The sequence below is a fragment of the Lycorma delicatula genome, chromosome 5 (assembly GCF_047948215.1).
Source record: "Lycorma delicatula isolate Av1 chromosome 5, ASM4794821v1, whole genome shotgun sequence".
Lineage (NCBI taxonomy): Eukaryota > Metazoa > Arthropoda > Insecta > Hemiptera > Fulgoridae > Lycorma > Lycorma delicatula.
The window spans coordinates 16,664,676-16,881,189 of NC_134459.1; the positions used below are offsets into that span (position 1 = coordinate 16,664,676).

The following is a 216,514-nucleotide window of genomic DNA, read 5'->3' on the forward strand; positions in this document are numbered from 1 at the left end:
AGGTATTACTAATGCTTTTTTTAAAGCATCCGGGAATTTATTTAAGTTTGTTTATGGTATATCTTCTATTATTTATCTCCAGAATACATTTTGAAACGATTGAAAAGTGTGTTAAATAAAATCAAAAAAGTAATGTTTCCCAATATTCCCTCAGAACAATTAGGTATTATGAATTTTGAATGTTTAACTATTTTTTTTTGATTTATCTAGAGATTATTTTAAGCCACAATACAGGAGACAGCTTGATATAGAGTATAATTTAAGAAATAACATCAGGTTCAAGCAAATAATATCTATAACAAATCAGTTCCTGATTACCAATAAAAAATTCATTGACTGTTAAATTGCAACTGCCAAATTAAACAATTATTTTCTTTTCAAATCTTAATAAATTCAAAGAAATGACACCATACAACATTAATACCCTCTAAAACAATAGACATATGAGTAGGCTAACTTAGACCAACCTTTTCATAGCACACCATATTGGAAGATTCATTTACACAAGACCAACATCATAAAATAGCCCAGCACAGAGTGAGTATCACAAAGTCATTATTCCAAATGAAAGGAATATGATCAAATTAATTAGGCCAATATACATATTAATACACGAATTATTGCACAAATGTGTAGAATGTGTAGAACAGATACACAAACAAAATATAGCCTGTTTGGATTTCATATAATGAAAGTAATAATTCTACAAGAGCAAGGGCTAACTAATAAATCAACATGTTATTTTTCTTTTGTAATATTTTGATTGTATTCTATAACCTATACAGTGAAAGTGAACATTTCCAATAACAGAAATAAAGTAAATAGACTCCATATTATACACAGATGTTAAAGTATTACATAGAGTAATAATAAATAGATAGTTTGAGTCAGTATTGTACATAAAAATTCTACATATAACATAGCATAATTAAATAAGTTTAAATGTAAATTGTAATTATTGTTTCGATATTTATGGTACAATTAGTTATTAAAATTAGATGCATTTGTTGCTATTTATGTTTTTGTTATTTTATTTATTATGTTACATTACTTATATATGTATATTACAATTATTTCTCTAATTATAGGTATTATTTTCTTAATTTAGAAGAAAATTATACAGTTTCATCTCCCAATTATTAATTTCTAACAAAGTTAGAATACCTAACTTCTACCTAACTCTGATAATTTACACACATTTGTGTAGTGCCAATTATGATTTTAATAAATCTTTTTTTTCAGGGTCCTACCTGCTATAGTTTATTTTAATAATTAAAATGCTGGTTTACTTGATTTACAAAATTGATATCTATATATATATTTTACGCATTTAAGTAAGAATCTTACATTAGTGCATTTGAACCAAGTGTGTATATATTCTTAATCTGAACCATCAAGAGAGTGATATACACATACACATTAAAACTGTTCTTCATTGAATAGCAGTGTTATTTAACAAAAATCTAATATACAAAGACCAGTCTCAACATTTCATCCATTTATTCAAAATACAATAAGTTACTTTAAGCAAAGTATAATATATAAAACCATTGAAGTACAAAACTTTTAAAATTAAAATTTCCCAGACACATCTTGTCCAATAATTCATCTTAAAAATGACAATTTTAATCAAGAAGAGAAAAGTAATCTGCGTTTCTAGTCACTAGTGAAATTATTTATATGGAGTCGCTCTGTACAACAGATCTGGAACATAAAAAACAATAACTATATTCATCAAAACATCATCTATATTTAATTTGTAGTAATTAAACAATTACAACTCAATTTTCAAAATGCTAAAATAATTTAATGTACATTACATAGGTAAAGACAAAAATGTTAAAAAAGTGGTAAAAAAGTGTTTAACAATATTTATTGTTTTTTGTTCTACTCATTTTTACATTATTTTTAAATATACCAAAAAACAAGTGATTGGCAGAAGAAATTTTTCCAACTTGTATTATGAAAAATGTGTTATTGTAGAAAGAATGGCAACTATATGGAAAAATAATACAAGTTGGAAAAATTTCTTCTGCCAATCACTTGTTTTTTTGGTATATTTAAAAATAATGTAAAAAATGAGTAGAACAAAAAACAATAAAGTCAAATATAATCAATTTACTATGTGTTTTAAAAAGGTGTAAATGCTTTCTTTATACACAATGCATATGAAAATACTGAACAGAATTTTTGTCTTAATGTCTTAAGTCCCTAGTAAGTGAATACCATATTAACAATACTCAGATGTGGCAATGTTTCATCATCATCATCATACAGTATTTATTAATCATGTGATCAACCAAAGTTGTTGAGACAGTCAATAATGTGCAACATTAAATATGAGCGGGGTACCAAAAAATAGCAGGCATCCAAAATACCCTTTATTTGTGAATTCCGCCACAAAGTGTAACAAGCTTAGTACAATATTCAGTGGCATTAAATTAAATAAAAATACAGATATAAAGATAAACTTACATCAGCCCTCTGCACAGAGCCTTTCTGTAGTTATACACACACTCTCATTGCAGCACTGGTAAAGCCCACCCAACGCTTTGGAGAAATCACTTTATGGGATCACCTTCAACTGCTTGGTGTAAGCCCTTTGGATAGCCGAAATGCCATAGAAAAAGTGGGCGATTTCATTTGCAATGCAATAATCTGTTAAAACTGTTGCCATGTGTGCCAGGGCATTGTTGTGCAAGAGAGTCCAACAGCCAAGATTTGACAAATGCATTTCATTACATCCAAATAGAATTTAGAATTCACAGTTAGACCAGTTGGGAAAAATTCATGATAAATTGGGTCAAAGAATGCAATCAACATCATTTCCACTTCTTGATTTTACTGCCAGACTTTTGTTGGTCTTTGTGCTCCAGGACTCACTCAACCAAGTAGCAGATTGACTCTTCATTTGCAGATAATACATGAAGCACCAGCTTTTATCCCCAGTTACAAGTGTTTGCAAAAAATTCAGGTCGATATCGGCAGTTTCAACAACGTCTTTCAAGACTCAAGAAAGACGCAGCACCTGTTTTTGTTCTTTGGTCAAGAAGTGTGGAAAAAATGAGAGCATACATTTTTCCAGCGGTTCATCTTTTCTGTTAGAATTGTATGTACCACCACGTCTTTACTGATGTTTAGCTGATGTTTGGACCAAAGGATGATGAGGTTGTTTGTGCAGGAACACATGCACCTTCATATATTATAATGTTTACAGCCCCTTCAAACAGCTAAGATACAATTTACACTACTGAAACAAATTAAGGTTCTTCTTACTTACTCTTTGTTGAACTTTTCCTTGACTTCTTTTTTTTAAACAGCAAATTGGCATCAGAATTAGGACTCTGGAACTTGAATTGTCTGGTGCTAACTTCTTCAGGCAATTCCTGTAAAACAATTTTATTCACAATGGATCATGGATAATACATCAATGTACAAGATGATTTCAGGTAAACATACTATTAATAATCGTTGGGATAACTATTAAAGATAGTTAGTTCTTTATTGTGGCCTGTTGCATGGAATATTAAAGCCTGTTTTTAAGGTAGGTTTCCTCTAAAATGTTTCAATAACACAATTAATCCTTAATACAAATATATTATACCAAATGTATATTAATTTTTTTATATTACTGCAGGGCTTCTTAAAAAACTGGCAAGTTTTTATGGTATGAAAAGTGCGTATGGTCAGATTGTGCCTCAGCGCTGCAAGAACTCTGAGCCAAACAATTTTACATAGCTCACAATCTTTACAAAAGAATTTTTAAATTCAAAAGCATGGTTCAACCACTTATGCTTTATCATTCAAAACCCCAAAAGAAATAGTATACAGGTACAAAATCTGATCTAGATTTGATTTCTGACATTTCTGTACAACTGCTTCATCCATTATGCACTTCACTTTCAAAGATTTCATTTACATAGCCACATGCTATGGTAGTATAAAATGTGAAGGAGCATCACACCTGATGAATAAATTTTCAAAATTATCAAAATCCACTTGTAGCTGTAAAAATCAAAATCCACTTGCACAGTTCCCAGCTTTTTCTGATACTTTTCTCTTGTCACTGTACTTCATAAAAACCATGGCCTCAGCACTCCCTTGGAAGAAATTTTATCTAAACAGTAAATTTTAACTGAACTTTAAATTCTTATTTAACTCTTAACATCTGAAAATTGCAACTTAATAGTTGGTCTCGCTAGAAGGTGACGAAGATCTAAGTGCAGATCTAAGTAACATTTAAATTTTCCTGAGAAAAATCCTTTGAACTGACTATCAAGAAATTCCTTTTTCAACATCAATTTCCTTCGACTCTGATTGACTGCTCATCTCGTCATAGCAGACGTATGTCTGCTCACTGTTATCATCTTACTCATTGACGTGTGCTACAATGTAACTAATCGTAACTAAATTTTAGATTCTATATGATAGAAAGTTTCTGATTTCAAATGAAAAATGTCAATCATAAAGAATCTAAAAAATTTAGTTACAATTTGTTTACTTTTTCCTAATTTAAGCTCAATTAAAATAATTTCTTAGACTGATTCATTCAATTTTTTGTTTGCAAATTTATTTAATTCATTATAATAGCTAATGTACATTAACAAACCTATTTTATAGGTGCAACACTATTTTTTTTCACAATAAGACAGCAGGTGACAATGTTTGTCATGAATGAAATATTCTGAACCACAATAACATTAACAAATAAAAAACAAAACAAGAATGTAACTCAATCTGTGATCTAAACACAGCCATATAGATATAGGCTTAAATCATTTTAATTTATTATTAACATTGTTTATTGTGTAATAATATTGCAAATTGCAACAATGATTTAACAAAAAAAATCATTAGAACAAAAGGTAGCATTTCATTTGTTGTTTCAGAGCTAAGAACATTTAGGGTGGTCCTACATGTTTTCAGTGATATAAAACCTTGCAAATTTGTTAATAAATTACCTTATAAATTTTTAAATAAATTACATCACAGCAAAGGGGCAATACTTCTTCATGTAAGCATATAAATTCATATTTTAAAGCCAAAGAAAAATTGGGCAACAGAACATATAAATGGAAAATGGTAATAAACATTAGCCTGAGTTTAAAAGAGAAAAAAACTAAAAAAAATCTTACATAATCTTCCAAGGAAACGGCAGTAACTAATGGAGAGCTGGAATTTATACTACCATCTGTAAGAAAAAAATAAAATATTTATGAGATCCATATAATGAAAAGATAAAAAACATGAGTTTTAACATATGAGAAAGTTATACAGAGAGAAAAGTTATAAAGACTGAAAATTATACAAGTATTGATAATTAGGCTGAAGGATACAAAATTAAAATTAATTTTTTTTTAAATATAAAAAGCAGAAGAATATGAAAACTTGTTTCAATTTTTTTTTTATAATTATAATTTAGAAAAACATAACCAGAAACTACACCTATGAGATCTTACTGAAGAACCCAACCTTGTACTGCAACTTGAATGTAGAAATACAAAACAAACAGAATGTAGTAGTGATCATAATGTCAGTTGGACACTCATGAACACTCCCACAAACCATTTGTCAAGCAAGCTATTAGGTTAGCAGCAATATAATGCAGTGTAATATGATCCTGAAACAAAAGTTCAATCTTCATAATAGAAGAGGTCTGAAGACTCACAAGCCAAGAAAGTGCAGCAAAGTTGAAACAACTCATTATTTTGAAGCTCTACAGCGATTATGTGACATAATGAATATGCAACTGGATTCTACATCACAATGCATCCATCCATTCTTCACAATGTATTCAGCAAAAGGTTAAATAATATTATCAGCTCCTACGATTTCCCAGAACTTCTGGCTGTTCCTTACATACAAAAATTTTTATTAAAATAAAAAATCTTTACTTAAAAAATCTCTAAGATTTGATTATGTTGAAGATGTTAAAAAGAATGCAATCAATGTCCACCATTCAGAAAGAAGCAAATTAGGAAGAGCTATCAAAAGTAGACATATTGTTGGATAAAAGGTTGTGGCTTCCAAAGAAAAGTATTTTGTAGAGAAAATCGTCACCAATGACCATAATTAACACTTTTGCAAACTACAACAAAAAGTCAGATACTTTCCACTTACCTCTTCTCATACATATTACCTCTTTAAAGGTGGTTTAAAGAAAAGTTAACAGGTACTTGCCTTCAAAATACAATCAGAAGACTCATCTTATGATTAATAATTATAACTGCCAAAAAATATTTTTATACAATATTTTTGTACAAAATCCCACAATTTGATTGTCATGAAATAAATTTGATTGTAAAAACAAGAATACATATATCAATTATTTTTTTAGTTATCAATTAAGAGTAAAGATTAATAAAAATAAATATATATATATAGTGTGTGAGAGAGAAGGGAATAAACAAGCACATTCCATATCTGACTTACAGAAGACAAACTTTTAAATTACCTAAAGAACAGTCTTCAAAATACAAATACCACAAATGTAAATAAACTTACACCATGACATGAAATACTTATAATAAAAATATTAAAAACACATCATAAAACCATTGAATTTATGAAAACCATTTTATAAACCATTGAAAACTAATTGAATTTCAGATTTGAGAATCTTATTCTCAAGCTATTCTGATTGAAGTAGAATATAAGAAAAATACAACATAATATTATAAAATGTATTACTGTCCTTTAAAAATAATCTCAAGTTTAATACTACCATTACACTTCAAAATAAAATTGAATGAATTCTGTACCCAGAATAAGAAATAAAATGATCTGTGACAAGCTGTTTAGTGTTATTATAACATACAAAAATACCCCAACAACCAAATTTTAGTTTCTATAACATATCAATACAATTAAGCAGAGATTTCAGGATCAATCACCAGCAGAAATAACATTTTTGTGATACCAACACATGTCGATTGGTCGTGGATGGAGTTGGACGTGTTCATTGGGCTCAGATTTTATTGTGCTCCCTAATCAGTTTTTAATTTGTTTTTTTGTATGTGTAGTCTGGTGTGTACAGAAGTCTGTCGGTGTAATTTTTTATACAAACACTACCGCATAACTTACTTATTGCATTAGTTTTCTTATATTTAGTAACTGTTGTGCGCTGACATATTCATAGTAATACGGGTATATACATCTGTCACTGTTTTGGATTTTTGTGTTGTAAGTGTTAATTCACTTATAAATTCACAGTAAGGTGGCAGTTTCTTTCCTTGTTCCCATGTGTATAATTCTCTGGGTGTGAGATGCTCTGTTCACCACTCATAAGACGAAAACTAACCTCAAAGTTTTTGAGCTTGGGTTTTAGGCACAAACTATTTCCCTAGTTTTATTGTCAGCCATTTTTAGTACATCATTTTCTGGACATGATCTTAGAGCTCTTCATGAAGAGGGTTACCCGGCTAGTTACAAGTAAATGGCCCTCATGGTTGATAAGAAGGCAATTGAGATGAAGAAAGTGTTTTCTATGAATCATAGAGACACCTTTTTCATAAACAATTTGCCCAGTGATACAGTCTATTCCAGGAAGGCAAAGGAGAGAAACCCATTACTTATGAAACCACTTAAGGAAAGAAAAATTAAGGCATGGCACCTCATTAGGAGGTTAACTAGGCATTAATCCTGTTGGGAACGACCTTGATCTTGGGAGCTTGTCTACCTATACAGTGCTAGTAAACATAGCAGAGAGTAAGGCGTGTCTATTCTAGCAGTCAGGCAGGCAACAGAAAAGATTCTGGATGGTTCCATGAACCTTGTCTTTGGGCTGCCAGATAGTAGGATGGGTGACTACTAGACATCTATGGAAGTGTGTGGGCAGGCAGAAGGATCTCTCCTTTGAAGTTTCATTTCAAAACATTTCCTTTAATGTTTTTCAAAACATTAAAGAAAAAGTTCCTGAACAAGATATTGGTGAAGTCCCCCTGAGAAAAGGGAATGAGGAATTGCACATCCATGTCAGAGGCAAGGCAAAGGCGGCAGAGTCTAAAGACCGATTTGCATGAACGTGTTGCAGGGCTTGACATCTCTTTCCACAGCAAAGCAGATAGAAAGTAGTCACCCAAATTAATGACACTGACTGTAGCACTGAGGAGGGAACAATTAGGCAGGGTGTCATTACAGCAATCAGACCTGATAAGTCTTTTAACTTATCATTGGTGAGATCAGCCTTTGGTGATAAGAATAATGCGTCGCTCATTCTTTCTGCCAGGGTGGCAAAAGTGCTCATACAGGCAGGATTAGGATTGCAAAGGTAGGAAATGAGGAACCTAGAATTCAACTGCAACCGAAGTAGCACATCTATGGATGTGTGATGGGAGTTGGTCATTAGGAGGTTGTTCAACTTCTTGGTTTCTGAACTCAACATCTCCATAATGAAAGCCGATTGTTAGCCGAGTGATGAGTGGAAGGACATTGCCATCTGTATAGGCAAGGCAGGCATACCATTGTTATGCAGTGGTGGAAGCGATGGCTATGTATTGGTTGGTGTGGGGCAGCTGGTGTTATTCAGCTACTTCTGATTGCGCAATGTCTCAATCACCTACTTCACTGTATTTGCTGATGGTCTATTTGCCAAGATTAGGTGGCACAGGAACCATATGTTCGTGATCACTGGGGATTTCAATGCTGTCTCGTGCCTGGGGTGGTGCAGTTGACAATCCCCCGAGTTTCATATTGCATTCATTTGATGTGATAAGTATGGCAAAGTTGGTTAGCCTTAATGGCAGCTGTCTTCCATGTTTGAGAGGGTGGGTGGTTGTTTGTGGATCGATCTGACTCTTATCAGTGCTGACCATGTGGGTAGGTCAGCTCTTGGGAAGTCTCGGACGAGATCTCTGTTAAGCGATCAAGACAATCATATTTAAGGTGGACGCCACTATTCTGTGGAGGGATGGTGATGACTGCGTGGTAGTGTCTGTAGAAGGTTGCATCAGATTTTGGGATCTTATCACAGCTAAGCTACAAAAGGAGGATGAGATATGAGCCTGGACATCCTTGTGAAGATAATCACAGAGATCTGTGAGACTCCAGGGTTTTTCGTTAAAAAGACCATTCAGGGTCAAGAAGGTCTACTAGTGATCGACGGACTGAATGAACTAAGCTAAGGGCTTTTCCAGAGATTAAACCAAATGATCTCACTAAGAAAGAGAAGGCAAGAGGGCCTGTTTTGTTGAGGCCACAACGCAAAGTACTAACCACTATACGATGGTCTGAGATTAATATTTTGTTATAGCTCCATTAGTATATTTTATTGGTTATCAGTTTTTTGAATCAGTTTAGGTGAGTTTGAAAAATATCTTTTGTTAGTTGATGAGTTTTAGCACTGATGTAAATGTCTTTTGAGGTATTTGCATCAGTGCCATCCTGATAAGAGGCCGTAGTGACAACTGAAATATGTAATCAGGTATAAAGCCCATCAGGGCTAAGAATGGAGGGGGGTGGTGTGACAGCTGGGATCGACAAAAGGCGAGTTTCTTCTCCTATGAAGTCAGGATGGTTAGCCAGCTGCAATATTGTGTGGCGGTCTTCTCTTCTCATCAGGGTTATGCCAGAAGAAAGAAAATTGTTGCTGAAGATATTCCTTGATTTACCTTGGAGAAGCTGATTACTGCCAGCCAGAGAATAAAGTCCTGGAAGGGTCCGGGACCAGGTGGTCATCTAGTTAAAATGGACTGTGGTTGATGTGGCACTATATAAGATGTTGGATGCATTCAACCATGTCCTGGTCAATGAGCAGAACCAGAGCACTGGAAAGAGTCTAGGCTGGTATTGATCAGGAAGAAAAGGCGTCCTATTGATGACCCTTCAGCCTACAGCCCACTATGGTTGATCAACGACTGTATGGGTTTTTTGAAAAGATGTTGCCGATAACATCGAAAGATGAGATGGGTTAACTGCAAACCAATTCAAATTTTAAGCAGGCTACTCAAAAATCAGTGCAGTTAATTGCACTATGAGCATGGTGGACCGAGTGGTGGTTAGATCGAAACACCAGAGAAACATTCTGGCACTCAATTTCTTTGACATTAGGAATGCTGTCAACAGCCTATTATGGTTGTCATTCTTCGAGTCACCTGCAAATAAGGGGATTGATGCCTGAGGAGAGGACTGCCTACCTACGGAGGGTGCTGCAGTCCTACCTCTGCCAAAGGACTATTGTCAATCTATTTTCAGTGGCTGGACCAGGTTTATGGTTGATTGGGGTACACCACCAGTATGGGTTCCAATCTGGGACCCCTATTGTGAAATATAGTCTATGATGAGGTCCTAAGGTTTTTCCTGTTGCCTTTGCTAATGATTTGGTCCTGGTCACGGCAGTCAGGACTGAGCAGTTAAGTGATGGACAGGGGCAACAAAGCCATAAAGTTAGTCAGTGGCTGGTTATTTGATAAAGGGCTGGAACTGGCTATGGAGAAAACCATGGTGTTTTCTGCACCATTTTGATGTTAAGGCTGGAAAGCAGCAACTGGGGCCTACCGTATTTAGGAAGCAGATTGTCTGTGCTTCCTGCTACTTCAGTGAAGTACCTCGTTGTTTGGCTAGATGGTAGGAGTTCCTTTCAGAGACATATTCTCTGTGCTCATCGTGGCCAAAGCAGCAATGAGGACAAAGAAGGACAACAGCAATGAGGACTGTCCATGGTCCTAGGTCATCTAAATTGAGTATTTATTTGAGTGTCTTCAACTTGATATGTGTGTGGCTCTTGCTTGGATAAGGGCCCTGAATACTGTACGTGCTAGGCCGACCCTAGAGTGGATTTTGAGAAAGATGTCTCAAAAAATCTGTTCTGGGTACAGAACTGTATCGTTGGAGGCAGCGTTCATTATTGCTGGTATGCAACCACCTGTTGGCCAGATTCAGGAACTGCTATGCAGGAAGGGTAGGACGACCTTATCCTGATATTCTTCTGAACCAGTGGCAGACCAGGTGGGAGACAACAATGAAGGGTAGAAGAACGTTTTAATTAATTAATCATGTCGCACTGTGGGTCAGTAGCAGTTATGGGAAAGTCAATTATTTCTTAACCCAGTTCCTCTCAGGGTATGGCTGTTTCAGGTCATACCTGTTTTAGTGTGGGCACAGCAAAGACAATTTGTGCCCGTGCTGTGGCACCCATGATGATGTCAGGTATATTACCTACATGTGAGATAGGTGGATAGATTTAAGGGTGCGATGTGTGGTGGTGACAGCCCTCTTGATACCAACAATATTGTTGGTGTCATCCTTGATTCCACTGAAAAGTGGAATGTTGTCTCTATGAGATGGTATCACAGGAAAGATGGCAGAAGAATAGGGCAGGGAGCAGCCTGCAGGGGTAGGGGCACCCATCCACATATCGATGTGGATGTGTGTTTGTGTGTTCTCCGTTGATGCTCATGAGACTCCACTAAGCTCATACCTCTAAGTTCCTGCTACCTCTTTCACAATCATGGTATTCATGTCATGCCAATGAGCATTATGGTGAGGGGAGACAAGAGTGGAATGGACAGACAGCCTATGGTAGGAAAGGTGCATTTCTGAGACCAGTCGATGGGCGTAGGTCCATTGCTCCCCATGGGACTCTGGTATCTCACAGTCTCCTTCTCGCTGTCAATCCTGCAATTTGCACCAGAGACTAAGTTATGCTTTTTGGTGGGTTTGGTCTTTGTGTGTTGTTGAGGGGGAGGGTTTTAATTGATGAGAGCCTGATGTTGACATTCTGTATAGGCAGATTATAGCTGGTAGAGCTTTCCCTCCGACGATGAAAAAAAAGGAAAAAAATTTCAAAAACAGGGCTAAGAAAGTTAAAATGGAAGACTTGCAAAATAAAAGTTTTGCTGACGGAGATAATTTTAGAATTTATAGAGGTCTATATATTAAAAAAGGAATGTTTTCAAAAATAAAAACACTTTTTCAACCTTGTTGAAACAGTATCTGTAGATAACAGACATGAGTAACCAAATACAAAAATATGCATGATCTGATGAACAGGAAAGCAGAGACGAGTATCAATACATATTTGTAATAGGGTACTTACTATGAGGGAATAAAAAAGCATAATGAAGTAGTTTTTATTTTTTTTTTGGTAATTTATCTGTAACTGGAAATGGATTATAAAAGAAGATACTAATAAAAAATAATAGCTTACTTTTTTGTTTCTTCTTCTTTTTCTTTTTAAAAAGCTGCTGTGAGGAATTTCCAGTACAATACACTTCATCAATAACAAAATTTTTATTAGCTTTGTTCAGATTAGCTTCTAAATATGAATGACCTTTCTCATTTCTATTCTCAGTAAAGTCATTTTTTAAAACATCAAGAGAACTAAATGCTGCATTCTTATTTAGTATATTACTATCACTTTTGGATAAATTCAACTTATTTTTCTTTTTTTTTCCTTTCTTTCTTCTTTCATTCATGTCAGTATCAAAATTTGTTGAAAATGAATCCACTTCTTGTTCAATAGATCTTTTGGATTCTAAAGACACTAATTTGCCAGCTTTTTTATTTTTCTTTTCAGCTGAGCCATCTATTGGGCCTAAACTTGTTTCTACAAGAGTATTTACAGAAGCATCTTGTAACTGCAGGTTAAACTTCCTTTTCTTGCCTTTTTTCTTTTTTGTTTTTTTATCTAATGAAGTATTTCCACTGTTATCATTTTGATTAATTAAAACTGATGAAAAATAATTAATATCATCACTGTTGCTTGATCTCTTTTTCTTACTACAGAATTTATCAGAATCAGAAGATTTTACTGAATTCAAATATTGTTTTGTAATACCATCAGCTGATGCTCTATTAATAATTCTATTCTCAGTTACATTTATATCATCATTCTCTTCAGTTAATTTCAATTTATTAATTTTCTTTTTTTTACAAATTTTATTTATATTGGTCACATTGTTTTTGTTTCCTCTTATATTTATTAAATCAGCATCAGTAACATCTAACTTAATTTTCTTTTTCACATAGTGTCCTTGCTCATTTGAAATATTTTTAATCGACTTTCTTTTCTTCTTTTTTTTCGGTAACTGCAATCGATCAGAAACATCTTCTAATAGCATTTGCACCAACTCATCCTTACTCTTCTGAAATAGAACAAATACAATAAAAATATAATATGAGCATGAAAAATGTAAATAAATCTAAGTGTTAATAATTAATATAATATTATTTTTGTGGTTAAACGTTTTAATACAACAACTAGAGACTGGTTAGACTAAAAAAAATATACTGAAGTAGTACATTACAAGTACTACAATGGCAGAAAACACATGAGATATCATGTATAGCTGTATCATTCCTGTGTTAATTTAATAGTATATACAAATAACTGACTTTCTATTTATCTGTTCTATTCCAATAACACTTAATGTATTCATCAGAACATCACCATGCATTAGATCACAGATGAAACAATAGGCTTATCAAATTTAAGTTCTTTAAATCAAAAACTTCAACAAAGAGTTTTAATAAATTCTTATTTCAAATGTTTTAGATATCATCTCTCACTGTTATTCAACATTAATGGTTCTTCATCAATGTTACTAAAGAGAGTTTCTAAGTACCTAATCCTGTTTATAATTGATACCTTTAAAAATATTACAACTAATTTTATGACTAGTTTACAAGCACTGTTGGACTTTGCCAATTTCTCCATTCTTCTATATTTACGATTAGTCAATTACTCCTTTATTGATTCTATCTTTATTGATTCTATTTTTGATCTGTGTTTTAAGCATGCCCAACTAATCTTAGGTTGTAATTACTATCCTTGCAGTCATTAAACTACACGCTTGCTCTACTGACAGTTTTGATTTTTACAGAACGGGATATTTCTTCAATTGCCTGAAGGTTTTCATCCTATCTCTGCATTTCTTGAGAAAAATCTTTATCTTATCTACGCTTATGTATGTTTGGTAACAGTGTTAGATTGTTGGTAACAATCTGAGTTTAGACTAAATTTAGAATATTTAGACTCTTTATATGCTAATTTTCTTTTGACAGATTATCAAAAATAATACCGCATAGTTTCTTAGTCAACCGTTTTTAATTTATAAACACAGGTAAAAATAATCTTTTTTTTTAAATGTTTCCATATATGTCTTATTATGTATTAATAATACATCAAAACTGCTAATATTCATTACTCCTAACAATCAAAGTGAACAACTACTTTTAGATTTTAATTTATTGTTTTATAAATGCATTTTACAAATTTTCTATTTTTAAATTTATATCAATGATGTTTAATACAATCAAAAGTAAAACATTTAGCTTTCTAAAAAAAAAAGGAATAATTATGAAAAGCACACATGCTCTACAAACAGTAAAGCTAAGCATAACAAGAAATCCTCAAAAGTAAAAAAATGTAGTACAGTAACACCAAAAATTCTTCACTATGTTACAACAGTCTATACTAATACGTGGAAAATAAGTACAAACTATTTGCATCAGTTTGTTCTAATATACTCTGCTTCACTAAGAAAAACATTTATAATGAAAAAACCTTTACAAAAACTCATTTAAAAAAAAAAAAACAATGAAAGAATGGTAAATAAAATGATCTACCCAGACACTGGATGATTAAAACTTAATTGTTTAATGATTTTTAAAAGAAACTCAACTTTTAAACCAACAATAGAACATACAATATACTTACTAAAATCATAAGATAAATAATTCAAGTATAAATTCATAAAACAGAAAGTTAAACTCATAAGTTTCATTAGTGTTTTTGGCAAGAAAGTTAACTGTTTTAGTTAATAATATGCAATCAATCACTTCCCGATTTGTTCAATATATACTCTAAAACTTTACTCTATAACAACATTAGCAGATGATTACTTCAAAAAGGAAAATATTCTTTCTGACAGTTCCAGTGAAATAATAAAAAATTCACATGGCTTGTTAGCCATAAGGTATTGAAATCATATTAAATATTTCAGAAACAGTAAAGATTACTTGTGAACTATGAAAGAAATCCCAGTACAATTATACATATTTAGAACACAATCTTTTATTTATACAAATATAAATGTAGCAATCCAAATAAGAGTGCTAAATGAACAAAGCAGTGTTCACAAATAGAAATTATAATTCTGAAGGCGCTATTTTTTCTTTTAACTTACAGTTGACAAAAGTCAATCTCCGTTCATTCTGTATTTATATACAGAATGACTTAATGACTTAGAAAAGAAAACTTTTTTTTGTGTACAAAAAACGATTAAAATCTTATAATATAAAAACCAGGTTTATCTTAAAAATTAAAAAATTAAACAATATCTTACAACTAATATCATAGCTAAAATTTTAAAACTAAAATCACAGCAATAAAGTTTGAGTTAAAATAAGCGTAAAAATAAAATAAAATAAAATAAAACTAGAAATTACTAAGTCCAAGAGCGATGTACAGGGCCCTTCTTGGATAATGGAAAGACTAAAAAACTACAACATAAAAACTAATACTTAAAACTAATAACAGATAATAATATCACTAAAAGCTTAAAACTAGTTTCACTAAAAATTGTATAATTAATATCACAGTGGAGAACTTAGCATGATGAAAAAGTAAAAAGTTAGAAAAAAATAAATAAATAAAAAATTTAAATAAAGCATCAATAAAGTCCAAGAGGGGTGTATAGGTCCTTTCTCGGATACAGAAAAAAATAAAAATAAAACTCAAAATAATTAAATAAAAAAACTAACACATTAAAACATTACTTCAACACTAGAAAAAAAATATACAATTTTAAATTTTGTGTAAAATATTAATACTTTGTAAAAATGGCAACACCCGGTCTAAGATTTCCTTATTATCGCCCAGAATTTGTAGAATGTTTCTCTGTAATTTAAATTTATGACACAAGGCCGCATAACATACGCAATCCAAAGTATGTGACACAGAGTCAAGCGGCAGTTCCATCGTACACATAGTGGTGCGTGTCCTGCTGACATGAGGTACTCATGTGTGACTGGTATGTCCTAATTGCAATCGACAGAGGACCAGTTCCTTACAATGAATTTTTCTGCATGAGGAGTCCAATGTGTTTAATGTGCCGAAGTTTGTTATCAATGGTAGCCGTCCAGTCACCTTGCCACTTTGCTTGAAGGGACTGTTTTATAAACACAAGTAGTAGTTTTATAAGTCACAAGTAGTAATACGATAGTGAATGGAGATTGATTACATGCATCTTTAGCAGCGGAATCTGCCCATTCATTACCTGGAATTCCCACATGGCTAGGAATCAAATAGAAACTAACTTGTGTGTTGCAATGGTTCAACTCAGTGATGACGATTGAATATCTGGAATAAAAATTTTGTAACGCTTGGAGAGCACTATGCGAGTCACAGCAAATAAGGATACTTCAGTGCTTAGGGTTAATGATATTCACAGTCTTATTTATAGCATATAGTTCAGTAGTAAACAAACTCGTAACACCAGGTAGACCAAACCATATAAGTTCTGTTGTTGACAACAAATGCGCAACAAATATGTGAACAATATGGTATTGTTCTGTCTTAATCCATCAGTGTATACTACTGCGTCTGGGTTTATCTTGGAGAGAATACAGTAAAACTTTCCTGGAAGACAGTAGTAGGTGGTATTAATTTGTTATTGTATATCGTAAGGTCAAACATAAAATTTATAAGGTTGATTCCCAATAGAGGATATGAGCACAGATATTTGTAAAAATAGGTGTGTCAACATTTATAAGGTGCAGTAGACATCTGGTACAAACGCCTACAGTTGCAGTACAACGTGGATGGTCCTCATACCTTCCTAAATTAGGATTCCCAAGGACTGAGTCAAAAGCTGGGTGATTTGGCTGTCCTCTAAGACTGGCAAAATAAGATGCTAAAAGCTGGTCCCACCTTATCCCAAGTGATGACTCACCGCATTTAACAAGTAAGCTAGGGACAGGACTTGATCTAAATGCACCTGTGGCCAAAAGAAAGCATGATGTACAGCATCCAGCATTTTAAGCACGGTATAATGAGCTGAAGTGTAGGAGACACAACCATAATCTAAACGCGAACAAACTAAGGAATAATAAAAATCGGCTCCCCAATTGGTTGCTTCCAAAAAAAATGTTGCTTATCGTTTTATTCAAGTTTAATGTTGTCTCCTTCAAAGTAGTTCCCCTCTGATTGCACACACTTATTCCAGCGCTTCTGCCATTGATGGTAACATTTCTGGAACTCATCTTCTGTAATATCTCCAAGACCCTCAACACAGCTTTTTGGACATCTTGTGTTGTTTGAAAATGGTGTCCCTTGACTGCCATTTTGACTCTTGGAAATAGAAAAAAGTCGCATGGAGCGATATCTGGTGAATAAGGTGGCTGTGGTAGTACTGAAATTTGTTTTGAGGTTAAAAATTGCTGTACTGACAGAGCAGTATGGGATGGCGCATTATCGTGATGCAGAATCCAATTATCAGCAATGATGGCACGGACACGAAGAACTCGTTTACGAAGTCTGGATTGTTTGTCCAGGAGGCACCCACTCTTTATGAACAATTCCCTAGGAATTGTTCATGAATCGAAGAAGCACACAAGCATGCATTTCACTTTTGACTTATGCGAGCTTTTTTTGGTCTGGGTAATCCCTTTGAGCACCATTGCGAACTTTGGCGTTTTGTCTCTGGATCGTATTGAAAAAACCAATCTTCATCACCAGTGATAACACGGCTCAACAAATCTGGATTGATTTCCGTTTGCTCTAACAGATCGACTGCCACATTTTTCCGTGTTTCTCGCTGTTGTTGTGTGAGATTCTTGGGGACTATTTTTGCACAAATCTTTCTCATACCAAGATCTTCAGTTAATATTAGACGAACCGTTTCCCAATTGATGTTGAGTTCTTTTCATCACGATGTTGAGTTCTTGTCAATCATTTTCACGGATAATCTTCGATCAGATCATACAATTTAACGCACCCTGGTCAAGTTGACATCTGTCCGTGAGGTTGATGGTCGTCAACTGTGGTCTTCATCTTCAATATTTGTTCTGCCTTCACAAAAAATTTTATGCCACCGAAAAACTTGAGCTCTTGATATAACCTCCTCTCCAAAATCCTTCTGAAGTCGCCGTGTTTTCACCCAATTTAACGCAAAAAGAAATGGCATACCATTGAGTAATATTTTGCAGTTTCATTTCTGTGACGAGACACAAACACGTGTTCACTTATTACAGCACAACTCATGACTGAGCAATTGCATCAATGTGCCGCTTGGACTAGAAGTAGCTTATAGACCAAGGTCAAAGATGGTGTGCCTACGCAAGCTGCAGGGTTGCCACATCTTTCAAAGAAAAATCAGTCTTATTACTTTATTGTCGCACCTCGTATCTATTAGCATTTTCAAGTATCAAAAACGTAAAAGAAAAAAGTTCGTAAAAGGCGTCTTCACCATAGTCATATAGTAATGGGAAGGCTTTATGGTAATTGTTCCAATCTGTTTTTTCAATAATCCATCTCCATGGCCTTTTATTCACCTTGCGTTTGACAAAATGGCTATAATAATTGGCCTTAGGTCACTGCCCAGAAAGTCGTCACAAGCAGACCAATTAAGACGAGGGAGTAAATTCAGTGATCATAGGAAGAAGTCGATCTTTGAGAGTATACCAAACGATGAGGACATGAATGTGTATGACCCATCATTCAGTAGACAAAGGTCCAAAGTCTCGTCTCACTCTGTTTACTATATTTCCTCGAGACGAGCAGAAAGATGAGCCCAAGGAAATATGGTGTGCATTGAAGTCTCCTACTAATGATGGCAGTGGGATTTGCTTGAAGAGATTTGACATTTCTTGTACACTGAACTCGGGATTTGGTTGAGAGATACAAATTGCAGGTATGCAATTTAAAGGGGAGCGAGATTTTGACAGCAGTAGTAGGAATGAGGGTAGTTAGTTGTAGCCTTGTAGCCGACACCTCATCCGTATGAAAATAGCAACACCACCACTCTCTCTACTAACCCACAAGACAGTCGTGTCTCTCACAGGTATAGCCTCTGAGTGTTGCTGCATCTTGTTGTAATAGATACATTTCTTGGAAGCATATTATTAATGATTCATGTGCACGCATCAACACTCTGACATCTTCAATGTGGGACCAAAGATCTCTAGCATTCCACTGAATAATGCTCATAAATAAAGTTAGTTGGATGCATAAACAGAGATAAATATGTAACAAAATTAGTTATAGGTGATCTGGTACTCTTTTTTGAATTTGAATGAATGAAAGTCCTGGGATCCTGTGAAGCCTGAGAAGTTGCAGACGACATCCCAGGGGAGGTGGTTGTGTGGGCTCCTTCAACAGGGAGCTTATTTGGTGGCTTACCACCAGCTGTATTTACCTCTGACCACAAAGGTAAAACTTTAGTGACAGGAACTTTCAGGGTGATCCCGTTAGTGTTAGTTTCACTAGCTGTAATTACAACTTCTTATTCGTTTTCGTTAACTCAAAAATATTTGCAGCAAAGTGAAATTACCTGATCAGGTAACACATGAACAAGCTTCTTCAGCTCCTGCAGGATCTGCACTGTTTGTTGTCTACATTTATAAGAGCTTCACTTGATGTCACAGCAGCGAAAGAGACATCCGGTTTAACCAGGTTTTGAGAGCTAAGCATTTTTTTATATCCTCTTCAGGCAGCTGGAAAAGAAAGCTTTTGCTCAGTACAAATGTTTAGGAATGATTTCTCTTCTTTAAAACTTGGGCAATCCCAAGATCGAGCTGAATATGTTCCCCCACAGTTTGCACATTTTTCTTCCTCCTGAAAGTCAGTGTCCTTGTTACCTTCTTTTGCATATCTAACACATAATGCTGCAGTGTTCGGGCCATACCTTTGACATTGGAAACACTACCATGGGTTAGGGATGAATGCTCGTACTCTAACCAATAGGTATCCTAGTTTAATTTTCTCTGGTGGTGTGGGAAGGTTAAAATAAAAGAGGAAATAGGTCCCAGTCTGATGCTTCATTATTCTCTTCACCTCTGTAAAACCTTGGGGACGAAGCTCTTTGGCAATTACAAGAATATCCCAGCAAAAAATTACTCATCAGCTAGTATTCAAAGTTTTATGACATACTGCACTCTTACTTATATCCCCCATAATCATTAGACATAAGAGTGATCGACTTTGCTCATCACTGAAAGTCTCCATTAGTATTGTTCTGTCTCTGTTTTCTTATGTTCTTGGGGGAACCGCTTGAGCCAGTTAACTTATTGATCAGGAGAATATTGGTGGTTTTTTAGATGGACTACCAACCATCACACAATTAATTTTTGGACTCGAAATTTTGATCCCACAAGTGCCATGAGTGAGGTGTATAACAGACCACTCCAGCAGAACACACGCGTACTGGAGCTAGAGCTAAATACAACTGGGTTCACCCAGGTGCCGAGAGGACATCGTTCAGGACTCGCTACATAGAGCCATTCAACCACCGGCACATTAGTTTCCACCTCGGGTTATGATTGTGTTTCATAAAGTGTCGCAACATCACAAAGTGTAAATGAAATAGCTAATAGGGTAGAATCTTGTGTACTTTTATAAGGGTATATGTTATAATTTGTGAAGTGTTCTTGGTAGTGTATGTGTATAGTGTAAAGTATTCTGCAGACCTGGGTGTAGTGGGAAGAAGAGCTGCACAGGGTAGGACCATGGGAATGCCAATGCCCAAGGTCTTAAAGAATAAAACTCCCTGTCGGGGAGAAAAGAAAGCTGACCTTAAGTGAATTTTGATCACTGCTTTCCACAGTTTTAGGTGCATTCACATCAAAAACAGATGTAACTGATGTATCTTCATCACTGTCTTGAGGAAAAGATTCATCAAATTTTCTTTTCTTACCTAAACAGCAATTCAAAACAATTTTTATAAACTAATTTAACATAGAAATATCACAACATCAAAAATATACTTTAACAAATTATAAGTAAGAATAGATATAGCATAAAATAAATTGAATGACTTAAAACCAGCACTCTCTTTTTTACTAAAAATACATCGACATTAAAGATGTTAGTCTTGCTTTTAATGAACAAATTGAGTAAACAGCAAACATAAATATACATATAAATATCAGAAACAAATAAAAATTGGCTATAATATTGCTGAACCATTTTTTAAATTTGAACTTTTTTTAAAATTTGAAGTGAAAGTTGCACTTAAACGTTTAAAAAACTATTGATTACAAATAAATATGCCCATTTCAATTCACCAACTTGGGGTAAACTGACAATACAGCTATCATATTTTTCCTCTAAGCATTAACTCCATTTTTAGTTAATTAATATAGGTTCAAAAATATTATGTACAATTTCTTAATCACTATTTTTAAAAACTTATCACACATATTGCAAAACCTCCAATGTACATACTTCTCAAATAATGAACAGTTCTCTGGAAAAATTGATTTTGACATTATAAATGATGTTCACAAAATTACATCGATTTTCAATTTATAAGACTTATTAGATTTTAAGTACAAAACTTAAGATCTTACTTACAATGGGAACTGGATATAAACATTTTTAATCAGTGGTAAATGAATTTATAAAATCCTTCACTGCAGAATACAACTTTTCATCCAATTCGTATAATAAGAATGTACTGACTGTTTCTTTCTCTTCTTCACTGTAAGCAACACTCATTTGAGTTGTCCTTAACTCTCCAAATAAGTAATCAGATTGGATAAGGCTGCAACTACATAGTAATAACTAAAAATGTTCCATTACTATGGTTTCAAATGAAAGGCAACATGAAAGCATGTTGTCATATTAAGGAAGATTCAGCATAAGTTTTCTTATACTATTTTTAAATGCCTGATTAAAATTTCAGAAAGTTCTTGTAATAACTGGAATTGACAGTCATTCCTTGCTCTAGAATATTAGTAATAATAATAACACAAACACAGGTCATTATTGCTCACTGTTGATGAAAATGGTTTCCAATATGCAGCTCATCAAAATCTAACAGTGAACACCTCACACCAATACTTGCATTCTTGATGTCCATGATAACGGATCAACAAGTCTGCATTAATTTCAAATGGTTTTATTGTTTTTTTATTTTTTTTTAGCCTGTAAAAATAAAATTACAGAATGTACTTCTTGAATTTAAACTGACACAGGCACACACATTTTAACATGTCCATCTATTTGGACTAAAAACTCACACTGAGGCTGAAAAATGTGATCCAGGGGTATCATATTTTCCATTACTACTTGACTAAAAAAGCTCAATCAATATTCATGGCAGTATGTTCAAACAGACAATTTCTGAACAACCTTTGTTAAAATCTAGACATAACTACTCAGCACATAAAAAAATAAAAAGTCACTAAGTTGGATATAACTGAAAGAGTGAACAAGAAATTTTTTACAGAAAACTTACCAAAAAAATGTTTATTATTAAGGTATATTTTCATCATAGTTGAAGTTTTATGTACTCACATTTAATATATTAAGCGGCTCATTTTCTATTCAAAACATCAAATAAAATTCCTTAAAAAAGATAACAGAGTAAAATATTTTATTTGAATTTATATTATATATTTAATTAAAGTTTTCTTCATAGAATTAAGGATAAAATAAGATTACTAACCTCTTTCTAACTTCTTCAACATATTCTTAACACTATGAAATTCTTTTTTGATGTTAAGTAACTCCTCTTTTACACTTCCTACAGCTTCTGCCACTGCCTAGAAATAAATATTAATATGTATGGATAATGTTAATAAAACATAATACAGCTCACTACAATTACTGTATCATTAAATTATTGACAAATCCTGAACAAGACAGGAAATTCCAATATACCATTTATCAGAAGCAGTCCCTCTATAGGCTGACCATCCTTTTCCTATTCCCACCAATTTCCTTATCCTTTATTCCAGGTTCTTTAGATGAATGCCGTAGGAGCTGAGTCCTTCAACATGCTGGTTCCATTTTAAGCATTATGTAGAGGTCTTCTTAGTAGCTGGCTAGTCTGTTTCTTTAGTGAATAAAAAAGAAAGTCAGTAGGGTGGCAGCAACCCCCTGTGCACAGTGGAACTGTCCAAGGACTGTTCCCTACCCAAGAGTCGTGAAAAAAGGCAAATTAACAGATTAGACGTAAAGCCATATTACCTAATCCCAATAAGATCTAATCTAAATTTACAGTAACAGTTAATATTACAGAACAATCACAATATAAAAATATATCAACAGTAATAAATGTAGGAAAAACAATTTTGTCAACAAATTTACCTTTAGAGGCATATAAATTTACAAAGATCAATATGTAATAGAAAAACACATTATATACATTAGCATGCAGATTAATCTGAACAAAGGGATTTTTTTGTTTATTTCAGATTAATCCGAACAAAGGGACTTTTTGTTTACTTCAACGACTGGCTACACTGCTTGAAGACACCCATACTTTAAGTGTCTGTGAGGTAATTTTTCCTCTGTTATTTACTAATTTTCATTTATAAATAGTACTGTTTACCTTTCTTAGCTTCATTCTTTCATTATATGTTGACACGTTTTGGAAAAACTTCATTATCAAAACTTATTTTAGTGGAACTTTTAATTTCTGTTAGTCTTTATATAATGTTTAGTCAACACTTCTCCCTTTATTTGATGCCATGCCTTATCTGGCCTTCTTTTTGTTTATTTGTTATTAGCAGTTGTACTTATTTTTTAATTTCATTTATCTATTTCCTGTTTTAAGTAAATTGAGGTTCTTGAAAAGGACATCCACTTAACTGTTGATCTGTTGATTTATGATTGTTTTATTGTTACTTTTTAATTTGAACATTTCTAAATTTTCTAAAATGTTCATTCTTCTTCTTTTAATGCACTTGTAAATTAATTTCATTGATTCTTCCATTTTCAGTGATGTCCTTTTATTAAATGCATTGCATAATTAGAATCTTGTTTTTGATCTAATCTAATGAAAACTAATAACAGAAAATTGCAGATGTTGCAAGGAGTTAAACCATGAAATCTAATAGTACTGAAGAAAGTGCTGTCCAACAGCAGAAAATATGAAAAGTGAATATAATTGTGAAAATATGGATAACAAGAGGGAAGGCGAAGTAATGCTACAAGGGAAGGCAAGAAAGATTCAAATGCGCTAAAATATCATGAGAGAGCATATTTCATTATTTTCAGCAAACTATGACAAATAGCAGTATCTCTTAACAATTACAGAACTCTTAACAATTTTTGTTATGCAAAATATTATAATTTCAATTCAAGGTAACCACAGTTCAATGTTTAAAAAAAAATTTACCAAATTGTTTACATAATGGAGTGACCAAATCACAATTATTATTTCATTTGTAAAAATATAAAAAAACTATATAATTCCAAAAATTTTCATAAAAAAAATCTTCACAAAATTTTAATACTAAAGTGATAAAAATCTATTTTTCAACATACCTCTTTTACAATATCCTTTAACAGATCCTGACCAATACCATAATATTGTGGTTTACTTGATTCAATAGTAACTTGTTTTCTTATTCTCTCAGTGTTGTTTGTTATTGCTTCATTAACAACTGAATTTAATGAACTATCATCTTCCTCAGTTAAGTCCATATCTTTATTTTCAGAAACACTTAATAAATTAAATACGTTTGTAAGACTGATCTTAGATTTTGAACCTCTTTCTTCATGACTTTTTAAGAATACATTTTCATTATTTTCAACATCGGATACTTTATTTTCACTTAGATTACTTTTTGATTTAGCAGACACCACCTTATAATCAGTTGCTTCATCGATTTTCTTTTGTTGAAATTCCACCTCACTCTCCGCTGGTATTTTTTCTTGTTCAGTAGTAATAACCTTTTGAGCAGAGTACTGTTGTTTTTTAGTTTCTGAAGCAACAACACAGTTTACAACAGGAAAAACTGAGCTTTCATTTAAATCAGACTTATTTTTCTTTATTTTTTTCTGACTACTTTTTGATTTATCAATTAAAGATATTTCCTTATTCAGATTAAACGGAAAGAAATCTGAATCATCAGAATCTGTATCGGAAACAACTTTATCAACACCAGTTATTCTAGCTAAAGCATCTTTTTTCTTCTCTATTTGACATGTACCTCCTTCCAAATTTTCTAGAGTATCATGCATTGAAACATCAGATTTGTTATTTGAATTATTAGTAGTAGTACTCTTATTAATAACCTTGCTTTCAATATTTATTGTATCTTCTATATTACTTTCTGCATCATCATTACTTTTATCAATACTACTAACATCAGGAATGGGTTTTCTATCGGATACTCTTTTAACACACACAAATTCTTCTGTAGTATCACTGTCAACAAAATTATCACCTTTGTCTTTAGCATCATCATTATTATCACTACCATTACTTTTTTCATCTTTATTTATTACACCATTATCCTGTTCAGAGTTACCCAGTTTTAATACTTTGGGTTCATTACTTGTAATATGAACTGAAGCAATTTCTTCATCATTTTCTGATGAAGATGGTGAAGAAGCGATAACATCGAGACGCAACTCAAGTTTTGTATTATCATTATCATCAGAATCTGAAGTGGATACCTTACCACATGTTTTTTTAGCAGTAATATCATCATTACCATTTTTTGTGATCTTTTCAATCTTGTTATTAACAGATAATTCATTCACTAAAACACATTCTTCATCTTGGGCCTTGTTCAACACTGCAATTTTATCCAGCTCAGTAATGGTTTCTTTATTTATAATTGAAGGACTATGATTATTAATGTTATCTTCAGTATCATCTTCATTTGTTTTATTTGTGTTTACTACTTCTTTAATAGATTCATTAGATTCATGGTCAACATTATTATCATCAGACTTTTCATTAACATTATCATCTGTAACAATTTGTTCAGATTCATTTTCAGCATTCAATTCAATCATTTTATCTGAATTTTTTGCATTTTCATTATCTTTTTCTGTACATTTAACATCTTTTAATTTTTCAGTAACATCATTCAAAATAACTTCACATGATTTTAAATCTTCAGCAGACTTAGTACCTCCTGTATTCTCAATTACTTCTTTATCACTATTCTGCAAAGGTATCACTTTATTGCTTCTCAAAACCATCACACCACTTACTCCACTAGCTTCACTACCACATTGTGAATGAGGCGATACAGATGTCTGAGATTCAATATCATCTAATGAATTTGTGGCTTTTCTTTTATCATCTGGACTAACATTTTTATCTTTTTGACTATTGCATGTTTCAGATAAACCTGATGATGCTGATGTAATTTTACTTCTGGTATTACGTTTAACTGGAGTCGACTGATTTATAACTTCTTTTAATGCTGAACTGGTAACTGTAATACTACGATTATCAGCTGCACTGTTGACAGAATCTAAACCATTACTGTTTGACATACCTAAACTAGTTGTGCTACTATTAGAATTATTATCAACTTCAATAATTCTTGACCTTAAGACACGTTTCACTGCTCCACTAGCAGAGTCACCTAATAAGTAAAAAATATATATAAACATTTGCATATATATAAATTAACACAAAAAATATTTCATTATTTTAAATAAGATAAAAATACTAACCTAAAAGCTAGGAAATTATTAGATATATATATATATATATAAAGGAATTATTGGACGAAGTGATTTCGGAACGATTTTAAAACCTTCTCCAAATACAAAATCTTATTTTCTTAAAATCGTTCGGGCCTCCACGTGGTTTGTCTGGAAAGTTTATGGAGAACTGGAGATATCCATAAGTGAACTAAATCGAAATCAAACCTCTTTGGCTAAACTCAAAAGTTGTAAACTCGTGGGCTTGCCCACAACACAGGAAAGAAACATCCTAGAAAATTCAAGTATGGAAAGTTCTTTTATTACTAACTATATCCCTTCTGGTAATAACCAGAGAGGTTCACCATCGGATTGGGGAGGTGGACAAATAAGAGAAACTTCTAAAGACGAATCGGAGCGTCGGAATACACCCAAAAAACAAACAGTTAAAACAAAACAGTTCCACTACTTGGCGACATTAAACATTAATTCACTAATGAAAACAGGGAAACTCAAAAACCTCACAAACATACTAGAACACCAGAAAATAGTAATACTAGCATTACAAGAAATGAGAAATACCACACAAGAACACTACGATCACAAGGGTTCAGAATCTACCAAGGAATTCCTGGCAAAAAAGTCATGAAAAATGTCCCGCAGTTTGAAACAGGTTTCATCGTCAAAAATACAATACTCGATTCAGTCATAGATTTTCAAGCGTACTCAGACCGAATTGCAACATTAACGATAAAATCAGCAAACAAATTCTACACACTAATCAATGCACATGCACCAACAAACATTAAAAACAGGACTAACCCTAAGGAAGTGGAAAACTTCTGGAACCTGTTGGACCAGATAACTACCAAAATAAACAAAAGGCATACCAAAATTCTATTAGGGGATTTAAATGCACAGTTGGGAAAGGAAAAAAGATACCAAGATATCATTGGTAAATGGCCTGTACAGAAAAGAACAAACACAAATGGCCAAAGACGGTGGATTACTGCAGAAATCACGACCTTTTATCTAAATTCACCAGACTACCCAGAAAAGCCAAAAGAATGAAAACCTGGAAAAGTCCCAACTGGAAACTAGGTGAGTTTCAACTCGACCATGTCTGTATGGAAAAAAAATTCACACAAAGAGATCTACAATGTAAAAGTGATGAGAGGTTTGGAAGTAGACTCAGATCATTACTTAATCAAAATTAAAATCAAAATGACACCACGGAGAAAATCTACAAGGGACAAAAGATTTAAAAAGCAATATGACCAGAATAAAATTACAGGAAATGTCATATACACCGAAAAAATAGACCAACTAGGGACTGAAAACAAACTAGAAGCCCTGGTGGAAAAACTAAAAGAAATAGCATCAGAAATTGCACCGCCAGATAAAAAAAGGAAACACCAGTGGTGGAACATTATCTGTGATCAAGCACTGACAAACAGACACAAGGCTTGGTTGATCTTCCAATCAAGAAAGACAGAAGAGAACCAACAAAAACTAAGAATGCAAAGAAAACTCCCACAAAAAATAATCCGAAATCAAAAGAGGGAGTATCACAAGAAATTACTATAACAGATTGAGGAAGACTTCCATAAAAATAATACAAGACAATATTACAAAAACTTTAAACTGAAGAACACTACATTTAATGCCCCAACACTAATGTTAAGAAATTCAGAAGGAAATCTGGCACACACTGATAAAGAAAATGCCAACATCATGAGAGAAAGCTTTAGAAAACTTCTGAATTGTGAAGAACCAAAAGAACTTCTGGAAATAAACACAAATACCCAGATTAAAACGCCAAGAGGAAACATCCTTCCACCAACATTAGCAAAAGTAAAGATAGCTCTGAAGCAAATGAAAAACAACAAAGCAAGTGGAGAAAATTTCCTGACTGCAGAATTATGGAAGAACGCGTCAGAAAAAGTACACAGAAATCTCCACAAAGAAATTGTAAAAATATGGCACAAAGAGGAATTTCCGGAAGAATGGAAAACCGCAATAATCCACCCTTTACATAGGTGATAAAACCAACCCTGACAACTATAGGGGAATTTCCTTATTAGATTGCACTTACAAAATTCTATCAAGAATAATTTACAACAGAATCAAAGACCAACTGGAACAAGAACTAGGGGAATACCAAGGGGGATTTAGACCATGGCGAGGCTGCCATAAACTAAGGAATAAACAACTGGTAGTGACTTTTATTGATTTCAAGAAAGTATATGATTGTATACATCGAGAATCCCTGCTAAAAATCCTGAGAAATTTAGGGCTTCACCCAAAACTAGTCAAAATCATCGGAATAACACTAACCAACTTGGATACCCTAACTTGGATACCAAATCCAAGGTTAAATTCAGGGGAGAAATATCTGATCCATTCGACATCAAAACAGGACTGAAACAAGGAGATGGACTGTCACCGCTTTTATTCAACTGTGCCCTTGAATTTATAATACGGGATTGGAAAAAATTAAATAAAGACAACGGTAAAATTGGAAAAGGTATCTCAGTAAATTGCCTAGGCTTTGCGGACAATTTAGCCCTACTATCCCAAAATATAGAAGAGGCCAGATACCAACTGTCAACACTGGAAGAGATTGCAGGAAAAATCGGTCTAAAAATTTTATACCAAAAAACCAAAATTATGGTGAGAGACCCACTATGCATAAGCAAAGTAAAAATAAACAATAATGACATAGAACTAGTAGAAAACTTTAAATATTTGGGGGAAAACCTCCAAGAAAATCCAAACTGGAATGAAAGAATAAATAAACTCATCAAAGCCACAATAAAAACACAAAACATCTATAACAAAAAATGCATATCCATAAACACAAAAATAAGACATTATAACTCAGTTATCCAACCAGAAATACTTTACGGATGCGAAACCATATTTGGACCGTACCAGACAAGGTTTACCGACAAACTGGAACTAAGATTGAAAGACAGATTCTACGACGATGCATTGGGAAAAACATTAAAAAAGACGGGATTTGGAGAATTATTCCAAATGAAGAGATTTACAAAACTATCATCCCGATAACTAATAAATTTAGAAAGAAGAGAATTTCTTTTCTAGGACATATTTTCAGAATGGAAGAGACCAGACGGATAATCAAACTTTTCTGGAACAAGAAAAGCAGACCGAACTGGTTATACGAAGTACAGAAAGACATGGAGGAATTAGACATAACCCGTGAAAACCTAAAAACGAAAACTATGAGAAATTAAAAAATAAAGAAACAAGATTCCTATCAAAACCCAAGAAAACAATAAGCCGGGTGTACTCTGAACAAGAAAGTGCAAGAAATTCTGAAACCCTTAGAAATTACTGGCAAAAAAGAAAAGCTGAAAAACAACAAATCAGCAAGAAAAGAAAGAACTTGCAAAAAAAAAAAAAAAGAAGAAAAAAAGGAATTATTATGGTATATATACAGTAAAAATCGTTTATAGTTACATTGTATATAGTGACATCAGATGATATAATGACATCGGATGATATAATAATTTTTTTATAATCATCTGTCCATATCACATGCACTTAGATGTATCTTAATTATATACTTTTTTAAATATTTTTATTATAATTATAACTCTTCTTTTGTACCAAATCTAAGCCAGGATCTCAAGAAGTCTCTTTTGAAGAATTTCAATTTTATTTTTTATGTACTCTCTGTATATAAATACAGTATGTATATTGTTTATAATTACACTGGTTGTAGTGACATATTGGTTATTATATCTTATATTTCCTACTACAATGTAACATTTTATCGATTATAATGACGGATGAAAGTGTCTCATCAATAATGTAGTATATCTACATTGTAGCTACAGAAATATTTTGACAGTTAAAATGACCTTTTCCTTTTTACCTGCATATGCACAATAGTTTTTGTTTTCCTTATCTTCTTACTGTACCAGATTATTGTAAACTGAAGCAGCCACATTCAGTTGTTATTAAGCTTCTGCTGTGAGCGTATCATATCGTACAGGTACAATATTTATTTTACATATCCTGTGTAATTTATTTAATAGTGATTTCAAAAAACATTCACAATAGAGGAAAATGTACACATTATCTGGCAGTTAGAGAACGGTGAAACTAATAAGAACACTGACCAAGAATTAGGCGTAGGTCATTCGACAATGTCAGTGATATGGAAGAACCACTAAAAAATGAAGAAAAATCTTGAAACAAATTCTATGAAATCAAAAAAATTACAGCCTGGTCAACAAAATGATGTAGACCAAGCGCTGTTAAAATGGTTTAAATACAAACGGGCTAGTGATATCCCTATTAGCGGCCATATATTGCAAACTAAGGTGAATCATTTTTCCGAAAAGTTTGGTAAACCATGTGAAATAACTTCAGCTTGGATACAACGGTTCTGTCAGCATTACATAGTGTCGGGAAGAATAAACAGTAAGGCTGCAGCAGCTCCAACCGGTGTTTCAGAAAAACAGCTAGAAAGCATTTGGCTAAAATTAAAAGAGAGCTATTCAGATGAAAAAATCTATAATGCTGATGAATCCAGTCTTTTTTTTTAAACGGACACCAGAAAGAACCCCTCAGTTTAAAGGCGAAACATGTTCAGGAGGAAAATAATCAAAAGAAATATTAACATTACTAATTGCTACAAATGTGACTGGAACTGACAAAAAAATTCTGGTTACAGCGAAAAGTGCTAAACCCCATTATTTTAAAAATTTGAAATTGCTTCCTGTTATTTATGAAAGTAACAAGAAAGCTCGGATGACAAGTGATATCTTTACATCTTGGTTACAAAAATGGGACTGTAAATTAAAGATTGAAAATGACAAAACGCTGCTGCTCACTGACAACTGCCCAGCTCATCCAAACACTGAAAATCTTTCATGTATAAAGTTAATGTTCTTATCACCAAAACCAACAGCAGTCTTACAGCCCTTAGATCAAGGTGCGATCACGTTGGTGAAAGTCCACTACACAAAACACCTAATTTTACAAATGATACAGGATTTAGATCAAAAAAAGGAAACACAAATACTACTCTGGATGCTATAATTAAATCAGAATGTATGATGACATGGAATGAGGTTTCTCCCAAATATAAAAAATTGCTTTTAACAGGAAAGATTTTTACCACAGGCTGGCAAAGTTACTGACATCACATGGGAAGAACAATCTTTAACAGAATGGGGCAATAATCTACAAAACCAATCATTGTCAAATGCATTGTTTGACGATTATCAACAGGTTAACAAAGATTTAGTGTTCTAAACAGAGAATAGGTTTGTAAAGATGTAAAGATTTTTCCTATCATGTACAACTGCCCAGGCTCTTGTGAAGTTAAATTTTAAACCTATTCTCTACCCTCCATACTTGCTAAATTTCACAGGGTGTGAAATCTACATAAGGCTATCATCATCACTTGAATTTTGTATTTACTGTATTTAAAAGGCATCATTTTCATTGGTTTCCACAAAATTTTCCTCTTGGTTGGTTGCAGAATGATCTAGGTGATCATAAATTATTATATTATTTATCTGGACTACTTTGGTATGTGGTGCAAACATGATCAACTTTTACTTCGGAGACAAGACTTTCAAAACTTTTTTTTTTAAATAAACTTCTGTGTTTCCTAATTGCTTTTCCTTGATGAATTGCCTAGTTGATAGTTGTTTACCCTACTTTGTTCTGATATGTTACTGCTTGGTAATAACAGAGTTTGTTTTGGATAATTCAAGGAAAAAAGCTTTCTCCTCAGGAGTAGTAGTGGCTGATTTTTTAACTAGTTATGCAACACAATAATCAATATTCACATCAATAACAGCAGTTGTACCAACTTAAATACATTCTCTGTAAACCATTTTTGCATGTAACATTTTTTTTTATAAACCAGCAAAAGTATATTTCATCTGCAATCACCCTGTGCCAATGTTGTTTTGTGTAACACCTTAGAAAATATTTTTTTGTGAAAATGAAAAAAAGAAGTTAATAATTATAATAAAAATATTGAAAAAAATTATATAATTAAGATACATCTAAGTGCATGTGATACAGGCAGATGATTAATAAAAAAAATTTGACATCATTTTAATGATATATTATTTTTTTCTTATAGTCCTCACAGTCCTAATGTGCCTCTACAACTGTCCAACTCCTCCTATACCATAGTGTAGCAAAAGTTTTTTGTTATATGGTATCATCAGATTTGGCGAGTTGATGTCTTCATTGTTGTCGCTATCATTACCTTCATTATGATTACTTATGTCCCCATCTATTTCTGCTAGTACTGAAGCCACTACATCATCATCTGTTTCATGTGTTTGTATGATGACATGGAATGAGGTTTCCCCCAACTGTAAAAAATTGCTTTTAACAGGAAAGATTTTTACCACAGGCTAGCAAAGTTACTGACGTCACATGGGAAGAACAATCTTTAACAGAATGGGGCAATAATCTACAAAACCAATCATTGTCAAATGCATTGTTTGAAAATTATCAAGAGGTTGACAAAAATTTATAAACACTAAATCTTTGTTAAGTTGAAATTACTATGATTTTCACTTCTTTCACTTAAAGAAAGTTATTAAGAGTATTCATTTCACCATAAATGATGAATTGAAGATTACAGTGAGGTTGTGGATCAAGCCAGCATTCTTCATTAATGGAATGAGAAAACTGGTTCACTGTTAGGAGAAATATACAACTTTAAATGGTGACTATTGGAAAAATAAATGTAGATTTATGTAGCAAATAAATAATCATTTCATTTGACTCTCTTTTTCACTTGTAAGTTATAAGCAAGTTATAAGTTATTGTTGAATAAGTTATTGCTAGTTATACTAGCAATAATTAAGGAAATAAATTTTTGTCCTAAAAATGAATTATTCAGTTATAATTATGGGTTGAACAGGAATAATTTCCAGTATCTAAGCCAAATAGAAACGCTAAAATGATCCCTTTGACTCAAATGAAATGGAGACTCTACTAATTTCAATACAAGAGATTTTAGTATGGTAAGCAGAATGATAGCAACAAAGACAATATGTGCATGTGCAAGTGTGTAAGCATAAGTTTCTTAATTATAAATACTGAAAAAACAAACTGAAACATACTTCAATATATATATATATATATATATATATATATAGAAAGCAATGCTTCAGCTCTGCAGTATACTCAGCTCTAAAAAAAAAATTACTGGATTATCTTTTATAGTGCTGGTTGTTACCAATGACAGTAACCTATTCTGTATTGCCAGTGCCTCAACCTCTAAAAATTGCCTTTAGATTAATTTTTTTCAAAAAAAACCAACCATGTTTACAAAGTAATAAAAAGCTGTTCAAATTATTAATAAAAAAACTAGAGAGAAACATCACAACCACTGCAAAACATCTTTCGGTGCATGTGCGTATGCGTGTGTGTATGTAAGAACCAGTGGAAAGCAGGTACAGACTAACCCACCAGGTTGATAGTGGTGAACATGTCTTCACAAATTAGCTGATTTCAAAGTTGAGAGTTCTAAGATTCAAATCCTAGTAAAGGATTTTATACAGACTTTTTAAAGGACTTTTATTCAGATCTGAATATGATCATGAATACCAGTGTTTTTTGGTAGCAGGTTTAAATTAACCACACATCTAAGAAATGGTCGACTTGAGACTGAACAAGACTACACTTCACTTACACTCCTAATATTATCCTCATTCATCATCTGAAGTACCTGACAGTAATTGATTCATAAGGCTAAACAGGGAAAAAAGGTACAGATTATGTGGGCATGTAAGCAGTTGTGTTTGCTGGGATAATTAGAATACATGATCTATCATCTCTTCACAATTATTTCTTTGAATTTCATTCCTGCAGACGTTAGTAGAAAGAGGCATTTCATAATATTTAAATCCAGTAACAAAATCATGTTTTATGAGTATTAATTTACCAGATTCCTTATAAATATATATGTAAAAAACAACTAATTGACGTTAATAAAAATTATCATTATTAAACATAAACTACGCTAAAAAAGGATCAAAATAAATAGTTAAAACAGCTAAATAAATAAATAAATAAAACAGCTTGGGAATATAACTTTCTTGCAAGTCTCGGTCATCTATGATAAAATGTTCGAAAAGTCCGTTCTATAAAGTGTAACTAACTGTTAAATGTTAAAAAAAAAATAAGAGAAAACGCATGCCACTGAATATTATTAGCACATAGCACTGCCGTTTGTACAGTCTGCTATTAATCAAATTAGTAAATATTTTTAATTTAAATAACCACATACAAAATGCCTCCTAAATTTCTTAACACGAAAATAAACATGCAAAACAGTTTCAGACAATAATTTTCCATCAAACGCAGGATAACGCGTACCTTCAGTAGAAACATAACCTCATAGTATAAAAAATATTACAACTTACCTACACAAAAATTATATTACAAAATAATAGAATAATATACCTTCTACATTTTCTTGCCCTATTCCTTCCATGACAAATTCAAAATTACTAATACTTAACCTTAAAATAGAACGTAAATTGCAACATTTCACTTCACGTGCTATAACCTAGTACTGCGAACAATTGCTTTTGAGTGCCTTTGCTATTGCCAACATGACTATATTTAATCAAACATCTTTTAAAAATGTGGATAATTATATTAAAATTAACTCTGAAAAACTGCTAGGAAATACTGGCACAATTTCAAGACGTATGCAATAAATATTGTATTAATAAGCTAATACTGAAAAATTAATATATCATATATAATCTGCTGCTTGCTGGAAGTTAAATTGCGAGTTGTTTTTAACAATTCAATGCATTCAAAAATACTTTAATAAAATATCAAGTAATTCTTATATGAATTAGTATTTATGTTTATACAATATTCTAGCAGTACGTAGTAGTCTTTACAGTTGTTTGGCAAAGAAATAATCAGATCACCGGTTTTAAAAATCACTGTTTTAGTTACCTTCATTACACAAAATCTAACATCTTAAATATTTCCATCTCCTGCTGAAAACACTTTAGCTAATTCCAAGGTTATAGTAACCAACCAAGACGGTGCTACTGGATATCTCTTTGCATTCATTCAGCGCACCACTGTACTCACCGAACCGTTCAAACTGACACTGTTACGAGAGAATGAATTTGAATAAAACATACATAGTACGTACAAAACCGTCCAGCTCCTACCATAACCCAGTAACAGACAGAATTAAATATAACCCAGTATATTCTTGTTAAGAATTTATTCCATTCAAAACTGAACAATATTTTTAAAAATTATATAAAATAGTACGTTTATTTTATTAATAACAGATTATTAGTCGTTAATAATATAGAATAGTACATTTTCTGTATAAAGTAAAACATATTATAAAGCTTAAAACCTTTTTTCTCCACTGGTGGAATAAAATGAATGTTTTATTGTTTGCCAAGTGGAATAATTATAATGAATGCAGGCAACTTGACATAACTCCCAAGTCACTACATATATAATATTCTCCTTCATAAAGGAGAATTTTTATCACTGTTGTATATACGTCTGGTAAAAATATTGAGATATACATAGTTCTAATCAGACTTGCTTTCTCTAACGTTAATTATGTTGATTACTCAGCCAGTCTCAACTCCCTAATCTTCATTGTATAGATAACAGAATTGAATATTACTTGAATTTCACTAATGAAGTGTTTGCATGCTGGGGCACAACACATATTCAACTCTGTGAACAAAGCGGGAGATGTGGAGGAATCTATGACAAAGTTTCATTAGCATTGATATTGCAATTGATATTATATTTATTAGTGCCAATAAATCAGTTAATGACTGATGGAGATAAATATGACAGTGAAATAATTATTCTACTGTCAGCCTTTACCCAACCTAAGAAATTCTTGATGAAGTAGCAAAGGCATTCAAATGCTTCATAGAAAAATTTCAGTTTAATGAAAGGTTTTCAATTTATTCAACAAAAAATCTGATGTGGATACCACATGACTTCCTTGTACATCTATTAAATTACATATACATATTTTTTTTTAAAATCAGAGGTTAATAATTCAATATATTTAGGTTAATAAACCAATAGATGTTGTTAATAAATCAATATATTTAATAAAAAAAAAGGGTTAAAAAGAAAAGGAAATGAAGTTGGATTGAAACCCATGTACCTTCCCTTTGTACAATCAAAATATTTCATTAATTAAAATTTAATTTGGCTATAACTCTGGAACCAATGAAAACAACTACCACTTATTATATATTGTTGAAAAGCTCTCAATGAGGGCTGATTATTGCAGTAGGAAAAATACCAAAATCTTTTTTTTTATTTTGGGCTTTTTTGGACACTTTTGGTCCATTCCATTGCAATCAAAAGCAAAGGTGCACAACTAGATGTTACAACAGTCCTCAACCCAAAATTTCAACATCCTATAGCTAACCATTTTTGAGTTATGCGAGATACATATGTACTAGTCAAAATGGATAGTACATATGTACTAGATACATATGTACATATAGTAGATACATATACATAGTATAGTAGATATGTACTAAATGGACTAGTACATATGTACTAGTCAAAATGGATTCAGGGATGGTCAAATTGGATATTCCATTGAAAAATGGAAATCAAAATTTTTCGCAATCACAATACTTCCTTTACTTCGTACAAGGAAGTAAAAAAGAGAAGTACATAAGTTGAAGATTAATGAGAAAGGTAATAAATAAGAAAGAAGATACATAAATGAAGATATGGATCATACAAATAATGTAGGTAAAGAAATAAATTACCTAGGAACAGCAATAACCAAGAGCTAGAGAACTGAAAAAAACAAAAATTGCCATAGGAAAATATGTTTTTACAAAGATAGAAAAATTCTATGCAGCAGAACAGAAACAGGCAAAACTTATTCTGTGGGTAAAATATTAGTAAAGTGGTTTTTTGAACTGTTTTCTCATTTTGAAAACATCATCATTAAACAAGAAAAATAATGAAAAGAAAAAAAAAGATAGACTCTTTATCATTCTTTCCTTCATATTCCCTTTGTGATTGTATGTATATATTCATTACATTTTCATTTCAAATGAGGATACATTTAACTGATGGTTAAAATAAGAAGCAAGAAATTCAATTAGGTGGAAGTGAAATGCAGTAAACTGACAAACATGAAGAAATGTAAGAGAAATTGGGTGATACTTGTGTTAAGAAATAATTATGTAATGAAAGATGTTCTAAAAAACATAAAGGAAGGAAATAATAAAAAAGGGACAAGGAGAGATATGAGATACTAGTCAATTTAAAGGAGAGAGAAGTTATACTTGAGTTAGCAGATAACATGGAAAACTAAAATACAGCCATTGGAAGGATCTACCAAGAACTGATAATGATAATATTACTTAATCTCCTCAAGATGCTTTTTAAACAGATACTTTTATTATTGAAAGCAATCCTGCTGATATCTTTATATCCTCAACAAAACATCAGAATGGGTAAAATAATTGTTGTTTACAAAAATGACACAGAGACTATTGTCCTTTCTGTACACTTTCATCTGTAGTATCTGTTACAAATTTTATTTTTATTTTGAATCATTTTGTGATTCTATTTCTTTTACTCAGTTATTTTGACCATTCCACTTGATGATAAGTAGTAACCAGTGTTCACCAAATCCATAAAAAATATTCAATTTCTTTAAAACCAAAAGTGGTAGAATGTATATATTTTTTTTTTCTTCAATGTAATTATCCATAAGTTCTTTGTACTTATTTCTATACATAATAATTGGTGTGTTAGTCTTGTCTGATTTTAATAATATTAGATCATTATCATTAGGGTTATTTTGTAGTTTGATAACCTCATATTTTAACAAAATTTGTTTACTAAAAAAGTATATATATAAAAGTATATATATATATATATATATACATATATAAAAGTATATATATATATATATATATATATAAAAGTATATAAAAGTATATATATATATATATATATATATATATATATATATATATATATATATATATATATATATATATATTATTTTACTGAAATTAATTTTTTTAAGATTCATACTTTTCCTTTGTATTGTAAAATTATATTCAAATTCTATTAAAATAAATCCAGCGCATCAAAATCCTGTAAAAGTACATTCATGATTTATGAAAAATTAAGGTAAGATATGTTTATTTCAATATTCCTTACTAGGTGGTTTATTTTAAAAATATATACAGTATTATATTAGTTATAAATCACTAAAACCCAGTAATTAGATAAGTTAAACTTACCATATTAATTCCAACAATCAATTTTCACAGGATCCTGCATCTCCAGTTTGTATGGAATTCTATAATTACATTAAAATATATTTATCCTATAATTTATCAATTTGTCAGATTGTTTTCTGTTTTAAAATTTTTTAAATTTATATGAACATTTATGCAAATTCTGCGGTCCAGTACTGTAATGAAATATTTAAAACATAGTATTTTTGCGATCCCACAAAAATCTATTATTGAAATTAGTATGGTAAATTTAACTTATCTAATTACTGTAATTTGATGGTTCATGATTATTATAATATTAATTTTTTTTATTAACACTGCAATCAGTATGTTAATGAATTATTAGAATTTTCAAACCACAAAAAAAGAAAATATATATATATAAGAATAAATTATACCCATTTATTATAGTCAGAAAAAAAATTCAATAGATATAAGACAAAAAATGATGTGTGAAAAGAAAAATTGTTGAATTTAGTGAATTATAATAGAATTTATAGTCATTTACTAATATATCAAATAAAAACGTAGCTTTACTTACCAATATAAAAAAATATGATCTTTTCACCAAACAAATAGAAAAGCTGAATATTTCACTCTCATTAAAATGGAAAAGTGGTTTGATTGTTGTATGTGCTCACACTTATATTTTAGCTGCAACTGGCCCAAAGCACACCAATAGTGGTGTGCCGGGTGGCTGCGCGCAGCGCACGAACGATTCATTCGTTCGAACGATCTATACTTCTCGAACGATTTATACTTCTTGATACGAACGATTTATCTAAAATTATATTTGTGTTTTGGGATAACAAAGGAATACATTGGGGTTAGAGCTGTGTTAATAAATCACAACTCAAGAAACAGCTAAAAATGGTCAGAATTTTGAAGCTTTCGTTGTTGTTAGTACGCTAAATTCATGAACGTTATTTAGTTACAGTTGGCAAAAACATTTTAAAAAATCATGTGTAATGAAGAAACATAAACCATGTAACACTTTCGCGGCGGTCGTAGGCCCGCCTTTTTCTAGTAAAATACAATTTTATATAATAGAAACAAAAGAACTCCTGAATGTCATGAATAATTAATTAATTTGTAAATGCGTTATTGTTACACATGCTGAGTCAAAAAATTAAATATAAGGCAAATTACTGACATAATAATGCGTGTGATCATTTTTCATATAATAATTTTATTCTATTTTTTTATCTTCTTATAAAATAAATTAATATTTTTGTGCAAGAGTCTCAGTTTGTACATCATAGTCGTTAATTTCTACAAAGTTCAGCATTCTAGTTCCATTATTGTAATGTATTAAACTCTTGTTTGTTAGGTGCGATATTCCTGAAACTGGTCACTCCTGAAACTGGTGTAGCTATTATCAAGATGACAAGAAACACATGCCAGGCTTACTAAAAAATTGACAAACATTGTCTTTTTCACTGATAAAAACATATTTTGTTATGGATATGCTAATCCTGCTGAAATGCAAGTGTTTAGCTCTATAAGTGATACTGCCATTCTGTTCGCACATGTCTCAGGTATATAAGGAACACTCCCAGAAAAATCATTATAACTATACAAAAACACTAGTTTTTGATGAGGTTTTCATGTGTCACAGCACTAAGAAACATTGAGACAGATAATGTAAAGCACAAAATAGTGTACTCCTGTCAAGAAAGGTGCATCATACAGATTGCTGCCTCATTTAGTAGGGGATATTTTAAACTAACTATAGAGGAATAATGGCAAACATTGTGTTTATGCACTACAAAACCTTTGTACAGTACCACAACACCCAGCATTTTCAACAGGAGTCTCTGAAGAAGCTTAACATATAGTAAAAGGTAACTCAAAAAAGGAAAAGCTTTTTATAGTTTACAAAATTTGTTATCATGCATCATAGAAATTATTAGGCATCAGTTTTATTTATGAAGAAATAAATAAACAAAATTACTGCACAACAATTTTATTACACAAAATAACAACTATCTTTAACATGATCTTCATTTTAAAGTTAAGATTGTTGATTTTGAATGATGTTTTTGAACTGTGGCTAAATATTAGGTCCATTTGTCATTAATAATTGAACTTTTATAATTAGTGTTTAATAATATCATAGAAATAAACTGGAAGCTATTATTTTGTTTTAGCTAAATCCTCATCAAAGTATATAAATACCTACAAGAACAATTGCATTCTTAAGGATGACCAACAGATCTTAGCAGAATGTATGGGATACCCTGGCATGTTATCTATCAAGTAATACAATATTATGAGAATGTCCCTAGGATATCAAAATTTACAATCCTGCTTGTTTTTTAAATCTTAGGAAGCTAGGAGTCAAAGGTTTGATTACTCATATTTTAAACTGTGCCTAAATTACATGGCCACTTTAATACTTTATTTAATAATCATCTTGTTGTTAAAAATAAAAAAATCTGCTGGAGACCCATTTATCATAAGAAAGTGTTTTATTATCAGTAGAACATCCTCCTTAAGGTGAGATATTCAAGATATTCCATAATGTTTAAGGATATTGCTTAGATGTCTTGCATATCCTGGGAACAAATCAAAAATGTGGGATGAATTTTTGTATTATTTCTTATATTTCCATGTTTCTCACATTGCAATAAATGTCATAGCTGTCTCAATGATGTTAGTAAAACTTAACATATATAAAATTGTAGTAGGTGGATGTAGTGTAGTAAAGATATTAATAGATAAAGAATGAATATCTATCAAATTATTATAGCTAAGATAATGTGAATCAATATTGTACTGACCCATCAAGTTTCCATCAGGTCATAAAGAAACTACATTGTCATAAATACAATTAATGGGCATATATTGTAAAGGTTAGAGAAGCTTCCAGAAAGAAAAAAAGAAAGAGAAAATAGAGAAAGAACAATCTAGTCTGCTAGATTGTTCTTTCTCTAGGAAATGACAAAGGGATTCTTTCTAGAAAAGGACTTATAGAAAACCGTAGAAGGCGCAACAATAAAATTAGTACATTTGAACAGTCAGAAGGACGGTTGGGTACTGGTTCTGCTGGCCAGGAGATATAAATTCTGTCAGGGACCAGCGGAGTGATAGTTAACAGTTTTTCAAGTTTGAATTCAGTGCATGGTGCAATAAAAGTTATGTTAACAAGTGAAGAGTGCATCATGAATATTCCATTTTGAACAGTGATTGAAAATAAGAAGCTGTTCAGTGAGTTACTGGTGAGCAGGAGTAAAAGTACAGTATGTAGAGTACACTTCATTCATAAAATGTACGGAAGTTTTTTTGTAAACAGTAAAAGTAAGTAGTATTTGCAGAAAGTGAATTGTATGAATTATAGATTTTTCTATTGTTATCTTATTGTTAACTCAATTTTAGTTTCTATTGGTAATTACAAATATTTTAGTAAATCGGTCTGTATTTTGATATTTTTAATTTAATTGTTAAGTAAATTTTATTTTTTATTTGAATTACTATTTTACATGTATATATTTTACATATATATATATATATATATATATATATATATATATATATATATATATATATATATATATATATATTATTATTATTATTATTATTTTTATATTTGAGGTAATAAATTGTATTTATAATAATTTTTTTCATGTGCCAAATCTTCTTGTCAAACTGCAAACACGCAACAATATTTTCACAATATTAAAAGAAATAGACACACCTCCATTCAGCATTAACACATTCTAACAACATTCCAATTGTTACCTTACCAGTTATACTTACTCTAATGTTTCTATCCACCAACCCTACCAATGTTGTTGGGTATTAATTAAACCAAATATCTGGCCTGGCAATCCACAGATATAAACAGCTACAAGTAAAACTCATCACATGAACAAGGAATGTAATTCCCTGAACCAAGAGAACTGCACTAGACACCTAGCACTTCTGGCATATTTCACAAAAAAATTAATATTTATATCCCTGCATTCTTCTTTAAAACAAACTGTAATAATAATCTTCCTAAGAGAATATTTTAAATCAATAATAGTTCTAAAAGTGATCATCAAAGCATTGATGCAGAATTAAAAGTATTGCACAACAACCTGCTATATTACAGTATTGCAGGTTGTTATAAATCACTGAACAAAATAAAAAAAGTGAAATACATAATCAGTCCCTTTCAAGAAATTTGTTTATGTAATGATTAGTAATGTACCCCAGAACATATTAATAAATAAAATATTTTTTTTATTCTTATCAATACATAATAATACATTATAAAGATTACATCAGGAATTAACAGATAATACGTCATGGACAAAAAATCTGATGTGGACACCATAATACTTCCTTGTACGCCTATTAAATTACATACACACATTTTTTTAAAATAAAAAGTCCATAAAATTCTATTTCTTTAATAACTTCTAATATTTTTTCATATTTATTTTTATTGTTATTATTGAATTATTATTTATTGTAATTTTTTTTTACAATCAGAGGTTAACAATATTAATAAATCATTATATTTAAATTTAAAAAAATGTAAAAATAAAGGAGATGAAGTAAGATTTGAACCAATGTGCCTTCCCCTTGTAAGATCCAAACATTTCATTAATTAAAATTTTATTTGGCTATAACTCTGGAACCAATTAAAATAAGTACTACTTATGATATATCGTTGAAAATATTTCAATGAGGGCATATTACTGCAGTTAAGAAAAAGTCCAAAATCCAATTTTTTTTTATTTTGGTCTTATTGGATTGCGGAACACTTTTGGTCCAGTTAATTGCAATCAAAAGCGAAGGTGCACAACTAGATGTTACAACACTCCTAAATTAAAAATTTCAACATCCTATGGCTAATCGTTTTGAGTTATGCAAGATACATACGTACAGACATCACGCCGGAACTAGTCAAAATGGATATTTCCGTTGAAATCTGAAAACCAACATTTTTCACAATCACAATACTTTGTACAAGGAAGTAAGAAGGGAATTGCACAGCATTTAAATGGATGGATCAAGTGAAACCATGGTAAAACCTTAATTACAGCAGCATAAAAAAATACACAATAAATTATAAAATAAATGTGATTAATGCCATATTAGTTAATTAAAATTTAAACACATGAAATAGTGTTAAGGTAAAGCCATGAAGATATTAAATGTAAAAAATAACAATAGAATAATTTACAAATCAGAAGCTGTTAATGAAAATTATTTGACCACAAATTTACGAACAATTTATATATGTTGAATGTAGTGTAAAAGGGGAAGACTTTTAAATGGTTTGGCAATGTTTTTAAAGTGAAAATGAAATCATAATAAGCCCTTCCTTGTAAGTCAAAGCATTTTTTGAGTTATGCAAAAACATTTCTTTTGTCTGGTTTGGGTAGAGGTTATAGGGTCTGGTTGGGAATATTATTATGTTTTAAGAATAAGTGACCATCCTTTTTAGCAAAGATTCCACATTAATAAAGATAAACCCAAGAATAAGCTAACATTTTCTAAATATCAATCATCATAATTCATACTTATGGACACCAAAACATGATTTGACTGCCCATTTTTTTATCACGAAACTTATTCTGACTTTTTCAAGGAGTCCCAAGAGGTAGTAATATATTTCAAATGGGAATATAAGTGTAATAATTATTTAATACTGATGACAAGCACATTTTATTAAGGCATTTCAAAGCAAAACATATTTACTGTACTTTGTTTACAGAATACCTTAGCAAGGTTCATAATACACACACACACACACACACACACACACACACACACACACACACACACACACACACACACACACACACACACACACACACACACACACACACACACACACACACACACACACACACACACACACACACACACACACATACAGTACAGTAAATACTGTAACACACAATCTAAATAATAACAATAATCATAATTTTTATTTCACTGTAACTTATATAATCACATCATTATCAAAATTAAGCTATTATATAACTTTACTTATACAATCAGGTTTAGAAAAAACAGTGGATATTTAATCATGATACCTGGGCTTCCCTAAACTATGCATTAATTCCAAATAATGTTTTAAGTACCAAGTATTCTTCCAGGCCTTTTAACGTTAACTGCTTTGTAACAGTTATTTCTGCAGGAAATAAATTAAATAATAGATACATTAACATATGGATCTTTCATCATAGATTTGTGAGCTGATCCATATGAATCCATATGAACTGATCCATATGAATGTCATTCCTTCTTCAGGTATTATAATTATGTATTTCATTGTTATAAGTATATTTCCCTTTATCTTTTATGTGCAGTATTGCCTTGTAAATATATAAAGAATACAGATGAACAGTCTTTGTTCACAGAAGATTTCTTCTCTACGTGATTGTAAATAATTTAAACTAAAAATTACCCTATACATTGTTTTTGTAGAATAAAAAATCTTTATTTATTCTATAACTAATAAGTATATATGTATTAGCAGCAACTCCCCAAATCTCGATTCCATATACAAAATCTGAATACATACTGTTCCAAAATAGAGCATTTTTAAAATCTAAGTATTGCAAAAATTATTTAACTGTTTCAGTAAATAAATACCTCTACTTATTTTTTTACATAAAAAATCAATGTTCATCCCAAGCTAACTTTTTTTCAAAACAATACCAAGAAATCTATGCTCATTAATACTACAATTAATTATTTTAATTTCAATTTCAGGGTCTCTTGATTGTTTCTGAATTTAAAGTTAGTATAAAACATCATATTGCTATGAAACTAGTGTAGTGCCTAATAATTTAAAAAGTATATTATCACTCCATACAAAAAAAACTCTAGGCAAAGAAATACAAACAGTATCATTACCTGATACCCGAAGCATAAAAAATCAAACAATAATCTTTCAAAGGCTAGTAGGGAAAGTGAAGAGTATAGTTTCAGATCAGTTTGGGTTTAGGAAGGGAAGAGGCAGGCAAAAAGCTATCCTTGCTTTAAGACAGATAACAAAGAAGTGAATAAGGACACACTAAGCGAAGAATGTGAATAAGGACACATTCATTGCATGTATTTACTTTGAAAAAGCATTTGATAGAATAGAATGGGACATTTTGTTTAATATAATGAAAATGATAGGAGTTAATTTCTGGGACCGTAGGGCAATGTGGAAAATATACAAGGATGAGGTAGCAGTTGTGAGATGTGGAGATCACTAACAAGAATCAAAGAGAAGTTGTCAGGCAAGGGTGTTCATTGTCAGCTATGTTGTTCAATGCATATTCAGAACTAGGGATAGATGAATTTACAGAAAAGTTAGGAGCTAATAGTGGAGTAAGGAAACGCAGAGAGAAAATAGATGTATTACATTTTGCCGATGATGTAGATGTACTCACTGAAAACGGAACAGAATTGAAAAGGATGGTGAGAAGCATGGACACCATATTTTACCCAAATATAACATGAAAATAAATGCGAGAAAACAAAGACAATGATAGTGAGCAGGTATGATACAAAAACTGATAAAGATGTGAATGGACATAAATTAGAGTGTGTGAAGGAATTTCACCTATCTTGGAAGGAAAATTTCATCAGATGGTTGAAGCTTGAAGGACATTATTAACAGGAACAGGTGAAATTAGCATTCAGTAAGAAAATTAAAATATTCACCTCAAGCAATATAAACAAAATTGAGAAAAAATGTATGAAGACATTCTTATGGAATGTTTTCCTACATGGCAGTGATGCATGGACAAGAGGGGCAGAAGGAAAAAGGAGAATAGATTCATTTGAACAGTAGTGCTATCATTGAATGTTGAAGATTACATGGAAGGAGAAAATAACCAATGAAGAAGTGTTATGAAGGATTGATGAGGTGGGATGTTTATGAAGCTTATTAATGAAACAGTAAGACACATGGATAGCACACGGCATAACAGTTTTTTTAACACTATATTAGATGGCACAGTCAAAGGAAACAATGCAAAAGGAAGAACAAGACGTGTGATATTGAACAAACCATACAGGATGTTGGGTGTAAAACACACATGGAAACAAAAATATTAACGCGTGATAGAACTGCCTAAAGGAGAAGACTGCTGCAAACCAACCCTACAACTTACTACCACAAAAATAATAAGATAACATACCTTGACCAGGTTAAAGTTTAAATTTAGATTTTCGAAATATTTTACAATCAGAATTTAAATCACAAGAAATCTGTAAGTCACTAAAATCTTTATTATAGCAAATTAGGGATGTGTCATCTGCAGATGTCACATTGCTAATAAGTTATACTAATAGTTAAACATACTAATACTAATAGTTAAACATAAGTCATAGTCTTCATGTTTGTTGGAAATTTTTTTGGATACAGAATGTACAGCAAGGGAACCCAAAATAGATCCCTGCGGAACACCTTTACCAACAGTACCCCATCCAGACTGATATTTCCTTTGTGAGTTATTCCTTCTAAATTGTATCTCTGTACATTGTTGTTGGTTTTGTAAACAGGATGAGATTAAATCAAAGGCAATTAAACGACTTCTCAAGCAGTATATAATAACTTACACAGTATTTGATAAATGTATCTTAACACCCAAAACTTTATTATTCTTATCTAACTGGGTCATTACATCATATGTAAAATCAGCAATGGCAGTTAAAATCAAAAGACTTTTCCTGAAACCATGTTGAGATCCACTGAGAGAGAATATTACTTCACAAATTGACAAATTCTGTTTACAATAGCCTTTTCTAATATTTTACTAAATGTTGAAAACAATGCTACAAGTCGATAATTATCTACTTCTTTATTATTTCCTTTTTTATTGATTGGTCTGGTCTAAAGATACTTCTTTTAGACAGCGGATATTCACACATTGATAAATGATTTATTTATTAAGGTAACAAGGGTTTTTATCATTCATCTTTACAAAATTTAATAACTTACAGGTATATCGATCATCCCATCCAGTTGATTTTTTACTCCTGTAGTAATTTCACTTCATCAATACCTACTGGATGGAAATTTTGAAATTTCACATTACTTTCTTTTTATCCATTGGATAGGTATTATCCAATACCTATTGAATACTTTTTGTTGAATTTAGGTAATGTTTTATTAAATATATATGATCTTCTAACTGGGTCTTCTATAGCTTCATCAACATTACTTTAAAACTATGTTTTTTTTCCTGGGGATATTTACTTTTTCTACACTTGTTAATCATGTCCCACTCAATTTTTGGTTTATTGTTGTCTGTTTTAGATTCTCATCTTTTTGCTTTTAATTCTTGAATCGCTTTCCTACATTGTGTATTGCAAAATTTATATTTAGTATAAAAATTGTATCACCATATTTTCTGTAAAAACTGTAAAACTGATCTTTAATATGTGTGTGCTGGAATAATAAGAGCTTTGCGGTTGGAACATACAGTTTTAGTAGTTTTCAACTAACATGAATTGAAAACTATATTAAATATTTCACAAAGCAATTCCCATATTTGGTAATATGAAATGAGCACAAATAAGCATGACAACCCAATATTTAGCATCTCCTAGATGTACCTTATACATCTCTAAAACTAGCATATTCTGTCTCAATAATATTAGACTTATATTTTGATCAACTGATATTTAAAATCTGAACCACGTGATCCTATAGATGATTTTTAATTAGTGCTTCATTCCTGAAAGGATGATGTAATTATGCAGTCATTACTTGCAGTGATTCTAATTGTTAGTTTGACCACATTTGTTAGGTTATAGTCATTGATTAAATCCTGTAAGTATTTATAATTGATAAAAACAAAATCTGTTCGATAATCCAGAAGAAATTGTCATCTAAAAACACCTAAATATTTTGCTTTGTATATAACAGAAGCTCTATCACTATCATTAATGGGAATTATAGCCATGTAATCAGCAGTGGTGTTACATCTAGCTAAGAGGCACAATGCGAAGGTTTTATCATATTTAGAGCCAGTTTGTTATAATCCATTCAGTGAATACTTTTTTAAACTATTAACATCGAATTTTCAAGTTTTTTAAATTATCTTCAGATAATGATACTTTTGTCATCTGCAAAGAAGGTAAAAACAAATTGTCCAAGATTTTGAGGCAGTTCCTTGAAAAACAAGAGACCAAGAATACTTCACTATAGCACTCAATGTTCTACATCTTGAAATAAGGACCTACACCGAACATGTATCAATCTAACTGAGGTCAGAACCAGTGAATATTATACTTCTGACGCTGGCTTACCTATATTTTTTTTTCTATGTTAAAAGAAGCATGTAAATAGGATAATTTTTTATTATGATGGCAAAGAAAAAGTAATAATCATGATTTAAATGTAAAATTTTCTTAAAAGCTAAAATCATTTCTAAGTTATTTATTAAATATCTTGACATAATTAGTGAATAAAAAAAGGTACAGCAGGTATAATATAACTTTTATTCCAATAATGCTTTACAACATTTAACTTTTTTCTTTTTGAATTAAGCAACATCCATAATAAGTGACTTGTCATATGATTGAAATTCTCTTTGTAACACACACACACACACACACACACACACACACACACACACACACACACACACACACACAAGTTGATTTCTTGATTATTTATATTTTTTAAATTTTTTTACAAACAGAATAATTAATTTGTAAGGTAAAATGAGCATTTATCTAAATAAATATCTTTTACAACTCATCAACAGCTACTAAAAAATATTTAAATAATAATTCTATAATCAGCATCATATGGATGTACTATATATATATATATATATATATATATATATATATATATATATATATATCATATTCTAAAGCTATTTAACAATATGAATTTTTGTTAAAAAAACACATAGCATGGAATTTTTCTTTTTCAAAGAATGAATGGGAAGTTCCCATTGGAGGATAATCAAAACCTAAAATAGTTTTAATACTTATACAAAACCAAAAATTATCACTGTTACAACTCTACAACCGATAAATGAATCTATCACAACAGCATGCTGTAATCAAATGATGTTCTCGACAGGAGTTAGAATGAAGAAAACTGCAGTCCGCATACTGACATTGATATGGTAGAGAATTTTCTGAAAAAAATACAAACATACCTGCTATTAGAATAAAATAAGAAAATGATTATATAAACAAAAACTGATTAATTTTGTAATGATTACTTCCGTATTTAAACAACAATTAAAATTATTTTTAAACTATAGTTGTTTTTTTAATAAAAGAAGATCGTTAGTTTGAGATGTTATGATCTTATATCAAACAGTTAGAAAAAACATGTGTACTCAATTGGACTGTTTTACCTTATTTTTTTCTAAGAACCGATCTAAAGCAGAAACAATTCTCATTTACCAAAAATTGGTAAATCTAATTTGCAATTTATATAACTTTGAGAATACAATTCTCTAAAATATTATACGTTAACGTGTGGATTTTTATCTTTACCCTCATCAAAATTCAGATTGTTTGAGTAATAATTTCATTGTTAGTGGCCATTTATTGGTAGTTAGATTGAAATTGTTTTTTAGCTGTAGCGAATAATTTTATTAAGGAAATTCAAAAATGCCACTACTTATAAATTTGTACAGGTGGTTATAAAGAAAGAATAAAATTAATGAAATCAGTAATTCATTTAATAAACCACTCACTCCAGAGTACTCATAATCATTGCTTATTTATGAAGAAAGTACAGTCACTTTTCAGTGATATAAATGTATACAATTAATTTTAATGCCCAATAGACATCGTTTTATTAAAATCAGTGATTTTACTGCCTGCATAAAATAAAGTTAATTCTTTTGTAATTAATTTCTATTTACTCATAATTTTTTTTTAGATAACACCATATTTAATAAAAATAAGCTTTTTTTATCAAATTTTCAGACTCTTTTTAACCAATATATTTAACTTTGGTGTTTTGTACACTCGTTTAGAAATATTTCTTCATCTGTACCGACTGTAGCTCAATGGCTTTCTTAAACTGCAAGCACCTCTAGCTCCTACTAAGTAGGAGCTACTAAGCTACTAAGTAGGAGCTCCTAATAACTTTGTTCTCTAAGCTGACAGTGAGTTTATTTTCTCTTAACTAAATTACTGCACAAGCATTTTCTTAAAATAACCAACTTTCAACCTTCCTGTTACATACACTTAAATTTTAATGTAAAAAAATATTAATTTACTATTATTTTTAAATCTAATATGTGTTTAATCCTGTAGTCACTCAGTGAGAATCTTGCTTTATCACTTTTCATTTGATTATAAGTAACTATGTTTATAAGTGCAAGAATTACTTCTACTTAAAACCTTTAATATTTACCCTCAAATTTGCATTTCTACTTCATAAAATATAAAGTAAATATAAAGATAGTTAAGTTAAGAACATCAAAAAGAAATTATAATAAATTTAACAATTTTTTTATTTATTAATTAAACAATTAAAAAGGTTTGTTACTATTTTAAACAAGTTTTTTGGTATTACTTAATTCTTAAGTAGGTCTATATCTTGATATGCTAATTCATTTTTATGTGAACATGATCTTCTGTAGTAAATCACGCACTTCATCACAGTGAGCTTTTTTTTAATAATTTACTACATGAGCTTGAAGTCAATGTGTGAAAATATGGTATAAAAATTTTTCAGTATAAAAAAATCCAACTCTGATAGGAGTTCAAACCCCATAACCTTCTGAAGCTCAGAGGTCAGTATTTAAGCACTTAATACCAGATACCATGAAATTGATTGAAATATTACTTCTTAGCTTAAATAAAAGGCATTACTATACAACTGAAATGTTAAACTTCTGTGAAATGATCGAATAATCAGGAAACTACAGAGATCTAAAAGTCATGTACATAAAAAAAGACATTAAATAATAAATACTTAAAGTTATTTATTTTCGCAACATATGCTCCAAATGGCTACCTTGTTCAGTAATACATATACAAGCTATTTAAACCACGTTTTTCTTTACGTGCTTTTCTTTATCTAGCTCCTTCACTTCCTGAGCACACATGATATGCATGAAAGTGTAACCGCTTCATCACTCTCTTAGCAATTCCATATGAAATCTGAGAGTGCGCTGATAGGGTCTTCAAGCTTTTTGAAGGCGAACGCTGCATCACATTCTTAACCACACTCAGTTTAGTATCAGTCAAAATGACCGGTCTCCCAGTTCTCTTCTTGTCTGCAACTTATCTGCATTTTCTAATTATCATAATCTCATTATGGTCAAATTATTAGGCACTGCCACATCCTTATATTTCCCATGACATTCATCTACAACACATGCATATAAACAACTGGAAAAATAATGTTCAACAATGAAACCTCATTCCTCTTGGAAAACAACATGTTTACCAAGCAATAATCAAAGCTCTACTGCAAGCATCGTGTGATTAATACACATCACAATGGCATCTAGATTGATGGCTGTTGTTGTTAATACTCATGGTGCAATCTTGCAGTAGCTGATAGAACTTTTTCAGTTATAGTTCTATTTATAGACACTTTAATTTTGCTATGCACGATGTTTGGATCTCTGTTTATAAGGTAGGTATATTTATTTTTTAATTTGCACCAAGATAAGAGAAAAAAGAAGTATGACAGTATTGAAGGAATCATCATGAAAAGTAAAAAAAGTCTAGAATATAAATATCTGATATTGTAGTAATTACAAATAATTATGTAGCTGTCTGTCACAATTAATTAGAACTGATTGATTTTATAATCGATTTTAAAATATATATATAATTATAAAATGTATTTTATAATTGATTTTAAAATTCAATACAGGAGTACAGTATTCTTAACATAAAAAAAGAGATTAAAATTTTATAAAGCCCTTACTTTTCCAAACTCAACCAATTTCAACTTATTGTTAGCTGTATTTTTTATAGATCACTTCATTGAAAAAAGATTGTTTGTTTTGTTATAACCCAAAATTTTATGTAGCAGTGATCAATCATTACCATCATTATCCTCAAAATTAATTCACTTAATGGTAATGGCTGTTACCATTAAGTGAATTTCACCCAAGCTTGTTTAAATTTGGACCTGTGAAAAGTGGTTTATTAAACGTGACCAGCCACTGGCATTTTATCATTATTTCATATTCTCTAATTTCTAGAACATTATTGTTTCAGAAGTTTCAGGTATTTTGAAAGAAGACTGTTAGGTTGCAATAAGATGTAGTTTACCACCCTAGACACACAGTTTAGTGGCCAATTTTAGATACTAATACTAACAAACAAGGAATTTTTCAATATGTTTAATAGCAAACGAGTGATAATCTAAGTGTAATTCAATTTTAAAAAAATATTAATTAGTTTTTTATGGTGAGAGAAAGATTTTGTAGTAGGCAGATAAAATATCATCCCGGAACAGAATTTGAAACCAAAACTTTTCTGGATAAAAAGCAAAGCTGTTACTACTGCATTACAGAAATTGGCAGAATTGTAACTTTAACTGCTATTCATTATAACATTTTATAATTCATCTAAATAAATTTATAAACATAGATTTAACTGCCTTTCAAAATCCAAATAAAAATACAACTAACTTTCTAAATACAAGAAAATAAACCACATTTTTTATATTGAAAAGCAATGAATTTTATTTTTGCATGATGATTCCAGTTGAAGTTACTTTTCCAGTTTTTTTTTTTTGGGTGGGAGGGGTGAAGAAGTATGTATTAGGATGTAATAAAAAAAAAAATAAAAAGAATGTTGTATAAAACTTTATTAGTCTATTTTGATAATGATTTTTTTTTTAAATGTTACTTAGTTTTATTAAAATAATTTTTTAACTGATATTAAAAGGGTCTTTCTAATAAAAAAAAAAAACTACTATATTATAAATCTAGAATCATATTACAAAGCAAAGTAGCAAGAACAATTAAAAGTACTCCAACATAAATAAAAAAGGACCCATTAAATATCAGTTTGATTTGTTTTGTTACTAAAAATGGTTTTATACAATCTTCACAATCAACTAATTGTCATGATGTATATATTATAAAATTTGTATTTAAATATTAATTAATGTATTCAAATATAAAAATATGTTGGGATTAAAGTGATTAGAACTAAGCTCCAATAAAGTGCATTATATCAGTCAAGTGATTGGTGATAAAAAAAAAAATTGTATATGATGAATCTTACCAAACGGATTGAGACAGCAGCAAGCATCATGTAACAATTTATCACTGCAGTAGCTAAAAACAGATGAATCACAAAGTGGGCATGAATCAATACGTTTTACTGGATCATTTCGTCTGTTAGGTTGTTTCTGTGGTTTTGCTTGAGAATATTGTTGCCTTTTATTAATATGTTTTCCAGTTGTATTATTATAATTATTATTTTCAATATCTAATTTGCTATTCGGAAAAACTACTGGTCCATTATTGTCAATATTATATTTATCTTTATTATTATTTACAGAAGTTTCTATTGCACCACTTTTATTTGTGATTGTTTCAGTTTTAATCGAATCACGTTTTGAATTACTTGGTGATTTCCTCCGAACCGGTTCTCTTCTAGATTCAATTATATCATCTGAAAAAACATAAAGTTCTTATGAATAAATTTGTAAATAAATTAACAACTTATTTAATGCATAATATAAACATTATTCTCCTACTAAGTGGAAAGACAAATTAAACAATGAATCGTTTTTCAGAACAAAATGGTACATTAATTTGTTGTTTTATATTAACTGTTCCAAGATTTCTTATTCCTCTAATACATGAAAAAACTTCAGGTGCACTTGGCACTAATCAGAATTGCTTTCTTTGAGAGTGATACTGTTCATTGTTCAGCCTGATTCGTTGATAAGTATTGAATACCACCTAGGTTTAAAATATGTTGACATAGTGATGTACAACATTGAAAAAAGCAACATGAAATTACCTCACTCTTCATTCCACTAGTTATGCTGGTATAGGATGTTTATTATTCTTGGGAGTGGCTACGAAATTTTACTGAGTGACTTGTGCATTGTGTAAGGTCACCTATGACCATTAGTATGTGGTAATCAACACACATTTTTTCTTTTTTTTGGAAGGGTGACAAACACAATTGTCATCACCCACAGTGATAAATATAAAAATTGTTTAAATTAAAAAAAAGAAACAAGTGTTAATATGGTAAACCCTATACATATGGCATATTGCAACCTTTTCCTTCTGAGTTTTCTTCTAGAAAAGCACCATAGCAACACAAAGTCCTTGATACTTTGAAGTTCATTATAAACTCTAGCATTCTATTTTCCACTGACACACAGCAAAAATTATCCATTTCATCAAATACTATACAAATTTTTTTGTTGAGATTGTTGTTTAAACATATAGGTATTGAAGTATTAATTGTTCAAAAAACTAATCTAAAGTACACGTTGATGAGCTTGTTTGAACCAAATTTTTATTATAGTTTACTAATTCATAGTAATCTATAAAAAAAATTATATAATAATTTTAAAACTTGTTATGGTAATAAGTTATGAAATTTTGTAGCATCTGAAGAATACTATGCCTGGCAAGGTGTCAAACCTGGAACAATCCAAATGAAAAGGAAGGATGCTCTGCCATATTGGACTGTTTAACTGAGTTTACGTAAAGCTCATTAACCATTTGACCGATTTGAATGACTTTACCATACTTACTTACTATAATACTTATAAAACTATTAGGAAGTTTTCAGATATAAATTTCTTCCAATAAATCCAATATTAGGTGAGATAGACTGAGACCATATATTGTATTTTATAACATTTTTTTTAATGAAGTAATATTTTGAATTGCTGATTATATCATATTCTGGAAGAGATTTCAATATTATGAAATAATTGTTTTGAAATAATTTACTATGAAATAATTGTGTAAAGTAATAAAATATATTTGTCAAATTTTTTACATTAATGAGAAAAAAATAAAAATAAAAATGAAGAATGATTTTATTACTATTTATTTCAATTAATACAACATGAGTGCAGAAATTATCAAACATTAAAATTTCTTCACTTAATTAAAATCGTAGAAAATAAACATCTAGTAACAACAATTAATATGAAAAAATAAATAAAGAAAATTCACTTAATATTTACTATAAATTATAGAAAACAGTATAATATGCTTTACAATTTACTTATTATTCCAAAGATAGAATATTTGAATATCATCATGATGAAAATAGTTCCAAATTTCCAACAGAAATGCATGGCCTATGGCACTTAACAATCACAAATAAGCATATCATTAAATATTTTGTACTTACATTTGTTAATATTTATACAAAGTTGTTTAAAAAAAAAAGTTTGTTTAAGACTGACAAGAAAATTATTTCTACTCTCCAACAACATCACATAAAAGGTTATAAGAATATGATTTCATTAAATATAAGTAAATATTTGATCACACATTTTTATAAGTAATATATTAATAACTTGCAAAAAATTTTTTGAATTTTTCAACAAACACAGAACTTAAATATAATCATTCCTATTCTTAAAAAATAAAAACTATTCTTATAACCATGCTTATCTATTAGTTTTCTGAATTACAATAAAAATAAAATAATTTTATAAATTCTAGTACAGTTAATTATACAAGGTAAAATTATTACCAAAAATTCAGTTGTGTGCTAGAGTACTAAAATCATGATATGTTCTGTAGTAAATGTTTGTTGAAGACTGTATTGATCAAGCCAGCAAGGTAATATATATTGATTGGTCTTCCAAGGTTCTGGATCATCCAGTCATTAAGGGCAACATTATAAAATGACCTGTATGATCCGAAAACTCCACAGTTGATTGGTTGGAGTTTATGGGACATGTTGGGAGGTCAATGTCATTTTCCTAGGCCACAGTAATTGCTTCAGTCGAGATATGGGACTTGTGTTTATCGCTAATTAAGGAGAGCTGATTATTTAGAGATGGTTTGACATACTGAATGAAGCGTTTGAGGTAAAGTACAAACAAAATTCCACTGGACCACCCTGAAGGGTTTGCCCCATCATTGTTCGATGAAACATGTTCCCTGAAATTTACCCTTGGGAATATCAACATTAGAGGAACGTGGTTTCCAATAGCATTTATGGCAGCTATCATTGTGATATTGATCATAGCTCAGCTGATGTTGCTGAACCAAGCTGCTTTGGAGGCTTGTGAACTGTAGAATTCCCAGTTTCATGCAAATTATAAATCACATTAGCTGGAAATTTATATTTTTCCATTACTTTCTTTAAATTAGTAAAACAAGCGTCAACATTTTCTTTCTTAAAGCTTGTGGCTCAGGAAAGGCTTATAGCTTCAGGCTTCCATAACATCAAATCAGGAAAACATCTTTGAAATAACTGACACCAAAAATTCCTTGCTGATTGTTTTAACTTCCAATTTTCAGGGACTTTTAGGTAATTGGATTTTGCATAATCAAAAGCTAACTTAAGTAGAGAGTTTTTTGTAAGCCCATAGTGAAGCTTCGCAGTGAGTTTTAAATACTTCACCAACTCTGTCTCTTGTTCTTTTGTAAACACTTTTTCAGCATCAATACTAGATGTATAAACAAACAGTGCATCAACAAATCTACAAAGTTTATGTTTATTCAAATGTCTTTGCCAAGTAATATTTGAAACATCGTGTTTCTTGGCACCTGTCCTAATATCTATTTGCTTCGGCGGCACATCATCATTTGCTGCTTTTTCAATGGCTATTATGTTCACTGGCTTCCTTTTATTACACTCTTTGCTTGTAGGCATTAATTAAAAAAAAACAAAAACTTATTGGGCCATATATGTTACTTTAAACATAAATGGAAAGGTTGTACCTCGGGTTGACCCAAGGTACAACATTGCGACCTGACTCGAAGTTATATTAGAAATGGCCTCTGGTCCCTTTACAGGTTAGGCTTTTAGAATTATATACCATTAGATAGAGAAAAATACAAATTAATTACCTATATGATTTTTTTAGCTTGTTGTTTATGTGTTTCTCAAAAAAAATCAAGAAACTCAATCAAAAATATTTACTTTTACCACTGAATAACTAAAACTAATTTTTCACAAAAAGCTAGCGTTACACAATGAAGTAAAACAATATTCACAGTGCTCCTAGTGGCAAATCACATAACTAAAGACACCAACTCTACTGTTTCCTACTCAGATAGCAGCCCAATCCAAACTGACCCAAGGTACACCTGACCCAGGGAACAACACTTTCCCCTACATATCCTACATTTTGTAGTACTTCAGCTCAGATTTGGTGGCAGCTTCAATATGTCATTTCTCTGTGTTTCTTTTAATGTTTATGTAAAAATGTATATTTCTTACTAAAAATGTCATTAAAAAACATATTAAAAAGTAAAAAACAGTAATTATAATAATTACTCAATTCCTCTCTTAAATTTTGGCTTCTTTAATTCTGTACTAAATAAAGGGTTACTAAGATTTTTTCTAAGAAATATTAAAAAGTAAGGGCTATCAAAAAATAATCCAGGTTTGAAGGCCTATCGATGTAGAAAATATAGATGAAAAAACTGAAGCAAGATAAAAATAAAAATGCATAAAGCCATTTTTGGGGGAGGGGATGAATATTAAATAATTGTTTTTTTGTAATTTGTGATAATGATAAAAAAACTTCAATTTTTCTGTAAGAAAAACATTTTGCCAAAGTACCCCAGTGAAGATTTGAAATTTTATTTCAACCAAAACACCCCCACCCTTTATTCCAATTTTTGGAAAAATTTAATACATTTTTTCCCCCGAAGGTAGCACTTGTATACCAAGTTTGAAGAAATCGGTCATCAGGGTTCAAAATTAGACCAAATACAAGCCAACACACATACGCGTACATGCGACACGTATATATGCACAAATATCCATCAGACAAAAATAACTTTTTTGGACTTGAAAGCATTGGAATAAAATTTTTTCAGATTATTTACAATTTATTTAAATCTATTTTTTTTTAACTGTCTCCTAAGGCAAAAAACAATTTTTTTTACCGATCTATATACTCTCCCGTTATTGCTATACTATCATACATCGCTATAGCCTGGATAGTAAAAATCAAACTTTTCAATAGATTAATGAAGAATACGGATTTAAACTTTCCCGGGTAAGTTATACAACTCTGGCTAGCGAAGACTTTGATCTCATCAGACTTCTACTTAGGAGAACATTTAAGTGGAGCACTGAATATGCAAGTAAAAAAGGAAAGATTAAAAAAAAATTATTCTACTCTTTCAGTAAAATTTTGAGGTACGGGATCCACAGTGATCATTTTGTAAAGACTAATTTAATGGAATCATCCAGTTAGAACAAGAATATAATTGAGTTCAGAGACGATAAAAAAGAAAAGCACGGGTTTTCTTTCACTTCATTATGCGAGTTTGAATAAAAACCAACAAAAACCGTCAAAACATAAACACATAAGATCCCATTTCTCTCTCTACCTTGACTAAAAGTTAGGCGGAATCAAAACTCTGTATACAGAAATTATTGTACCGATCTTTATCCAAATCGGTCCATCCAGTATGGAAATATCAAGGAAAAAACATACCAACATATAGTCGCGTGTTCACGGCTCGCCGTGAAAAAACATAGAAGATAAAATAAGTAATAATAACAATAATAATAGTAATAACAGTAACAACAACAATAATGATGATAATAATAATAACAACAGTGAATATGTGACATACAATAGTAATTTAAATAAGGACAAGATGTGTTTATAGACAATCAAACCAGAATACAGTCTAATTTACTAAAAATGTTATAATGACTGCTATAAATTAATATTGTATTAACACATGACAAGATTAGAAAAATCTAAAGATCATACAATTCAATTCTCTGCAAATATTATTACTTATACTGTTTACAATTGAACCATTCTACACTTTATGAATGAATATAATACTGTTACTTTCACTACTGTTTACCAATATCTCATCGAACAACTTCCTGCATTCAACCACTGTCCACACTGGAATGCTTGCGATGTACTCTTCACTCGTTGTTAACAAACGCTTACTGATAACGCAGTCATACAATTGCGTTGAACACGCCTGGCAGAATTACTCACAGTTATCGCAACTACGCCTCGATTAACTAATACTTAAGTACTCACTGTTCCCACTGGTTCCTAGCAGTATTTATATCCTCTGGCCTGCAGTACCCCTATTCCTTAACTGTTAAAACGTAAAAGTTCTCATTATCCGCGCCCTTACATTTTCCCATATATTCTTATTCCGGTCCGGTAGCCCTTCTAATCGAACAACAGCTTTTTGATTGAACAACAGCCATTGTCTGTAATTCAAAAACAGATTGTTAAACGGACCTGTTAGCCTGAGGTTCTTTTTAGTTCCTTTCTGAATTCTTTCTTTCATTATTACTTTCTCATACTTTCTTCTTAATTGGAAGGAATACGTTACCTTGGTGCGCTATACTGGTCCTATTACAATAATAAATACGTATGTACATAAATCCTTCCTGAATTTTTCAGTACTAAAATTGTGTTTCTTTGGTTAGAGGAGGGTCATGAAACGTCAAGATCTACAAAAACCCCGACGTGCAAAATTTGACCTGATTAGTATATTTTCGCTAATATAATATTATCGTTTAGCTATATAGTTAACTACGTAGCCGAGAAGGTAATATAATTTAAATATAAGAACACAACCTACCGATCTAAGCGCCTTAATAAAACGCCATACTTGTAACCATTATTAAACATTTATCATGCTTACATATATTCTCGTATAAACTATAGTGAGTTCGGAAAGTCACTGTGCAGTATGCTTTAGAATTATGTGGTGCATTCTGTTCTTTCAGTGTTAGGCTGGTTGCCCAGTGGATCCACTTGGGTCTGTGGATCCGTTGGATCAGTAGGTCTGCTCAGTAATAAACCAAGATGTCAATTGTTGAGTTGTGAACTTGCTTCGTTTCGTTTCGTGTCGTTTCGTTTATTGGAACCAATATTTGCAAGAAACATAATGGTTTTCTCGGTAAAGAAAATTATATATTTTTCTCGTTGAACACGTCTTTCGTGAAGATGACAAGTATACTGATTTAGTGAAGCACAAGTTTTCAAAAAAGTCTCCAAATACTCTTGCTCCTCACCACAATACAATTAGAAATCTTATCGAAAAATTTCGGACAAACAAAATTTGAAGACACTGATCGAAGTGAAAGACCACCTAAACTAAACGAAAGAACCTGCTTGATATTTCGTAGACTATGGATAGTCCAACAGAGTCAATGCGTAAGTTAGTACAGCAGCAAGATATCGGACTTGCTGGTGCACATAAAACTATAAGAAAAGAACTGAAACCTACCATGAAAAAAGACTAAATTATTTTCAACGTTTTAAATGTTTTATCGACCAAAATTCCGTAGATATCCTTGACATTACGTTTTTTTACAGATGAAACCGCGTTTCATCTGGGAGGACATATTAATTCACAAAATATACGACTGTGGTCGACAACTAACCCCCATGAATTATACGTACAATCTTTACACGAAGAGAAAATTGGAGTCTGATCTGTGTGAGTGCAACACGCATTGTGGGTCCAGTCCTTTTTGATCGTTATTATGCTGCTTTAAAAATCTTTATTAGTTAGTTAACAGAAATGGAAATCAATCACGGTTGGTTTCAACAAGATGGCGCAACAGCGCACAGAGCTAACAGGTCAATGACGTTTTTTACGAAATGTATTTGGTGAACGAATCATTTCGAGGGGTTTTTGGCCTGCACTCTCGCCAGATCTGACTCTCCCATATTTCTTTGTATGGGAGACACCGGCGAAACTAGTAGTGTATCGCAAAAGACCACGTACAATTGACGAACTAAAACCCGTAATAACGGCATATATACGATACATCAGCTGGTTAAACTGTTTGAAAACAAACCAAAACGTGTGCAGTGTTGTATTGATTTGGAGGAGGTCATTTTCAACACCGGGTTGGTCTGACTCCCAAATCAGCTGATTTGGAAGTCGAGAATTACAGCGTTCAAGTCCTAGTAAAGCCAGTTATTTTTACACGGATTTGAATACTAGATCGTGGATACCGGTGTTCTTTAGTGGTTGGGTTTCAATTAACCACACATCTCAGGAATGGTCGAACTGAGAATGTACAAGACTACATACTTCATTTACACTCATACATATCATCCTTATTCATCCTCTGAAGAATTATCTAAACGGTAGTTACCGGAGGCTAAACAGGAAAAAGAAAGAAAAGGTCATTTTCAACACCTTTTATAAAATATTCCAGTTATTGTAATATCCGTTTCTATAAAATAATGAAATAAAAATGCAAAGTATTTAAAGGACTTTAAATATGATTCACTTATTTAATTCTACCGCTCACCTATGACGTCACAACATAGCAGTAGTTTAAAATATTTTTTGGGGTGGGGGTGCGATTTTGCAAAACTTTTTTTGGAAAATGTTATTTTTTTAATTTTTAATAAATGTGCCCAAGAAAAATATACCTTAATTAGGCGAAATTTCGAGATGCTGAAGGTGACCTTATTCTACAGCTCCCCTTAACCTTTTAAGTTGAAAATTTAATGGCATCAGTACCCCATATATAGAAGTAATCTGACCACGTTTCGTCAAAATCGATCCAGTAATTCTAGAGATATAAGGTGATTTAGAGGCCAACATCGATCATAAACACGAACAGCAGATAAATAGTTTTTTTTTTAAATATTTTTATTTATCAACAATAACTCTACTACTACTACTTATCAGCGTAATGTAACTCTTATCAGTGGTAAATTTGTACTCTTGAATAAACTCAGGTCGACTACTTCTGAGACGTGGGGTTCTGAGATATGTGGTTAATTGAAACCCAACCACCAAAGATTTTCCTCTGCAAATATTTTCCTCAGCACCAGAGGAAAATATATGTATGTACCGATGAGTGCGAAATTCCGGTAGAGATATTCGGGGGGGGGGGGGAATCCACGGGGGTCGGTCCTTGGGCCACTCCTGTGGAACTTGACCTTCAACGGAATATTGAGACTGGAGTTTGAAGGAAACGCCGAACTGATAGCTTATGCCGACCTCATGGCTCATGACCAGACATAGAGGTCCATCGAAAAGGAGGCTGATTTTGTCAGTTGCAATAAGAATTAGTTTATTCGCGGTTCCGACGTGCGCCGAGGCCTTTGATAAGAAGAAGAACCTAAAAAGGTATCTGCCCTGTAGAGGAGAGCTGCGGTACGAATTTCGTAAGTATATAAGGCGGTATCAACAAACGCAGTAGAAGTAATAGCGGGAATATCTCCTGTCGGGCTTAGGGTTCTGATGCTCCGAAGAGTTAACTATGGGATACCTAGAAGTGAAGCTAAAAGACAGATGCTGAATAATGGCAGGCATAGTGGGAAACATCAGACACTGGAGGCTGGACCAGAAGGATAATTCCCCAAGTCAGCTTGTGTGGGCTTCCATCTCACACAACTGTTAACTGGATACTGTGAGTTTGGGGTCTACCTCCATCGTTTTGGTAGGCGGATGACCCCAGGCTGCCGATACTGAAACGAAATTGACTCGGTAGAGCACTCTATATAAAGTTGTAACAGATGGGACGAGATTAGGCACTCATTTGGGATAAGTCAATTGCATCCGCAAAACACGCTGCAGTACATACTAAAAGGAAAACATGAATGGGATAACGCAGCCTCTATGGTAACCAGAATAATACAAATTAAGGAGAGAGACGCTAGGGAGTGGGATGAGAACTGATTCTAGAGGTAAGGATATACAAGGGCAGTCCAGCTCACGAGAGAGCGGTTCGTTGAGGTGGGCCGCTCTCAATTATTGACCGGGTACTCCTTAAGTTCGGGGAAAATTGAAAAGACCGGTGACCCGGCTAGATTGCCTCCAAGGAGGGAGATACCCTCCTTGGAGGGAACTGGTTTGAGGCATGGCGCAAAGAAAAGACTGAGTCCCGGCCTACTGGGTGAGCGACCCCCGCAGGGCACGGCATCGCCGAATCCTGTGAGGTTCCGGGAGGTTAGAGACCAGGCAACCACTGAGGATGCGCAATGCGTAACTGCTGGACCATTCTCAGTGGTCTTGGGAGAGAAAAAAACCACCAAAGAACACCGGTATTCACGATGTAGTATTCAAATCCGAATTTAATAATTAAATTTTGAAACAAATTTAAGATTTTAAATAATTAATATTGTTTAAAAAATGTATTATTGAAAAATACAATTTTTAAATGGGTAAGTATTCTAAAAAAAATTGCCGAGAAGATTTTTCAAATCGTTCGGCAATTTATTAAAAATGGCAACGTAACCACAATAAAATCCTTTCTCGTAAGCAGATGTATTGATTTAAGCCACCGGGTTGGTCTAGTGATGAACGCGTCTTCCCAAATCAGCTGATTTGGAAGTCGAGAGTTCCAGCGTTCAAGTCCTACTAAAGCCAGCTATTTTTACACGGATTTGAATACTAGATCGTGGATACCAGTGTTCTTTGGTGGTTGGGTTTCAATTAACCACGCATCTCAGGTATGGTCGAACTGAGAATGTACAAGACTACATACTTCATTTACACTCATACATATCATCCTCAGTCATCCTCTGAAGAATTATCTAAACGGTAGTTACCGGAGGCTAAAACAGGAAAAAGAAAAGATGTATTGATTTAAATTATACGAAAATAGTTCTGTAATCTGTTTTGGTAAGGGGCGGTGGATATTGTTATCTTTTAAAACTAAATGATCATTCTTTTACCAAAGATTGTATATTCATAAATATATAATTTTAATTTTCCAAAACCGATCAACACAATTGATACTTGAAAACGATTCGACAGCCCATTTTTGAACCTTATAAACTCGTTCTGACTTTTTAGGAATCTCAAGAGATGACATTATACAGACGATCGTAAAGTTGTTGTGCACTGTAATGACGAAAATTTCGTAATTATTACTTTGTATTTTTTTTCGTTATTTTGTTAAGAAATCCGGTTGGGTTTCGAACTCGATCTCGATCGCCCGGTCAACTCGGTACGTGGTGCGTTAAGCCTCGCTGTTACCACCAGTCTGCTGACCGTACAACCGAAATCTGTTCTATGAAAGTTGTGAAATTACATTAGTTTAGTTAGTACCGACCGTCACCGCTAGTACCGTCACACCCGCACGAATTAAATACGGTATGCTTTAGTTAAGTACGCTTTAGTTAGAATCGTTGAATTAAATAAACGAAAAAATATTATATTTAAATAAAATCCTAAATATTTTAAATTACGTTGTGTGTTAACGCACAACACGCGGCTAAAGCCGCATGAGTTGTGTGCAAGTTGTTGCGTATGTTGTCAGCTTTTCTTATATCTTTTAACAATTTTTTATTTTTTATTAAAAATAATTCATTTATTCTTTTTTTTAAAAGTTATCCACGTTTAACGCTTTTTCAGAGATCTGTGCATCTTCATACTTGATTTGTTTAATAAAAATAAATAAATATTAAAACTGTAGTGATACACATTAATAAAATATGTCATTGAATTCTGTGACAGTTCATTTTACTCTAATAAATGGAATTATTATACTAAGAAAAATAATCCGTGCAGATGAAACATAATTGTATACGAAAGGGCTAAAAAGAAATACCGGGAAAAAATAGTAATTACAAAAATAATTAGCTCTAACAAAAAACCTTTCCATATTTTGTTTTTACGATGCAGTTTGCTTTGTTAAACTATTTATAAATGTAACATCTTTTATTGGTTAGCAGTTCTTTGTAATAATTATATTAATAATAAAATCGTACGAGTATTTCTTTGTTTAAAAATAATTGAGCACATTCTTAATTAATTTATTACTATAACCGTTTTTTTTAACCTCCGGGATCATTGTTAGGTATTATTTCAGAGAATGAGATGAATGATAATTTTTGTTGCGTGTGAAAATGACATTCCTAACCGGGATTCGAACCTTGGACCTCCGGATGAAAGGCTGAAACGCTACCACTCGCGCCACGGAGGACGGTTACAATAATCGTTTATTCACGTATATTCCCACCTGAAATATAATAGCTCTTTAATTTCCCTCAAAAAATCAAAACGAGATAGGTTGATAGATCATTGTTTGGCATCCATAAATAAGAATCATGTTATACAAACTTATTAAGTTATTTATAATTACGAATTTGAAACCTGAATTAAAATAGATAATTATAAAATCACTTATTCTTAATAAATGACAATAACCGTACATTTATCGAACCAAACACAAGGAGTTTTGTTTAGATCAGCGTAATACTTCGTCATACAAAAAGGGAATATGTTATGATTCCGCTGCATTTTTTTTTTTTAAATATTCACATGCTAACCTAATCAATATTAAACCTAACTAATCAATATTAATATTAAATATTATTTATGTTAGTCTAGTGGTGAACGCGTCTTCCCAAATCAGTTGATTTGAAAATCCAGCGTTCAAGTTCTAGTAAAGGCTTTTAAACGGATTTGAATACTAGATCGTAGATACCGGTGTTCGTTGGTAGTTGGGTTTCAATTAACCACACCTCTTAGGAATGGTCAAACTGAAACTGTACAAGACTACACATCATTTACACTCATACATATCATCCTCATTCATCATCTGAAGTAATACCTGAACGGTAATTCTCAGAGGCTGAACAGCAAAAAAGAACCTATTCAATATTACTTTGGCTTTATATAACACCTATCTATAAAAATTTAAGCTTATGATTGTAATCCGTAAATTTTAATTAAATTTCCTAAAAACATTTTGATAAAAAAAAGCTAACAACACAGTTGTAGGGCTTTCCCAGAACACAACTATTTATAAATAAAATATAATTAATACATTAATAACTTATTGGAAAATTCCCACGTTATAATTACAAAGTAATAAATATATTATAATAATTAACATTGTTTAATTTTTAATAATTATATTGTAATAATCAATGAAAACATAAAAATAATACTGGCTTAAGGTTAAAACCGCAAATTTCAAATCTGGTATTACTGAACAAAAACGCTTCTTTTGAACAACTTAAAATATTAAAATCCTTTTCAGCGCTGTTGAAAATGTATAAATGTACCTAAGAAAAATATGACCTTAATTAGGCAAAATCTCAAGATACTGAGGGTGACCTTGCTCTAAAGCCTCACCCCCTTGATCTTTTAAGTTGAAAATTTAATGGCATCCACGTCCCATACGTAGAAGTAATCTGACCAAGATTGGTCAAAATCGGTCCTGTAGTTCTTGGAGATATAAGATAATTTAGAGGCCAAAACTGAACACACGCACACGCGCGCACCTACATACACGAACATTAATATCCGGAAAATTTCCATCCGGTTTTTTGGGTTCGTTAGGTATCAAAATGTCAAAATCAGATGAAAACCGCATATACCCAAATTGTACCGATTATAATACTTTCCCTTCTAGAGATATAGCTCTGCTAGACAGGAAAGTAAAATTTATTTCTCTCCATTAGTGACGTTGGTAGCGAATCGGCCTTTCATCCGGAGTCCTGGGTTCGAATCCCGGTCAGGCATGGCATTTTTAATTCGATAAAACAATTCCATTTCCACATTCCCACGGACAAGCTTTCAAGCTTATGTATGGAGGTAATTCATGAGACTAAAAAAAAAAAAATTATTAAGAAATTCTTTATTGTTATTTTTTGTAATTATTTTATTTAGTATCATAATGTAATCAATTAAAATTTAATTCTTTTAATTAATTAATATGTATTTTTTTTATTTTATAAATTAATTTAATTTTTTTTTACGCTGCCCTGATCAAGATTTTACTTCATCAATCCAGGCAAATTCCAGGATAATTATCCGTTCAGTAGCACACAATTCCTGACGCGATTTTTGTAACAATAAAATATTTGTTTATTTGCATTATAAAAAATAAATTATAAAATTAGTGTTGAGATTGAAAACAAAAAAAAATCTGATGTGGACAACACATGACTTCCTTGTACACCTATTAAATTACATTTACATATTTTTTTTTTTTAAATGAAAAGTACATCAAAAATTTTATTTCATTAAAAATCAAAGCTATATTTCTACAGTAATTTTTACTTCCTTGTAGAAGTAGGAAGTATTGTGACTATGAAAAATTTCAGTTTCCAGATTTCAACGGAAATACCCATTTTGACCATTCCTGAATCCATTTTGACTTGTTTCGGCGTGACGTTTGTACGTACGTACGTATGTATCTCGCATAACTCAAAAACGATTAGCCGTAGGATGTTGGATTTAGGACTGTTACAACATCTAGTTGTCCACCTCCCCTTTTGATTGCAATCTACTGAACCAAAAGTGTCCCACAATCCAAAAAACCCCTAAATCCAAAAAAATTGGATTTTGGGTTTTTCTTAACTGCCTTCATTGAGAGCGTTTCAACGATATATCATAAGTGGTGCATTTTTATTGGTTCCAGAGTTATAGCCAAATAAAATTGTAATTAATGTAATATTTGGATCTTATGGGAGGGTACATCGGTTTGAATCAGACGTCATCTCCTTTTTTTTAACTTTAAATATACTGATTTATTAATAATTATTAACCCCTAGGTGTAAAAAAAAAAATTTACGATGAATAATAATTCAAAAAAAAAAGGAAAAAATATCAGAAGTTTTTAATGAAATAAAATATTACGTACTTTTCATTTTAAAAAAATGTGTAAATGTAATTTAATAGCCGTACAATGAAGTCATGTGTTGTCCACATCAGATTTTTTTTACAGGTGGAAATTATTTTCTAGTCGTTCATATTTTCTTAATGTATACTTAGAACTGTAAAACAATAGTTGGTAATAACTGTAGCATTATTTGATCGTAACTATTGTGGTACACGGATGAAGTTTTATTCCCCTAAAAAAGGTTTCTATTTAAATTAGACTCTTTTTTTAAAGGAAACCTTATTTCAGAAACAAATCTGATACTTGCCGGCCTCCGTGGCGCGAGTGGTAGCGTCTCGGCCTCACACCCGAAGGTCCTGGGTTCGAATCCCGGTCAGGGATGGCATTTTTCATACACGCTACAAAACATTCATCTCATCCTCTGCGGAAAAAATTGCTTAACTGTAGACCCGGAGGTTAAAAAAAAAAGAAAAAAGTCTCATACTAAGAGTTGATTAATATTTAGAACTATAAAAAAAATACGATCCACTTATTTAAAGTCTGCCATACTAGAAGGTGACAAAGACTCAAATTTCGGACTTTGAAATTTTTTTTAATATATAAAACTCAAATAAAAATATATTAATTTATATATATATATATATATATATATATATATAATATATATAATTGTTATAATATAATATATTAATTGTTAATATATAATTGTTAATATATAATATATATAATATATATAATTGTTTATATATATATATATATATATATATATATATAAAGACATATTTGAATACGATGTAAATATAAAACATTTCAAACAAAAATTAAAGAAAATAATATAATTTAATACTCCGTAATAACACTTCAATTTTAAAAATGTCTTAATTATTATTTTTATAATAAAAAAATAAAATAAATTAAAAAGGATAGGACTTCACCCGATAAAATAAAAAATTTGTTCCGAAGTAACGTTTCGGCTCAAGTGACCTTGAATAACCTGGTAAAATATTCAATATTACTTAGGCTTTCTATAACATCTAAGTATAATTTTATAAAAAATGAAACCTGTATTGGGCTTGAATGCTTGCTTAAATGTTAATTTAAGAAACGTTTTTGACGAAAAATATAAAAAGAAAATGTTAATTATTTTAATCAACAGCTTGTAGTTAAAAGAAATCGTATTTTCTGTGAATTAAATAATTTAAAAAATATATATATTATCTACTATGTATTTTAAAATTAAAATATATAAAACTAAAATGAAAACTTACCTGCATAAGTCACGGTAACTGAATACAAAGTAAAAAACGTAATTAAAAATAAAAACATTAAAAATTTTAATTTATTTGAGTTAATCATTTTGTAAAAAACAAATTGTTTAAACAACGATACGTCAATAAAGCGGTTACAGCCGGAGGACATCAACGTGACACAAAGAAGAATCGTTCGTTGCTTTCTGACGCTCGTTTAACCACTGAACTGGTTTCCCTGAGTCAAATAACATTCGCAACAGGTCACTTCAGTTATAGCATAAGATAACATTCAAACTGGCCGGCTGCCGATGACGATTTTGCAGCACCAGCTCTATTTAAATAAGTGACGTGAGTTTTTATAGAATTAATCTTTATTTACTTTTCTGTTACAGAAAGAAAAACAAAATAAAATTTAAAGCATATGTTAATTTAAAGAAAATTGTCCGGCAGTAATTAATTAGTCATCAGATAAAATAGTGAAACCAAAATACTTTTTATCAATATATAAAACCTGTAATTTATCCGGTCGTAATAATAAAAATAAAATTATAATTAACCCTAAATTAGGCTCTAATTTCTTCATATGTTTAATCATATCAGACGTAGGTAATGTGTGAACATAAAAAGATCATAATTCGGCAAATTAAAATAATTTCATATTCAAATTATTGCTTTGCTGCCTTTATGATTTTATTACTCTTCACTGCATATTACATTTATAATACAGAAATTAAATTACATTTACAGTATATATTTAAAATATCTGACAACAAAGTTGTTATAATTTCTTGGCATTGGCTATTTATTCTAAAAATAATTATCTACGAAAATTTTGTTTAAATTAAAAAAATTGATATCTTTTACTTTTTTTGTTCCCCCAATCGCAAAATCAAATCCCAAGAAAATTTTTGATCAGCCTATGTTTACAATGTTAAATGGTGAAAACAAGAAACAATTCCAGTGAAAAATATACAATCAATAAAAAGTTACCTAAGATTTCTTCTTTTTTTTTAAGTGAGAGTTAATTATAATTAAAAGTTTAAATAAACCAAAAAAATTCCAAAAATCGATATTTTTAAAATTTGATCGACTTCCCTACTCCCAACATTGCCGCCAAAGTATTTTTGTCGGCGTTTGCAGTACTATTACGCCTAGAAATATATAAAGAAAATTCTATTAAAAAATATGCAATAAATAAAAAGATAGTTTTTCGATTTTTGGGGAAGGGAAACAATTTTGAGGAAAAAATATTTTTTTTAAATGTGAGATAAGCGTACTTAAAATTTTGAGAAATTGGCTCTTCTTTCTTTTTCTGTTTAACCTCCGGAACCACCGTAAGGTATGACTTCAGAGGATGAATGAAGGTGATATGTATGAATATAAATGAAGTGTAATCTTGTACAGCGTCAGGTCGACGACCGTTCCTGAGATGCGTGGTTAATTGAAACTCAACCACCAAAGAACACCGGTATCCATGATCTACTACTCAAATTCGTAAAAAAATAACTGCCTTTACTAGGATTTGAACCTCAGAACTCTCGACTTCCAAATTATCTAATTTGTGATGACGAGTTCACCACTAGACCAACCCGGTGAGGTTGGGGTAGAAATTACCCGGTGAGGTAGAAATTATCTACCTCACCCCTTGGAGATATTGATCCCAAACGTTAATTAATAGATTGCCTTATACATACGAGTCACTACTAAATTTCATAAAAATCGATCTATCTAGACAAAAGTGAGTCTAAAAAAAAGTGAGAATTAGAGATCCGGGCAAATAGATAGATAGATAGTCGATACGCAATGTTGTACGTGTAAAAAAAAAAAAACATTCCAACACCTCACAAAGAGTAATTGGTAATATTTAGGTATGGCATTTTTACTTTCCTGTCTAGATAGCGCTTCAGCAGAGCTATAGGTCTGGAAGGGAAAGTATTGTAACCGGTCCAATTTGGGAATATGCGGTTTTCACCGGATCTTGACGTTTTAACACCTAGGGAACCCAAAACCCGGATGGAAATTTTTCGGATATTAATGTTCGTATGTACGTGGGAGTGTTCGGTGATGGCCTCTTTTTTTCTTTTTTTTATTGACCCCCCCCCCCTTCTGAAATAATGCTTTACCAGCTATTCGCAGGAGAGGCGGATCGCCAGGGGTGGAGGTTTAGTCGGTAGTGCGCAGGAATACATACGTCTTTTTTATTATTTTGCGGAACCTGTTATCAAGTCTGACACTGTTTCGGCGCCCATAAATGAGGTTCCTCCACCTCTTAAAAAAAAAAGATTAAAGTTATTAAACTGCAAACATGCTATCACACGAACATAGGTACGAACATTACCTCTCACATTTTGTTTTTTTTGTTTTTTGGGGTTCCTGGGACTCCATATGGGTATTTGTTTAGATATGACTTCAACAACCGAGACGTAGTAAAAATTTGAAGAAATAGTTTTGTTCTTTCGTTGTTCGTTTCCTACAATAAAATTTTGAATGTTATTTGTCCAACTAAGATGAACCAATCCGTCGAAAAAAAAATTAATTTTAATTGTAATAGCTATATCATTTCTACCGAAACAGATAAAACGTATGTAAATTTTGTACGAGAACACACCATTGAATCTCATATATCCAGAAATCTTCATTAATCTAAACACTTTAACGCCAAAAACAAATAGTTTTAGTAAATATTTTGCTCTTCCGGAAACGAGGTGTTGAACGACGGATGCATCGTAATAGGGAATAGTTAATTTTTCTGCAACTGCTAGTAACCGCCTATATATTCGTAGTCGAAATTTCATCTTTTGATAAGAATCCACATGTTAAATTTAGGTTCTCACTTCAAGATTTATACAGCGGAGTGCCTTAGGGAATTATTCTCGGTCCCTTGGTTTTATTATTGTTTATTAATTATCGGCCTCAACATTGAGCCATTCATTTTAATCCTCTTAACAGGCGATACAACTGCATCTATATAAGATAATTATTTAAAAGGAATTGAAAATTCTACGATAAGAGTTCAAAAACTATTTATTTGAGGGATTACCTTAGATATGAATAAAAATAACGTCTTCTCGTGTAGACGTAACATTGATGATCGCGTGGATAGCATTCACATTAATGATAACAATAATATTTTTGTTACCTACAAAACAAAGTTTCTGGGGTTTTTATTAGATGACTAGTTCTCTTAGGATGATCAAAATCATTTCGTTAGTAAAAAAAAAAAAACAAACCGCATTGTTTTGCTTTGAAGGGACCGCTAAACTTGTCATCATTATTTATTATGTTTACATAAATTTCCGTGTAAAGTATAGTGTCATCTCAAAAAACTCAGAACAAGTATTTAAGATATAAAAATGGACTGTAAGATCATTATCTGGCCGCCATAAGTATGAATCCTATATATATATATATATATATATATATTGTTTTCTTTACAATTGCAGTGGAGGAATCTACCAACGGACACTCGTAACAAGTGTGTCGAATCCGCAACAGCTTTCGCTAGGTGTTACACAGACCGTACATATTTTGGGTATGCATAACGATTAAACCTCCACCACGCCATCCACCACCTACCCGGTACAGCCGTAAGGCATTACTTCAGAAAAGAGCGGCTTAATCTTCTGCTTATGACCGTTTCAAATCTCAGGGCCGTCAGAAGAGGAAGTGCTGCTACATACATACTCGCACCAGGATTCCCCCAGGCACTCCGCAGTCAGCCTATCCCCTGATCCGGCACCACATTAGTGGGCCATCCATCTCTTTCTTCCTGACGTCTTCTAGGATTCCTAGTTTGACCATGACCACGTCAGCCCAGTCAGCAATCGTCTTTTTCTTTTCTTTTCCTGTTTAGCCTCCGGTAACTACCGTTTAGATAATACTTCAGACGATGAATGAGGATGATATGTATGGGTGTAAATGAAGTGTAGTCTTGTACATTCTCAGTTCGACCGTTCCTGAGATGTGTGGTTAATTAAAACCCAACCACCAAAGAACACCGCCATCCACGATCTAGTATTCAAATCCGAGTCAGCAATCGTCTGCCAAGATGAAACTTGCCGTGACACCGGCAAGTTTCATGCAATGACGCCGCTGCAAAATTTCTTGCCAGTCCAAGTCTAGCTATGGGTGTATTCCACTCAGAGATAAAACAAGAAACCAGAGTCCTCTTATTAGATATCCGGGCAAGAGCTCCCCGGAGCTCTCACTGAATAGAGGTAACATTCCCTTTCTGTCCTCAACATTACAGGTTAACTCCTACCATTCAGCGAACAGAATGTCCACTATCTACATCATCTCAGCAGCACCTGACGGAGAGTGAGCGACGCTCTTTAATGTCCTTTTAACAATTAGCTGGTTTTGTTTGCCCCACGGATCCCTATTAACTTTTTCGGTGGGATCACGCCAGCACCGTTTTTTGCTATTCTAGATAAGGGAATTAAGTTTTACCCTAGCTGTCTTTTATAGGATTGTGAGCATGCTTCTCGCTATGTCAGTACGAGTTCTTTGCATAGATTGCCGAATCTTATGGCATTCCTGTCTCTGAAGTACGTATTCGTTTCAACAATAAATTGGAGCATGAGACCAGCCAGTTAATCGCTTCGGCAGCACCTTATCGCACGTATTGGTCAGACACCTATCAAACCGTTCGACTCTCTCTGTAGCCGAATTGGCAAGATCCAATGGGTCAAGGAAGAACCACTTTTCAAAATCTTCGCACTCCAGCTTATCGGACTTATATCAGGATCTCTTCTCTTGTACGACTGCCTGTCCAGTCTTATAATAATAGTCTGGTGATCGCTACCATTGTAGACCCTTCTAGACTCACCTGTCTCCAATTCTACCAATTAGGCTGTTGCTAGCGAAAGTTAGATCGATATGAATCCTACATTTATAAAAATTAAATATGTTAGCTTACCCTTGTGTTTATATTTATGAATGTGTAATCTTTGGTAAAAAGAATGATCACTTGTTAAAAAAATTAATAATATTTAACCATACTTGGCATTTATAGACCTAGAAAAGGCATTCGATAACGTAGACTGGAATAAAATGTTCAGCATTTTAAAAAATTAGGGTTGAAATACAGAGATAGAAGAACGATTGCTAACATTTACAGGAACCAAACAGCAATAGTAATAATTGAAGAACATAAGAAAGAAGCCGTAATAAGAAAGAGAGTCTGACAAGGATGTTCCCTATCCCCGTTACTTTTTAATCTTTACATAGAACTAGTAGTTAATGATGTTAAAGAACAATTTAGATCCGGAGTAACAGTTCAAGGTGAAAAGAAAAGATTCTACGATTTGCTGATGATATAGTAATTCTAGCTGAGAGTAAAAAGGATTTAGAAGGAACAATGAACGGCATGGATGAAGTTCTATGCAAGAACTACCGCATGAAAATAAACAAGAATAAAACGAAAGTAATGAAATGTAGTAGAAATAACGAAGATGGACCATTGAATGTAAACATAGGAAGAGAAAAGATTATGGAGGTAGAAGAATTTTGTTATTTGGGAAGTAAAATTACTAAAGATGGACGAAACAGAAGCGATATAAAATGTCGAATAGCACAGGCGAAACGAGCCTTCAGTCAGAAATACAATTTTCTTACATCAAAAATTAATTTAAACGTCAAGAAAACATTTTTGAAAGTATATGTTTGGAGCGTAGCTTTATATGGAAGTGAAACTTGGACGATCGGTGTACCTGAGAAGAAAAGATTAGAAGCTTTTGAAATGTGGTAATATAGGGGAGAATGTTAAAAGTGGATAAAGTGACAAATGAAGAGGCGTTGCGGCAAATAGATGAAGAAAGAAGAATTTGGAAAAATATAGTTAAAAGAAGAAACAGAGTTATAGGCCACACATTAAGGCATCCTGGAATAGTCGCTTTAATATTGAAGGGACAGGTAGAAGGAAAAAATTGTGCAGGCTGGCAACGTTTGGAGTAAGTAAAACGAATTGTTGATGTAGGATATAGGAGGTATACCGAAATGAAACGATTAGCACTAGATAGGGAATCTTGGAGAGTTGCATAAACCAGTCAAATGACTAGACAAAAAAAAAAAAAAATATTCAACGTTACCAAACCAGACTACGTAACTGTTCATATAACTCAACACAATATTTCGGCTAAAGAGAATACGTTTTATTGTGCTTCCGTAGCTATTTTTTTATAAATTACCAACCATTTATAAAATTTCACACCAATCTATTTAAAATACAATTAAAAAATTTTCTTTTGCGGTAACAATACTCCGTCGATGAATTTTTAATTAAAACTGATTACAAGACACACACCCACACGATTTATCTGCATTCTATTCAACATGTAAATAAATAAATGGCTCAAAATTATTTTTATCAGCCCCTTCTGAATTGTGAATTATTTTGTAATAAAATTTTATATTTAATGTATTTACCTTAACATTATTTCAAGTGTGTGTTAATATGGACTTCAGACACACCTATTTTGTTGTCTTGTAATTTGTTTTTTTATTATGACTTGATCTATACGATATACGAGTATTATTACAGATTAAAAGATTTATTTATTTATTCGAAAATAAAACTTCTAGGACAAAAACAATTATTATAAATTAATCCAGCAATCTTTACGTCTTTTGATCAGTGAATGATTGAAAATTATCTTTACCGATCCACCGACCTTCTTACTCGTATTTAAAAATGTTTAAATAAAATTACAATTAATTGAGATTTTTCTTGTCGAAGAAAGTAAAAACTAGCTTAAAATTATTTCTTAATATTTCCACCTTAATTCGGTTGTACGAAATCATCTTTAAGTTATACATGATATCATTCTGCTTGCAATGCTTAAGATTTTACCTAAAAAACTTGACTGCATACAGTTAAACAAATATAAATGATTAAAAAAACTGACATCAAGTAACCTTTTGAATTTTTAAAACATAAGCCCACTATAAATATTTATTTATTTCGTAAAAGAATTTATTGAATGTCATTTTATTTCGTAGAAGAATGCTTGTATCAACTTGTATACAAAATGTTAATAAAATAAATTAATTAGTTTCTGAAGTAAGAATTTATAAGAAATAAGCAGACAAATGGACGGAAAAGAAAGCGCTTTAGGATATATTTTTATTGGATCACTTTTCTTTATTTTTTCCACATACTATCATTTCTTGAAGTTTGGGCTAAACAGTTTTGAAACACTCTTTATCTACTTATAAGACAAAAAATGGAGTACACTAGTAACACAATACGATTTACCGTAAGGTGACCAACTTAAAGCTACTGCCAACGGAATAATACTTTGTTTTTTTTAATATATAGATATCGATTATTTACTGACATCTTATTCTCTAGAAAGTAAAACTAACAAGGAAATATAAAAACAATCGTGTAGGTAAATAAACTGCACAATCAACTAATTTTTTTTTTTTTGACGGTTGGTAAATTTTGTTATCATGTCTGGTTGAAATCACTTTCAGTATATTGGCAATTACTTATTTATTATTGATTAATTTCTCTCTTAAAAATAATTTAAATCGTATTATAATTTTTAGTTCTTATTTTTAATCTTTTCTTAATATTTTCGAAAAAATAAAAATTTTACTTTCTCAGCTACACTCTGTTGTTGCTATAGCAATAAAGCTATAAAGGGAAAATATAGCGGTCGGAAAAATTTTGGGTATCGGGGTTTTACCAAATGGTTCCGTTTCTAGACCCTCCTTAAACTAAAAAAAAATAAAAAAATAAAAATAAAAATAAAAACAGAAGAAAAGGCATTTCCAGAAAATTATTAATATTTCCGAACTCGCTCAATATAAATTTGACGAAAATAGATTAAAAAAGTTTCTTATATGTGGCATTAAATATTGGACAACATTAAAAAACGGGGTAGGGTAGCTCAAACAATTTAGCTAGTAAGATGAAAGTAATAATTAAACTATTAAAATTAAAAAAAATATATATATATATAGAGAGAGAGAGAAATTCATTATCAAATCTCAAATGTTCTTAAATAAAAGAAAGAAAAAGTTATTTGATAAGATTGTGTACTACATTCATAAATAATAATATTTTTTAACAAAAACTTATAAATGTTGAAGATTTTAGATGTAAAATGCAGAATTTATTTTGGTTAAATGTACATATCCTCCAGAAGTTTTTAAAATGAAATTAATACAGAGTGTTCTACTTAAAAGAGGCCCCATCACCCAATAGTGTACACTAAATGCATATTTTATTTTTAAAAAATGCATATATTGATGTGAGATGGGTAAAATAATGTGGAAGATGTTGGTACGACTGGAGCTGGAGTGGGGAGAACTGTTTATTGAATGTACATTTGAGTGTTGCCAATATGTGTCAAGCATTGGCTTTTGAACAAGGTTGCGTAATCGTGTGTTGTTTTTTATTAAAATGCGGTAACTGTTGAAGAACGTGTGTTCATGATGGAAACTTGTTTAGAAACGAAATTTCATGTATATCGGCAAAGGTTCAGGAAGAAATGTGAAAAGGAAGCACGAGTGAAAATTGTTATACAGTAATTAGTCACAAAATTACGTGAAACAGGTTCGAAGTTAGACGAGAAACCTTTTTCTTTTTCCTGTTTAGCCTCCGGTAATTACCTTTCAGATAATACTTCAGAGGATGATATGTATGAGTGTAAATGAAATGTAGTCTTGTACAGTCTCAGTTCGACCATTCCTGAGATGTGTGGTTAATTGAAACCCAACCACCAAAGAACACCGGTATCCACGATCTAGTATTCAAATCCGTGTAAAAATAACTGACTTTACTAGGACTAGAACGCTGGAACTCTCGACTTCCAAATCCCAGCTGATTTGGGAAGACGCGTTCACCATTAGACCAACCCGGTGGGTTAGATCAGAAACTTATCCGACACAGGTCAGTTTTAACGACGCAGTCTTATGGGACATTAAAGCGGCAGTTACAAGATCTCTTCACAGATTTTTGCGGTGACTAAACCGGAAAAGAACATTTCATTAGATCAGCTCACACTATAATGGGGAGAATGCTGAAATTTTATCCATATGGAGTGCATGTTTTTCATGAGCTAACTAATAATAATTATGCTAAAACGGTTTACTGACGGTTCAAGAACTTCATTGGAGGCATCAATCACACTTTAGATCAAAGGTTTGTCACAGATGGAGCTTGGTATCACCTTAGTAGGTATGTTAATAGTCGAACTACTAAACCTAGGGTACTGAAAATCCGCACATTTTCATTGACCTTCCCTACATCTACAGTAAATCAGCGTATGGTGTGCGATTTCAAAGCGATGAATAATAACACCTTGTTTTTTTGAAAAAACTATGGCTGCTCCTGTCTTCCAAGAAGTAATCCAACAGTTCATACCCTTACTGCAAGAGGATGAGCATGACTATTGGTTGCAACAGGACAGCGCCACTCGCTCTACTATGGATGTTTCAGGAGTTTTTGGATGTAAGAATAATTTCTACAGGATTGTAGCCACCAAGATTCTTGATCTGACTAGTCCAAACTTCTCCTGTGGGAGTTACTTAAAAGAAATTGTTTATTGGAGCAATTCAAATACTCTGCAGGAACTAAAACCAATTATTACCGATGTCATCCGGGAAATAGAAAGGATATAGCTAATAAGAGTAGTCAGGAACATGTCAAACATGTTGACAAGTGCATAGAAGTGAATGAACATCATTTTTAACATCTTTTGTGAATTACTAATTATGTTTTGCCAATAAACTATTATTTACAGACTTTTTTTTCTGTTTAATCTTCGAAACCGCCGTAATTTATTACTTCAAAGGATGATGTAAATGAAAGACAATCTTGTACAGTCTCAGGTCGACCATTTCTGAGATGTGCGGTTAACTGAAACCCAACCATAAAAAAACACCGGTATTCACGATCTAGTATTCAAATCCTTATAAAATTAATTGCCTTTGCAAGGATTTGAACCTTAGAACTTTCGACTTCGAAATCAGTATTGCGATGACGAGTTCATCACTAGACCAACCCGGTGGATTATATTATTTATAAACTAAAATAAGTGATGGAGCGCCTCTTTTAAACTAAATGCTCTATATTTAATAAATGGGATTATTTAGTAATTTATGAAACTGCAACTAACAGCACTAGAACTGCTACAAGTAACGTAAGTAAGAAAAGTTTAATTACCCTCCTCCCCCTCCAAAAAATAATTAGCCCAATCATCAAGTCATAAAAAATACTTTCTTTTTTTAGTTGTTAAAATTTTATATCGTATTGAAGATAACACATCTGCTATTTCTTATAATAATGTTTTAAAACAGGAAAAAATATAATAATGATAGATAGCTCTTTGAATAAAAGTTTTACACATATTTTTTACAATTTTTACACAATTCTTTTCTTAAATTTTACACATTTTAAAAAAAAAAATATTTTCTAACATTACCATTTTCTTTTTAGTTATTAAAACAAACAAGTTTAAAAATTAAAAAAGTAGCTTTTTGCATTATCTTTTTCGAAATAAATTTTAATAAGTAATTAAAACTAAAATAGGTAATTATATACAATTCATAGCGTTATTTCGATTACTTTCATATTGAAATATATTATTTTCTTTTATTTGTCACTATTAAGTATCGGAAGTCAAGTATTTGGGAAATTCTTACCTTGGTCGAGTAGAGGTTATTTTTCTGTGATTTCGGCTAGTCGGTGCCATTGTATAATTGCCCGATCGCTTTGAAAAGTCTGTAATTACGTTTATAGGTCTGGTATATTCTGCTGAAAATAAATTTTGCTACATGTCCAATCAGATGGTGCTTCCTACCACCGTAACGCGTAATATCTGCGCGTTCCTTACTCCACGTTCTTTCGATAGTTTGCGTGCGGACAACCGTTTCTAAATCTACGAAATTCACAGAATGGTTTACAGTGAGGTGTCAATAGCGCTCAAACTTAAAAAAATTCTAAGATTTCAGCGGTCAGAAATAGTAGTAGTACCCAGTAATATGTAATGCTTTATAGAGGCTATGTTTCACTGCTACGGATCGGTAACAGCTGGGAAAAACACCGGCTACTGTCCCTTTCAATTCCACAGAATATCCAATAGCCGTCAACAATTATACCGGTTAATTCTGTCTAATGATCAGTTTTTTCTAGTTCATCTTAACGAGATTACACACTACACCAACTTTACCTGCGGGCGTCTACTGAACTGAAAAAATCCAAACTTCTCTTAAGAAAGAACAGCGGTCTATACATGTTCAGGATGTTATTCACGCTTCATTTCACAATAAATCCTGATATGGAGGCTTCAAATTTATTCAAAAATTAACTGATCGGCAGATTTTTTGCTTTCATTTTTTGCACCCTTTAATTGGATCAAAAAAGGCCGTTTTTCTCATCTAAACACATATGATTTCCACAACCCAGGGCACTGTTTGGATTTCAGAACACCGCGGTCGTACCAAAATGCAAGCGATCGTTCTTCATTTTCCGACAACATAATAAATCGAGACGATGTTAATTTACAACCGGTACAAAAGACTGATCATAAAAGTACTACACGCACTCATATCGGAAACTGAATGGGCAGCAAGAACAAGCCTAATAAAATAGCTTATATTTTACTGTTAATGATATCTGGGTCCGACTAGTTGGGTTGCAAAGTCTTTGAGCTTCCTTCGTGAATTTATATCAATATAAAAGTATTTACAGGTAATGTCATGAATTGTATATAATTACCCTAAAATACTACGGATGCGTGTCGTAAAACATATAAAAGAATGAATATACCTACAGAGTTGTACGCAAAGAGATGGAAATAATTTGAGAATATGTTCTACAAGTGAAAATAAAAGAATCGTTCATATGAACGTGGCTCTTGAATCGCTTTGTTTTCGAGTTTTTGTTTGCAAATATTCTCCACTTGATTTCTTCTTCGAAGCTATCTGAAATTCTTGGAACTTAAATCAAGTGGTAAATTTGATGGTTTCATGTTGTTTTTGACCTAAAAATTTTAATAAAACAGATTTCAGAAATGTATCGCTATTAATTTTTAAGAAAATTATTGTTAAACACAAAAAAATTAGACTTTTATTAAAAATAAAAAATATTTTTGTTTTTAATAAAATTTTATCTATGTTTATTTGACGTTATTATTTCGCCTTTTGTAGAATTAAATTCTCTAGAAATTTTTTTGCAAAGTTTTATTTGTTATTGGAAATTTTATGTACTTGTACATCGAACGTAACAAGTTTTTTTTTATGATACCAATTTTTTTTTAATAATAATTTTCTCAAAAATCAATTGAGATATAGTTTTGGGGCACGTTTTATTCAATTGGTTTTTTTTTTAGATTAAAACCATATGAAACTATCAATTTTACCGCTGAATTAATGTGTTTCAAGAATTTCAGTAGGCTTCATTTTATGCTTTATGCATGAAGTAGAAATCGGAGCGAAATTTTTTCCAAGTTATAACTCGAAAAAGAAGCAATTCCGGACCTATACGAAGTTTGTCTTTATTTTTATTTATACAACATGTTCTGAAATTATTTCTGTTTCTTCGTAAGACACTAACCAGGAATTATACATGTCTAATTCAAAACACAGTTCCAATGTTAAACGTGGAAAAATTTATAACGTTTGAAAAATGTCAAGCCAGATGAGGATTTGAACTCGGAACCTTCCGGATGAAAGATTGAAACATTACTATTCCACCGTGGAGGCCGGAAAAGTAATATCTTTAAAACGATAAACTAATTTTTATACATATATGCACAGTCAAAAATACGAAATAAAAATAAAATTGTTACTTTAGATATAACTGAACAACAATTTTTTTTTTTTTCAGTTTTTAGCATGTATCATAGATTTAAAAAATATATTTTTGTACAAATAGTTTTCCTTATTACCAGGTATAAAACTTATATTTCGTTAAATGTATTGCCGGGAAAGAGATATTTTATTAAACTGAACAAATTATGCACGTTAAAAAACATATTTTTGAATATCTAAAAATAAGGTATGCGTTCAGATTGTATTAATATGCTATCTGCCGATGAGTTAAATGAAGTAGAATAAATTACGTCTTTCAAAGTTTTTTTTAATAAGTTTTAAGCACAGATTAGGTATTTATTTATTTTTTCTTCTTTATCAAATAAATAAAGCATCATTATACTGGATGTATGCCAAGAAAATTATTAACTTGAAAAATAAGATTCACATGTATTACAAATAAATTTAAAAAATATATATATATTTTTTTTTAAATCACCGCTACACCTTTCACCAAGAATACAAAGAGATCGTTCAAGTTCAAACTGAATTACATATATTCATAAATAAAGGACTATGATAGGTAATAGACCGTAGAATTATAGGTCAATCAACTGTTGATGACAATCAGCCTTGAAAATAAACGATTCGTGATAACGTAGGTAAATTTAACAGATGACTTTAGCGGTCGACCTATACGCAGTACCTAAACAAATCGACTGACAAAAGTCAATGAACTTACATGTAAATGTCTGAATCTCTGAAGTTCAGGTTATATCTGATCCTGTATTAAGTCCACGTGTATTAAATAAGAAACTAATTTATTACCTCACCTTTTAACTCGCAACGATGCAGCCAACCAGTTTAAATTTTTATACGTTAAAAGATTTTTTTTTTAAATCGATAAGATACCAACCTACGGAATCTTTATTTCTGTGCATAACTTGAATTATAGTTTTATGCAATTCGGGGTATAACTTTCATACGATGTACAATCAAATAACGCGTTTGTTCAGGATTGCATCAATCGTTGAATCGCTCATAGGCTCGTCGTTTATATTAAAATGAAAACAATATTACGAGTTTTGTTATTTTCTTTCATTTTATTGCAGAATAAAATAATTAAGATTTCCCCTCAGTTCTGTACGAAAAAAAACGGGCATTTATTAAAGACTTAGGAAAAGGTCGACTGCAAGAAAAATCTTAATATGATTGGATGATAAAAATAATTGTAGCGTTAATAAAAAAGACATTCTTTACAGATTTTTTGAATTATAAGTTTTAATAAAATTACAATTTTCTAATATTCTATAGTAATAATCCTAAGAAAAAAGTGAAAATTAGAGACCCGGGCATATACGTAGTCTATACACAATGTTGTACGTGTAAAAAAAAAAACCATTCAAACACCTCACAAATAGTAATTTGTAATATATAGGTATGACATTTTTACTTTCCTGTCTGAATTGCGCTACAGCAGAGCTATAACTCTAGCAGAGAAAGTATTGTAATCAGTCCAATTTGGGTACAAGCGATTTTCACCGGATCTTGACGTTTTAACACCTAGAGAATTCAAAAAACCAGATGGAAATTTTCCGGATGTTAATGTTCGTATGTACGTGTGAGTGTTCGGTGATGGCCTCTATACTATCAACTTATATCTCCAGAACTGCTGGACCGATTTTAACTAAACTTAGTCAGATTTCTTCTATATACGGGGCATTGATGCCATTAAATTTTCAACTTAAAAGGTGAAGGGGGTGAGGCTGCATAGCAAGGTCGAGCAGTATCTCGATATTTCGCCTACTTAAGGTCATACTTTTCTTAGGCACATTTGTTAACGATTAAAAAAAAAACAATATTTGCAACAAAAAAAATTTTGCAAAATCGCACCCCCACCCTAAAAAGGCTGTTGTAGTCATCTGCTATGTTGTGACGTCGCAGGTGAACGGTGAAATTAAATAAATGAATAATATTTACAATTTAAAAATGTAACTCGATCGCCCGGTCGACTCGGTACCTCGTGCGGTAAAACTCGCGGTTACACCAGTCTACCGACCGTACAAGCGAAATTTGTTCTATGTAAATTGTGAAATTACATTAGTGCCGATCGTCGCCGCTAGTACCGTCACCCGCGCGAATTAAATACGATATACGCGCGCGCTTTAGTTAGAATCATTGAATTAATAAAACGAAAAAATATTACATTTAAATAAAATGATAAATATTTTTAATTAAAGTTGTGTGTGTAAGTCGTGCATCAAAAACAACCCACACTTGTAGTACTTTCCCGGAATGCGGCTTTTTTATATCCTTACAATAGAATTAATAGTGAAACTTAATTTTTAAAAACCATAAAAAAGAATCATGATTAATTCCACTCATTTATTAATAAGCAAATAATACCCTACACCACACATTAATTTCGTTGTATATAATTTCATTACACACTAGCATTCCGAAGAATTTAGTGATCGAAGCGATAGAAAGCAAATGAAGTGAAACTGAAAAAATAATGAAAATTAAAAAAAAAACAGAATTCTTAAAATGTATAAATATTTGCATAGATAATATGTATTTTAGATTTAAAAGTAAATTATATGAACAATGAGATTATATTAACAAAGCGATGGGGTCATCAATCTAAGCCTGCTTAGCAAGCCTAACTATGGAATATTTAGAAAAATTAAATAGTAAGGTCTCATTCTATAAATGACATTCTGTTATGTGCACATGAACAGGATATTGATTTAATATTAAAATAATTTAACCCATTTAATGAACATATACAATTTACAAAGGAAGTTGAGATTAACAATAGTATAAACTTTTTGGATTTAACAATAACTCATTTTGAAAAGAAAATATCAACAAAATGGTATATAAAACCAACATCTTCAGGCATATACTTAAATTTCCTAACACAACCAATATCACATAAAAAAATCAGTAGTCTAGAATCTTGCAAACAGAGTAATAAAATTTACAAACCCTGAAGATAGAAATTTATATATAAAAAAAAGCAAAAGATTTATTAATAAATAATAATTATCTAGGAAATATCATAAATAAAATACTTAAAAATATAATTTATAAACACTATAATAATAAAGCAGCCAACCATCCTAATAAAAATAAGAGTGAGAATTACGTTTAATTACCATATGTCGCAGGTCTGCCTGAAAAGAAAAAAAATTGCTACAAAAAGATTTCACAATAGTCCATCAAACTACAGCAATCTGAATAGTATGTTCTCTAAATTAAAATCACTGAAAGAAAAAAATTAACAAACTAACGTATTATACAGCATTCCGTGTAAAGCTTGTAACGCTGTATACATTGGATAAACATCTCAATACAACAAATGAGCTTTTTTTACTACTGAGCTTATGTTTACCTGTTAAACATGTTGTTTAATGTGACTGCTTTTCTAACTGTGAATTACTTATGAAAATAAAATATTGGTAGTTATGTTCTAGCATATCATCTAATAGTGTTAGTATTTAAAAGATTATATTTATTAATATATAGCAACATGTCTGTGAAAGAATTCACGCGTGTGGTGACAGAATGGAATTTCCAAAATCCTACTGAATGTTTTAATAAAGAAAAAATTGAGATTAGTTATTCTTCAATAAATGTGTTCCAAATAGTGAATCGTTGTTAAGTTTAAAAAAAATTCAAAAATAGTTTTCTTAAAATAACATTTTTTGAAAATGTTTTGTAATAAGACATTCAAGTAATCAATTTTTTTATTTAAATTTTGTAAAAGTATGCACATCATATGATATGAAAGTAGTAATTTTAGAAACAAGGTTAACAGAAGTTTTTGTAGATCACTCACAACTTTTGTTGGTAATAGACCTAAAACAAACAGTATTATGAATTCCTTAGAACATTTTTTAAGAGAATAAATTTCTTTATAATAGGTAGCAGTGTTTCTTAGTAATAAGGGAACAAACATGTCTGACAAAGCAAACATTTTCATTATCAAGTGGTGTTAAATTTGAATTCTGGATATTTATTATTCAGTAAGGTAATGGGGAAAAAATGTAGGTTTACTGAAACGATGTTCTACACTTCTTGAATACAAAATCTACGACAAGCCACAATAAAAAATATCACACAGATAGACAGTCCAAAGATTCTATCATATTAAAACCCACATGTATTCATTTAAGAAATTGAAATTACACTTTATCCCTTATAAATCATTAGAACAAACCAGATATATTAAAATTTCTAGTAAAAATGTTGTAATGAGAAAAAAGAATGACTCATTGAATCATAGCATCAATAGATTGATTTTAATAAACATTTGGAGAAAAAAGACAAAAAAGATCAACTACTACAGTTGGTTGATACATTAACAAAATTTTTAAGTCCATTGAAATAGAAAAAAATGTGGTTATGATAACAGACAGTGATGCGACAATACACACATTTAATCTGTTAAAGAGAAAGCATAAACTAGGCAATGATGGTCTGGAAAATGAATATCAAATGTTACAGTGTCAAAAGAGAAATATAAAGGAAGGCACCATTAAAAAAACTAGACAGGATGGTATGAATGAATCTGCGGTCTGCAAGAAACACCAAATGCCATGAACATCTTGCCAAAAAAAAAGAAGATATTTTACAATTTGAAAAATTTTTTTAAATTTTTACAATATGAATTTTACAACGTTATGGGGCAATAAAAAAAATAAAATCTAATGCTCTTGATTTTGAAATACAAAAATACAATACAATACAATATAAAATACAATACAATACAAAAAATTACAAAAATTACTGTACACTGATCATAAAGTTTTTATAACGTTGAGATCAATGTCTACCAAATAGAAAAAAAATTTTTTTCTGTATGTACAGTCAGCAAAATTTTTGTGTGTGATTATATTCACAGCATGGATGCACAAAAAGTGAAATGTTGCATTCCGCACGCATATGTGAAGTGACTTCTTTTTTAAGATCTTATAATCAATTTAGAAATATGGCATCCTTGCTGACACATAGCTCTTTTTGACAAATCAGGCACGAGTTCTGGAAAATGATGCTGTACTAACTACAGAGGTACACTTGTATCTTTTAATTATCTTCCAACTGATGGTATAGGCCTCAATTATGAAAGAGTTGTGCACGTTTTACATTCATATTTAAAATCCTGAAGTCGTAGTTTTCAATCCCAGCCAGGCTTAATATTTTATATTCACTACAAAATTTCATTAAACATCCCTAAACACAAGTTTTGCTCTTATGTGATGAATTAATTTTTTTTTTTTTTACCTCTCACTATTTTAATTATCTTTGCTATTAAAAATAGCAATGATATTTTGAAATATTTTCTATTTTTGTTGTATTGAATTGAAAGAGTTGACTGATTCATAAGATTTTATTAAGTAATCATGAGAATTTTTATTGAATAAGACTTGTAGACAGCAAAACCTACATCTTGAGTTTACCTGTATGTTGTTACAATCATGGTCATTCCAGGATGTGTTATTAATTATAATCATCTAACTATAGGGTATAGTTAGGAGATAGTATTGAGGTGCTGAATCACTAGCAACAGCTGGTCTCATATTTGAAAGTAAGCAGTAATCCTTTGAATTATTCCATTATGTAAGGAATTTGTTAAGGGATGAAAACATGGCAAGGCGACAAAAAAATAAATTTCTCAATAGAAAATCCAGTTTTGAAAAATAAAGTCTTGTTCTAAATTTCAGAAATGGACAACATAAATCTACCTCTTACTTCCACATTAGTGGACTGGTAACATCTTACTTGGAATGTAATGGATTCAAATCCTGATAAGGCTTTGTAATTTTCCTCAAAAGAAAAAGGAAATAAGTGAAAAAATTTCCTCAAAAGAAAAAGGAAATAACTTTCCTAAAAAGTTAGAAAAGACTTTTTTTCTTTAAAAATCTTTTTTCATAATTATTCTAAGCTTAGACAGAAGGGAAACAAAGATCTTTATGACAGTAAAACGTGAAATGAATAAATTTTTTTGTTAATTTGTCATTTTAAGTTTTGTTTTTTAAATCTACTTCCATTCTTTCATCCAAAAAAAGCTACCTCGTGATGGTGAAAGATATCCTAAGGTCAATTCTAATCTATGAGAGTATGCAGAAATACATATTCTAAATAATGGTTACATCCATGAATTTTCTTGAACTGCTTTTAAATTTTGAAGAAAAAACGTTTGTTAAACTAAATGTATAGATAGACAATTTTTTAATAATGTGCTTCTCTCATCCTGAACAAAATGGCCTATCTCTCAAGAAGTAATTCTTGCCTAAATTTTCTTCATACTGCGGTTTCTCTATGTTAGATAATCTTTTTTCATCATCTACAATTTTTTTCATCCTTAAATTATTTTTTCCCATTATAATTGCTATGGATGAAAACCCGACCATGCTATGGATGCCATGACCTGTAGAGCTATCTTGGCATAACACCTCTAGAATTACATCAAAAACTGTATCTGATGTGATCTTGATGGGAGAGCAAGCACTATCTTGGCTGGCCTGTATTACGCTAATAAACGAAGTTTTTGTTTCCTAACATGCGATACATGATTTTAATCTGTTTTATTTTATGCTGAAAACGAATATGAACTCAGAATCTTTCTTCCATCCACCATTTTTGAAAACTTTTTAAATTTTAATTTAAAGTTTTTTATCATTTTTTAACATATAGTTAGCATTTTTAAACTCCTATATTATATTTTGTTAGCTCATTTTTTATCATTTAACTTTGTTAACATAATTTGTAAGCTATAAACAAACAATACTAGACAAAGAATTAAATTATATCATAGTCACAGTGAAATCATTACAGTTCCTGAGCCACCTGTGAATGTATGTTTCGAAAGCAGCGATGAAGAAGACAACAATGATTTTGATTTTGAATTATCTTCCAGTAAGTCACATTTTATATCACAAGGTGAATTAAATTACTTGGTTAGGGATTTAAATTTATCAAAAATTAAGCTGAACTGTTAGGATTAAGACTGCAAGACTTGTATTTTTTCAAAAAAATACAAAAATTTCAGGCTTTCAAAGCCGACAAAAAGAACTTTCTCAGTACTTTATTGATGAAAATAATTTGGTTTATTGCACAAATATTGATGAACTTATGTTGCACTTAGGACAACTTCATAAACCCAAGGACTGGGGCCTTTTCATAGATTCGTCCAAATGCAGTTTAAAAGTGGTTCTACTACACAATGGTAACAAATATTCCTCGATATCAATAACTTATGGTATTAATTTGAAAGAGACATTTGGTGTGATGAAATATGTTCTTGAAAAAATAATTATAAAAAATATAGCTGGAACATATGTTGTGATTTGAGGGTTATAGCTATTTTGTTAGGCATGCAGTTAGGCTATACTAAGTGCATGTGTTTCCTTTGCGAATGGGACAGCCGAGCTAGGGATAAACATTATGTTACCAAAGAGTGAAAGAAATGAAACAACTTAACTCCAAATCAGAAAAATATTATTCATGGGGCTCATGAATAATAAGGGCTTTATGAATACTAAGAGCTTTAGTTGAACCCAAAAATTATTTTTACCCCCTCACCACATCAAGCTAGGACTAATGAAAAATTTTGTAAAAACAATGAAGAAGGATAGTCCCGGTTTTTTGTACACGAGGCAGAAATTTCTGAATGTAAGTGAAGGAAAAATTAATGAAGGAATATTTGTTGATCCTCAAATAAGAGAGTTGATCAAAGATGATGTATTTAACTCGATGTTAAGTAATGCAGAAAGTGCAGCTTGGGTTTCATTTAAAGACATTTGCAAAACTTTTCTCAGCAAACAAAAATCCGACAATTACAATGATATTGTTAATAACTTTTTACTTCGAAAGAGCTATGGAATGTAATATCTCTTTGAAAATACATTTCCTCCACTCGCATCTGGATTTTTTCCTGGACAACCTCAGAGACGTAAGTGACAAAAATGGTGAACATTTTCACCAAAATATTTTGGTGATAGAAAGCTGCTATAAAGGGAAATGGATTACTAACATGCTAGCTTTACAGATGGATATTAATTCAGGATGTGCCTGAGGCTATCTATAAAAGAAAAGCACCAATGAAATCTATCTAACACATGTATGGCCATGCAAAATTATAAATTTTACAGATTTAACTACATTTTCCCGTAATTCTTTTTTGAAGCATAATTTATTTAAAACTAAGAGTGATAAAAAAATTGTATTCACACATCTGTAATGTACACAAAAAAGTAATTCAAGAAATGTTATCACACTTGAAGAAACATTAAAAAAATATTTTTTTTGTTTATCAGTGTTACTAATACATTCCAAAAACGTACAATTGGGTTTTCAATATTTCATTGTGTATTTTTTATGGTCTATCCAATGGTACACAGTATTATATTTTATTCAAAACAACAATAAAATGATTTATGAAAAACCTCACATAATTTCAGTTCCTAAAGATTAAGAATCTGGATGTGTCACTTTTTACCTCAGATTTTTTATATTGCAAAACCATTATAGCTAAATCGGGTTGTACATGTTCAGATATACAGAGTGTCCATGATTACAAAAAAACCATTACAGTTACAGCTGAGCAGTTGTGGAAAAAGAAAGAAAAATTTATCAGGTTTCTTTTACCATGTCAGTAAACTTCAATATGTGCACCTTTTGTCACTCGTAGAATGCCAATCGTTAATCAATTTTAAGAAATGTGTTGGTCAACATTTCTTCGGTAACACCAACAACTGCTTCAGTTATTCTCCATCTAAATGTGTCCAGATCAAGTACAGATGTTGCATAGACTCTGTCCTTAACATAACTCCAGAGGAAAAGTATAAGGTAGATACGTCTGTTGATCATGGTGGCCAGGGAGTGCAACCGTCGCACCCAATCCAACTGCCATGAAATGATTCATTTAGAAAATTTCAAACTAATAATCCCCACTTGGTGTGCCATTCTGCTAGAAAATCACCCTAGACTGCAAGTCATTTAGTTGAGGTATAGCAAAGTGTTGCAGCATATCCAGGAAATGTTGGCTGTTATTGATTGCTCAATGAAAAAGAAAGGACCAATGATCTGTTGTGCATCAAACTGCACCACACATTCACTTTAGGAAAATCTCTCATTTTTTGTACGGTAAAGTTCTCACATTATGCCTGTTTACTTTCCCTGAGGTGTGGAAAGAACCCTCATTTGAAAAACACAAATGCTGCAGGTAGTCATTATCAATCCATTGCAAAATCTCAGTCACAAAGGCAGCACGACAAAGGCCATCATCTGGCTGCAGATGTTGCAATATCTGAACTTTATATGCATGCAACCTTATTTCTTATATAAAATTTTGTGCACCATTGACCGGGGAATCCCTAGTTCACAAGATGCATGATGGGTAGATTTGGAAAGGCTATGTAAAAATGCTTGCTGCACAACCTCAACCTTCTCTTTAATAATGGATGGCTGTTCTGTTCACAGGTCAACTACACTTCCATTCTCCTTAAACTTTCGTACCACACAATAATACTCTTGCTATCAGGTGCTGATTGTCTGTATTCACTTTTAAAATTTTGCTCCATAGTAATCAGTGATTTCGACTCGTGATACAACAAAACACAATGTGCTTTCTCCTGGATTGATGCCATTTTATAAAAAAATTGATGCAAACGCCCTCTACTCTGCCTCTATCTGCAACACACCAATATAAAAAAAACTTGATAATTTTTTTCTTTCTTTTGCCACAAACTGCACAGCTTTAACTATAATAGTTTTTTTGTAATAAATTTCAGTAATCATGGAAAGACTTTACAGTCACCTGTATTATCAGAATAATAGTGCATAAATTGGTCATGTTTTTACATATGTAAATGATTCATTGTATAAAGTCTCCTTTTTTTAGTACACTTATATTCTTGTTTTGTTTTCTTTCAGTTCATACTAGATATTACAATTACTGACTTTAATTCTGTCCAGATTACAGAATAGTACTGTGTCCATTATTGATTTTGTGACTAAGACATATGACTTGTGTGGCTAAGGCAATGGAAAAATAAACACTTCTGAAAATAAATTCTAGAATTCTTGTCTAACTAGTCGTACACGGCAGAAATTGAAAGGCAATTCTGATTAAAATGATTAAGTATGCAATCCACTTAATAATTTATTTCTTAATATTTAATAAAATATTTTTATTTTATTGTTCAATTAAATTTTAATTAAAAGAAAATTTATACTACAAATTTTTATTTGTAGAAAATCAATTTTTTTTCTCTTTTTTTATTATAGATTGTGTGTCCATACAATATTCATCAATACCACAACAGATTTACAAACATTTTATGAAACTTCTATTTTCTCTCACTTTATATTTTTATTTCAAGAAAATTTATCAAATAATCATAATAGGGGAGAAAATACTTTATATTATATACCTTAAAAATGTGGATTCAATATAGACCATAACTTTGGCAAAGTACAAAACAGCATTATATATCTATAACTGATAAAACAGATTACAATCTAAGTAATCTATATAACAATATCCATTTCTAGGAAACAACTACAATAGCAACTAACAACTAAGACTAGCAGAAATGACAGAACAGCAAAAAAGCAGACTGGAATGTGACCATTCCTACTATTCACAAATTAAGGAGTCAGAAACATAAGAACTATGAGAGGATAGAGATTAGTACATGACTATTTCAATCAATATTCCAATTCAGATAAACTAAAGAACTTTTCAATAAAAGCAAGAACTTATCAACCTCGTGTTGAGATTATATAGGGAACATAAATAGCTTACCTAACATAACACTGAAACATCATTGTCACCAAGAAAAATTACAATGGAACTTTCCCACTGACATGAAGCTAATTTGAATTTATACCATTGAGGAATCAAGCAAATCAACATAGTAGTAGATGAAACATATTAGCTGACAGTAAAACTCTCTTGTCATTCCCTCTCTCTCTTGTTTGCTCGCTTACTCACTCTCACACACCATCCCTCCGCCCCTCTCTCCATTCTTCCAACTTTCAGTATATGTCTGAAATTGTACATTTCTGAACAAATTAATTTTCTATTAAGAATTTATTCATGAAACATTTTTACACACATTGCATTGTCATTCATAAAGAATAAGTATGACAATCTTGAGCTCACTAGCTTATTGGGAAGTAGGTTAAAAATCAATGGCAAAGTTTTGACCTTCCCTCACAGACAGAACAACAGACACGAAGAGCGAATCAAATAAAAGCAGATAATAAGAAACTGTCCTGATAAAAATATGTAAAAAAGACAAAGAGACTGCTACTAAAGAGGTGACCAAAGGCTTTCTGGACTACTGCAATATGAATTTTTTGTTTTAACTCTTGTAACCAATATTCTTAAGTATTTGCATAAAAATATTATGAATATCAGACATCATGACATCAGATTAAATGCAACACTACAGTATAAGAATCCAATATTAGATTAATGATGGCAACAATAAAATGAAAGAATTTTCACACTGTACAATCAAAATATGTCCATTTGATAAACAGAATTATCTACATATAATAGTATGACAATATTAATCAGTTATAATATTTATCTTATACATAAATATTACACACTGGTCAAACTGAAAATATATAAATTTTATTGAAGTTGATAAAAGTCAGTCCTAAATATCTATAAACATTAATAGTAAAAATGTGAAGAAAAAACATTCTTACAATTAATTATTTGAACAAATTACAAATAAATAATAAAAAATAAAACAGCACAAAATAAATATAATAAAAATACATTTTTTACTCATGCGATAGAAATATCTACATGTTCCAAAAAAAAGAAAACAGGAGATTTCATGAATATAAGATTTGTAGGGTTTTTAATAAAATAATCTTATAGGCCCAGAGGAGTTATCTGTTCAGTTACACACCACAGGATGATGCAAGCAAAATACTTTTAAAAATGTATCTAATTTGAGTATATTGAAATGTTTATATTATTATTTTTTTTAAATCAACAGATAAAAGCAAAATACCAAATGACGGAGTAAGAACTTCATAAAATGAAGTAATAATTTAAAAAACATTAACACAAATCATTAGTTGCACAATAACAAACAAAAATAAATATTCAATATCACTAAAGTTACAATTTGTATGACATCAACAAGCAAGCATGCATGGTTCAGGATCAATATTGAGAACGTTAATACAGAAATTAAATGTTACTGTACTTAATCTGTAAATAATTACTAACAAATCCTAACAAAAACACTTTTATCTTAGTCCCCCAAAAAATTAGCTATTTATAAATTTGCCACATAAAACCTAATATTTCTCACCAGACAATAACAATTTTTAATTCAACCAACTCTGTTATCTCAAATGCCATTTCAGGCAAATGTAAATGCCATTTACATTTTAATACCAGTGTCTTACAAACAAAGTTATAAAAATTACTGCAGTAAAACCTTCCATAATATCTGATTCTCTCATAATATGAAAATATAAATATTCAAAGATTTTTTATACCTTAATTTCTTCTTGTCCTCTAGTAAGAATGGAAAGTTGTGCAATACATTAATCTGTTTAAAATAATTCAGTAATTAAGCATACAAATTGCAAAAAGCATGTTTAAAATTGTAATTAAGCATCACAACAGTAAATAATATTATTACCAATAATAATAATAAAATGAAAATATTCACTTACTGCTTGTTTTTGTAATATTTAACATCAGCGCTTTCAAGGTGCGCACTGCTTCACCAGATGTAAAAATTAAAATAAATCTAAAACTTTAAAGAGAAGAATGTTGTCTCTTTTTGATTAGGCTGTAAATACATTAGTTTACAACAGATAATGAATGTAAACTAACAATAATTATTGATAATAATTCAATTCAATAATTCAAAGTACGTTGGGATATATCATATTTTATGATTTTTAGAGAAACTCTTAGGCAATTTACTATGCACAGCATAATGTACTATGTCATTAAGTAAACATAACTTCTTAATGAAGTATGAAACATTTGTTGATGACACATCAACCTGATCAGTTTGTTAGGCTAAAGGACTGTGTCAATATACATATAAAAGTAACAATTTGAAACCAGAGCAGAAGTGTTTATCATTTTTGTCTATTTATAACGTAATTACTCAATTGTGTTGAATAATGAAGATTAATTCATTTTAAATCCTGCAATTATTAATGTTTTTCAGTTTCATGTATAACTTGCCTTCACTTCATTTACGATAATTGTATTCATATAACAGCTCTGATGTTAACAAAAATAAAATGAATGGTTTACAAATTAAAAAACATACACATGTGGAAAAATATTTTGAAAAAAAAAATGAAATCAGCAATATTAGATAAAAAAATGTGACCAACTCATTATTTTAATTGAAAAGTAAGTTAAATATTATAACATTGTTTAAATGACTGTATAAAAAATACAAGTACCAATTTAAATAAATTTAAAAAATCTCATAAATGGAATGTGTCCTACTCATATGATTCTAGTTATGACTGTAATAAGTATCAATGAAAAAAATGCAATACACAAGTCTTTTAAATAGACTATTGAGAATAAGATACATTTATATTAGTTTATCATTAGTTACAATAAAAAAGGTTCAGAAAAGAAAAAAAGGAATATAAGTAAAATAGCACAAAAAGAATAAAATAATAATTATTATTATTTATTGCTATAAATTTTTTTCCAATAAAATTATATCAGAAAACCTAATAATATAAAACAGATGTTTCATGCCTACTAACATATCCTATTTTTGACAAAATCAATACATTGAACTGAGACGTTATATTTACATTTCTAACGTACAACATTAATCTGTACTAAAATCCACAAATTAAAAATAATTAACATTATACACAAAATATATTTACAAATATATATACATAAATAATTCTAATTTTGCTATAATAAAAAAAACATGAATTTTATATGTACCAGATGAAAATAAACCTATATTATAACCACTGGAATGATTCAAGTCAAAGTAATTTAATTATAAAATAACTTCAAAAAGATGATAAGATCAATAAAAATAAAAAAAACATAGAAATGTGGATTTTATAATATTTATTTTATTTATTATTAAAATTAATGAAAAAACAAACTCATTTTTAATAATAAAAGTACTATAAATGTTTACATGCAAGTGCAATCAATGATTTCCAATAAATGATGAAAAATTATAAATAAAAAAAAAATTTTCATTGTAATCTCTTTCTTATGATATTAACCAATTAACAGCCATGGATTTGTAAACGACCTTATTGTAAACATTTTTGCTTTTTAATTCCTACAAGATTTTTCACACTTTGTACAACTTTTCTTTATTTATTTTTTTTTTTGGTGTTGTAATCACAAAAAAAAAATTAAATGGTTATAGGTTTTTAATTAACGTGTTTATTTCCATATCAACTTACTGTATTTTACGAGTCGTGAAACCCCTTCCATATAAGGTACATAATGATCGCAATAAGCTCGTTAAAAATAATATTTATACTTTATTTGCTTATTTAAGTGTTGTTTTTATTCATTAATTCATGAAAATTATTTGTTTTGAAAACTGATAATGAATACTGGCTGTTAAAAATAAGGGTGTGATTATGCATCTTTGGCTTATGGAGTGATGTTACACACTAGGTAAGCAATATGTTATTCTTGCATTACACATAATAACTTTGCAAACCTGTGTTGAACAATTTTTATGTTTGAATTGTTAAATTTTTGTTTATCATATTACTATTTTTATAGACGTTATTTTATAAAATGTTCAGTTTCTATGTTTTTCAACAAACTGAATTTACAACTTTGTGTTTTTTCTCATAATTTATCTACTGATAAAGAAATTGTGCCATATTTTGGTAGGCATTTAGCAAAAATGCTTATCAAAAAAAAATAATTAGATTTGGATTTAAGTTTATTGTTCATGTAGTTCAGATGGGTAAATGTACCAAATTATTTCATACGGAGGCGCAAACAAAGAAAAATCTGAATAAGTCTTCGGACACAAGTAGTACTAGATCTGTTAAATGATGCACTGATTCTAATGAGTATAGAATTTTTTCTATGCGTCTATGAGTCTATTACAGTAAATTCATGCAAAATACACAGACTTACAAGTAACAGTAAAATCAGTCAAATTGATTGTAGGTCTTCTCTTGTATTATCACTGATAAAGAGTGAACAAATAAATATACCACGAAGCACTGCTGAGAATGAAGAAAAATTAAGATAAGTTTCCTTCACCACCAATGGTAACCAAGGATTGTCCATCAAAAAACAGTCTGCCAGAAAATGTTCATAAATCAAAAGATCAAATGATCATAAAAGATCAAATGGACCACATATTATTACAGAACACGTGAAAAAAGCTAGACAAAGATATAAGCTATGCAGAAACCATACAATTTTCTTTTGTGAATAAAATGTAAAGTGCACTTACATTCAAAATCTTTTCAATAATTTCATTTACAGCAAAGAAAATAAATAATTTTTTTTTAATAAAAAAAAAAATATCAAATTAAAACAGTTTATTTGCAACTATATTACTTTCAGTTTAATAAGTTATAATATAAATTTGTCAAATGTCTTCTTATTATATTCAGAAAATGACATATTTTGCATGCTTTTTACCAAAGGTACATAAACAAAAAACCATTTTATTCCTGAGCGATAATTGATTTTATTGTTGATATGAAAATATTTCTAGTTTTATATACTTAATAATAGATTAAATAGAGTTTATTTAGAAAAAAATTGAGAATGTTTATGTCCGGCAGTTAATGGGTTAAAAGAATTTTATAATGAAAGTTTCCTAAACTTAATACTACTATTTAGATAAAAATTCAACTATGGATCTTTTCATAAATTTTACTTTCTTTGCTAACATATATCAGAATTTTATTTAAATTACATAAAATTCTGAAATATTACTTTGTACTAGCTTATAAAAGCTTATATAATAAACAGCTTGTTTATATAATAAACAACAATTTCTTATGAAAAGATTTGTTTAATAATTATTCTTCTCAATCAAAAAAATATTAAATTATGTCAGATTTTCTTTTCTATTACCTTAAATAGACTTCAAATTTTTCATGTGAATCTGAATTTAAATTTAGTAGGTGGATAAAATGACAAAGTTAAAATAGACATTTTTGAAAGGTTGCATCCCAAAACTACATAAGTTTTTCATTCATCTCAATTTAGATAATATTTATCAGGATATTATTTCAATTGCATTTAATTATTCTGTGAAATTTTCTATTTATACTTTTTAATTTATTCCAAAATTCTGTATAATCTTAAACATCTAAAAAAAACAACCGAACTCCAAAGCTTTTTTACGCACTATTATTAGACATTTATAAAATAACAATACAATTTTTTCAAATTTTTTGAAGGAAAACTGCAGGAGAAAACATACTTATTAGTGATCTATCTAAATAGACTGAATTACTTCTGACATATACTGAGACAGCAAAATATATTTTTTGTTCATTTAGTTATTATAAAAATGAAAGTAATGATAAAAAATATAACGGAACCAGACGTAACGACATTAAAAAACCCATTTAAAACATTATAACCCAAACATGCATATAAGTATCAGAATTAATTATTTTAAATAATTACTGAAGAAAGTGAAACACGTTTATGAAAATATGCACATCAGGAAATGACTAATCAGTAAATAGTATACTGGTCATTTATCTTCATGAGTCCTACTGAAAAAAAATTACAACACTCATAACATAAAATAATTATCACTCAAAATTAGTTACGCTACAAGCCACAAATGGTAAATGTGCATACATTTAAAGGATGCAAGGATGCAAAGGTAATAAACTTAAAATTATTTTTTAAACATCTCTGAAACTAAAATGCTATTATATCAACAGCACTTTAGTTTATACTGTGCCTTACAAATTGAGATTTTTCAATGCAAAACTATTGTTGTTCTATTAGAGAAAAAAAATATAAAATTTAAGCAACTTTAGTAATGTTTACGCATTTTAAAACCCATTGAAATTTGTATCTAAACATTAAAATAACAACTACACCATTTTTACATTTTATGTTATTACAATTTAGTATTCCCTCGATTTGCATGGTTAAAAAGCCATAAAAAGTACTCAAATGAAAAAAAAGTTTAACAAATTATATATTCATTCAGTGTTCACAACAATAGCTTTGTTATATAAACAATTAATGCAATGTAAAAATAAAAATAGTATTATAAAATACTGAAATTGTGTAACTTTTTTTATTTATATAAAGAAAATTTTATATTCAAAAATAAATTATGCAAGGTTGAATAAATAATACCCCTCAATCAGTGATTAAGTACATAAAACAGTAGAATTAATTTTCAGTATTTTTAAAAAAATATATATTATTAAGTAATTTGAATAAATTACTCTTACGGGAACATACATCTTTATCTGTCTTTATAGCACAGGAAACAAAATAATATCAAATTATTTAATTAATGGTTAAACAGAGCGCTGATTTATGTCACATTTCCCTTTTATACAATATAAGAGAATACTACAATTACATTAATTTTTTATTGTTGATTAATTTAATGAAGTAAAAATATAAGAAAGACGTGTTCTAATTTTATAGCAAAACGGTTTCATTTTACGTGTCTTACATTTACTATTGTCACAAATTTCATAAAATGTCCATGAATATTTACAAATTAACAGCAAATAAAATTCTTAGTAATAAAAGATTTTCATTATGTTACACAGAATTTAATAAATTCAACATAAAATTATCACTTTCAAATTAATAGAATTACTGAAAAATTTTGCAGATAATTTATTAGTAACTTCTTCAGTGAAATTTTTGATAGTACTATTGGTGATAGAACTTCAAAAATTCCACTTACACTGGGATCATCTCTGAAGAATATGCTCATAATAAACTCTGAAAAGCCTTTTTATGAACCGGTTCCATTAATAAAAAAACAGTCATTATTTAATGTTTTAATGATTTGTCACTTAAAAGTGTTCTGTTTTGTCATGCTGTTCAATTAATTAAAAGATTGACACAAAGAGAAAATTCAACATCATGGCATTCACAAATACAAATGCACATGCATATACACAAAAGTTTTTTTAAGTTTTAAGCAAAGAACCACTTTCATAAGTACGTATATATTAATAGTAACAATATTACTACATAAGATGATTATCTAAATGAAATTTCTAAACAGATATTTCATATGGAGGCAATGTTTATTCATTACGATTATTTTAATAAACATATTCTTCATCCAGAAATCTGCTCTAAAATCAAAATATTACGCAGACAGAATATCTTGGACAACTACTCACAGCTCCCTAAATTAAGATAAGGAGCAATTAATGGCTACTAAAAATCTAAGGTAAATCTAAGGAACCCCAATTCCTAGAAGTACATTAACTGTACATACATACATATTAGGGCTATATGTAGAAGAAATAAATTTGGCAATCATATGCTAGGCCTATAGTACACAGTACAACAAAATCACGCTAACATGAATTCACACAAGTCAAGACCTTACTGTAAACAATATTGGTTAATGCATTATCACATAAGAATCTTTGTGAAAGAAATTGTTATTTATTAAGAAACAAACTAATAACTGCTTGCACATAATGAAGAAACATACAAAATACACATATGTATCATACACTATCATTGTACTTAACTAATTTAGAAAGGCTTTATAATTTAAATTGCAATATAATTTATATACAATTTCAGCTACATGTAAAAGAATCATAACATGATAATAATACTATAATTGTGATCGTTTTTTTAATTCACAATTATTTTGACATAACAAAATAAACAACAAATAAAAATATATTGATAATTTAAATACCAATAAAATGAATATGATATAAACTTGTTTAAAATTTACGTACGTAAATTTAAAATCAAAGGAAAATAAAACTGCACAATTTAAATTTGTTATTGTGCATTTTAATTTAAATCCAAAGAAGTCAATAATTTTCCTCTATTTTATCTATTAATTTATTAAGCAGGACATAAACATGCAAAAATTGTTAATACATTAAAATATTACCTTTTTATAGTACTCACAGCCATTGTAATATAAAGACAACATTTTACACAATTACAAGAAAAAATCCAAATTAAAACAAAAATAATAATTTAAAGAGTTTTATATATATATATATATAGTTTTGAATTCCTTATTGACACTTGGCTCTTGATTTTTTTACAATAAATACGCATTTTCAAAAAATGTTCACTCTAAATATAAATAGTTTGTTCACAGAATCAAACTGTTGTAATATTATGCAGGTGGACATTATATGCATGACCTCTTCCCACATATTGTTGGTTTGCAGGGCGACCCTTGGGTCCATCCTAACAAGTATGTTACGCAATTTCTTTCTGGTCATGGCGCCTTCCGAGACAGACTCCAGCGATTTAGCTTGGTGGATTCAGGTGTGTGTCCAGATTGTGGACAACTAGATGATACATACATGTAATTTACGAATGGATGAAATACAAACTTTTGCACATAGAGACTATTTGTCGGCTCGACATTAGATCTTCGTGAAAATTGGAAAAACTGGGCCAAATGGGTAATTGTTGAAAATTTCATCAGGTACCTGGCAAGATAACGGATTGCCGAAGGAATTTAGAGTTCCGTCTGATCTTTCCTGTGTCGTGGTTTTGTTGTTATGAGATTTGATGTTTTTGAAGTGTTTTGTTTATTTAGTTTTATTTTTGAGTTTATTTTTATTTTTTGTTCTGCGTTCAAAACTTCTAACCTATCAGGTAGATAGTTGGTTTTTAATTTCAGTTCCTTCATGTCACTCAGTCTTGTTAAAGACTGACAACATAGATGTGTTTTGTTTTAATGAGTTCATTTACTGGTAGTACAAAGACAGGAATATCACATATGGTATTCGCATCGGTGGCATCCTGACTAAGGCAAGAACAAGGATGAGAGATACCTTTTGCCAGGGTTCTGAAGATGACCTCCAGTAAAGCCTATAAGAACTAGGTGCAGATGGGGGTGATGTGGCGACTGAAACTACCACACGGAGGGTGTCTTCCCCTACGGAGTCGGGATGTTGTAATACTACAATTACATTGATTAAAATATGTTGAAAACAATATCTATTTTATTGCTTAGCATGCGCACTGATGAAAAAAAAAACAATACTCCTGTTCGGCGTTATATTTTTCTAAATTATTATTAAAAAAAAAGTCCCAATAAGATATTGTCATAACAATAACCCAATTTCAAAAGGATATAATAAATAACAATACCAAAATCAAGTTGCACGTACGATTGTAAGTAAACTTCCATAAAACTGTTGAGTCTCAAGCAATTTACACAAAATCTGACTTCTGTAAAAGCTTTTAGTTTAACCCTAATGTAAGTTGCTTACCGAAATTACAACCATACTCTGGTTTAAATCTCTACTTAAATGAAATAAAACTGAGTATTGTTCGCAGGACAATATAATGGATAGAAAATTAACAGTACCTGTGATAAACACTACATTTGTAACATTAAAGCTATTTATTATCATTAAAGCTAATTTATTATCTTTCACAATTACAAAAAAAAACTTATACTTGTTACTAAAAACAGGTTTTTAGCATGAAAACCAACCAGATTGATGGAAATCTAACTGATCAAAGTACAGTGTTAACTACAGATTGGCAGCAGTATGTAGTGCTATAATGTTTGTTAATTACATTTCAATAATGAAAGTTAAAGTCTTAAGTTAAATTCACAAAATTTATGCTCCAATAAACAATTCTCTAAGGCATTTTAGGTTTAGTAAAAGCATTAAATTGAAGCAATTTACTCTCAGATTCATTTGAATTTTTTAATGTATATAATGAACCAGAACAAAAAGTAAAAAAACAGATTAATACTTCAAATATGGTACAACATTTCTGAGCACATTTTATATAATGATTAGCAGTAGGGTTCTATTTATTTATTTTTATTTTTTTATTTTTTTTATTTTTTTTTATTAAAGTAGTATATATAAAGAACAATTAATAATAATAATAATCAAAATACTAATTAATACAATTTTCCTACTTTATAAAAAAAATATATAACATTACAACTGATAGGTAAGTACTAAAAACACAGGCACTTTAAACAACAGGTATTCCTGTAAATATAAAAAGTTGTCTTTTCCCTTATCAAGAATTAATTGAAAAATTCTTTAAAAAGGCTATTAAATCAAACTACTCATTAAATAAAATGCAAAATAAACTATACTGTCTAAATCAGTCATATAATATAAAATAATATAATGCAAAAATGTCATAAATTCTTTTCAAAATGAATAATTACATTTACAACCAACAAATGTTTCCTTAACAGAAAACGTTAACTAATACTTGCTAAAAAGGAAATAACAGATCAATCAAATATATTTTTATAATATGTATCTTAAGATTAATTCTTTATCATAACATAAAACAAAAAATAAAAGAAACTACCGACATGGAAACAGAAATAAGACAAAAACTATCAACATGGAATAGAACTATTGCAGGTGCATTGTAAACTTAAAGATTACATTTAACATTACAATAAAATCTCCTTATTTCAATACATAGTATTAGAAATTCCATTATTATTTGTCAGATTATTACTGACACAAATTTTGTCAATAGTAATCACTTTATACACTATTATGTTATTATATTCTTGTTCTTGCATTGTTAATACAGTACAACAAGTATAACGGGATGTTGAAAAGATTAAATCGACAAAAATTATATGTGTTTTTGAAGAAATAATTATATATTGATCCAATGCACAATTCATGAGAAATGACTTTAGTTTGCCCATCGTTCATTTTTCATGAATCAAACATTTATTAGTTTTTAGTTTCATAATCTTATGTTTACAAAAAGTAATTGTAATACACTGTTTATAAGCTAAAAATTATATTAAGATTTCTCTTTTTTTCAACTTAAAAAATGTAACACATGATTTTAATGAAGAGGTAGGGATGGATGAAATAACAGGTAAAAAATCACCAGAACCTTGCTAAGAATTGAACTTATGAGAAGCTGATATAAAAGCCAGCATGCTAATCACATAAACTTGCTTGTTGGAAGATTTGACATTTTACAAAGTTATTTTGTTTTTTTTTACTGGTACTGACTAATATAGTCATTATCAGCTATTACATCCATTTTATTATAATTTAAGCAACAAACGGATTATTAAAGTACCTCCATTAATTTTTTTATTGAAACGAATGTTAATTATTGATATAGAAAATTTACAATACACCTATAATGTAGTGTTCTTTTTTACATTAACACAGTGACTTATTTCTTTAATGGTAGTGTACAATGTTAAACAGATACACAGGTGCTATCGAATTTTGCACAGAATTTATTATTTTTTTTTTTTTTTGGGAGGGGCATGTACTTAAGGAAAGTATATAATTTATTTGCCAGAAAAAAGTTAATTTCCGAGCAATATTTTCAGTATTTTCTAATAATCTAAAATTCTGCATAAAAGGAGATTTTATTGAGTGAAATTTAATTCTCAACACTGTTAGAATGACTAGAAGTTTTACGACGAGATGGTAATTCAAAATGCCACATGACATCATCTGCTGGTTCAGTACTCTTATTAAGAGGAGGCCTAGCACGAATACCAATTGTAGTCGGTCTTTCCTCAGGTTTATGAGACAACATCTCTGCTAATAAGTCATACTGTAAAATAAACAATTTTTTCTTGAGTTAGTAATAGCACATGCATAAAAAATTCACACACCATGCAAAAGCAAAAAAAGTAGAAAAATGAAAAACTTACCAAATATCACACATTTATATAAATAAAAATATCTTTTGATTGTTAGCAAAAATTAAAATTAATGATTACCTTCATTCTTAGGAGTCTTTTAAAAAAAAATTATATATATATATATATATATATATATATACATATACATATATACATACAGTTATTTATTTTAAGAATTCAAATACGCAAGCTTTAAAGAAAATGATGTTTTCTAATACAGAAAGTCGTTAATGTATTTTAGCTTGTTAATGAAACCAACAGTTATTTAAAGGTATGTTACATTTTAAATTCTATTAATATAAACTGTAATGATATAGGAAAAACAAATCGATATTTTAAAATTAAATTTCTTGGACATTATAGAAATTAAAAACATAATAAATTACATTAATGCAATATGGCAGACCACCTAACAAACAACAAACATTCATTCTATATCTGATATTAAAATAAATTTAGAAATATTAGAAATTAATAAAAAAGGACAAAAAATTTACATAGAAAAATATTACATAAATAAATACAAACAAATATCAATCTGATAAACCATCAGTCAATGTATGAGGGGACAATCTTATAAAAACAGCAACAGATAGTAATGCTCACAAAATAAATTAATATGCAATGTTCATTATAATATTACAATAATGTAATAAACATTATATGTGCATGTTTTATTTTAGTATTTTAATTTTTAACATTTTAATATTTTTAATAAGTAATTTAATTATAAATAATACAATCGTGACCGAGGACACGGGATCCCTCAAAAGTACTTTTATGATACAGTTAAAGTAAAATTTGTCTTATCTCAATATTCTGTACTAAGTGGTTTATATTAATAAAATTAAAAATACAACCTAACAATACAGTTTATAAAACTCCTAATATCTGTTCAGAGTTGTGATAACATTTATGAATTTGAATATTGGTAATACTGATACCGTTAAAAACAAAAAGTATGAAGGATAACTCAATGAATGAATCAGTTGTTTATACCTTTACAAAGGTATAAACAACCGATTCAACACTCTCAACAACAAGTTCATTTTCTCCTGTAATGAACTTTAAGAGTATATTTTATTTATTTTTTTTTAATGATTTATTTGCAAGATAAACTGAGAGATTATGAATGGGAATATTATGTAGGAATTTTATAGCATTTGAACCTAGCCAGAATTTGATCCTAGATTCTTACATACGAGAAGCAGAGATTCTATGATCTCTTTAAGCAAATTATTTATTTAAATGAACACTTTTTTACAAGATATGAAAATTAAAAATAACGAGAATTTTAATTTTTATGAAAAAGAATTTACTTATTCTTCTATATTTATACCGTCCCTTCAAAGAAGTCTTCCTGAAATGCGACACACTTATGCATTTCTTCAAATCTTCAAAATATTTGTGAAAAGCATTTTTTTAAAATAACCTTACTAAGTTCAATTAGATGCTTTTTTTTATTTCATTTATTGTCACAAATCAGTGGAAACAAGAAGAAAGTCACAGGGTGCCTTTTTTGGAGAACTTGGAAGCTGTGACATTAGTATGGTGTTATTTTTTACTAAACAATCACAAATTAATAGTGAACTATTAAATTTGTCATTTTTTTTATCACACCCCATATAAATTATTAAGTCAACAGTAATTGTAGGACATCATCTTAAAATTAATAATGTATTAATTAAATTATACACAGTTCATTACCATTCCCGACTTTTGGTTATCCAACAGGTACAACATTCAGAGATATTCAAAAATAACCAATTACTACCATAAAAACATGTCTTTATCTTGTATTCAGAAATAAAACAATAAAATTTAAAATTAAATTTTAAATGCAAAAAATAATCTGATATACACAATACCTATACTATTATACAGAGGAAGAGGGTCTTTGTTTATTTGGGATAAACAAAAAAAAGTACTCGATCAATCACAACCAAATTTTTACCCATGCTTCGTGACATAACTGAGAAGGTTTCACCTTGAAAAAAATACACATATATATTATATAATGTATGTATGTAGTAGTGGAGATTTGCCGGTTGAAGCACAAATTAATGAACTGAATTAATAAACTGTGAACAGTGTGTAATAACTGTAAAGGCTGAATTTGAAATGAATGATTTGAACCAATCAAAAGAATAATATTGCAAAAATGACAAATTAAATTTACATTAAATAAAATAATATTAAATGCATTTAAAAAAATTGTTTGTTAACAGTAATGGATTTCCTGTGGGGACAGTGTGCAAGGCTGAAGTGGTGTGGTATGCAAGCCCCTCGTGGGAGGCTAGATCAATCATCACCATCATCTGGTAACAAACATAGTGCCCCTGGGGGGCTGTTTTGAGAGGTGCAATGGGGTGCTCTTACTTGTATATCCTCTGCAAACAATAATCTTATTTTCAAAATTCAAACAGGGTATTTGTAAGTAGGTTGAAGGCTAATTTTTGCATGCATCAGGTACATTCTTGATCTAACAGATCATGATAATTCAGAAATGTACATATATATGTAAAGTTTGTCTGTTTGTTTGTTATCACATCATGCGAGAATCTACTGACCAATTACAAATTTGCAAGATACATTCATGTTATCCCAGGGAAGGTTTTAAGCAATCGACCGAGGCCCTAACTCCCATGAAGGTTAAGATATTAAAAATATTCACTTAGGGTGAAATTGTGAATTAAAGATATTCATTAAGAAAGAAATAGATTAATCCTTTACTCCATTACTATATTTCTGCCACTATGACAAAGAAATAACTTATGAATTTTTCATCTTTGAAGGTGTGTGTACTTTAGTTGCTATTATTCTATCTTTTGTAATTTAGTTTCTTTTACAATTTTCTATAAAACCTGTGTACTACTATATTATTATTTATCAGTATTATTCTCACAACCATGAGGATAACATATAGTGTGGGAATCCAGGGAGTGGAGCCCTCTGGGTAAATGGGAATGGTGACCGAAGCAAGCTCTGCAGCCACGGGGTAGACCCCAGGAGACCTTAAGGTGCCCCTGAGTTGGCTCCAGGATTCACCTGGGCTGGCTGACCTGATCTGCGAGAGTCCAGGTCCTGGCTAGACGGACCGACTAGTATATATATACACACACACACACACACACACACAACAAAAAGTTACCTGTTTTTCAATACAGAAATACTTAAGTGTATTAATAAATATTTATGGCCACTCCAGCAAAAGGAGCACTTAATTCAATTCAGAAATTTTTCATTATAAGCCACACAACAAATTCTATTCCATATTTTATTAGATCTACCAGATGTAAAAAAACCACCATGCAGAGTTTGAAAACACACATGAATATGCACTCACAAGAGGAGGTGAAAATCAACAGCTTCAAAGCAAATATTCTAACATATTCACTAACAAGTAACTATATATGGTAAATATACAAGGAGTATCTCTAAAGTAACGACTGCTGGGAAATTTCTCTTCTTAAGGTTGGTGAACCTGTGTCGTTCATGGCCACTGTAGTAATGTGCACACTGCATTATTGTCTGTAAGTTGTCACGTTGTAGTATCTTTGATTACGTGTGAGCTATATCATTATAAACTGAATAGGAAAATTGATGTTGCCACCGACTGTGAAATACATGGAGTCATACATTTTTTAAACCATCAAAACGTTAAGCTGGCTGAAATTCAAGGCAGTTGCTTGATGTGTATGGTGATAATGTAATGAATAAAAGAAATGCTCGAAAATGGTGTGAAACGTTTAAAAATAACAGAAATAGTGTCCACGATGAAGAACATTCGGTGAGGCCCTCAATAATCACCAAGGACCTGTTAAAATGTGTCGATGATGAAATCAGAAAAGATCGTCGCTAAACGATTTCCGATCTGGCCCTTCTTTTTCCTGATGTTTCAAGAGCTGTTATCGGTCGCATTGTTCATGACCATTTAGGCTTCAGGAAACTTTGTGCACATTGGATGCCACATGTCTTAACGAAACATCATAAAAAAATGCAAATGGGAACTGCTTTGGAATTTTTGATGTGCTACACAGAAAAAGGTGACGAGTTCCTTAATTCAATTGTTACCGGCAATGAAACATGAATTTTGTATTACAAACTAGAGAGAAAATGGTAGTCAAAAGAATGGCAACATTCTCAGTCACCAACTAGACCACCAACAAAGGTCAAGCCACAGCATTTGGATGCAAACTGATGGTCACAGTCTTTTGGGATTGGTTTGGAATACTGCCGATTGATTTCATGCCATGTGAAATGACTATAAATGCAGAAGCCTACTGCGAAACTCTATGTAAGTTACAGTATACCATTCAAAATTGGCAACGTGGGCGGCTGACCAACAGTGTCGTCCTGCTGCATGATAATGCACGTCCACATGTTGCAGGTCCGACACATGATTTACTGAGAACATTTGGATGGGGAATTTACAATCGCTCACCATATAGTTTGGACTTAGCACCTTCTGATTTCTGGTTACCATTTGTTTAGGAAATTGAAACAATTTTTGAGTTGTAAGCAATTTGAGGGAGATGGTGAACTTAAAAATACTGTTAATCAGTGGCTAAATGGATTGGCGGCAGAAGAATATGACGAGGGTATATTGAAGCTGGTGTATCGCTATGATAAATGTCTTAATTCATGTGTCGATTATATAGAGAAGTAGTATAATTTATGTAGTTTAAGAAAAATAAAATATATGTATAAAGTCTTCAGAATAAATTTTTAAATTTTATTTTTTTACGTTTTCAAAAACGGTCTTTACTTTAACAGAGATAACCTCTCATATAATAATAACTGCACAAAACAACCACTTTCGATGGACTGTTTTCATAACAAAAATGATACTCTTTCCATTACAGATTAATTTGAATCTACCTTCCTTACACTTTTCTCCCAGCATATCAATGATGCATTGGTGGAATCTAAAGGGCATAGAACAGATCAACTGAAATATTAATTCAGTGGGATCTTCCAAAAGAATCTAAAAGAATCTGAAATATTTCAAAAAAGATTTACTTCTTCAATAAAAGTGGAATTTGAACAGCATTTGATTGATGATTTTACTATTATCCTTCGATACATATTTTTTAAGAAAAATAAAAAAATGTTTCAAAATATATAGAACTATGCTTCAAGATCTTTTTGATTCTGTTTCATGGTTCCTTTATCAGTGAACTTGAAGAAGATTGAAAACTACTAATGGTGCTCAGTTGATAGTTGATAGGTGTAATTCTTAGGATGCAACTGAATACCAAATTTCATCTAAATTTTGTACACAATAATAGAACATGTATACACATACAGTACAGAATGTTTTTTAATCAAATTCATTGTCTTAGTATTTTGAGATCATAGCTTCTACATACTACAAGTAAAATCTGTAGAATAGCTTCCTGAGCATATCACCTGGAAGCACAAGTTTTAAATGTGAATGCAGTCATTTTAATTTTCTTAAGAAAACATTATCATACTCATTATCAATATCAACAAATTTATAAAAATTATATTAAAATAACAATTGTTTAAAACAACTGTTAGAGTGATTTTCTTTAAAAAATTTAAAAATAATTTTTGAGTTCACAGAAAAGCTTAAAAAACAAAGTTAAAAAATGTCTAATCCTTTATATTTTAACAAATATTTAAATACAGCAGTTACTAACATGTCTATTTAGTACTTTAGAAAACTGTTTACTACTGTTCAAAAATCAGTTCAATGAGATGACTAGAGATGAAGAGGTCTTTTCCTTTTCCTGTTTAGCCTCCAGTAATTACCTTTTAGATAATACTTCAGAGGATGAATGAATGAGTGTAAATGAAGTGTAGTCTTATACTGTCTCAGTTCAACCACTAAAGAACACCGGTATCCACAATCTAGTATTCAAATCTGTGTAAAAATAACTGACTTTAATAGTACTTGAATGCTGGAACTCTCGACTTCCAAATCAGCTGATTTGGGAAGACTCGTTCACCACTAGACCAATCCGGTGGGTTAGAGATGAAGAGGTCAGTTTTTTAAAAGCCTCACTACCATCAAAACAAAATGAATTTCATGAGGCCAAATATAAAAGTTTACATAGTAACAATATATTTTTGACATGTTTTACAAAGATTGCTGAGAAATAGCAGAAAAATGGAAAATTAAGGGTGTAAAATGCCATGTTTTCCATCTCTTTTTCTTTAAACATGAAAAATTTGTACCTTTGTATTGAACCATATCTTGATAAAAACAACAATAAACAGAACTAGCTTTAATCTGGTATATATTATATTTCTTTTTGTATAAAATTATACAGCTCAAATCCCGGTACCTTATTTCATTAGCCAGACTATAGAATGGTGAAACTGGATGGCATAAAAAAAATAATGAAATTTGCTTACACACTTAAAAAGGCCAGCATAATTTTCCCAGCTTCGTCCCTGACCGATTTTTATTTAAAATATAGTTATAGTCTTGTAATACTAATAACTTTAGTCAACATTTAAAATACAACTGCGAAAAAGATCAAAATGTTCAGTAAAACAATTTGGGTCTGATTTGACCCCTTTGAATAAATGAAGCTTTTACTTTAAAATTATACAGTATAAAAAATACAATTGAGAGAAAAATTAAAATTCTTAGTTAAAGATTTTTGTTCCACAATTGACTTCCCTGATTTAAAATTATACTGTGCAATAGAATGTATAATAGAAGAGTACACTGCTAAAAATAAAAAAATTTTGTAAAGAATTTTGGGTCCCACTTAACATCCTTTCTTAATACTTACCTCATATAATATTTTTAATAGCCACAACTTGAAGAAATATTACTGAGGTTCAATTTCTGAAAAGTTTTATTTTTATTTCTCATAGCTTTATAATTTCTGAAAATAATTCAATAAACTTTTTAGATTCTTAAGTCGGAACCATGAGACTATTATTTTTAAACTATTTTTTTTAAAAAGTTCCCTTGTCCATTTCGCTTATAAACTACAGCTGAATATTCAAACTTGAAAATTAAAGTATTAAAAAATAGATACTTTCAAAACAGGTCCCATTCAGCCAACTTGTTTTTTAAGGTTTAAAAGTTTATTTATTGGAGTAATTATTTACTTCAGCCCGATTTGGTGCAATATTATTCAACAAAGCTAAAAAAAATTATAATTTACTAAAATAAGAAATATAAGTACTGTGATGCAACCTTGTTCAACGCAGTAAAAACATTAGACCAACTCTAGGTTATATATAAACCAACGGTTTGTGCTAATTTCAACATTTTTCATCAATGAGTTTTTGAGATATAAGGCAAACGTTATTAAAAAAAAAGTGTTGAATAATCCCATCCATAAATCAGATTGACTTTAAACATTCAAGTTAATCTGATTTTTGACAATCAATTTTCTTCAATCTAATTTTTTTGAAGTCAACAAACTAATTTTCTATAACCACTATGCAAAAAATCAAAAATTCAAAATTGCAAAAATCATCCCTCTCTTTTTTTTAATTTTCTCCATAATTTAATATAAAGGAACTTTTTGGGTCATTTTCAAATAAATTATGTTGAGCCAGTCTGCAGATATTAATCAAAATATAGGCCAACACATGTACAAACATCCTCTAGAAATGTCTACGGACGTTTTTGTTTTTTGGACTAAAAGGATCTTGAAATGTCAACATATGCAAAAACCCTAATGCCCAAATTATTAATCCAAAATCGCTCTATATAGCTATTCTGATGTAATAAAAATACAGCTGTATCCATAAAGTAAAAATTGTACAATATTATACAATTTATAAAAAAATTATTCACAAAATAACAACATAAAAAAACATAATGTTCACTAAAAAATCTTAGTAACAAGATACTTATGGGTTAATACACTTGTTGTGTTTAATGGATACTACATATATGTACTTCTCATATATATATATATATGCAGATGATTCCAAACTGCACAGCAATCTCTTGAGAGATGGTTCTATAGCCAAAAATAAGAAAAAAAAGTTTACAAGCAAAGGTCAGAAAATGGTTCGACAGTGAGTTTCAGTTTGCAAAACATTTAGCCTTGTTTTCTGCTCCCTCTGTGAAATTAAAACCTTACTAAAATTCTTGCAGTACAAATCGAGGGGTAAATTTGGTACTTCCTTATGGTTTTTGATCTAAGAAACTGAATAAAAGTAGTCCCAGACCTCTACTCACTGAGGTTTTAAGAACCAAAATAAATAAGCGAGACAAAACACAAAAATGTTTTGTAAGAAAATACACTGTTTTAGATTTGGAGTAAATTAACTTTGTTAATTTACTAATAAACAAATAAATTATGGTTACTTGTGTTTCCCATCATGGTCAGAGGATGTTTACTCAGGATGCACTGTTCCCCTGGACCCTCTCTATGTTCATTTAACTTAGTTTGAGAGAAAATTAATGATAAATAAAAATTAAAGTTTGTTCAATTTATAAAAAATAACACATGTCTGTAATTTCTTCAAAGCAACAGTTTAGTCAGTATAGAATCTTTTGAGTGATCTGAAGAATCTTCAAAATAATAGGCCTAAATCTTAAAAATACCAGTAATAGCTATTACGGTTTATGAAGGACAGGTAACCGTCACCCTTATGAATTATTTTGCCCAGTTCTTAGCATTACTCGACAAACACCACTAGCAGGTGACCACCCTTCCGTTTCTCTTCTTTTTTTATTATTTTTTTTTATTTTATGTTCTTTTGTCAAGTAACTGAAGGCAGGTCCAACCAGCCGTGTCACACATACAGTTACAGCGGCAGCAGCTGTGCTGGTTAAGTCACTGCATCATACATCGTTGCACCCCTTAAAAGATTGAAATTCAAAAAACCAAAAATTGTTTTTAGATATTTATCTGAAGAGTATTTTCAAACCCAAATTTAGTGAATACATCGTTTAGTATAATTGGAAATGGGAAAAATTTGCAATCGGTGTTCAAAATTTTTTACCTTTCTTAACCCCTTTCAAAGTCAAATTTTGGAAAATCTGGAAATTGGTTTTTAGATATTCACGTAAAGATTACACACAAGAAATATCAGGTAGATATCTTCATTTGTTACCAACAAATTCAAAAAAATTGTAATTTCATTTTTACTCTATTTTAACACTTAAAACTCTGAATTTAAAAATATCCTTTCTTAATGTGCACTTACACAGTAAGAAATTACAAAATACAAATTTTTATCAGTATTTATCTTCAGTAATTTTTGCTGGGAGTTGATTATGAATTAATCAAGACATGTTGTTATGAATAATATTGGAAACTAACAATAGTGAAACGTAGGAAAAAGTATTCTATAAGTAACTTATCTACCACATAAATAATGAAAACATAAATTTCTAAACAAAATATCTTCACAAAAATTATACATAGTTTATTTTCTACTCATTTTAAAATAATACAGTAAACTAATCATATAGCTTCACAATCACAAGTGCATTACGATATCACTGAAATAAAACACTTGTTTTAAATGAGCTCATGTAAGCATTTAAAAAATAATACACTAACAGAATTATTTTTTTTTAAAATAATATATCTAGTTACTTACTTCATTCTTAAAATTATTTTGAAAATCAGTCGGAAATATATTTTTCCTGAGATTTCCTAAAGTACGTTGTCGTTCCATTGAGGTATCAAATGGTACAAGTAACTCAAATAATATAAGTCCCAATGAATATATATCAACTTTATAGTTATATAACTTTCCTTCCACCTATAAAAAAAAAAATTGCATAAAATTTTAAGTAATTAATCCAATTTCAGATTATTGATAATACAAATGAAAATGAGTGCATACCACAGTAACATTTAAAATTAACTTAAATTAATGAAGTAAGAATCATTGAATCAAAAATCAATGTAATAATTATACTGCAAAAATCTCATAACAAGCTGAATCACAATTTAATATAATATCATTTAATTATGAATTGAAAGAAATGTAAGCAAAATCGAAACGTCAGCGTGGAGGTCCTTTAAAAGTATCGTTCACAACTTTTTTTAAAATCATAAATCCCCAACTATCATGGGCTTGTGGGTTAGTCATACAAATATATAGGGGTGAAAATATCCATAAAATTAATTTCTTGGATTCACACCTGAATTTCTTTATGGAAAATCTTGGTCCATCAGTGGCAATCACAGGGTATGTATGCTTCCATCAGGTTATGTATGCTTCCATCATCAAATCTCAGTCATGGAAAACTTTTACCATCATGTTTTTTTTTAATAACATTGGTTACTGGAAGGGGGAATTGAAAGGACTGACTTTATTTGATAGCCACTTCTAGGCATTACAGAATTAAATTCTTTAAAAGTTTTGTAGCAAAATTTTTATTTTTTTACTGGTAATTTAATGTAGTTATTGTATATCAAACCTAAAAAAAAAATTGGGTTTTACAACACTATTTTTTTAAAAAATATTTTACAATAATTTTCTTTAAACTTACTAGAGATACAGTTCAGTTTTAGTTAATTTTTTCAGGTCAAGAACCATACGAAACCATCAATTTTACCTTAACTTCCAAAAATTTCAGTATGACTTAATTCAGTATGGTTTCAACTACTCTGAGGCTTACAAATAACAGAATATACATAAATATATATATATTTTAATACTCAAATAATATTATATTATAATTATAATATTAATATTATATGAAATATAAATCAACAAAACACAATTTTGGGCTAGTTAAACTTACAGTCCTCCCTCCTTGCAGTCCTTCAATACTTTTTCATATGAAATTCTACATATTTATTGCATTAAAATGCATTCTTTTAATCTATTGTCACTATTTCAAATTATGTTTTAAATTTTGAATTATATAATGAGAAAATAAGTAAATTTTTCTCTTATAATAATAATTTTGCGGCATATTGAAATATATGAAATAAAACAAATAGCAATATTTAATTGTGTTGGTGAAATTATAAAAAAAAAATGTATATAAAGCAAATAAAAAATACCAAAATAATTATACTAAAATAAAACAGCAAAAAGATAACACAAAGGTTAATAAAATTAGTTTATAACTAAAATACTATTACACAAATAAAATAATAAAAAAAATGATTAATGTATATGATAAAAATCATGTAAATCAAATAATCACATTATAAAATATTTTAAAAATTAGTAGAGAGGAATTAAGAAGAGGAATAAACAAAAGTAAATGTAACGAATGTAATTGTTGGGGAAAGTTACAAAAATAAAATTACAAATAGCTCGTTTTTGCCAAAAGAAAATTGGACTTTATTTTTAACAGAATGAAAATCAGAATTATATAACAAAGTTCATAAAAACAAAAAAAAAACATAAATACACTATTACATATTATCGTTTTGTTAAGACAAATGCTTTGCACAAAATCTCCTTGTGCGATATTTATATACAACAATCCTTAAGTAAAGTATAGGTAAACTTATTACATTAAATATTTCTTTTACATAAACACAGTGTGTAATAACAATACAGAGTATAATAATAGTATCTTATTGTTTAACAGAGGATTACCTTAATATTTAGTAGACAATTACTGTTTTTTGTTAATGGAAAACAAATATCTTGATACTCACTGGCACAAAATGTAATCTGGATTATCACAATAAAAAGTTCAACCGATGTTTATTGTAGAATGAAAAAAGATCAATATATTGATATTCACTTACAGAGGATGTAATCTGGATTATAATAACAAAGAGTTTAACGGACAAAAAACACTAATATCTTGATATTTGGTTGCACAAAATATAATCTCACAATCGTGGATCTTATATATGTCTACATGAGTTCCTTTAAGTTAATATTTTATAATGCAGTTATAGAGAAGAAAAAGCACAAAGATAATGTTTAAAGGATCTTTAACATACAATAAAAAGATTCATAGTTGAAGAATATGTGAAAATTTACTGTTAACTAAATGAAGTGTAAACTTTGATGAGAAAGACTGAGAGAGAGAGAGAGAGACGATGTTCAGAGAGAGACTGTGAGAGATGATGGTCAGAGAGAGAGACGACACAACGAGAGACTGCTAAAGCAGAAGTGAGAGTGATGAAGAAGAGAAGAAGAAGTGAAAAGAAGTAAAGAGAAGTGACAAGAAGTGAAAAAAGTGACCTGACTCTAGTGGTGAGTCGGCTTATATAATGAAGGTGGAGCCGAGTGAACTGTAAAGAGCCTAGTGATGTCGATAGAAGCTGAGTGCATCCGAAAGGAGCTGTGTGATCTGTGAAGAGCCGCTAAATCGTTAGGCGCCGAGTCCATCCAAAAGGAGCCGAGTGAATGTAACATGTTTACGTTTAGTTCTTAGTCTTTTTTTTTATTTTAGTTTTTTTAAACATTATACACATGAAATAATACAGAATTAAATCTTAATAAATAATCAATACAAAAGTCATAAACAAAAATCAACTGAGCATATGTATGTTGAATGGAATGCATTAATTTCAGTGTATGAACAAATTTCTTATTTATAATTAAAATATTCATTAGATCGAAATACTGTTGAATTTTAGATGAAAATAAGTCAAATATCAAACCAGTTTAAATAACTTAAAAACTGCTTTACACAATGGCGTAAACAGTAATAATATTGATATTGGTAAAACCAATAGATAATTTACAAAAAGATTTATAGAACATTATACAGCACACAAAAACCAAAAAGTATATATATAAAAAAAGTATTTATATCCAAGGTAGCTGACCATCTACTACAATGCAAGCAAATTGTTACAGATTGCAAAAATAATTTAGATATTTTGGAGATTTATAATATAATAAAAAATGAAATTCTCAAGAAACATTACATTATAAATAAAAACAAAAATATAAATTGATAAACCACCAGATCATATTCGAAGATGATGATTTAATTAAAAAAATAAGAAAAATACAATTTAACAGTTGGCAATAATGAAATTAGATTAAAGGAAAGTATACGTATTAAAGATTACATCATTCCATTACTGTTAAAAAATTTATATATTATATGTTCACTATATTATTCAAAATTTTAAAATATAAAACATAATTTCAAATAAAATGAAAAAAAATTAAAAGAATATGTTTTAATGTAATAAATGTAAAATTTAATATTACTGAAGATGCAGGATACCATGAAAACTAGTTATTGGAAATTAAGTTTATAAGTGTAACTTATTTACTGTATCTTGGTGGTATATATTTCATATAATATTAAATATATATACTGTTTGCAAGTTTGTCTTGTTCTTGCGACAGAACCTAACTATTATCAGTACACTGACAACACTGTCAAAAAAACAAAACACTTTAAAAATAAATTAAATAAAGAATAATAAATACATCCACTGTAATAAAATTACTTACACAGGAAGACACAAACAGGTGCAGGAAAAAAAGAAGAAAAGGAAGACAATCATGATGAAAAAGGGTTTCTGGTGGATCTGAAGGATACTAATATTAGATTTCTTCATTACCTGTTCAGGACTCATATAAAGATGAGTACCAACACGAGCAGTGTGCTTTTCATTATTCTTTGTTCCAAACGATTTATTATTACTATCCGGAGTAGTATCTTGTGGTGACCATGCAGTATCACCATTTTCTACCATAGCAGTTACAAGACCAAAATCTCCCACTTTAATCTGACCATCCAGAGAAAAGAATATGTTTGATGGCTAAAATAAATAAATAAAAAGTCTAACTGATGGTTATTATCAAAAAAATTACTATTTTTAACCATAATTATAATAATAAAACACTACAAAAAAAAATTAATTTCCAAAATAGCATAACAATTGTCAGTAAATAAGGTTGTATAGGATATAGTCTTATTTTGCTAATCAAAAGATAACAATAGAAATTTATACATGAACAACATTAGCCACAAGTTTTATTACTTAAAACATTTACTTTAACTCTTTCCAGTTCACATAAACCTAACCCACCGGGTTGGTCTAGTGGTGAACACATCTTCTAAATCAGCTGATTTAGAAGTCGAGAGTTCCAGCGTTCAAGTCCTAGTAAAGCCAGTTATTTTTACGCGGACTTGAATACTAGATCGTGTATATCGGTGTTATTTGGTGGTTGGGTTTCAATTAACCACACATCTCAGAAATGGTCGAACTGAGAATGTACAAGACTACACTTCATTTACACTCATACATATCATCCAAATTCATCCTCTGAAGTATTATCTGAACCTTAGTATTATCTGTTACCGGAGGCTAAACAGGAAAAAGAAAATAAGTTCACATAAACCTGCCTGGTTCATGAAACTCAGGGAGATTCACGAGTAGATTTTGACAATGAAAAATAAGAAATTTTAAAAATAGATAAAAATATATCTAAGGTAAAAAACATCTCAGCAAACTAAACAAATTCCTAAAAAATAAAATAAGAAATACATTTTTCTCTTTGAAAAACCAAAAATGAGAACTGTAATGTAAGAAAGACTTCCGCGAGTGCTATAACATGACAAAAAATGTTTCATAATTTGTTTTACCCCCCCCCCGCCAAAATAATTTGTTATCACCTTTCTGGTGTTGAAAATGTTCAGCCTGTGAGTTTCTTCCTTGTCAGTGTGAAGTGACAAGGAAGTTTCTTCCTTGTCAGTTTTTGTTCTTGATTTTTTCATTTATTTTTATCTTGTCTATGGTGTCTTCTGGTGTAAGACCAACTTCCTCCAGATCTTCTCTTATCCATCTTCATCATGTTTTGGTGTTTTTTGAGTCAAGATTGTACTGCACTAGCTGTTTTAGAAGTCTTGAATCTTGCATCCTCATGGTGTGTCCAAAGAACCCTAGTCTCCTCTTACACATGGTATAAATGTTAATTCTTTGTACACACACGACTTTGTTAGGCACGATCCACCACTGCCCATCTTTATGGTACTTTTTGTTGACACAGGTTCTTCCAATTCTTCCTTCAATTTTCTGGAGTCTGCCAGTCTTTGTTTGTTCAGGTGAATGAGTGTTTCCGCTGCATATGTGGCTTCTGGTTTTATAACTGTGTTGTAGTGTCTTACTTTTGTATTTATGGATAGACATATTTTTTACAACAGATGTATCAAATTAATTTTTGTGCTTTAGCTAGTTTGTTCTTGTTTGGATTGTGGTTTTTTATTTAGGTTGTTATTATTTCTTGAGGAATTTAAACTGGCTTACTTTTTTTTTCTTTATTACTGCTGTTCATGTTTACTTCTTTTAATTATGTTAGTATTTGGGGTATAATTTCTGTCTTTATGAATGATGTTTTGAGACCAATTTTATTTGCAATGTTTTCAATGTCTTGAGTTCTAACATCTGTCTTTTAGCTTCGTTGATGTCATTTGCTCATAGTCCCAAGTCGTTGATGAAACCAACGCATTTATTTTGATTTTTTGACCTACTTTGGGGGCATTTTTTGAGCCTTTTCATTATTACCATAATTCCATAATTACCATTTCCAGAGCACAATTAAATAGTAGCAGTGAGAGTCCATCGTCTTGGCACAATCCTGTTTTGATTTCAAATGGTTCCAAGAGTTCATCTCTGAATTTCACTTGTGACTTAATATTTGTGAGGATCAGTTTTATCATGTTTATTAATTTGGGATGTAGTCTGAGGCATCTTACATCCTAAATGTAAGCCGCCTTACATTTTAAGTAGGGATTCTCTGTGGATGCAGTCATATGCTTTCTTGAAGTCTACAAACGTTATCACCATGTCTCTGCTTCTTTATCTGTTGAGAAACAGATAATTATTAGCTTGAGACTCATGATCTGGTCTGGACAGCTCCCCCAGGATCTGAAACCTCCCTAGTATTCTCCTAGTTCTTTCTCGAGTTGTAAACTGATCATCTTGAGCATGATTTTTGTAATAATTTTGTATGTTGTCTAGAAGTGAGATTCCCCTGTAGTTTTAGGGTTTGTTTTGTCTGCTTTTTTTGTGTAACAAGTGAATGAGGGCTGTTGTCCAGTGTTCCTGGTAGTTCTTCTATTATCCAGATGTTGATGAAAGGTGATTACTGCTGGTCTTTCTTTATGTTTCCAAATCTCTACAAAGTCTGATTTTCTCCTACCGCTTTGTAATTCTTCATCTCACCCAGTGTATGGTAGACTTCTTTTATTGTGGGAGGGTTGATGATTTCTGGTGGTGTTATTGGATGCTGGCGTTGAACTTTAGGATTTCTGTCAGTTCTTTCCAATTTAGGAATTTGCTGAAATATTTAGCTAGGATTTCTGTGTTGTCTTTAATGTTATGGGCCAGATTATGGTTTTCATTCTTCATTAGGGAGTTCATATTTTTGGAGTTGTTTTTTAAAGATTTTTTCACAGTCTCTCGACTATAATTTGTTGAATTCTTCTTCTATTGATTTCAGTGTGTCTTTATGGTGGTGTTTTTATTTTCCTTAGGGTTCAGGTGGTTTATTTTCTTTGTTTTACTAGATTTTGGAAGAATGTTTCTAATTCTTGAAATTGGTGTAATAACCATGCTTGATGTCTCTTCTCCACTGTTTCGTTGCATTCACTGTTCCACCATTGTTGCTTTGGGGTTTTATTGGGGCAAATTCTTCTGCAAATTGTTTAGGGTTGTTGACTAGGTCTTCAAGTCTATTCATGATTGTTAATTTTTTGGTAATTTTCATTCTTGATTGGTTGGGAAGTCTATTTTTCTTTTAGTTTTAAGGGATTGGTTTTGTTGCTTCCCTTGAGGAGTGAATTTAATTTTAATTTTCACTGCGTAGTGATCTGAGCCTGTGTCTACTCTTCAGAGGACTTGTAGATCTGTTTGTGGTGACATTTGTCCATGAAGACATGATCTAGTTACCATTGGCATTCTCCTTTAGTGCAGTCAGGATGTTTCCAGGTTTTGAGGTTACATCTTGAAATATGTGGATTTTGAGATTAAGTTGTGGTTTCTGTAGAGATCAGTGAGTCTCTGTCCGTTCTCATTTGTTCTCTTTTGGATGAGCCATTTTCCAATGATGTCACGGTATCTTCTTTCTCTGCCTAGTTGAGCACTGAAGTCTATGATTAGTTGTTTAATTTTTGAGGATGTTATTTATGGTCTTGTCGTGCAGGTCCCAGAACATTTCTTTTTTGTTATGGTCTTTTGGAGATTTGTTTTTATTATTAGTGAGAGCGTGGGCATTTATTATGGTGTAAATTTTATTAAATACTTTTAGGGTGAGTGTTGAGATTCTAGGGGACTGTGTCTTGAATTCTTGTTCAGAGTTTATTATTTTAATGCTGATCAAAAAACCTGTTCCAAAGTGTGAAAAACTTTTCATTACTTGTCTTCCCAGGTATACCTTTGTACAGCCTAGATCCTTGATATTCCACAGCGTCCTGGTCAGTGTTTCTTATTTCCTAGTCCCTTGATGAGAATTTTATGTTGATTATTATTTTTAGTTTACCAGTCTGCATGAGTGAGTTTATATTGTGTGTGTAAATGTAGGTGATTTGCTTTGGTATGATTTTGGATTTTGTATTATTGTTCTTGTTCGTATGTGCAGCATTAGGTTATTCCATTGCTTCCAACTGCATGTTATCTTCTAACTGGGATCCCATCGTATCCAAGTACTGCCTTGTTGCTTGGTTCAACTGATGGAGTATTCCTTAAAATATCTTTCATGATTGACTGTCAAGGACAGGATTAGGTCCTGAGTTACAAATCTAGATGTGATCTAGTGAGATGAAGTGGGGTATGACTTGATGATAGATGAAGTTTGTTTAGATTAAATTCAGATATATCCAGGCACAACTAGTGCAGGCTCGATCTGACTTTGTTAGTTATTTTGGAGAAAAATTCAAAAGTCTGATCCTAAATATTACACCCAATTCTGGGGGCATTACAATACATATGCTAAATAGATTAGCAGCACAGCAAACATTCAGAATCTCCAAACTCATATTCCATTAATACATTGAAGGATTACTATTTATTTACGTTGAATACGTAAATAAATTTTTATTACTAAGTTCATAAGGAGTGTTTTTACAGCCAATTTGCAGTTTTTTTTGTTGTTCTTTTTTTTAGCTACCGTTAAAAACAAATTACAAAAATAAAAAACTAAATAATTAATGAAACATGATTTTTAAATAATTTTTAGATACCTGCAGGCCAATACACTTCATACACACCTTCGACTTTAAATGGCTATCAGTCAAAGTAAAATTTCAAATTTCATACAAAGCAAAAAGATTAATTAATGGATCCCAAAACCAAAACTGTCACCTTAAATCTTACACAATATAAAATGTTTCTTTAAAGACTATACATTTTGTTTACACAGCAATTATTTATTTGGCACAAATCAAACCTTTCATTTCTGTAAAATGATGAGATGAAGACAATGAGCTATTCAGTGATTTAAGACACTAACACTGAAAACATGGATGTTATTCATCATACAAGAATTAAACTTATGTTATCTCTCAGATGATTCTTCCTGGTACACTCTTTTAAATTTGAACATACTTCTAAACAATATATTTCCACTATATCAACTAATACCTATCTGCTAATGTAGTTTTTCAATTTTAACTTAATTTATTTTTGTTTTTATATGTGCAACCACCTACAAAGTTTTAACAATTGTGAAATTTTAACATTAAAATAAAGTAAAACATATATCCAATCACAGAACATTAAAATGTAGTACACAATATGTACTATATTATTAATAAATAGTATTGTATTATTATTATAGCATCCATGAACTGAATCCATCAGTGTTCCATAAGTGTTTAAAATCCATTTGCACTAACCATTCAACAAGATTTCAACAAAATTCATATAAAACTTTATTACTTAGATTATTGGGTGCTGATTTAAACACTGAGGTCTTATATCAAGGCACATGATATTTTTATTTATTTGGTGTCATGATCATCAACTGAATCCAGTCCTCTACAAATTAACTTTTTTCCCCTCCCCTCACAGGGCCAGACCCACATTTAAGCATTAACATGGCCATGGGAGGGTGCCTTTGCCTCTAACTCCAGAACAGGACTGCACTAAGACCAACTATATCATTCCCAGATACCCCTCCCCATAAACCAGGACTCAGTCCTTTGCACCTGGCTCAAACAGGGGAACCCTGAAGGGAACCTCTGCCAGGACTTGATCTTAACAGCTCAGGGTTTCAAGAGTCCCACTGCTTCATTACCACCGGCCCATCTATGCAAGCACGGACAAACGGCGACTCAACAGAGGGCTGTCTATCCTCCCCTCGCTTCCCGCTCTTTCCCTTCAATATCCCTGTTATGTATTTTGAAATTACCTCAAAGTTTTTTGGTCCTGCGAACATTGCAGATAATATATTCCATGTGTTTAGCCTTCCCGTCACAATCATTCCTTTGCACGATCCACCTCAGGCACTAGAAGACCACATGCTCTGGAGTATCTCTTTCACTGCAATAAGGGCAGGTTTCATATTCTGCCCTCCTCCTACTATGCAGGTCTACTCTGAACATACTGTGGCCAGTCAAGAATTAGGCGAGCCAAAAATTTAACTCACCGAATCCCATGGACCTACCTCTCTTATCTGCTGGTACATCTACCTCCCTTACTCAACATGACCTACCTTGTTTGCCAATCGCTCTTCATCTCTTCCAGAGCTACTTTTCTCATTCCTCCTTCATACAGCCTTGTTTTCATTCTCATCAGTTGCTGTAGGGGTGCTTAGGATACCACTAGGAGAGCCTTGGTCGACACTGATGAGTGCCTTCTGTTTCTTTCCGCTTCTATCGCTCTACTCCATACCGGTACGCCATACAGTAATGTCAATCTCACAACATGAGTATACAGTTTGCATTTTGAAGCACACAACCAAACACCTAGGTGTTTGGCTGTCCTCTGGTTTTGTACTTGCCAGTTCCCCACGCTGATTGGTATCAGCCCGATACTGCGCCTTCCTGCCTTACTATTAGTCTTGTTTTCTCACTGGTCAGGTGCAGCCCCTTCTCCATCACCCATTCTTGCATCATTTTGATTGAAGCATTTGCAGCACAAGCAACCCTTTCCTCTATTCTTGCCAATACCAGAAGGTATGTTGTCAGCAAATGCTATTGGTACTACTCTTTTTGGGTATCTCAGCCGTAGTACATCATCAAATATGAGGTTCCAAAGGATCAGCCCCAGCACCGACCCCTGGGGCACCCCACATATTACCTTGAATCTCAGTTTCACCTCTCCTGTCTGATATATGAGATAACTATCTGGTAGGTATCTTTGAATGGTTCTCCTTAAATATCCTGTAACTCCTCTCTCCCTCAGCGTCCAGAAGATGGTCTCCCAGCTGAGGAAGTTAAATATATTTTGCACATCTCAGAGCATGACTGCTGGAATTTTTCTTTACTCCATGTGCCTTGTGCAGCTCTATCCACTATTTCCATTATTTTTCTCCATGCGTCTGTTATCAACCTCCCATGTCTGAAACCATATTGCTTATCTCTAAATCGTCCCTTCTCGCTGATTTCTTTTCGCAGGCGCACTTCCAATATAACCCTTTATAAATAGGTCAGTATGCCCTTTACAAATTTTCATTAAATCTTTCTCATGTTCCACTATGTATTTTTGAAGGCCTGACCCCATTTTTTTGTCTTAGTATAAATAAAAGGAGCTCCAATTGGCTCGTCAAGTCCTCCATACTCCCTTTACTCCCCGGCAGTGTCTCTTCTTCTTCAGACATGGGCCTGCTTCTTTTTTTCGCTTGTTTACCATCTGGTTTTTTACCCTGGTTGCTGGTGCCACTCGTGAAGTACTTATTTCGGTGCTCTCCACAAGAGGTAGAGATTTTCGCCTCTCCATGTTCACCAGTTGCTCTAATTCAATTTTGACCCTTGGTATTGCAAAGAGGGCTGAAAACCAAGTTCTTAGACACCTCCACACTCAGTATTTTTGGGAAGTTGAGAATACTTAGAATTAAAATTACTTAACTCCACTATCAAGTTCTTATCACTGAACCAAATAAAAGTATAATAATAACGTATAATGCTTTGACAATCTATGCTATCAAAAGATAACAAATAACTGAAATAAAATTAGTTAATTCCACTATCCAGTTCTTATCACTGGACAAAATAAAATTATAAGAGTCAATGCTATCAATAATTACCCAAATAACAGTCCAATAATGTTATCAAATAAAAGTAACGAACACCTGAGCTGCAAACAGCTCCACACACTCATGACCAACTAACCCGCACTAACTTGAAATAGCTACTGACAGTCAACTATAGACCCTATTGCCAATGGCAATAAGGTCGTAAAGCTAAAAAGTTAAGTCTGTTTTCCAATGTTAATCTAAAGAAAAAACATATCCAATTATATTCTGCCAACAATTACCAATCCTACAGACCAGATAGCTAAACCAAAACCAAAAAAAAAACAGAATAAGAGCAGAGCCCACAAAAATATGTCCATATTCAACAGAACCTCTAACTCGACTCCTCTACAAATTAACATTATTAAAACACAAATTAATTACAAAATATAGGTCGATAGGGTCAATAAATTACTTTTCTTAGAAATACTTCTACTCACAGGTTTTGCTCACCAATCAACAATTAATCAAAAAACCACTTCACCCTACTTCATCAAATATGTCCAAAGTTATTTTCCATAGAATTCATCATCTGCATGGAAAGCCATAGTTAGATATGACACTAACACTAGAAACATTTTCAACTTAAAACTTACAACAAGAGGATGATTCTATAAAATGTATTACTTCTTTAAGAAATACTATCTTTAAGACATCTCGTCTCAGAAATGTGGGAATTCTAGTTGAAATATGAATCGACAAGATGTTAAAGGCGTCAAAGTGGATATGGAACATCATATTTTTCTAATAAATTGTTACTGAAAGGGTTTCACAAATTGTATTTATCTTTGAATTCTATTAATTTAAAAATACATGGTTTATTGGCATTAATAGTTATACCATTAGTACAAAATTAATTTTCTAAATCATGCAGAATTGAAAGAAAATTTATTTATTTTTTTATTTTTTACTTAAACTTTTTAACGTAATAATAAACATACCTTAAGATCTCTATGAATCAATCCTTGCAAATGAACATATTCAACAGCTCCTATAATTTGCTCAAATATACTGAGAACCTGCTTGGATTGTCTTTGCCTTTTGTTACATTCCAACCATTCACGTAAACTATCTTTACGACACAATTGCATTTGGATAAAAAGGAACATTCTAGATGAGCAACAATCTGATTTTTGTTTAAATGAATCAATTTCACTTTTTCTCAATGATAATGAGTTTGGTCTTTTATGTCTTTTAAAATTGTGACTTTGTTTTGATTTTCTATTTTTAATATTATCACCATTTTCTTCATTATAATTATTATTATCACTAAATGATGTTGTTATAGTTGTATTTGATGCTGTACTTGGACCTATCAAAATAACACTATCTTTATAACTATTGTCTTCAACATTTAGTATCGCACAATCTTTATTATCACATATTTTACCACTAGTAATATTATCATCGTGATACTTTTCATTATCATTTACAACCTCTTCACCATCATTGTCATTATGACTTTTGTTTGAATTTTCAAAAACAATTTGAAATGAATCATTGTCATTATAACTGTGCTGCAGAGGATCAACAAATGAATATCCATTCACATTATTTGCTGGAAAAGGCGATGACTGACTTGAACAACTAATCTGATTATCAGCACCTTTTGTCAAATGGCCAGTTGAAATTACTGATGTTGGATCAACGAATTCACTGCAAATCAAAATAAAGAAATCAGAAGTTAATATACCTAAAAGAAAGGCAAAAAGCAGCAAATACATGTTCAGCTAAGACTCAGTTACCCCAACATGCAAATTTAAATTCTATAAAATTCCATGGGACATTTCTGTTTTTCGGCTAGTAGTAACACAAGCCTGTGTAGTGTTTTTTTAGTTTTTGATAATTGATTTTTTTGTATTTTTTAGCACTGAATCCAAAAATAACCTTCCTTTTTTCCATCACGTTATGATTTTTTGCAAATTGCAAATTCAAAATTTGTAAAAAGTTGGAAAATTGCAAAAATGTGATAGAATAAAATAATATATATAATGTATGCAGCTGATGACGGAATCAAATTCGTGAAAGCATTTCTGTTATGTGATGAAATAAGGTTAAATCATCCTATTTCAATTGTTCTGTACTTAGGTTGATCTATTAAATATAAATTAATTAATAAAATAGATAAAAAAACATTTTTTTTATAATAAATTAATATAAAATATAAACTTTTTTAGCTTATACTACGCATTCTTTTAGCTAAACAGGTGAGTGGTCTGAAAAGGAAGGTTAGGTGGTTTACTGATACCGTAATTAATTTATTTTTATTTAATTAATTTTTATGAGGTACATCATACCTTTGGAAACCACTCCCCTCTCTTTATTCATCCTTAATAACGAAGTATAAAATACTTACAATTTTATTCCATGTGTCGAAGTTTCTTTGGACGGCTTATACTCTGCTTCATGCTTTTCCTTCTATATTCTCTATAGGGTTCATCTCAATGTAACAACCAGCAATAGTCTGCCATTATTGTAATAGTCCATTTTCCTTGATATCTGCTTTTGATTTCTTTCATGTCCTGATGAAATCTCACAACCATCTCTTTGCTAACGGCACCCGGATTTTCAGGAAAATAGTCCCCACATGTGAATTTAGGAAATGAACCTTCAAGCTCGTGAAACAGCCTAAATTTTTGTACTTCTGCAGCATGTTCTCAATGAATCATTTAAAGTTCAGATCCTTCTTACTGCCCAGAAACTTAGTTACTACGTCTTTAAAGGCTCCCCAGACTTCTTTTTCCGCAACTTCCACTTGTTTCTCAAAATTACCATGATTGAGAGGTTTTCTATTGTCAGGACCAGTAAAGACCCCCCTTTTACTTTGGCGATTTATAAGACTGGAAATTTGTCACAGATGTATTTAAAATATTTACCTTCTTTTAGTAAGGCTTTGACAAGTTGCTTCATCTAGCCTAACTTGATATACAGAGGTGAAAGGAGAACTTTATTCAGATGTATGAGAGCTTTTTGGAGCACATGTTTGGTTACAGATTCTAATGAAGCTCTTTTTGGCTAATCTTTCCTTATCCAGTGATTTTCTCTGTCCCTGCTATCCCATTCATAAAAAAAAAAGGAAACTTTGTGTAATATCCTTGCTGACCTAGGATTATCAATATTATTTTGAGATTACTGCACGTAACCCTCTTATGACTGTCGTATTTAATTTTATCGAGAACAAATTCCAAATTATCGTAACCTCTTTTTAATGGACAAAACATCCAATGGGTATTGACAGATACATATTCCCATTGTGAAAAACAGCAACTATGAGGAATCTTTTGGATGAATCTATGAACAGTCTCCATCCGGTACTTTTGTACGGAAAGTTATATGGAGTCAAAATTCCACGTACATCAGTCCAGAAGACTAATTCTCCTTCTGAAAAATACAGAAGAAAATCCTTTTCTCTGTACCTAAACCAGGAAAATGAGATGCCAGTTGCTAGCAGGTTCTTCTCTTTAAGCCTTGAACCAAGTAATTCTGAATTTTTTTGGTCAAATCCAAGTCTTGAACCAAATCGTTTAGTTCATACTATGAATAAAGCTCTGGTGCTCAGCTATCTCCGGGTTTGTACTCCTGGATTTAAATCACTTGTGGAACCATCTAAGGTAAATTTTCTAGTGGAACTGGCACTGATACATCTGGACCATGAGGAACCAGGCATAAAGCAGAGATGATATATTTGGTTTGACGATTCTTTTTTTAATTCTTCAAATTGAAACCATGAACAACAGTCGAGCAAAAGTAACAATCATTGGTGTGATTTTGTGGCTCTCACCACACCATAGGAACTCCAAATCTGAACTCTTCTTGTTCATCCTTTGACTACCGTCTAAGTCCTTCAACAGATGTATAGGAATTAAAGTGAGATGCCCAAGTTCTGTACACTTGTCGAATGAAACTAGTTTTATTCCCTTTTTTGCCTTTTCACCAATAACTCACCACAAATGTAAAAAAAAGATCTGCAGAATTTTTGCCACCTCTTGAAGCCATTTTGAAAATGGAAAGTTTGTTTTATGACCTGAAAATAGATTTTCCACCAACAAAAACAAGTTTGATTGTAACAATTCTAAATTTTGACCTAATTAAATTGGTTAATTTATTTGTATTTTGTACATTTTATTTTATAGATTTCTTAATACGTCGACGGACGATTTTTAAAAGTTAAATTGATTTTTTAAAAAACAGATTATGGATAATTGCAGCATGATTCATTATGCAAATTCTTTCTTAAAATAAAATTCTATCGTTATATGAAAACATGCTTGCAAATAAAAGAAACGTTTCCCGCAGAAAGCATCACATTTGTATGCGTACACGTACTCACACAAACTGTAATAGTTCTGAGAAATGGTGGTGGGGTTAGACCGGTGAGACCGTCAGAAAAATGCAGTTGTGTTGGAATTCGTCGCAGTGACTATATTAAAGAAAAACTGTTTTTGAGATTTAAAAACTATGTTTTATACAGTATACAGGCATGAGAAACTAATATTAAAGGCCTCTCCATAAAAACATTTTATAGATCCATTAGAAAATTGCTTATCCGTCCCGACTATATAAAAAAAATTATTATTAAAAATGTATTTTAATTTAAAATACATTTATTTCAATGTAAATAATTTTTATTTTTGTGTATAATTTAAATTTGATGTTTTATCAGAAGCTTACAAAATGGTGTCCAAACAGAGACCTGAAGCTTACATAATGCAGGATGGAAAAAACTCAATTTACACACAATGATGGTTGAAACAGCACAACAGTAGTTGCACAGAGCATGAATGGTACGGATAACTGCCAATAAACATGTTACATTTTCTTAAGTCCTGTCACAACCTGTTGTTGGCCAAGTTGTCGACTCCCATGCATTCACTGAGTAATGGATAGTCAACTCTCCAATCGCCTCATATCATCAACCCAAACTCCCCCCACCCTTCTTTTTAGACCACTCAACTGTAGTTATAAGAACACATAGTATAAGCCAAAAAAGTGAATATATTATATTAATTTATTATTTAAAAAAATGTTTTATGTCTTATTTTATAGTATCACATTTTTGCAATTTTTCAACTTGTTACAAACTTTGAAATTTGCGATTTGTGAAAAATCCTGACATGACAAAAAAAATTAAGATTATTTTCAAATTCAATGCTAAAAAATAAACAGGAATCAATTATCAAAAGTTAAAAACCATTCTGTAACCCAAATTTTGCAGGCTTGTGTAATCAGCTGATACAATTAATATTTACTGTGTTATTCATTTATATTTCTATAGTGAGAATAATGTTTAAATATACAATACAATAACAAGATTTTAGCTTCACATTAGTGGAAAAGTAATACAGACACTGTCTTCATCCATGAAGAATGCCAAATGAAATTTACTAATCCTTTATAAGAAAAATGACTGCAAAAAAATTATTATCCATCCATTGACAATGAAACTAATGTTACTTATCAACAGACTCCCAAGCTACAATTAGGCACTTGACCCATCTTTCCGTCAGCTTTTTTATTCCAGTAGTAAAGAATTGTTCACCATGGTTTTTTAGCATTCTTATAGAGCATTCTTGACCTGCTCATTGATTGTTACTGAATTTTCAAGGAGTTTTTTTTGAAAATGCCTTGACATGTAAAATCTCTTTGAGAGGACCAAACAAAAAGCTCTGTCCAAGATTGAGATTGTAAGATCAACATGTCAATACTTCCCAATCCAACTATTAAATAGCTTTCCAAGTCTTTTGAACGGTATGAATGCTATCATGCAGAAGAATTATGCCTTCAAGAAAGAATCAGAACGTTTCCTCCTTGGGTTTCATGTTATTTTTTAGTTTGTCACAAGAGTACTTATTATTGATAATAAATTGTTCTTCTAAATAATACTTTGTATACAAACTCAAATAATGTACCGAATAGACTGGGTCTTTATAATCCCAAATACAGTTAGCAGCACTTTATTGGCTGACACATAGGTTTTTAATTTTTCCTAGTGGGTGAATTCAGATCTTTCCATTTCATTTCCTGATATTTGGATTCCAGTACAAAATGAGAGTCCAAGTTTTATCAGAAGTTACTATGCGATCTAAAAAAGCATTACTAAAAACCACTACTAATTACACTACAAATTTCTGCAATTTCCCAAATTTTTAGCATTTGTCCTTGCAAATAAGGCTATTAGAGTCGACAATTTGAAATAAACAAAAGAAGTAACAGTGGAAATTATTTTAGAACAGCTGATATTTTTACGTCAAGGGTGCCAATTTGAATGTCAGATAGTTTCAGTTTATTCTATTAAATATTTTTTTCTACTACTGCCACCTTTTCCCTTTAATTACGGAATGACCCTTAAACATAAAAAAGTAGTAATAATAGTATATATATATACACACACACATACATAATATTATGATATAGTATTGTATTATTGTTTTTCGCCCACAAACAAAAAAAAAAAAAAGTATTGTATTACAACATAATTCTGCATATTTAACACTAATAAATAATTTATTGACGTGCATTACTGCAAAAGATTTCAGATAAATTAAATATTTATCAGTTTACTTAATTACTTACTGCTTTATAATTGTTTGGTATTTTACACATTTTTTTATCAATTAAATAACTAATGGAACACTGCACACTTCAAAAGCACTAACCAGGAAAACGCTTAAAAAATAAAAGTAATGATTTTATTAACAATTATATGAATTATAATAATATTATTATTACTATTATCAAAATATTTGGATGAATATAATAATACTGTTCAGTTTTCTTTATTCTGCCTTTAAAAGTTCTAATGCCAGAGGTTAAATCACCCATTAAAACATAACTTTCAAATATTTGTCAATATTAAATCTCTGTGATGAGATCAATTTTTAGATGCAGAAAAACAGTGGTAAATAATTTGTGTGATGAGGAATTTAGAAATGGTAATTAAAGAGTTCCTGGTGAAATCACTGTAATACTTTAACTATTTAATTTGCTGTTTGGTACTATCTTTCCTTTCCAATGTTTTTCCATGAGAAAATTTATAATAAAACATGAGAAGAAATAAATGAGTTTGTTAATTAAAACTATCATTAAATAATTAGTAATTCTGATTTTTTTCTTTCCTTCCTTACAATAATTATTGACTATCAACCAGAAATTAAACAAGCGGTGGAAAATTACAATCTCAAAAAAATCAATTTCTCAATCAAGAATCAATTTTTATTTTCTTCAAAACTAATAAATAATTTATTTAAAGTTGTAAATATCTGGTCATTACATATTCTATAATATAAATTTTTCAGATAAATCAAGTGTTAAACAAAATATAGAGATTCTACTACAATTGTTGTGTTTTTTTTCTAAAAGCTACAATAAATACTAGTAAATTCATTTCAGTATAAGATTTCTAAAATACTAGAAAAACAGGATTAATTATAGCCAACTTCCAATTATCTGTGATAATAACCAGGAAGAAGATCACAAATAATCCAAAATTATGGTTGGTCCAAAACTAATATTTAATAAAGTAATATGTGTTAAAATGACCAAATTTTATATGATAGTTAATCTCTCTTTGCTTGCTTTGTGATCAGGTGCAAGTTTTTCTCTTTCAAAGGCTAATGTTCGCGTAGGCAAGCACTTCCAATTAAGCCAACTCTCTTATCCATTATAAATCTCATGACTTAAATTTTCTTTTACTATAAATTCATTGAAAACTTTTATAAATTCATCAGCTGTTTTCTTCATTACGGCAATTTCAATGGATGTCATGGCGGTGCTTGAACCTAGTTAACCACCCCAGAAGATGCTTCAAAATTTCCCTCAAAACCAAGTTTATAAAAAAAAATTTAGCCTGAATTGCACAATTGGGCCCAGATACTGGACTACCCTTAACCCTGAACTGCTGTTGCATGAACCACTCTACCACAGTATTGTCAAACATTTCATAAGAAGACTTTTTCAAGGTTTTGCCTTGCTTCATTCCACTAATACCTTAAAAAGTAATCAGTTTTTCCATATTTTTATGAGCATCAATCACAATGTTATCTCCAACATTATATCCCATAGAAAGTTGCTTTACAGTTAATCCTTAATCTAAATTCTCTAAAATTTCTATTTATTGCTCAATTAACAATAAAACACATTTTCATTGTGTTGTCAATGACAACCACAATCACCCACTGAAGCCACAGTATGTACATATCTTGAAAACAAAATTTATGGACAAACTAATCATGAAATCTAAAAAAACAAGAAATTTATTAAAAAAAGAAATAGAACAATAAAAAATACCAACACAGTTAAATGTACAAATTGTTTGAGTGTCACACAAATAAAAAAAAACGTTCACATGTGGAATAAAGCTCTATAACCTACAAATGAGAAGTATCAACTAAGTCTACATAATGGATTAAGTTGTGTAATCATCATCGTTAGTTGCATAGAAAGACTGATAACACTGATAAAATTGACAGAAGCCTACAGTATTTTTTATGATTAATTGTTTGGGAATGGATGGGTGAATGTGTTCGTCCATCCATTCCTAAACAGTGCTTGTATATTAACAGGATTCATATATTATAGTACAGCATTATCATGTTCAAAAAAAGCACACATTTAAGTAGCTAATAAATGAAGGAGTAAAACCTATCACGAAAGACAAAAATACCAACATTTTTAACTTCTTTGTTTTTAAAACTTGTTTTTCTTACGAGAGGCATCACGTTAAGCTGCAATGCAATTAAACCATTCGCAGATAATCAGGAGTTGGCTGTAAATACTACGTGAATTAATTATTTATGTTATAAATTTATTTACATTGATCTATCATCCCACAATTTATCTTGTGCTTCCTGCCAACCAGGAGGAGGACACTCTAGCCAAGCATTAAAATACCGAACAATATTCTTGTGATCTAGCTTAGCAAGTGCTTTTACTTCTCTCATTACACGTTCTCTTGACTCCTGTCTTAAAAAAATAAAAAACATTAAGTAATATTTAAAAATAAATTACAGAATACAGCTATTAAGATAATGAAAAATAATTTCCATTACTACTTTACTAACTGTTCAACATAACTGTCTGTCAAACTATAACCAAAAACTAGAAATATATTAACATTTTAAATCCACAAACTTTCAATATCTTATTTTAATAATAAGCACACATAAATGACAAACTTTTGTATTAAAAAAACATTGTGCATTAACCAGGACCCCAATAAATACAGGGCACATCTGGACATCTGACACAGACCCTAACATCCTTTGTCCTTCTTACTATAGCAGTGACTCACTAAATAGGATTTAAAAATCTTGGAGTAGGGTAGATCTGAGAGATATATGAATACTATCTGCATATTTACAGTATAGCTATACAGAATTCAGAAATTTTTTATTGACACATTAATTAATTAAAACAAATAAATCAGTCACCATCAAAATTAACAAACAACTTATAGTTTATCTTCAAATGGTTCTACAGTAAAATAACTTTTTAAAACATATCATATTTTGCATATTCCTAACAAATATCAAAATTTAAAAAAAATATAATCTCTACTTCTTGAGGAAAAGATGCAAATATTAACAAAACTTGAATGTATGGATTAGTAAACAGATTAGTTAACACTTTCAGTCAATATATTCAATATCCAAGGGACAGCTTTACAGGTCTCCTTTTAATAAATGAGAATTCCTTAACCAAGCATACTTAAATTTTATTTTTTCATGTATATTATTAAACTTATTTTTTATTCATATCTAAACAAATTTTCATTTTCAAATTAGTTTTTATTACATCAGTACTACACATTTAATTCAACTTTTTATATTTTATTTCAACCAATATCAATTTACTTTTACATGTGTAATGGCCAACAACAAGCAAACACCTGAAAAGTTGTAAAATCCATATATATTGATAAACACAGATTAGGAGTGTTTTGAAGCAAAAATTCAGAAAAATAAAGTTTTGAATCAGTTTTATATTTTACCACACACATTATATTATATTAGCCAATTTTTAAAATGACACCTAAAATAGCTTCAATTCCAATACAGTTACATCCTTCCAACCATGTCAACATTTGTTTTTTAATATACCATAACTTTTTTTAAGTGCATGCCTTTTTATGTCTTATATTACATCACTAATTCACTAACAAGAACATCAACAAAAAAATAGTAATGAAAAAATTCATTCCTAAAATAGCCATTTAATCATTTATAGTCGTTATTATAACATTCATCATAAGGAAAGGTAACATTTTGGATCTTAAAAACTTATTTTACATTCATTGCAATATGATTTCATCATTAGAGAAAAAATTTGTGTAAGTATGATTTACTTCATAATCAGATTAAGCTAGAACAACCAGGTTGTGTCACCATATCACTCGCTAACATAAGCAAACACAACTATAATTGCATTTGCACAGTCCACGTAATAAGAGTAGTTTGATAACTATTTTTTTTTTGTCTTCAGTCATTTGACTGGTTTGATGCAACTCTCCAAGATTCCCTATCTAGTGCTAGTCGTTTCTGATAACTGTTATTGAACGCAATTTCATTACTACAAAATTTCTTACCAAGGCAACACAGGGTTATGATGTTATTAAAAATGTGCTTCACAGTAAATCAGATGAGAACACACAATGCAGTTAATACCCAATAAACGACTAACTGATCTGATGATAGTAAACCAGAAAGGACTAATAAACTTAACATACCCAACTGAAACTTTCATGTAATTGTATCTTTGTTTTTTGAAAAAAAAAATATTGATATAATAATTTTTATTGTCAACTCATCTTTATGAACAAAATAGATTAAATATTTGCTATAAAGATGGACACCAGCTAGAAAAGTTGAGAAACATTATTTTTAAAAAAAGAAAGTAATCTGAAAAAAAAAACTATTTTAAATAAGCGGTTTACAATGAATAATCCACAAAACAAGGAAATATCCTTCTGCTTCACTCGAAAGATTGGGCAAAACTGCTGCTCCAAAAATCATCTTTCATGAACCATTCAAAATTCAATAATCCCATTGGTTTACTCTTAGAAGTAATTGTCAATCTTTCCTTATTCATCTTTTACAACTGCTTATGCCAATTTATTTATAATCTTTAATCTACTCTTCTGTATAAAAATAGACATTTAAATCCTATGAATATCAGCACATGAGAAAATAGAAATAAATATAATAAAAGATAAAAAATAATGCTGTATTATCAATGATAAAACAATTTTATAAAAATAAACAATTTATAATATTTTAAGAAAATAAAGATATTTCTTTACAGAATATGTATACATATTGGGTGGTTTTTTTCTTCTTTTTTTTTTTATTTAAAAATGTTATTTCTCATTTAGTAAGTCATTTATTCATTAGAGAGGAGTATTATTATTCAGAGTATGGGAAAATGGAATTAAAAATATATTACTCATACTTGGCGACCGTAATTTATTACTTAACATATATTACTTACTTAAAATATATAAGTATATACTTATAATATATAATTTACTGTTAGCGACCATAATTTAGTGATAATGAAATATAGATTGGGGTTTAGAAACCTGAAGAAAAGTCAGATGATAGGTGGAATTTAGAGAAGCTTGAGGAAGAGGAGGTAAAGATTTTTGACGAGGACATCGCAAGAGATCTGAGTAAAAAAAATAAGGTAGAAAATATAGAAGAAGCGTGGAACAATGTCAAAATGGAAATACTTAAATCAGCAAAAGTGAACTAAGATGTAACAAAGAAAACTGGTAGAAAACCTTGGATATCAAAGGATATTGAGCTGATGGATGAACGTAGAAAGTATACCAATGCTAGTGATGAAGAAGGTAAAGGAACTACCAAAAATTAAGAAATATATCAAAATTAGTGAAAGACGAGTGGATTAAAGAAAAGTGTTCAGAAATGGAAAGAGAAATGATTATTGGTAAAACAGAAGGAGCATACAGTAAAAGTAAGGAGAATTTTGTGATACATCAATTAAAGTCTAATAATTTGTTAAATAAAATGGTAAACCTATTTATAATACAAAAGAAAAGGCCAATAGGTGGGTGGAATATATTGAAGAGTTACACAGACGAAATTAATTAGAAACTATTGTTATAGAGGAAGAAGAAGAATTCAAAGAGGATGAAAGGGAAGTACAATACTGAAATTTAAATTTAATAGAACATTAAAAGATTTGATTGGCATAAAAGCTCCTGGGATAGATGGGATATCTGCAGAATTACTGCACAGTGCAGGTTAGGAAGCAATAGATAGATTATACAAACTGGTGTGTAATATTTACGAAAAAGGAGAAATTCCATCAGACTACAAAAAGAGTCATGATAACAAAGAAAGCAGGAGCAGATAAATGTGAAGAATGCAAAACGATTAGCTTAACTACTCGTATATCAAAAATCTTAACTAGAATTCTGTACAGAAGAATTGAGAGGAGAGTGGAAGTGTTAGGAGAAGACCAATTTGGTTTCAGAATAAGTAAGTTTCAGAATAAGTATAGTAAAGTATAAAAAGTATACAATTTTAGGCCTGAGATTAATAGTAAAAGGAAGATTTAAAAATCAAACCAACATACTTGGCATTTATAGACTTAGAACTAAAAGGCATTTGATAATGTAGACTGGAATAAAATGTTTATTATTTTAAAAAATTTAGGGTTCAAGTATAGAAATAGAAGAACAATTGCTAACATTTACAAGAACCAAACAGCAACATTAAAAATTGAAGAACATAAGAAAGAAGCCGTAACAAAAAAGGGAGTCCAACAAGAATGTTCCCTATCCCCGTTACTTTTTAATCTTTACATACAACTAGCAGTTACTTATGTTAAAGAACAATTAAGATCTAGAATATCAGTCCAAGGTGAAAAGATAAAGATGTTACAATATGCCAATGATATAGTACTTCTTGCCGAGAGTAAAAAAGTTTAGAAAAAACAGTGAACGGCATGGATGAAGTGTACGCAAGAACTCCCGCATGAAAATAAACAAGAACAAAAGTAATGAAATGTAGTAGAAATAATGTAGATAGACCACTGAATATAAAAATAGAATAGAAAAGTTTACAGAGATAGAAAAATTTTGTTATTTGGGAAATAGAATTACTAAAGATGGACGAAGTAGGAGCGATATGAAATGCCGAGTAGCACAGGTGAAATGAGCTTTCAGTCAAAAATATAATCTGCTCAAATCAAAAATTAATTTAAACGACAGAGAAACGGGTTTGAAAGTATATGTTTGGAGTGTAGCTTTATATGGAAGTGAAACTTGGATGATCGAAGTACCTGAGAAGAAAAGATTAGAAGCTTTTGAAATGTGGTGCTATAGGAGAATGTTAAAGGTGGATAAAGTGACAAATGAAGAGGTGTTGCAGCAAATTGATGAAGAAAGAAGCATTTGAAAAAATCTAGTTAAAAGAAGACAGAGTAGTAGACCACATATTAAGGCATCCTGGAATAGTCACTATTACGACTGGAATACTCACATTACAAAGATCATTAGTTTTTTACCCTTATCATGCATAACATCATACATATCTTTCAAGTGTTTTATTTAAACACTTTATATAAATAAAATATATAAAATTTTGAGTAATCTGATTTGAAGTTCAACCTGATTTACATTTCAATCTGCCCGAGTATAGACAGATTGAAGTCCACCAAAACTAGCTAGCATTACAAATTAAATATAAAATTACAAAAAAAGAATACTACCAAATTCCTTTAAAAAATTACTAATAAGATAATACAGCACTCAACATCAGGAAATGGAAATACATTTTAAATAAATTTCAAAATCTAATCAGCAATTTGGAATTATTTGATTAATTTTATTTCTTACCATTGTTTATAATTCTAGTTGTAATTTCATATTTATTTTAAATGTTTACCTATTTGGTAATGGAATTCTTTTAACAGCATAGTGACAGTCATCAATTTTATTCTTAGCTTCAAACACAATGCCAAAGCCACCTTTACCAAGGCAGTGAACTTGATCAAAATCAGTAAGGTATCTAGATACATAATCACTTTCTTTACTAGATGTTCTACTGTAACCACGTGTTAAATCTACTCCAGAATCACCTTCAGTAATTGCTAGTGCTGTTTTTCCATAAAGTATCAGTTCCTAAAAAAAAATATGAAAATCATAACAAAATCAAAATAAATTATTAAAAATTAGTCAAATTTTACATTCATCAAATTGTAAACAAATCATGATCACACTTTAAAATTTGAAATATAAAATGATTCACATAGAAATAATTAAAATTTTCTTCTTCATTACATTACAAGGGAGTATCTTCAGTACTTACCAGTAGCACTGTTGTTAATTTGATGTGTCTTAAAGATATGTAAAAAAACTAACCCTAAATTTAAAGAACACAAGTATAGAAACACTTCAAATATGTAATCAATTAATACATTCAATTTATGATGTCTTTGTTCATTTAACATGTTGCTTTTGTCAAACACAGCAACTTATGAGTATACAAATTAAAATGAAATTAAATGTTAATAGGACACACTACAGATATAAAGTACACATAGGAACTACACATAAAAGAATCAAATTTTAAAAATCACCTTACAGAAACAGGAAAGATATAAAAACACTAACAAGACAATTTTATATATAGGACATAAAAATAAAATATCTCAATTTAACTGATTATAAAATTTTACAATAAAGCATCAACAATATTGATCAAACATTTACTTGGTTGATATTGAAAGAGTTCCATAAACTTTTTAAAATGGATGTTGTTAACAATGCAAATAGTAATTCCACTTAAGGTATTGCTAAATAGCTCCAAAAGTTTCAGTGGAAGAAAATGTTCCATAATTTTGAAAGAAATTTCACAATGAATTCTCATATTTTCTCCTTTTTTGCACTCAACCATGCTTTTATAACATCTTTCTTTAACTGTTTTATCAATTTTATCAACCACCTATGGTTTTGTTCCTACTTTGTGCTGAACTCTCCTATCCTATTTGTCTGTAGAAAGGACATCTACCTTTAGAATGGAATAGTATCCTTCTTTATTAGCTAGGTTAGAAATATGGTTGGAAAAAGGATTTGTGCATTTTGAAGGAAGAACAACCGTTTGTATTTCTTCAAATCTTAGACTACCTTTTTTAGATTAATAACCATAACTGTTTAAGGTACATAAAAAAAAACTAATTTCGTTAAAGAGATAATATTCCACAAGAAATTTCAAAGTTTTTTTTGGTTCTTTCATGACTAAAATTTACAAATGTTGTTTTACTACTAATACATTCAGTGATTTACAATCAGGTCTTATCAGTGAAAGCTAGAATAAATAACTTAAATTCCAAAAATTAGCATAGATAAGGAAATGAATTTAAAATTATGAGTTAATTATATATTTTTAACATGTTTAATATTATTATCAGTCATACAATTGAAAGTGTTTTTTTAATTCGGGATGCTGTACTGTATATAATGGATTGTAAGACATTTAAGTAATTTTTATTTTATATATAACTACACTAATTATAATCATAACTACAGTGTAGTATTTAATTATTGGAATCAAGAAACAATACAATGTTTTTGTACATGATTTCCTTGCTGAAAAAAATTACCAACGTTATATGTACAAATGAACATACGAGTTAAAAACAATAATTATTATACTGTATGTCAAACATATCTGCCAATGAAAATAAAATTTATTTGAATAACTGTTAAGTAACAATGAATATGGAACACAAACAGTAATAAATGTCACCATCTATTCACAATGAGAATATACCTACACAAGACACTTTTTTCACAGGAGAGGCAACAAACAGATCTTATAAGAAAGAAATTATTAAAACCAGTATTTAATTCAGTAATGATGTTACATGTAATAATGTTATTGTAGTATTTTGAAAATGATATTGAATCATGGATTTGAAAACCTTTTTATACAAGTTGGTAAGTTAATACTATGCTTTCTATATTCAAGTGTTCATAAATAGTTTTTTTTTATTAATTACTAGCAGACCCGGCAATGCTTTGCTATTGCTAAATTTGAGTATATATATATATACTTAAATTTAATTTATATAATTATTAAATTATTGATTAAATAAACACAACTGAAAGTTTGATAAAACATTAACAAAATGAACATTACGAAACTTTACAAAATTTATCCTTTCCCTTTCTCCCTTTTTCCTCATTTTTCTTTTCCCATTTTCATTTTTACCATATCCCCATCCCTTTTCCTTTTCGTTCCCCCATTTGTTTCCATTTTACCCTTTTATTTTTCTCTTTTCGCCTTTCCATTTCCTTTCCCCATTTTTCACTTTTTCCATTTTCCCCTTCTTCCCTTTTACATTTTTCAATTTTTCCCTATTTCCCTTTTCTGATTTGTTCCTTACTTCCTTTTTCCCCACATGTAAATCAGACCAGTAGTTTTTTAGTCTGTAGCAAACACACATATCAGAAACACTGAAATGGAATTGTAAAATATTTAGTACAGCGTGTGTTGCTTTTTCATCTAACAGACAGCACTGTTTTTAAAAAAAAAGCGTGTTTTACCTGTCACAGGTAAAATATGCGCATATTCGAATGCAACGTTGTGTCAAAATTTTAAAGCAATGGGTGAAGAACTTTCAGGGATTTAAGATTTTGAACAAACAAACATTTACATTTTTATTTAAATAGATTAGTTGCAACACTCTGGACAAAATGATAAAAAATATATTATAGTCTGAAATGTTTTATGAAATTATTAATTTATTTTATTTTTACTCCAAACTCTAGTAATAACTGACTGATACCTGATTTCAGTTAATAATAAATTAAATTTTATAACATATGAAAAAAAGTCATGTCTGACAAAGATGTGAACTCAATTCCTTCAAGTTAAAAGGCATAAATGCTGCAGCTCAGCCGTGGATGTTGGCAATAACAATAACTCCAGCTCTCTTTTATTCATTGAATCAAAATACATAACCTAAAATGATACAATTAAGTAATCAATTTAGCTAATAACTTTACCTTCGAAGGTGACTGAAATATAGGTCTTCTCTGTAACAGCAAATTAACAACAATAGCAGTAGATATACTAATAACAAACACCTCCTTCCTGAAAAAAAATATAAAACAATTATTTAATTTTTTTAAATTTTAAACAGATACCACCATAATAAAAACATTGTCGCAAAGCTGAATAATTATATTAATAAAAGAACAGTCAAGCATTGGTTAACTGTAATTCTCTTTTTCAAAACTCTACAAAGAAATATTACACATATTCAACAACTTTATCTTTTGATAAAGTTGTGGTTCATGTGATTCAACCAAGGTAAACTTCAGATTTGGTCAATTGATTCTCCAATGATTATAATGAGACAGAAATGTAATTTCACAAATTTACCAAATTTGGATTCATATAGAACAAATTTTTCTCAAATCTAATGAACAAAAAAAAATTGAATTGCATAGTGGTGCCTGCAAAAAACAGTTATGTTCTCAGCAATAATACTTTCCCTTAGTAATATGGACTTCAACTACAAGAATTTAACTTATTTAGTGCCAGTTAAACAAAAACAATATTCTTGTTAAAGTACTGATAAAGCTTTAAAATGATATATTGGCATATTAGTGAATTTGGGAATTTATTTAATGTTTCTGCCAGATTAGTGAAATATGATAATATGTTAAGTTGAAACATGGTTAACTAATAAATCAATCCACCAACAGATCTGGATGATTATTATAACATAACATGTAGAGAAGCTTCTAGTAACTGAGAGTACAATAGCAAGAAAGGAAAAGAAAATGAGGAGTGTAAACTGACAAATAAATTTATAAAGAGAAAAATCTAGATACAACAACAAAGAGGAACAAAAGAGGATAAAATGTCTATAAAAGAGTATATAGGATTTGGACAAAGATGTTTTGAAACCATTAAGCTTTAATTGAACAAGGGGGATGGATCAAGCTGCTGGGACAAGCTGTAGGACTGGGTGTATAAATATTGCCATGGGTCAACAAATTCCAGTGTGTGCAATAATAATCTAAGGGTGTCAATAACATTTGAAGAATGTGCGCAATAACATTTGAAGTGAATGTATGATGCTTGAACATATAAGCAAAGAATCGATCACAAGTATATTCCATTTTGCAACAGTGATCTATTCTGTGGTTATGTACAACAAGCTAATCAGTTAGTTCTTTATGAACTTGGGGACAAGGTGTCATTATTAACTGACAAAGGTATAGGCCAGTTTCCTTTGTAAATAATAGAAATAAATAATCCTCATATAAAGTTTATTGTTGATTTTGTAATTAAAATCTCATTACCATAATCACTTCTTAATTTTGTGTAATTTTTCAACAGTTATCAAAAAGAAGGTTCAATGTGTTTTGTTTGTGGCTTGCTAAGTTTATCAGATATACAGACTTAAACTTACATAAATACTGTTGTGTGTTAAATGAAGAACCCCACATGAAAATAACATTTGCCAATGGTCAAACACCTCAGAGAAATGAGCACCCACTGAAGCAGTCCCTTCCAGAATAACTAGCAATGTTTGATGAGACCATTAAAGCAGTGGGAACAAGTCATTTTCATAGCCAAAAGTATCAGTATGGAAGTGTAAGTAAAGTAACTGATAGCCCAAAAATATCAGTATAAAAGTATTCTCTAGAATAATGCATTCCAAAAACACTGTTCATAATGTTTTAAAAGATTAATACACTTAACCGGTTATAAAATTCACATGTTACATAAAATTTATCCACAGGATAAAATTAAACGATTTGAATTTGTTTCAGAGATTCTGGATAGGTTAGATCATGATGAGGGTTTTTAAACAAGTTTATTTTCAGTGAAGAAGCTATGTTTTGTGTTTCAGGATGAAGACATCAGCAACTCCATACATTGTTATAGACAAAAATGAAAGCCCAAAAGTAATGTGTGCTGTACAACTGAACAAAACAGTTATCAATCCCTTTTATTTTGTTGAAATTCTATAACAGGACACAACTTCCTGAATGTAGTACAAGAATATACCAGTCTTCAAATGCAAAAGAATTTGATTCTCCAATTAGATAGAGCTTCTCCACATTTTGTCAAGTTCAATGGGATTAACTAAATAAAATACTTCCTCAGTGGTGGGTCAGATGATAAAGATGTCTCTACAGTCTCTACAGCCTGTCTCTACAGTCTCCAGATCGTATTCCTATGGATGTTTATTTGTGGGGTTTTGTAACACAAGTGTTCTCACTCATTCAAATAAGAAATCTGGACAATTTAAAAGAACAGATCACTGAATCCTATCACACTAGATGTTCTCTGTTACATATGGCAAAAGGTTAAGTACCATTTTGATATCTGTAGGGCAACTAAAGGAACACATCTACTGAACAGATCAAATTCTTAGAGTTTCTCTTCATTTTGACACATACGAAGTCCATAAATAAAGTAATGAGACTGGTTCAGAATAACTTTTTATTTGCAATCCAATTATACATGGACTCTATTACCTTCGAAATAGTTCCCTTGGGAAGCCACGCAATGCCCCAAACGGTTTTCCCACTCTTAATAGCAGTATTGGAACTCAGAACCATACTATCCTTCAGATGGTCGGTTACATTTTTAAAAATGTTTTCTAATGTTTCAAAATGGTATCCTTTGGTGTTTTTTTAAAGTCGTGAACAGGAAAAAGTTGCAGGGACTCAAGTCAGGTGAATAAGGTTGAGGAACTACAGGAATGTTTTTCTTTGCCAAAACTCATTAATTGAGAGTGCACTGTGACAAGGTGCAATGTCATGATGAAGCAACCAGTTGTCTTTGATGGCTGGTCTCATGCGGACAACTCTTTTCCAAAGTCTTTCAAGAATTTCTCAGTAAACATATTGATATACAGTCTGTCCTGTAGGCAAAAAATCCTTATTGACAATGCCATTACTACCGAAGAAACAAATTAGCATGGTTCTGATTTTTGATTTACTCATATTTGCTTTTTTGAGATGTTGTGAGTTTGAAGTCTGCTACTCCTTGCTCTGGCATTTTGTTTCTAGGTCATACTCAAATATCCAAGATTCATCACCAGTAATAACATTTTTTAGAAAGTCAGGATCAGTTTCAATTCGCCCTAGATGACTTCCAGCCTGTTGTTTTTCTGTTGTGAGATTTTTTGGGACCAATTTTGCACAAATTTTTTATGTCAAATTCATTTGTCAAAATTTTATGGACTGCAGTACAGTTCAAATTCAATTGTTCTGCAATCATTCTGACAGTTAATCGAGTATCAAGTCTCTGATTCGCTCAACATTGTCGTCACTTTTCGATGTTAAGGGTCTTCCAGAGCCTGGATCGTCTGCAACTGATTCATGGCCATCTGAAAATGTTTAAACCACCTAAAAACTTGGGCTCATGACAGAGCATCATTTCCATACGCCCTTTTCAATTTTGAAAAAGTTTCAGTAGCATTCTCACAGAGTTTAACACAAAATTTGATTGCACAACATTGCTCATAATTAGTATCACTCATTTTTATAACGCAAAACAAAAACTCGTTTCATGAAAAGTTTGTTTACGTCTCACGTGGCAACAATAGACTAAAAATATTAATACCTAATATAAATCAGCTGTTTATTTAACCATATGTTTACTAGTAACTTTACAGTGTTGCCACTTTGGCTGCCAAAAAAAAACTAGTCTTATTTACAGATCTCGTACTTCACATCACTGGCATGCTTTGTTCCAAAACTATAACTGCTTGAAACCTCAACATTATTTTACAGACACATTATGTTTATATACATATGAATTCAGGTTCTGTTGATACATTAAATGATAATTTGATTTAACCACACATGCAGTAAAATTACCCATTTTAGTAAGGAAACAATTACCACAGCTGCAATAAAATTAAATATGAATAAGGTGATCACTGCTGATTCAAATAAAAGATTGTTTAAAAATCTTGATATAATATGGAATGTTTCTGTATAAAAAAAGATAAAACTGTCTCCAATCAAAATAAATAAATCTAATTTTTAATTTATTTATGCAGTACACTTCATTAAAAAAGAAAGGATAGAGCAACTTTGACAGAAACAAAAATCTTTAATATCAGTAACTGCTGAAAATTGAAAAATATAAATAATAATTTTGGAAAACTACTAGAGAATTACATAAAAATGGTTTTTTCTCATTTTTTTGAGATCTGGGAAAAATGTTTTACATAATACCTATTCTTCTAAGATCCTTTCTATATATTACATTATCAGCATGCTTTTTTTTACCATAAATAAAGTATCTCTTCGTTAAATAAATATAAAGTAAATAAATTTCTATTATGTAATAACAAGCGTTATGATTTTTACACTAATTTACCTAACTGTACTTTACATATCGGAGATATTATTTGAAAAAAAAACTATTGAATCAGAAAACAACCAAAATAGTAAATAAAAAACAATATTATTTATGTAATAAGAATTCAGGACAAAGAGAATATATTAAGCAACAAAGGGATTAGTTTATTAAATTGTGTTATTAAAAAAAAAATACACAAATGTTGCTCGCAAAACTGGAAAAATAATCTAAGGAGCAGGCTACTTACCAGAGAATCAAGCTGGTTTTAGAAAAAATAATAGGCGCTGTATAAATAATACTTATCTCAATTCTTTAGTTCAAACACAAATCAATATTAAAAAGAAAAAATTTATACACTATTCATTAATTTTGATCTATCATTCAGTTCACTAAATCATGAGTATCTCTGGAGAAATTAAATAAATTAGGTGTTTAAGGAAACTTATTTATTTAGATTTGTAGAAAATTAGATATCATACTACAAACAAAATTTAAGTCAGGCTAGTCTTTATCCTGCTTATCTTTATCCTAATTCTTTTTGTCACAAGAGATCCGACAATGTGAAATTATTAATCCTTGGGTATTCAACTATACATGTAATATTGAAATCTACTCCAAGATTAACAGGCAGGATGGTGTTAGATCTGACTGTGTAATGGGTTCATTGCTTTTAACTTATGCAGATGATTTAATAATACTTGGCGACTGATTTATGAATCTTAGTAATAAGTAAACATTTTGGATAATATTGAAACTTTATAAAGTTAAACATTAAAAACAAAAAAATATTACTATTTTATTTGGTAAGGCACTCACAGGTGTGTTTTATACAGTAAACCTACTGAAATTATATCAAATTTTTCTTACTTCGAAGTCATTTTTCCTAAATCAGATTTGTTTAGAGAAATTATTAACTCAAGTGATAAATCTATTAAAATTATAAAAATTATATGAACTCAAGTTTGAAGCCTAGTAAAAAACAATAGAGAAATAAATCTATTTCAATAAATTGAAATCCCTTCAATTTAAAAAAAGTTGCAATAAAATTTACATAATTTTATGTATGAAGTTTAGAGATTTTAGATATTTTTATGAACAGATATTTAAAGATTTTTATGGATGAAGAATTAGATTTTAATTAATTAAGCTCTTAGAAAAGGGAAAATCAATGCAAGTCTGTGATAAGTTAGTTCAGCTTACAATAGCTACCCAAATTAACTCTATGGCATTTAATTCAAAATGAATAACACCTGACCAAAAATTTTTAGCAATAATGTTTAGACATTACTTCTTTTGTGGTATTTAAATTTTTTTTCAATAAAATATTAAAAAAAGTTTATGATAAGTGCATATTTTGTTAATGATTCAAAATTTGGATCACCAATAGGAATTTCAATTATTTTTATCTAGCCATAGAACCTTTTCCTATATTAAAAAAAAAAAAAAAAAAAAACTAGTTGAAAAGTGAAGGCTATTAAATGACTAATAAATAGCGACTGGCAATACTAATTGGTTCACGCATGCGCAGTACTTTTAAGTTGTCTGTTGGGCATGTAACTGTCAAATTGCCGTCAGTTCATTTTTGTTTGTCTTTACAAGACAAACAAGTGTTAAAATGAGTGCAGTAATAATAAATCCCGCCTGATGTGAAGTTCAATCAGTGATTAGATCTCTAATGCGAGAGAACTAAATGCTGCTGAAATTCACCGTCAACTGTGTAAAATATATGGGCCTACTGCAATGTGAAAGAAAAGTGAGGCAACGGTTCATGAGTCCATGAACCATCTTTAAGGAAGGCCATTCAAATGTTCATGTTGAACAAAGAAGTGGCAGGTCTAGTATCCGGACTGAAAATTTTGTTGAATATGTGAATGCACAAGAAAATCACCACTTTACAATTAGCAATCTTTCCAGAAATTTCAAAGACAACATTGCTAAGAACCACGACTGACACTCTAGGTTATCATAAACTGTGTGCACAATGGGTGCCAAAAATGTTGATAAGTGCTCACAAAGATCAGCACATGCTTTTCTCAACCGCTTTAAACACAAACCATTTCTGAAGCAGTTGATCACAAGTGAAGAAAATTGGATAACCCATGACAATTATATGCAAAAAAGATCATAGTCAAAACAAGGAGAAGCTCCATAATCTGTGACACGAGCCTACACTGATGCCCAGGAAGGTTATGCTGTGCATTTGGTAAGATTGGAAGGGCATCATGCATCACAAGTTACTGCCACCAGGCAGTAGGATAGACTCAGACCTGTACTGTCAACAATTGGCATGATTGTGCCTAGCAATTCAAAAGAAACAGCCTGAACTGGAATCAGAAAGGGTGTCATATACCACGCTGACACCAGATCGCATACATCTTTAACAACCCAACAGGAATTAAAAGAACTTGACTGGGAGATTTTAATGTATCCATCGTACAGCCCAAACGTGGCACTGTCAAACTATTATTTGTTTCAACCTCTGCAGAACTCCCAAAAGAGGCCTGAGAAAACCACATGACGCAATTTTTTGATCAGAAACCACAAAAGTTCTGTAATAACTGGATTATAATGTTGCAGGAAAAATTACAGGTCATAATATAAATGGTGCATATGTGGTCCATAATATTACTTTTCAATAACAATAAATGTATTCTCAATTTTGGCCTCCAAAGGTTCAATACTTTTTAGACAACCTAAATTAAGCTCTGTCCCCAAAAAATGAAGTTTTCCACAAGTCACGTTGACGAGTAGCTTGACTACTGCTCAGTGAATAAACTGATTTACTGATGTGAAAAATAAAAGTAAACTACTATGCAATTTAAATTTCTTTTCATAATATTTTGAATTCCACTAGGATTGCCATAATTGATTGAGTGTTATTTTGTGCTCTTCTTAGCATTGTCACTCTAACAGTCGTAGCTGACATGTACCAGGGAGTACCTTGATTCTCAAAACTACTTTTAGCATTGAGTCTTTCCGAGTTGGGATCATCAAATAAATAAATACTAATATTAAGCTCCTCCCACTTTCTACTGTCATGATCTCTTCTGCTTTGTTCCCTAAAAGTTACACAATTTCTTGAAACTAATTCTTTTGTTTCTTTATTTCAATAATTTCAGGTTTTGAAACATTACATTGGATTGAGTGTTTATTTGTTCAATAATTATGAATATATGTAACCTGGCCTATAGCTTTGGCCACCTCCATGATTCGCATTCAATCTTGTCTACCTTTTGCTGCTTCTCTCCAACTTTTCACACATATTGCTGTGCCCTATCCTTTTAATTTTGGTTTAAATATTTCCAATTTTTTTACAATACTTAAATGTTTATTTTTTCTACATAATGTAATATTTTCATGGATTTTATCATTTCATTGGGAATATGCCCTTTTTTATCAAATATGTTGCATAATTTGAATCTTCTTTCTCATATTTACACAATCTTATGTTCTGTCACTGAATGGCTTCGACTAAGATGGCACCTTGCAACCTTATCGTAGCTCTGAGAAAGGCTGTTGAGGTTTTTGGAATGGTGGTACTGAAAAGGGCCATTTGTGTATTTTGAGAGGTAGTTCTGAGAAGGGCTGTTGGGTCCGGAAGCTGCTTTTTTTTTCTGGGCATACAACAAGGTGTCGTTATCAGCACCTGAACACAAAATTACAATAGTACATAATTAATAATTAAAATTTACCTTAAAAACTCAACAGATCTAAAACACTTATGAGTTATGCTAAATAAAATCAAAATAAATACAATATTAAAACGCACATAAATGGCATAATTGGCGAAACATATGAGAACATAGATGCACAGCCAGACAAGATATAGACATATATGCACAGAGAAGAAAAAACCAGACATTGGATATTATTGCTGAATTGTTCCCTAACATAATACAGATGTAGCCCCTAATTTAAATTTAACTGGAAGCTCGTTTCCGGCAATGTTGGCTTGGCTGCAGTCGAGGAGTTGCAGCTCATCTGTTAGAATTGGACCAAGCTTCCCCTCAGCAGTAGTTGGGTCCCCACTAAACTGCGACAGTGGTGGCCCAATGCCACGGTGTAGTGGAGCAGGCAGGCCTGCAACTCTGACAGGAATGTTGGCAACTATCAGGAGATCCCATATTGGGCCAGCCAGGGAACATCTTCCTTCTTCTTCTTCTGTTCCTGGTAGAGGTCCATAACAAATTAGCTGTAGCAGTACTGACACCATACTTATATAGATAGTCAGAGCACGGTGGGGGCCATGCTGCTGCGGTTGGATGTGTTACATGTTTAGCTGCCTTAGTAGGGAGTGGTGCTTGTGCAGGCATGTAGGTATATAGAACTCTTGCTGACATCCATCTCACTCACCAATATTAAGCTCAGCATGTATGTGGCAACAGTTCATTGAATCTTGTTTTAAATCTTCTCCCTCTTTGTACTACATATGTGACATTACAATCACATTTTATTTGGTAATAAAATTATTAAAATACAGAATTAGAAGGATTAGTTTCAGGAAATTGTATTCGATGATCTTAGCTCAGGCAGATTCAGTGCTAGAAGTACCTCCAAAATGCAAGGTACTAAAAATGCATCAACTATGAATGTCAGAGTGAAAATACTAGGAAGGGTAGAAAATAACACTCAAGTCAATTACTCTGTGATTTCCTTAGGAATCTGGACTTCAAAAAATGAAACTAATGAATAAATAATCATAAATAAAAATGTTCAAGTCCACATAGAAAGTAATGAATCATTCTATGGTAATTACCAATTACCATAATTACTCCAGACAAAGTGTTACAAAAATAATAATTTACTGGCAGTAATTAATAAGTCTTAAATGGTTAATAAGCAATTTATTACTTCGCTATTATTTTAAACAAATCAATATAATCCACAAAGTAGGTGCTTACCACCAATACCACAATGATACAATGATAACTTGTACAGGTGTATCATCTTCTTCTTCATCATCAAAATCATGAAATTTATTATCACCATCAAGAATGTTATTATCATCATCAACAGTGCCATTAATTGTAATATTTTTATCCTTACTAGGATGACAAAGGCCAGTTTTTGAATTTTCCACAGCATCTGCAGTGTATAAGTAATAACCATTGCCTGAAAATAACATGAACAATTAACAACTTTAAAATTATTAATAATTTCTAACAATTACAACAGATTTTCATCATATCATGGTGCTACTATCAAAAAAATAAAAATAAGGCTTTATGAAAAAAAATACCATCCTTCAGATTTTGAAAAAAGCCACCTGGGCCGGCCAGGCAGCTAGTTTAATTACAAATTATTATAGTAATTTTTCTTTCAATTATCTGAAGTAGTTAATACTTTTTAATAGTAGTAATTCCTCTGAATCTACTAATGCTTATTTTGAAATCAAAATGGGTCAACTAGTTTCAAATTTATTATTTTTTTAAATGGGTTTTTTTTTACATTTCTATTTTAAAATTTATTTTAGTAGTTAATAACTTAACTGATAGTTAACTTTATTGGTGAACAGTTAACCTAACTGATGAACAGGCTAATTTATATAATCAGCTCTAAGATATTTTTGAACTAATAATTCATGTAATTTTAAAATGATTTGTTTAATCTTTTAAAAATACTTTAAAGAATAAAAAAATAGCTGAAAGTTAAAATTTAAATTTATTTATAAATTCAAACTATAAATACTTGCACCACTTTTCGTTGAGGCCTATGAAGTTTCTGTGTATAATGAAATCATTCACTAAGTGGATGAACATATAAATGTAGATAAGCAATGGTATATGATGAAGTACTTTATGAATCTGTAAGCACACACTGCCTAACATGTATGTACCTACAATTTAAACAAGTAAACAACAATAAACACCCCTACATAGAAAAGCATGTAACTATCATACACTTTTTACTTTTACAGATTTCATTTTTAGTCTTACAGACTAGACAATTCTTTGACACCAAAACAAGAAATTATATGACCTTAATAACAGTGTGTACTGATCTTAGATGACAATCCAAAATTCCAATGATGAATTCATGAATGCTAACACCTTTCAATCTTCCAAAGGACATCAATTACAATGTTATTAGTTGAAAGAAACACTAAAATGCATAATTATTATGTGTAAAAAAACATGCACAATTGCAATTACCATTAATGTATTCAGAGCCATACAATACAGACGTAGCTGTTACAGCCAAATCATTACTAGATGACAGTGAAGTTGATGAAGATGATGATGATGATGATGAAGATGACTCATCAGTAATTTGAAGAACTTTCTTTAATTCAGACTTTTTCTTACCAACACCACCTAATACAAGTGCACTAGCAGAAACTGGTTGCCATGGTATCCGAGGAAATGCTTTATCAGGGCCTATTAGATGGTGTTTATACTGAGTGGCAACTTTATGAAGTAAAGTCTGCATTGTTACACTTTCTTGTATGTATAACTAAAAATAAAATAACACATTAACATTTTAAAATAAAATTAAATAATTAACATTTAAATTAAAATTACATTTGTCCCTTAACACAAATTTCACACAAGTCTCTCTCTCTCTCTCTCTCTCTCTCCCTCTCTTTCTCTGTGTGTGTGTGTGTTCATTTGTTCGTTCACATGTGTTGCTCGCATGCATGTGTGCACATAATGCGTATAAGATAATTTTGGTACATAAACATTTTTTTTTAAACTTTTTTTTCTGAACACAATGCAGAGGCAGGCAAGAGGTTCTATCCTAGAGGATGAAGGAACAATACTTAATCCAAACTCCATGATAAAAATGCATTATAAACTTTATTCATGACAATTTCATGTAATGATCTTAAAATCTTTCCATATGATCCAATACCAACTTCCTAATGAAGATAAAAAAACCCAAAAATACAGCTTTCAGTTAATAATTGATTTTAAAAAGATTAATTTTGTTTAATCAATGAATTATATCATGTTTTCATTAATTAATCAGAATAATATTTTTCTGTATTCATACATCAATGAATACAGAATGAAAGGAATCCCAAACTTTTTTTATGAATCTCATAGAACTATTTGTAGTTTAGTTTAATCTCTTTGAATTTCAGGCAATTTTTACCAAATTTTAAATATCTGTATTTTATTTATTAAGATAACCATTTTGTATTTAAATTAATTTAAACTCTGCAATATTTGTTTGCATCACATTTAGCAATTGAGTTTTTTACATGTATCACTCTTTACCACTTGTAGCATACCACTTACAGCATTAGAATTTTTTTTATTCAAAACAATTTACTTTAATACCCAACTTTTGTTTAAAAAAATATTTGAAAATTATGAATATTTTATAAAAAATTATTTGAAAATCTAAACATTCTTTAATGTATTATTTAAAATTTTTATTTGCAATTATAGATTTTATTAAGTACAGCATAGCTGGAACCATAACTACATACTGTATGGTCACATAAATTGGTTCAGAAAATTACATAAACATAGGTTAGAATCAGAAGTAATAATTTGATCATAAATTTTTATACAGTATGTACACAAATAGACTCGAATGATAAAAAAGTAAACTAAACAAGGTAATTTGGCTTTACAAATGGTATGGGTCCCATACCATAAACCAGCACTATATCTAATGATATCATCATAAGTAATATTACTTGATAATTTTTGTAGTTCCACAATCATTAATGTTACAGGCATTTTTTCTTAATTCTAACACATATTATCTGCTTAGATCTTGGTAAATAAATATGAAAAAAATTAAGAGGTACAGCATTTCAAAAGACATAGTACCTTTTTCAATACAAACCAGCAAAACAAAGAAATAATTACTACAGCTGGGTATGCTTTCATAACTGTTACTGTGATATATCAGTAAGACTTCATAAAATCTAAACGTTACAGATCAGCTGCAAAAAATACAAGTTATCGCTTATTCTTGGCACTAAAATTCTGAATAATTAATGTAAAAAATAATAAAACTTCTAAAATTATCTACAATAAAATCTTCCTTTATTATTTTGTTTTGTATTACAAACACATTTATCCAATGAGTTTAAAACTATTTAAAAGTATATACTGGTTTTATTAAAAAGACAGCAGCACTATATAGTATTTTAAATTAATAGCAAAAATGACTCAATTTTTGTTTAATGACATCAACTGTTTGGTTCATATGAGATGCATATCAAGTTACTTGCAATAAAAGGAGAGTAAGTTACATTTCATTGTTATTCACAAAGAAGTAAGGATAGCTAGCAGTGCCATCTTGGTGGTCATTAGCTTGACTCGGTATGCATTGAGCTGCACTAATTGACAGACTGACATACCTCACTGATTTTTTACAACTATTTAAAATGTGTGCCATTATAGAAACTCCCACTAGTTGTGAAGTGAGATGAGTAATTAGATTCCTTTTGCCATAAAACTACAAGCCCACTGAGATTTATCAGGGACTATTGTATGTTTATGAGAAAGATGTACTGAGTGAAGATACAATGAGGAAGTGGTGTATCATGTTAAAAATGACTGCTCAAATCTTCATGATGGGAAACGATGTGGTCAGCCTAGTATTCTGTCTGATGAACTACTATAGTTGATGAAAAAATTCTTGCTACTTTGCACTTTACCAATACAAAGCTTTCAATTCAGTTTCTGAAAATTCATGTAGCCTTTTGCATGAAGTTGTGATGAAAAGGATGGATTACCACAAGTTTTACACACGATGGATTCTAAAACTTCTTTTTGAACACAAATTGCATCGCATGGCATCTGCTTTGACTTTTCAATCATTCCATGTACAGCCAAAATCTGGCACTGAACCATTTATTCCTGCCCATGAAAAACTGGCTAGAAATTAAGTGCCTTGATGATGACAAGGAGCCCAAAGAAGAAGGTGCCACTGAGTGGCTGGAAAAATCAGGTGGCAAAATTTTCAATTAAGGAATACAAAAACTTATCCACAGACATGACAGGGATCTCAATTCATTTAGCAACATGTAGAAAAGTATTTAACCCTTTAAGGATCAAACCTTTTTTGGAGATGATTAAAAAAAAATCACATGCTTATATTATTGTTGCTATAAAGAAGTGTACAGTGCTTAATGATATCTATTTGTTAGCTTGTGCTAAAAAACTTTATTTTTAGCAGTTTTTTTTCTAAATTATAGGAACACCAATGCACCATCAACTAGAAATATTTTTGTGGCCATATCTTATTCAAAAACTTTTCTACAGATTAAAGTAAATAAAAACAGAAATAAATAAAATCAAAAAAATGGGTTTCAAGTCGCTTAACTTAAAATCAAGAAATAATTTTACCATGGGAATCATGATTTTTAGAACTGTTCTGTGTTAAAACTGAAATTTCATGATTTTTGGCAAGAAATTGGTAAATTTTAGTCAAATTTGTGAAATGAAGTTTTTTATGAACTTTACTAGAAGCTTATGCTACTTTTGAATAATATGCACAATGAAATTAACTATTTACATCAATTTAGCAGAACCTTTCATAAAAGCAACAGTAATGTTAAAATAACAGTTTATAATTACACAGTTTTAGGAAAAGGCAATGTTTTTATGTGCACTTTTTACACCTTTTCTAATTTACTATTTGCACACATTCTTGTAATGACATTATCCATGACAGCTTTCACCACATACCACATATTATGCACAACTCTCCTGGATCTTCTTCTTTTATCTTTAGTGTAATAAACAGTACAGGTTTTTCCTTGTTTTCCCAGTAATCTTATTGTTTTAATAAAACTCTCCACGGTTACCACCATCACCTCCAATAGGCCCAAGTACAACTAACATTAGACTCTGCATAAAAGCACTGTTCTTGAAACCAACATGTTGCCACTTCCTCAATTATGGATACAATAAACTGGAATCTTGACCAATCTTGAATCTTGATCAATTTTAAATTTTCTTTGACACAAATTTCCTAGTATAAAACAAATGCATTTAACAATATTCTTGCTAACACATTAAAAGTTACTTTTTTCCAATATTTGACAGTCCTATGCTCATCCAGGTAGCAGTACATCAATATATCAAACTGATTTATTCTATCCATATATTTGTTGTACTCCTAACGCAGTGCAAGGTTTTTCATTTATGGTTTCCCTTCCATGTCTTCTGGATTTAACTACTTCATCCTCAAGTTTTGTATTAGTGGATAATATCAGGACAGTTTCTGTGACATTTTTTGTTTTTATGCCATGCCAACACTATTTTTTGTGTAGTAAATTTTGCTGCCGACTGGAATATGCTGCTTTAACTGTTGGGGTCCAGAGTTAAACCAGCATTTAATGGTTTTCTGTTTCTTTTAATGGTTGCAGTAAAAACGTTTTCCTTGCATATAAAAATATATTACGGGAACACTAGAAAAAAAGTTATCACACAGCAAATGATGTTAAAAAAAATTGTTCAATAAAGTACAAAAACCAGCAAGTTTTTTATTACATGAAAAGCAAGTCTATTTTACTTTGTAATAAAAAAAGCTCATGCAATGTTTAAAAATGGAATCGCACAGCACCCAGAGCTTGATGCCTCACCTGTGGTGGTGCTTGTTTGGTAGGTATTGCATCATCTGTGAGCGATTCTTAGTACCAATTAGACTAACATCAATAGATATCTACTGATATGGAATGTACAGATTTTTTAAAGTATTATTCGTACGGTCCAGTACAGGTTGAAATTTTTGACAAGAATCGTATCTGATTTCATTGGGTTTTGATAAACCTCTATTAACAACATGAAAAAAAGTCAGCATTGATTCAAAACATGTTTGAACAAGCATTTTACGTAACTAGGGAGTGCTCTGAGAAGATGAAGTAGACCAGTAAAATTTTAATGTTGGTTTTTTATGAGACCCATGTTTAGAATAATAATAATAAAGGTAACGATTTCATTAACTGTCACTAGTTAACAAGAACTAAGCATACTAAAAGGGGAGATAATCTCTCCAGTGATGCTTTGGTATCACTGGTATAACTGTTAACTGGTATAGTCTGTCAACTTAGCATCTGTTAAAGGATAATTTTTACGGCCATATCTTTCATCAAAACTAAAATTATGGTGAAATGTGAAATTTCCTTAGAGTTTCTTCCACACATTTTCAAAATAATTGTCATCATCACTTGCACTATCATAGAGTTCAGAATCATCACTCAAAACTTCCCTAGATTTGTCATTATCACGAGATCTAGTCTAGTCATTGGTCGCTTGCATTTTGTCAAATGTTCAGTAACTTCATCTTCACTATCTGAATCACTCGTGTTTACAAACGACCTTAATGTATCCCCAAATGATGATGTCTCGGATAAGTCAGGAGTATAAGTTGGGCCGGTCTCGGTGGCACAAGTGGTAGCGTCTGAGCCTTTCACCTGGAGGTCCTGGGTTCGAATCCCAGTCAGGCATGGCTTTTCTCACACGTGCTACAAAACATTCATCTCATCCTCTGCAAAATGAATTGCTTGACTACAGATCCAGAAGTAAAACAAACAAAAAAATAAGGGAGTATAAGTTGGATCTTCATAAGTATCATCAAAAATTTAGGTTAGAACTGTCAATACACATATCACTATCAGATTGAAAATTCCTAAGTTTCCAATCAATTTTACTCTATGTTCAAAATACCCGGCTCATTTTGCTATTATAGTAACTCGCTAATAAATACTGTCAGAAAAAAGAGAACGAAACACTAACATGAAATAAGTATGGTTGTTACAATCTGAACATCACAAACAACTAAAAACAATGATAACACACAATGTTCTCGGCTCATCTACATACTACACAACACAATAAATACAGTACTGTACAAAAACTAAATAAATAAAACATTCCTTTTCACATCAAATGAACTGTAATTTCACAGCCAACTCAAAACAATAACAAATGAACAATATTATGCAATGATTAAATGTTTTCTAAAAATAAAAACATAAAACATTAAGTTCAAAATAATAATTACTTTTGTTTACCATCCAAATATTAATTGCAATGTCACATGCTACTTTAACAATAATAAACATAACCTTTATCATAAGTGGACTACCATGTTTGCCATGACAACCAAACATGATCAGTGCCAAACTCATTTTGACACTGACAAAATTTTGCCAAATCATTTTTTCGCATAAAATGAAACTGACAAAAAAACTGCCAGTTGGTCTTTTTAGAATAAAACTGAACGTGACAAAAAATCAAGTGATCTTCAAAGGATTAAGGATATATTTTCAAATTATATGTAAAAGATTTTTTCCAACAACTGTTGTTTTCTTTTTAATGCAAAAACATAAGTAATTTTCTAGACAACTCATAAACAATTTTCATGGACAAAATCACTATTTTAATTGGATAGGTTACAGTTAAGCTATAAATAAAAGTCTATACTTACCATTGCTTAAATTCAGTAATTTTACAGTAGTGTGCAAATTAATTCAAAAATTGGGAATTTTTTGTTGTAGCTATACTTCTTGACCACAACCATTGTGTAAGTTGTCTATGTAATGTGAGGTTATTACTGTTCTTTGGTTATTTAGCAATTTTCATCTTATAAATAGTGTTTAGTCAACATTGATTTCATTTTTTATTATAAAATCATACTTTCATGTTTTTTTATCAGTGTATCTTGAATAAAATGGACTTCAAGAAAGTGTTCAAAAATTGCTTCTCTTTCTGAGCATACCAGTATGACAAGAAATAGCTTCTGAGTGTGATGTTAGACTAGGGACAGTGAATGCTATTTTAAAACAATTTAAAGAAAAAGGTTCCTTTTATCCTCAAAGGAAAGGATATGTGGCCGTAAAAGAAACACTACTCCAACACAGGACCCCCCCCCCCCTCTGTGTTGGAGAATCAGTTAGTTAGTTATTAATGAGAAGAAAGTAAACTTGATCCAAAATTATCTGCTGTGAACTTAAATCGAGTACTAGCTGCCAGTGGAACAGATTTACACGTGACAACTATTATACACAGACTTCTTGTAACTGAATGGAAAGTTCGTCGACCAGCCAAAAAAAGGCTCTTGCGGCCCAAAGCAAATGCTAACTAGACCAAAGAAAACTGTAAAAATGTTATGTTTTCTGATGAGTCACATTTTTATATCCAGGGATAAAGGATTCTATGTTTTAGAAAAACATAAAATGAAAATACATCACCAGCTCATATCCAACAAACAATTAAACATCACCACAAAAAATGTATGTTCATTACTTCCAGTAGATGAAATATTGAAAACTGATGGATATATCAAAATTCTGAAGGAAAGAGTTACAATACAACTTCAAAACAAATTTCCACAAGGCAGCCGAGTGTTCCAATAAGATTTTGGCACCACGCCATTCAACTGCCAAAATAGTTCAAAAATTTTTCAAAAAAAAGAAACACTAAAGTGCTCCCATGGCCAGGCAACTCCTCAGACTTAAACTCAATTGAAAATCTTTGGGCAATAGTCAAAAAACAACAATCAAAAATGAATTTTAGCAAAAAAATTGACCTGAAAAAAGCAATAATATTGATATGGTTTCATGAAGCAAATATAGAGTAATACGTTTTTTCTTATTTCTTCTCACCATTTGTTGAATCAATCCAAATTGTGTGATTAAAGGGCATATCAATTATTAGATATTCACAAACTGTATAGGTATGTTTTTTTCTAAACAAAGTTATTTTTCATTAAATAACAGCTGAGTTCAAATTACTTTAAACATCACTGTAGGAAACCAGTTCATTAAAAGTTCTGACATATTATTTTTTTCTTCAGGCCACTTTAATTTTAAGAAAATCTCTAAATTATTCAATAGAGTAATGGAATACCACATTACAAAAAGTTTACTTTTGTGACCTTTTTCTGCCTGATGTGAAGTATAAAATAAAAATGTTTTTGTCAGTTATTCTTACTAAGTAGGAGTTTTCTCCATTTTAATAGATGCTTAATGAATCACAGATATTTTATTTAGAATCACAGATTCTTGCTTTAAGTGATAGAATTAAATGAAATTAAATAATTAAAATTAATGAAGAGGAAAAATATATTGGATAATTGCAACCAGAAAGGATTCCTCTAGAAACAACTAAATAAAGACCAGAGGGAAGAAGGAATGAAAGAAGATCTTGGAAGAAGTGGAAAGAATGAATTTTATGAATTTAACAGGTGGACCAGAATACGCATATATGACTATCCATGAAAAAAAGGAAAGAAAAATTTTAAAAACTTAAAACAGTTGCTCTAATTTTGTCAATAAAAAATCCATGGAAAAATTTGTTTTATACACACGCAAAAAGATGAATGTCATACATGATTCAACTAGCAAGTGTCATGGCATTTACCCAGGCAATGATAAATGCAAACCGAAAGTTTATTATTAAATTATAATAAATAACACAAATAGAAAAATACATTATTAGTGGGAAATGCCTTAGCTAATTACAGACATTTGTCCTGAATTTCCTAAGTCTAGTTCAAGAGTAGACTTAAAAATAAAGATATCAGAAAAGAATTAAGATAAAAAGTTGCACATAGAAGAGAAACTCATATCATAATTGAAACATATTGGTTTCATCAAATGGATAGGTAAAGCAAAGCATACATCGAGAGGTACAAGCAAGAATATTGTAAGCAGATCAACACGAAGGTATATAAATCATCACAAGAATATAATGGTAACTGGAAACACCTAGAACATTACTATGGTAAGGAGATTATTATCCCCCAGAATTATTTTGTGACAAAACAGCAATAATTCAGTCAGGCCATCAGTTTTGAATGAGAAAATTAAAATGAATTGCACAAGATGAATAAAAGCAATTAATTCTTTACGTAAAAAAAAATTAATTTTTGTTAGCTCGCAAACAATTTTTTTACCTGCTTTTTATGCATCCCAACATACAAAGCTGGAGAATCTGGCATTATATCATCATAATCATCATCATACTCATTATCATCATCACCTTCAGGAGGTGAGTAAGGTAACGCAGGTGTCTTTCCACCGAACAAATCCACCAATTCTAGCTGTCCTTTGTCTAATCGCCAAGCATTAACAACAGGTGACTCAAACTGTAACATACCAAAAACAATAATAATTATAGAGCTATTACAATGTTGGAATGGAAAAAAGATTAACAAATTTTACTAACCACAGAAAATAGTTCTGAAAAAATAAAAAATAAGCCAAATTATAGGTATTTATGTTATGGAGAAGCCCACAGTCTTGTATCATAAATTTTCTTTTCTTTTACAATAAAAATAATTTATATATTCTTTATAACATGTTATCTGTTCATAACAGATAACATGTTATCAGTGATGTAGCTACAGCACTGATTGCTGTTGTTCTTCAGTGCTGGTTACTCAGTAAATTCAACCTTATTCATTTTTCAACATAACCTCTGATAAAGAATAATAATTTGTCTTAGTCTAAATAAATTTTGTCCATTCATTTTTACTTCTCTGCTGCTGTTAAACTTGACTTAATGACTCCTTGAGGAAGTCAAAAAAAAGTCTGGACTGTAAGGTGAATATACCAGAAACTCCCTACTTAATTTTTTAGTGGTTTAAGTGTTGATTGTGCATTGTACAAATGATTATTATTCTGAAGAATCACACCTTTTTCTGTATATTATGATCTTTTTAAGCATTACAGGCCTTGCTTCATTTTCAAGCATATAGCTATAGTACTGGCTTATGACAGTATGATATCTTTAAAAAAAAAAACCAAGAATATTAACCATTAGCATATGAAAAGATTATTAGTACAATTTTAGTGGCTAATGGTTGGTTGGACCTTGAATTCTTTTCTAACAAGGAAACTGGTATGTTTCCACTTAGTACTTTGCCGCTTTGACTGTGGTTCATAAAAATGTATCCAAGTCTTATTATGATTCATTATTTTTTCCATAAAATTCATCTCCTTCAATCATTATCTAAGTTCCATACATATGTGTATGATGATAGTTCATCAGAAAACAGATTTAATCTAGGAAGACAAGACATTTGTTCTAAATAATTGAGTAAATAGTATCATTGCTTAAATTACAATTTTCAAAATTCTTTCCTGTAACTTACCTGTTTTCTTAAATAATTTATTAACAAGACACTTCAGAGATAGAGCTGAAAATTAAATTGGTAGTTTTTCATATTATCAGCAATTTTTTTGGCCCTTTTGAATTGTTCAACCCACTTCTAGAAATGTTTACAATTCATATAGCTTTTACCAACATTGACCAAATATTTAGAAATGAATTTCTGATAGTTCTACATCCTCTGAAAACAACTAAATGTTGTTCTTAAGAAATGATTTTTTCAATAGAACTTTCTGTTTTTGAATGATTAGTGATAGCTACAAACAGGAAAATGTAGTAAGAACTACCAAATTATGACTGATTATAATTTAGATCTATTTTTATATGCATTTTTTTTATTTTTTAGTTAACGAACAGCCCTTGAAACTTAATTGATAAATACTGTATGCAATGAAGGGTTTTTCATAATTAAATCGTTTTTTATAATTTTTAATACACTACTTGTGGTAAAATGCTAATACAAGGTATCTATAGAAATCTCAATGTGATGACCTCAATCAAGATTTTTCTTAATGATTTTTGTTACTTTCTCCTTTTTTTTAATTAATGTTTCTTGTGTGTTTGGCTCAGTGAAAAATAAAATGGAAACCCACTGCCCTTCTTACTTTTTCTATTAAACCTGGCACAATAATTTTGTTTTTGAAAATAACTTGCGTTCAGATTTTTTCATTAATATTATTGTGATAAGAATGATAGCTGGCTGTCATTAAGAGCTAGTTCATTTAGCATTACACAATCTGCTTGTATAGTGTTACTACAATAGCAGTGGCATTTGACAGTTCCCAGCATAAAGGATCAACTGTTTCATAAGTAAATTACCTGTCAAAACACATTCTCTTCTTTTATAAAAATTGACAATAACTAAGCGTAAATACCCTAATACTATATATTCAATGTTCAAGAACTATACAAAAATCTGCGAATTGATAATTCTACAAATTACACTTTAAATATTTTCTTTGATCTTCACAGCAAATATTTTGGCAACCACATTATTTTAATAATCAAAAGTAACTATTTAGTTACTTAATCAATGGATAAGTACTTGATGAAAATGCATCAAAACAAAGGAAAATAACCAAATATGTTATTAGATTTTCATAAAATTTATTTTAAAAAAAAATCTCAACAGCAGTTTTAAAAAAAAAACAATCAGTATTCTGTTCTTACACCTGTTTTTAGGTACTGCTTAAGAGGATGAGATGAAATGACAATTTTGTAGCGCGTGAAAATGACATGCCTGACTGGGATTCGAACCCAGGACCTCTAAATGAAAGGCCAAGATGTTACTACTCGCGCCATGGAGGCCTGCCTATTCATAACATCTGAGGAAAGTACTGTGTACTGAAACAGCTACTGTGATTATTTTAAAATAAATTTTGTGAGAATCTAGTAATATATTTGGTTATTTTCTTTTGTAACATTTAGTTGTTAAAATTGCATGTATATACATCATAGTTAGTTGTGATGGCATTCAGATTTTATTTAAAATATATATAAATATATAATAACTTATAACAGTAAACTAAAATTTACATCAGTAAGAACTTACACCTTGCAAAAAATAAATATCACACATCAATAAATGCCATATATGTAGAGATATATGATGTTAAGATAAACCCAAGTCTCCTAAGGAGAAAAACATAATAGATTTTTTTCAATTATCGCTTCTAGGTAACAGTTGAACAGAGTCGGTGACATGCAACATTCCTGCTGCACCCCTCTCCCAAATCTGCTTTCCTCCGATAACAATTTTCCCATTCCTTTCCACCATTCCCAATTTTTATTTTTACCTTCTGTGACAAGTACAGATTTCTTATTAATCCCTTTTCCTTTAAGATTCTCAGCAATTTATCCCATTCCACCCTTTCAAATGCTTTCTCCAGATCTATGAAGACTACATAAAAATCTCTTTGCTTTTCAATATATCTTTCTCTGATCACTCTTATTAATCCTATTGCATCCCTTATTAACTGCTCTTCCCCAATTGATCTCTCTAGTCTTTCATAAAGTCTCCCATTCAACACTCTTAGTAGTATCTTAGCTGCATGTGATATAAGGCTAATGGTCTATATTCCTCATATTTCAATGTATTACTCTTCTTTTCGATTGGGACCATAATAGAAGTCATGAAATCTTCCGGTCAATCACCACTCTCATATATCAAATTACACAGACTTGTGATATCTCTAATTCCCCTTCCCCCTAAACCTTTCCATAGCTCAGTCAGTACTTCATCGACTCCACATGCTTTCCTGTTCTTCATTTCCTTTAAGGCCTTTTCTACCTCTCCCTCCATAATGTAACAACCTTTCTCTTCCTCACACACTGCCTATTCATCTTCAATTCCTAGGATTTCTGGTCTCTTATCTACTTGTAAAATCCTTCCACATATAGTTTCCCACCTACCTAGAACCTCATTCTTCCCATCAACCACCTCCCCATCTTCTGTCACTATTTCCATTCTAGTTTTACCTTTTCCTTTTTTAAATGCCAGTTCCATAACTACTCTATACATCTCTTCAAACTTCCCTACCCTCTCCAATTTCTGAATATCTTCACACCGCTCCATCAACCATGTTTGCTGCGCCCTTTCTGACTCTCTTCTTAATTCATTATTTAGTTTCCTGTACATCTTCTTATCCTCTTCTGTTCTGACATTCTTCCACTTTCTTCTCTCATCCATTTTATCCAGCATCACCTCTGTAACCCATTCTTTCTTTATCCTCTTAGTCTGCTTTTTACCCCCAGCATCTTTGATGGCATTTATTAGATCCTCCTTCATATATATCCACTTCGTGTTTGGGTCTGTGTCCTCTTCCCTTCTCTCTCTATTTACCAAATAATTCTCCTTTAGCCTTTCTCTTTTGTCTCCATCTTTCAGTACCTCTCTACTCTTTTCCCTTTGTTCACTCTTTTCATCCTCATCCATAACTCTTCCAACACAAGATTTTGATCCGAATCTACATCTGCAACTGGATAAGCTTTTGAATTTTTTAAACAATTTCTATAATCTAATTTCTTGAATCTCAACAACAATATTCTTTCATCGACATATCTTACTCTTTCTACATCGTCTCTCATCTGTGGGCTCAGCAAAATTCCCATTCCATATTCACCACTCCTTTCTCCACCAGAAAAAAAGATTTTGTACCCTACACTCTGTTAACTCCCCTCTTCCTTCCCACCACACCTCACTCAAACCCACCACATCCAACCTATTCTTTTCCATTTTTCTTTTTGCATTCTGTAGCTTTCCTGCTTTAAGTAACATCAAGACATTCCAAGTTTCAATTCTAATTTTAGCTGCACGTGACCTCGATGTTTCCCCCTCCCAAAGAAACGATTGTGGGGAAGATTTAACTCTGGATTCTTTAACATTGAGGACTATCATGTGTGTTGCTGGGGAATAGTATAAGGCGGTAGTTTCCCATTGCTATCCACCTAGGCGTATGGTTGTCCAACATGTAGCCAACCTAGAGTTGGCTGCATGAGGGAACCAGTCTTGCATGACCTTCTTGAGATGTGGTCATCATGCATAGGAAAGGTGCTATCCCTCTATGCAACCCATACACCCCTTTTAAAAACTCTGAAAGACAGAAAACTCTTCAAAACGGAATTCTTACTCAGTCCCATCAGATTCTGTTTTTGTGAGGTTTTACTGTATAATATTACTTCTTTGAAATTGGGGATAAAAATGAAGAATTTATAATTTTTTTTGATTATAACAATGATTAAAAAACTGAATAATGTGACTAATAAAAATACTCTCTATGTACATTATAATTTCATTATTGACTGTTTGATTTGTCTATCAGCATAATTAATGAAATTAGTTAAAAATGATTCATTACTGAAATAATTGAAATACATATATCGTGTGAATATATATATAAATTAAAAAAATAAAAAGAAATTCAATTAAAAGTATTCAGTTACAATTAAGTTCATCAGTTAAAAAGAAAAGAAAACTTGAAACATACTTTTAAGTACTTATCATAAACTTTGAGGTATTCGTTGTAATTATTTTTGCATAATTTTTTAAAGCTTACATTTATTTATCAATATCTAATATAAGGCAGCAGAAATCCTATATTAAAAAAATATTTTTTAATAGAATATGTAATAATTATATGCAAAAGCAAACGAATGCATTAGTGGTAGTATACAAGAGTGTGCTTCTCTTCTGAGACTTTGGATTTGTTGAATTACAAAGAGCTTTAACATAACTTAGTAAATCTTAAAAGGTTTTGAATTTGTTTTTATTCTTTAAAAATCCCTTTGAAAACAGGTCAACTTTACACATGAGTTAAGTTTCAAGATAAATTTAACTTAATATAAGCAAAATACAGGAAAAAGAAAACTGAAATCTCAACTGAACAATTGTTCTATAAGGAATACAAAAAAAACCACATCAACATTTTATTTTATAGAAAGCTGACCGTGTATTTATGGTGGAAAAGCAATGTTGACTTTGAGAATCAAGTAAATTTTGTTTTTTTTATCTTAAAATGTACATTCAGAGTCAAACTCTAGTCCAAGACGTAAGATCAGAATATAAACAGCATAAATGACCTATTTATACAAGGGGCGTTTAGGTCAATCCGGGACTATTCATTTTTAACAAATGCAGAACACACTTATGATAGTAAAAAATACTTTTATTTCTTGATGTAGTCCCCTACTACATTTATACATTTTTTCCAACGTTTCACTAATGCCTGGATACCCACAGTGTAGAAAGATTTGTCATTATGTTAAAACCAAGACAGGATTGACTGCTTCACCTTATCGTTGCTGCAGAAATGCTGGCCTCCCAGTAACAATTTCATGGCCCAAACAGCTGAAAATTGCTGGAAGTAAAGTCCAGACTGTACGGAGGTTGTGACAATAACTCCCAGTCAAGTTGGTGTACAGCCAAGATCTTGTGAGCGGTACATAGTCGTGATTGTCCTGCAGAAACAAACACCTTTAGCCGTCAATTACTGATGTACAATCTTCTTTAAAATTTTTGCATTACTCAAATGTTTTACTGTGACTAAGAGTCTCATCACCATACTGTGCAAGAAATCACTAATAAATCTCACCAGATTTTACACCTTCATTCAAGAGAAATTTCATTACAACACGTTGTTCCACATCCATTTATTACACTTTACACCATGTTCTTTACGACTGACTGTTGCTGTTGTTTAACACTGTTTTATGCCAGCACACCATGGTGTAAAAGCTAACACTTTTACCTTATGTGTACAACCAACAGAATGCGCAGAAATCTCCATTTACACTCTAGTCCCAGTTTGACATGAACATTTCAATGCTACCAATAGTTCAGTTTGACCAAAAATTAAAATTTTGAGGTAAGATTGGAATAAATGTAAAAAGCAGTTGCCTTTGATTACAAGTCATATCCCGAATTTAAAATAGCATAAATGGAAAAATAGTGTATGTTATGGTCTAAAAAATATGTGATTAAATATGAAGTTTGATAAAAAAATACATGTAATCTTTGTTTTTCTCATAAAAATCTCTATTTATTCATCAATATTGAATTTTCTATCTTTAAAGTACTCCCCTTCAGATATAATACATTTGTGCCAGCACTTTTCCTGATCTTCAAAGCACCTCTGGAACACAATTTTGATACGGCATTTAGCTCCTTAAGCAATTCTGTCTTTATCTCTTCAATGTTAGCAACACATCATCTCTTCATGGTTGTTTTCAACATAGGTAAAAGGAAAAAGAAGCCATGTCCGGTGAAAAAACGGAGGCTGAGTCATCATAACGGTGTTGTTTTTGGCCAAAAATTCATGAACAAAGCAATGAAGTATGAACAGGTGCATTATCATGGTGCAATTGATATAAATTTTTTCACCACAAATCCAGGCGTTTTCTTCAGATTGCTTCACACAAACAGCGTACAACTTCCATGTAGTACTTCTTACTGACTACAGGACCAGGTGACAAGAACTCATGATATACTAAGAGATCGAAATCAAAGAACACAGTGATCAGAACCTTCACATTTGATTGAACTGGACAAGTTTTTTTCAGTCTTGGATCTTCAGGAAGCTTTGATTGAGGCGATTTGGCCTGTTTAAACTTCATACCCATACATCCATGTTTCGTACCAGTTATGACCCATTTGAGCAGTCTGGATTGTCTCTCATTTCATTCAGCAACTCCTGAGCAATTTTTATTTAGTATTGCTGTTGGTCAAAATTCAACAATTTTGCAACAAATCTTGCTGCCACACATTCCATGTCCAAAAAATCTAAAAAAAATTGCTTGGCATGAGCCAAATAACATACCAACATCATCAGCAACCAGTCTGATATCGGTGACTGTCCATAACCATTTTCTTCACTTTTTCAATCTTGTCATCAGTTGTTGATGTGCTGAGACATTCAGGGCGCTTATCATCTTCAACGTCTTTCCAGTCATCTTGAAAATGTACCACTTTTAAACCCTTATTTTATTCATAGAAGAATCGCCAAAACCAACATTTAACATTTCTAATGAGGTGCTGCACTTTATTCCATTCTTAAAGCAAAATTTAATTCAAATTCTTTGTTCCATTTTTTCCACAAGTTAAAAATACTGACCATACAAAAACAAGTGTAGCTTTTTTCAAAAGCCAACAAAATAAACTAAGCATCAAATATCCAATATGGCTACCAACATAAATATACATCAGGGACAAGTGTACTGACAACAAAAAATATTGTGACAATTGGAAAATTTAAACATTTCGCATATTTTTTTTTTTTATCAAATCTCGTGTAAACTTCATCAGTGTATTATTTTTTTAAATAGACACAAAAAATAAATAAGAATACAATAATAACTGATTATGAGAATACAAAAACGAAAAGATTTAAAACAAAAAAATTATACTACAAACCTTATGCGTCCATAATACTTTGCCAGGTTGTGATTTACTGAGAGCACAGATCAAACCTTCTGGGACTATTACTTTAAGTATTACTTCTGATAATGGATCAGATACAATATGACAATCTGCAGTTGGATCTGGAGAAAACTTCACATCATGCTGAGCCACACTAAAATTCCACCTTCGAAAATAAAAAGCAACAAATTAAAACATAATTTCTTGGGTTAAAATAAATTATTAAATTTTTAAATATTCTAAAATGAAATGCAACATCACAGCATAAAGTTTTCTTGGTACTTGGAAGTAATAAGCATACAGATGCAAAGAAAATTAGAGAACTGAAAGTAAAAAAACTGGAGAAATGGAAACACCTTTAACCTCTTGCTGATCCACACTAAAATTCCACCTCTGAAAATAAAAACTAAAAAATTAATAATAATTTCTTGGATTAAAATAAATTATTACATTTTTAAATATCCTAAAATATAATGCAACATTATACATTCATTTCTCTCTGTACCTGGAAGTTTATAAGTTTATTTAAATTATTTAACCCATTTAAATTGTTGTTTTTCTTTGTAAAACAATAAAAATATACTTAAAATAATACTTTCTTTAATTTAGAAAATAAAAAATTAAAAATTTATTTTATATATATTATGTGTATTAACATATAATAAATAAATCCACAGTAGAATAAATACAAACAAAAACTTGTAACTTTGAGAAATACAATGAAAATATTTTCAAGTTTATTTACATTCATAAATCAAAGAAATTATTCAAAAGCCATTATAAGAATACAAATCTAAACCAAAAAATTCCAATTAACTAACAATACAATATCAAATAATGTCATTATGCAGATAGTCAAAATGATATTATGACGATCATATCATTTTGACTAAGTCAGAACTGATAAAGCATCTGATAATTCAGTTGACATGCAACCACCAATCAAATTATGCAATCATAATTATAACTCTGCTTTGTCAACATATAAAATTGTGTATTATGAGTAATTATGTGCTTTTGTGAATGATTTGATCTTAAAAATGAATTTAAATTGAAGTTTTGTAAATTTAATGAATCCAAACATTCATAATCTGTAGATACAGAATGGAATTCAATGAAGTAAAAATATACACAATACATAAAACACATACACAAATAATACAATACATATAAAAAAGGCTTAACATCTACGAAATGTTAAAAATAAAAATTATACAATCATAGAGAAAAAAGAATCATAGTGTTTCCATCTATGTTTAAATTGTAGCAATATAGTTTTAGATAATATACAGAAAGGAAAATGGTAGATTCAATACAACAGTTATTCTAGCACAAAAACACAAAATGTACAGGGAACAAAATGATAGTGCAGGGTAATTCTGACAAATAAACCAAACAACCACTGCAGTTTACTGCATCTGAATGTTTAAAATGCACAAGAAAGAGTAAAACACTAAAAGTTTTTACTTAAGTAAACAGTTCTAAGAAAATATATTCCTCTGTCTATCTCTCATTTTAAAGAAAATATATTCCTCTGTTACCCAAGAGACTGTATCACAACATAATAGATAGATCAACACAACATTAATTAATGAATGTGCCTGGCAATAAAATTTAAAAAAAAGAATTTAGAAAATTTATATTACTTTACATACTAAATATTTCAATAAAACCACTTGAGATAATCTTAACTCTTAATCAGTCAACATCAAAAATAGCTGACACAAAACAAAAACCATATAGTCTACTCCCAGTGTTATCACAGTAAGTGTAAAATTCACTTATGTATAAGTAATCTACAAAAATGGTTTACATTAGTAAATAAACATCATCTGTTTTTTATCAGACAGGAATGAGATAATTTAATAATTAACTACCTCTCGGTTCCTGTACGTGGTTCAACAGCTCTGACGGTCTGTGTTAGCCTCTGTATTAATACAACATCCCCAACATTATCGACTTCATCTTCTGTCATATTTTCACAGTTGTTCATCGTGCACTCATACAAAACACGGCCAGATTCAACCTCTACACCATATGTTCTACTTTCTTTACCACCTTTAGAAATAAACAACAAATATGGTCATACAAGAAAACAAACAAATCATTTTTTTTTCATTAAAATAAAATGTTCAGTCGTTTACTTTGGTCATTCTAAACACATATTTAGACATAATTTTGGAAGGACAGGTAGAAGGGAAAAATTGTGTAGGCAGGCCACGTTTGGAATATGTAAAACAAATTGTTAGGGATGTAGGATGTAGAGGGTATACTGAAATGAAACGACTAGCACTAGATAGGGAATCTTGGAGAGCTGCATCAAACCAGTCAAATGACTGAAGACAAAAAAAAAAAAAAAAAAATTTAGACAAGGTCAAGTAAGTGATGGATAAGTGAAAATATGCCAGACCTTTGTCCTGGCAAAAGTATGACAAAAAATGGTCTCATTTGAAAATAACTCAATTTGAACTGAGACCAGCTTATGTAGAAGTCAACTAACCACTTCATCAACTAGCCAAAACAAGTAAGTATTTTCATACCTCTACTGGGCAACAGCACATTCACAAATGAAAATAAATTATATATATATATATATATATATATATATATATATATATTCTTTTTTCTCTCAATGGTTGCATGAACTATTTGCCACTAATAAAAGCTTCCCACTGTCAAAGCTTCCTAGCTAAAGGTTATGCAATTCTGGATACCAAAGGGCTTTACTCAAGCAGAGTACTATATAAAGGAAGATTGTTAATATGGTTTAAACTTTAATAACTTTGTGAATTCAACTAATTTTGTTTCATATTCTTCATTATGGATTACATTGCTTGCCGATTTTCTTACAAAGAATGTTACTCGATGTCTGGGACTGCGAAAGCAGTATTTTTTTTAAAGCGATCACAAATTGTCTATGGGATTAAGATCTGGACTAAATAATTTTCATTCTAAAATACAAAATACTAACCAATGAGCCAATTCACAGCTGATTTTTTGGACCTCGACCCTAATATTGATTTTCTCCTATCATATTATTGAACCAAAAAACAATAATTTTGATTTTTAAATTTCTTAACAAACATCTTTATTCATAATTCCATCATGAAGTGTTTAGACTTACAGTTCACTGAGTGGCTGTATTTTCTGTGTTTTTTCCTTCTAAAATTTACCAGTTTCTGTAGTCAATATCACTTCCTTTATTATTATGCAAACAAGTGTTCATTTAACTTCATTATAATTCATTCTTCCCTGCAGACTTGGGTTTTGGATGTTTTTACCAAAGTTTTTTTTCATACTTGGAGATGGCCAATTGAAAACTATACACTATGTGTTTAATGTCATTATTGACATACCATTTTGCAAACAATTTCCTAATTAGGTGAAAATTTTTTCCCTACTTCAAATGTAAAATTAAATTTCAGCTGATGTGTAAGGTTTTAAACAATGGATATTTATTCTACTTAGATTTCATGATTTCCTAAAATGAAGAGTAGTTTACTACTCTTAAAGACTGATTTTTAAAGACACTTAAAGTTAATAAAAAGTAACTATTGTATTATGCTTATCTAAAATCTTAATGTATATGCTTAACTTTAATCTTGATAATAACTTTCAATAGTTTGAAATCATAAATTGCAGACAACGAATGTTATAAAAAAAAGAAGGGCGAAAAGAGATAAAAAGATTAACTTCAAAACAGAAGTATTATTTTTTTTCAATAATGTTTAACGTAGAAATCAGTAGCATACCAATGATCATAATATTTATAATTACATCTTTTGGAATCTTCTGTAGTACACCTTTTAAATGTTCCAGACCAAAAATTTACAGAAATACAATCTAATACAGAAAAACTTTATTAAGAGATAAAGTAAAAAATAGTATTCAAGACACTTTAGAAGAAAACAACAAAAGATATTGAATGTTAACAAACTAGAACTTACGAAAGAAACTATAAGGCATTTTTTCTTGAATAAAAACAAGTTCATTATAAAAGTACCAAGAAGGAACTAAAAGAAAAATAAGCACTAAAATTTCACAGAATATAGAACACACTTGAGAGAAATATAATATAAAAAGGCATCCATCTATTATTAAACAAAAATTGTTAAACTAAAATAAGAAAAAAACCAAAACAGTAGAACCTTAACACTATGGGTGGGGTGGGATTAAGTGGAATGGGGTAGAGAGCCCCAAAGATCATGTTTCACTTTTGGATATTCATTATTTAAAAATCTTAAAAATTTATATAAAAAATAAGGGGAGACTGAATACATATTTTTAACCGTTGCACAAAATGATGTGTAATAAATTAAAAAATTATGTTATTTTAATAAAATGTTTAAAAATATTGTCTTAATAAACCAGTATAATATTTATTATACGTTATAAACAACAATTTATATTATAATTACATAAACCTGCAAAAAATAACATGCATCAGTGAACAAGGCTAACTGAAATGCATTATGAATATCATCACTAGTGAGTGAAAAGAGTATAACATATTGTTTCCCACAGAGAGAAGTATAACAATTTGTTGCTTTACACTGCATGTCATAGTCTTCCCTATGAATGTGATACATGAAAATCATCTAAGTAAAAACAGAAGTAGTCAGAGTGTAATGATCTTCTAATAGTCTGGCTGTATAATTACAGCAAGATGTGGTAAAAAAAAGGATGGTGTCAGTTGTGGAGCTGAACATCATCTGCATTACAGTGGGTCTGATATGATGATATCCATATCAGTGTGTTCAACTTTGTGAAAAAGCCAGCAGAACATCACTTCATTCTAAACCCTCCATAGCAAGCCTAGCATGAAAGGTTTGTTATTTATGGTAATTAATATACCATTTTTAAGAGTGCTTAGTCTTCAGCAGCAATCTACAACCATTATAATTAATAAATGCAAAATTTTTTCATTTATTTAACTTTTAAACAAATGAACAAATCTTATACAAAAAAGCACTTAAATAACATAGGTAAATGTTCTTTCTTAGATAAACATCCTTCAGACGATAACAGTTTGCTGTAGGTAAATCTCTTGTGTGGCTTACCTGTCACTCTTTGAAGCATTTCAATAGGAATTAATTTCTAACAGGATTCACAGCAGCTGAATTGTTTAAAAGCTGGTGTATTGAATACTTGACTTTCCAAAAACCTCCACAAAAAATAAAAAACACACTAAAAGATCAGGTGACCTGGCTGCCCGTACATTGTTCCCATATGAGGAAAACTACAACTAGGGAGAGAATTCTGCATACCTTACTTGAAACTTGTTTCTTGTTTGATATAGTCTACAGTTACATCTTGTTGAAAATAGATGATTGCTTATTTACTAGATTTTGTGTTTAGGAACCAAAAACGGTAACTAACAAGAAAACATAAAAAACTTTAGTGGCCTTTCACTACCACATAACTAGTTCAATAATAACCAAGGAAAAGACTGTGCACTACCCAACTTCAGAACTGTAAAGTGGTTTCTCATGTAATACTACGGCTTTTGTGGGAGATCAGTAACAGACATTTTCCTTATTAATACTCTAGAAAAATAAAAATAAATCATTTTTCACAAAGTTGTTCATCAGTTTTTTGTAGCTTTGTTCATGTAGTGCGTTAGAACTTGAATTTTGTGGGAATGGAAGTGGGTAGTTCCTTATAAAAATCTGCCAAATTCTGGCTTCAGGTAGCTCAATAGAAGTAGTTTGGTGTGAACCCTGCTCAAGTGAACGCTTTACGTTCTGTATTTACATTATTAACTTTAGTTTTTATTGTATACCCAGAAGTATCAAAATTTTGAACCAAAATCTAAATAAGAACTGATGGAACAGGAAAACTACAATGAATACTTAACTATTTTCAAAACTCATGCTGAGCGATCACAAATGTGATATTATTTTTAAAAAAGGATTTCACAGCAAAAGCATTCTGTGCTACATTCTACAATTATCACATAGTATACTATTAAATACTACAATAATGCTGTTCTAGAATATTGAAATATATCAGCATGCATTGTCTGACTAAATACTTACAAAGATGGAATTAACTACATAATGTTTAAAATTTGGGTGATCAACAGTTACAAAGATACACAATTAGTCCTGTATATAAATTATCCACCCTCTTCATTGTTTGACTCAAAATGGTTTTACAATTCACGTTATTATTAATAGCATAGAAGTTCAACTTTTTATGGCAAACCATAATTGAGATACCCCACCCCACCACATGATATGTAAATTACCCTATTCAATTCAATGTCCAAAGTATCAGGATTGTACGACAAACATTTATTAAGATATTTAAATGGTCTTAAGAATAGATAATCCCACCTCCTCAACTGATTGACTTCAGAATAGAATCACATCAATTTTTTAAGTAATATAAACATAATTATCCAATAAACATTTTACGATAATTTTACAAACATTTTATAAGAATTTTTAAATAAAATTTTACGATAAATGAAAAAATCAGTTAATCCCATTTGAAGAAAAGAAATGTTTTCTGTCCCATCAGTTTATGGGAATTTGAATAAGGCAAAACACAATCAGAAAGTATCTTAGTTACCTAAGGGGCATTAAATTATGTAAAAAATTACTTTCATTCAGTATAGTGTAAAGCTATTCAATACAACTACATAGCTTGGAAGGTAAAAGTAACAACATCACACAATGAACAACACCCAGTGTTTTTTTAGGAAATCTACGAAGACCGATTCCAAATCTGCTTCACCTGATTCACAAGCCGGCTTTGAACACTGACATTTTGCCTTACTTCACACCCTTCAATTTCTAGGATACTACTAGCTGAGAAATTTTATGCTACAGAACTAATATGTTGGATTTATGCAGTTTACCACCTTACCTGAGACCCAATATCATTCCTGTTATTAAAAGAATGGAAACAACTCCACAGAATTTCAGTTATAAGATTTAGGTTTATTGTATATTCTTAAAGAAGCTAGACTAGCTTCTTTAACAATACAATACAGCTTTGTACTTCTAATGATGCCAGAACATTCCTGGTCCTTCTAAACGTTATGCACACAGATATGAATATTTCAATAATGATTGTTTTGTAGTCTTCATAAACTGATGATAAAACGAAAAAGAATGCAATCCCAAAAAAAAAACCAACAGCACAAATATATCTAAAAAAACAGAAAAATTGGTCACTCCTCCAGCATTCATGCTCAACTGAAGCATACTAGATTTGAAATTAGCAGCTTCCTTGGCCTCTGTACAGATTACGTAAGACAATTAAAAACTGTAATTCTAGTAGCTGTCAAATTTATATCAAAATAGGTTCCAGCTCTCAATGTGAAAAAAATTATACTTTCTTAGCAAGCGCATTGGTCCTCTCACTGACCTTTATTCATTTATATCCAAGGAAACAATGTAACTCTACTCATTAGCTGAGAGAATAATCAAAGCACTCCCACAGCAGCTAAGAGCTGAACTGATAAGAGCTCAGTCATTTAAGGGAGAATGTCTATCAGCACTCAAAGACATGGTCACTTCCACAGATGACTAATTTCATGTAGAAAATGCCAATATCTGTAAACTCACTGCGATCTGAGAAGGGATCCCTGGAATGACCTAAGGTTTTTTCCTATAAAGTTGTACAATAAGCCTAGCAACCGAATACCAATCAGATGAAACCAAGCCTTCTAATCTCTTGTAAAACAGAAAAATATTAACCCACAATTAAAATAGAGCCCATTAGTAAAGACAAGGTCAGAAAATATATGTTTCCTGCAGGAAAATTTCTGTAAAATGCAATAAAACTAACTTCTCAGAGAATTATCAAACTTACTTTTTAATCTATTTTTTAATACAAAGCTTGAAATAAAACATTACATTAACACATTGGAACATTCAATCAACACAATTATAAAACCCAAACACTGCTTGCATATATTACAGTTTTTAACTAATTCAATAATCGCACAAAAATAACACGAACGATGAAAATTAATCTGTCAGTTTTACACCTTGTCTGGAATTACAAAGCAAAGATGAACATTTCATGAATATATGTAAGAATAATCAGGGATTCTTCTGCTATGTAGATACAATATTACAAAAACACAATAATAAACTGTTACGGGCATTGAAGTCAAGCACGTATGCTTGTGATCTCCCATTCTTGATATACAAAATTATAATGTACAGGATATGTTAAATATTCATGATATAAAAAGATAAACCAGACAAACTGGATAGCGATTCTTTTTTAAATTTTTTCTTAACAAACATAGTGGATCATATAACTTATTGGAACTTATATATCCTTATTGGAATTGCATCTAAACAGTTTTCTTTTTTTGTAATATTTTGAAAATATAAGTGACTGAAGTAAATTATAAATAGAATTTACTTCTAAATTTAATTCACAAAAGCATATTTTTTCAAAAAACTTACTTTTTAATTATTCTCTATACATAAATAAGAAATACATGCGTATGTCTTTTTTAAAAAACAGGTAAAACAAAAATTAACATTTCCTATCATTAAAATGTTCCATTTAAGACATGCCTTTATTTTGAAGTATGTACGTTCACATCTTCCAACCTACATAATCACAATAATGAAATAATGAATTATGCATTATCAAATACATGGATACAGAATAGTAAATACAAACATACCTTTCACAGTGAAGTATTCATTCTCAAACAATCAGTTATGGAATAATATACCATAACTTACAGAGCTAAAACACATCTTATATAAATACACATTCATAGCTAGAGCATTAAAATAAAGCAAAAAAAGAATCAGTAATATTAGTACGCGCTTATTATTACTTTATACAAATAAAACATTTGTTTAAGAATGTGCAATAATAAATGGGCATGGATTAGAAGCAGGCAAAAGAAAGTTTGGGTTGATTTATATATTTTTGGTATACAATTTATACACATTAACACATTGGTTCCTTCTAAAACCCACAATTAATTTTTATATTATACTGCTAGTGTAAAATTATAATTAACTGAAAAATAAATAAATACCTGATATTACAAGATCATCAGAATATCTAAATGAAGATTTTAACAAATGTTCAGCATTTATTGGAATTGCTTCAATAAATTCACCATTGAACTTATATAAACCACCACTTAGAGAAGGAATCATTCTAACCCATTGGCCATTATTGGTCAACTGCAATATATATAAAATTATAAATATGAAACAAAAAAAAGCAAAAACTACAAATAAATATAAACTGTGTAACAGAAAGATACTAATTAAATTATTTAAAAACCTATCGTTCTATCGTTAAAAATACCTTGCGTAACAAGTTTTCCATATTAATTTCATAGATATCATTATATTCCACAAAAAAAGAATATATAATTATTTTTTATTTTAAATTACAATAATAGATTTATTTTTATTTCAAGCATCCAATTTTTATTAAAGTATAATATTTTTAGTATAATTAAAATATACCTCACGATTATGAATATTCGATGATAACATTGGTCCTGGTCCAGTGGGTACACTCCATTCCTTAACACCTCCATTAGCAATATTCAACATAGAAACATGGCCATCTAACGTACTCACAAAAACTAACCTGAAAAAGAATACAAATATTGATACCACAGTCATTATAAATTAAAAATTTGATTGAAGAAAAGTCTGTAATTTGAATTAGTCTGTAATAAAAATTCAAATGAATTCTGAATTCTGTTATGAAATGTAGGATTTAGTCTTATCCAGAAGGTTTAAATTCTGGTCTAGCTTGGTATTCTTCCCTCTACAGAATTTTCATACCTCTTAAGCTTTAAGTTTTATGATGAATTATTATTTAGAAATAAAAATATATAAAAAGAATTTTGAGATGTCTGAATTTAATAAAAAGAATTTTGAGATGTCTGAATTTAATAAAAAGAATTAATTTTTTTTAAGTTTTGCTATTTTCAATCTCTTAATTATTTACATTCATTTAATCTGGATAATTTATGTTTGCGTTTGCATTTAATATAAATATTACGGAGATCAGATAAACACTTGGTGCAATCAAGTTTGAGGATGACAACTCAGAAATGAAGTGTCACATTTTCAATAAAACCACATAACAAGTGATAAATATTAAAAAATATGACTGCCAAAAAAAATTGCTCTTTAATGTAAAATAATTAAAGAGCATGCGCATGACAATTAAAAGCATGCAGGTAAATAGTTAGAGCATTCGGGGTAATTTGCGAATCATTATTTTTTATTAAAACTTGATATCCAAAAAACTATAATGTACAGAGGCATGGAACACAGTGATGTTTTGTCACAAATTCAATTATACATTAAGATTATCATGAAAATGATTTTTTATTACAATCTTTTATACTATTACTACATTAGGTGCGGCAGGAAAGAGGCTCAACATTTCCAAATTCTTTCCATGGTTTTCAACAAGTCAATACAGTGTGCACATATCTCTATGAGCTGTATATCAAAAGATGTGTTTCAAGGTGTAAAAAACTCCCAAGTATAAAGTGTTGTGATGTAAGATTTGGTAAATCCATTTAAAACAATTTTTTTGCTTTCATGCATTATATTCAACCAAAGTAGTCTTCACAATCAAAGCAAGATTGTTTGGATTCACTAAAAATACCTTTCAAAGTATCTGAAAAATGTTCAAAAGCAACAATCAAATCAATATATATATATATATATATATACACGAGGTGCGACAATAAAGTAATGAGACGGATTTTTCTTAGCAAGATGTGGCAACCCTGCAGCTTGCGTAGGCACACCATCTTTGACCTTGGTCTATAAGCTACTTCTAGTCCAAGCGGCACATTGATGCAACTGCTCAGTCGTGAGTTGTGCTGTAATAAGTGAAAACGCGTTTGTGTCTCTCGTCACAGAAATGAAACCGCAAAATATTGCGCAACGATATGCCATTTCGTTTTGCGTTAAATTGGGTGAAAACACGACGAAAACTTATGGTAAGCTTCAGAAGGCTTTTTGAGAGGAGGTTATGTCAAGAGCTCAAGTTTTTCGGTGGCATAAAATTTTTAGTGAAGGCAGAACGAATGTTGAAGATGAAGACCGCAGTGGACGACCATCAACCTCACGGACAGATGTCAACTTGACCAGGGTGCGTGAAATCGTACGATCTGATCGAAGATTATCTGTGAAAATGACTGCAGAAGAACTCAACATCAATCGAGAAACGGTTCGTCTAATATTAACTGAAGATCTTGGTATGAGAAAGATTTGTGCAAAAATGGTCCCCAAAAATCTCACACAACAACAGCGAGAAACACGGAAAAATGTAGCAGCCGATCTGTTAGAGCAAATGGAAATCAATCCATGTTTGTTGAGCCGTATTATCACTGGTGATGAAGGTTGGTTTTTTCAATACGATCCAGAGACAAAACGCTAAAGTTCGCAATGGTGCTCAAAGGGATCACCCAGACCAAAAAAAGCTCACATGTCAAAGTCAAAAGTGAAATGCATGCTTGTGTGCTTCTTCGATTCCAAGGGAATTGTTCATAAAGAGTGGGTGCCTCCTGGACAAACAGTTAACCAATATTTCTAAGAAATTTTAAAAAGACTTCGTAAACGAATTCTTCGTGTCCGTGCCAACATTGCATCCCATACTGCTCTGTCAGTACAGCAATTTTTAACCTCAAAACAAATTTCAGTACTACCACAGTTACCTTATTCACCAGATATCGCTCCATGCGACTTTTTTCTATTTCCAAGAGTCAAAATGGTGGTCAAGGGACACCATTTTCAAACAACACAAGATGTCCAAAAAGCTGTGACAAGGGTCTTGGAGGATATTACAGAAGATGAGTTCCAGAAATGTTACCATCAATGGCAGAAGCGCTGGAATAAGTGTGTGCAATCAGAGGGAAACTACTTTGAAGGAGACAACACTAAGCATGACTAAAACGGTAAGCAACATTTTTTTCACATCAGTCTCAATACTTTATTGTCGCACCTCGTATATATAAAATAGGCCAAATTTATGTGTGCTTTACAAAAACCAGAGCCTGAGTTTAGAAAATATATATATATACTCTATTTAAATACACATAATACTTAATCTAGTAACAAGTACTAACATAAATTATCCAGAATAAATAAATATAAGTAACTTGAAAGCTTGAAAATAGTAAAACTTTAAAAAAACTAAATTTCTTTTATGAAATTACAAAGATGCTTTGTCCTGTCAACACTGTCCTTATACAATTTTATTTTTAAATAATAATCCATTATAAAAGTAAAGTGAAAGTAAAAGCTTGAGCACGGTATGAAAATTCTGTAGAGTTTGAAAAATGCCAAGCTAGACTAGAATTTAAACCTTCTGGATGAAACTAAATTCTACAATCCACCACTGAATTTACCAGAATTCATTTCAACTTCTTGTATTGAGTAATTCAAATTAAGACTTGTCTTCAATCAAACTTAAGATTATTACTTGAAAATGAAGTCTTTAAAAATTAATAACATTTATTTATTGTTTTGGATTATTATAATCACACATTTTATCTGCAAGAAACTGACAATTTGATGGTAATTTTTGCTGCTATCTGAACGTAACTCAGAAGAGATACTGATGTGTGAATATAAAAAACCTGTCGTCTGTTAGGTAAATTCATAAAGTTTTATGGACGTTTTATGGAAGTTCATGTTACAGATTAATTAGTGTACAATAACTCAAATGCAGTCATGCTCAGGTTCTGCTTACACTCCATCCTAACAACAATTTACAAACAAGTACAACATGAGACAAAGACCTATCTTGTTTCAAAATAGGATAGATAAAAGGAAAACAACTGCACACTCAGATTAATCTTGGTTAAAGGAGAAATTACAAATGTGGTATTTTTGAGAAAGGATTTAAAAATGAAGTGAAAGAGATTCTTTCTTTTTAATTTTAAGGAAAATAAAATCATTCCTATAAAAATTTAGGAATATTAAGAAAGGTTTTTGAAGTATAGTCAATGAAGAGAAATATAACAAGAGATCCAATGACAGTTACATAATTTGTAAAAGTAACATTGCTTTTACTTTTTGGATTAGAAAACTAAAAAAGACAAACACAAAATAATATAGAAAAGAGCAAGATAAATAATATGCAATCTACACCCATTTCTTTTCAGATTTCACTTTTTGGCCTATAAGTTAAATATTGTATTATTAGTTAAAAATTATATATATATATTATTGTTGTGTTTTATACATATATAAATATATATTTTACTGTTGCTCTTAAAAATTTTTCAGATACCTTAAAACGTACTTCAAATGAATCCAATAATACTATATTGAAGCGATACTGAATACATACAATATTGAAGTATTCTGAATATGTAATATTCTGGGTATTCCAAATTGAAGGAAATGCTTGAAAGCAGAATAATAATCCAAAGAAAGATAGTTTTTTTTGTTTTCAGTCATTTACCTGGTTTGATGCAGCTGTCCAACAGTCCCTATCTAGTGCCAGTCATTTCATTTCGGAATACCCCCTACCTACATTTTAATTCCTAACAATTTGTTTTGCATATTCTAAATGTTGCCTGCCTGCACAATTTTTACTATCTACCTGTCCCTCCAATATTAAAGCGGCTATTGGAGAATGCCTTAATATGTGTCCTATAAGTCCATCTCTTCTTTTAACTAAACTTTTCCAAATGCTTCTTTCTTCATAAATTTGTCGCAACACCTCTTCATTCGTCACTTTATCCACCATTTAAATTTTTAACATTCTCCTACAGCACCACATTTCAAAAGCTTCCAATCTTTTCTTCTCATGTACTCCAATCATCCAACTTTCATATAAAGCTATGCTCCAAACATATAATTTCAAAAATGTTTTCCTGATGTTTAAATTAATTTTTGACTGACAGCTCGTTTCGCCTGTGCTATTCAGAATTTTATATCGCTCCTTCTTCATCCATCTTCAGTAATTCTACTTCCCAAATAACAAAATTCTTCTACCTCCGTAATCATTTCTCTTCATCGATGACACTCAGAATTATTATATAACATCAGCAAATCATAGCACCTTTATCTTTTCACCTTGCACTGTTACTCCAAATCTAAATTGTTCTTTATCATTAATTACTAGTTCTATGTAAAGATTAAAAAGTAATGGGGATAGGAAACAGCCTTATCAGAGTACCTTTTTTATTACGGCTTCTTTCTTATGTTCTTTGATTTTTACTGTTGCAGTTTGGTTCCTGTAAATGTTAGTAATTGTTCTTCTATCTCTATAATTGAAACCTGACTTTTTTTAAAATACTGAACATTTTATTCCAGTCTACATTTTCAAATGCCTTTTCTAAGTCTATAAATGCCATGTATGTTGGTTTGTTCTTTAGAAAGATAGTAACTACACTAAATTATCATTGCTACTTTAGAAAACTTTAGCTTTTAAAAACAAAGCTGAAATTTCTCAAAAAAAAACAATAACCATTATTTTTATGAAATTTATTATGCTTATTTTTATGTATAAGTATTATAACTCTGCATATACTTTGAGCATTGCAAGAAATGCCATAGAACTCTTAAAAATAAAAATTTACTTTATATTTCTTATTTTAACTAAATATAAATATTGCTAATTTAAATAAGAATAATTGAACTTTTCAAATAAACAATTTGATAAAAATTTAATTTGTTTTCAGATGAAATCTTACATTTTACATTATTAATGCAAACTATTAATAACAAGAGTAATCATCATAAAATTATTGAAAAACAAATTTAGTTTTTCAGATTTAAAAAAGTTAGTGGCAACAGATTAAAAGTAACGGTCATAGGGACTTCATGTTGATAAAAAGCTTAAATAATCAATCCAAACAACAAAATTATCAAAATTGATCTAAAATAATTCATATAAAAGCTCATACATGCTCACATGAACACACAAAATGAATTCTGTAAGTGATTTTCTATTAAAAACAAAATGAATTCAAATTCATAACTATTTCATTTATTTTTTTACACAATTTTCAAAAACTACCCATTTTTTTTAATTGTAAAATTATAAACCATTCCTAGTATTTGTGACCAAATGTTGTTTTTCAAACTGGTTGCACCGCTAACCTGAGTTATTTGTTTTATATCAGGTCACCTACAACTAATATGTTATGGTATATAACACTTACACTGAATGTAAGCAGTTCAACACAATTTGAAAAACTGCTGATGCTATCTATATTTTATTTAAAAATGAATGAATTACTTATCCTAAAACAACATACATATATAAATATATATATATAACTAAATGTCATAAGCATTATAATTTAATACTTTTAAAGAATAAAAATAAAACGACAATAGTCATGATCAATAGTCAGGTAAAATATTTATTTTAACTTCATTAATGAAGCTAAGAAAGGTAACTCCCTCTATGAATCATGAGACCTTGCCGTTGGTGACGGGGCTTGAGTGCTCAGTGATACAGAGTAGCTGGACCGAAGGTGCAACGATATCGGAGAGGTATCTGTTGAGAGCCAGACTAAGGAATGATTCCTGAAAGGGGGCAGCAGCTCTTTTAGTAGTTGCTCTTTTAGCGTAAGTCAGGACGACTTAAACGGCCATATCAACATCACTCAGTCCTCTGAGTACTGTGCAGCCGAAAGCAATGGAAAACTACATCTGCTTTTTTTTCCAAGAAAATGTAGCTCACTGCATTTTCATTGAGTAATGATGGAAGCGCCCTCCTTGGTAAAATATTCCAGAGATAAACTAGTCCCCCGTTCAGATCTCCGGGTGGGGACTACTAAGGAAGGGGAGTCACCAGAAAATTAAAAAATAACATTCTACGAGTTGGAGCGTGAATGTTTGAAGTTTAAAAAAGGCTGGTAGGTTAGAAAATTTAAAGAGGGAAATGAATAGGATAAATGTTGATGTAGTAGGAATTAGTGAGGTTCGGTGGGAAGAGGAAAATGACTTTTGCTCAGGTGATTTTAGAATAATTAACTCAACATCAAATAAAGGGCAGGCAGGAGTAGTTTTCATAATGAAAAAGAATATAGGGAAGACAGTAGAGTATTTCAAAAAGTTTAGCGATAGAATCATTGTAATAAGTTTAAAATCAAAACCTAAGCTGATAATAACTGTTAACGTCTATATGCCTACAAGTGCCAATGATGATGAGGTAGAGTGTGTATACGAAGAAATTGATGAAGCAATTAAACACATAAAAGGAAATTAAAATTTAATAATAGTTGGAGATTGGAATGCAAGCATTGGAAAAGGCAAGGAAGGAAATATAGTGGGTGAATACGGACTGGGCAAAAGAAAGGAAAGAGGGGACCGACTTATAGAGTTTTTAATGAAGTATAATTTAGTAATTGCCAACACCCAGTTTAAAAATCATAATAGAAGAATATACACTTGGAAAAAGCCAGGCGATACTGCAAGGTATCAGATAGATTGAATCATGGTTAAGCAAAGATTTAGAAATCAACTTGTTGACTCCAAAACTTACCCTGGAGCAGACATTAATGGCGACCATAATTTAGTGATAATGAAATTTAGATTGGGGTTTAAAAACCTGAAGAAAAGGTGTCAGATGAATCGGTGGAATTTAGAGAAGCTTGAGGATGAGGAGGTAAAGAAGATTTTTGAGGAAGACATCGCAAGAGGTCTGAGTAAAAAAGATAAGGTAGAAAATGTAGAAGAAGAATGGGAGAATGTTAAAAAGGAAATTCCTAAATCAGCAGAAGCGAACTTAGGTGGAACAAAGAGAACTGGTAGAAAACCTTGGGTTTCAGACAATATATTGCAGCTGATGGATGAACGTAGAAAATATAAGAATGCTAGTGAAGAAAGTAAAAGGAACTATAGACAATTAAGAAATATATAAACAGGAAGTGCAAACTAGCGAAAGAAGAGTGGATTAAAGAAAAGTGTTCAGAATAGGACAGAGAAATGAATATTGGTACAATAGATGGAGCATACAGGAAAGTTAAGGAATATTCTGGGGTACATGAATTAAAATCCAACAATATGTTAAACAAGGATGGTCACCGATTTATAATACGAAAGGTGAAGTTGATAGGTTGGTGGAATATATTGAAGAGTTATACAGAGGAAATGAATTAGAAAATGGTGTTATAGAGGAAGAAGTGGAAGAGGATGAAATGGGAGAAACAATCCTGAGATCTGAATTTAAGAGAGCATTAAAAGATTTGAATGGCAGAAAGGCTCCTGGAATAAACGGAATACCTGTAGAATTACTGTGCAGTGCAGGTGAGGAAGCGATTGATAGATTATACAAACTGGTGTATAATATTTATGAAAAAGGGAAAGTTCCATCAGACTTCAAAACAGTGTTATAATCATGATACCAAAGAAAGCAGTAACAGATAAATGTGAAGAATACAGAACAATTAATTTAACTAGTCATGGATCAAAAATCTTAACTAGAATTCTATACAGAAGAATTGAAAGGAGAGTAGAAGAAGTGTTAGAAGACCAATTTGGTTTCAGGAAAAAGTATAGGGACAAAATAAAAAGGAAAAGTATAGGAACAAGGGAAGCAATTTTAGGCCTCCGATTAATAGTGCAAGGAAGATTAAAGAAAAACAAACCAACATACTTGGCATTTATAGACCTATTAAAGGCATTCGATAACATAGGCGAATAAAATGTTCAGCATTTTAAAAAAATTAGGGTTCAAATACAGAGATAGAAGAACAATTGCTAACATTTACAGAGGCCAAACAGCAACAGTAATAATTGAAGAACATAAGTAAGAAACCGTAAAAAAAAGGGAGTCCGACAAGGATGTTCCCTATTTTCGTTACTTTTTAATCTTTACATAGAACTAGCAGTTAATGATGTTAAACAATTTAGATTTGGAGTAACAGTACTAGGTGAAAAGATACAGATGCTACGATTTGCTGATGATATAGTAATTCTAGCTGAGAGTAAAAGGGATTTAGAAGAAACAATGAATGGCATGGATGGTCCTACACAAGAATTACTGCATGAAAATAAACAAGAACAAAATGAAAGTAATGAAATGTAGTAGAAATAACAAAGATGGACCACTGAATGTGAAAATAGGAGGAGAAAAGATTATGGAGATAGAAGAATTTTGTTATTTGGGAAGCAGAATTACTTCCCAAATAACGAAGCAGGAGTGATATAAAATGCCGAATAGCACAGGTGAAACTAGCCTTCAGTCAGAAATATAATTTGTTTGCATCAAAAATTAATTTAAATGTTAGGAAAAGATTTTTGAAAGTATACGTTTGGAGTGTTGCTTTATATGGAAGTGAAACTTGGACAATCGAAGTATCTGAGAAAAAAAGATTAGAAGCTTTTGAAATGTGGTGCTATAGGAGAATGTTAAAAATCAGATGAGTAGATAAAGTGACAAATGAAGAGGTTTTGCGGCTAATAGATGAAGAAAGAAGCATTTGAAAAAATATAGCTAAAAGAAGAGACAGACTTATAGGCCACATATTAAGACATCCTGGAATAGTCGCTTTGATATTGGGAGACAGGTCGAAGGAAAAAATTGTGTAGACAGACAAAGTTTGTAATATGTAAAACAAATTGTTAGGGATGTAGGATGTAGGCGGTATACCGAAATGAAACGACTAGCACTAGATAGGGAATCTTGGAGAGCTGCATCAAACCAGTCAAATGACTGGAGATAAAAAAAAGAAAAGAAAGGTAAACAGACTCAACGTAAAAGATTAAAAACCATGTAAATTTTTAGAAAAATGAATAAACTAAATAATAAAATATGAGTATATTAAAAAAAAAAATCTTTATTGAAGTTCTTTTGTTACACATGGTCCTCACAGTTTTTAGCAATGATAAACCTGTTTAACAGCAGCTATATTATTATACAATTTTTTATTAGTATAGTACAGTATCCAGTTAACTCAAGTACAAATTAATCAATGCTGGTGGGCAAACAGCATCCACAATGCAGGCAATCAATCGATCACAATGCAGCAAATCAATCAATCAAGCAATCACAATCAAAATCTTTACATTTACAACTGATGTAGTTTTGTTAAAAAATTATACAATACCATAAAAATAAAGAGAATATTTCTATAATATGAAATATTAAATTTTGTACATTTTAATTTCCTTCTTTCTCCCTTAAAAAAAAAATTAAATTTTCCTAATTTCTTAAACTTTTCAATTAGCCTTCTTCATCCATCCATAAAAAAATAAATTATTTAATAAATAATAATTAAATAAATAAATTTTTATGTATTATAAAAAAGATAGAATTGATAAAAAAAAAAGAAGGCAGAATAAAAGAAATCTTTTCTAGTACAAATGTACTAAAATTGCATAAAAGCTTCAACAAATTTAATATAGGAAAAAAATCTGAAATATTAATGTAAAACTTGTCATAATATGGCCAAACAAACCAATAACAATAAAAATTATATAATAATATTTTACTGCCTGTCTATAAAACATCACATTACAGCCACATATTAATTGCTTTATGCAACACACATTCTGCAGGTATAAACATGAACCTCCTGTACAATATATTTATGAAATACTGTATATACTGTATATACGAAATCAAGTATTTATGTTCTAAAAATGCTCTTTAATAAATTTATTTACAAAACAAAACAAACTATTATTGAAGTCAACCGTAACAAATAATACTGTTATGTAAAAATACTTTAATTTTTCATGCACTGTTAATAAACAATTTTTCGACAAGATGAGTCATGTAAACTATCTATGAGCACACTTAGCACACAAATATAGATAATTATCACACACGCATGCAAGCACACGCGTGCGTGCGTGCGTATGCGCGCACACACAAAATTTGCATGTACATAAGCAAATATGCAAACCAACTAATGAATAACAATCTTTATTGCATGAATAACGGGTATGAATTCAGGAGATACAATATATCAAATGTATTCTTTTAAAAATATTACATATAATGTATCAATCAACATAAGTAGTAAAATAAAACTTATTTCTAGCGAAGAATAAATGATGAGTCATATATCAAAACTGATGATATGGAAAAATATCCGATTAATAATATCAACCTTTTATAATCTATCAGATACAGCAATCACTTTCTTCTTTTTTTTACAGTGTAAAAAAAAATATTTTAACAAATATCAATATCACCCATAAATGTAGAAACCAACTCAGAAATCAGAAAAAGAAGGAATAAAAGAAATTAATTATGTTTATAATCTTTTTTTATTTTATAACAGTCTAAAATGCTTTCAAAATAAATAAAAAAATACCATTATATTATTCAAAATTACATGTCATAATAATTTTGGAAATATTTATATTTATAGAATTATTAAATTTATATAAAACTGCAATTTCTTTAGGATGTATTAATTTTTTGTTAGTCAAATTGTATCAGATTGTTTTTAATGTAATTATTAAGGTAACTACATAAACTATATATTTTATTTTAACTGTTGTATATTTACTATTATGTAGGGTCATATTACTGATAAGATACTTTTTATCAATATATTTTTTGAATAACCTAACAATAAAATTTATTATTATAGTACATCTGTTATGATTTGCAATATTTTTTAATAAAATGAATAATTCATTCTTCAATTTTACTAATATCATCATTTGTGTTATGGATATTATTTTTGTATTTATTTACTTCACATATCCTTTGATTGATTAATATTTTGTGAATACTGTTATTTTAATTGACATGTTTTCTCTCTCTCTCTCTCTATATATATATATATATATATATAGCTATCAGTTAAAATATTTTTGAATAATCAACATTTTTCCAATTTTAAATCTACATAACTATAGTAATAAGATTTATCTTTCTTATACTTAAATATAGGGTTGGGGAAAATTTTCTTTGTACTGTAATGCAAAGGTAAAACAAGGATTTTATAATCAAATGAAATTTACTAAACCAAATAATGCTGTTTTGATCAACCACCTTTTCCCATTTTTAAGGTAAAATCATAATCCTAAAGTAATCTTAAAATCATTAATTGGTAATGTAGACAAAAAACTGTGATATGTAATTTCAAAAGGCCTCTTTTGAAGCCAACTTTATACCACCGTTAGGAGTTCTGCAGCCTGAAACAAATGGTATCCTGAGGATACAAAGGTAGAACTATACAGTGGATACATCAAAACTTCCCAGCCAAGCTCTCTCAATTTTCAATGGGTAACACAAGATAGGTGGTGTCTGGTCAACCATTTAACTTTCCTATTGATCAACTTTGGTTGGTTTTTTCAATTACTTGATGCAGTCTCTCCAATTGTTTGACCAGGCAGCAGCGGCTCATAATGAACAATACTTTCCGATCCTACCACAACATCACTTTTTCTCTGTCACAGTTTGCAGAGCTTCACCTTGCTTCAATTATGATCTTTTCCACACATTATTGTAATATATGAGTAATCTTTCTTCACCAGTAATGAACCGTTTCAAAAATGGTTCAATTTCATTTACTGTTAGCCTCAATTAGCAAATGGAAATTTTAACACTTTAACCTTTTCATTGTTAAATCATTTTTTTTGCCTTCAGTGATTTGACTGGTTTGATGCAGCTATACATGATTCCCTATCTAGTGTCAGTGATTTCATTTTGGTACACCCTATACATCCTACATCTATAACAATTTGTTTTACATATTCCAAACATTGCCTGCCTGCACCATTTTTCCCATTTGCCTGTCCCTCCAATATTAAAGCAACTATTTCAGGATGCCTTAATATGTGGCCTATAAGTCTATCTCTTCTCTTAACTTAACTTTTCCAAATGCTTCTTTCTTCATCTATTTGCCACAACACTCTTTATTTGTAATTTTATCCACCCATCTGATTTTTAACATTCTCCTATAGCACCACATTTCAAAAGCTACTAATCTTTTCTTCAAGTACTACGATTGTCTAAGTTCCACTTCCATATAAAGCTATAATCCAAACATATACTTTCAAAAATGTTTTCCTAACATTTAAATTAATTTTTGATGTAAACAAATTATATTTCTAACTGAAGGCTCGTTTTACCTGTGCTATTCGGTATTTTATATCACTCCTGCGTCCATCTTTCACGTCCATCTTTAGTAATTCTACTTCCCAAATAACAAAATTCTTTTACCTCCGTAATAATTTCTCTTCCTATTTTTATATTCAGTAATCCATCTATATTATTTCTACTCCATTTCATTACTTTCGTTTTGTTCTTGTTTATTTTCATGCAATAGTTCTTGCATAGGACTTCATCCATGCCATTCATTTTTTCTTTTAAATCTCTTTTACTCTCAGCTAGAATTACTATATCATCACCAAATCGTAGCATCTTTATCTTTTCACCTTGTACTATTGATGTTTAACATCACTAACTGCTAGTTCTACGCAAAGATTAAAAAGTAACAGGGATAGGGAACAGCCTTGTCAGACTCCCTTTTTTATTACAGCTTCTTTCTTACATTCTTCAATTATTATTGTTTGGTTCCTGTAAATTTTAGCAATTGTTCTATCTCTGTACTTGAACCCTAATAGAGCTCATTAAACGCACTGGAGAATCACTTTTTTGGGGATAATCTTGAACTGCTCAGTGCAAGCCCTTTGAATGGCCAAAATGTTGTCAAAAAAGTGGCCTTTCATTTTCAACTTGAGTTTCGAGAACAGAAAATAAGTCTGCTGGAGCTTAGTCGAGTAAATAGGGCGAGTGGGATAAGACAGTGTTTTGATTTGCGGTGAAATAACGTGTTAAAACTGTGCCATGTGAGCCGATGCATTGTCGTGCAAGAGAGTCCAACTGCCTTGATCCCAGTACTTGGGCCGGATTCGACGAATGCAACGCATCAGGCGTTTCATTATTTCCAAATAGAATTTAGATTTCACTGTTTCACCAATTGGAACAGTTTGACCAGTTGCACGCGCACTTTCACAAGATTTTCATTATGCCTCACGCTTCATTCATTGTCATCCGACTCTCTAATGTCTTTAAACTGCTTTCACCACATGTATGTTGTATACAAAATGCGGCTTCATCACTGAATGCTTGCTGTATCATAGAATAAGTTTCAATGAAAGATTTTTAAAGTTGAACATAGAATTTTATCGCGCTTCTTTGTTCCATATCGTGAGCTCGCACACAGTCACATGAACATAACGTATGCAACCGAATATAACTCGAGACTGGTGACGAAACATCATGAAATTTTGTACACACACTCGTCAGATATTGTACTACATAATTCCTTGGTTCTCCAAGAGATGGTGCTACTTGTATTGACTACAGAGATTTAGTTGAAGAACTTTTCAGACATACAGTGTATATTTCTAACTTAGCAGTAAAAGTTGGGTGTAGTTACTAGAGCATAGACCTTTATGACAAATTTTGCTGGCTTTTTTAACATGTACTGCCGGAAAGGACACCTACCACAGAAAGCTACAAGCTGTTCATCTATGGTCAAATAATCAGTAGGCCAGAAAGACTTCTCAGAATTTAACACAAGTTTTTCAAACACTTGTCTCAGCAGCTAGCTTGTCTTGTGCTTGGCATTGTTCTCTATCATGTACATCATCCAGTCTCAGACAATGCAATAAAAATCTAAACCGATGCTCACTCATAATGACATACATCGCCTCACATCCAGTTCCATGACTGTTGTTCCATAAATCAAAAGCATTTCATCAGCTGGACTTCAAAATACCAATAAGATAGAAAATGCCCAACAGAGCTTTTATCCAACTCATCAGTAGATTTTCCATCCCTTTCCATTACAAATTTGTTCTTTATTTTCTCAATGCATATGTTTGTGCATCCAACAATTTGTTGTCATTACATCATCAATTAGGCAAACTAACAACTGAATAGGGGTTTTACAACTCATAGCATCACCTCTTGGTCCAGGTTTATGAAAAGCAGGTTTAATATTGAAACATGATGTTCATGATGTAGGTGGCACCTGGGGTTCTAAATACAAGTTGGTTTCTTACTTTTTTTGCCTATCAATAGAGAACTCATGTCTATCGATGAGATTGAGGGCTTTGCTCTTCTACAAGAGTACTTCTATTTCTATATTTTGAGCTACCTCATGAACATTCTCAGTGTCACTATCCTGAACTGTTTCTTCAACAAAATCTTCTTAAACTTTATCTGGGTCTTCGACACAGATTACATTTTCATTGTCACTTCCAACCATTGCCGTATCCATTCCTGATCACATTTTGGCATTTTTGATAAACACTATTTATACAAAAATAACGAAAAATTGAAAATAACTGATTTCTGAGATTCGATTATTACGTAAATAGGTGCACGGAGTACAATGGTAATCCAAGGGCAAACAAAAACACTCAATATATACACTATGTCAACAAGAACGCTGAAACTGCACTGACACGTCCAGTGGGTAATGATGGAAAAGTAAATGACCACTCAAGGTCATACATACTGCTAACTGCTCACGGCGGCTAAAACAAAATGCATGGATTACAATAGTAATCCGCAAGACCACTTCAGTGTTGACTGTCATATACATACATGTATATGAACATGTATATCCACAACTATCATAAAACGTTAAGTTATGAAGATCATTTATGAGGAAACTTCTGAAAAATTTTTTTACAAATCAAAAATATAATATTAACATGGCTTAAAACATTTTTGGTTCCAATATGGAGGGCAATTTTTTTTTTTAAGTATTACTTTATATGTTATGTAGTTAAAAAATTTTTACTAGAAACTATTTTTTATTCTTGGGTATTTTTTCCTACAATCAACAGTTTAATTAGAGACAACTAGAAGTTGTAAAAATTCATTATTTAATAATTTGGGGAAGGAATTTTTTATGTGCACTCAATTAAGTTTTGATTGACGGTATAATTTACTAAAGATTATTAGGCGAATAAACATTACAAAAAATTGAATAATTCAATTTTTTTTCAGTTTATAAATCCTTGGTAGCTTTTAAAAAGATGTCTTATGAGATTTGTAATACACAGATGTGAATTAAAAATTTGTAATAAATTGTACAAATTGAATTTGTAATACACGGATTTGTGAATACATGAATTTTTCTTATGAGAATATTAATCAGTTGTAATTTTGTTATTAGTATTTATCAGCTGTTATTTATTTTATCAACTGTTATTTCATAACTGATATTTAATATCAAAATAAATGCCATCTGATAAATACAGAGATTTTTTCTATTTATTTTTCTTCTTTAAATTACGAAAAAAGAACAACTTATCATTATGAGATATTTTACTTTTTGCCTGAATTACCCTCCTTTTAGATATTAAACTAAAAGTAGAATAAATTACAAATACAAAATAAAATAATTTTTTTTCAGCAAGTTTATCAAAAATTGTTTTAAAAGCCCACTAGGCTGGTCTAGTGGTTAACCTGTCATCGCAGATCAGTTTTTTAACAGCTGATTTTTTAAATCGAATGTTCCGAGCTTCAAATCCTTTTCTTTTTCTGTTTAGCCTCCGGAACCATCATAAGATATTACTTCAGAGAATGAACGAGCATGATATGTATCAATATAAATGAAGTGTAGTCTTGTACAGTCTCAGGTCAGCCATTCCTGAAATGTGTGGTTAATTGAAACTCAACCACCAAAGAACACTGGTGTCCACAATCTAGTATCTGATGGTCTAGAGGTATGTGGTTCAAATCCTAGTAAACATTAGTCGCCTTTATATCCATAGATCCATAGATAGTGGGAATTAGTATACTTCGGGGTGATGGTGCTTGGGATTCAATTAACACACATCTCAGGAATGGTCAGCCTGAATCAGTACAAGAATAAACCTTGTTTACATGCCATGCATATCCTCATCTCACTGGGCCTGGGAGGTTGCTTATTTCACAAGTTGTACAGTTTGCTACATACACATTAGGAAAACATTAAAAAAAAGTGTTACACTTTTTTTATAAAAAAAAAAAATATATATATAATACTGGTGTACAATATGCCTAAAATAATACTCAAATTATGGTAGGTTTCCTCATGTTAATCAGCTGAATGGATACTTGTTTTACTTGCAAATAAACAATTCTAAAGTAGACCTTTTTTTTATAGACATAACACATTCTAAATATGAGATTTTCAAAATATGACAATACCATTACATTAAAAACTACAAAAAACTTTAAAATGCCAGTTGTATAAGAAAAATATTTTCCAAATATAAAATGGATAAACCAACAGCAGTCCAAAAACCAGGGACATTCCTCAAATAATTAGTTCAGATGTGCAGAGGGAAAATCATTAACCTCATTGAACAACCTAGTTAAATGGGAGCACCCAGTTAAACGGATCCTACCTTGAGTAATAGGTAACATCTAGTCAATGGTAGCAAAAAAAAAGGAGATAATTTTCTCACTAGTAGCTAAGTGGATGGCCCTAGAGGAGATCAATCCCAAAACAAAATCTTAAGTAGGCAATGAGAAGGAACCTGCACCTCTGTAATAACTGCAAAATGGCCTGACAATTTATTCATTTACAGAGGGCATCAAAATGCCTTAGAAAGTAAAATGGTAAACATAGGAATAAGCAGATAATACAAACTGGATCATAAAAAAAATGAGTAATGCGGAAATTAAAAATCAATATTTTGGAGAAAAAATAAATCAAATCATGATTATAGCTCAAAAAGAAAGCTAACTTATGTTTTACTGTAATGTAAATCAATCATAAAGAGCTAATGTTTATTTACTCTTATGACATTGGACATCGGCAGTCTATGCAACATCAATATATTTATTGAATACATAAAGATTCAATGAGTACAAATGAATATTTGAGTATCAGAAATAAATGAATTGAATGAATGATAAAATAGTTAATTTACATACTAGTTATTATAACTAAATAAATTAACAATTAATATAATCCACCTTACCAGCACGCACGTTCATTGTTTTCTAGATCTTTTGGCTTACTTGAAACCCATCATCAGTAGTTAAAATTAATGCATTAAAGTTTAAAAAATCATAGTTAAAATTTAAAAAGTCATGACTGTTCGGTCCTACTAGTATACTAATAGGTAATAGGTGTACTAGTAGGTACTAACAGGAGAGTATACTAGTAGGACCAGACAGTCATGACTGTTTTTAAATTTTAATTATGATTTTTTTAAATTTTGACTTTAACTCCTGATGATGGCTTCTTCCAAGTAACCCAAAAGACCTAGAGAACATATAAACATGCTGATAAGGTGGATTATATTAATTGTTTATTTATTTATTTAACATATCAGCGGTACCATGTTTGAGAAATTAATTATTATAACTACTTTAAAATCCAATAATACATTGCAATACAATATAGGCAATATTATAACATGGTATTACAATAAAACAGCAATCGTTTTGTAGAATATTAAGTAGCAGTATGGAATTAGAAATTAAAGTTTTACACAAAGCAATTAAACCTTGAGAATAAGGTATACATACGGAATTGGAATTTAAGCTCCAGATTATCTATTGTATATAAGAAAGATGAATCAGGATTGTTTTACAGACAACTGAAAAATGGGGATTAATTTTTGCAATCAAAATGACAATATTTTCCTGATGTAAGATTTAACATAAGAGAAGAAAAAATCATTTCACGGCAAACCCTATGTCAGTTCATTCAGAGAGAAAGCTTTAAATAAAAATTAAAACTACCAGGACTTATTTCTCAGAATCAGTATTAGATAACTAATATGTTCTAAAGAAGAATAAAAACAGATAAAAATCAGAATAGATTCAGATAAAAACAGAATAGATTTAAGTGATTAAATCTATAAGGTGTAACCACCATATAGATTTATTTATTTAACATATATCACCTTATATGTTAAATAAGGTGATTATCACCTTATATGTTAAATAAGGTGATTATCACCTTATATGTCTTAATACTCTCCTGTTAGTACCTACTAGTACACCTATTACCTATTAGTATACTAGTACGACCAAACAGTCATGACTTTTTAAATTTTAACTATGATTTTTTAATCACCTTATAGATTTAATCACTGTTTAACCAGCGATTATGAGGTCAAATTATAGATTAAAGAAAGTTTAATGGGTTGGATTTGTAAATGGACCATTACTTGCTAACTAGTAAAAATAATTTATCAGCTAAATAACGGCAATGCTCTACTATCTCTTATAGAAATACAATAAAATATACTTTGTAAGGTTTCCTTGCTCCAAAAAAGAAATCTGATATCTTAATCAAAATAAATTGACGATTTAGAAAATTGAAAATTATTAATCTTCCAGCAGAAGCTAACAAACAACAAATGTCACTGAAGTAATATTTGTGATAATATAAAAGTAGTCGTATACACAATAAAGAGATTTCAGCTTAATGTGCTTCCTTAAAATGATATGAATATTGCAGTGAGAGGAGAGAAAGGGCAATTCACCTTGATATTATTATTTGCAATATATTTCCAATACATCTGTGTAACTATGAATTAATCGATTATAGATTAGACCTACAGACCTGATAAATTTTGATAATGAAGTAAAAAATTTAATAAATAAAATAAAGTAATAAATTTATAATTAATATAATACTTATCTAAAAAAATTACAACTGATAAAATAAAACAGCTGATAGATGACAGAAATAAAATAACACCTGATAGTAATATAATTAAATTTGTTTTACGTAACAACTGCTAACATGTTACACAACAATACTGTTGCTATCTAAAACAATTTGTTATGGATTCGCTAAAACAAATTTTCAAGTATTAAAATATTTTGGGTAGTTTCTGTTACGTGTCCCGCACTCCTTTTTACGTAATATTTATGAATTGTTGTTTTTTCCCATATATTCACTGAATACGAAACCTATCTGTATACAAGACAAACGCTGGGCACTCAGGTACTGCAAGTTTACAGTAAAGCAGTAGAACTTTTGGCTCATATAGACATGTCACCCATAATAATGCTTTCAACAATGGTTTTATAGGTACTGTAATTTGTAAGAAATATCCAGTAGTCATATATATATTTTGCCTTCGAATTCTGTAAAAGCAAGATATAAAAATTTTTAATGATTAAAAGTTACCTTCAATATTGAAGTGAATTCAGATATGTCAACTTCATAACATTAACATCCTCATAAAAGCGCAGAGAAGTCCTTTAAAAAACTTTACCAAAAATGACTTTAATATACTGTGTCCATACATGAAGTAAATCTCCATATCTTTATCCCAAGGCACTTTGAAAAAAAGTACACTATTGATTGTATCAAAAATATTATTTACTTGTCCAAGTCTTCTTTAGGTCAATTCCTGTTCTTCCTACCATCTGGAATATTCCTGCAGTTTTGAAGTTATCTTCCCAGATGTTCTATTAATATTCTACTAGTTTCTCTTTTTAGAATACACCCTTTTTTTCTTTATCTTCATATGACATGACCTTTCTTTCTTTTTCCTGTTTAGCCTCCGGTAACTACCGTTTAGATAATACTTCAGAGGATGAATGAGGATGATATGTGTAAGTGTGAATGAAGTGTAGTCTTGTACATTCTCAGTTCGACCATACCTGAGATGTGTGGTTAAGTGAAACCCAACCACCAAAGAACACCGGTATCCGTATCCACGATCTAGTATTCATGTCTTATGACATGACCTGTCCATATCTTAGAGACAACTTCGATAACTCATATCATTATATCAGGTTTATAATATATTTATCAGATTTATTTACATTACATATAACTCATTTCACAGAAGATTTATATATTCTTTTCAAAATACGATTCTCATTATTATCAGAGTACTATAAGTTTATTTCCAGATGCTCTTAAAAAAGGCTTGTTATGGTACATTCTGTTGTCTTTAGATAATAGAACTGTTATACTCCCTGCCTAGTTATGAAATGTAGGTGTTGACAGATTGGGCAGGTACTTAAAAGGGAGAAACACTAGCAAAGTAGGGTAGTCAGACTACCATAAATCTGACAACGGACTACACTGAAATGATCCTTAAGGTTAAGGATTGATCACAAAGTTACCTCACCTGGCAACAGAAAAATTTTATTACGAGTCATCATCTCAAATAAGATTGGACATAAACAGTGAAACCTACATTATTTCCCAACTAGAGACAGCTTTTATCAATGGCCAGGTTTAATCATCAATGTCTTTGAAACAGGTTTTAAGTGAACAATATTGTTTTAGTATATTATAGCTAGCATTATAAATAAATGTAGGCCTGCTATCTTGTAATTTATTTAACTCATCATTTAAATGCAATGGAATGACAGGTGATATTGATCAAAGTTTTTCAATAACTATATTTGTAATACATTATTTTTTTCAGGCCCTTTCTAAAATGAGGATACCTCTATACAGCAGCCATATTTTCTGGGCTTAATATTATACACTATTAGGAGATTTTACATAATTAAAGTTTAAAATTATAAGCAAACACATTTTTTAATACTTTTGTTACAACTTCATTTGGTACCATACTGAGTAGTTCAAATGTTAGCCTAAATATTTATATGTATATACAAAGAAAATCTGACCAAGTATTGCATGACTTTCCCAGCTACGCCAGTCGTCATATAATACCTTGCACAGTACTTTCATTACAAAATCTTTTTTTTTCATTGTAGAACCAGGGATTATAACTTAAAAACTGTAGAAATCTTTTGATGGCCCTATATATTAAGTATAAAATTAGTAAAATTATTTAGTAAAAATTTCTGAAAAATATTTAAACTTTAAGGAGATGGTGCAAACAATAAAAGAGATAATTTCAATTTTAAAAGGTGGGGTTGAACTCAATTTTAAGGGAAATTTTTTTAACAACCTTTTACTTTTAATTATATATGCATGTATCTAAAAAAAATTGCTTAATAAAGATGTCTCAAGAATTACTCTGAAAAAAAAATTGAATGGTTTTTTCAAGATACCTCTATCTAATGAATTCTGAAAAATACATGACCAATATCCCATTACAGAAATCTTTGGGCCAAATTTGATGAAAATTTGTTTTGTTAATCCTGAGATGCAAAGCCAAAAGCACTGCAATACACGTATGTATTCACATACATACATCTGGGTTTTTTTGTCTAGAACTGGTTGGACGCTAAATCATAAAGATCTGTGAAATCCTAATATCTGATTTTTCACACTATCAGTAAACTTTCCCCTTCATCATAGCTATTCTAACTACAATCTCAGGAAAGTAAAATGGTACCCTTAGTTTCTTAATTTGCTTCCACAAGTAGCTTAATATGGTAACTTGGTAACTTAATATGCATGAACCAAATGAAACGGGTATATTTGGGGGGATGAAGCTGAAAAATAATTATTTTCAAAAATATAAGTAATTTCAACATTAGAAATTACAATCAAAGTCCATTGATATTAGGCAAATTTTTTAAAATATATCATTTCAGTCCAAAGGAACAATAAGAATAATTTAAAAAATTAAATCAAGAGGTAAATAAGAAAATTATTTTTTGTTTAATATTCTACAGATGATCAACAGTCAAGAGACCTTGGCAAGCACAATAAAAAAATAAGAGCAAAAACAATCCTTGAGAATTCAATATTTTCTTAATAAACTATAAAATAAAAGAGCAAAAACAATCCTTGAGAAATCAATACTTTCTTAATAAACTATAAAACAAACACCCAACACACACCTAGAAAGTTCGAGAATATAACAATAATGCGACAGCCGATTTAAAATGTCAACTTATTTAAAATACTGACAAGTGATTGAAAAAAATTTTACGGCAAGGTAAGCACTTAAAATTATTAATACTGTTATAACTAATCAAAATCAAACTACTGTTAAAAAACTCAATCGGTAAATAGAAATATATTAACTTCTGATAAATTAGTAAAAATCAATAGACATAATTATTTACAGTAATTTTTATATACTACTTCATCCAAAGTTGTCACTTTTTCTTTTAATTCATAAGTTCAGTCACAAATATAACAGTCGTATCGCATTCACAGCAATCAGCTACCTAAATCCACAAAATACATAACCTAAGAAAACAGATAAAACCAATAACACCTAATTGCTTTATACAATTTAACAAGATTAACCAAAAATTGTTACACTTATAACGCTTACATACTTTTTCGACTTGTAGTGAGAGTAATGAGCAGGGCCACAAAACGGTAAGCCATCAATCCTTTCGTCATTTTCATCACTAGTGCAAGTGACAGTAAACGTCATATACACAAAAATGAAAAAACAGTTAAATAAATAATTACGCATTATTGTCATGACACTTTCGCCATAAGTAATGATACATATGGACTTTCCAATACATTCATCGAAATGAAGTAAGAAAGGCTTTTTTCTTGACTTAGTGAAAATTCACTAGACGGAAAGTAATATAATTAAATAACATGCAAGTAACCTTCCACAACAGTTCACCAAACAACCTTTTGTCAACCAATAGTACCAGTGACGTGTTCTAACCTGCGCGTGAACGGAATCAGTTTAAATTTTACAGGTTAGCCACAATTATACACAAAATTAATTTCGCGAATGTTACTGTAATATCACTATCATCTACTTTACGCTGCGGCCTGAAGTAAACAGAACAGATGCCGATTGATGTAGAATGAACCAGTTGTACACAAAATTGCGTACAAATATCCATAGCAATAATACAAAAATAATTGCCTATTACTCGGTATATTCTAATACATTTAATGTTTATTAAATTAAGAAAAGACTATAAATTGTTAAATATACTAAATATAAAATTGTTAAATATATTCGATGGTAACTTTGGTTTACAAATGTTTCGCCACTACAAATTAATAATGGTTTAATAAAATAACAGAAATAGGTTTGAAAATAAGTGTTTAACCAAATCCTAAAATACTTTTAGGATTATACATGAATAGAATAAATTAAAACATATTTTTTGTTGGTTTTTTTCTCAATTTCTTACGGTGAATCACTCGATTTTTTTTCATAAAATTTAATCACTCAAGAACATAAGAAAGGTTGTCCGCCAAGGATGTTCCCTATCCCCATTACTTTTTAATCTTTATATAGAACTATAAGTTAAGACGCTAAAGAACAATTTAGATCCGGAGTAATAATACAAGATGAAAAGATAAAGATTCATCAAGTGGTTCTACCAGAATCAGATTGCAGTGGTATGTTGGAAGCCGCATTACAGTATGTCCATCTGCTTCAGCCATATCATCGATTACATTATTTGTTATATTTTTGTTTTTTTAACCTGGTAGTTCAACCTTTAAAAATGTAGAATGAAATGGGATTTGTTTTTCTCTCGGCCACGATACTGTTGCCACTTTTAGCCGTGATGTATTAGAATTTTTTTCTAATTTTACACTATGGTACATTATCCATAACAGTAACACTATTTGATGGAATTAATTTCATAATCATATTAAACCAGTTTTTTTTTTTTTTTTAATTACCATCATATCTTTGTGGTAATTACCCTTTTTATTGGAATCGAAAACTAATAATGCACCGTTAACAAATCCATCTTCATTCCCTACAATCAATCGTTTTCCTTTGTTACTTGCCGATTTTATACTGGGACGTAAATCAGACAGAAAAACCTGTTTAGATATCTTAATGGAAGTGTCACATCAAATTTTATTGACTGAATGACCTTTCATCCAGATAAAAAATGATTTTCGCTGTTTTTATAAACTTTAATTTGTTTCAAATATTTCCTTTGCCAAATCTTTATACCCTCTCTATCAGTGATAAAACTATTTCTATTTTTTCCTGCAAATTTGAAACCCATCGATAAAAGAGGTTTATGTAAATTAGCCCGGCTAATTTTCGTTAAATAGGGATCACTTTTGATAGCTGAAAGTATCTTATTGAGTGTAGGCAATTCATTTTTATAAAAGAAACCGTGAACTTTGGATCCGACAGCATTTTTATTGAAACCATCAAATTGGCCGAAACGGGTTTTGAACGTTTTTTTTTTTCTTTTTTGGCGTGTATACTACCCTATATAATTTCGTTTTAGCTCGCGATCTCTCAATACTTGAAATTGACACACCGGTGAATTCAGATGCAAGCGCTTCTACTAGGTTAATTTTTAAAGTAGGGTATTTTTCGCGAAATTTATTGAAAATATTAAGATCTAACGACTTTTCCCCACTTCCTAATATGTTACCTTTCCTGTGTTTAACTGTACAGTGAGGACTCGGCCATAGTTATTAAATTTCACGGCACTTATACAGCACTGTGATAAAGTAAATAAGTAATAAATTTCAGTATGATACTTATTTAAACTAAATTAATGACACTACAACCTCACTCAAAATATCTTCTACCACGAGCAGTTAACAACTCCGCAGTTAAAATAACAATGAAAAGTTTCACAAGACCAAGTAATCAAAGTTTTTAAGTGTCGGAAATATAATTTAATTGTCAGAAAACCATAAATAATTATGAAGTATTGCTATTGTTAAGTGTTGCAAACTGCATAACAAGATATGTATGCAGTTGCAATTCACTTGCACTAACACACGGAACCGTTTGTTGACTCTAGGCCTCAAGTAGCAAATAATATGAATATTATAAAATTAGGAAACTGAAATTAGTATATTTTTAAAATAATAATACATTGTTTACATTGTTTGTAGACCTAAAATATTGATTATTACATCATAATAATAACTAGTAATTTGATAATCTGATATTAATAACAGGCGTAAGTAATGATTGACGTTCTTATCGTGTAGTAGCTGTTTTTAAACCTGATGTCATTTTTGTCCAGTCCATCAAGTGGGTTACATCAACTGCTTGAAGATTTTCATTTATTTGTTTGTATATTTGCATGCACCAAACACATGCAGATTGTCTACTTTAGGCCTCAATGTAAAGTAGACAGAAAATAGTAAACATCTCTATTATCTTCAACTTGGATCACGAATGAAAAAGATGAAAGGCAATTTGTTTTCATAAATGCTTCTTCTTTGGTAGAGCTCCATTCTAAAACAAATGTTTATGGAGGCAATCTTTCAAACTTGTTCACTCTTTGTTGTACTTAAATATTTTGCTGGTCAATCTGAGAAATTAAATTGATATTATTCCATAAAAACAATATACATATCTATACTACTACATAAAGAGGAAGGTTTTTCTTTGTTCGGGATAAACAAAAAAACTACCACATCAATAGCAACCAAATTTTTACCCATATTTCTTGGCGTAACTAGAAAGGTTTGTTGATATATTTCATCTCTAAAAAATATTAAAAACAGCAATAACGAAAAACAGTTACTGCCGCCATACGTAGTATGTTGACTCTTCACAAGGTGGTGGATATATTGCGCTCAGGCAAGAACCTTTTATGTAGTATATTGGATCTCCGCTAGGTGGCGTTCATATTGCGCTAAATTCAGTCTACTTAATCACGAGAGCGTAAGCTGCCCATAAATGATAATTATTGAATATCAGACAATTTTATTTTTATATACATATAGCAGTTAGGTTAATGCAGTTGTATTCGATTTCTTAGGTAGTATGATATATTGGTTCTGTGATAAGCGATAAATATGATTATTGAAATTTGTAAAATTAAATAATTAAAATTAATATATAATGATAAGTAAATAAAAATACAAATATAAATTATAATAATCGACGGTTAGAAATTAAATTAAATAATATGTAAATTAATTGACAAAGGACTGCTTTTAGCGGGAAAGTGTCGTGGAGGATCCGTGTGCAACGGTTCTCACGCTAAATAAAGTACCCTTTTTTTTTATTGCTAAATATTAACTAATAATTCCTTTATTTTATTAATAAAATTAAATAAACGATACGTAAATAAAAATAATCTACGCTTAGAAATTAATCTGTAAATCAATTAACAACGGCCTGCTTCTAGTGAGAGTAAAATTAAAGCTTCGCTTTTGGCGGGGAGGGACCATTGTGCAACCGTCCGGAGCCGTGTGCGCCGCCCAGGCGCACCACCATTGGTCCGCTTTGCAGCTAAAATAAAAAATAAGTGTAAAATAAATAATTAAATGTAAAAGTTTGTCGTATGTGAGCACACACGACAAACAAACCCACCCACCATCATTTTTATAAAGATGATTTTGACGGTATTTTTTTAGCAATAAATATCAAATTTATTTATCTATCTATTTTGGCGGTATTTTCGAAAATCATGCCGAAACAGAAGAGACGTAATACTGTTAAAAAATTTACAGATGCGAGGCGAAACTCTACGTCGCGTTTACATGAGACTATGGAAGAGCGTAAGGGATCTCTATTTTACGATGCTATACAATATAGCAAAGCCATTTTAACGTTCGTATCTGCTTTTGAATATGATCCTCATTTGATTTATATTAATAGTAAAGATTTACAAACTGGTGTTAAAAAAATTGTTTTGCAAAAAAATGTAAAGATGAAGCAACTAGCTGGTATTGTTCTGGTGGGAAAGTTTCACTTCCTAGACTTGATGAGCTACCAGAACAAATAATAGTTTAGTTTTAGGATATCATCCTTTGTCAAAACATTTTCTCAATATATTGGAAAATATAACACCTTATTTCAGATGACTTCTTTTGGTGCTTAACTAATTGCAGAATGGAATTTTATGTCTACGTTTAAAATTCAAGGTCAAGTTTACCATCGGATAGGAAGTTCTTTGCCAGCAGCACAATGTGTTTATGATGAAGTTTTACAAATTTACTTCCTTTCTGATGCCGATCAAACTTCTCTTCATACTAACATTGTTTCAAACTTGAATAAGGAACTAATAACAGCAATATAGCAAGTTTTGCTGGAACATACTAATTTGATCAGAGAGTTTAAAACCAATATTGACAACACACCTTTGGGTAACGCAGATTTTAAATTAATAATTCATGCTGATCGTGTAATCAGCATATGAGTTGCTATAATGCTCCAACTACTAACGAAGTTCCTGTTTTACTGGTTGAAGAAGATAAAAAACCTAGAGATATGTTGTCGTGACATTTAAATGCAATGTATGTCTGAGCTTCATCACTCTTATGATCCTTTGCAATATCCCCTTATGTTTTTGAAGGGTGAAGATGGTTATTATTATCTAACCACTCTGCTAAATAATAATAAACAAAATAAAACATTTTCCTGCATGCAATTTTATGCTTATTGACTTATAGTCTGAGATAACACTGACAATTTTTTGCATTATTACAGAAACTTATTTAATCAATATTGTGTTGACATGATGGCCAAAATGATCACTGGAAGATTAGCCTTTATTCATAACAAAAAAAAATTATGTGCTGATGATTACAACAACATGGGTCAAAGTGTCATACTTCCCTCATCTTTCACTGGTTCACCATAGAATAGGTATGATAAATCTCAAGATGCTATAACACACGTGCGTAAACATGCGTCCAGATTTATTAATAACTTTTACATGCAATCCTGAATGGCCAGAAATAAAACACGAACTATACACTGGTCTTAATTATATCTTTGTCTTCATTTTCAAATTTTTCTGACCTCCTGGTACAGAGGGTGTGGCGTGGCGACCAGAATCGTCATACGGTGGGATCTTACTCTTTGCCTCTGAGGCAAAGAGGTTTGCACCTCAACATATCAATGTGTTGTATTAACAAAAAATAAATCCACATTTACCTTTGTTAATAAAAAAAGTATATCAGAATGTAATCAGGGGGTATAATTATTTTTACAGCTCTTTTTTATTTCTTTGACAAATTAGAATTTTAATTTAAAAATGCTGAACATAATTCACAAACAATGAGTTAGTTTCACAAACAATGAGTTAGTTTTTGCTTTTAGACTTTTAATTAAATTTTAAAAAACAGATATACTAATTACAAAACAAAACATTACAGTAGTAATAATAAATAAATAAAAATTCAAAATGTGAGAAAACACAAGAACAACTAAAAGTCAAGTACTGACTATAAATGTAATATTTGATTGAAAATGAAATAATCAATGAAAAATAAGAAGTACTTCACAGGAAATTGGAAAAATTCAAACATGTACTGTACAACAGAAACAGTATTTCTTTTAGCCACTAAAAAGAATGTTTTTTGCAATAAAACTTCCGCTTTTAATGTACAGAATGTTTTAAGATGAAAATTTTTTATTTTTATTTTATTTTTCTCTGACCAGACCTCATTTTGGATTATTCAGCGGTTTTTTTATTATATCATCAATCTGCTTGATTCATGTTTTCTTTGGAGCTGCTCTGTGGACTCTCACAATGGGTGGGACATTCATGCCAGAGAAGTTTGCATGGTAGTCAGTTTTCACTTATTCTGAAGACATGACCAAATCATCAGTCTTCGTTTTTGAATCTGTTCCTGATTGTTGACTGTTGTTCGCAGCGATGGCGGATCTCCTCATTTTGGATGTGATCACTAAGTCACACTCTGATATGGCGTAGGTACTGCATTTGGAATACTTCAAATTTTCTAAGGTCTGTCTTAAGTAATGTCCACTTTTCTTCTCCATAAGAAACATGGACCAGAAATTGAAACAAGTATGTTAAATTTCACTGCACTGTATATGTACTCTTGTATATCCCTAATGTGTTGAAATAATACCTTATTAGTTGATTGTCTTGTTATCTTTCATTAACAATCATAGTCATTAATTTGAATTTTATAAAAATCATTTTTTTTCTTCATAGAATCATAAATTTGTTATTATTTCTAATATGTTCTGTACAAGTTTATTCCACTCTTCTGCCTAAATCATTCCATAGTTCACATATACCAGCACTATCTCTAAAATTATTTACTTCTTTAATACACACAATTCTGTTTGTAAACCGAACAATTTCACTTTGCGAAAAATTACCTCCAGAGTTATACTTAAGTCCTGGCCTTTTTTATTATAGTCAGAAGATATCTTATTACATGCAAAAACCAATGAGTTAGAAGTACAATTAGTCATTATGTTACAGATCGCACAGGCAGATAGACTACATAAAATAACATTTATAATTTGAAAATAGTTGCACAGAGTAGATAATGTTGGGCTCAGATTTGTCTTCAAGATTATTATTGTCTTAATGCTATTTTTTTATGCAAAGTATAGCAACTATAATTGTATATCCAACTGAATACTTTAATAATAAAAACTATGTATCTCAATTTACAAATGAGAATGATTGTATAGTAACCTTATGCTCCAGTTATACGTAATTGAACTACCCATATAGTGGTTACTTTTCATACCCATATTGGTTACAATCCAACATGTGGTTATGTTCCAAATAAATCAATAAAAGAATAATATAAAAAAGAATAAATAAATGAAAACTGTATATTAAGCTACGATTATTAAAAGTAAGAAAACATAATAAATGCATTTCTAAATTACCATTACTACCTTATCAGACAATAGAAATGTCAATTAAGAATGTCACAATTTGTCAACTAAGAATTGAGACAATAAAATCTGTCCTCTTACATTTAATGACTCCAAAATTGCTTCAAAGTTGCTTATAGTAAACCAAAGATTAAAATGCTTGTTTGTAATGTAACGGCATCTGAATCAATCTCTTAAGTTACCAGAGACATAAAAAAAGGGTAGGATATTTTCTTCATAGATAGTGAAGCAATTAACAGGAGAAAAAAATCACCTCTTTGTGTAAGATATTTCACTTCTGAAAAAGATACTGAATGCAAGGATCTCAAAAATGTCACAAGCTACAACACAGGCAATGATTTTTCCAGCCAGTGTTAATTTTGAGAAGAAACATTCAGTATATTAGTTACAATCAAACGAAAATAAAATAAAAACCAATTATATGTTATGTTATATGTTATTATACAGCCCACATTATATGTAATACATGTAATAAAAAATGTAACATTGAATAAAGATAGTGAAGGAGTTGTTCTCAAAGTTAACAGCCACTTTTCTTGATTTTCCAAAAGGAGAGGAGGAGTTTAAGAGTTATTTTCCATTTTTTGACCTAGAATGACAAGAGATTATACATTTTGTACAACAAATGGCTTTCCTTGAAATCTGCAGCTGACAGACTTTTATTGAACTGGGATACTATTGAAAACTGTTTTAAAATCACTGAATATGAAGAGTCCTCTATTTTTCTACGAAAAATATTTCATTATAAGAAAGGACTTAACAAAACCAAGCTTATTTTTAATTTTTTTCAAATAGCAATTATTTTTAAGGATAAGATCCTTGAAAAAAAGAATTTAAGTGCATCAGAGACATTTGAAGTTTTAATATAAAACTTATGAAAACAGGAAAATTTCTTTGGAAATGCCACAGGTGTATTAGAAAACAACCTTTGCAAGTAAAGAATTTTTGAATTTCTATAAAAAAGATTCAAGTTACAGAAATTATTTGACTTTATAGGAAACAATCTTTATAGTACAATGAAGAGTCCACTATTTCAAGTATCTCATAAACTCTGTGAAGGCACTTAATCTGGAATTCGATGTTAATTGGATGAGTTATAATGAGGAATTCTGCTTGAGTTTTGATAAAATAGATGCTAATTATGTGAAGTGTACAGAAGAGACTATGTATGAAATATCTTTATAAGCTCATCTGCTTTGTTCTGAGCATTCCTGGTAGCAATGCCTTTAAAGAAAGAGTGTTCTCTCTCATGGACAGAAACCAGATACAGGTGCTCAGCTGAGCTCAAAAAAAGTGAAATTATAATTTCTACAAATATTATAGATATTTGCAAAGATTTTTTAGTGAGAGTAAAAGAGAAAATAACTTTAGAAGCTGTTAAATGAAACACGAAAGATAACTTCAAATTGTGTATTGTACAATTCACTTTTTTCCTCATACAAGTGCTAAAAGTAAGTATTATGTGCATTTGTTAATTTTTACGAAAATCCATAATTCTATCAGAGCATTAAACCCAACATATTATTTTTCCAATATTTTATTTTGTAATGTTATTGTTACATAGCCTATTCAGTTTTGGCTTTTTCATGCATATATGTATTTTTTTCTATTATTCTTAATAAAACTGTTCCAAGAACAGATTTGGGTCTGAGGATCCAGCAATCCCAATAAGTTTGATAAGTGTGTTCCTCTTTAGACTTAACCAAAAGGTGGCCACCCTATATTACAACAACAACAAAATTTTAGATGAATGGGAATAAGGAATAACATTAAAATTTTTTTTGAATGTGGCAGGGAAACATAATGGTGTAGGAGAATGTTGAAAATTAAGTGTTTATTTCAAAATGTTGGCTATGCTTGAAACATGTGCCATAGAAGCACACTGTGTTAAGAGTTTTATTTTCTGAAGCATAAAGCTAGCTGAAATTCACTTGCAGATATTAAAACTGTATAATAAAAAGCTTGTAAAATTTTTATAAGTATAATGAATAGTTTAAATTTTGCAGAACAGTATCTATGATTTTCATAATTGTCGAAGTTTCAAATGACACTTTACAACAAAATCATAAAAATCTGGGAAACTGCTGAAATTTGTAGTATGAGTATCTGTACTGTTCATTCCATTATCCATGATAAGCTGAATTATAGCAAAACATGTTCAAGGTGGATTTGAAACATTGAAAAAAAATCACAGACACCTGAAATCACACTTGTCTAAAACTTAAACAACAGTTTTAGCGGAAGGTAATGCTTTGTTAGAGCTTATAACTTGTGATGATCCAAGAGTTAAAGTATATAATGAAAACATCAGTGGATGCCCAACAACAAAAATTCAAATCCTATGCATCATTCGGTAAAGTAATGTTAACAATGTTTTATCACTATAAGGGTAAAATTTATTGCAATTATTTGGAAGTACCACATATAATAAATAATGAATATTACTGAAGGTGCTAGAAAGTAAAGTAGAACCCACAACAAAAAAGAAAAGTCCTATTTCTATCCCAAAAGGAGTAATTCTTCTACATGATAATGCATGCCCTGCATGTCACTCAAAAGAAATGAATAGTTATTCAAAAGTTGGATTGAGAAATGTTGCTAAGAGGCTGGTCCAGAAAGTAACCTATATTGTAGCACAGTAGTGTTAGTGGCACCACCATACACTGGCATACTCTCTATAATAATTGTGCTGTGTATATATTGAGAGCCGCATATTTTAGCCCATTCACTTGTTATAACCTAAAAACATGAACGTTGTTAATAGAAATTCCCATGAAATGTGAGGTGTGTGTTGTCATAACATTTCTTTGGGCACAAAATGTTGCAGCAGCAGATCCATCGTCAGTTGTGTACTGTGTATGACCCAAATGTTATGAGTGATAGTGTATTGCAGCAATAGGTCAGATTTTTTACAAATGGAAACATCTATGAAGAAGAGAGTGATAGACCTGTTGTGTGATGATCTTGAAATTGATGAAAAAGAGCATGAAAATTGAAGATTCACCATCTCTGAATTTTCTGAACAATTACCACAAATTTCTCTCACAGTTTTGTACGAGATTGTCACCGATAAATTAGGCTGCTAGGAGTTATGTGCTCAGTGGGTTCTAAAAATGCTCACAGAGATCATCAAACCAAATGAATGTCTGCCTTTCACTTTCTTTCATGTTATGACATGGAAGGAGAGAGTTTTCTGATGAGAATTGTGACTGGGGATGAAACTTGGGTGGCCTACATGAATGCCAAAACAAAACAATAGTCAATGGCCTGGGGCCATACCAGTTCTCTCCATGTAAGCTAAAGAAAGGCCACCAAATTTTGTCATCAAAGAAGGTTATGGCAACAGTTTTGGAATTCTAGTTGATTTTACAAAACATGGAATGATGATTACTTCATTGTGAAATGTTGAAGAAACTTAGGCAACCCATTCAGAACAAACATCGCAGTACGCTGTCATCAGGTATTGTGTTTTTGCATAACAACACTCATCCTTGCAGTGCTCAATAACTTCTGAATCAATTCCAATGGGACATTTTTTTCATCATCCTTATAGCACAGACTTGGTGCTGAGTGATTTTCATCTCTTCATTCAAGTGACGAAATGACTTGTGTTGCAGCACTTTGATGATGAGAAACTTCAAAATGCTGTGAAAGGTTGGCTAGGTACCCATGCTTCAAAATGCTGTGAAAGATTGGCTAGGTACCCATGCGACTGAATTTTAAGAACAACTTATTTGTAAGTTAGTGAAATGCTATGACAAATGCTTGAATTTAAATGCTGACTATGTTGAAAAATAATTACAAGCTGTAATTTTAAGTTTGGTTGTTTCATTGTTTGTACATTGCACACAGTTTGGCAACAATGAGCATATAAAGAAAGCAGTACAAGAATGGCTCAGAACCAAGTGTACAATTATTTACTACTGGAATAAGAAAACTAACAATAAGAAAGATGGAACAAGTGCCTAAATGTAACTGAGATTATGAAGAAAAGTAACATTAGTTTCCTTGTCATTTAATGAGAATCACTTTTCTTGTCATTTGTGTCTTTAGTTATTGAAAGACTCTCATATAATGATTTAAAACATACAAAACTGTTTCATTTTTAAAATAACTACATTAGGTTTATATATTTTTAAAATAACTACATTAGGTTTATATATTACACCATAATTTAATAATGAAAATAATGAAGAATGAAATATGAATTCACTGCCTGTGTTTGAGTAATATTAACAAAAAAAAATTACCATACATTCCTAAAAATATATGTTTCAATACAATATCTTAAATTTTGGTACTAAAAAAAAGTATGCTTTTTTTATAGTATTTTTATCCGGATGAAAGGCAGACTCTGCCATGTAGATCAGCTCCTTTCTGGATATACATTGAAAAATTTAATTAATTTTGATCATAATACAGCTAATAGTAAAAAAATCTTAAACAAGTCTTTCAATATACAAGTATTAAATTATGTATAAAATTAAATTAAAACATTTCCGATTCATTATAAAAGCCTCTGCATCAATTTGTTTACAATAATTATTGTATATTTAGTAAGGGCCATCTTTTCATTTCATTGAATTTCATTGATAAATTACAATGAAAAAATAAATGAAATAATTACCATGTACATAGAATATATAAAACCAGTAGTTTAGCATCCAACTAAAAAGTGCTTTCTGCATTATGCTTGCTACCAAACAGTATCAGACATCAAAAGCAATGCATTACTGACACTGATAAATGGAAGGAATGCCATTTTTATAGCATAGTATGTCTTATTTTTCAACACAGGATAAAATAAATTTCATTAAAAATTCCGGAAAGGGTTAGGCTGTTAAGCAAAAAAAGTACATAAAACAAACACAAGGCCAACAATTATGAATTAGTCAGAAACTAAAATTATAACAGTTGCAGGTCTCCCCCAAAAATCTTGAAAGAGATTTTTCCTGATTATTTTCAGGATTTTCTCTGACTAAAATAACAATAATATAGATGAAGCAAGTCTAACAATATTTTTCCAAACAACATTCAAAGCAGCTTGTAATAAATTTATTTCAAAAACCCGTAACATGTAATGACACTCACATGGAACATAGCAAGCAGATTTCTGTGATAAACAATTTAATTATGATTTTTCAACTTAGAAATTCAAAAATTGGTGATATTTCCATTATCATCCATACAAAATTAATCTCAATGTAATATGAAAATATATTTCACAGTAGAAGTTTTTAATCTTGTTCACAAAAATAAATGAGGCTATAGAAAACACGTCTGAAAATATTTCTCAGTAAGAATGTTTTTAAATACTCATCTCAATTTTATACAAAGATTACTTGAAAACTTTGAGTACTTCAAGAACTTAACGAGTATATTATGGGTTTATGCCCATAATATAAGTGTATATATTGCCAGCATGATCACTTACATATTCATTGTACAATTTGTTAGATACGTATTTGAAATTTGCAGCCATGATTTGGTTGGATTTGATTCGTTGCCCATTGAAGAAATCTGTTGAATTCTGCCGAATGTTCTAGAAAAATCAGCAAATAGGATTTGGCTAGGACATTTCAAAAATATTTGATTGGATTCGATGGATGTTTTTTAACCAGGGAGTGGAACTCGTTAATTTGTAGCATTCATGACGGTAATATAGATAATTAAGTTATAAATTGAAAAATTGATTTTTGATGTTCAAAAGTCATTTTAGAATTCATGCAGAAAACTCAATCTCAAGCATAAACTTGACTATTTTACACCTCAAACTTGAATCAAATGTACGAGGGTGAATCAAATTTAAACAGTAATTTTGGTATTCTATGCAGCAAGCAGTTCTGAGCAGGATGGCAAATGACAGGTTAATGTGCGATGTGTTAGAGAGGGGGAACCAGCTTGGTTAGCTCTTTCCCTCCGTTCTGTCATCAGTACAGCCATGAATGAGAAAGAGGTTCTATGACCTGTTGCACAATGTATAATCATAAAGTTTTTAACTAATGAAGGTGTTAAACACATAGAAATTTTAACTTGTTTAAAGGTACAGTTTGGGGACATTATATCATCCCAAAACAGAATCTTTATGTGGGCAAAAAGTGTAGAAAACAAAAGTCATGATTGATGCCTAAGCCCAAGTCTCACAGCTGACATCTGTGCCATTCGAGAACTTATCAAAGGTGATTGCCAGTTCATTGTTGAAGAAATCACATCAGAAGTGGGTATCAGCTATGGGAGTTCAATCCATTATCACTGATCAACCTGGCTTTAGA

At 30.6% G+C, this 216,514-nt stretch overlaps 3 protein-coding genes across 9 annotated transcripts; all 3 read right to left on the reverse strand.

Moving 5' to 3' along the window:
- Positions 1-1,483: 1,483 nt before the first annotated feature.
- On the reverse strand, positions 1,484-35,171 carry LOC142324751 (uncharacterized). 3 transcript variants are annotated; one of them, XM_075365691.1, is made up of 8 exons: positions 35,036-35,171; positions 24,434-26,496; positions 22,608-22,704; positions 20,731-20,852; positions 12,146-13,079; positions 5,136-5,191; positions 3,281-3,386; positions 1,484-1,704 (listed from the first exon to the last, which is right to left on the reverse strand). In XM_075365691.1, the coding sequence occupies exons 1-8, from the start codon at positions 35,064-35,066 to the stop codon at positions 1,673-1,675; spliced, it is 3,441 nt and encodes a 1,146-aa protein (XP_075221806.1). In that variant the 5' UTR covers positions 35,067-35,171; the 3' UTR covers positions 1,484-1,672. The 3 variants fall into 3 exon arrangements, with proteins under 3 accessions (XP_075221806.1, XP_075221804.1, XP_075221807.1); XM_075365689.1 differs by having other exon boundaries at positions 12,146-13,082; XM_075365692.1 differs by lacking the exons at positions 1,484-1,704; positions 5,136-5,191 and having other exon boundaries at positions 3,303-3,386; positions 12,146-13,082.
- Positions 35,172-49,682: 14,511 nt separating this feature from the next.
- Positions 49,683-95,506, reverse strand: LOC142324754 (uncharacterized). Of its 3 annotated transcripts, XM_075365698.1 has the most exons (4): positions 95,274-95,506; positions 85,712-85,729; positions 54,049-54,441; positions 49,683-49,967 (listed from the first exon to the last, which is right to left on the reverse strand). In XM_075365698.1, exons 1-4 carry the CDS (start codon positions 95,296-95,298, stop codon positions 49,849-49,851), a joined length of 555 nt encoding a protein of 184 aa, XP_075221813.1. In that variant the 5' UTR covers positions 95,299-95,506; the 3' UTR covers positions 49,683-49,848. The 3 variants fall into 3 exon arrangements, with proteins under 3 accessions (XP_075221813.1, XP_075221816.1, XP_075221812.1); XM_075365701.1 differs by lacking the exon at positions 85,712-85,729; XM_075365697.1 differs by lacking the exons at positions 85,712-85,729; positions 95,274-95,506 and adding an exon at positions 69,807-70,016.
- On the reverse strand, positions 90,983-203,329 carry PEK (pancreatic eIF-2alpha kinase). Of its 3 annotated transcripts, none has more exons than XM_075365695.1 (15): positions 202,987-203,329; positions 180,345-180,471; positions 179,903-180,053; positions 172,755-172,935; positions 170,872-171,043; positions 162,748-162,939; positions 154,032-154,332; positions 152,781-152,991; positions 143,547-143,634; positions 140,422-140,657; positions 135,326-135,475; positions 127,456-128,170; positions 118,900-119,100; positions 114,989-115,153; positions 90,983-92,249 (listed from the first exon to the last, which is right to left on the reverse strand). In XM_075365695.1, exons 1-15 carry the CDS (start codon positions 203,136-203,138, stop codon positions 92,235-92,237), a joined length of 3,057 nt encoding a protein of 1,018 aa, XP_075221810.1. In that variant the 5' UTR covers positions 203,139-203,329; the 3' UTR covers positions 90,983-92,234. The 3 variants fall into 3 exon arrangements, with proteins under 3 accessions (XP_075221810.1, XP_075221809.1, XP_075221811.1); XM_075365694.1 differs by lacking the exon at positions 90,983-92,249 and adding an exon at positions 96,245-105,342 and having other exon boundaries at positions 202,987-203,328; XM_075365696.1 differs by lacking the exons at positions 90,983-92,249; positions 202,987-203,329 and adding exons at positions 96,245-105,342; positions 202,768-202,859.
- Between the last annotated feature and the right edge of the window lie 13,185 nt (positions 203,330-216,514).

Coding starts and splice junctions, on each gene's coding strand:
- LOC142324751 (XM_075365689.1), bottom strand. CDS start 35,066: ATGGAAGGAATAGGGCAAGAAAATGTAGAAG. Junction 22,705..24,433: donor TAAAGGATATTGTAAAAGAG/GTATGTTGAAAA, acceptor ATTTATTTCTAG/GCAGTGGCAGAAGCTGTAGG. Junction 20,853..22,607: donor GTTGAAGAAGTTAGAAAGAG/GTTAGTAATCTT, acceptor ATTGCTGTTTAG/GTAAGAAAAGAAAATTTGAT.
- LOC142324754 (XM_075365697.1), bottom strand. CDS start 69,957: ATGTCCTCCGGCTGTAACCGCTTTATTGACGTATCGTTGTTTAAACAA. Junction 54,442..69,806: donor AGTTACCGTGACTTATGCAG/GTAAGTTTTCAT, acceptor ATGTTTTTTCAG/ATGATATAATTGAATCTAGA. Junction 49,968..54,048: donor CTGCTGTCTCAATCCGTTTG/GTAAGATTCATC, acceptor TATTTTTTTCAG/AAAATTCTCTACCATATCAA.
- PEK (XM_075365694.1), bottom strand. CDS start 203,138: ATGACAATAATGCGTAATTATTTATTTAACTGTTTTTTCATTTTTGTG. Junction 154,333..162,747: donor TTGGGATGCATAAAAAGCAG/GTAAAAAAATTG, acceptor TTTTATTTTTAG/TTATACATACAAGAAAGTGT. Junction 128,171..135,325: donor TTGTGGGATGATAGATCAAT/GTAAATAAATTT, acceptor TTTGATTTGCAG/TGAATTCGTTGATCCAACAT.